The 288358-nt window shown below is 44.4% G+C and overlaps 1 protein-coding gene across 6 annotated transcripts; it reads right to left on the reverse strand.

The window, feature by feature from the left end:
- Positions 1-11840: 11840 nt before the first annotated feature.
- RUNX1 (RUNX family transcription factor 1) lies at positions 11841-188004 on the reverse strand. Of its 6 annotated transcripts, none has more exons than XM_056329708.1 (9): positions 187838-188003; positions 187536-187649; positions 105366-105490; positions 88455-88708; positions 83242-83398; positions 65889-65993; positions 47766-47957; positions 20903-21082; positions 11841-17388 (listed from the first exon to the last, which is right to left on the reverse strand). In XM_056329708.1, exons 3-9 carry the CDS (start codon positions 105451-105453, stop codon positions 16895-16897), a joined length of 1470 nt encoding a protein of 489 aa, XP_056185683.1. In that variant the 5' UTR covers positions 105454-105490; positions 187536-187649; positions 187838-188003; the 3' UTR covers positions 11841-16894. The 6 variants fall into 6 exon arrangements, with proteins under 6 accessions (XP_056185683.1, XP_056185684.1, XP_056185687.1 ...); XM_056329709.1 differs by having other exon boundaries at positions 20903-21064; positions 187838-188001; XM_056329712.1 differs by lacking the exon at positions 47766-47957 and having other exon boundaries at positions 20903-21064; positions 187838-188004.
- Positions 188005-288358: the final 100354 nt, after the last annotated feature.

Raw genomic sequence — 288358 nt, forward strand, 5'->3', positions numbered from 1 at the left:
TGGCTAGCAGGGTTCCGGCATGCTGCTTCAGAGGATTAGTTCTGTACCAGAGTTTCAGACAAGGGTCATAACGGGTTCAGTAAAAACCCCCAGAGGTTTCTTAATTTTTTTCTGTAGCCACCCTGCCAGGTCACCCAGGAACAGACATAGTAGCTCCTGCCTTTCCTTAGTGAAATGTTTATCAGAAACAACACTGATGGCTAGCTCTGGCATACTCCTTCAAACCAAATGGCAAAGCACGGCTTTTGGGAAATGGGGTGGGAAGATCTCAGAGTGCTTGTTTTACTTAGGTTGCTCTGAGTATTACAGGCTAAACTAGTGGGTCTTTCTAGTGTACTACGTAAACATTGGCACGTAATTTGGGATATGTGGGTATTACCTCCATTTCCCACTCCAACCTGCCAAACCATGTTGTATTAAGATCACAAGCTTCTTTCATTACGATGTTATGATTTTCACCACGTAGTTATATTAACTTCTTCAGGATTTCATCAATCTTATTTTAAATTGAATTTTAGCCCTTGGGAGAGGAAACGCTTGATGATTCCGGAGATGAGCAAGCTCCTGAGATGAAAGAACCTGGTCAACAGCAGTAGCAACTTCCCTCACTCAGTACCGTTACTCTGCCTTGGAAGGGCTGGCCCTGTTATGAACAGTTTAACTTCCACATCTGGTGAGCTGTTGACCTCTCTGAAGAAGCAATCAACAGCAGAGCCCATTAGCGCTAATTGTGGTGCATTTTCAGTGAAAAAACCCCCACATATGCATACCATGAAAGATAACTGGTCTTGGACACAAATGCTTCTTGTTGACATAAAATGTTGTTTGCTAGACTTTTTAAATTATTAGTTATGGGTTTTGTTATTCAAGGTATCTGTCAGGAAGCAACAAAAGCCAGATGATCCCCCGGGAATAGGGAGCCAGGAGAAAAGGGTGATCCCACTGCAGGCAGTGCCCTTAGTGGCAGACACTGTCCTGCAAGGTCTGAAGACAGGAGGCAGAGCCTGGGACTGGTAGCAGGGTCCATCAACAGCCTCCATCACAGTGAGGGAGAGAGCCAGGGCCAGGTTCAATGCAGGGCCAGCAGCAAGGCTAGAGATGAGCACGCCTACAAGCACAGCTGAGGCAGGACTGGGAGCCCAGGCCAGTATTGAAATGGGGCTCCTGGCCCATGGGCAATGGTGGGAGCAGGCCCAGGGGAGGCTGGGCAAGGACACTCAAGCCCGTTAGTGCCTGACAGTGTCAAAATCAGAATTCTTTATTTTGATCTGCAAAATACTCCCCTGTTCTTCTGGGAATGCTAATCAGAAATCAATATTGTCACTGAGTCGCTCCTGTTGATTAGCCTCTTTTCTTAGAGATACAACCCAACCTCAGTGTCTGAACTTGTAGAATGGGATAAAGGGGTATGTTCAGATCTAGGCCAAAGTTTTATCAAAAAGACTGCTTGCCGGATTGTTTGTAAAAACTGCCTGACATTTACAGGTCCTGGGTTTTGCCAAGAGGAATACTCCAGTGAACCTCTTTTCTATCTGCTGTGGTCACAGTGAAGTGGTAATTCATTTATTCTTCAAGTGAAACCAAACATATAGATGATACAGTATCAATAAAGCAGAGAAACACATCTGGTTTGTTATCCGGTTCCTTCTTATAAATTTTGGATCAGTTTGGATTCTACTGAAAAAAGCCATAAATCTCAGGGACAGGTCATCAGATGTGACTGGAAACATGCTGTCACAGGGCTGAAGCCATCTCATAGATCCAGGATGACAAAGTATCTGGCACTCCAAAAGTGTGGATGTGAAAGAATGGAAGGCAAGGAATAAGTACTAATATTCTGCATACTGTTGAAGGAGCAGGAATTGGCCTGCCTCAGGAGCTGAAGTCTTCCTATCAGCCAGCCAGGGCGCCTGATGCATTGCTGAGATTACAGCCATAACACAATACAGCAGACAATCCAGCCTATTAGCTTTGAACCTCATATTACAGTCAACTTTCAACATTTTCCAAGCTTCCAGGTCTCTGATGTGGCAATGGGAAGTTCTTCTGAGCTATATCCCATCTGGATGCATTTACGGCTCCTGACAGTTTTGATCAAGACTTCTTGAAATTCATTCCCCATAAGAATTTATGGATCTGTCTGGTTGTCTGATCGGTGCATTTGCAGCTAGCTCATCTGTCTGGAAAGGTCAGGATTTCTCTCTGAATGGACCGTAATTACAAGTCTCAAGCCCAGAGATACAATATTGTTTACCTTCCTGCCAGGTTTGGATTCAGTTAATCAGAAAAGCCTGTCATAGGAAAACTATGTTAAGAAATTTTATTTCCTTCAGATTTAGAGATCTGCAATTGTCAGAAGCTTTAAAATAATCCATCTCAGCTGTATGCCCAACGCTTTTCATCCTCAGATGTCACTGCCCCTACTCCTTGCAACGCTGCGTTTTGGGCTGCTCCAGGCCATCCTTCCCTTGAATCATACTGCTCAAGTCCCCCACGCGGTGGCAGAGTGGCCAACAAGACTTTTTCCCTGACAAAGAGGAGAGGAAAGGACCCGTGGCTGAAACTTGGAAAGAAAAGCCAGATGGATGTATTCCATTCATTTTTACAGGAGATATAAAACTACAGTCATCCTTGGGTTGGCCTTGAAAATCTCATCCAGCAGCAATGAACGCAGTAAGCAAAAATGTCTTGCAGGCAAGGGCAACAGCTTTTTAAAACTTGCCTTCTGTCAGGGGGAAAAGCATGTTGTTATCCTTCCTACAGCTCCTGCTAATGTATATGCATTCCTCCCGGTAGCGCCTGGTTGCGGCCTCGTTGAGCTGAAGGGCTACGCAGGCTGTACCGCCAGCCGGAGCGCACAGCCAGGCCTCCCGCCTGCCGGCCGCGCTCCCTCAGGCCTGGCACCCAGTTACTGCCCCACACAATGACCTTTCCAGTTTAAACCCAGAACCATGTGAACCAAGAAAGTATCCGCTAAACTCGCGAACGCCAAACAAACTCTCCCCTCTCCCTTTATTGATTTAACAGCGTTATCAAACAGCTTTCAGATTCCCAGCAAATACCACAGCCCTGTTGTGGGGGGCTCGGCTTTCAACTACTGTTAGACTGAATGTCTGATAATTACTCATCCTTGTTTAATTCCAGCCGCTTGTTGCTCTGAGAGGTTGTCACGCTGCAGCTCCCCAGGGAGGGTGATCACCCTTTGGAAGGGCAGCCTAAGAATAAATGGTAAAGCCTCCCAGCCCCACTGATCACAAAGCTCGTCCCGGCCGCGCAGAGGGTCGAGACGTTGGGGAGGTTAAAGGCTACCAGGTTTGGGGAAAATCTCGTCCAGGGACGCAGGGCCCTGCTAACACCCAGGGAGAGTACGGCTCGGGTTCGGTGAAGCTTTGCTTCCCCACGCAGCTGGCTGCCGGGCGCGGAAACGCCAGGCGCGGTGAGGACGGGCTGAGGCAGCAGCGCTGGGCGCCGGAGCCCCGGCTGCCGGGCACCTTAGCGGGCCACAGCAGACAGCGCCCCTGAGGCACTCCTCACCTACCGCCCGTCCTCTCGCCCTCCTCGGCAGGGGCCGGCGGCGACACGCGTTTCGCCCCGCAGCAGCCCCGCTCCCGCCTGGGGGGGGCACTGCTGCCAGCCGCCTGCGCCCTTGCCAGGAGCCGCCCGGGACCTGCCCTCCGCTCGCTCAGCGCAGCGCTGGCCCACCCCGGCTACCCCGCCGCGCACCGCGCCGCCTGCGGCCCCGGCCCCTCAGCGGCCCCGAGGGACCCTCTGGCCGCCAGCTCCCCGGGGCAGCCGGTCGCCAGCAGCTCGGCCGGCCGCGCTCCCGGCGGCGCCAGCCCGGCCTCGGCTGGCGGCGATGGCCCTCTAGCGGCCGCTGCCCCGGCTGTGAGCGGAGGGCTCCCCCAGCCCCGGGCCGCGGCCGGGCGGGGGCCTCCGGGGACCGAGCGGGCGGCGCGGCAGCCGCCGGCGGCGGGGCCGGGCACGGCTCGGCTCGGGGTGGCGGGAAGCCTCCTCCCTGCAGCGTGGGGCGCTGCCTGCCCCGAAATGGCGGGGGCTCAGCGCGGGGCGGGGCGCAGAGGCCTTGCCGTGGCGGGACTGCTGGGCCGGGCTCTGAGCAGGCTCCTCGCCGGTCGGAGCCTCTCGGGAGCAAACCGAAGCAGCAGCAGCTGTGTTGTTCTGGTGGGGATTGCGTTCTGTGGGCCGCACCGTGGTAAAGGCACATGTTTAACTAACCGGAGGCAGTGCTAGCTGTCAGCGACCCGCTGCTTTCAAAGAAGCTTCCATTCCCCTGCCTGCTCTGACAGGCAGGCATTGCAGCCTCGTAGCTTGCAAAGCTTGGAAGCACCCATTACATTTCTCTGGCCCGAACATTTTTAGCACAAGCCATCCGTACAGTTTGTGTTTAACTTTTCAAGAGGCCAAATGGGTGTGGTAACAGCCTAGATTTTTATGTTCCCAGGGCCCGTGTCCATGACAGTCGCGGCCTCCGCCTCTTTTCCATGTTATGTCCCTCTACTCACCAACAGGGAAAAATAATTCCTTCTTCCATCCACCCCAGCTCAGCCATTCTCCAGGAAGACCTGAGTCAGATGTTTGGTACCTAAACCAAATACCTGAGGAAGGTGGGGAAGAAGGAGACAATTGCTGGAGGGAGACACACAGTTACTAAACCAGCCTAATGTAAACAAGATCTAAAGCAAGAGTTCAAAGTTATTAAAACCAGGGGAAAATGCCAAAGAAGGAAATTCTTCTCTGTTCAGTCACCCAGCTCCAGAGCCAATGAAACCTGCTTCACCATCCCTGAAAGATGATTTATGAGCATGTTTTTAAACTACAGACAACAATAACAACAACCTTCTCTCCATGAACCTTTTCATCAATGGAGCTCAAAGTGCTTCTCAAAGAAAATCAGTGTCACTACCCATTTGCAGATGAGGAAACCAAGGTACAGGAAGGAAGGGATTTTGCTACAGCCATCAGCAAGTGAAGAACCCAATGACAGGTCCTTGGTCAAGAACATTCTGTACAAAGATAATGTCCCTCAGCAAACCTAAGTCTACATTTACAAATGGCACACAGCATGGGGCACATCTTGTTGCAGCAGCAGGGCCTTACCCCCTCATCATGCTCTCAGGTGTCTGTACAGCCCATGGACTCGTCTGAAGGAGAGAGACACATCTGATGAGACTGCACAGGGGTGGATACGAACCAGAGGTGATGGAAGAGCACAGCTGAACAGGACAAATGGAGAGAGAGACATTCTGAGGGACAGGAAAAGGGTAACAACTGACACAGAGATAAAGCAAGTTGTGGGAGTTGCTTGTGTTAGTTGCCTTGTTAGTTTCTAATGGTGGGTTATTACCAGCAGCTGAGAGTGCTGCATCATAAAGCTTCACAGTGTCTGTGAGTGGTAGTACAAATGAGAAAAGAGACACTTGAGGAGTTTTAATTCTGACAGATGCTGAGCAATCACTGTGAGAAGATTAGGTTATTCTCTTCCCTGCAGCATCCATCTCCATTAGCCTCACAGGAGAAACTGCTCTCTAGGATGGTTTAGCTCTAACATATGTTTGTTTTATCAAGGATAGAAACAAAGCCTTCAGAACTTTTCCCCTTTTTTCAGCTATTTACAGTTTCCTCACTGAAAGGAGAAACCACTGTTTGGGGACTGTTCTTGCTCCCCTTTAATAGACAATGAAAAACCTCATTCTCTTTAACAGAACTTGGTTTTTGTGTTACAGCTTTTTTCTCTTTCGTAGTTGCAAAACCCAGGTGGGAGGGATAACAGACAGGAAATATAATTTTGCTTATTTAAAGATTTGGGATAAATTTGACCTCCCACTCACCCCTCTTCTCCCCCAGGAAAAAAGACCAAACACAACTCACTCTTCCCTCATGTGTAGCTGTGTTACAGAAACCACCAAGCTTCTTGTGGGAGGCAAATATCAATATGCCTGTAGATATTGCTGCAAACAGGGCACAAAAGTATCCTTCACAGAAATGACTTCCACCCATTCTTGTCTCAGTATACTGTTGTATTTAAAGCCCTGAGAAGTGGCAAAATTCACCACCCTCAAAGAGGGGCCTCAGCAATGAGTGACTCCTTTGTCATCTTTAATGCAACCACGCTGGCTGGAACCACCTGGAAACTTCTTGACTATACCATGTAACTGTATATATGCTTTGGCAAGGTGTGGATGAATGATGCATCTTAAGACTTTAAAATCCGATAAGCAGACATTGGAGAGTCAAAGAATAGTCACCTGCTGTGCAACAGGCAGCAATGGAGACATGGCAACGAAGATTGCCCCAAAGACCATTGCCTGAGAAATACATGGAGAACAGATAGGCTTTGTAAAGTGACTACATCCTTGCAGCTTTATCTTCCAAATCATACTTCATGATTTTCATAATTTTTCTTCCTTTCATTCCTTCCCCATCTCATGTCCTCTCTGTTTGCTGGCTATGGACTGATATGATCTTTGAGGAAAGAGTGCAAGCAAACATAAATAAGAAGGTGGCACCCCTGTAAGTGTGAGGAAGAACACTGGCAGGCATTTGTTCTGGAGACAGCAGCTGAAGTCAAATACCAATTCAGCTATAGGCTACTCATTGAAACAGAGTAGCCTGCCAGCCTTTAAAGTCTCTTATGCTCTGTTTATAAGTAAAGCTTTGCTGGATTCACTCCTCATTTATTAACTTTACCCTTGGGATAACTAAGAGAAGTGCAGCTCAAACATTTTGTGTCTTATGGAGAATTAAGGTGCATGTAAGACTTTAGAAAGCAGAAAATGTTAAGCTTGGCTACAGGTCACTGAGAAAGGGCACAAATATTTCCCAACAGGTGATATACTTACAGAACCAGGGAGGTTAGGAAGTATACAGGACATTGCAAAGTGATCTTCCTAATCAAGTCAAACTAAAGGGACCACATTTGGAAAGGCAGAACTACAAGCCAAAATATTTGCCCCTTTAACACCTTAGGTCTGCGAGGTCACCCAAGTGAGCCCATGGGATCACAGCCACAGTCCTGACAGCACTGAAAAGTAGCCAGAATGCCTGTGTAGGAAGAGCTTGCTTTGACTACTCATACCTAGGGCTGGCTGAAAGATTTCTGATAAACTGTGATGCAACATGCTGAGTCACCCCAACTATGTCACCATTGCAGCTGATCAGTAGCATTGCCTGCTTTCTACAGAGTGAGGAGCTTGGAAAGCCCATGATTCCCAGCTAAGCTGGCAGGCTCCAGCCTTTGGCAACCAAGATCATTTTGGTTTCAGCATTTTCAAAAGGATACTACTGAACATTATTTCAGTCATCTGTCACATGGACAGTTGTTTGCCATGTGCAGAAAGTTTTGGAAATGTGACTTTCCTTTCCAAAACAGAACAACTGTTCGTCCTCTCATCCAGCCCCAAAATAATAACACCCATGGGATGGACACACTGGCATTTGGCTGGTTGTAATCATACATCCCCCGAAGTTACATATGTTGGACTGACATCACCAGGCTCCTAGTTCTGCAGGAAGCTGGAGAAATATCAGAGATGCATGTGTTAGAGGAGGGAGCAGAATAGAAAAAGAAAGGGAGGGGGACAGTGACTTTCCCCCACCGCAAATTTACTACTGTTTTACACACCAATAGTGAAACAAGAAACATTGCCAATGTAAAATAACCCATATTGCCTTGTTTCAGAGCAACTCTTTATGACAGACTTAAGAGGGTGAAGTTTGCCACAGGGACTTCACATAGGAATTTTACTATTTCAGTGAAAATTAGCTGATTTTCAGCCAATTTCAAAAGACTTCTATGCCTGTGATGCCCACCTGATGCAAAGACATAATGCAGTTTGATCACTGGGCTCCTTTGAAGACCATATAAAAAAGCTGAGCAGTTGTTGCTCTTGGAGGACACTGGAATACCTGGGATGGGCTCTGTGGCATAGGATTCAGTGCCTCTCAGGCATGTACCTTCTGAGCTGCTAGGCTGGGAAACCTGCACCCTTGCACCTGTGGTATCCCTGCAGACAGCAGCCAGAGCTGCCATCTGGGTGGGCGGTCTTGGTCCTGAGGGATTCTGGTGTGAGGAAACAGGGGAAATGGGACTAAGCTGCCAGCAGGCATAAACCTGTGCAGGAAGCACTCAGGTGTCAGAGACCTCCTGAGGAACCGAACTGCGGGCTGCCCTGAATACAGACTCTCTTTGCTTACAGGACATGTCAGGTGTAGCAGCAGGTAATAGTAAGATTGCCATCTAAGCTTCCCCAGAAAAGCTGCAGATGTTCCTGTGTTTGGGGCATTTGAAAGTAAAACAGCCAGAGGCACTTTTTACATGCTACAGGAAGCAATTCTGCATCAGCAGGGAACAGGTTCTCTCTCTTTTGACAGCCTGCCTACTCTTAGGAACCAGCGTTTTATAAAGCCTACAAATCAGACCTAACCCCTCCCTGCTCTGAAAGCAGGCTATGTTTTAAATCTGTGTATTAGATTTTCTTTCTAAATTGTTTTATCCTCCTCCTGCAAACCCAAACAATTCCCAGACAGTGACTCGTGCTGACTAATCCAGTCTGGGAGACTTCTAGGTGTCCCTGTAACTTAAAACCAGAAAACAAGCTTCCTAATTCAGTAGCTAGACATTCCAATGAAGACCTGTAGCTTCTGAGCTTTTATTTTCCTTCTCCTCGGGGTTAAACATGCTTTTATCTACACTGTACTTCCCTCCCCCAGCAGGCAAAAGTTGGGATGAGCTGTAATTCGGACATTCCTTCCCTGAGATCATGCCTATGTTAAAAGTTCTGCTCCACGGGGCATCCCAGTGGCAAAGTTATTGTGAGTCCTCAGTGACGGTAAACAGTGAAGAAAGGTGCTGTCTTCCAGGGAGGAGAAGGACGTGTCTCAAGTGATAGTCGAGACATGTTCCCAAATCATCTTACAGACCTGTAAGAAGCCCAGTGTTGTAAAGAGATATGGGGCCATGGAAAAATTGTATTTTTGGCCCATTTGCAGTTCTGGACTGAGTCATATTTTAGTCATGTCTGGAAACCACAGTGCCATTACCAGGTCTTCCAGTATCAGAGCGGCTGCAGTGGTGATAGGCTTCTAAGCTATGAATGCTGTGAACAAGCTCTGTCTCAGAGCAGAGAATACAGAGTTTATTGTCTGTTCTGTGGCCACACATGCTGGGCCAGTAACCGGCATTTCCATGCCTGGTCAGAAAAAGGGATATCACTTCTGGGCACAGTACACCGCACCACTAATCCAAGCCTGTTGTCTCGTGAAACAAGCCACTGAAAAGAGGGAAAAAAGCCATGTACACCAAAGGTAAGACACCTGCGTTGTCTTTCCAGGACATCTGTGTTGAGTTATATGGTGCCTTGTGGGCTGATTTGATTTAATAAGCTGCTTTTGGTCTGGAGCCTGGCTTATGGCTGTTTCCTCATTGCACAAGTCAAACAAAGCAGTGTGGGAGAACACCCATGACAATGGCCTTCATAATTAAAGGTCATTAAAGCTGTCAGTCAAAGTGTGAGGTGCAAACAAGAAGTCAACAACCTTTTGCATGCACCCTTGCCAGCCTCTCCTCTCACAAACAGCAGCCTCCAGCCTTAGTCTTCATCACCTTCTTTGCCCTTTCCTCTTCCTCCCTCTCAAGCAGCCAGAGGGGGAGGGATTGAGCTGGCCTTTCTCAGCTGCCAAAACAGGCGTGATGGAGCCACTTTGAGCACCCAGGGATCCCAGATAGCTGCCGTGACTGCACACTGCCTGCTTCTGAGCTCTCGGTTCCTCCCTTTGCCAGGCTCCCCTGAGCAGGGAGGAAGGCAGAGGGGCAGGAGAAGGCAGCTGTCCGTGCTTCCTCTCTTCACTCCGCAGAGAACAGGTGCCACTGATCTGGAATGGCACAACCACTGTGAAAGCTGGTGGGCTTGGGGCTAGAAGGGACTTTTGCCCCTCACTTCAAGAGGGATGTAGAGGTGCTTGAGCATGTCCAGAGAAGGGCAACAGAGCTGGTGAGAGGTCTAGAGAAGTCTTACAAGGAGTGGCTGAGGGAACTGGGGTTGTTTAATCCGGAGAAGAGGAGATGCAGGAGGGATCTTACTGCTCTCTACAGCTACCTGAGAGGAGGTTGTAAGCACTGGGGGTAGGTTTTTTCTCCCAGATAACTAGAAACGGGACAAGAGGAAATGGCATCAAGTTATGCCAGGTGAGGTTTAGATTGGGTATTAGGAAAAAAATCTTCACTAAAAGGGTGGTCAAGCATTGGAACAGGCTGCCTAGGGAAGTGGTGGAATCACCATCCCTGTAGGCATTTAAAAAACACATAGATGTGGTGCTTAGCAACATGGTTTAGTGATGAATTTGGCAATCTTGGGTTAATGATTGGACTTGATGATCTCAAAGGTCTTTTCCAACCTAAATGATTCTATGATTCTATGACTCAACTCAGTCCATCTGGCCTCCACAAATGTCTGAACTGCTGCTGTCAAGTAGGAAAGACATGGCCTTTCTCACAAGGGCAGGCAGCCTCAGCAGCAGTGGAATATGTGCATACAGTTAGAATGGCCATGGCACTCTGATGCCTTACCCTCCTATACAAAATGAGAACTCTGCTGGTATGTCCTCTACGTAGTCTTCAAAATCTAGCAACAAATATTTCTGTTGAGATGCCCTTGAGTGTAATATTTTTTGTTTTGTTTTGACTACTGCTATTTGTAGCTTCTTTTCCTGTTGTGTTATAGTAAGAAACAAAATAACTATGTGCTCTACTTCATCAGCCACCTCTAAAGAAGTGCTCTTAGGTTTCATAGAGTAAGGAGAAGAATCTGTAGGGTAGTCTCTTGCAAAAATATAGTATCGTTAGAATAACATGTGTTTGTGCCAGAAAGAAATGTCAGATGGTCATACTGAGCGGTGTAACGGGTAACCATGTCAGAGGTGTGTGTTAGCAATTCTAAACACTGAAGAAGTACCTGGAATTTAGTAACTTTTTTCTCTCAGTGTCTTGGCCCTAATTTTAAAAAGATAATATGAATTACCATTTGAGAGATGGAGTGCTACCTGACAGGTTGTCAGAAAAAAAATATACCTTAATAGTTTGCTTTTTTTCACTTCTCTGGGAGTACTAGATGCAAGTTCATCTTTGTATATGTACATTATTGTGCAAAGGGTATTACTGAAAGCTTCTTTAATATAATGCAATATGTTTTGTAAGGCCAATATTAGAAGTTTATATATGTATCTACATATGCATAGATACAGAGGCTTTCAGACTGAACTTTCAATATTGACTCTCAGTTTTTTTCTCATTTTGAAAGCTTTCTTCCCCCAATATTAATGTTTCATTAACACTGCTGCTTCATTATTTATTTAAAGAGAAAAACAACCGATGTATCTCATAAGTAATATGACCTCAAACTATCTGTTTTGGTGTTCCTGAATTAAGGTTCAACTCATTAATATCAAAAAGGATCCAATCCAAGAAACAAAGGATTAAGGAAGAAAAGTAAGAGCTGTAGATGACCTTGAAATACTTAAATTTCATCAAGAAACTAGACATATAATACAATTACTAGGCTTCTATACCTGCAAAGTCTCATTTCAGTCCTATAGGATTGAAGGCCTTTTGCCAGGTCACTCCACAGCAGGAAAATGCCCCATTGTTGTTGTTGTTGTTGTTTTGTTTTGTTTTTGTTAAAAAAGAAAGAAATCAGTTTAAAAAAAAAATATGTAAACATATTACTGATGTTGTGAGTGATATACAGTCAATACCTTTTTTCTGATGGTTCCTCTTTCTCTGAGAGTTGTTTTCTCCTTGATGAAAGAACGCACCAGGCCAATGTGCATACTTGTCAAACATTTTATTTATCATTCACACTAATTATGATATTGACTTTACAGAGGAAACTGTGGTACAAAGAAAGAAAGAAAGAAAGAAAGAAAGAAAAGAACGAAAGAAAGAAAGTCTTCATTAGAACTAACGCAGCAGTCCAGCTGCTCTGTGTGCTAGTTGTAATGAATCCTCCCATGGTGCTGGACACAGCCATTCCTATGTACAGCAAGAGTCTACTCTGACGTGGTATCTAGAGACTTCCTGTAGTGGGGGAAAAAAATCTACTCTATTCTCTTTTCCTACCGGGTTCCAAAATACAGCAGCTCCCTTCCCCCCCACCCTCCCATCCCCAAAGAAGAATCCCCTGCAATCAAAAACAAAAAAGCAAACTTCCAGAACCTGGTAGTTTCCCCTTCTGGAAATGTTCAGCATGACAGTGTCAAGGGAAAATGTGACTGTTGCAGGATGCTGCAGCATCTGTTTTGTAAACATAGCCAGTAAATGCTGAACAAACACACTTTGATGCTATTCTGATAGGAGTGCATCTCCGCTGTGTCCTCCCCTCAGACTTACCATACAGCCACCTCAGACTGAAAGTTTAGTTTTTGTTTTAAAGAAAGGTGTAACTGTCAAACCCAGAATACCACAAATAACCCACAGATTTTTGCACATTCATTTCTCCCCTACCACAAAAAAGTGAAGAATGTTGAATAGAGACCATGCTATAACTGTTTACAAAAGTGAATAAAATGTTGTTAATCTTGAAGCCTAAAATAACTAATTTGGAAAGAAATAAGTCTCACTACAGTATTTAAGCAAACACAAAGGTAAGTTCATTAAAAACACAGAAAAATGAAAAAAATGCAGAGTAATTACAAGCACTAAATATTTTGCTATGAAGCTTTTGAAATCTATTTACATACATAAATACAAGTAACTCTGTTGATGCAACCCTCTTAGGACAAGGAGAAATATGCCAAGTGATTGGTACTGACCAAGCAAGGTTAACAAAAATAAAATACAAAAATGTTATGATGCAGGAAAACAAGCAAGTGTTTTGCTCAAATATAAAAATGATCCACTTCTCCTGAATCTTCAAATACATCAATGGAATAGGTCACCCAGAAAGCAGTGATGAATGTTTCAAGAGTGCAGGCAGTTCAGAACACTCTGGCAAAGACTGTGGGCCATTTAGAAGAAAGGGTTTTTCTCCTTTCCAGCAGATAAATTTGGCATAATTCTACAAATCAAATCCTTCATAGCAGGGATGCACTCTGCATTTGACTCCCCCTTGCACTAAAGCTCCTGTACATCAGTATAGGAGTGTAGCAGGAACTCTTGAGTGAGCATAAATGTTGTTTGAGAGCAAAGTAATGGGCCTTAGAGCAAATGAGTGCCGAGCCATGTATTTACTTTGAAGTTTTTTGGTACAGCTGCATCTGGACAATGAGTTGTATCATGTGAGAGGAACACACAAGTGGATAGTAAGGACTGCCATTAACTGTATTTCTGTAGGGGAAGGTATCTAAGGCACTCTGCTGACTGCAACTTGTGAACAGAAGCGCAATAGTTTTTTTTTTTATTCCATTCAGCTACCAGGATGATAAATCTATATAAATATATATATATTATATATATATTCAAAATATAAATATATACTGTAATTTGGAGACATGTGAATGAGGGAAATGTTTTATCCAAATGTACTCCTCCTGTCTCTTAAGTGCTCTCAAGATGCAAGAGGATTGACATGAGAGCATTTTTACAGCCTTGAAGATCTTTGCTGTCCTTACTGGGACAGGGAATGGCTACAAAAATATAGATTTGAGTGGACTGTGGTTTCTTACAAGCACTTGTGTGAATACACTGAAACCCACAGAGATTAAACAGACTAATTGTGAGGGATAATGAACTTAGCTTTTCCTCTGAAGAGGGTGCTGCTTTGCACTGTGCACGACATACACAAAAAGGTTCGATTCAAATGTTTAATTGCTGGCAGTTATCCCAAGTAAGACACTGGGAAATCCCAGGTTTTGTTACATGTCAGTAAAGTCACAGGATAAGCGTGTGGTGACCAGTTTCTCATCCTGTTCACACCAGAGAGAGTAAAATTAAACTTCACCTTTAGGATAAGTGTAAAGAAAGTAGATGTGTAGACATAAGAAATGTTCACTGTGGGATCTAATCTCCAGGCTAAGAGATGCCAGCTCCCCATTCTTGTGAATACCTGACCTTTTAGTTTCAAAAGTGTGTAGTATACTATGGGATAAAAGGGGCAAAGGGCTTTAGCAGAAAGCAGGCTGCGGCAACAGGCCCGTGCGTGTACTAACCACATCAACCTCACTTCTGCCACTGGGCCGAAGTCACCCGGCCATGGCAGCCCTGCCCTCTGCGGTGAGGCATCTGGCCCCTCTGCGGTCCTCTCCTCTCCCTCAGTTCTAGCTTCATGCTCACAGTACTATGCACTTGGGTGGTCCAGTCACAAGGCAGATGTGAGAGCTGTAGTAAATGATGATTTTAATTGCACAGTACCAGAGAATGTGTAAGGTGGATTCTGCAACAGAGCTACTGTTCAGTGATGAAGGACTTTTTTTTAGGCTACTGAAGAGGTGAGATTCCAACTACGTAAATGTCACAGCAGGTAGGGTCTCTGTATTTCCATATTCAGCAAGGTCTCCATACTTCCAAAATGTATTTTTAACTGTTCTGATAGAATTTTGATGGTTTATGCCTTTTTTGTTCAGAGCAAACTCTAGAGAATTATGAAGAATATTATATTAAATGAAAAGCACAAGGCTATGCATGTATTTTAACAGAAACATTTTGCAATTTTGTTGAGATCTCTTGAAACACTCCCTTTTTTCTGCACAAAAATGACCTTATTGTCAATGTAAATTCTTCAATTTGTAACTTTTCAATACCAAAGTGCTACTGCATCTGACTTAAACAAAGAAGCAAAATCATATAAAAAAAAAAGAAAACTTGAAAAACAAATTGTTTTAAATAAGTCCAGCTGTTTTGCTGCCTGCAGCCAAGGATCTTTTTAATTTGAATCCTTTTAACTTTTTTTAAACATCAAACACTGATCTGAAGTCCTGCTTTCAAATACTCTCTGAGTTGACCTGCAATTGTTTTGCTCATTTAAGAGGTACATTAAATAATAATCAGCTAATTTGGAACGCACACATGTCAACATCAGCAGTTTGTAATTAATGAGTAGTACAACAACTGCATTCAGACCAAACCCTCAAATAAAATAGTGCCATAAACTTTACAGTGACATCTGATATGTTTGTGCTGTAACGATGGGCAACCATGACAACTCTGTATTAAACATGCTGTTAGTATAAGCCTTGTATATTTGCTACAGGACAGAATATTGTATGCACCAGTTTTAAATACCCTTCCGCTTCCCTCAGAAGATGGTGACAGAACTGTTAAGGCCCCTTCTTTGCTAGCCTGCTTTCCAGAGGAGCTTGAAAACCCTCTTCAGTTCTAGTTGTGATGCATGAGCTGATCTATTTTCCAGCAGACTGGGACATGGCTTTTGTACTGTGCAGAAATCTCGGCTCTGCTGAGCTGGGAGCAAATCTCACACAGATTCCATCAGAGCCAGGACTTCATCCTTGCCATGCTAACTGCCTGTTGGCTTTCACTTTTGAAAGACTAGGAGGCCTCCACTGGCACTGTGAGGAAGCCTAGGCAAGCTCGGGAGCAGAATGGGGCCATATGGGGATGTATTTAGTTAGAGAAACTTGAGTCTGCCTTATGGAATATGTACATCCTGATTACTGATCCTGGGGTTCACCACTGGTGATGTAGGAGAAGTGAGGAAGGAGTAGGGAGAGGTGACTCCACTGTGTGGAAGAGTACAGAAGTTCACAGGGATTTAGGTGCCTAAATCATTTCAGTGGGAGCTGGGCACCTAAAGCCTTTGAGCATCTGAGCTCACTTAGCTGATTAAAATGAGAGTGAGACAATTGTAAACAATATTTCTAGGTAATTAGGAAGTCACTTTACCCATCGTTATTCCAGCGTTTTTCAATGTGATAAATTTGACTTTGGCTGCTACCAAAAAAGGCAATTGCTGATCTTTTTTAATATAGGCATATTTAAATAATAATAGTATCAACAAATAAGAAAAGTCTAAATATCAAGCATAAATATCAATGAACTCATCAAAGTAGTACAGTAGTTGAAAATGACCCAAGGCTGTAGCCGTTGTATTATAAAAAAAAGTCCAAGAGAAAAAAGTTAAATTAACTCATTGAAAAGGGGGCTGATTCTTTCAGTTGACAAAGCAAGAAAGAAGCAAGCATGATTAAAACAAAAAAAAAGCAAAATCTTTTTTTTTTTTCGCAATTTATAAGGTGCCAAGAGAAATAAAACAAATTAGATGCAAAGCAGGATGAGCTGCATCCTAAAAAACAAAAAAACCCCAAACCCTAAACAACACAAAAACCCCCAGCAATAAAAAATTCCATATTCTTTGGAATATACAACATGGTTTTTTTTAAAAAAAAAAAGAATGAAAGAATGAAGTCCAACATATAAAACCTCTCATTCACAGCATTGCTAAAACAGAAGCGTTCACAGTTTCCCTCTGGGAATCTTCCTATACTTCCTTACAGTTAATATGTCCATAAGATGCAGTAAACTCACTAAGATTTTTTTAGGTTTTAAGTCTTAAAAATAGAATTGAACCAAAACTCTCTTTAGGGCTGTGGAGACCTTCAAGCCCAGGCACGTTAGAAAGCCACAGGCCTGGAAACAGACTAGGTACCTTTCTACCCACCCTCACTCCCTCCGGACCACCATCTCAGGTGTCCTCCTTTCTAGAAGCTCAGCCCCCTGTGAGGGATGCTTTGCTGGAGCAACATCGCTTTGCCAGGGGCTGGCTAATACACGCCACCACTCCTGGGAGCGCTGACTTCTGGAGGGTTTGCTTCTGAAAGTGATGTGTGAACATGGCAGGGCCCATAAGTAAGACAGGTGTTTATGGGATACCTATGGGCACCGGGAAATGGAAAGCACATTAGTCCTGATCCATAACTACTTAAAATTCATTCAGTATGGTCGCCACACTGCTTCCTCTAGCCTCGCTGTGGTCGCCATGTTAGTGGGGGAGTTGCTGTGGCTCCCTTCTGCCTCGACCACATCGCTTTGGTTGGGGAGGTTGGGGTTGAGGAGCGTTGATCCTGTGGAGGCGTTGGTGCAGGGTGGGTGGATGCGTGGGGGGGACCGATCTCCCCCTGAGATCATGGAGAACTGATAGGAGCCAGCGGAGGTTCCGTAGTAGAGGTGGTAGGAGGGCGAGCTGGTCTGGAACGGGCTGCCCTGGGCCTGCGATGAGCCAGGGTAGGGAGGTGGGAGGTAAGTGTGGTATCTTGTGGCTGTGGACATGGCAGACATACCGATTCCTATCCCTGAACTGACGGGTGTCGGCGTGTAGGTGAAGGCTCCTGGGTAGTGCATCCGAGGGTCAGAGATGGAGGGGAGCGCGGAGAAGGAGCGGTCGATTCCCACCCGGGGGTCACTGAATGGTGTCAAGTCAGAAGCACCTGGGTGGTGGGGAAGGGAGACAGAGAACTGTTGAGCTGGCAGAACGGAGGCTCACCTGTTCAAGGCAATAACCAACATCGAAACTGTGATCTATGGTCAACTGACATGGCCAGAACAGCCCTATCCCTCACTTGCTCTCTAATGCAGTCATTGTAATGCTCATAGATCTGGTTGTTCTGGATTAATTTTAGAAAAGCAGCAATTAAAGAGGAGTGCCAAGCTCTCGCCCTGTTTTGTATGTGTATGTGTCCACTCTTAGAGACCTTACAGCACTAATTTACACTTCAGAGTGTCCTCATCCTCAGCAGGTGGATGGGGAAGAGGGACACGATCTCAAGCTCCTTGCCCAGCATCACTTGACTCACCAGGGGCACTGATGGTACCTAAATATAAGCTGTCCAGCTGCTGCATAGTCTCTCCATGCCTCCAGTTTCATTTTCTGACTCAAATGGGAAGCTCCATGGTGCAGAGACTGTCCTTCCGGTACACGAACGTGCTCTCAGCACTGAAAAGAGCAGTTCCCCATTGACTCCCAACACTACCAAACTCAAGATAAATCAGGTTCATTTAAGGTCTTCGTATCTGGGGCCTCATATAACGTCTACATAATTGTTACTAACTTCTGAAAATCTTGGCCCTAATGAGTATGTAAAAAAGGACAACAACAGTACTGCCTTTTTAAAGCAAAATGATGTATTTGGGGGTTGGCCTTTTTTCTGTTTTTTTTTTTGTGTGTGCTAGAAGCCTTTCTCATTCTGTTAAGTGAAATGTTTTATAAGACAGTCAAAATCTGCTTTGCTTTGTCTGACATCAGGGCAAGTATGTCTGGTCCCATCATCTCCTTCCCTGGTGTTAAATCCTTCCTGGATTAAACAAGCAGAGTAGATAATGGCCTCTTTAGGCAGGATCTTCATCATGACTCAGATTAATGGAAGGTGTCAGTCCCTAGAGTTGGCAGCTATGCATGATTAAAATAACAACAATAATAATTAAGAAAATATCTTTCCAGAAGACAACTTCTTTGTCAGACAAGGCGTGGAGTCTGCAGAAGAGGAGCCATGCGCTGAAGGAAATACTCATGAGAAGCAGCAGAAAGAAAACAAAGCTCTTGGCTCTGACCGGATTTAAAGCGAGAGCAGACACACTCCAGCACCAAGTTCTGAAAGCTCATCAATGACACAACCAGCACACTTTGATGAATTTCTGTAAATTTCTTAGAAAAGCTCTTATGCATGCTGTATGCTTCTTTTTTGTTTTCCTTCCATTCTTTTCTGGAAGATTAATGGAACTCCTGAACATATTTCCTTGCCCTAGACCCCAGCACCTTTAGATTTAACATGGCAAAGATACACTATAGTATGGGATGGCAGGAGCTTCAGAGGAGCTAAGGTTGAAGATGGCATCTGACAAACTGCTGGATCTTAAATGGTACTTTCACACCTCATTCCTGAGAAAGAAATCAAACTTCTTGAAACTGCCTGGACACATCACTTATGAGATGAAGGTTTCTTCTGCCTAGTTTGGCAAAAAGCAGAATAATGAGACTTAATGACAATGTGTTTCAAGTATGTCCCATACCTTTGCTTTTTCTTTTGAGGCACTGTGTCTTTAGGTGGTAGGGCCTAAATAAACCCTCAGATTTGCTTTCTGTTCTGACAAGGAGGAATTCCTCAGATAGACAGCAAATATGTGTGACAGTAATGGGAATGGGGAGAAAATATTGTGGAAGATTTTTATAGGAATACCGGAAGACATTTAATATAGGAGCAATATTTTGGAAGCATTATAAAACACATTTAAGATGGGTAGAGGTCAGCCCCCATGTACAGAATTAAGACAGGAAAGAATGAATGCTGACATGTGAATGAAGCTCTTCTAGGTTCCTTCGGAAATCACGGAGAAACTACAGCTGCCCCAAGGTAAATCACTTTGACCATGGGCACAACAAGCACTAACAAGCCCTAGGACCGGTCCTCTACCTCCACACTCACCATGCGCCACAAAAGAAACACAGGATGCAGTTACTCCATACATACATGGCTATCTCCTGTTAGACTGAGCTCCTGGGGGCAGCCCCCATGGAAGACTTTGGTGCTCATACTGCGCACAGCATAATAAGGGCCCTGGTACACAATGACGACATTTGGGTGCTACAGCAATACAAAAAAATAGCTCATTTCAATACCAAGTGCCTTCACTCTAAGTGTAACCTCAGTTGCCACACTGGTAAAGGTAAAATGTGATTAACATCTCCATTCAGTCTGATTCACATATCCACACCCACAAGTACACATGCATCAGGCACCCCTGTATAGGTTTGAAAATCAAAATAGCTGGTAAATATTGATTTCAAACAATTATGTCAAGAAAAATTACTTTTCTAAGTAAAAATCTTGATGAAATAATTTGCTTTACTTGAAATTATCTGGTTGCTATGAAGATCTTTTTTCATCCTTCTCTGTTTTCTCTGTTTCTGCATTTTGTCAGTAGAAAGGAGTGCAAAGGGAGGGAAACACAGGGGAGAAAGTAAAAAGGAATTTTTAATTTAAAAAGAAAAGTATAAATAAAGAATGAGAATTTTTATAGACTTTTTTAAAAGAAGGAATTTCCTTTTTTTCTCTTCTGAAAGGTTTCCTGTATTTTCAGCTATCTCTAAGATGTAATTAGCACCCAGACCTAACAAATAATTTACTTTTGTGGGCATTGTCCCTGTGAGTCTTTCAAAGCAGTCTCTATATGACAACAATAGAACAGGCTGGAGCACGTTCAAGTGATTCTCTCTGATCTTAGAAGAAGCCCTGAGTACTCAAATGAGAGCAATATGTGCGGCCAAAGAAGATATTTTTGAAAAAGCTATATGCAAATTTGAATTATATGGCTCTCATTCATTTTAAGAAAATTCCTGTTATTGAACACACACATATTGGTTCAATATGTGTGGGTTAGAGTCAGCAGATGGTCAGTCGAGTATGGTGGAAACCAGGGGGGTAGCTTTCACTTCCATGCTATATTTTTATGCTGGCTTGTAAAGCTCTGCAGTACAATTTGACGAAGATGTAACAAGACAATCCAGCGCAACACTTAAAATGTCAGACTCCACCATCCTGCAGTCAGTGTGTCCACCCATAACCTGCTGTGCTCTGGTCTGAATTTAGAGCAAGGGAAGGAAACAGAACTGAAATATCTGTGGCATTCATTTCTTGGCAGATACGACAGCTCTTCAGCACTCCAAACTATTTTTATAGTTCCATACATCTTCAAAGTGCTGCTTTCTCCTCTTTTTTCTTCTTTTTTGACAATATGTTGGGCTCCAAACTGTATTTCTTTACTCTTTGCACAAATCCCAGCAAAGTGTTGGAGAAAAGGCTTGCTGCACAGGGCCCACAGTAGGCTACGCTGCAACTGGAGAAAAGCTGCGGCAGCACCTTGGGACATTGCAACCGGTTTGCATTGGAGCCAGCCTTGAGGCTTTGATGAGGCTCAGTGTGGGGGGACTAACTTTTAGGTACTTACTTGACAGCCGGCTTGAAAGCTCTGCGGTGAGGGATGTCATGCCGCTAGCCCTGCCGGGTGATATTGGCGTGGCAGGGTGCACGGAGGGGGTGGCAATGGAGCCCAGGTACTGGTAGGACTGGTCGTAGGACCATGGTGGAGATGGCTGTACTTGCCTTGTGTCTGCAATGAAAAAAAGACCTATAGGCTGTTTTGAATGATAAAACTTTGCAATCAAATATCTGAACGAAACTACATGGTGGAAATAGAAACTTAAATGCCAAGATAATTACATTTCAGTTCCATAATCCCCTTTGTCATGAGACCTTCAGATGAATTGCTTTCTAAAATATTATTTGTGCATCTGTGAGTTTTGTTCGGTTGATTTTTTTCTTGTGAAGCTTTTTGATATTTCACATTGATGATGGGCAGGTAAAAGCAGTCAGGGAAAAGCAGATTAAGCTTTCCAAAGTGAAAGATTATTCAATACAGAGATGCATTAGTATTTTGGGCTGTGTGTTCACAGCCCTTTTAGCCAAAAAGGCATGTTGTGTAAGGTACCAAGAAGATAAAAATATGGAACCATGAGTGTTTCTCTGCAAGCGTGTAAGTAGAGAGAAAAAAACAAGATGAAAATGTGTGTGTGTGTGTGTGTGAGAGAGAGAGAGATATGGAGAATGAAACTAGGGTCCTCCAGAAGGCAGCCTCCTAAGTGGATGAATAGGACTGGGGAATTTGACTTCCTCAGTCTTTTGAAAATCCCAGACTTAATGAAATGAACAGGTATTTTGTACATCTATTTTGTATAGACTAAAATACAGAAATACAATTCAGAGTGATGGGTACATCTACTAGCAGTGGCTGAACTTCAGAAACAAAAAGCCTTACACCGACTCTATGGCACTGCTAAGATGAAAATGCAGGCACCCTACCAGTAGAAGATTTCTGTAGAAACTGCTCTTCTTGGAAGCAAAATCTCAAAATGCACAGATGCATAAAACATTTACGGAAGAAACACCTATTATTTTCTAGCCACATGACTACTTTTGCTGACATTTGAAATCACAGATGCACAGCAGGGAGTTTGTCCAAACCAGTTGCACCAATACAGAAACAACTCTTTTCTGCTCATTTCATCTTCGCATATTAAGCTGGCATTTTTCAGTGTATTGAAATGTCTTAATTTTTTTATAAGTCAAAGTGGGAAAGATTCCTCCCCCCTTACCTACCCAGAATTTTTAAAATTATTTTTAGTAAAATCTTTTCTACTTTCTTCAGCTCCAAGAGCTTTTTCCTGCAGCTTCGTCTAGCTAACTGCCTTTTTGAAAAAACAAATGTGGGATGAACTGCATGCATTCAGATAAAACTGATACCAGCATGGAAGGGAAATTTCCCAAGTCTGAGATGAAGGACTTTGATCTTCCATCAGAAAGCTCATCTGGAAATTATTATTTTGTTGTGCTTTATGGAGATGAGTTTTGCATTTTGTTTGTTTCATCTGTTTAGAAGGGAAGATTTATACAAAACTCCAAGCATTTAAAAAATAACTAATGAAGCCACTTGCAGAATGAACTAAAGTCTTGTAACAATTTTTCTGCTGAGTAACATATTCAAATCCAGATATTATTAATATTTAATGTTTTTTCAGGCAGGCTTCCTTAAAAATAAGTTCAGTTGACTCATGCTGTTTTAAAAGCAACATCCAATTGCATTAAATGGACTTCAGTAGAAACAAACAAAGACATAGGCACAAAGCCTGTCTTATTCTGAATTACAACATCATCTCATTGTTAATGTATGGTCAGTGTGTATGAAAGATGACAGGGAGACAGATGAGGGAATTCAGTCTCCAGGGTTAGCATTAGGATAAATACCAAAAAGCATCAACAGAGTAAGCATTGTAATGACACGACACTGTGAGTTTCAATTCTGAAACGGGGTTAATTAAATCATTCTCCCTTATTTCAGCACACAATCCCATTGATTTCAGTTCAGCAATGCAGACGAGTACTAGAATTGTGATGCATGCGCTGGAGGCATCCCAGCCCAGGAATGGAAATTCCCCCGGCTAGTCCTCCTGCCCGGGGAGCCCTCAGTGTGCTCTGCCAAAGCTGATGCCACAGATGACAGAGCCTCCCCTCTGTCACCTCTCTTCCCAAGGGCTCTGTTCAACACTGCCACTGCAGAAGCCATTGAACCCCTTTGGCTGGAAGTGTTTTATCACCTGCTTTCAGGTGCTCTGTCCTTAGGTCTCAGCAGTACAGAGAAGAGGCGAAAAGTCTGTCTTCAGAGCAATCTGGGTATGTGTGAAGGGGGTGCTGCCACCCATCCTTGTTTTTCAGGCTGAAAGGAGAGAACGTTACTGTCTGTTTCCTCCTGTTACAAACTATCATTGCATAGCGGGGCAGCTCTGTCCGCCACTTTCCTCCTGTTTCTTACATTGCTAGCTCTTCAGGACAAGAGACCCGGTTCTATTCTGTACCTTGCCCAGCACACATAGGATCCTGGTCCATAAGTCAGCTCCAAGTGCAATAAACACATGAACAACAGTAAGAAGATGCAGAGAAGGTGCAGCAGCCGCCGCGGTGGCAGAAGAGGAAGCAAGACCTTGTCATGGATTTGCCAAACACTGACAAGACTACATTTAAATATCTTTTCTTTCTTTTAGTGCTACTAGAATTAGCTTTGTGCTGTGTCCCGACTAGAAACCGGATAATGGACCAAGTACATGTCTAGAAACATCCCGAAAGAGACTACCGAGGTACCTGACCTGCCTCATCCATTTGCTGTTATTACTAACCTCTGGGGTACTTGAAACAGTGACAGACAGCCCGAGAGACCCCCATTATTAATCTCCTCATCCCATTAAGTCTTTCTTAAGTGAAAGTTCAAGCTACCAATCAATTTTCTGTCTTGGTACCTGTATTCCCAACCCCTGTATTTGCTCTTAAAGATTGGCTTTTTGACATCAGACTGCTTAACAAGTTGCAGTCTCTTCAGTGATGTTAATACAGTGCATTATACTACATACACATATTAAAGCAGGTTGTGCTGACTAACCCCAGGCATCACCTTTACAGTTTTTTAATAACAAGTGGACTGGGATAGCATGTTTATGGCACCATTTCAGTATCAAAAGGCAGAGGCAGCTCCCAGTAAAGGCAAGGTTTGCATTTCCAGCAGCTTCAGTAGGGTCTGGATCAGGGGCCTCCAACAGCATTTTATTTTTGTGCTATCTGCTTTTCTTCAGCTTTCAGGTTACCCAAAATTAAGCTGGAATGGGAATTTGCCACAGGACTAGGCTACAGAAAAAGGCCACAAGCTCTTTCTGAGTCCATCCCTTTCCTCTTTCAAAATAAAGAGGTACACACCTCAGAAGTTAGTGGCTTGGTATGGGGAACTGAATGTGTGGCTTTGTGTGGCTGAAGTTAATTTGGTGCAAATATGTTGCAAATAAAGGGGAGCTGCTTCCCAACTCAGAATGTCTGTGAAGAGCTTTGCAGGGAGAGCTGCTTCAACAAAGGGAAATAACAGGGTTTCGGATCCACACAGTTTTAAAGCCAAACAGGATTCCAAAATCATCTAAAAGCAGATCAAAATAGCATGAAACCAAAGAAGTTGCTCCAGTTGGCGATCTGTGCCCAATCCTCCCTGGTATTTCTCCCATTAGCAAGTACTTTCCATTTCTGCTTTTTATGGTGTGAGAAAATGTATTTAAAACATGAAAACAGTTATTAATTGCAATAAAGCACTCCAGGGCGAGAATTATGGTGCAATAATTCACACCTTGCTGTGTAGTCACGAGCTCTCGGCCTCTAGCCTCATGCCTAACGAGCTATTAAGCAGAAAGTATTGAACCATCTTTCATGCCTCGTCATGTTTTATTGCCGCAGAAAGGTTGCGTTCGGCTTGTTTTAAAAAGTTGTAATTAAGCTGTACAAATGTTGCATAATGTTTAATAGTTTAATGAAACGAGCCTCGGTTAGAGACTCGCTGGAAAGAGAAAAGGCCCGTCTCCCCGTTGCATGACGCTCCCTCTGGTCCCGGTATTTAGCATTTTGCCAGCCGTTTTCGCCGTGGAAAATGGAAAGCCTGGGAGGCGGCCGGCGGCTGCTGCGCCGAGCGGCGCGGCGGGCCCCGCGCATCAGTAGGTGGCGGTGCAGACCGGGCAACGGCGGCGGCCGGCGGCGCGTCCCGGGGCGGCCCAGCACGGCCGGCGGCTGCCGGGCCCCAGCGCCGGCGGGGAGCGCGGCGGCCCTCGGGACCCGCGGGGAACACCCGGCCCGGCGGAGCCCTCCCGGCGCCGTCACGGCCCTCCGTGCGACCTTGCCTAACACCGGAGAGTCGCTGCCACCCGGGACGCCGCCGGCGCGAACCGCAGCTCCGCTCTGCGCAGGCACTGCGCGGGAGTAGCATCTCCCTTAGGGGCAGCTCCGGGCTCCGCGGTTATCCGTCATAGTTTTGGCCGGGATACAGTTAATTTTCATCTCAGTTGCTGGTACAATGCTAGGTTTTGGGCTTAGTATGTCCGAAGAGATGTATACACCCAGACCCGAAGGTACCCTTGCTCAGCAGAACCGGCACGGTTAAGCAGGGCTAACAAACACCTGCTGGACAATGGAGTTGTCCTAGTGTGACACCGGGCATATTTTGGCTTCCAAAGTCATTACTGATAGTCAAACACAAACAGAGAAGAACTCCCTTCGTGCTCAGAGCGCAAGCTGATGGGTCAAGACCTCAGTCAAAACCACAGTGTTATCTCCTGGGCTGGCACAGAACATCCTTCTGTCTGAAAAACTGATTGTGAGTGTGCAGGACATAGAAATCACTGGGACATAATAAACATGAAGTCCTGGGGTGCTATTTCTATGTGACTCTCTTTCAGAGAGGGCACACACTGTAAAATGCAAAACACCACCCTCCTCTCCCTCCAGAAGAAAACACCGTGAAGCTGTCAGGCACTTGGAAGGTATAAATCAGCACGTTTCAGTGGGACTACAATGATTTATAGTACCGGGTCAGGACGTTGCTTGAGATGGTAGAAAAATGTCTGTCACCTCATTGTTTCTATATAACAAGTATAACAATCCATACCAAGCTGTCTAAAAGAAATCCCCTGCAAGATTTTATATTCTGATCAGAAAAGAAATTTTTTTAGCCATAGTAAAAGCTTTAAGCTTTGAATTCAAATTGAATAACGGGTCCCACTGTACCTATGAGCTGAAAGGAAAAATGCTCATGTGGATGCGCATGGCTTGCGCCGGGCTGGCTCTCGCACACCTCTGAATGTGTGTTATGCCCTTGGCGTGCAGAGGGAGACGGTTCTCTGTGTGTCACTGCAGGTCAGACATTGCTGCCTGCTCCCAGCCAAGAGGCGCTGCGTGGCCAAATCTCAGTATGATACAGCATGTTCCTGGAAGCTTCAGAAAGGAGCAGCAGGATGTGAGTCAGTACGCCGTGGCGCGAGGAGGGATGGCGGTGGAGCTGGCAGTGGCCTGGGAGGGAGCAGGTATGCCTTTGACTCAGCCGGCCTGCCCGCCTTTCCACCTTCCCCTTTCTGCCAAGCTGCACTTATGGACTGCCTGCGCGTCCTCTCTCCTCCCTCTCCCCTCTGCCTCAGAAATGACACCTGCCTGCTTGAAAGTAGAATTATCTGCACAAACTACCTTCTACAGGTGATTTTTCCCAAGCCAGGGTCAGGGGAGACACAGGAGTATCCCCCGAGTACCTCAAGTAGCTAATTAGACACCATCTATGTCAGTAACTGCCCCCCCATCCTCGGCATAGCAAGATGAATTGCGAAATAGCCACTGCTATTGCCAGACTTTTTTTCTCAAGTTGCAAAAAATTCTGTCAGTCATACGCAACAAACCCTGAAAGTCACATAGCATCGAGCTTTGCAATTCCTCCACCGTCCTGGCAAGCACTTTAAAGGCAGCAACTGGCAAAAGACATGGGGTGAATGAAAGTTGGGATTAGTTTACTGGTGTCAAACTCAGAGGCAGACAAGGAGAGAGTTGGATCCTTAACTGCTTTGAAAGGCTTTTCTGAGTCTGGGATTTGTCCATGCCCCCCCTCCCCCCCCCCCACCCCCTGCTCTCCCCATTTGCTAATCTTTCCAAAGGGAAACAGTTTTTACAGTGTGACTTTCCCTTCCTTTGAGTGTAAGGCAGGAATGGTCTTGATTAGACTTGTTCATTCAGAGAGGTGTCTTGCTTAATAGAGGAAATGGACTATAAGCACAGAAATACTCCATGTAGTTTTGCACTCAGGAGAGAGATGCCGCCTGCTTAAAAACTTCCATTTAGTCTTTCCTCCTCCCCCTCTTTGTCAACATCTCTTACGTGCCTGTGTATGCCTCTTCTTCCCACTTGCTTTCTCCCATTACCTTCTAGCCCCAGCAGCTTCAGGTGAAGGTGTGAGGAGGGCAAGGGACCATGATATGGTCCTGCATGAGTCTGACCTACTCTCTCTCTGAAGCAAGACATCTGAAATGACTCAATCTCCCTCCCTCTCTTGGGACCCAGCAAATCCTCAGCCTAATGCACCACCATGAAAAGGTGTGTCATCTCCCAGCAGCTGAAAGAATTAGTCAGTAGCTTAAATAAGGGGGACTTTCCAAAGGACAAGTTCATCACTGGCAGTGGCAGCAGCAGTACAAGGCTGGTATTCTCATACCTCTTAGCGCTGGAACATGAGGAGCTGGAAAATTACAGAGCAAACTGTAAAATTCCACCAGCAGCTACTTCACCCTGCAGGGTGGTTTTCCTCCATGTGCCAGGCTGTGGAAACCACTGTCACACCACAAAGCCACCTCCCAGCACAACAGCTGGGAGACCTGCAGGTTTCACAGAGGTGGGTGCGAGCTCTGATTTGCCTCCAGGGAAAGTTTTTCACAGCCTTCTAATATCCACTGGAAATTTATAGGAGATGAGCATTCACTCCTCTCCGTTGTCTTGATAAGCCCCTTTTAGATTGCTAACAGGTGACGGGACTTATTCTGGTTGAGAACAACAGTGACAGATATGTTGCATGTCTGGAAACTTTTAAGGTAGGCGGGTGGATGGAAGAGCCACCCAAATCCCCAGCTATTCTCTGGAAGAGAGAATACTTTGGCTGTGACCTCCTGCCTCAATGTTTGCTTTCATTTTATTTCAATATTACTGTGGTTTTGTGGAGTATTGCAGAGGCTAGAGAAGTTCTAGAGGCATTTGAGCCTCTAGAAAAAACACCTCCTGTGGGATAAGAGAATGAGGGAGCTCCTCCACACTGAGACATCATACTCTTGAGAATAAAGAAGAAAAACATCAGCCTCAAGCAGAAACCTTTCAAAAAACAGTTGCTGAGGCTGTTTGTTCTAGCTGTGGTGCTTAAAGTTGATGCAGAACTTCCCAAAGCATGCTAGGTGCTGTATGTGCATACAGGAGGGTACTAGGCCCTGAGAAGGACTGAGTGTATAGTAAAGAAGACCATGGAAAACCTCAGCCAGGGAGTGATGTGATTAGGTGCTGGGGTGCAGAGCACCATTTCTGCTGTTCATTCAGTACTTTGCATTCAGTTTTTGTGCATCATCTACCCCTGACTCATCTCCTGTGTAAGCTCATTTCTTTCCAGCACTGCACTAGAAAGGGTCTTAAGGATGAAAATGATGCAGATCTGCCAGTGCCTATCAGTCCTCCGATGCTGACAGTAGTGAAAGACTGGAATTCTCATAGGAAGATTTTTTGCTAGCTTTTCTTTAGAAATAGATGTCAAGTAAGGGAGAAAACCAAATGAGTGCATCCTTACAGTTTGAATTTCCTTCACTCTCTTCTTGTCCATGTTAAGAAAGTCTGTGCTCCAGTGATAGATACCTGGAGATGATACCAAAGGCAGCAGGAGAAAACACCTGTTCTAGCTGTGTATATTTTGGGGACAGAAGGTGGAGAAGCGTGTTTATTCCTTCAAGTTCAAAGCTGCCTGAATGAGCTGCCTGGACTGGCAGAACCATATATGCACAGTGTGCCATAAAGAAAGTAACATTTTAGTAATGGCAACTGGCTGTGGTGTGGGGGTCCCCTAAAATACCTCTCAGGTCTCATTGTTAACTTGGTGCCAGAATCAGGAAGTGCAGACAACTCCAAATACTGGAGTGTGAAAATTCTGATTTCACAATCAGCCTATGTGTTGCCCTAGCAGGTTAGTACATAAGCTGCTCAAATGAAATATAAACCATGTCTCCTCCTGAGTAAGCACACTCCTTCTGGGCTGGCGTCACTGCTGCTTTGAACATGGGCATTTCATTATAGGCAAACTGCAAAGTCTCTGGATGCCAGTGACACGCAGAAGTTGGAAAGCTGAGTTTTGCAAATTAAGGATGCATTGTTCTTTGTCTCCAGAGGTATGAGTCACCCTGGAGAGCTGCAGCTATTTGTTCAAGAGGGAGACTCCATTCCACCACCCGTCCTCCTCTTCCCTCCCTCTCTGCATCAACAAGGAATGAAGTAAAAGAATGCAACCTTGACCTTCCACTCGTTTGGCTCCCCTGGAGGAGATGGGCCGCCAGACTTGATGCCGCTGCAGTGTTCTCTCCTATCTCTAAGCGTACCGCTAAAGCACAAGCTGAAACAGTGTGGAAACCAGGGACAGATACCGCGCAGATGTCGGCGGTGAGCAGACCTCACCCTTCGTCCTGTTGTGCCCAGCCTGGGAGGTGGCGCGAAGCAGACAGCCCCATGGCTCGGGCGCAAGGATGCCGGTACAAGCACGTACACATGTGTACGTGCCCACACACATGTACACACACATACACTTGTCTACTTGCTGCATGGCACTGAGGTTCCCCTAGCTTCAGAGGTGCTAGGGAGAGAGCAGGTTGTGTGCTGCTGCTGGGAGGGTGTACGGTCTGTGGTGACCTGCTCAGGGACCTATTGGGGGAGTTACTGCTGCTTTACCCATCTTTGTAAATCCAAACCTAGAAATCACATCTCTCCAAGTCTGGAGGGGAATTGCATGGGGACTGTGGCAATTTTCCCTGACCTGCTGCCACAGTTCGTATGACAAACCCTGCTGGACAACAGAGCACCTGTTCCTGTCCCGCTTGTCACCTCCCCAGCTTCTCCCTTCTGCTGTTCTAGGTCAAAGCTACTGCTCTTCTCTTTGACTTTCACTGAATCACTCTAGGTATGTAAATGCCTCCCAGATAATTAATTCCTTGATCCTCACGCTGCCCCCTGAGGAACGGTATTGCATTTGGAGAACCGATGCATGCAGAAATCAAGGCTTCAGTTCACCAGAGCACTCGGGGCACAGAGCTCAGTGCTCGGCTGAGTCAGAGCACATGCGAATTACCTGATGTCACCCCAGCAGGGAAAGTTCACCTGTAAAAACAGCTTGGGGGTGATGTATCTACTTTGTGCTAGTTAGCTCACATCCTGAAAGCAGTCTACCTGAAGTGTAGGGCTCAGGTGGGGTACAGTGCTCACTGAGAAGCAGGTCAATTAGCCCATCTCACTAACCTGCTGCTGGTGAAAGCAGCTGCTTCCAACCTGCCTTGGGCAGGTATATCACACCCTGGAAACACAGATGCAGAATGTGGTTGTTAATTGTGTACAAAGTGTAATGCTGCCTCCCGGTGTCCTGGCTCTTGGGGGAAGGTTCATCCCACCTGAGAGATCTACAATGTAGGTGTCTACCTCTGAGCTACTTGTCTAGACTCTAGACTTCATTGCCAACAGCGCAACACAGACACTTGTGGGGTGCAAGTCATTTCATCCTATGTGAGACATCTAAGCCAAGCCAGGCGGGTGAATCATGGCCAGTGAACAGCTGTTTCTCTCCCTGATTGCAAAGATACCGGACGACTGTGTCAGACAGAGGCACACAGAACACAGATGCCTAAAGTTAGGTGAAATGAATCCCAGCCTGATTACACCTCCAGAGTTTCTCTTTCATGGGGTGGAGCAAGACCAAAGGAAGTGGAAAGATATTTCCTGGGCCAGGACCTGGAAGTCACATTGGATCACTGTTCACAGACACAAGATTACTTGTGCCTTCCTCTCTAGGGCAATACCCTCCATGCCTGTGGGCTGCACCTGACCCTGCTGGGCTGGTTCTGACCCTGCTGGGCTGATGCTGGGAGGGGATGGCTGATACCCTGGTGCCCAGCCCTAGAGCCATTGCCTGTGTGGGACTCTGCCTTAGGGTGTTCAAGGCAGCAGTCATGAGTTCATGTCACAGTAGAACATTTCCTAGCTTTGCGTCTACATTTCAAGACAATTAAATATGGGGCTGAAAGTTTCTTGGATGGGTTATTCCCACCGGAAAACGATTTAAAAAAAGAGCAGAATTGAATGAGGAAGTCTCTGCAGTCCACTGGGAGACACGGTGATAAAGGGATGACTATAGCATGGCCTCAGGTATCTTACAGGTTGCTCCTGATGATGTGAACTAATTACTCCATATTAAAGTCCTTTAGCCTACAGATAAACAAAAAGTCCTCATCAATCTCTTCTTTTACACTTTCAATGCTTCCTCCTGTTTTTCAACATGAAAACAGTGGAAGAAAAAACTTACTCTCTGGAGCTGATAGTCATTTTATCCACCACAAAACACTGACCTTGATGTGAACTAATTAGGATTGCAATAGATTATTAATACAAGTCAGTAAGGTGGAGTTTTGTCAGTATAAAAGAGGCCTTTGAAGATAACAGCCATTTACACTTTCATGATCTCATCCCAAGTGTTCAGAAGAAAGCCTATAAACTAATAAAGTAGAATTCACCCAGGGGCACTCTGCACACACAGTGGAGTGTCACCCTCCAAAACCTTATTCAGGATGGCAAATGACATCTGCTTGGATTCTTTTAAATTCTAACACAAATCAGGATTAAAACAACTTTTGGTAATAAGCAGATCTCTGATGATCTAAAGACACACTGGTTCATTTTATTGACTTAGAGAAAGTAAGTGACATATCAAATACAACCTTCATACTTTAACAACTGAGGTCACCTTGAGAAAAATGATACTGAGCCCAGTGGTATGAAACCTCTCTCCGAAGTGCAGCTTTGATTTACAAGGTGAAGTAAGGTCTTCTTCATGTGAACATATATTTGTAAAGTCAGTTTGACTTAGAACGATGCACAGATTTTTTTAAAAAGGAGGTAACTAAGAAACTGTTGCTCATTATAGTACTAAACTAAAACAGACTTGTTGAAAACTCTATTAAATGATCTGCTTCTCTAAACTGTCAAGCTGGTTTTGAGGAGATCTGCAAAACCGAAATGGAAAATGAGTCAAGCCCAGAAGTATGTGCTGAAAGCCCCAGCTCACTGGGTTGTCAGGGGCATTCAGTCCAGAAATACATCTAAAATACTGTTTAAGAAATGCTTTGCTTCCTTTACGAAATCCCTTGGCACTTGCTGTGTAGCCGAGGAATGCAGCATCCTGCTGCGCTGCAGCCATCACCGATTCCACCCGACCTATGGCCCTGGCGGGTGGCAGCAAGACATCTCCCCTGACTCCCCTCTGAATCCGAGAGGCTGGAGGAATATAGCCAGGGGAAGCAGGATTAAAAGGAAGGTACTCATCTCCTTGCTCAACCTTTTGCCACAGTTGTGGGAGCAGGAGTGCTCAAGACAAGACATACACTAGGTCCAGCTCCGCTTGCGTGTTTGCTCTGCTGGCCATATTTAAATGTTATAATGATTGATTTCAGAGCAAGCCAGATCTAAATCTGAAGGGCAAAAGATGCAGGCAGCATGAGCTTTGAAGTTAAAAGTGCTTCTCTCTTTAATGCTACTGAAGATGCCGAGCAGAAGCTCAGCAAATCCACCCACAGAGAAACTGTTGCAAGGCTGAAGACCCTCTGTAGTACTTCCAAAGCAAGGTGTCAAAAATGACACCCCTGAATAAGAAGGTGCAAGGCTTTGCACATGCAGGGTTCAGGCAGCAATGCCCTGGATGCACGCTTTTCCTCAGGGGGGTTGGGGAGGGGTCTGCCCCAAACAGGGAGGATACGCCTGTGCCATCCATGGAGGAGATGGAGGCACCTGTGCCACCCATGGTGGCAATGCCTGGAGGAGACCCGGGGGAAGACTGCTGGCGCCCCAACTCCCGTACACCTCCCTGCCCCTTCTCCTGGAGCTCTTCCTGCAGAAGACCTGGGACAACCAGGCTGCTCCGAAACACGCACTGTGGCCTCAAAGTTTGTGTACCCACATCCCAATCAAAATCTCTGGTTTGTGTGCAGGTAGGTGCTACCAGAATGGGTGGAGTAAGGAATAACAGTGTTGAAGGAAAACTGTAATCCAGTATAGAAAAGAAGTGTCAACACATGTCAAATGTTGCAAAATGTCCCAGTGTGGAAGAAATAAAGTAATTCCCAGTATTAACTGACAAACAGCTTTTGTGTTGCCAGACTGAGGAAGATTTCTTTTTGGAATAGTAAATGTGTGATGTTTCATACAAACAACAGTTTTGTTTCACTTTCTGACTAAACATCTTAAAAGTTAACCTTTAATATGCTAAACACTTCTGAACGGCTTGAAAAGTCTAGCTTGCTATAACCTCTTTTGAAATTACACCCTGTGACTAGCCCGCCTGCTCAAAAATATAATGTAAAATTATTGTCCTCTGTTAGCAGTTACAAACATATAAAACACTGACACATAAAAAACTTTTTAGAAACGTAGCCAAACACAGCTAAACCCCACTGAATGTGCTGAACTGAGCAGTTTTAGACAAATGTGGCATGGAAAGTAAGATCACAAGTCATCATTATAAGCAAAAGGAACTTTTTTCCATTTGAGAAAGGGTAAACATAATTGTGATATGCAAGCAAATGTTAAGTAAGTATTTAAGTAAGATTAAGACCAAACAAGGTACCTACATTAATGTAAAAATCCAATGTGATGGCAAGAAACAAGGTTATTATAAGTTATAGGTTGTTGGCTTGGTCAGGGAGAAAAAGAAAATTTAGAAATTGCCCTAACTGAAATATTTTTAAGTCTTCATTTTCACAATTTTAAAAATTGGCAACTATTTGAAACGATTCATTTAAATTCAACCAGAAATTATATATTTTCTGTTGTTGTTTTGTAGTTGCTGATATTTTGGGACTGCCAAAGAAACAAAACACTACCGCCACCCCTTCATTTATTTGTGCAGCTCTTTAATCTGTTTAAATTAATATGCTGTGTTACTCATTTTTTCCCCAACGCGATCCTAAAATGATCGCTTAGCTACACTCACATTAGTCTCTCCTGCCAGTGAATTAAATATGGAATGGTTTATTCCCCCGTCCTCCAGCAGCTCTTCCCCCATCCTCACATGCTCATTTAGCCAGTCTGAACTTACAGATAAGCTGATGATGAGACACTAGAAGGCAAAAACAGACAATTACCTAGGCAAATGTTTGAAGGATTTGGGCCCTGCGGCAAAAATGCTGTTTACTGAAGACTGAAAGCACCATTTCTCCTCAGTACAAACCAGTGTGTCTGAACTCAGCAGTTCTGGATAGTGGCCACCAGTGGACTCAGAGCAAGGTTTATAGGTGCAAGATAACATCACGCTCCCGTCTGCATTTCATCACCGCAGGGCCTTTTTCTGTGTTCTTAACAAAGGCATGCAAGTACCAACAGAATTATACTTTACCATTTGTCTTTATATTCACTCATTACATAGTTAATAATTTATTTCTGTGCTCAAGACCACCCTGACAAGGTGCAAGGGCAGAGCCTCAGCTGGCCTAGCTAGTAGAGCAAGGCCAACTTACACTGGCTGAAGAGCTGTCTTTCGGTCTGATTCCGCGCCTTTCAAAACCCACTGGTTATGAACAGGGTTGCAGCGCCTCACGCTCTGCTTTTTTCCTTCCTACTTTCCTCCTTGAAAGATGTTTGGGGGCGAAGAACGGAGACTGCAGTAAGAGTCAAGATGAGGAGGAATGAGAACACAACGCTGGGTTGCATTTCATGCTGCTCCTCTCACACAGCCCTGCATCTAGCTACTCCCATCTGCACATCCCCAGCGACGCCACCAGTGACGGCTCTGGCGAAAATGGAGGAGATCAGGCTAGAAAGTATAGAAAGAGGACATGGGAAAGCCACTGAGCTGCACAACCAGCCATTCACCTGGACAGGTGGATGCAGTCACTAACAGCACCGCAGCAGTTCAGGAGCCGACTCAGGAGGCTGTTATTCTTTGCTGTTACATGGCAAACAGATATGTGGGGACAGTCTGGAAGGCCACTTTGCATTTTCAGGCTGTTTCTGCAGTAGGGAGTGAACTCCTGCTCCAAGGAAATGCTCGGCCACATGCCCTCTGTCTGAGTTGGTGAAAAATTGCTGTTAACATAGTAAATGGAAGAAAACCTGCACGGGACAGGTCTGCAGCCCCTGCCTCCCTCTGCCACCTGCTCTCAGAAAGGAGCAGCAGAAAGGGCAGGCAAAGGGTCTAAAACATTACAGTTTCCAGAGGATGACATCTAAGACATCTGCGCAACAGAACTGGAGGAGGACGAATGGATGAAGGGAGACCACAAGGGCAAAGATGGGCAACCAGGACAAAGATCAGACTCCTGTCTTCAGCTCGGGAATGAATGGTGTCTGGAGCCAGGCTGATCCTCCACCCAGAATGAGCTGCTTCAGTGCCAGGAAGCAGAGGGATCTCAGCCAGGCTGGTATCTGAGCCCAGCACCTTTCACAACCTCTGAGATCTCAAGAAATGGTCCCAAAATGCTAGGTAAATGGCACAGGTGCTAGGGACACTGATAAGAAGCTGTTAGTAGCACTAACCAAGCTGGAGGTAAACTTTCTAGTAAGAGTGTGACAAACTAGATGCCTATCTCCCATGCTTAATCCACCAGGCATGGTACTACCAAGCAAGATCCTGGAGACCAAGCCCTAGTCACATTTAAGTGCCAGGATTAAGCTATACTTTCCATAAGCACTCCATTGGCTTTGTTTTGTAAATATATTTTCCCATAAAGAAAAGAGGGACATGCTACATCTGAGCATGGGGAACGTGTCTTGTGAGGAGACAGTATTTCCTCAGTCCTCCCCTTTATTTTTTTTCCCTTCTTCTTCAAATGTGAAAAATAAATTGTATGACAGCCTTTGGTGGAGATGTGTGCAACAAGGCCTTCATTGTCTCAGACAGGTGTGAGATTGGAATTGATTCAGTGCCAGCAACCCCAGTATCAGAGCCAGCTCTGTGAGCTGAAAACATACACCAACCATCCAGTAATACCACTGCAGCCAGCCAGAGACTCAACAATTTAAGGCTTAACACACACACAACATAAATCAGATGAGGATGTACCAGCCAACCGTCAGCTTCTTGGGCAGATGCCTGCAGACCGTCTGTGCAGATCAGACCTTGCCTGTTTCAGTTATTGGAAACTTCAAGATGAGAGGCTGGGTGGAGCAGCTAGCTCAGACAAATTTACATTTGCCCTATCTTGCCCCAACAGTCCTCTTTTGCTTGCTGTTTAGAGGCAGTCCTTCTTGTAAAGTTACTTTATTCCAAGTGCAGGAGGGAAGGAATTACATCTTGGGGAAATGTTTAATGTACAAATACAAAAATCACATGGACACGTACTCAATATGCACCACCCTCATGAAACAAAACCATTCCCTTCCAAGGGAGGCTCTGAACATGATCAAACAAGCACAAGAATTAGCACAGCTGTTTTTCTTTCTTTCTGTCTTTTTTATTTTTTTCTTTTTTTTTTTTTTTTTTCTTTTTTTTTTCCCATGGATATATTTCCTTCACTTTTCCAGGAAAACCTGTTTTCACTCTGTCATCTCTCTGCTTTTGCTTCTCTCACCTGCTTTAGCCTGGTCCCTGCTCTATGTCTGGCCACCTTAGTCACTCCAGTAAGGGCAAGACAGGGCAGTGCTGGTGGCCTCCTGCTCCTCCCCCAGGCCCTGGCACATGTGTGGAGAGATCCCATGTGGCACCCCACCACCTCAGGCTCGGTCACCCATGGGTGACCCACAGATGCGCTGGTGGCAGCCAGGCCCTGCTCTGTGCCTGAGGCATCTGGTGAACCCTGCTCCGCCCGGTTTCTCCCTATATCCTGGCAGCTCAATTTTAGCTGCCCTTGATCCCACCTGCAAGCCCTTCTCCCTTCTCCACCTCCTCAGTCCTCGGGGAGCGCACAGGGCTCCAGCATTCCATAGCACAGATGGGCAGCGCTCGCCGTCCCTTGCCAAGCGAATGGGGACTGGCAGGAGGCTTCCCTGGGCCAGGGCTGACTCCTGCAGGTCCCCAGCTGGTCCCCTGCCACATCCACCTGCGGGGCTGATCTGCTGGCCAGGCAATGGGAGAGGTCTTGCAAGGGTAGAGGCTGGGGAGCACCATCAGCATGAGAACCTGGCACAAACACCTAGGTACATGCTTAAAAGCTAAAGGAAGCTGAAAAAGAGCTTTTCAAAAAAGTATCTGCAGAGGAGGGGTAAAAATGGCAATACACTAGCGATCCATTTGTATCTAGGTGAGCGTTAGTTGGCAAATCTTGGTTTACACTCACTTGAAATGTCTCCCTCCCTTTCTGTGGTTCCTTTTCAAGTTAACACAAGTGCTCGCTTTTATAATGTATGGCAGAGCAGCACTGTTTTCTGGTGGATACCTTCTCCCATGAAATAATTAATACTAAGTTTGAATTTGCAAATGGTTTTGCATGTAAAATTGCTCACATATATAGGTCTCAAGGATATCAAAGAGACTATTCTTTTGAGCAGTTATTCACATGCTTTCCTTCAGAATGAGGATCACTGTTTGGACTTGGGATTTTTTAAAATTAAATACACTTCAGTAACCTTATGCAATGAGAACTGAAGTCATCATAAACGCTACTTGCTCAGCTAGCTGTAAATCACCACTACACTAAAAACATGAAGAATGGCTTTTGACAAAATGTTGTCTTTCCTACAGGCCAAAGGATGTAGCAGTTTTACAGCAGCTTCTCCTGATGGACTTTTGGTTTCATCATTTCTTGTTGGTAACGATCACTTGAATTTGATCTGCCAGAAACTAAGGGAACCTAAACTGGCCAAGTCATATCTAAAAGCTCTGATACTTGTTATTATTTAAAAATGTGGAGGATGCAGACTACAATGGTCTATATTCTAAAGTGTGCCTAATGATCCAGTTCCATTTTTGGGTATCTAATCAAAGACATTCAGAACATCTCTTTTTGCAGATATCCAGCCTCCCTGAAAGTGCCTGGAGTTGAGCACCAAATCCTGGAAGTTCTCAGCATCACTGATCTTTGATTGACTATCTTGCCCAACACAGATAAACCAGAAACAGATCTGGACATTTATTGTTGGAAATCAAGCTGACCCTGACAGGAAAATCACAGTTTTTAAAATGGGTCTATCTCATATGCTTTAGTTTTTCAATGCTTTTAAGAGAAGAGTTGTATAAATAGAAGGAAAATGATCAGAGACAATCCTCTATTTGACTGCATAATGTGCTCTTCCCCACATAACCGATGGTTTTACTGAGCACATCCAAGCCCATTGTTCTTTGCATGTGAACAATCACCATTTATTGGGGTCATAATATACTGAATACACATGGAAAACTTATTTATAAGTTTGCTAAGGGTGTGCTGTGTACTCAGTCATGTAAAAGGAGCCATGTGAACCCTCTAACTACATGGGATCATTAGAGAAGTTCTGCTTGACGCAACATCTTGTTAAAGGCATGGCAGCAGAAGAGAAGAGGGCATGTTTGCACTTGATGCTTCGAAAGGAGCCCCCCGCCCTATGGATAAATCCCACTGGTGGAGAAAGTAGAGACTGTGCCAGTCCTCCTGAATGCAAAGCTCCTCGGCTGCTATGGGCACAGGTAGCTGCTGCAGCCTCTTGTGGAGCTAGAGGCACTGATTTCACTCCATCCAAACCTAGCTGTCTGCACCATCCCACACCATGTATTCTCTGTATAGACGTGGGGGTTTCACCTCAGAAGAAATTTTTGAATACTAACTCACGTGCTAGTCTCCTTGTTTCCCCTTTCTTCGTCTTCTAGATGGCAAAGAATATGGGTGTCTGTGGTCACTCTGCTCTAACCCCTCAGCATTTCAAGCCTGGAGAGGCTCAATTCAGTATTTGAGGGAAAAGAATACATGCAATTACAAAATCAGTGGTATCTTCTGGCAAATAGGCAGCATCGGCTGAATAATAAGCTGGTTTCAGTGGGTGTTTGTTTTTAGGGTAAGGAGCTCTTATTTATTTTTTGTTTGTTTTATTTACCATGGAAGGTAATTTGAGCTGTGGTATCAAAACATGTGGTGTTCTGCCAAGAGGGGATTAAAGAGGAGAATGCTATGGAAAGAAACTGGGTTTGTCAGTAAAGAACTGAGAGAGATTTTATTTACCGGAGTTTTGCAATCAGCACTTTTAATCTTCCTCACAATTGGGCCATTCAAAGGCCAAGAATATGCTTCAAGGGCCAGAAAGGAATAACCCAACGGCAAAGGAGTAGCTGTCTCAAATGCTGAAATGCTTTCAAACACATGGCCGTGTGTTGCCATCCAGCATTCAGGACGGTGGAAGCACCTGCCTCAGGGGCAGGCAGGGACATTTGCTTTAGACATCTCCAGCACACTGATGCCATAGGTGAGATTTAGCGCTGGGCAAGAGAAGCAGTGAGCCAGAATAAGGTGTTTCCATGGAAAAGTAAGAGAGCCCAGTGACCCAGCTAATCTCAGCAGTAGATAGAAATATCCCCTCAGGTAGAATGCATTTAAGCTGCCATCCTGAAAGATGCTGAGCTTTCTCAGTTGCCCCAGAAATGAGAAGGAGAGAAGAGCAGACAGCAACTCCACCTCAGAGGGGTGACTCCAGTACTGCTTTACCATGACAGAGCTAAAGGAGCAAGAAGTGAGGCGGAGTAATTAATTCTTTTCTCTGATGATCACAGTGACCACCGAGAGCACTAACACTAGACTGGTAGCATCAATTGCGGGCACAAGATTCCTGCGTTGGGTCAGAGAGCAGCTCCACTTTTGCAATGACAAAACGGAGAAGGGACTCTGGCATACTGTGTGGAAGATGACAAAACAAAGCAAACCAGAGAGGATCACTGTGCAAGTTAAAAACTGATCTAGGAATACTTGTCCCTACCTGCAAATTCTGTTTCTCTTAGCAGTATCCATCAGCTCAGCGTTGTTCTCATGTGGTAAAAGACATGGACTGATTAATGAAAAATAACACTGTGTCTGGGCACGAGCTGCCAAATTTTATAGCTGCCTGAAGATTCAGCTAGACAGCTAGAGGGATTTCCAAAGGCATCTCCATAGCTGTCACTGATTTCTCTGTGGCTTAGGTGCTTGGGTGCTATCAAAAATCTTGCTAAGACACCTTTCTGTAGTGCAAAGTTTTCCTAAATACTCTGAAAAATCAGGCTCTAAATGGCTTGCCAAAAGATACGCATACGGCTTTGACAAAACTTAGAACAAAATACAGATCTCTAATCTTCTTTATTTCTGCTTTAAAACTAAGATTTCCTTTTCTTTAGATAAAGTCATCCTTTAGGATGTTGTGTATGGAGGACAAAAGGGAAAAGAAAAATTTGTGTGAGTGGAGATATTATTTGGGGACTGAGTACATATTTGTTGCTTTATCTACTGTTTTTTTAACCTCAGGAAGTGCCAGGCAATTGGAATACGAAGATTGGTATCTTTTAAATATATCGACACTTGGAAATCTTCTGGATTAAACACCATTACATAACTCTTTCCATTAGTGCCTTGAGTCGATGAAAAAGCTAAACGATTTCAAGCCCTCTTTTTCTTTTTTTTTTTCTTTTTTTTCTAGAGCTGAAGGTGTGAGGAGGCAGGGGAGGCTCTTGAGCAAGGCTTGTGCCCTGGAGCAGGGCATGCTGCCTGCAATGCGGGCAGGTGTTGAGGAACTGGCTTCCTCACCTTGCTCTGCCCCAAGTGGGAACAGATGGAGAAGGCACAAATCTGTGGCTGAAGGGGATGAATCCTCAAGGTGCATGGAGGGGGCAGCAGGATAGATTCCTGCCACTCTCAAATGGGAAATGTCTTCCCCTTAGCAGGCAAAGTGCCATATCTCCGGCACAGGTGCTGGAAAGAAAGCCAAGCCTGCATTCCAGGTGGGATTTATACAGAGAACTGCTGAAGAGCTGATGGTCCATGTGGGAGTAAGAAGTGCACTGGGAATTTGCAGGCAAAGGTTTTACCTTGTCACTGACATGCCACAGAGTAAAGAGTTGAGAAGATCCCTCATCATCCCCTTGCCTGTCCTGGAGAATGAAATGTCCCTTGTTTCACCTCAGTGAAGATACAGGTGCAGAGAACTGATCTAATGGAAGACAATATAGGCCAGGAGATCATCTCCTGGGCCCTGCAGCCCAACCACATCTTGTGTTCTGCACTTACATAACATAGCAAGATCCATCTTAAATTATGCCTTGCTGCCTCTGATAGCCCCCTTGGAAGGCTGCCAGGGATGCTTTGATACCTAGGAACCATCTTCTAATTTCCAGCCTAAATTCATTGACAGTTTACAGAATAACCACTTGTTCTTGAGCCGACACTGTCCGTCAGCACAAATGGTTCTCCCTCCTCCCCAGTGTTGAGTCTCTCTGCTTTTTATTGACTCTAATTATCTTCCTCCCAGTATCTGTTTTGACATGCTGAATAAACCTGGCTCTGCTAACCTTGTCTTTAAAGTAAGGTTTCCTCTTGTCATACTAACAGCCCCCCTTTGCAACCACTGCCACTTAATTTTTTCTTGAACACTGGGTGACCATTATTTCATCTGGACCTCAGATGAGATTTTTCTAAGGCTTTCTATACTGCTTTTAATACAGTGTCCCACCTACAGTATCTCAAAATGGCAAAATTCATGGCTTATTTCTGACAGGGGAGGAGGGAAGAGAAGACATTTTCAGTGCCAGATGGAGGGAATTCCTCAGGACCACTCTTGTTCCTGATGGAAACAAGAAGGTATCTGCTGCTGGGTATCACCACCCCCCTCATGTGTCACAGCAGAACCAGCCCTGAAGATAAGCAAAGTCTTGGCAGAGATAACATGTCATGGTAACAAAATTTTATTCCTGTCAAAATTAGTATTTGGAGAGGACCCAAATGGGATTATAAACTTTACAAATCAAATGGAAGACATGCCTCTTACTATAAGGAGCTTATTTCCACATGGGATGAAATGACTGAGTGAAAAATGATGTTGAGAGCTGGAGCCAAGAAAAAATGGACACTATGAAGCCACAGATTATTTAGTTATATGATGCACATCTTGTGTATGTCTTTACCAGACTGATATTTTCTAGTCTACACAATATATCCTGTATATACTATAACCTCACAAATGTCCTCCAAGATGCACGTATTAGGGATGTTCGTTTCAGAGCAAAATGAGAAGTCTTACTTCACCAGAAATGTTACACAACTTCCTTTTGTGCTTCTGCAGATAGCAAGAGTCACATTTGTGCTGCTCCTTTTTAGTTTATGCTTTAGAGCAAACTTCCTAAGACATGCTCCAGTTTGGCCAGCGCAAGCAACTCTGGACAAAAACTTGTGCCTGCAGAGTTACAGATGGATTCAGACAGCCTTAAATAGGAGGTTTATATGTATTTTTTAATAAGGGGTGTGAAAAAGGAGGGATTTTTCCCAAGAGTGGACTTCTATTAGACTGAATGAAAGAAGAATTGTTTCACGTATGCTAATCCAGTTCACATGCTCATGTGCTCATCTCTTCGGATGCGAGCTGGTTTATGACACAATAAATAGACAGCGGGGTGAGTCTGCTGCTAATGACACTGTACCCCTTAAAAAGAAAAACTGTGAAGGTTACTCATAGCATTGTATAAAAGCATTATCTGCTGAGCGATAACCGTGAATCAAAGAAACATATTGTACTTTCAGTAAAAAGACATTTCTCTCTATAAAATGTCTTTTTTGATAGAGCCAGTTGAAACCCTTCCAGCTAAACAGATTTGGTTTTCAAAATATTTTGGGAAAACAACACTATTTCAACAAACTTCCTGTAATCGCCTGGTGGCTGTGGAACTCAAGCTCTGGGTCCACACCACTGAGGTGGCTCACCTCCTTCCTTTTCCCCACACAGGAGCTGTTTGGTGGCTACTGGCATTGAAAGGAAGGGAAAGGAGAAAGAGCATCTCTTCCCATTGCCCAGACCAGGCTCCTGGCATGGATTTGCCACGATAGCCAGGGCAGGAGAGGGGTGATGGAAGGGAGCTCCAACACAGGGGATCTCCTCTGGCCACTAGCAAAACATGCGTGACCTGGCTTGTGATGGGGAAACTGTACTCTGGGGCTGGGGAGGAAGGCTCCCGCACAGCCAGGAGAAGTGCCGGAGCCGCGGAGCTTGGCAGCTCCAGCCATGCTGATTGGAAATGATGTACCTGCTGCCAGCTCCTGTGCTGCCCACGCTGCCCACGCTGCCTGCCGGCGTACTGGCGCAACTCACACCCTGCTACTCCGCCAGCCGGGGGAGGCAGGAGCGGGGCCGATAGGAAGGGTGCCAAGCTCAGGCAGCAGTCGGTCAACATACTGGGGAGTATATTTTGGGATGGAGAGGTCAGGTGGTTAATCAAGTGGAAATGGATGATACGTTGTTAAATGCCACGTACTCGCTCTGCAAGCACGCTGGGTTAAGGAAAGATGGGGAGACATAGACGTGTCCAACGAGAACATAAAAATACCAGCATTTAGCGTATTGCACAATGGAAAGAGTTGGCGAGTCCCTAATCTTGAAAGCCTGTTTATCTGTTTTGGCAGGGAGCTACGGGCACATCAATCCGGATTCTCGAAAGAGCCTGAAAACTGCATTTTGCAGCAGCAAAATGTGGAGACAGAATGACAGCCCCATTGAAGCCCACTCTGAAATGCTGCTCTGTGAATGCTTCTAACTCTATTAACCTATGGCCTATTAAGCTGATTTAAAAGTGGAAATACTAAAAATCGGGGCAGGATACAGCTGTAGTAGGAAAAAAGCAATTTTAATTCCCCAGGCTTAAATGCTGCCCTTGACTCTGCTCCTGCATTTCACTGGTTCATGGGAACCCTGATAAACTTGGGCTGGTTTTGGTGGAACAAGATTACGATAGCAAGGACCTTGAAATGTCTCTTAAACAAAGCATATTGCACCTGGAGGAAGACAAAAGGCTGGCTTGTAACAAAATAATTTCTCGGTCGTTATGTTTTGTCCTAATTCAAAGAGCTGATCTTTAAATGATCTCTCTTGCTTTGCTATTGGTGCTAATTCTGCTGCTTCGCTTAAAGATCTGTCAGCAATTTTATGACAGCCTCTTGTTTCCAGGGATTTTAGACTTGGTCATAAAAGCGTGGTCCCAGCTGAAACTTAACATATAAGGTTACAAAATTTAAAAAAAGAAGGAAAAAAAAAGCAAGTGAGCAAACTCAGATATTTTTAAGGCCATAAGAGCATAAAAAGAACCAGAAGCATGTAGCTTAAAGTGATTACAAGGATCATTTGTTTTCCCTAGACAGGAGAAATAGATTTATTTTATTTAAATTTTTAATCTATAGGTCATTAATAAATGACCAGTTAGAAACATTGTTTGGGCTAATTTGGAGAAAAAAACACCTGAAGTTATTTAATTGCACGTGTTTTGGGATTATATTCTTAACCTCACTAGTTAGAAATTTATGCAATTTATTAACTCAACAATAATGCCACCAAAAGAATATGTCAGAATGACTGACACATTTAAAATATTTCTATTGGCCCTGAAAGTTATACTGTAAAGAAATTATATAGATTTGTATTTATCTAAAACTCTGGAATTACAGATCTACCTACTCTGGTTAACACTAACCACTGTAAAATTAGTCATTATGCATTTAGTATCTGGTTCAGGCTGGTGTCAGAAGAAACTCAACCAAAAGATATATATAGAGATATTTATAGTTATTGTATATATAAACTTAAATACTCATCAAGGGTCTTGCCTAAACTTTTGTAAGCAGCACCTCAGCACAGCTCGCATGGCTCTGTCTATTTTCTTTTCCCTGCTGTACAAAGGAAGGGGTGAGTTAAGGTTGAAGTGTTGGCTGGCTTTGGAACTTTAACTGAATATCCTTACTCTGTGCATGTAGGTCAAATCCTTTGACATTATAATCTTGGTACTGGCACAAAGTAATCTTTCAACTTAAACCATGTGTGATGTGGTGGAAGCTTTTTTCTCCCCTTTGGTCTGTGAATTGGCTATGGTTAGATTGTTTAAATGAACAGGTGTACTTTCTCCCTCCTTGTGATATGAAAGAAGCATAAAACTCGATTATAGCAATTTATGGTCTCTTAACTTGCTTGGACTTGTATCCATGACACAAGCAGCTTTATGTTCAAATTCAAGACTTGGTAAAATAGGAAGTTAAAATTAACCTCAATCCTTTTATAGATTAAAACCTCAACAAATAAACAGTGGTTTAGTGGCATGGCAACCTGCCCCTTTAAATCCACAAACTAGTCTGAGATGTCTATTTTGAGTTAGTTTTGTTTTTTTAAAAAAGATAATTGGACTTGGATGAGTAGAGGAGTAGCCTGTGATTCATACTGGGGTGAGTTAAAGCAAAGTTTAATGCCACTGCTTGGAAGTTAGCAGTGTATGGGGGTTTATGTCTTATTTTATGCCTATATAAAAAACAGTCTGTGCGCACTTCAGTGAGGTTTAAACAGAAGTGTTTCAGGATGCAAAGATGTGTGGATCGGTATAGCAACACTATGGGGCTGGTCAGAAGTGTTTTATTTTTGGAGGCTTATGTTCTGAAATATAGCACTGTTTATTAAAAATAGAAAAAAAATTAAATATCCCAGCTCCCTAGAGGTGACACAGGAGATCAGCCCAAAAACCAATCATACTTAGAACACTGAAGAAAAAATGATGGTGCAGAGCTCTTTCCCACCCTAGCCCTTTCCCCCACTGTGATAGCATGACCCTGAAAAGACAAGCCTTAAAACATACAAAGTGTCTGCAGCAGAGAGAGACCCAAATCAGGGAGGCTTCAGTCTGGGGCTTATTTTACTGATAGCAACTGCAAGCCTCAACAAGTTGCTCATTGGATAATGTGCACATTTTGGAGGCAGAGGGAAAGGGGAACAGGGAGAAAGCAACACAATAGATGAACAGCAAGGTATCATTGAGGAATCATTAGCAGTTTGATTGCTATCATTTTCTGAGCTACGTCCACAGGTGAAATGCATTAAAATCTTGTTTGCAAAGACCAAAGCAGAACAACATACTAAAACTATTTCTGGAGGGAGCAGCTGAATCCCCAGCCGAGCGTGAAAAGCCTCTCTCTCTGAAGTTGTACGAGCAAGGGACTTTCACAGGGAACTAGGGAAGAGGGATACTCAACGTTAAACCTGATACTCTGCTAAGCATATAGTGTTCCCGAGAAGCTGAAGAATGCAGGTCTGTGACTGATACCTCCACCCACATAGCCACTGGCTGCTGAGTAGCCATAATAATATGTGCGTTTACTTTTATAGGAATGGAGCTGTGCGCAAGAGAAACACAATGTGGTTTGCTCTGCAAATCAGAAAGCTAAGTGAGGGGACTGCCAGGGGCTGGGAGAGGTGCACGGCTGGATCCTTCACCTGAGCTGACCTGGCATGGCTCCAGGGAGGGAAGGAGCTGGGTAGTCCTTCCAACTGTCTTTTTGCCCACCTCTTTTTACAGCATGGCACAGACCATGTGTTGATTTATTTCCCATGCTTCTCAAAAATGCCTGCTTCTGCTCACAGCAAAGTCAACGACAGATTTGCAGTAGATTTCACTAAGCCAAAGACCTTCCTAGCCCTGGGAATAAAAGGATGTAACAAGCATTTGCCTTAGGTAAGTGATAACCTTTTCTGCATGCAACAAGAGTACCCTGGTCTTAAAAACAAATGCTGAAAAAAAGAACTTATTCTGATTTGCGATAACTACGTCTCTCCAAACCCCCAGCAGAGACCCTCGACTAGGGCCATTTCATTCTGTCTGGAACAGAGGAAATCTCCTTTCAGAACAGCGCTCGCTAAAACTAATCTGTCCCGCACCCTCCCTTTAGGTGCATCTCACTATGAATCTGCATTTTGATAAGCATTTTGCAGAATGTTCATCAGCTGCCAGTTTAGTGCCCTGATCCGCTGCTCACTGAGTCTCAGCTGATCCTAGGCGCAGAGCTGGTTTTAGCAGGGACAGACTCAGCTTTAGCAGTGGCAGACAAGATTTCAAGCTAGACGATGTGGTTTCACTGTCATCATCTGAGCCTGAGCCTTGGAAGAAATCAGACTATAGAGTCACTATTTTGCAGGTTTTCATTCAAATAAAACCCACTGGATAACCATCAGCCACAGAAATACGCTCAAACCAGCCTTCCCATATTAATGTCTTAGCACTAAGAGATTGTCTTCAGGGGACAAAGCACTTTGCAAAGCTTTCTTTGCTGCTGCCTTCCTGGAAAAGCTCAAAGCAAGACGTTGACGGTATTTGTCATTCAAGCACACAATGATAAATATCCATCAGGAAACACACCTACACATAGAAAAAGGCCTGGCATAATGCATCTTTGCAAGAAAGAAATGGCTTTCAAGATGTCACAGTTCTAGCACAGGTGAGGTTAACAAACACTGTGAGCTGTACTGACACCGGGAACACAAGACATACTTATAGTCCCCTTAAAATCTGTCAGGCCTTTAGAAATAAAGACATATGTTAGGAAGCCCCTCCTTTCACTCGTTAAAGGCTCTCACTCGTTAAAGGTGGCCAAGGAGAGTCTAGAAGAGATGGAGGGACAGGGGGGCAGCACCTGCAAGCCCCCATGCTCTGCAGGCTGGTGGGGTGGAGGTGGGCGAGTGGGGGGAGGATTTCAGGTACTTACCCTGAATCTGACTCTGAGGCTGAGGGTTAAAAGCAGTGGTGTGGTTCAAGGAGGCTCGTGGGTTGGGTGTGGGGGCTGGGTGGTGTGGGCTGACCCTCATGGCCGTACGACGCAACTGCTCCAGTTCACTCAGGCGCTCTGAAAAGGACAAGCTCCCGGGCTTTGTCTGCTCATCTATTTTCTGACGATGTCCTATTGTGGGAGGGGGGGGAAAAAGATCAGAAAATCTCACTGACACATGAGGTCTGTTGACTTACTTTCTTTTTCAAATTTTTTTTTTCTTTTTTTTAAACCCCTCATCCACTGGCAAAGTACCTAACCAGCTAGCGGCCATCTGAAATTAAACTGAAACCACCTCCCTGCAAAAACAGGAGACACAGGCAAGTCACCCATTGTAACCATATCATGGGGCAGGCCAAGATATGGCCTAATCTGAAGAACCAGATCCACTGAAAATACTAGTGCCTTCTTACACCTCGCACTGGGAGAGAAGGCATTTCTAAAAGGAGGTCTGTCTGTGGGGATTCATAAAAGGAGGAAACATCAAGTGGCTCCTGTGCTAAACCTGCACTGGAATAACTTCCTCAAGAATTAAATTCCAGATTGTCATAAGGTACCATAATTAGGTACTATGGGGCTATAAAAAAACCAACCCCCCAAAAAATCACATTTTTGGATCCTTTTGCAATGGATTTATAGACAGAAATGGGAAAGAAACACCAGAAGCTGGCAGAATTGAAACTGGAGTAGTGGCATCTCTTAGTGGCATGAGGACCTTCAGAAACATGAGATCCTACCAGACATCTGACTATAAGAGTGTAGATACTGACATTACAGCGTCCGCCAGTGCACAGCAGACTTGGTCATGGCCACATGGGAGTTAGAGGGTCCAGCACTCCCCAGGGCAGCCCTTGGAGTGCAGCATGAAGTCCTGGTGCTATGGCGCACCAGGGCTGGAAGGGGACAGGGAAGGCGCTGGAGAGGCCCAGCTCCAGCGCAGCATCGGGGCATGTCCAGATTCAGCTGGAAAGGCAGAGACATCATGGCAGGACTGGTTTCGAGATAAGCCTTAGCTAGCAGCAGGGAACGGTATGCAACGACTGAGGTAATGCATTTCTAACTCTTGCCTGTGGCTGCTTTCTGCACCCGGGTCCTTTGTGTGTCAACCTGTTACCACAAGGACAGCACACAAACCATAGAAGAGGGATGTCTCATCTGCTGGAGCCCTTGCTCTCCAGTAGGCATCACGAAAGCACAAAATTTCAATCCTTTTTCCACCCTCTTTAGAGCTAACCCATTGTCACGACTTAGCAAGCTACTTTTGTGTCTATTGGTTTCCAGTCTTTTGAGATATCCTTCCAAGTGGGGTAACTTATCCTGGAAGGCTGCTGACACCACACTTTGGGGCTGAAGTGAAAACCTCCCTAGCAGACTTGTGTTTGGTGGAATGTCTTAAAAGGGATGCTTCAGCCACGTTCCCAACCAGGCAGAATCAAAACTTCCCTTTGTAATTTTCCCCCATCCCCCAACAGAGCTTTTTCTTTCTAAAGATCACAGAAAACAGCCCTTCAGCAGAAAGCCCAAGAGCAGACTGTCACTGGCACACAAGCAGTCTTTTCAAAGTCTCCAAATGGAGGGCAAGATACTGACTGCAATGAGTCTGTGAGGACATACCGTGACCCCACCTGTGTTTAGTCAATGGAGTAGTATCCCCAGCTCCAAAAATCTCATTTTTATACCTTCTGCTTGGAGACCTTCTTGTGGAGCGATGGATGTCATCATCCCTCATTTTTCCTCAAACCCAATCCCATTTCTGCACATTGCATTTGTCTCAGGAAATCAGCTGCCTCGTGAATCTTTGTGGCTTATCCCTTCCCCTTCTTCCCACAGGACGTGGTTACCCTGATGGGAATGCGTATCAAATCTCTTGCCCAGAGGTCAAACACCTTTTTTTCTACTTGTTCTCTTGAAGAAGATGGCATTATCCTTGGTTTCTGCTGAAAACCATAGTCTGCTATCTGCTCCTGATTGTCATTTTCTTGTCATGAAAAGTTGCCTCCTGCAGCTTTTTTTTGCATTTCCATCCTCCCCGCATGGAAGTGGCCAGTGCTGTTCCTATGGTGAGTCCTCTCTCAACTCATGGCTACAGCAGCGAAACAGACTAGCACAAAACTCTTGAAAACAATCCACTGTGCCTTATTCCACACATCCCTGTAGTATTTAATACATAAACATTCATAAACATCCAGCTTCCAATTTTGAGTATCAGTCAAACAAGCAGTAAAAGATCTCTGAAGAGCTCTGTATGCCCTTTACTCTACAGAGTACTCTTTCAAGCCACCCTACCAGCTCAATCAAGACACAGGACCATTTTATGCACTAAAAGGAAAATGTGCATTTAAGAGCAATTCCCAGTAGCTGCATTTCTAAAATTAAATTTTAGAACTTTTATTATGGTTCCAAATCACAGTGGCTCGGCATTTCTTCCTGTTGCCAGACCCTTTGGCACAGCTTGAACTGTCTCAGATTCCACACTGTGCTGTAAATTATCCCAAAAGGGAGGGAAAAAAATTACAATATAAAAAGACATGTTATATAGTAGCAGTTTCATCATTAGAGACACCCATTAGGGCTTCTGAAAAAAAAAATGGAGGGGAGGAGAGAAGCAAAGATGAAAAAGACTTTTATCTGACATTCTGGTTAGTCAAGAGCAAACACTTTATTTGTCGGCAGTGCAAAGCTGGATGCTGCCTCAAGCCTTGGGCTCCTGACCCTGGACTTGAACGCAAACATGCGGAGTCATACAAGATGTGTAAAATACCTCATACATTTGGATTATTTTAAGCTTCGGCAGGCTGAACCCAGGGCTTGCAGAGCCAAGAGCCAGATCCTTCCAAATCCACCCCACCCCCACCCCCCGCTGTAATTTAGTTCTAATTTAAAATTCAGCTCAGACATCTTCTGTTTTTAAGTGAGCGCACCAATGCCAGGTTTGACCTGCTGCTACCCTACCTTCTCCTCCTACCTCCCTGGTGCTGCCCTCCTAGCATCCTGAGTTTTGCCTGCCTGGTGCGAAGCCAAGCATCCCAGCAGCGCACGCCCATGTGCTAGCAGCCTCACACGGAGGCGAGCAGTTCCTCTGCAACCAACAGGACAAGGGCTGCATTAAAGGCCACCGAGGCAGGAATTAACTTTCCTGCTTTGAGCCTAGCTCAGGCACTAAATTTGTGTCGAGCTGGCACATGATGCGGGGCAGGGCAGGCAAACCCGAGCTCGCTCTGAACAAACCAGCGAGCAGACAGCGAGCAGGACAAATTAACCCAGGCACCGCATCCTCCCGAGGTCACTGCAGGGCACCCCATTCCCAGCCAGCTCCCCGAGCTGAGGGGGGTACATCTGCCTGTCTTTGCACTGCACATCCACCAAGTGAAACTCCTGGACGCCACCCCCACCCCACCCCTGTGCTGCCCCAGACCATCCTGCTGAATTTTGGGCATTGAAGGGGGCTGGCTCAGCTAGCAGCCTCCTGCACAGGGCCTCCTCCATAGCCTGGGGGTACCAGTGGTGCATTGGCACACCCAAGATCTTGGACTTGTGGAAATTCCACTCGTGTCAATGCACTCAGGGAAGAAAGACTAGCATCAACAGGTTCCTTCTCAGGGGAACTCTACTGTTGTTTTCATCCATGCATCGCAGTTTTTGGTGGGAACTACCTAGAATCCATGCCAGGCAATTGTCACCTCAAGATGTTGTTCCAAAAGTGGCTCTTTCTTTTTTCTCCCCAATCAGAAGAGCTATTTAACCTTTTCTCCATTGCTGACTGCTTCAGGCAGCAAGAGAGAACCTGTTTTGCACAAAGGTCTGCAGCAGGTAAGTGAAGAACTGTGTCAGAAAAATGTAGCAAATATAAATGGTTTTCCCAAGCCACTATAAATGCACAGGCAGAGCTTTGCTAGGGTGACTTGTATTTTTGTGTTTATTAGCTTTACTTTGAAGTTACCCTCTAAATACCTTGCTTTAAGAGCAGGCAAGTTATCCTCAGTTCACCCCTGTAAAGCCCAGGACTGTTATTATCCCCCTTTTATATGTGGAAAACTGAATGACAGAGAATTGAGGTGACTTGCCCGTGGTCAGGCAGTGACCCTGTGGCAGACGCTCGCCTCCCGGCTCAGCGCAGTGACCACAAGCCCAGGCTTCCTCTTTCCAGGAGAGCTGTGTGATGCAGGATGAAAAAAAATAATGGCAGGAAGGCACTTGGAAACTGGTACGGCTCCACTGAGCCGGCAGTTTGGCCACAAGGATCTGCCACTTTTGCAAATCAGATGGGATTTTGTGGAAGTCAATCAAACATCCACTTGTTGAGTGAAGAAGACTTTGGCCCAGAGTTTGAAGAGAGAGACAGATTGCCATGAGACATCACCACTGTCCTCTTTCCCTCCCCATGTCTCCATAGGTTTTGACAAGCATCAGTTTGCAGGTACTAGCAGAGGAAAGAAAAGAACAGCATTTTTTTCCCTTGGGTTGCATGGTCAGTGTTTGAGACACTGGAATAAACAGGACATCCAGCCTGCTTGGCTAAAACATAGAATTTGGGGGCTTTTGGACTTTTTTTCCTTATCCCTTTCAAATACTGTTTCAGTGAGGCCAGGTGATTTTTTTTTTATGCAGAGTATTAAACAAGGAGGGCAGAGGAAACGAGCTTTTCCGATACTTTTACAGCAATGCAACATGAAAGTGCTTTCTTTCTTAATGGGAGGGAAATGCAGTTTTATAGACTTTAAGAGACTGTGGAGCACTCAGCTTGGCCCATGGCCACGTGGTTGGGGCTCTGGATGTGGAAACAAGAACAAAGTGCCCCAGCAGCCCTCGTTTCTGTGCATGTTGGGCACTCATTGGGAACAGTCGCTCACTGTGGGTTTCACACCGCAGCTGGCCCCATGGAGAAGACAGCAGCGCTGCAGGCTGCTTCCAGGCACAGAAAAAGAAACAGGTCTCCCATTACCTTCCTTTTAACCTAGTTTTTAAAAGTGTTACAAGATGCCTTTCAGGTTCAGAAGGGGAGAAGCAGGTAAAACAGAGGCTAAGGAAAGGCATTGCTACTCTCATTCTGCCAGCCGAAACTACTGAAATTCCTGTGGGTACCCAGGACCGTTTTACAAGTAAACACTGCTGGAATGTATTAATGGGCTTTTTTCTCTCTTTTAATCCAATCACAGGATGACTACACTCTTCTGTTGCTTGCTTACAATCACTCGCAAATCTGACTATTAGGACCTGGTGCATCGGAAGGTACTAACACTTTGCAAAAGGTTTGGGCTTGGGGGACAATGATGGAGACTTGCTGGCTCACAGCTGCTGGGCATCCCGGTTAGAGGATCCCAGACCTGAGAAGACATGCCACAGGTTTTTGTGTGTATTATCCACAAATTTTCAGCCCCAAATCAGCAGGTTGTACTTGCATGGAGATAGTATAAGCAAAGTTTAACTAAGTGGAGCCCTTTCTCCCTGAGGGGAACAGAATACCTCCCCTTCTCTCCTCTGCCCCCCATTTTTCCCAGGTGGACGTGGAAACTTTCACATCCAAAAAGTGGATTATACACAGGAACTACAGCATGTGGTCAGACTTTGCTGAAGTATGGAGTGACTGATGAGACGCAATGCTTTGGATTAATGAAAACTGGCTGCTTTGGAACCACGTTGGACCTCGATATAAGCATCTCCTCTTTTCAGGGCTGTTTGTGTTCAGGACTTTGGTTTGGCTCCAGCTCTAGTGGGGTAGAAAATAAGCCATGTTTCATTGTGTCCCGTTAATAAAGTGGTAAACATTGTTTTGTGCCATGGAGCTAAAATAAATCTAATTATTTTATTTTGTTCATAGTGAAGGATGAGAAGAAAACATACTCTTTCACATTATTCTAGGAAGTGAGGACACTATCTTTAACGCAAAAAATGATATATTCTTGTAAGAAAAAGTGAATTATAGTGCTTCTATATTACTACCAAGCTGGGAAATTGAAATGCTTGAAGGTCAGCTGTCCTGCTCACAAAAAAAGCTTTTTTTGCTAGTGACAGAAATAGTGCCTTAAGTGCATAAGCCAGTAATGTTTTTCTATGTGCCAGATATCCCAGATATAAAATACTTTGCACGCTCTTTTTCCCTGACTTCCTATCTGCACAGAAAGAGCTAGTATAACTTTTCCAGGACACCATTTGTTGTGTTTTCAAACAGACCTGACCTCATCCTCCAGAGATGCGTGCACATGCGTAAGGCACTAACCATTGTTACATGGCAGCCCACAGGGCTCTAGGAAATCATGCTTGAAAATAAATCAAATCCATAGAGTGGTTTCCTCTCTAGCCTCCGTCACTTGGAAAAGACTTCTATCACTCTCAGGCATTAGAAGGATCAGTATGGGATAGCGTCAGATCTTACCAACCTCTTGTACAGTGTTAAAAATATAATGTAATGAGTTCTTAAAAAAGGAACTGGACACACTGTAGGATATTTTGTATTATTATTGCTGTTGTGAGGAAAATAATGGTGATGGTAGTCAGAGCTTTGAGTAGACTCATCAGCAATTACATTTTTTTGCTGTTTTTATAAAGCACTGTACAATGTGAGCCTTCTTTCCAGACAGAAGGAGCATCATGGTAGACAAGACATTATGCTCAATGGTTTTGTGCAGTGTCTGTAATTACCAGCAGAATCAGTGCTGCTCATCAGATCCGACTTGACCATAGGCACGAGGTGGTGGGAAATGTGTGAGTGAGGCTGAATATTATGCGGCTCAATGACCAGGCTGATATTCAGCCGCTCTTCAGAAGCTGAATGCCAAGCAACACCAAGCACAGACAGACTCTGGGAAGCCCTTCCAGATGTGCTTCTCCTTTCAGCTCCCTGGCAAACCTCACCCTTTTTGTGTCTCTATGGAAAAATCTGCCTGTTACTCCGAGTAACTGCAGACAGACTAGATGTTTCAGGTATGAACCTTTGCTGAGTATTTAATTTTTTCCATCAGGGGATCCAATTTGGCTGTATGTTGAACAGGTGTCCAGTGATACCAACAAGGTGAGCAAAGATTTACATGGCAGGTTCCCTGCTCTCTGGTAACCCCCAGTTTTGCCTGGGGGGAACCCCAGGCAGCTTCTTGCACCTCTGTTGGGGTGTTATTCACCCTACTGTATCAACATGCATGCTGAGCAGCTGGTGCATTTTTTTCCTGTTTTTTATCAGTAATTAAACAATATTTTGGCAATATATTTTTTCATACATCTTTTTAAAATCAGCACTTTTTAAAAAACTTCACACAAACAGACACTATAGGTAGAGCAAAATCTGCAATGGAAGAGAGTCCTGCCCCAGAACAAAAGAGAGCAGGTGAGAGGTTCCAGATCCAGCCACTCTTGCCTGGCTTATACTAGAAAAAGAATGTGGTTTCCTATTTTCCAGGTGAGTGCCCTAATTTCAGGCTGCGAGCCCTTTTTGCCAGTGATTCTCTATCCAGCTGCAATGGGAGAGCTCCAGCAGGGAACATCCACAGCAAAAGGGACAAGCAGAAGCTGCAGGTCTCCCTCGCCTCAGCTGGCATGTTGACTGCAAGACCGCAGGCTCCTCTGGGCTGGGTCCTTCCAGCTCTCTCCCTGACTCCTGACGAACATGTGAAAAGCTTCACGTCTTGCCTGAGGTACCACAGCCAGGAAAAGCAATCTTGACAATTTTTGCAAGGCAGGAAATATGCTTCCTCTCCCCCCAGCTCTGCTGGTGAGGCCTGGGCTGGACTAACAAATAGCAATGCACGAACTTCCCACTAAAAACACAATTATTTTGCTTGCTATGCATCCACCAAAACTTATGATGAATCTGACATATGTGTGTCCTCTACTTCTGTTGTGCAAGTGCAATTATTCTGTGGGTTCACCCCAGAAATTAGGTCATCAGAGCAAAGTAAAAGTAAGGGAACCGAGTGTTAGGAGTTTGGAGGGAAGAAGTTGTTTATGAAAGTTAAATTAGTCTGCAAAATTATACCCTTTGCTTTCTTTTCCCTTGCCCCCATGTCAATGTATATACACTTTAAAAATCCTGACTCCTTGACAAAGTTTGAATGACTCCCAACTTAAGCATTGCATTGCCAAAACCCTCTTTTGTTTCTTTGTAGTTTGCATCTTCCCACATGTACAAACCACCATAAGAATACCCTCTAGCCATGGGCTGAGACATCATAGTTGAAGATATATATGAAAGAGTAGGTGCAGAATGAGACACAACCAGCCAACCAACAGCTCAGCAAACAACCAAGAAAAATACAAGCACAGAAAGACACCTCTGTCCAAAGAAAAGCTGCAGAAACACAAAGCTCAGGCAGCAAGGACTGAGCCACCATTTGAGCAGTTCTTGGGAGAAGGTTGTCTCTCTGCTGAATACAGGGGACCAGGCTCCTAATTCAGGCACCTTAATGAAATGTGTGAGCTTAGGTGGGATGAATCTGGACCACCTCCCTCAGCCTGAGTGGGAAAAGCGAGGGATGACAACTTATGCCACCTTTGCAGTGCCCCTGAGAGGACAAATGAACAGGAAAGTGAGTTGCACGAACATCACGGTATTGGAGGCCAGAGGAATAGCTTAGACAGAAACCCATTTCATCAGTCCGCTGAAATATCTCTAGACAGTAAAATGAGCTGAACAAGGGACCTGCAACTTAAATGTCAGGTGCTGTGCCTCATTGTTTATGTAAACCAGGGGAATTTGGCAACATGAAAGTAAATTTACTCCCCATGGATACTGACCATTCAGACTTTGACAACTTGTAAAAAACTTTGCTCCTGTGCAAAAAAAGTATATAGTCAGGCTACGCATTTCCCTTGAACTAAAGACCTTTGCTTTTACCAAGTCTGGTGACTGGTGTTTCTACACAATAATCGAAAATACCTGGTTTTCCAAAGAAATGAGGGTTTGGGTACTTTAATCTGTAGGTTACTTAGAGTCCCTCCTCTGTACTAACGCTCCATTGTGCCTACACAGGACTGCAGTTCACTGAAAGCTCATAAATTTCATGTGGCTCTGCCTAGTCTTTATTTTAGGTTCTTGAACCACTTTTTGCTTTCCTCATTTTCTTTGCAGCTGCAGAGAGATATAGTAAGCTACTGTATAGCATTTTGAAAGCAGGGCCTCTGAGAAGTTTCCAAACTGCATACAAGCAGGTTATTCTTTGGCTTGTTTTCTTTGGCTTGGTGTTAGCAGTACAGAATGAGTCAAACAGTATTAACTTTCAAGAGGGAAGTGGTGTGGTCAACCAAAACTGTTTGCGGCTAGATTGCGAAGATAGGTAGAGCAGGTAATGAAGAACAAACCATAACGCAGGGTGTAGGTAGGAGAGGCCGACAGACTCAGACAAACAGAATCCTTAATAATTAAATCAACACTGTCGCCTAAAATTTCTGCAGCTTTATGTGCTAAGGTTATGACACAGCCTGGCTTTTCTGGACTGGTCAGCCTTCAGAAGTTGGCCTTGGTGCATGTTGTGCTAATGGACTCAAACTACAACACTCTGCAAAGGAAGAATAAAGGTCAGATACTATTAAAACAAAAGAAATATATCAACTTTTCATTTATGCTGGTTAAGTTCTGTCTTGTGTCTTCTCCCATTTTTATAGTGTGCTCCTTATCTGTTCCACAATTAAAGAAGGCAAGGGAGATGTTTCCATCCTTCCCTCTCTTTAGGATGTGTTTCGGTCATTAACAAGCACATTGTGCTCTCATGCAACAGACAACTCCCTCCCTTACGATTCAGAAGCAGAACTGAGATGGCCTCTCCCAACCATTGCTCTCCCTCACGCTTTGCACAGATCTGTGCAGCACTAACATAGAAACAGTCTGACCAAGATTTATCATTAACACTAATAGAAAATGCATTTACTCATTACAATTCCCAGTTACAGCAGATGAGCAAAGAGCAAGGGCACAAATGGAGATGCAGAGCAAAAGCCTTTTTTGTGTTCTTCACGAGTGACAGGGAATGAGCAAAAGCCGCGGTGTTTTTGTATGGGCCTGCAAGGAGGAAACTGCTGCACCTTCTGATAACCAAGGCCAGGCAAAGCCAGGAGGGACTGCAGAGCAGATGGATTTTCACCCCTTCCAGGTATATTCCAATAAGAAAACCAGGCTGTTCACTGAAAGTGCTGCACAGCTTCATCCAGCCTTTCTCTTAGACATGCACTGTTTTGGTAAACCCGTAAGTAAGGCAACTCCTCAAAAACAGAGGCTTCAGAAAAGGTCCTGCACTGCTAAAAGCTTGTTTGGTGAGTATGAGTGTCTGACCACTCCATGCAGGGTGAAAGTTTCCCTCCTCCTTCTTCCAGCTCCCTTAGGAGCCTGAGGAAGAGAAGACCCTCTCTCCTACCTCCTGTGGAGAGCAGCGTGAAGGAAGTGGGTTGCAGAGGTTGTGTGCAGTCAGCTCCTGCTGTTTTCCAGCACATCCCTGAAGGGAACTTTCTTGTCTGCCAGCAGTGCAGTAGGCTTTCAGTGGCCAGCCCTGGAGGGACAGCAGGACTGCTGACCGATGCTCCAACAGTCCAGCTGTGCTAGCTAGCCTCCTTCTAGGAAGGGCAGGGGCTATATAACATCCTTAAACCCACAGTAGGCAGCTCCATTGTGGGGTTTCAGCCACCAGCCCATCCATCCCCAGCTCACGCAAAGCTCCAGCAGCTGCATCAAACCTTTTGTTCACTCATGTTTAATGGCTGCCATTCTAAAGTCCTTCCTTGCTGAAGAAACAGGGCAGAGGAAGAACCAGACTCAGAAATCCTTGATTCAGAGCACCACCAACTAACTTCACTGGAAAGATACTTGGCATCAGTGAATTAGGATCTTTGGTGGGGACCAGTGTAGAGTCACATCCCCTACGTCCAACCTACTTGCCAAGGCACTGCATATTAATGCTTTTCTTTACATACCCACGCACACAAAGTACAAGTAACATCTATACAGTCTTCTTCCATATTTCTCTGGAAAATGTGCAACCCCCCGAAAAAAAACCCCACCCCAAACAACTTGTTCACCTATCTTAACAGCTACACATTCTTTGTAAGTAAGAGCAGTTGACAGGAGAAAGTCAGACCTACTATCTGCTTAGGAAGCATTTTCAGAAGTAATGTACCTTCACCTACTACGGTGTTTGTCAGAGTTACAGAGTACTTGCTTACTGATTTCAGCCGAGCTAGACCGAGGCTGCATACCCCTCAAAAATCCCACCATGCAAATATAGGTAAACACTTAAAAGTATTTACCACAGTCTTTGTAGCCGTTCAACCACTAGGCAATGAAATAATATGAAGTGCAAAAAACCCGAAAAGTTGACAAAGACAAAAAAAGTGAAAGACATGAAAAATAACTACCTACCTGTTCTCGATTTAAAATCACACTAATTCAAGGGGGCCGGAATAAGAGCTGTGTGGGATTAAGTGACTCAAAAACAGAGTTGAAACAATTTTTATAGGACTGGGCCAGCCTTACCACTGTTCCTAGCCCACACCACAGCAGCTCTAGTTTCCTGTTTACCTGCTTTATCAGAGGAAGGAGTTGTCCTGTCAACACTTCTGTGTATCTTTAAAAAACCAGCCAAATAACCAGGCAAGCAAATATATATGAGCTACTGCACTCCCAGAAAACCAGTCTTGATACAAGATATCATATTGCACGTATTTGACAATTTTATTGAGCTAAAATAGCAAATTCCCTGCCTCACACCACCCAACATCAACTCTCCTAATGGACTCAGCAGCGAGACTGAAAAATGCCAGGGAAAATAATCACGTTCCATCTTTTCCTTATAGAAAAGAAGCATCTGCACCATGAAACCTCAAGAATGCTAGTATTAAAAACCTATCCAGATCCTACCTATTGAGCAGGAAAAAAGCATCCTCCCTATCACTGTTAGGCCAGGGAGTGGCAAGCATTCATATACATTTCATAATCCTTTTGCACATCTGATGGAGAACTGCCAGCACTGTTTTTAGGAGCTGCAGGTAGCTGCTAGCCAGTTAAAGTCCGTGTGAGGTAGGTCTTGCCTGGACCTTCTCTCCACTGAGGAATCTTTGCTAGCAAAGACAGTTACTGTTCTTTGCTTTTACCGGTCTTTTCAGCTCGTGGGCAGCATGCCTGCTGGTATGTCTGTATGATTTCCACTCAGAAACCAACTGCTTGAGAGTATGGGCTTTGCTTCAGGTTCCTGCTGCTAGTGAAAGCCCCCTTGGGTGGCCAGGCAAGGGGACTCAGACCTTGGAGAACAGGCTGGTGCTGTGCTAGCCCTGCCAGACACTGTGAGGGGGCCAACCCCAGTGCAGAGCTGCCCCTGCCCCATGGGTGCTGCTCCACCATGTCCTCACAGAGGAGAAGGGGTTTGCTAAGCAGCTGGGATGTGGGGCACAGAGAGGTCTTTCTGGGACACAGGGGACCCAAAAGCTGCAGATCTGCTCATGGATGCTCTACAGAGCTGACTGCATCCAGACACACAACCTCTGGTTCCATTCTGCAGCCCAACTTTTATCATCCAGTGTCAGGTGGTCCTCTGCTATGTGATGCTCCTGTGCTATATGGTCCTGCACTAAGCCAGAAGGCCCAGTGCTGGCTGTATCACTGGAGTAATTCAGGCCGGTTGTGTGAAAGTCTGTGCATAATGGAAACAGGCCAATTTCCCCCTCACTCTTCACTTTTCTTCAGAAAACACAAGTCACAAAGGGACAAACTGCTCTCTGCTCTTTTGCTCGTGTACTTTCATTATGAAAAATGGGCTGGTGGCATGCACAGCTTTCACAGCGGGGGAGGGACATGCCCAACCACAGGGCATATGTTTTTGGCTGTTGTTCCCTTGCCGCTCTGGGGGACTGCAGAGCTAGCCTGGCTGCCCGGGGGGCTGCTAGGACTGTTCTGCCTGTTCAGAAACATCTCCTTTGGTCTGCAGGCATGCCCTCGCAATAATATACAGCTTTATTTTATTGAAATGGATTCAATTGCTCTTCTTTGTCCACCCTTCGATGAGACACACACACACAAAGAAAACCAACAGTGATCCCCTACCTACCCATACCCATTTAAAGACAGCAACACATTAAGTCACATTGTGTGAATTTGAGCTAGTGATATTTTGTAACTTCCCCCAGCTGCCGCCCTCATGCATATAGCTGTTGCACAAGCCAACTACAAATGTCCCCAGAGTGCACTCATAATATAAGCACTAGTCTACCCACGTCACTATCACCCAGACAATAGGACGCGGGGACACAAAAACAGAGGCACAGACCTGGCACTGCACAGCCGTTGGCTTTTCTTGCAGCCCATCCCTTTCTTTTGTCTGTACATGGTCTATTTAGGTTGGAAGCTCTCAGAGGCAAGTACCTTAGCCAAGATTTTTTAAAAAGTGATTAGCAAAGTTGGGTTGTGATACTGAGAGGGTGGTGTGCTGCGGAGCACACAGCTAGTGCTAGCAAAGGAAGAAAGAGTCCCAGCTGCATTTCTGTTATGTGGACAACCAACTTGGAAGCACCACCTTTCCCCCTACAGGTTTTCTGCTAAGTAACCTTTAGGCACTGTAAGTCTCCAGGTGAATGGAAGGACCTGATAAACCATCATTGAAATTTCTATAGTGGGCCTCTTCCAATAACAAGATGATTCATTTTTTCATGGTTTCTAAACTGTTTGATGGTACGTGTTATTCCAACAGATGGAGGCACTTGCAGAAGAAAGCAAAGAAGAAATGAAGGCCTTTAGTATTATTGCAACTTACTGAGATGAAAAGGGATTTTTGAGAACGGTTTGGCTTTTCCTTGCATGAAAGACTGAGGGTGAAAGTAATGTGAAACCCTTAGAGGAATCATCCCTCGCCAGCCTGATGTGCAGAGTCTTCCTCGCTTCTGCCGTGGGATGGGGAACGCTGGCCCCTCATGGGCTCTGCTGACTCTCCTCCCAGAAGCTGCTCTAAGTCTGTGGGCAAAGGGTGGACAGGGCAGGGGAGAGGATAAGTGGATCAGGTGCACTTAACACCACCAGCCCTTTGGGATTCCCTAAGAAAGACCTCAGGCCAGCCAAGGGGGCATTTGATGATTTCCTTCAGAACAGCTATAGGCCACGGGCTTTCCTTGAACCTTACAGGTGGGATGGGATCACCTTAGATCAGGATCTGAGGATGTCCTTAACTGTGGTTGATCAAAGGTGCACCTGCCACCCCCATCCCACCCCTGCCTCTGCTAGCTTTGCCAGGTGGCAAAAGGAAATTTCCATTCCTAAAAAGGTGCTTCCTGGGCCAGCAACTTTTTAAGCTTCTGCCCAAATACTGCTCAGCAATATTATTCTCTTTCTGCTTCTCAGCATCCTGCCTGTTGATACAAGGATGCCAAAAAAGTATTTGGGAAAACCACATATCCAATGCAGGATAATCGCATTTAATGCCCAGCTTAACCTTGGACATCTCAGGCCCACTGGAACTAAATCCATGTAACCTTTTCATTTTGCACCATTTTCAGGCACCTGATCCATTAGTGAATTTTTCAGAGCTATGTAGGTTAAAACAATTAAATGAGAAAAACAGAAAGAAGCAGTCAAAAGAAGAAAAACCTAATTTTTCAGCAGACGTACACAGTAGGTCAAATGGCCTAAGGGAAATATTTAATTTAAGAGTCATACTATTTCTACCAAGTTTCCTAACCAAAAGTATTTTCATCAGGAGCACTACTCTTGATCTGGTTACTGCTAATGATTTTCCCCATGGACTTAGCTCATAAAAACATAAATTGCTTTATGAATCATAGAATCATAGAAGTTGGAGAAGAAAATGATGGGTTAGGTCATCTTGCCCTTCTCCCTGACAGTGCAGTATTATTTCTTTTTATGAAAAAAAATTGAAAATAAGCATTTATTCAGAACTGAAGAATAAAAATGAGAAGTTCAGAAGAGATTTTTAAAATACATAATGAAAGCAGTGGAAGAGCAGCCAGATTCTTAAGTACTTTGGCTCTCTCTACAAGCCATGACAATATGATGAGAAATATCATCTGGATAGTCACAGCCAGAAACTCAACAGCAAAAAAAGGACAATGGTGTAAATCTTGCTCATGAGTAAGTATCACAATTGTAAATGCAAATCTGGTAGTTACATAGGCAAATACGCTGCTAGGCAAAGACCGGGCCATCACAGTAACCACATCCAGACGTACAATGGGACATGCAAGAACCCGAAGTCTGCAGGCCTTTGTGCAGAGTGAAGGTGGCACGTGTGATAATACACGCTGTGTTAGCGTCACCTATCATGACATCTCCACACACCCTAGTAAGCCAAAAAGTCTCTGCTTTGCATTTTTCCTTTTGGAGCCTTTGGCTGGAGTATTTTTCTGTTTTCCAAAAATTATTTAAAATCCTGCTTTGTATTACTTTTTGAAGCTTTTTCCCCAGGTATGCCCAGATAGGAGGCTGTCATTTTGCCTTTAAAAAAACTCCACTTCGAGAACTCGTCTAATTCTGGCTCAGACATTTCTCTTGATCTGACATTCTCTGAAGACAAAATAAAATGGTTCTGTTATTTCTGAGGTTAATCAGTCTTAGAGGTTTTTTAAAAAGGTCTTTCTATATCCTGTAAAGTTCACTAAAAATCGTCCTGGTGTGAAGTTCTGACTCTTGTCTCAGACGGCCTCCATCCTCAGAAATGACACTACCTTCCAGCATTTTTCACAGGGAATGCAGGCACTCACTAGAATTCATACTGTCTCAGAACCATTATAGAGTAAATGAATCAAAACCTGTTGCTGGAGTTAGTGTTGGACTTCAGCATGTTTTTTATAGGTCTTTCTAAGACAGCAGTATCTAATTTTGTTCCCATTACTATCTTCCACAGATTTCTTTTGAATTGGGATATCTTAGAAAATACATCTCAGTATTTCTGTAATGCATTCAGCTCAAGTGAGTGAGTAAGTCATGGATCTGTAAGTATGAACGTTCCTAAATATTGATTACTGAAACTAGAAACACTCTAATCGATTCTAGTCTCAATACAAAAAGGCCAATATCAGGTTAAATCCCTTCAGTACACAGCACGCATGTTTTGATACGTCTAACTGCAAATCTTGTATGTGAGTTTGCGCAGGTAACAGCTCTGCAATCTATTTTTATACAGGCTACACATGTAACTGATTTAATTGAACTGATGCAAAATAGGATACACCCACCTAGTGAGAGTGTAGAAAAATAAATGTACAGCCCAAACCGGCCAGAACTGTCTCAGAATGGAGAATGCACTTCTTTTCCTTCACAGCCTGCAGTGTATCTCATCAGGCCAATCCATATCTCAGTCCAAGGCATGAAGAGGAAAAGAGATACCAGACTGATTGCAACAGCCGCTGTGATTCAGAAACCCTTGGTGGGAAGTCAAACTGAAGGACTTTGCAGCCCACTTAAAAATGAAAGGAGCATAATCCCTTCTACGCTGCCTCACGAATGACTTAGCGATAAAAGGAGCTGTGCATTCCTACTGAGGGGGATGTCTGACCTCTCCTCCTGACACGCATAAAGCCTCCTCCACTATGCAACTGATTTGCCTACAACAAAGTGAAATTATTTACAAGGAAGCTTTTACATACATTTGAGTTGGAAAGATATGTATGTTACTTTAGTATGTATTATATCTCTACTTCCTTTTTAAAATGTAGAATCTTATTAAATATTAACTATTATACCAACTGAAGAATTGATTTAAAACAGTAGATATGCCTGCAAGATGATTTTGTTTCTTACCATTCTAGCAGACTCACATTAAAAACCCTAAAGCTTATTTGTTGTCTGCAAACTATGAACATGCCCAGGTAATTGCATATGCAAATCTGGAACTTGCATATACAAATATCTTTTTTTTTTATGTGCACAGCTGTCTCGTTTACCAGGGACATTTTTCAGGGACAAATCAACCACAATTAAAAAAAAAATAAAAAAAAAAATTCAAGCTAAATAAGAAGCCTTACCCGGACAGCAGTATTTGTTTTAAAGTCTGGCCTCAAATCCAAAAAATATAGGTCAGATTTTTTCACTAAATGCATGCAGCATCGTTATGCAACTCAGACAAATGCAGGCTCAAGAAGAAACTGCACAGGCAAGACATGAGTTTTCTAAGCTATTTTAGTTGAAGTTTCAAAGTATAAGAAACCCAGAGCTGCAAGTCTCATTCTCTAGTGGGTGTTTGAATCCTGCTGCTCTCTTCTCCCCAGACGATTCCACTTAAGCAACAGCCAGGACTTCTGCCAAGCATGCAGGAGGAGTGCAAGAAACTAACCACAAACCTCAATTTACATCAGGGCATTTTGATAAAAATATGAAAATGCCCCATTTGGGCTAGTGACTGAGGTTAATGATTGCCTCTGGTAACAGGCAGCGCATGTGCTGCAGAAGCATCTGTACCTGCAGATCTGTTCCACCCTTGCTTCACCCTACAGACAAAACAGCCTGCCCTTGCCACCCAAACAGAACAACTGCCTGTGTGAAAGCTGCGGGTATTCTTCTGGAGATATCAAAACTGTTCAGCTCCTCCTTGTACTTAATTCTGATAAAAAGAAAGGGGAAAAAATAGGAAAGATTGGCTGTCTGTGAAAATGGGTGCTCCTAAGCTATACAACAGCACAAGGTACTCCATATGAACTCCACAAGGCAGCACCCAGGTGTCCTCTTTCAGGCATTTATTTATTTTTGCAGTGTGACTGAGCTTGAAAAGTTAGATCAATGACATATTGGTTTCCAATGCTTTAAAATCCTCTTAACATCCGAAAGGCAAGACTAGCAAGAAATGATGTGTAACGTATACACTGCCCACCTTTTACCAGCATCCCTTCTGTCAGCTTTTGGGTATGATCCAAGTCATCCCTGGATAGATACTTGAAATGCAATGCAAGTCATATTCTCAACCAGCTGGACACCCATGAAAAGTAAGGCTTTGGGAAGACATAATTAAAAACATTCATAGGACAACCTTGGATTAAAACATACCCACTGCTCCACATGCATTGGTTATTGCTGCATTTCATGAGGCTGGTGATGAATCCCTGTACTAAACCATCAACTTGGCCTTCTGCAAGTGCTGTCATTAGTTCACTTACTTCTGGGTTCGCGAGGTCCGTCCACTGTTATCTTGATGGCTCTGTGGTATGTGGCTACTTGTGGCGGATTTGTGAAGACCGTGATAGTCAGCGTGAAGCTTTTTCCTGCAACAGGAAAAAAATGTTATTGAGCATATGTATGTGTTGAGAAAAGGTGTACTCCTCATTTCAGATGGTGCTCAAACACACCAAATGGCAATCAAACACTTTAGCTGTCTGTATCTGAAGAGACATACGTGCTCAGAGCGGGGTATATAACCTCACAACTGCCTATTGCTGGATGCATTCCCTCTGTGGCAACTGCTCAAAGCTTTCAGGGAAAAAAAATTAATTTATATTTAAATGATCTACATTTTGTTTGTAAAAAAAAAAGGAGGTTACCCATAACAGTTAGAGTTTATCTGATCTACATGACTACTGGTAGGTTATCTGTACTTTCTAAAAGGTGTTAGTTCAGAGAGGGCTAGAAATTGTGGCTAACTCTTCCAAAACTGCCACAGGAGTCTGATGCACAGAGGTTGTTTAAATTAAAGAGAACTGGGTGCTCAGATCCCCTAGGCAGATCATAAAATCCCGCGCTTTGTGGTTGAAGCTAGCATTAGATCAATTCCATATTGCAAACCAGAACCCTTTAAAAATAATCTGCTACTGCAATGCCAAGAAACAAGGGAATGGAAAAAATAAAAAAATCCCTACAGCTTGTCCACAGGGAATTAAAACTTTTTATGAAGACATAGCAGAGCATTATGCTTAGTTTCTCCATTATTCAGTAAGAAAACTGTGAAGGCCTTTTCAAAATTTACATGCATGCCATGGCTCTAAGTTGGGAAAAGCACTTATTTTGTTGGATGCTGGGGAGGGTTTTGTATCCTCTCGTGACTGCAATGCCTTCAGATCCTGCCACCCCTGGATTTGCTTTTGGCCAATGCCAGTATTTACTTCAGGCATTTTTTAAATAACAAAAGTAACATTCTGCATCTTTGATAAGAACAAATATATGCATTTGTTGTGGCTTTGGCCTGGACAACAATAAAAATGGTGCCTGTCAGCAGGTTTAGCATAGTTATCTCAGCATCATGAAGGACTCAGATACTGACAGGAATCTTTGTTATCAGTAAGAGACATCAAAGGACATCACCCCGAGTTAGATAACCAGGAACTGTTGAAAGAAAATTGAGGTTCTCCTCCTTTGGGTACATGCTGTGTGAGCTTTCCCATACAAATCTGCCTGCTTCATTTTACCACTTGGCTCCAGCCCTTCTAACTGCTGCGTTTCTTGTCTTCTAAGGCTTCCCATTTTTATTGTTTGCTTCATTTATCTACATAAATAATGTTAAATTAAAATATAAATGTAAATATAAGTGCCTGCCTCCAACAGCAATATTCCCCCCTCCTTATGCACACTCACTTGCAATTCAATACTTCTCTTAATGCAGTTCCTACTTTGGTGCTAATGGTCTGCAACAACATCACAGCGCGCGCACACACATAGCTGTTACTGGAAACTGGCCTCATCACATCCCTGTGAATTAGAGAGGTATTCTCCCCACTCTACAGATGAGGAACTGTGGGGAGATAAAGTGTCTTGGCCACGATTTCACAGGAAGCCTGTGGCCAGCGATGCTAACTACTTTGGCTCCTGCAACTAAATCCGAGTGTAATCCTGAATCACAGCCCTGACAAAGCAGAAGCTGAAACGCAAGCCTCACAAATGCCAGGCCAGTCTCTTCCCACCTCCACATCCTCACTAGAAAGCAGTCCCTGAGATCGAAAGAATTGCAGCAGAAGAAAAAGTCATTTCAGATTCCTATCTCAGGGCCTTTATCCCTCAACTCTTGGGTCCTGCATCTATCCAGACCAAGGATGGCTGTGTTCTTGACATTCTTTAAATACCAACTTTTATAGTAAAGCTTTACAGCTTTATTACTCTTTCTTTGCCAGCACAACAGATCTTTCTATGAGGCATCAGTAATGAAGTTCAATAAAGTTCCTTCCAAAAAACTTTGTCACCCACAGCAGTAGACTTAAGAAATATCAGAGAGGCACCTGTAGATCTTCCTTCTTTCCAAGAATAGTTTCCCTGTATCTTTATAAACAACACCCATTTCACTAAGACTAAAGGAGACTTTGAAAATAATACTTTATTCTCTTTACTAATCTGCAGTGTTTCCATCTTACTTCCCATTTGGGTTTTTTGGGTTTTTTTGACAACTGCTCATGCATTAGGTAGGGTGCTCCTGCTGTTCTGCTAGAATATGTAGTCAATTTACTTCTTTAGAAGGCTCTTGTGGATTTTCCAGACAGAAAAGAAACACAGAAAAAAAAATTATAACAATAGTGAAATGTAGTAAAATGGGGCCACATTACCAGTCTACAAGGCCAGGATAAAGAAGAAGAAGGAGGTGAAGTTACTTTCAAAATTTTCTACAGAACAGACTAGGTCTCAGAGCCTATATAAGGTTGTGACACAAGCTGGCAAAAGCAGGAAGATACTTAGCTTACTTCTTGTTGACAGAAGACTATTCATTAACCACATACTGGTTAACCACAGGACTATATAACCATAAACCTATGTGTCACTCATTGCTGCTTACCGATAATTCCGGCTGTGTTTTTTCTCTGGTTATTCTGTTTCATTTACATTTAGCTTTATTAAGTGGTTTTATCACTTTTATTCATAGCTTCTACGTTATTCATCGTTTACATGTCTGCTTGACAAAGGTAGATTTAGATTGGAGGTATTGTTAGTGAAATCTGTATTTTATGGGTATTCCTGCTTTGGGATGACAGCAGGCCTATAAATGTCTACTCCTTGCTTTTATGTATTATGATACAACCATGATACAGATTTTTATTACCAACATACACTTGCACAATACACTTAGACACAAGCCTGTGCAGATACACACACATACATATGCAACACACAGCAGACTAAAACAGTGGAAATAATTCCAGATTAGTCAATGGAAGCTGTGTTCGGACTCCCTAGCACTGGAGCCTGTATCAGATGCCGTGATTTCTGATGCCTAAGTGTACCTCCTAACTATCAGTAGAAGACCTATACTGAGCACTTAGTGTCTCTGCTCCGCTCAGAAAGGGGTGGGTGCCACCAAAACTGAGTCAGACAGCCTAAGTGATGGACTGACCTCTCTAGTGACCATAGAGAGGGGCCAAACACCCCAAGAAGGCATTCTGAAACACTGGTTTGGTTTGGATGTCTCCTGTAGTCATGATGACAATTTGATGACATCCTAGCAGTCACAGCAAGTGAGCATGTGGCGCTCCATTAGCTAACATCAAAGTCTAAGACCCTCTGGGATAAACAGTCCCATAAATCTGCAGAAAACCATACACAAATTGGTTCGGGTCTATGATACATGCCTCAGTATACTGAAGCCAATCGCTACTGCGTCATCATGGGAGTCTTTGCTGATGGTGGAAAGGCTGACAGGTGATGTCAGCATCAAGCTGTGCCTCGCTAGGGTGCAAGAGTCACTTCAGAGACTGTTGCTCTCTCTGTAACTATCCCTGGCAGTGCCTAATATTAGGCACATAGCACCTCCTGAGCGCAAGGATTACATTCTCCAGATGTGGGACAGGGCACTGCCTTTGGAAACCCTTCCCACAGACATCAAGCATGTCCTCATATGCGTAAGGGCAGAGCACAAGACTCACTGCTTCCATTGAGTCTTCCCTCACAACTAGGGTAGGAAAAACTGCTTGGTAATATTTATTTTTGCAAGGGCATTAAGGTCAGAACCCTCCTAGAAAAAGTAGTGGGAACAGTAGCATGTCTGGTCAAAATACAATACTGACTTTTGAAATGATACACAGAGACTCTTGATGGGTTTGCTAGACATCCTACTATCAAAAGTGCCCTGAAGAGTCACTGCTGATTTGACAGCTGAAGTCAGATGTATTAAACCAGTTGTCCCCAGTTCATGACTTCACGAGATTGCTCATGAGATCCCCTGATGCTGTGCAAAGCCGCAAGAACTTTAGAGGAAGCACAAAGTGCCTGCTCAGCAATACTGTCCATGGACCAGCAAAAGGTGCAGGTCAGCCTCCAAGACCCGAGCATCTGAAGGTGTTGTGCCAATGCTCTACACTGGAATACAGGACTTTAAAGTCTGGATTCAGTCTGCATCCCATCTGCCAGAGGCTGGAAGCAAAATGAGCGGGAAGGTCACATCTAGCATGATGAGAGGTTATTTAAGTGGTCCCCCAGAAAGTACTGAAGGGCTCTAGAGGGAGCAATAGGCTTGTAAGCTACAGCCCCTGGGAATGTTTGAGAGGAACCAAGGCGGAAAAAATTAATCCCAAGTGACAACATGGTCACATGAAGTTCCTGTGTGCTGCTTTAGTCATCCCTGAGTGGTGTCATGACCAGATGGGTCTGGGGGTGGGAAGACACACTTAAAATGTAAGTGGCTGCATGGGCAGATGCAAAGGGAAATGAGAACAGACACGCTTTAGGGAAGAGAGGCCACATCTTGAACCTATCACTTCATTTTAATCCACCTCTTTCTCAGGCAAAAAGACGTCGATTCCACTGATGAAGGTTCATCCAAATGAGAACAGAAAAAAATGGAGTTAAAGCTTCAGAAGTTTGCCCGGGGGGGGGCGGGGAGGAGGGGGAAGCAAAGCCAACAGATGATGGGTTACAATTACTGTCTTTTGGTTTGGGGATTTATTCTGATGATCACAGATATGTCATTAGAGTTGTTTGGTTTTTTTTAAATTGTTACAGTAAATTATTAGATAAAAAGAAGAAGAAAAAAGGGAAAGGAGCCAAGAATGCTTGTGCTGACAAGGACAAAAGGTATAGATGGAAAAATATGAAATGTAATACACAAATGCAATACAAATTATATTACAGGCATTTCTATTATATTAGTGACAGACTTCCAGGTTCTAGCAAGGAAGATTATGATACTTTTTTTTTTCATCCAGCTTCTACTTTTTAGTGCTTATGTACTTACTTTTATTAAACCATGCTAAATGATCAATTTTATACATCTTTACAATTTCTCACAACATCTTCCTGGGTATCTGCCAAAGTGAAGATGTCTACTGCATTTTAATAACATATCTGACTGTATCTCTGGGCAGGTTGTAATATGCACACGCTCACATATTCATTCTCAAATGTCAACTATTATACACTGGGGCCAAATTTTGCCATTCTTATCACATAAGCCCCTGAACATTCCAAATGTGATCAATAGGGCCAACATAATTTGACCTTGCATTAGCTAGCTGCTGCTCCTCATATGAATTAAATATTTTTGTAAGTGTTCAAGTTGCATATCCAATTGCAAAAAACCTGCACAAGTCCAAATTCATTGCTCAGATGGTGACTTTTTTCTCCTACTCACAGTGACAGTTTCATGCAATCAGAATATAACTTTGCCTTTTCTGTTTGGTCCAGTGGCTATTTCATCAGAAAAAAAAACCACAGCTGAAGTAAGTGGCATCAAAAAATAACATAATTTGTTTACCATCAGCACCACAGATACCGCTGAATTTAAATATGAGAAAAAATCTGTTACTCACCTCATCTGATACCATGCTGTAAATGGTTTACAAATTCTGACTGCCACAAACCAAGGGTCCAAACAGATAAATGTCAGCATGGGCTTATGTCAGCATACTGGGGTGATTGCCCAAAAAAATTCAAGAACTGCCCATGCAAATCAGTTGCATGGGCAACAGATCTGTTTGTGTATTTATATGGAAGTTTTGCAGGTGTAAGTATATGTCGAGCCAGAGATTTGGGAAATACACCCACTTGCCTCCTGCCAAACCAGCCTGGGTCAGCATAAAGGTATACTTCTGAACATTTCTGTTGAGTGTCTCACTCCAGGAAGTTCTTATATCTGTGTTTACATAGCATCTACTTACTCAGAATGAAATCTCCATCACATTAAATCAATAGCTGTTTTGTTCTGGATTTATATGGGGCCAGGTTGTCATGCAAACAGCCAAAAGCAGCCCTGCTGCAAACTTAGACCCAGCTATGAGCTATTGAATTGTCTTTGCAATAAGTTGTGGAAAAGCAACTCACTGCTGTGGGAGCACAGCTGGCACTGGCTTCTCCCCTTCCTTTTCCTTCCCAGCTCTCTGCAGCAAGATCTTAACCAAGATGTGCACTCGACTATCTTTTCCTCCCTACCCATTCTCCAAGTTTTTGTTCAGCTAACAAGTCAAATGCTGCGGTGGAGAGCAGCAGAGCCACTTGCATCTCCTGCTGCAGTTCTGGGGATTCCCAGAGCTAGAAGGCTAGAAGAAGGTTGTGTCTGGGGTGGAATCATTTCAAGGCATTATTTCGGTGAAGCATATGTACGTTTAACCTAGGGCAACACAGGAACTATATTAAGCAACCAAAATTACATAACTGAAGTCAAGTAACATTAATAGAGATGCTGTCAACCTAAGCAGACACTAAAATTGAATTTTACCTTAAGCTCATTATCTGCGTGATAAGGATAGTCCCTGACACTCTTCTGGAAATTGTCCCTGACAATCTTCCTATTTTACAAGTCAAAAACGTAACCCTAAGTCTGCAAGCCATGGACATGAAATATTTAAGCAAACAGATGCAGAAGCTGGTTCTATAGTCAGTGTAACTTACAGCTGTTAAAACAAAGCTGACTCAGGCCCTCAGCAGCTATTCCAGCAGACACATCCTGGTGATGCACAGCGATGTTTTGTACATGCCCCTTGTCATCAGGTATACCAGCCATGCTACACCAAGTTTCCCTTTGCACTGGAGAATGCTCATGCAGGTAGCAGTCCTAAAGTTGCTTTCCCACCCCCTTTGCTGTGCTACTACAGTGGCACCAGCATTCAAATCCCTTTAGTCGGAAAAAAAGAACATCTTCCTATGTTCAGAAACAAAAAATACCAGCCCCCGCCATCCCAGAAACATGTCACCGTCAGTCCAAAAATCACATATTTGCTTGAATGCTGCTTTCTATCCATTACTGTACCAGCTAACACCTTCAGTATTTGATCTGAATCCCTCAGATGAGTGATTCTCTATTGCACAAGCAGGGATTGCTCACATTCTCAAGCACTGCAAGGGTGGGACTCAGCTCACTAAAACAGCCACAATTTTTCTCTCTCTTTTTGGTCAGATGTTTACATTTTAATTTGACAAGAGTGTGTGCAGCCGGTTTCACTTCTGCACTGATGAGTGGTTTCACTTCCCAGTCCCATGTGCTGTCATGATGATACCGTCCACTGTCTCCTCCAGACTTGCAAGGGCCTCTGTGCTAATCCCTTCCCTGACAGCCTGACAATGTGTGTAGAAGTGCAGCCGCCACTGTTGCTGCTGCCCCACTGTTTGCCTCTGAGGCACCTGATGGCCTTTCTCTGCTTAAGCAACTTGGATTTGAAATGCACTCATTTGAAAGGTTCATATCTAAAATGATCAGCACAAGGCATCAGTCTCAATTGGATTCCTCTGGGTTCTTTCCCTCAAGTTACTACTTCTACTAACTTCATGTAATTTTTGCTGTGAATGTGCTTCAGCAGTGATGCCAGAAAACCACGGTTTATTCTGTTTAGAGAAAAAAAACAACCTGTGGCAGTTGCGTAGCAGGAGATACCAGGTGCATGTACTAAATGGTCATGGCCATTTATCAGGGAGCAAGCTGCAGCAGAAGACAGGAAGGAGAATAACTGTGATCTTATGGGAAAGGACATAAATTAACTAACTGAGGAGAAAAAGCATAGGGTCAAGAGATTTGGGCTGGAGGTGGCAAGAAAAAGGTCTCTGAAGACAGGGTGTCCTTAGATAGTCAGTTTAGGATGACACCCAGTAGTTAACATAGACATTAGCCACTTTTGTATGCCAACATCAACAATCCACAAACACACAAAACCACCAGGAATACCCCTATATTGTGATGTTGTTTAATTTCAGCAGAGAGATTATCAAGCTGTGGTAGGAATGTAGCTGACAGGAACATTATTTATATTCTAGTATCCTCAGGTCCAAGTACTGTGTAAATATCACCAAAAAATTTGGGTTTTGTGAGGGAGGTGGCACATCTATGTGTGTGTGTCAGTCTGTGCACCAGAGTTACAACAGTGTTTGACAATATTTAAATAAAAAGTGGTTTTCCATTCTGTTCTGAAAGACAACCCAAGTAACCTGCTTTAACTGAATTTTGGGGGTGGGATGCATTCTTAGACTGAAAGCCTGCAGATCAAGTTTGCAATATGGATTAAAGCATTAAAAGACTAGAATGGGGGGGGGGGGGGGGTCGACCTTTTAATGGAAAAGCCAAGCAGCCTCTAACTATAAGTGGAGTTGCTGCAGTAACCAATATAAAATTCTTATGAACTTGGGTGGAGACAATAATTACAGCGCAGGAAGAACAAGATGCTATGGGGTGTCTGGCCTCTGCAGCAAAGTGGCTGTACAAGGAGATTACAGTTTGAGTGGTAAAATGCAATGCTTATTGTTAAAATATTTTTAAGACTTGAAATGTATATAAGCAATTTATACAAACCTACATGTCAATGATGTTTGAAGACAGATTTTGAGAGGGTGGAATTATTTTTTCCCCAAAGATGACTTTAATGGAAATCTCTGATGCTCCTATGAGTGGGCTACCCCAAAACCTCTGCTTTCAAGCTGTGACCTACTTACTACATATTAAGGAATTTTGATATTTTTTTTTCCCAGTGCAATATCATTTTAGTCTTAAATGAAGTGCTTCTCTATGTTGGAGCTTGGGCTGAAATGTTTAGAAATTATTTAACCTCCACAAAGTGCACCCAGCTCTAGAGTAGAACAAAGAAACGATCATTCAGCAGACTGCTGTGTCACTGCTGAGCGACTCAGAGAAAGGGAAAAACAGCAACAGAAACACGAAATAGAACAGTTCAAACCAAAATTACTTAAATGCAAAGCTACCATCTTCTCACAGAAAATGCCTTGGGATCCTTAAGCCTAATAATAGTCCTTAACCCAGCTATAATTTCAAACCATTAATAAGCTTTTTGAGGTAGAAATTATCACCTGCATTTTACGGGCGATGAGAGAGACATGAAAAAGTTAAGGCCCAGATTCACAAGAGGATTTAGCTGCCTGAAGTGGGATTCAGGTTTGATTTAAATGCTTAAGTCCAAAATTACACCCCTCACTCCTCCCCCCTCCCCATCCAGGTGGTGCCTAGCAGCAGCTGCAGTGGGTATCTGAGGGGGCTTCCCCTGCCAAACAGCCCCATGTCTTCGTGGCCACAAGCTCGGCCTCTTGGAAGGAGCATCTCAGCGTGGTCAGTTGGCTCTGACCCACAGCCTCAGCCCTCCTCTGCCCCTTCTCCTCATGGAGGTTTGGTTGGGGGGCTGCTGCCTGGGGCTCACCCACTGATGGCCTCTCATGGTGGCCCCTGCTCCTGCTTTCAGCATTAGGGCATTTTCCCAGGGAAGGCCCCTGCTTCATAGGACATGCCTCAGACATATGCTTTGTGCTCCCCAAAGGGCACCATAGCCAGATGGCTGCAGTGGGGTGGCAGAGTCCTCAGCAGTGGTGGCCCCAGTGGCTGGAGGTCCTCTGGGAGAAGAGGTCCTTCAGGCAGAAAGGTGGTGCCTGCGTGATATTCAGGGCTGGTGGCTGCAGCATTTGGGGTGAGGGGAGCACCTCATGCCACCCTCTTCTCCAAGGACTACTTCTGTGTTTGAACCCATCATTTCTTCACCCCTCAAAGCTGTGTTCTCATCCGTTGCTTAATCATCAGACCAGGAAAACCTTGGTGTAATGGGTGCCGTTGGTTTTGGCAGATCCTATTCTGAAGCACCTTCATTTCATCGTGCATTGTCCTGTGAACCTAAAAAAAGCCCTTTAAGACCCGGATTTTGTCTCAGTCCCTCTCTCTTTTCCCAGCCCTGGCTTTCATTTGGGACCAGCCCAATCCTGGCTACCTGTCCAGCCAGGTGCTGGCACACCACAGTGCTCTGGCACGGTGCAGGAGCTGGGAACAAACATGCTCCTTGCCTTACAGAGCGACGAAGATAATGACCTCTCAGCATGGCTGCAGGCAGAGGCACCAGGTACAGGGAACAAGGAAGGTGTGGGTTCACTGGAAGAGCAACACACTGCTCTGAATATGAAAGGCAAGGAACACTTCTATGATCATCAGGGCCATTTTAGCAAGTGAGGGACTTCCACCGGCAGTAGCCTAAAGCAGGTGAATACCAACAGACAACCTGACAAGTCACTTCTTCAGCAGCTAGCTGAGCGTGGGAGTGTGCACTGGGACTGCTTACCCTGAGTTCATTTTCTTAGAGGCAGGACTCCTCCATGCTGTCATTACGCTAATGCAATGCACATTGATTTCAGAGCTCAGAAGAGGTCTGGGGTCACTCGATGGATATCCATGCAGTCAGTGATGGGGGAGATAACACTGCCATTACGAACTTGGAACCTGCCAAGTTCCACCAGAGACAACTTTCAAATGTAGAGCAACCTCTGCGGCCTTAGAGTTGTGGTGCATAAAGTCTAGCCTGTGGAAACTTTGTGACCTTGCCAAAGCATTTCCCTCAGTTCCTCCCTGAACTTCAGGGAACTGATGTGCATACACACTGCTCCATGCACCGCCCCACTGAAGAGCTCTTATGGCATCAAGCCTTCAAAGCAGCTGCTTCCCTCTTCCTCGCCTTGGTCTCCAGAACCTCCTCCCTCTCCCCCGCACCCTGCCCACTCCCCAGCACCACACAGCAAGTAGCTCCCCATCCTCTGGGGGAAGTAGAAAAGGGTGGAAAGAATCTAAGATAGTTCCTACCAGAACACTTTGAAGCCAAAAGCTGCTCCTGTGATAAAGACTCACATAGGAATCCCAACCTGTGCTGAGAGGCAGCAGCTCTGAAAGGGGATGGGCAGGGATAGCATCAATAGAGGCAGGAAGACAAGAGACAGATTGATGCAGGGCAGAGATGAAGGGAATGACGACGATTTGAAGTGGCTAAGAAAACTGTGTTGAAATAATATGCTGGGAAAAGCAGTAGAGAAGTAGGATAGGAGCAAGAGGGGTGGAGAGTCATACAGCATTAAGGTAATAGAAAAAAATGTATATTTTTTTACTGCTGCTAAAGGGTTTTTAGAAGGGAACAGAGACTGATTCAGACTGATGAGGGTTTATGCACATGACTGCTGGAAAAGACTCTCCTGACAGCACTTGTAAGCCACTGATCTGCAGTATCCTCACTTCTGCTAACCCTGAGTGAGCTGACAGGAACTGCACGCCATGGGACAGTCACCTGAAGTTCACTAGCCAGCCTGGGAGCCAGGGTCCTAATTCAACTCTCAGCATGACTTTATTTTGATGACAAAAGAGCAGCTGTTATTTGACTTGTAATACAGGTATATATATTGATATATAAGTACATAGGTACACACAAAAAAGAATACTTTTTGCCAGAACTCAAGAAGCCTCTGAAGGAGAGCACACCAGAATAAAAAGGAAAACAACATGGGGTGGGTGGGTGGTGGTGTGTGTGCAAAAAAAAGCTGAAGGGCAAACAGATCTCTTGAAAGTATGTAACCTTTTCATCTAGGGAGGTACTTTGTTTTCCCTGAGCAGTATCCTGGTAAACCCAACTCCTTTTGTCATGGCAATAAAAAAAAAAGAAAAAAAAAAAAAGAAAACGCTCAGAGGATAGTGTCTGCCTCATCCTCGTTGTTAGCCTGAGTTTCAAAAATGTACAAGCAGAGCTCTGCAGAACCAAAAAATAGATTTATTGTTATTGGACTGAGGGCAGTGGTTCAGCACTTGGCATGGCCACTGTTTACAGCAGTAATGCTCCCGGAGACAGGAAGTTCTCCAAATCGCTCTGCCATTATTTTTCTCCTGTTGATGCTTTCTGATCGCGAGTTTTTTCGCCTAGACAAAATTTTAAGTAACCCAGCAGAGAGTGTTTGGGAGCTGGCAAAGCCAGCCGCAGTCATGCTCAGCCTCACGGACCACATGATGTTTTTCGAGTCAAACCCCGGCGCAGAGCTGCATCATATGTATACTTTCTTACACAATCAGCAATTCATGCAAACCCGGCTGCACGTAGCGAGTGCTCGGGCAGCACTGGTGTAATGAGAAAGACTTGTCCCCTCCCCTCCTCCTGCCGCTATGTCCCTGCCAAAGGCCAGCACCGAATCAGCCGCCGTCTCAAAAGGGCTGGGTTTGCTGATCGATCTAACGATCTAACGCCGACCCCAGCTATTTGGCTTGAAATAGGCATTGGCTCCTCCATACTGGCGCGGGGAGTCTGCATGCTGACTACTCCCGTGGCTACTCGGTTTGCACAGAACTCTCGAAACTGATGACACAACTAAAGCAACCCTAAGTCACTTAAAAATAAAATCACTGCTTCTGGCCTCTGTCTTTTAGAAAAATTGACCATTCGGACTGGACTGGAGGGAGAAGAGTCCTGTGGCAAATGCGGGCAGCAGGACTGGCAGCGGCAGCCCCGGGCAAGCAGCATTCCAGATGCCCAGCTTTCCCAGGCTGAGGGCTGTGCCAGCCCTGCCCTGCCCGGCGTGACAGAAGGGCTGCAGGAGGGCTCAGAGGAGCTGCCCGTTCCTGTACGGCCAAACCGCCCTCCCACTGGCTGCAGCATCCTGCTAGCGCTGCATACTTATCAATCCAAAGTGCAAATAAGCAGTTGTTTTTAAACTCTAGCAATCGATTCGTTGGGTTTTTTTCCAGTTCTGATTGCTGTTGGATTTCTTCTATTTTCATCCTGTCTGGCAAGCGTGGCTCATTGTTACTCCAGTATCTGATACCACGTCCCCTGAAGCATTCCAATGGCTTGGACCAGGACCCGGCCGGCTGCTTAATACTGATTTTACGATCCTGTTGAATAGCATCCTCCTCTGTTTTGCACATACTTTTATAATTTTGAACTCGTTTAAGTAAAAAATATAACCATTTTTAACAAAGTGCTCAAATAAGGCAACCACAAGCTGAAGCTGCACAGAAGGAGCAAAATTCTGACTTCAGAAGACCAATAAAAATAATTGGACTCAGAATCCAGGCCTGGGATTTAAGTGTTTTTGAGATTCCAACTTAAACTGAATTTTCTTCCCCAAAATTACACCCAGAAGGAAGAGTCCTGATGGCAGAAACTTCTGATTATGCTTGGTAATCTCTCTCTCTCATGTTCTCCTACCAGCTACACCTGTGAAAAAGGAGTACTTCCTTCGGTCTTTGGAAACTGAAAACTACCGCAAAGGTTATTCATGGCTGTAACCCTGATAGCTAGTAGGAAATACGTACACAGGCTTAATTTTCAGCCCTTTCCAAGACACGGGTTTTAAAAAGACCTTGCTGGAAAACTCTCATGAAGTTCCAGCTCCAGCTCTCAGCTTTAGATTGAGATCTTCTGCAGCAAGCCAAGTCACTTCCCCATTAGCTACTATTATGATAACCTATTAATAATAATTTTCATCTGGAAAACATGTTTATTTGTTGGGGATTTTTTAATGTTACACTCTACCAAGAAGATAGTTACTGGATTAATGATTCCATGAGGAAAATATGTAATGCTTACTGAGCCATGAAGCTTTCCCTCTCCAAAATAACTATTTATTTTTAATTTTATCCAATGAACTTCTATGGTGTCAGGCTTTTTGCACCAGATTTATTTCATCATAGTAACCTAAACTAGTTTGTTATACATTAAGAAAACAGGGTACTTTGCAGTAGTAGCATTTTGAAGTTTGAAGTGTTTATGAATGGATGGAGAAAAATAAAGATTTTTTTTTTAACTAGGTAATGAGGCAAGGGGGGCTGAGATTGGCTGAAGTTTTAAACTACATTTTTCTTTCAGAAATTAGTTGGGCTTACAAGCCAGACGGGCAGGTTTTCCCAGTAGCATTCTCAAACTAGGGTGAGGAATAGTAACTTTGGAGCACAGCCAACTCCAATGTAAATCTGTTTTGTTCGGGAAAGTGAGCCAAATTGTTTTTATACAACATCTCGATGTTTCAAGTGACCTGCAATGTTCTCAGCTCCCATTCTGGGTGTCAAGAAAATCAAGTGCTTTTCTTCTTTTTTTTTTTTTTTTTTTTTTTTTTTGTAATTCTGAATGACAGGCACAGGCAGAGCAACACGGGGCAGCTGCTTGCTGTTAGATTTGAAACAAACGCTGGAACAGAGTTCAGTTCTTTAAGTTTTGGCCAATATTTGGTTGGTGCGCCTGCTCTGACCGACAGGCAGGCTCAGACCTCCAACCAGGGGGAATCGCCCTAACTGTCTCACAGTCAGTGTGAGAGACTGGTTAAGAGCCCTTATTCACTGAGATGAAAATGTGGACAACAGTCTTACATTTGAAACAGCCACCAGACTGTCATGCTACATTTCATTTAAACCCCACAGAAGAAAATTTAAACTATTTATTAAGAATGTCAAGCATGACAATTTCCTACTGTCTTAGAAGGGAGAGAGTGGTGGCTTGCCATTGGTTCGGCAAGGCTTTTAGTGGGGATGGTTACACCCAGACGAACCCCGATGCACAGGGAACTGTCTCCGGTTGAAGTTGTTCCTTACTCTCCGGCAGGGATTTTAAACCACCCGAGGTGCACAAAGAGCGGCCATTCTGACCGTACCCAACATGAACTTTCAATTGCTGTTCACATAATACTCCTGTCATCGCTTTATCAGCGCTGGCAACTGAACTTACTCAAATATTACACAGCACACAAAGTTTCGGTTAATTTTCCTCTAGCAAAGTATCAAAGGAAGCAATGCCCTTTGAAGCAGCTACCTTATGCTTTAGGCTTTATACAAATTCAACAGAACAGCACCTCAGAAATCCCATAGCAAATGCATACAATCCCCACCTTTGGAAAACAATCCCCTGTTCGAGGAGTAAACAAAAGCATACGTTAGTCACTCGCTCCAAAGATGGACAACCAATGGAAGTGATGAGATTTAACCTCGAAGACTGACTAATAGCATGCAGCGTTCCCAAATCACTCCATTGCTTAAAGGATCCCAAGCACCTGAATATCATATGACGTACAAGGTTTATGTCTGTGTGCAAGTGACGGGCTACTAGCAACTGCTTAGAGCAGGGTAAGGGGCTCAACAATGCTCCCTGCCAAGCTTTTCTGTATGAATAGGGACTGTTCTCTCTCAGCTGCTGGATTTTGACCTTGAAACTCACACAGTTCACTGTTATGATTTCTAGCTTCATTACCATGGCCAGGAACTGAACTACAGGTTTGTTTTTATTAGCTTCTCCGCCACTTTGCCAGCTATTCATTTGAATCTTCTAAACAGTCATCTCTGAATCATAATGCAAATTCCATTTACTGAAAAGGTGGTACCTTTAATATAACAAATGAACATGTTTAATGACTGATACTTTTAGACATTACAGCATCTCTCATGTTTTCAGTAAATGGATATAATTTTCTCTGCATTACCCTATTATTATTCTTTGCTAGCATTACGAAGCTACATTCTCAGCTGCGGGTGTTTTCCACCAAGTGCATTCTGAAGACAGCCCAAACAACATGATTTAAAAGACATCTCCCTCTGTATCCTCAGCTAAAAATGCTGCAGGATACAGAGGGACTGGACTGGTATTTTATTCTTAAAATGTATTTACTGCTTGCACATATGTTTCAATAGGACAATGCTCTTCCACAATTGCTGACCGTATTTATACTGGAAAAATATCTACAGATGCATGTCACTTCAAAGGTGAATAAAGGCTGTTGTGTATAATCAGGATAACTGCCTCAGTCTGAAGCCTGACCCATCTCCCATTTGGAATGAAACATTTTGAGAGCAAGCTAGCAGAAGTGGATCACCTTTTTAACTCTCCTGAAGCACGCTTATAACTCCATTCACATTTGTAAAAGCTGTGCATGCAGCCACGCATCAGGACGTGGCTCAGATGCTCACATGAGGAGAGAGGGAGCGGAAAAACATTGAGGAAGGGACAGTGACCCCTGAGTACTCAGTCTGGTTCAGAGAAACACCATCGCACAATTGCTCGAACGGGTAGTATGCAGAAACCTACTGAAGTGCAGTAGACACTCTAATTTTGATTTGTGAGTGTCACAGCACTGAATCGTCCCTAAATAGCACTGCTGTGCTATGTAACACCATAATGTTACATTTCAATTTTACTTAAAGATATGAATGAAACGGAAGAAAAATATGTAAGTAAATATCATACGAAGTCACATGGAAGATGTCACAGTATTTCATTCTTGACCTTAAAAGAGAAAGGCTGATCTTTTTTCTGAACTTCTGAGCAACAGCTCACCAGCTTCTCTTCTGTGGGTTTGTCTGACACCCCCCTCCAACAGCCCACACAAAAGGATCCCTCTCACAGAAACGAGGGCAGTAATGTAAGAGAGGCGCTTAAAATTTTCTTGTAATGGAAAGGTAAATGTGATTGCTTGCAGTCTGTGGGGTTTGAGATTATGGACCAGAGCCAAAGACTGAAGTTGTGAAGGGTCCTTCTGTTGATTTTATGGGCTTTTGGGTCACGTTTTGTATACCTGCCCACTCACATGCGGCATGAGCTGCACGTGTCAGGTACTATTTGCAGCTTCCTAACAGGTTTTATATAGTTCTAGTCTAAGACAACTTTGACTCTTATTTGCTATTTATACTCATAAGGCCTTTTTATTTACGTACTAGTAATTAATGTTTCTCACAGAGATACAGCGCGTCAGATATTAAGCTCATCTGTTCTTTTCTGGTCTAGCCTATCCACTTCGCAGGAGCACATTAAATAACAGAACAACGGCATATTGTTCTACATCTATTTCGGAGAAGCAAAGGTCAGAAAAAGTGCCCTGTGCCTTCATCAGGTCATGATGAACCCAGAAAAGTTTTAGATCTCTGCAGGAATTGCCTGTAATTTTAGATTGAGTCACTCTGTTACAGACACCTGCTTTAGAAGAAAGTGCCTGGGAGCCCCAAGATGGTCATGAGTCTTTACACAAGCTGAGAATTCCTATTTTAAATTGAAAATATGCTATTTAAACACAAACATGGGCAATATTGTGCTGTTCTAAATTTGACAGTGCGGCTTCCAGAGTCAAAATGTGACTTGCCGTCCTTGTGTTTTGTTTTGATTGGGTTTTCTTCAGATGAGATTTCACCATTTAAAAATTGCAGTAACATGGAGGATGGGCTAGAATAAAACAAGGAAAAATGTATAGCTAAATCCGTGCCTTTGGAATCGGCCTATGCCAGATCTTGCAGCATTCCATGCTGCAGAGACCTTGATAGATGCTGTCTTCAAAATCCCTCCACATAACCAGAACTTGACATAACAGGTGAACGTGACTGAAGTGCAGTTGAGAACAAACACATACCTCTTCCACTTCTACCCACGAATCTGAGGTCGTTGAACCTTGCTACTTGATTTTTCATGGCGGCTGTGGCATTTCTGAGTTCTGCAGAGTAGTTTTCATCATTTCCAGCCATCACCGTTACCAGCGTCCCATCGGGCACATCTCCCAAGGCCACCACCTACAAAATCAAGGAGCAGAAGCCTCAGCTTCCTTGCACAACATTTAATTTGGGGCACAGAAGATCAACAAGTAACATGATAAAATAGGAAAAAGCAGCAACAGCAAAAATCTATGTAACCTAAGAAGCTCTTTGGTGAAAACAGGAATTGCTTCCATTCCTATTTTGCAGAGCTATAGAAAAGTTTTTGCATTGATGCATCTCTGAAACACACAGCAGAATGTGTACTCTGACACAAACAATAAGTGAAATAAGCTTTCCAAAATATACTTCTGTAACTATCAATTAATAAATTCAAGTAGCAGGAACCAATGCTGGTCTGATTTACATCAGTGACTTTACTTTTAAGCTACAATAGAGTCAGCACAGTGATGGAAATGTAAAATTCCAGGGAAAACAAAACTAAGCCAACCATCTCATGGACACGCAGGGTCAGAGTCCCCACCACTGCACCAGTTCCCTGTCTTTTGCTCCCATGGCTCTGAACAGAGTTGCCCAAGCATAAATTCAGAGTAATTTGGAAAATGGAAAATTTGGAAAAAATGGAAAAGCAGTCAGGCCTCAGTTGAATGTTTAATCACAATTTACTGAACAATTTATTTTTTTCCTTTAGAAGCGTGAAAGCAAATTATTGACTTAAGACATCACCCACAACCTGATGGATGGAAATCGCAATCTGAACTAATGAAATCTGCGATCACTCAAAAGCTTTCACCTGGTCCGAAATGTTTGTACTGTAGCACCTTGGTGCTAGCACCTATGAAACAAATATTTAGGAACACTGGATGCACTGCATTTTTGACGCAATGTGCTGAGAAATTTACAGATTTATAAACTTAAATTTTCTGACTTGTATCTATAATGGTCACATTGGATAAACGATGAAAAATTTAATTTTATCTTATCTTCTTGAGCAGGACTGAATTCTCAAAACAATTTCATCATGCTACAATTGAATGGATAGGATATCTGATGCATGTCTTGATTTACTCTGGCAAAAGTAAGAGCTTGAATTAGGTCCCCTGTCATACTTTTTTTAGATCCTGTTGCTGCTCCCCCAGTGAAGTCTACAGTAATGACCTCAGGACTACTACCAAAAAAAAAAAAGAAAAAAAGAGAGAAAAAAATTCTCGCTAGCCTGTATTTCCCCTTTTACACATTCTAAGAGGAAGCAGTCCTGCATCATGTCCTCTGAGCTGCAGCTCGATATTTTTCCTTCCTCTTAGCATTTTCTAGCTTATGTCCATGCAGTTATAATTAGCTGAAACTTGCCACGGCCCAGTCTTATTTCTATTAGTTTCTAATCACACTTGTTCTTCCCAAACAGGATCAGCAGCTCCTTTACTTGATCTGTGCTGATGCTTATTCCCCAAACCATTGCTACCTTCCACAATACGAGAGAGAGGTCTTGGGTCTCAGGTATTTCATAGCTTTTCCTTCTACAGGAGGCTGCATTTCTCACTTCAGTACTCTCCCATTTGTTACCGATAACCCTTATTTTCACTTCCACATGCAAAATTAAAATCACTGTGTCAAAATTCCCTCTGTATGTATCAATTTCAACTTCCTCTTTCCCATTCCTCTGCAGCCCAGGCTTTTGGGTTTTTGTTCCCCTCTGTGTGCCGTAATGCATTTCTGTGGCCTGTGCTACATTCAGCGTTGCGCTTTTCAGATTTCCCTGATCTTGGCATAAATTAGCCCCTGCTTGAAGTGTTTAAGCTAGGAAATCTTCTCCTCATACAGCATTGTGTCATGAGGCATGCTGGCTCACAAGACCAGCAACTGTGAACCCAATGCACTCACCCACTTCTTAAAAAGTTACCGTAAAACCTTAATGCATGCACATAAATTAAAGGCACAAGAAAGGGAAAGGGGAAAATCGGGGCATTACCCTCACCTCCCTGCCATGCAAACATTTGCATGTTCGTTTAAGGAAATGCATCCTAGCATTTTAAGGGATGAAAAACCTTCGTGAATCCAGGGTCAGTTGTCTCTTACAGGACAAATATTTTAAATTACCGTTTTCAAATTACACTGGAGGCAGCCTCAGCGATAAGACACATGAAGAAAATACTAGAAACAAGTATAAAAATTACACAGCCCAGAAAAGAAACTAGAGTTAAAAGTCACAGACAATAGAAACAGAAATACAAACATTTACATTAGAAAAAAGACTAAACAGATAAGTTGGGACTTGCTGACTGGCATTATCTAGTACTTTGTTGTACTCTTTAGCTCTTAAAAATTCGTATTTCCAGAGAGGGAGAAGAGTGTCAGAGTTGCAGCTCTACCGGGTATCTAAATTACCTACTTTTGCCGCATCAATCAAACAAAATTAGCCTTTTAAATTAAGATTTAGATTCTTTCTTGAAAGTGTTTGGACAATGAATCTATATGGCACCTTATTAGAGTTGTTATGTATTAATTTCTCAGTTACTCTGAATCATTCTGTACTTTAGGGGGAAAAAATATATGCACGGAAATTATCATTTTGGTTTGTAATAAAACCCTGGTCCTAAAGATCAAACATCATGAGTGATTTTTTCTAAGGAAACGTGAAAAGAAAACTCTCTCTCTTTTTATTGATGTAATGGTTGTTAGCAAATACTTGATAAAGCTCCGTGCTTTTTTGTCAGATACAAGTAAGACATGGGCAGCACAGGAATGATCTGAACCGAGTTTTCTAGCTCCCGGTCCAAATGATCTTAAAAATTACGACTTTGAAAAACGCCTTTGCGAATATCCAATATTCAGTATAAAACCAGTGAGATGATTGTTTGATGTGTGGCAAACTATTTCTCAGGACTCATTTCTCAGCGGTCCATGGCGGGAGCGTTTTGAGGGGGACGAGGAGCCCCGAGCGCCCCAGGAAGCAGGTGCCTCCCAGCCCACCGTTGCAGGAGCTCGCAAGGAAACCCTCCCCTGGTTTGGGGATTTGGGTTTTTTTGTTTTGTTTTGTTGGTTTTTTTCTGCTTGCGTATTGCTAGGTGAAATTATCTCGGTGTCACAAGCGCTTGCTTTCGTCTGTTTGGAGAACCTGACCCCTGTGTTTGCAGAAGTTGGGAGTGGGTTTGCCAGTGAAAGCGGAGGGTTGCCCAGCTGCAGGCGGGGGCAGCGCGCAGCGGGAGCGGCGCTGGGTGTCTCCCCAAAGCCCCCCCGGGGTTGCTTTCCGCGGGCGAGGGGCGCGGGGCGCTGCCGGACCCCGCGGCTCCCGGCGTCTCGGCACCGGGGCGAGCCGGGGCCGGGCGGCGGCACGGCTTTCCGCCGGCGGCTGGGGCGGCCGGGCGGGAGCGGGAAAAGCCGGCTCTTGTCCGTGTCCCCCCCCCACGTTCCCCGCCGGGAGATGGCCGGGGTCGGGAGCGCGCCCCAGGCACGGCCACGCGTGGCAGGGGCAGGGGGGAACCGCGTGGTGGCCTTCGGCCGCAGGGGACCCCCGGCAGAAACACCGGCCGCGTCTGGGGACTTCTCCGATCTCCCTCCCCGGCGGGGCGGGGACGGTTTTCCGTGTCCCGCACCGTAACTCAGCCTTCCAGGAGGAAAGCTTCCCGGGTAATTAGCAGCACTTCCCCGGCGCGTAGGTGACTGTATAATTAATCTAAATGTGTGAATTTAGGAAATGGCCCTGCCGATTAGTTCCTCCCTTTCCCCAGACTCATCAATGCATAAACCAAGACTCTCCAGACATAATAAAACTTTTCCCTAAACCGTCTCCTCAGCAGGGTTTCCCAAAGCTCTGGGACCCGAACTGATCCCCTTCTCCCTCGGTTCTCCTCCCCCAGGACGCCATCGGGAAGACTCGATTCTGGTCGCCTTAAAAAAGTTGCACCGAGGCGGTCGGTGTTCAGCAGTGACCGCAAAAGAAAGCACGAACTTTACAAACCCCGATCCTCGCTCTAAGCCCGGGGCTGCTCGGGAGCTGCATGTCTCTGCGGCTCCCGCCTTGGAGAGAAGGATAACGAGAGTAATTACCTTTCCCTTTCCCTGCTCGGAAGCGTATCTACATCAGCAGGAAAACCAGCGCATGCAAGAAGTTAGCGACAGACCCAAGTCAAAAAAGAGGAGCGTAACCGGGCAGGCTGTGGAGGGGTGAATCTTACTGGAAGCCGGGTAACGGGAAAGCAGGGCCATGCCCGGGGGGCAATAAGCCCCCCCTGCCCTTCCGCGCCCGCAGCCGGCCGGGGTACGCGGCTCAGCCCCGCAGCCCCGCCGTGGCGGAGAGGGGGAAGCTGGACTATGCCCCCCGCCCCCATCCTTTGCCCTGGTTTTTCTTGGGCTACCAAGTATAGATTTAGCAAGGGGCTCTGGAAACAGGAGAAGCCCAAGCGGCCGCAGGGTCTGCCCAGGCTAGGCCCCGACGTTTACTATTACAAGAAGAAAAAGCAGCCAAAAAAACCGAAAGATGTGGTTTTTGCGCAAAGCCCCGGCAGCCTGGCGGGGGGAAGCGCGCACCTCCCGAGCGGGGCCGGCCGGTGCTGCCGGGCGCTCGCAGCGGGCCCCTCGGCGGCGGCGGGCGTGTGTTACCCGGTGGCAGCCCCGGAGGGCGCCGCGCCGGGGGGCTGCCTGCAGGGGGGCTGCCCGGGCTGCTTCTGGGGGAGCCAGGGGCTCCCTCAGCTCCCGGACGCCTGCATCCGCCCGCATCGGGCTGCACCGGCATCTGGTCCCCAGGGCAGCCAAACTCCGCGGGTCTGGCCTTTCCTTTTTCTTTTTCTTCCCCCCCCCTCCCCTTGAGCAGAGCCGCCTCTCGCTGCCAGTTATGAATGGGTCGAAGAGGGAGGCAGCAACCGGGGGTACCCTGCCCAGCCCCTCGTATGCCCCTGCTGCTGCCGCCGCTCCCCCGCTCGCCCCGCGCCTTCCCACGCTGTCGCCAATGGCAGCGACCGCGGGAGGAAGGATGGAAGGAAGGATGGATGGAAGGAAGGAGGTCTTCCAGCCGGGTCCCGGTCCGGGTGCGGGTCCGAGCCTGGGGTTGGGCGCCCCGTGCCCCCCGCCTGCCCTGCCCTGCCCGCCCGCCGCCCCTGCCCCCAGAAGCGCGATCTTCGGGAGCCGGCAGACGTACCTTGAAGGCGATGGGCAGCGTCTTGTTGCAGCGCCAGTGGGTGGGCAGCACGGAGCAGAGGAAGTTGGGGCTGTCGGTGCGCACCAGCTCCCCGGGGTGATCCGCCAGGACCTCCACCATGCTGCGGTCGGCGCTGCGCAGCTTCCCCGGCAGGGCCCCGCTGTGCTCGGCGCCGGGCAGCGGCAGCGGCTCGGTCATCTTCCCCGGGCTCAGCGTGGTGGAGGGCGGCGTGAAGCGGCGGCTGGTGCTGGTATCTACGGGGATACGCATCACAACAAGCCTTTTGAGTGAAAGACCTCCACAGAGTTTTTACAAAACAGCGAAACGAGCGTAACTCTTCAGCGATCTGCTCTCTGGGGACCAACATAAACGGATACAAGCTGAGGACCCGGGGGAAACTTGTTTCTACGCCAGTCCCCAAAGTTAATTTTTTGCTGAAGGCGGCTGAGATAGCGAGCACGCCGAGACTTAACTCTTGGCTTCCTGGCGCGGCGGAACAGATCACGTTAATCCGAAAGGCCGAAGGGTCGTCGGTGCGGGGCTGTACCGCGACGCCTGTGCATCTAATCTGCGGCCGTGACGCAAAAGGTTATCGGGGGGGGGGGGGGGGGGGGCGGGTGGAAAGCTCCTTCCAAACTCCCAAGCACCGTGGAAAAAAAAAAAATAATAGACAAGTCAAACACAAGACGCAGTCGGGAACACATGCAAAGCCTGAGCTTCCGAGAGAGTCAGTTGCCTATCAGTTTCTTCCAGGTGATTTCTCTACAGTCCCAAGAGAAAACAAAATACATCAGCGTCTTCCGTGGGCAAAAATCGCTCTTTAAGAGAGGGGAATGCGGGGTCAGTCTTCAGAGAAGGCAGTACGCGAGCTAGACTTTCTGATCAAAGGTCAGCTGGCTACGTTTGTGTGCATATATATTATATTCACGTACACACACGCACGCACACACATATGTACCGTACTTCATAAAATATTTACAATACAATCTGTAGAGAATTTAAACACAACAGGAATCCATTAATGTTGTCTGCAAGATTTTTTTTTTAAGCAGCCTTGAAAATCAGCTTCAGTAGTTTGGTTCGCGTTGCTCTAAGAGTACTCATGTCACAACCTTTCAATCATTCTTGCGCAAAAAGAAAAAAAGAAAAGCAAAAAGGAAAGCTCAGTGCATGGCATTCAAGCTTTACATCGCTTTGTACTTGTCTTTGATATAACGTCTTTCATCAATTTAAAGAAAGGTCGCAGCCGATCGCAAGCTCTGAGGCTAAAAGGTCCACAGCTGAAAAGTTGGGTTTGGGGATGTTGGTTAAATTGCGGGTTCTCTCTGTGGTTTTGTGTGTGCAACAGCGCTCTCTCTCTCTCACTCACGTCCTCCTCAGCAGTCAGACCAACAGTCTGCAACAACTTCGGCAGTCATTGCCAATTTTTTTTTCTTTCTTTCGCCCCCCCCCCCCCCCCCAGTATCTGAGGCAGTCTTCCTCTAATTCGGCCACAGGAACCGGCTGCTTAACAATATTTTAACCGCAGCAGGTGGAAGCCCGCTTTCGGAAACATGGCTTTTCCCTCGGCCGCCTCCAGCCAGCGGGATGGACACTGCCAGCCTGCGCGGAGAGCCCCCACGCACACGCACGCCACTGAAAGCCAAAAGCAACCCACCAGCAACAGTTTGTTTTTTTCTTTAAAAAAGATTAAGAAAAAAACCTCGGAAACCACTACTTTTGAACGGGTGAAAGCTTTCCTTCCGAAAAAAGGAGGTGGTGGCGGGCAGGGGTGGAGGAGCCGTTGACCCCTACGGAGAGAGACGGAAGGAACCGGGGCGGATCAAGCCCCCGAAGTTGCCAGCCGGGGTCAGTGACAGCCTCCAGCCCAGACGACCGCTCAGCGAAAGCGCATTTCCACAGCGGAGAGCTCTCGGGTCTTCACGTGAGCCGCAGGGAACGCGGGCTTCCTGCCGGCCGGCCAGCCGGCCGCCCACGGCGCCGGGGCACCGCCGCTCCGCCGGGCCGGGCCGGGTCGGGCCCTGCCGCTCCACTCCGCGCCCCGCCGCGCTGGGTCCGCGCCGCCCGCCCGGCGCCCCGCCGCCCCGCGCCCGCCGCCACCGCCGGTATGAATGGAGGTGGCCGGGAGCGAGTTGGCTGCGGCGGGCGGAGTGCGGAGGAATGTCATTCCCCCGGCTGCTTTGCATACGGGGAGGGCGCCGGCCAATCACAGCCCTTTCCGGGAGCAGCCGGGGCGCGGCCGCGGGCCAGGGGCTCCTGGAATTGGCGCGCCCGCCGCCGCCGCTACTGTGGGGCGCGGGGGGTGAGCGCCGGGTCGGCGGGACGCCGCGGACACCGCAACCGCGCGGGCGCACCCACGGGAGCCGCGGGCCGCCGCTCCCCGAGCCCACTGCAGCCACGTGCAGGGTGCTCCGCGCCTGCCGGTTCCCGGGGGGTGGTGGTTAGGGCAGGCGGAGCGGCGCGACCCGGCCCCCGGCTCTGCCGGCCTCCGGTGCAGGTCCCGTTTGCCCGTCACTTACGGCCCCGAGAGGCGGCTGGTGCCCGCAAGGTGTCCGCAGCGCCGCCCCGGCACACCTCTGCCGCTGGCCGCGCAACCCCTCCGGGCAGCCCCGCGCCCCCCGGGCGAGCTCCCGGCAGCGTTGGCTCCGGGGTGGTTCCTCCCCGCGGAAGGGGTACGCCTGCACCCGCGGCCGCCGAGGCAGCTGTCCCCGGGCTGGCGTCCCCTGCCCGCCCCGCAGCTTCCCGCCCCCGGTGGACAAGGACGCGGCCCGAGGGGCGCCCATCGCAGCTCGACATGTCGGGACAGCCGCCGGGCCCCCACCCGGAGGACGTTCCCCCCGCCCCGGCACAGCCCAGCTACAGGCCAGGCATGGCGGCAGCACCGCCGACAGCGAGACCGGGCCGGCGGGCGGGCAGCGCCGCACGGGCAGCAGCGGGCCTCCGGCACCCGCGGAACCGCAGCGAGGATGCTGGGTGGAGGCGTGGCTGTTCTTTCGGGCTGAGTTGGGGTTGGTTGTTTTTTACTTAGTTTTGGTGCTTTTCTTTCTTCTTTTATTTTTTGGTGCTGGTCGCGAATGTTGCGGGCTTGCCGCTGGCGTAGCCCAGGCTGGGAACGGGGCGATCCCGACTCGCCGCCGCCCGTCCCCGCCGCGCTCTCGGCACGGGCTTGGGGTTCCCTCCTTGATGTTACACACCGCTCGTTCGCTCGCGTCTCCTCTCCCCACCAGAACGGACGTGCCCCGCCACGGCCACCCCCGGGACGCCGCCGCGGCCGCCCCCGCCAGCTCAGTGGCTGCGGCCGGCCGCGCTCTCCCGGGGCTGGGCGGGCTTTGAAGGAGAGTGACAGCAGCTGCGGCGGGGCGGGCGGGAGTGCGTGGGGCGGCGGTGGCCGCGGAGGGGACCCCGCCGGGACCAACTCCCGCCGCGGGGAGCGGGCCGCGGCTGCCGCCCGCCGCCGGGCCTTGCGCAAGGCGGCGGCGGCCCCTCGGCGCAGCTCCGCGGTGGAGCCGGTAGAGGGGGCCCGCTGCCCGCCGTCGGCCCGGCGGAGGGGAACCGGGGAGCGCCGCGGGGCGACCCCCCGGGGAGCGCGTGCGGGCGCTGCCTGCTCGGGCCGCGGCGGCCGGCACGGTCCGTCCCCGCCAGAGCGCGCTGGGGGCTGCTGTCCCTCGGGGGAGCGCGACGGCCGCATCCCCTGGGATGCAGCTCTGCGGGGGGAGCCGCCTCGCTCGGCGGCTGTCTCCCACCCGGGGCGCGCCGGGCGGGGCGAGGACAGAGCAGAGGTGATCCTCGGTTTTGCCGACACCTGCTTTGAAAACTCTCCGAAGCTGGGAAAATAACTGTCGGTTTGGCACGCCGCGAACTGCGGGGACCGGAGCAGAGGGCGAGTGCCTGCCATTTACGCTACCTGGTGTACAGGCGATTAAACTGAAAGTGCCCTGGGTGAGAGAAGCGGCTCCTGTCGCCCCCGCGGCGATGCGGGGCAGGGCTCCCTATGCAGAGACCCGCCAGCGCGCCGAGTTCAGGGAGCGGCGCAGCCGCCTTGCACCACACCCGCAGTACGAGCGCCAGGTGCGGGCTCCTCGCACCCCCCCAGCGCGACCCAGCAGCGCCTGCCCCTCTGCGGGGGGCTCGGCTCCGGCTGCCCCCTCCGCCCCGCTGTCCCCCGCGGGGGGACCGGTGAGGCGGTGCCGGCCCGGGGCTGTCTCGCCGTAGGGTTACAGCTTCGCACCACCCTCCCTCTTGTCCCCTTCCCCTCCGCCAAAGACGCGGTGCCGGTTTGAGGTGCCGCCCCCCCGGAGCGCTGAGCGGGGCAGCCCGGGCGGGGTCCGGGGCTGGCCGGGGCAGAGTGCTCAGCCCGCCCTCCCGCCGCACCTGCAGCCCGGTTCGCTTCTGAACAGCCGAGTTTGGTGCAGAAAGCTATTCCACACCAAGTTTCTGTGGTTTGTGTGTGGTTTTCTTCTACTTATTTATTTATTTATTTATTTACTCCGTCTTTTACACGGTTACTTCTTTCTTGTATGAAATTATCCCGAATTTAAATTGTTAGGGAGAGGTTTCCTTCTGTTTTAAACAGGGGGAAAAAATGCAGGCAAACAGCTCTAATGAGCTACAGCTTAAAAGCCATCTGGGGTATATTAGTGGCTGATAATTTTACAGGCATGGTAGAGATAAGAAAAATTATTTTACTTATGTACATACATCTACATACATAGCCCAAAATGTAAAACCACGCATATAGTGTTTGTATTTTTTTTTGTTTTGTTTTTGGTGTGTTTTTTTTTTTTTTTTTTTTTTTTTTTTTAAGTCAAGAGGTAGGGAGTATTTATATTTAAATCCATGAATATTCTGGGCTGATTTTCACTTGATACTTTGCATCCCGTCTTAATCTGAACTCCTTATTATAAGTACAAAATAAACCTGATCTAATACACACATGGAGAGTCAGAAAGATACAAAATCCCACGATTTAACAAAAGACCCAGAAAATACTATATGCTTACAGTTTTCTATAACTTAGCAAACATTATCAATGCTGAGATGAAGGACGTTAATCTAGACTGAAGGTGACAATATTCTTTTTTAGCTACACAGAAGCCATGCTTTTGTAAGGTAAGGAGTTAAGTAAGAGAGGGTAGATAGGGAAAATACTGTGGTGGGGGTATTCTGACAGAGATCGAGCTATATATTTTACAAGCCCGTTAACACTAACTACGTGTGGGTAGTATTTGGGGTTTTTGTTGTTGTTTTTAGTTTGTTTAGCTAATTAAATTTATTGTCTTCCTTACAATTTCCTTATTTTATTTTTGCATAACAAAGAGAGAAACTCGCATGGAAATTTACTATCCCCTTGCTATATCTTGTGCAGGTACTCTGGAAGAATAGGAATTAATGAGTTAAGCAGCTTGCAGGAATACCAGTGATAAGGCAAAGTAAAGAAACTATGCAGGGTGTTTCTTGTCCCATGGTAAGACCTTTTATCATCCCTAATGCTAATAAGACTTGCAATCGGGTAGTCAGTCTTTTGTGCAGGAATCCTTTTGAAATGGGAATCGCAACTGGTGTTCTAACTTTAGCAATTCACATTCAGCACTACTTACATCTGTATTTTGACATCAATTTATTACAGCTGTAAACAAACCACAAGTGAATCTCTATCTACCATGCCTTGCGTCTGTCGTACAGGATTACTCGACCACAAAAGCACCGAGCTTTTTACATAATACAGTTAAGCAAAAGCTTCGGAAATGTGAGAGAGGGAGCAACAATTTAGGGATGAATTTTAAACAGCCTAAACTGCAAAGGGTGAATTAGAGCCTGAACACAACAAGTTCCTACTGCACAGGTAAACATTCCCTGGCCAAGCAGGCAGCAATGGCTGCTTGTTTGCAAGGGTCTGAATTTGTGCAAGACGGGAGAAAACATTTTGTTAAAAGGAGAAAAAAATGCAGACCTTAACAGATCTGTGTACATATCATATAAGCACAAGCCGAGAGAACTGGTTACAGACCCTGATCCTGCCAACGCTTAGAAACATGCCCAGCCTCATCCTTAGTGGTGTTTCTGCCGAATGCAATAGAAATCTCTTTGGGGAATGTGATTATACATGTGCTTAATTGTTTGGAGCAGCTGGGTTTAACGTGGCATTATTCAGTGGGTCAGCTCCTACTTCTTGCACCTGAATTCATTTAATACATATATTAAGACCCTCTTAAAGATGTTTACAGTGGAGTAAGCGTGCCTTGCTTCTACTAGTGATGAATCAGTGAGTTAATTTCTCTGAATTAAATTTGTAGGATCAGGCTTCTGAATTGCCCCTGCAAATATTTATTGCATAGCAGTTACCATCATGTGTGATGCCGCTGACTGATCTCAAAAAAAAAATATGCTATAGTGATATATTAAACTATTTTTTGGGGTACTGGAATGATGAAACATTGCACAGAGAAAAGCAGCAGCCAGTGAAGAAAAAGACAAGAATCTCCTTATTTCCTGCAGTGATCTCTCTCACACAATGAGATACTCATATTTCATGGTGGTGTGTAAGGTGCACCTATGATGCCACTAAGAATCTCTGTGAGATGGCCAGCGTGATGCACAGGAACTGTGGCCAGGACTACACAGGTGTATGGTGTGTAACTTCCCTCTGTTTCAGGGAGGGGGAAGTGCCTAAGCCCCTCCAGGGATCCTGCCTTTGATCTCTGTTAACTGGTACAAGGTTATTCACTCTGGAAGCAGAGAAACTGGCTGCAGCTGAGTACATGAAAAGCAGAGGGGTTGTGAGGAAAGATGAAATAACACATATTCATTCAATATCTTTAACCTGGGCATCTAAGTACTTGTGACTTGAGTTTACCACTAAAAACTTTTCCAAGGACTCTCCATCCCCCTTAGGAGCTCCATGTGATAACAATGGTCAAAACCCTGTCTTGTTCTTGGGCCGAAGCTGAGAGCCTTTTTCTTCTCAAATAGGGCAGACCAATCCATGCTCTTGTCACTCAAAATATTTTAGAAGGTAGACATGACTCCTATTTTGAGGATGTGGAGAATGATTTGCTTGAATAGTTGGCATGTTATCAGAGACATAGATGATAAAGAACACGGACCTACATATGAAGAGAGCCACCCTTTACCATTTCACCTCCCTCATCGTTCAGAAACTGCAACCCAGAGGACTGCATCTCTCTTGACTCAGACTATCAACTGGTGGCAGCAATGGGCAGGGAGCGGGGTACACCTGGGGAAGGACAATTTTCAGGAGAGGCTAAACTGTGAATTTGCATCCAGCATTAACCCCAGCTTTGCAGGTCCTCCTAGGGTTTTGCTGGTTGAAAGCATGAGTCAAACCAACAGCTGAAGAAGGAGCTCAGTCTGGTCAGAGCCCCAAAAGGATGAGTGGTGAAATGCGATTCAGCTGACTCTTTCTACTGGCATGGATGCAATTTCAGTGCCCAGCAAAACAGTGCACCCAGTTGTGTGACCGATGCAACACCTCACCAGTGCCACCACCGCTGGAGACATTTCTCCACAGCACCCTTCTCCCCTATTTTCTCAAGGAGGAGATTTAGTCATCATGAAGTTACTGAAGCAGAAGCCTGCATTGATACCCCCACTCCCTTGTCCTGCTTAGTCAGGCTGGCTCATCTTTGCTGGGAGGTTTGTTAAGGGCCAAAGCCAAGGCTGGGTTCATTCTTGCGCTCACCTGCTGCAAGTGTGTGTCAGTGGGCAGGTGTGTGGCGTTTACTTGCCGCTAGCACTCAGAGCCAGGGGCCGCAGGAACAGGCACAGGGCAGGGAGTGCCTCTCTTCTCTGCTTCACAAGAAGCACCCCGATCTGGCTTTATAAATACTAGAATATTACTAATGACACAGTTTTCTCCTTGGTCTTACGCAGCTGCTGATAAACTTGTGGGTAGGACGGAGACTGGGTTAAAGTTTCTACTGCAAAAATACCTTTTGGTGGTTTGCCTTGTGTACACTCCCCATACTTGTGGACCAGACGTGAAATGCATCACTGTGTGGTTAGGATGCAATGCATTTTGCCTTCCTCAAAGTGAAGTTTGAGTCCTTGGTGCACGATAAGCAGGGATAGGCTATCTGGAGGTGCAGAATCAGAGGAGTCACATCTAGAGCCAAGAGAGCATCCAGTCTTATTTTCTCAGTGCTCAAATCCAAGGGAAAGCAATGGGTTTAGTCCTGGCCACTCTGTTACTGGCTGTGTATCAATGAATGAGAGAGACTACAGAGAAGGGCAACTACAGCGATTAAAGGTCTGGAAGGAACTACCTATAAGGAGAGATTAAAGGAATTGAATGCATACATATAATTTGGGGCAAAAGGGAAGCCAAGGGGACAGCATGACTGCGGTTTACAAGTACATAAAAGACAGCTATGAAGAGGAAGGGGAAGGTCTGTTTCCATTAGTTAAAAATGATAAGAGAAGAAATAACAGATGCCAACTGAAGTAAAATGAGTTCAATTTTAAGAGCAGGGGCAACGCTGATCCCAAGATCAAATAGGCAGGAGAATATGCTCCCAGGGAAGCTGCAGACTCAACATCGCTTGAACTTTTCAAGTCAGAGCTTGACAAGCACCTTGGAGGGGAAAGTTTAAGAAGTAGTAGAAGCGAAGCCAAAAAGCGCTGGGATGTACCGCATGACCTAGAAGCCCAGATGATTTCAAGGCCATTCTAGAGGGCTGTAGAAAACAGACACACACAAACACTCAGAGCTTTTGGATGATTTCTTTCTCTGCATAGTTCCAAATTAAAAGAGGTAGGGGGAAGTCTAAGCGAGGAAAATTAGTCATTTAATGTAATTCTGCTGTGGCTAATCCCTAGAGGAGAAGCCAATTACTTGAAATACTTGGGAGTATGGGGTGGAGAAGGGAATGGAAATTGTTGAAAAGCTGCCATCTGGTATAAGTGCTTAAAAAAATACACATTGTGTGCCATTATACTATGCTCATTACATGCCTAGCTTAATGCAGATAACATCACCCACACCTAGTATTTTCTGTGGCATTTTATGTACTCAGGTTCACATCATAACAACCTCCAGCACTAATTGTAACATTTGAGCTTTTGATCTTCTGCTCCGGTAAGAACACTACAGATGCCTTGTACCAACAAATGGGGAAAAAGTAAAAAAAGAAAAAAGCCCAGGACCTTTGGTTCCAGAACATTTAAAAGGAGGAGTAAATCTGACCCACCTGGACAGTAGGGAACAACTCTGGCCTAAGGATTCTGCGGATGGCATAGAATTAATATAACTATTTTGTTCCTTGCTCCAGCCCCTCTGAGGGTGAGGGCATGCCGCCAGAGTAGGAACTGCAGCTCAGCTGTCAGCTGGTCCTGAGTGCTCTGGACAGCTCAATTCATTTTGGAGAAGCCCTGATGATATTTTGATTGATGCCAGGAGCTGTGCAGGTAGATTTCCCTCTTTTGCCCTGGACTTTGCTTCTGCAGTTAGCAGTGACTGACCAGACAGATTCAGATCACTGCATGTACTCAGTCTAGGAAAAATAATTCACTATACCCCTGGTGCTAATATGTAAAATGTAATGGTAGCATTGAAACTGCAACTGATCCAAATTACTTGGTATGGGTTCACCTTTCTTAGTTTCCTTGGGTTTCAGTCAAAATTATGTATGAATTATAAATGATTGCAAAAGTTCCTACAGGGTCATAAGCAGGAGATTGAAAGCCTGGGTGTGTTCTCTGGACAAAGCTCCTTCCCTAGGCACCCTCATTGCACTGTACTGCTGACCTGGGAAGTTCTGGGACATCATCCATGGCCTCTTGACAGGGAGACTCTCACTCTGCCAGTAAAAAACTTCAATAACAGGGGAGTTTTATGACACAAACATTGTTTTTAAGCAAATAAAGAAAAGATATCAAAACTAATTTTGGCTCAAATTTAAGACGGTGAAATTAGGACAGAAAGATCTTTAAATCCCAAGATGTCCTTCCATTATCTCTCTGTGTAATAGAGTCATTGTTCATGTCAACACGATATGGAGATGTTTTGATCCTAAGGAAAAGGAGCTCCTGACAGCAGAAGAGAAAGGGAGAAAGATAGTTACCAGAGAAGGAACCCTCCCTCCCAAACTTGGCAGAAGGAAAGCTGTGGTCTTGCAACACTTTGGTCTGGAATTAACAGCTGGGAGAAATGAGGATGCTAACTGCATTCTTCTTCTTCTTCCTATGTTACTTTCACCATTTAGAAATGCGACAGACTAGAATGATGAAACAGGAAGCTTTCAGAGGAAAATGATGATGTTACTCCCAGCATGACATGGTGATGCTGGTATCAGCAGGTGATAGTATTAGGAAAGGTACTCTTTGAAGGGACAGCTTCCCTGCTCCTTCTCTTTTCCTGCCCTTCATCTCTCTCTCCCTTCCCCCTTGTTCCATCAGCCGTTTAGAGGTGACAGGGTAAATGCTGGTAGCTTGTTCATTGCCCACGTGGGAGTGCTCCACACAGTGAGTTTGCAGAGCATTTCTAGCAGCTGGCCAGCAAACTGGCAGCAAAGGAATGACTGGGGTTTCTTTCCCAGAGAGGCTGCAGAGGAGATGCAGAGAGAGGCTGTTGCAGCTCAGGGTTCAGGTTTAATTTGACTGGATGAGACAGAAACTGCAGTTCGGTCTCAAATCCAGTTTGCTACTTCAAATACAGCACATGGTGTGAAATACAACTAGTTTACTTTCATACTTCCATAGCCCTCCAGGAAAGGCAGATGGTACCCTTGCTGTGTGAGCCTCAGCAGCAGTTGCTGTCATCAGAGGGGGATTCTCTGGGGAGCAGATGCTGCCTTCCTGACCCAGAGAGTTCCCTTACCAACAGCTAACATGAAACTTCTTGAAACATGAAACATCTTGAATCTCAATGCGATTAGGAGTAAATCCCAGATACCTCGTTTCTATAGGAAGCACAGACAGAGATTTGTCTAGAAGCTGTTCCTTGCCCTGAGCTAGGCTTCTCCCAGCATCTCTCAGAGATCTCAGCTGCCTGAGGCTCTGCAAGTGCCTTCAGCTGGTAGCTGAGCCTGTTCCACATGTGTCTGCTCTCCACTGGCCAGCACACTTCATATTTAACCCTCCTCAGCACAGCAAAGACTTAATGCAGGAGAGTTTTGCTTCTGAGCTGTTAGGGGGATCATGCTTGGCACTTTCACCGCAACATCCCTTGATTGAACTGGGACTGGAGGAAGAAAAGCCTGAGATGTGAAGGCTACTAACCACGTTTCGCACCACTAATGCGTTCTCACAGCCACAGATGAAGCCACAAGTTAATCTCCTAAATAGTTTCTTCTCTGCTTAACATCCCACCTGCGCCTGACTTCCTGTGCTTAGCAGGTCTGAGCCTGGGTGTGCTGGTGTACCCAGCAGGGAGCAGCCTCCCTGTACAGGCCAGTTCATCAACTGTGGGATGTGTGGGTTAGCAATTAGAAAGCTTTCAGCGAGACACGTTGTCAGACTCTCTAGATATAGACCTTAATGACAGTCATATGAAGAGAAAAATATTTGGATAATTTTGATCCTGATTATTAATAAAAACTCCAACTAAAAAGCCACCTCTATGGTACCACCACCATTTGCCACACAGACTGCTGCATTTTGCCCAGTAAGACGCATTTACAGTTTTAGGCTGAGCATGTGCTTATGGGACAAGGCCTAGGAAAGAGCAGACTGCACTAGGACTAGTTCTAGCTCTGTGTAAGGTTCTAATTCTTTTGGTTTGATAATAAGAATTTACTAGAAAAATCTAGTACAAGTGTGTGTGTGTGACTTCCTTTACATAGAATGCACACATCCAGCGCTGTAAGACCTCTCTGTGTTAATGATGCTTCAGTATCAGGTGCTCAGGACACATAGATGCTGAATGTTACTTGATTTTAGTGATTCTTTAGGGAAAGGACCCGATGCCTAGCTGGTCTCATTGCCAAAGCAATGCCTGTGCCAACCAACCGACAGTGATGCCTGCATATAATAGATTAAACTCTGTCTTGGGATCTTTCCCTGTATGTCTTCTCTAGGTTGCCCTGGGGTTTGTAAGTGACAGGTACAGCTAGGTATATTGCCTTTCACTGTAATATTACATGACTAATCCTGCAGTGGCACAAGCAGGGGAAGCAGGAGGTCCACAGGCCAGATTCGGCACTCCTTTCAAAACATGCCCTCCCCAGAGCCAAAAGGCACCAAAATTACTCAGAAGGTATTCTTTGTGGTAGTCTCCATGGCATGTTTTTTTCCCCTGGATTTTATTTTTGTTAGTCTAAGGACAAGTATATTTTCCAAATTGTTTCATTCTTTTTTTATATCTTTTTTTCAATGTTGCTTTCTTTTGGTAATACATTTACTATTTAACCCATAAAACTATGTTACAATTTGATTATTTTAGGGAAGTTCCACAATTTGATTAGTTTAAGGGACTCCTAAGTGACGCAAATGCAGGAACCATCTGTGTCAGTCAGTTAAACAAGGACTTTCCAAGACATTCTTGTCCATGACAGCTACTCTGAGCTCTTACGTTTTGCTGTTTCACAGGCCAATTTAAGGATCTTCTGGTGGCACCAGACCCATCCTCAGAGCCCCAAGGATAACCCAAAACAGGTCTGGATAACCTAGCACAGCAGTACTAAGAGATGAGCTCATTTTTAATTTTTAGGAAAGACAGCTCATTCGTTAGTCTCAGCATCACTCTCAGTGTCACTCTGTGTCTCAGTGTCACTTTCATTGAGACTGAAGAATTATCTGCCTTTTCAGCATTGTCTCTGTTTAAACTGCAGCAGTTCCTTCAGCTCTCTGTAAATCCTAATTTAACCCTAGTGTAAATTTCTGCTTTAAAAAGTAGCTTCCAGGCAAGGTATGACAGTATGCCTCTGCTCAGAGTGGTGGGCTCACACCAGTTCACGCTGGGCAAACCCTAGCCCATGTCCAGTGTCAATCAATATTAGACCAAAACTTCGGTCTGTGTGGGCACCTTTTGTAGGATACCGGAGGTTCACCGCATTTGGGGGGATAGGGCAAAATGACTGCCTAACTTGTAGGGGGAAAAAAGAGATCATCTCTCCACAAGTGAGGGCAGGGGATCTTGGGAGAAAGCTGGAGAGGGACTTTTTACAAGATCATGAGTGATAGGACAAGGGGTAATGGCTTTAGATTTAGATTAGATATTAGAAAGAAATCCTTCACTGTGAGGGTGGTGAGGCGCCGGAACAGGTTGCCCAGAGAAGCTGTGGATGCCCCATCCCTGGAGGTGTCCGAGGCCAGGCTGGATGGGGCTTTGAGCAACCTGGTCTGGTGGCAGGTGTCCCTGCCCATGGAACTAGATGGTCTTTAAGGTCCCTTCCAGCTCAAACCATTCTATGGTTCTATGATTCCTAGAGAAGTCACAGGGCTCCCTCTCTACAAGTCCTAGGACATGACTGGACTGATCTCTTGCATGACCACTGCAGGGTACCTGGGCTCTGCTGGGCGTGGAGGAACAGCCTCTCTTCATTAATCATGGAGAACTTCCCTCTGGCAGCCACTAAAACAGAGACAATGTCAAAGGCCACCCCCACACTGCAAGCACTGCAGGTGTGACAGGGGTGTGAAGGGCACCAACCACCTCCCTGCCCACACTTTGCCTTCCCTTGGAAGAAAACCAGTGTGCAAGTGCGCAGTGGGAGATTCGCGGGGAACTTCGACAGGCCCAGTCACCTGTGTGACCCAGGCAGCGGGTCTACCACGAGCACCAGGTTGGGCCAAGGTGGACACCCCAGGGCTGCCCTGCTGCAGGACTCGTGGGCAGGCCTGGAGCCGGTGGCTGCTCCCACCCAGGCAGAAGGCAGCACTTCCGGGACGTTGGTTTGGCATCTGTCACCACCACTAACTGGACTTTAAGCAGGTGTAAATAACTGTGACAGAAGTGTTACTTTGTTTTCATGGAAATCATGGCTACTGCTCTTGGGTGTTTTTTTTCTCAAGTGTTTTTAATTTGGCAGGTATGTCATCTACTGCCTTTGATCTCAGCCACAGATCTCACCCAGGTCATAATGGGGTGCAACTTCATATCAAAGCCTCACTTCCCATTTGTCCAAGATGAGATCTGTGTGCCAGCGAGGCAACGGAGTGTGGTCCAGGGAGAGGGAGGGATCAGCCGAGGTGCGTCAGGTGTCCCTGCATGTCCTAAGCAGGGTTGCTGAGGCAGCCTGCTGTCCCTTGCCTCTTCCTCTCTGATGCCTCCTTGTCCCCAGGCAGTGATGCCAGGCTTGGACCACCTTAAGGCTGTCCTCCCGTGACCTCGAAGCGCCATGCAGTAGGAGAAAGATCTAGCAGGGCTCAACAAAACCCGATGCCTTACATCTCCTCTGAGCTACAAAGTCCTCTGTGAGCCTGGTTCTCTGCTTGGTCAGTTCTAGCTGCAGGCCCTGGTTTGTGTTCGGGTAGTTGAGCAGAAAAGCTGTAATTCCAGACCTTTAACTTCAGTCTCGTTACAAATCTGCCCTGAAATATGCTCTAACCTTATAGAATATTCAAGACCATGAAATATCCTTTCCAGCAAGCCATAATAAATGGCTCCCTGAATACCAGCTACAATACATAACTCTTTTAAAAGGAAATTTGCTGTAGAGTGAACAAAGCTTAGCAAGATTAGCTTAAGATCATATTCATCTACTGTTTCCCAGTTATAGATGTTGCACATGATACCCAGCGGCACAATGTGCTACCTATAAATTGGCAAGTTCATTTTAAAGACAACAGTACATTTTAATCTGATTTTCCTCTAGTTCATTTGCACAATTATGAAATTAGGGACTGTAAATGCCTTGGTTTTAGCTTTGTTAGGCAACAGACTTATGTAGCAATATGTTTGAGCCTTTCTTAGCCAACACAAAGCATTCTTGCATGACTTTTAGGTGTGAAATATCACCACTAAATCAAATCTATGCAAGACGATATGAAACAAAGGTTGATCATTTGGTTTATGCACTACACAAACCACCACTCATGACATCCATTTAACATTCTGTTTATGTAGCGTATCTTTGGTGTCCTACAGAGCAAGAATTACATGCATCTGTTAAAAGCAGAATCTAAAATACAGCAAATGTTTCTAACTTGACAGTCACATTTGTCCTGGGCAGCCAGCTTCAGGTGGCCCTGCTTGAGCAGGGGGATTGGACCAGCTGCTCTTCAGAGGTCCCTTCCAACCTCAGCCCTCCTGTGATTCTGAGATTATTCTGTAAATCACTTTTTATTCCATGCTCTTAAATAAGCGTGAAATTAAGATGGTAATTTCTCAGATGCTATGAAAAAGACAGCCACCGAGAATCCCTGTACCTTGCAAAGCAGAAAGTATTGCACAAACACCAAGATATATTCTAGGCACGTGTCATAATACCCCGGACATGTCAGAAAAATAATGTCTCGCTGTTTTGCTTGCTTTTGAAAAGCCTAATAAATCACCCAGCCGCGTGGCAGGCTTTTTCAGCGCTTGCACTGTGTGAAGCTCTGCGGAAGCAAACCAGGGAAAGGCCAGACTTGTCCCAGGGGCACGGCACATGGCTGCTCCTCTGGCAGTCACAGCCTGCTCATCACCTTTTAGTGCTGGGATGGTAAGTCCTCAGTGTCAGGCTTTATCTACCACTTAGGTATATTGCAAAATGATTCAATGCCACCTTCCCAAGCGCTCTGCAACAGAAACAAATGGTGCTCCTCTCAGTTCAGCACTGATTTAGGACAAGTAGAATTCAAATTGCAAGTGGTTCATGGGCTATAAATCAGGAGAAAATTTGTCCCTTCATCTAACTGCAAATGGAAACTCCGCTGCAGTTAATATTAACAGCAGCCCCCTGAGGAAGGTGCCATTTTTAGACTTGCTAAAACATGTGGTGGGAGAGGAAAAGTGAAGGAATCTTTGAGTGGCAATGAAAAATACTAGTTCTTCATTTCTTCATTCCCAACTTTTATTCTTTCATCTTCACTGGATCTTTTAAAATCAAACCCATAAAAAATATTTAAAAACTTGCTTTAAACGCTTTTGCACAGAGATACCAGTATGTTTAGTTTAGTAAATATTTAGCAGTAAAAGAGTCACTAAGAACAAAGCTAGCCCCAGGATTATAGAAAATAAACAGATTTTGCAGTATGCCAAATATTAAAAAATATGATGTCTTTCTCTATGGCAAACTGTTTGTGCAAGAGCTACAAAGGGTGCTGGAAAACGCAGTCTTATTGTCTACAGATACATGGCAAAATTGAACATGGCAGAGTCTATACAATATATCAATGTTTTGTTAAAATTCCTATTATTTTATCTAAAATATTCTCGTGATAAAAAGTTATCTTTGACACTCTGATGGGAAAATTTTTACTTCATTGTAGTTTTTGAGGCATTAAAATCTCTTGCAACATATAGACTGAGCCTTTAGTTTGTATCAAAGAGCATCACCAGTGATCATAACCCTGGGATTCAAATCAATTGACAAAGACTATTTGCACTACCTGGTCCTCTGTGATCACTTTGCTATTGCAGAGCTGCAAACCATCAAACATTAAGTGCCATTGGATGGGCATCACCTTCCACCCACTGGTGGCACCCATATCCCAAGCATTTGAAATAAAAACTGTTTTGAAGTATTTCCTCTGAAGAAACGGATTCAGTTAAAAAGGCTTGCAACACACTTACCAGACTAGCGAAAGCCCCCGTACATATTCAACTGTCTTGTGGAAGTTAATGCACACCCATGCACATAGTGAGAGATTTCACTGTTTTGCTCCAACAGAAATTATATTACTTTAAAGAGTTGTTTCACCCGACACTTTCTATTTCTTTCTATTTTCTTTTCTATTACTTTACAATCAATATTTCTATTTCATGACAATACAAAGAAAAACTTTTTAAAAGGAAGATAAAGAAGTCTTTACCAAAAAAGCCAGTGGCTGCTCTGTTTTTCCTCATCAGGTACATGGTCCAGGATAGAGGAGAAGACATACCAAACTGCCCGTGGTTCATGTTTAAGTTTATATGATAGCCAGGCAGTGGCCAGACACTGCAAAAGACCAGCAGAAACTAAACAAGATGAAGGGAGAGCTCTTCCTTTTCACTCTACTCTTTCCCTGCCCTAGAGATCATTATTTAACATGAGCAAATTGAAAAATGACATGCAGCCATACTTAGTACGTGTTTTTTTTTCTTCCACTAACCAAATTCACATGAGACTTCCCATCTTTCTCTCTCTCCTCTCCCTCCCTCCTTACCTCCCTTTCCCCCCCGTCTTTTTTTTTTTTTTTTTTTTTTTTTTTTTTGCCTCAGGCATTTATAGGCTAGTAATTTTCATTTAGCTTCTCCGATGATTTTTCTCTGCCCAATTGGAGTGGAAGTGGATGAAGATTTAAGTTCAGAGTTTTTCTGTTAGAAACCGGGTTGGGATTGTTCCTGTTGTTTCAGCTGATGCACTGTTTCAAAGGTGCAAGGGTCTACTACCAGTAAATAAGAGTAATGGTATGGATAACGATTCTTTCTGCAGACTTCCCCTGCTCAGAGTATTTTATAGTCACTAACACCAGACAGTGGTATAAGAATGCCTCTGACTATGAAGAGGGGATTTTTTTTTCCTGTAGATACACAGGACAGAACTTCTTTCTCCCTGGACATGGGAATAATTCCACTGACATCCCTGGGATGGGAATTTTGGATGAGAAGTGGTACAGAAGTCAGCCACTGTGTCCTGATAAATCTGTAAATATCAGTCAGTATCTGCAAAAGTTGAAATTTCTTCAGTAGGTGAAATGATATACTTCTCAGTTCTCTGGTGTTTAAGAGGAAATCATCCTTCCTAGAAGTATACAAGTGTACAAGTGAGATATATATATATATATATATGTATATATACACATATATATGAGCCTGTCACATTCGTCACCAAGTGTGAAATTCAGCAATTTCATAGGAATTCATAGATGAATAGATATATGGATGAATAGAGGAAAGGATGGATAGACAGGTAGAGAGATTTTCAAAAGTGTTAAGCCAGACACCAAAGTTTAGTCCAGCTGTTTTGCAAAGCATGCCAAAATTCTGTAGTCACTGAACAAGTGAAAAAGGCAGTCGGAAGATGACCAGGACCTAGCTTGCAAAGGAGATTTACACAGCATCTCTTATACCACAGCAGTGTAAAACCCCTGTGCACTTAGTGACCTGCATGGTGATACCTTCCCTCCCTTTTTTTTCAATTTAAGGAGGTGAATTGGCTAGGGTAACAAATATATTCCCTGTACTTTTTCACCTCATCTTTTGTCATCCATTTCTCCCTCTAGAAAATGGAGAGATGGTCATAGACAGTGATAAGAAACAAAATCAAGTAGGAGCAGTTCTATCAGGGAAGACAGAAAGAAACATTGCCAGATGCATAGCTGATATGGGGGGTTTTGTTTGGTTTTTTTGGTTTGTGTTTTCTAGATTCCAGGATGGGATGTTTCTAATGAAATCAGGGAATGCATGTGGAAAAAAAAGGCTGTGAGATTTACTAGGGATTTGCTGCTGGCCAAATTTCACATTTCAAATAGAGACCACTGTTAGTGTTTTAAATATTATATTCTATAAAAATGCTAAAATCTCACTTGTCAGCATATGGCCACAAACTTACAGGCCCTAAAAACACTTCAACACATGCAACATTGCTTATGAGGAAACCTGTGTGTGTGCTTAAGCTATTCCAGGATCAACCAGAGCTGTCAGTCTGCAAGAGCAGGTTCCAGTTCCTGTGGAATCACAGGAACTCTTGCACCACAGCTGTTATAAAAGGGACAATGAAATAAAATATACTTCTGGGAACGGCTAATCCAGAAACTGTTTGGGGCTGTTTGGCTGTTGTTCTTGTACTGAACAGGAAAACAAGAAGTGGTATGTTGTTTTCCTTTCATTTGAACTTTGTCTTAACTCTGTCTGAGTAAAGCAGAGAGCTATGCAAGAGACGTACCCCTTTTCCCAAGGAAAAGAAGGGAAAGAGGAAAGCCCAAGAGAAAGCCCAGTGACATGAAATGAAACAGCACAGTCTCTACTGCTCTAGCAACTCTTACACAATCCTGGGTTATGACATTATTCAACTGCCACAGGAGGACCGTGAGAGACCTCAGGCAAATGTTTCATCAACTGCACAGCAAGATGTTTCCTGGGCTGTGCCAACAGTGGTTCGGTGGAGATGCAATAGCCCCTCTGTTACAGGGCAGATAAAGCACCCCCGCTAGCTGCTATCTTCAGATGCTAACTCTACAGAAAAGGTTCCTTCTTTCCATCCCTCCATACAGTGTTAAGTTTGAGCTTTTGAAATGTAAGACCTCTAGCCTTCAGCTCTCTCATGTTTGGTTTATTTATTTATTTATTTATTATTATCAGTTTTCACCTTTCTTTTCCTATTGGTTGGTGCCCATCTATCAGCATACGAGCACCTTGTGGACATTTACATAAAGATAAGGAATGATGCAGCTACGCGAGATAAATGTATGTTGACATCAGAAAGAATGGATCACCAGGGAAAACTAAACTATGAGATGGATTTTGGTTTCATTCTTTTCTTCCCTAATATAATACGTTAGTTGACAGAGAACTGAAGAGATTGTAAAATACTTTCTTTACCACTTAGTTCAGTTCAGTTAATTTGGAATTATAGGAAAAATCTATTGGTCCTTTCAGATGAATACTTTTTACTCACAGTGTGTGTGTGTTCAGCATTGCAAAGATGGGCAAATAAACATGCAAATAAAACCCCAGCTAAATTTTTATTGCATCAGCTGCACTCACTGTCCCCGTGGCCACTTTTCAGCCATATGCTACACTGTTAGCCTGGGGGTGGCAGGGGGCAGAGAGGAGGTTATGAGATCAAAGGAAAGAGGTATTCTTGATTTGTACATGTATACTGTAAGTGTTGCTCCAGCAGTAAGTTGTAACCCAATATGTATTTAAGGAAGACAGACATTTTGGCAAGGCATTAATTTAAAAAATGGACATCTGTTTTTCTGGAGGTACTGGAGACCTACAAATCTCACAGACTTTCAGTGAAGCTTTTGGTGTTCAGATCATCTGGAAGTCAGGACTGTGGTAACTTTTTAATCTCAGTAATCTGCCCAGATTTTAAGATTAGTCCTTGGGGAGCTTTATAATCTGTCTTGTAAAGCAAAAGTAAACATCAGTCTGAAATAAAATGGAAGTAGCTGGGAATACTGCTGCACTTGGTGGTGTCCCATTAGCAGGTAATATGAAATGTAAAAGCGATTAATGGCTTCTGTTTTCAGACTGAAGGGATGTTAGCCATACAGTTTTCCAAAACTGTAAGAACAACCTGTCAACAAAAGCAGGTTTCCTGAAGTTATGTAGCATTTTGTCTTCTTATATATTGCTCGTAACATCCTCACACATACTGCAGGACACCTGTCCAAACCAGCTTTATGTTAAGAAAAAAGCCTTTATTTTGTTGAATATGCAAGACACTGTGAAACGATGGTGTTCCCACACATGTCCCTTTATGTACCTTGCAATGCTTTGATAAACTTACATTCCTCAAACACAAGGGTCTGGGCTCCCTATAGAAACCATGGTCTTCTGTGGCCTATGCTATGTAAAAAAACACAGAAGGAAAGGAATGGAATCTGATGTTCCTTTCCCGTCTTAACATCCAGCCTTTGTCAATCTTTTTTTTTAAGGCTGTACAGCGAGATTACCCAATAAAGCACAGAGAGTTTCACTTTATGAACAGAAGTATTTTTAGGGTTCTCTGAACTAAGTGACTGACATATTTTTAAAAAAGCATAACGCAGACCAAAAAAAAAAACCGAAGAGGCAAGTAAGAATGAAACAGGATGGAGTACACGTCCTGTTTTCAACATGCAGCACCATCTTTAACTAGCTTTGAAGCACTACATCCTCTTTGCAGAGCATTTAGCAACCCTTTTCTGAAGCAGGTTGTTTTTCTGGAAGTGGGATGTCATGGGCATTTGCCCCCATCTCTGGGGGGATTGCCAAACTTATGAACAAGGGTGGATTTCACTGAAAAATACACATGGCTACTGGGAAAATTCAAATGCCAGAGCTTTTCTGGATAGGGATAATATTTATGTGCACTTTTACCATGCTGAAACTGGATGCGTTCTCCAGCGAAACCAAACTCTGTGAGACATTTGGAACAACAGCTAAAATTTCATTTGTTTTGGAGCTGCCTACTAGACATTTGAAAGCGATCAAAAGCATGTTTATCTTTTTTTTTCTCTTTTCTTTTTTTTTGACATGAGCTGTCCTTCCATCACTGTCTCCTTTAAATAAAGTCAAAGAGTTTTGAAAATGCTGCTTTTAGAAAAAGACAGAGCCTTGCAACCTGGGAATACGCTTGCTGACTTGCTGTTCTGGGGGCACAGCCGTCAGGCAGCTGCCTCCCCCTGCCAGCATCGACCGTTGCATGGCTCGATGCGTGATGCCGATCGCAATGGGCAGCCTCTGAGGTGGCAGCAGTGCACACTCTGTGCGGCGCTTGGTGTTTTTCTGCTTTGCATGGCCATCCCCATGCTGAGCTCTGCTGCAGGTTTGCAGTCTCAAGGAAGCACAAGGTCTCAGGTCGGTGCTGGCCAGGAGAGGGAGCTTTGCAATGACCTGGCCAAGCAATGAGGCCAACCCAGCTAGCCCGGGCGGTAGCCAAATGCCAACTCTCCATCCACCCCAAGTGCCAGCAGCTCTGCCCTGCTGTCTGCAGCAGCTGTATCTGCACTGATGAGCAGTTTTCATCTCTCTCTCTTCTGCTGAGAGCTACCCTAGGCTGTAATTACATGGCCACAGGGAAGAGGTGACAGTGTCTATTACCACCCCCATCCTGAGCCACCCATCTATATGCTTTAGACAAAATTTAAGCTCATTATGTGAGACTTTCTCAGCCCGACTCAGCTGGAATCACTGCAGAACTGACACATTTTCTGTCAGCTCAGCTTCCCTCCTTTCCCTGGCCTTGTCCCAGCACAGAAGCTAGCCCATGGACTCAGAATGGTGTAGACTAACCTGGTTTGAAATACAGGACTGGAAACAGCATTGGGCACATGGCTAAAATACTAAAATGCCAAAGGAAACCACACCTAGAAGCCTGGCAGAGCTGTTCTCATGCAGATTTCAACAAGCCGCCAACATCTCTGTCACCACCTTGAAGACCTTGCACCTCTTTGTTGCTTGAGGTTTGCCAAGAGACTGATGCAGGGATAGCTGGAAGCTCATGTCCTGTCTGAGTGTGATACTTTACAAAACTTTCCTCCTATGTGGGTCTTCAAACCTTCAAAACTTCCCAGCAGGTAGGGGGCTTGCCTGGGTGGCCAGGCTGAGTCATACCCAGGAGGTGAAGGTTGCACAGTGCTAGCCACCGAGCAGCTGGCTCTCCTGGCTTCTGTTGGAGCAGGTCCCATCTGCAGGAATAACTGAGTACAGCTGGAGTAGGGACAGGACTGGAGCCTCCCATATCCAGGCAGGGCTGCAGAGGCAGTCTCTAGTTTGACCTGACATCCCACCCCAGAAGCTGAAGGAAGTTTTCCAGTTAAAACCAGTATATATGTTTTTGTGAAAAGCTTTAGTTTTGATGAACTGATATTTTCTGACAAAAAAAAAAAAAAAAAAAGAAAGAACAGAAAAAGTGTGTGTGTGTGTGTGTGTAAAATTACCTACCGTTCCTCATTTTAGCCAGAAGGACAGATGTGACCTGGGGAGCTAAAGAATGTACCATCAGAGAGGGCCCTGACAAGTATAGGTCATGAATTTTGAGTAACTTATTAGACTTCTCCAGTGCCAAGGAGCTGCCTGGAAAGCACCAAGCATAGGACATCTGTGTCTGAACCCTGCAAAGTCAGAATTCCTACAGGCCATGCAGACAAGGAAAAACAGACACCACAGATACACCATTAGCTTTTGGAGCAAAATCTTTCCCAGGTCTCCATTTAGCAACCTGTCAGGCCTCAAGTGCTGTTGGAAGTTTGGTGAGTGGCTTAAAGGTAGGACTGAAACCCCAAGGAAGCATACTACCATGACCACACTGTAGCCACTGCTGCAGTGATGTGGAGCCTGAACCCTCTCTGCGCTGAGGTGTTTGGGTGGTGGTAGCACCCCAGCTCTACAGGCACATTGCTGCATTCTCCCCTCCAGCATGCCACCCAACAGGAGCTCCCTGGCTATGGTGGTGGAGAGGACAAACCCCAGAAAACCCGAGCTGAGCATGGGGTTGCTCTGCCCCACTCCACTTCCCACAGCTTCTGGAAGAGGGAGAAGAGAGGGGTGGGAGGGAGAAGAGCAAGGGTCGTCTTTCACAAACTTGGATGGGACACTTTGTTGTGGCTAAGCTGAACCAAGAGCATCACACTTTTTCCAGATGTGAAAGGAATGCCACAACAAATGCTGTCAGCTTTCCATTACTCCAGGGCATGCTCCCACCCTGCAGAGCATGGACCACAACACAGCCTGCACAGCCTACCTGATGGTGGCACTGATGGGATAACCTTCCAGATGCACTCACACTAACAAGACCTACTGGAGCCCTCCAGACCCAACTGCATGAAGTTTCCCCACCACAAGAAAAGAGAGAATCAGAAGCTGAAGCCAAATCCCGCCTCACAGTCATGCCTCCACCTTCACTGATTTATTCACCCATGTAACATCTTTGACAGATGAAGCCATGAAGAAAGCAGAAAGCTTCATCATGATGATGTCCCACTAAGTCTATGTTTCCCTTTGGCAGGCCAGGGGAGAGTCCCAGGCAAAAATCTATAACAGACAGTGACAGGGGTGCACAAAGTCTGAGCAGGTCCCTTGGTGAAGCTATAGAAAGATACTGAAGGTCCTTTCTGCACTTCTTTCTGCTTTGCTTGCTAGTTTCTCAGAACCATGTCTACCATTATTCCCATTTGGAGGTTGTTGTACCTCCAAAGAAGAAAGGGTTTATTGTTGAGGCTTCTTAACAGCTGTAGCCATTACAGATTGTTGGTGCCTTTGCTCTGGGAGGCAGCATCCTTCCCATTTTGTATCCTCCACCACTCTTTTGGTTCCTGTTGCCTGCCCAATAATGTTGATTAAGCTTCAGGGCAGAAGCAGCATTTTGCACTTTCTTCTAAGGCTGGGTTTGAATTGCGGAGAAAACTCAACCTTGCTTTCTTTAATAATTCACATGGCAGTATTGTGTGGATACTCTTAACTGCTACTTAAAAGTAATTAATTGATTTTCTGACATATCAGTTAACAATGTATTGCACTGACATGAAGTTGTGATTCTGCTGTTGATTGGGCTGGATGACTAGATGCATCATACTCAGTTCAGGAGCTGAGCTTAAAAGACTCTAAATATATTCTGCTATAAAAGGAAAGGCATTTTACATGTAGTGTTGTCTAAAACTTGAATCCGTATGCTGCCTCCAATGTTGTCAGAGTAAAGTATTTCATTATTATTTACAGTAGACTGATAGTATTTAAATTTAGAACATCCGGTAGGTATGAAAAGCCTGTTTCTGTCAGCTGGAGACAATAGCACATGTGGAACTGCAGAAAGAGGGGAGTCTGCAGAAGTGCTTTATGTGCATACATATCGCTGAACTGGGAGAGGTCGCTGGAGCATCTCCTTTCTCCATACTAAGTTACCTACCCTGTCTGAAACCCAGGAATGCTGTGCATTTATATATGGATGAGTCTGAAGCAGGAAGACAAAAAGACAGAACCTGTTTCTGGAGATTAATTGTAGTTTATACAGCTTTTTATCTTTACAGTAAGTCACCAGTTCTAATAAACGCCAGGGCTGGGTGGCAACAGCAGGTTAAATTAATTACTGTGGTCAAAACGTTCAAACCGTCCATATTCTGTTAGATAACTAAATAAAAGAAGACTTCATTGCTCTAATAAAATCATCTGAGGAACTGATGAGCATTTATTACACTCAAAAATCACAACTTCAGAAATCTACTGTTTAATTACTTAGGCTTGAAAACTCTGACCTGGATAGATAGTGCATGGGGGACACTACTGGAAATATTTTCATTCCTTATAGAGGATATGAGCTTACTTGCTTGTGATCTCTGCTTTGATATAGGTAATCCCATCATGGATAACTTTGAAGGTCAAATCCCTAACTTTTATGTGTTCCAGAATACTTCACATGTTAAACACTGTTTTGCTTCTGTTCTCGAAGAGTCTTTTTCTCCTTCCTTCAAAGAAGAATTACTACAAAACACCAAAGAAATGTAAGTTGAGGAGCAGACCAATTCTCCTCTAAAAGTGTTCTTTTAATAGATATTTTATGGATAATTTATGTTAAAGAGTTTGCAGGGAGAAGTAAGTACTTTTATTGTATCAGCTGCAAAAATGGGGGAAAATCAAGAAGCTTTCTGGTGCACAAATGCTTCTTCAGCTATTTATATCCATATTTACCTCAAGAGAGCCTGCCATTTTTATCTTTCATGTGTCAAGAATATGAGAACATTTCTTATACACCCTCAGCCTTGTCACAGTATCTAGAAGCCGCTACAGGAAATTAACTTCACCAAGACCATCCTGTTTACGCAATTACGGTATTAGCTGACTTGACTCTGCATACATGGCACAGAACAGAGTCCCACACTACGAAAAAATCTCCACCCTCAGAATTATTGATCACCAATCCTCTCCTGAGATTTGACCATGAAAAATACCTGCAACCCTGTTATGACTTATTTTAACTTCAAAAGAAGAGCAATAGAAGAATGTCGGCAGATTCAGCAATGAGCTTTTTGTGGGGTGTTTAGCTTCAGAATAAATGAGTTTTGAAAAAGAAGTTATGAATTATTAATGGTCCCCTCTGTAGATGGGAGAAAGTGTCAAGATTTTGCTGAAGTCATGAATTGATTTTCTGACACAACAATTGCAAAGACGTGAAAGCAGCCACTTGAACGGTAGTGTCAGATGTATGATCCGTCAGTAAATGGGATTCCTCCTCTCACTTACCAGCACTGCTCATGTGCCATTGATTACGCCGTATTATATAGCCCACAGTAATACTGATGGGGAAGAAAGAGCAGGAAAAGTAGGCAACAAATTATAGGGTGGGTGGATGCGTAAAAGAAAACAGACTGAAAAAACCCTGCTTTATAAAGCTGGATAAAATGTTATGGCCAAAGTATTTTTTTTTCCCACTGAAGTAATGCAGATATAGGCTAAAACAACATTTCGTGATTTTATGCCTATTTTTTAACTTATTTTGCTCAAGGAAGAGCGAAAACTATGAAAATGAAATGCTTTACAACTGTTTTCAGAATGAAATTTTTATTCAAATATTTTTACTGGAAACAATACTTTGCATTTAATTTTATTTTGAAATTGTTCTAAAAGCCTTGGCAGCTGAAACCATTACTCTTAGGTTTTTTCTTGGTTCTAATTAAATTTTAAAGTGATTTGCCAAAATTCTCAATAGTCTGCTTTGAGTCAAACCAAACCAGAGTATTTTCTGTGTCCTCCAATTTTATTTTTTTTTTACATAGCTGGCACTGACAGAACAGTTACAGTCGTTCTACCAAGAACCAATTCACCTTTCTGAAAATACCTGATTTTGCATGTGTCTCTTACTGTTCCTGTCAGCCAGAACAGGGATGTTGGATGCCACTGGTCTCATCCTTTCCAAAAGCCATTTCTCTCCTCTTGAATTATAAATGTAGATGTGGAAGAAACAGTATAAACTGAAGGGCTTCCTCACTAACCTGATCAAAAGTCAGTATGAAAACAAAGCATCTTTCAAGTCTTTATCTCAGTTTAGTATTTCAAACCCCAAACTCACAGAAGGACACTCAGAAATATTATTACTCCAGACCAGCACAGGTAGCAAAGGCCTGAGTGCTTTTCTATTTTTTCCCATTTTGTATTGGAGAAAAAAAGGCATATTCCTTTCTAGAAGTTATTATAGGCTCATGAGAAGAGCAAGCCACCTTTAGCTTTTGACTGCTGCCCTCTCCCTACTCATAGATCACTTGCCCAAAGCAGGAAAGTTAAATATATTTTCTACTGGGATCTGGGGTGATAAGCCCCTGCGTCAGCCTTTGGAGCCTGGAGCAGCAAGAAGGAAAAGTAGAAGTCTATCCTTCACAGATTTTTGAAAAAAATATGCTGCAAAACAGAAGAGATTATGGAAACATTGGAAATTTGCTGAACGACATCAGATTTAAGGTAACAGACAGCATTCTGGAGTCGACACATATGTATTTGAATGACTCTGGTTTCATATGTGGCTTCTTTTTTTAAAAAAACCCTTATTATTTGTCATACTCTTGCTGGTCTTCCATTTTATGATTCAGGAAGAGTCAGCAGTTCCTAACTTATAGTGGATACAGCGAGAATGACGATCCGTACTGGAGTCAGATGTCAATATTTCAATGCGACATTTTTTTTCCCATGCTGATTTATCAAACTTGATCTTTTAATGACAAAAAGGATCTGCTTCAGATAATTTTCCTTGAAAATACTTTGAAAATAGTTTGAAATTTTGATAGTTGTAATTGTGTTTCCTCATTTCTCGAGGGAAAAGAATACTTTCCTGTTTGAAATATTTTGAAATTAATTTTGTGATAGTATTTTCTGTGGTTTAAGGTTAAACAGTATCTAAGTATGAGTGGCATTTTATGTTTATTTTCATTTTATGAAATATTTCACTGGAAATTTCATTTCAATGGAAGCCGTGTGCCTATGCATGTGTGTGGGGAGGAAGGTCTTTTCATCCAGCTGTGCCCTAAACACCTTGACTGCCATCAGAATTGTGTTAAAATGGTTCCTGGCATTAGGTGGTGCAAACTGCTGTTATAATTTGCCCTGAATTAGATTAGGTGAGAGCAGCGAGGAACAGCACCCTTTTGCTTATGCTGTCATTTCCCTTGGGGACTGATTACTGCTTTCCTGCCATCTAAAGAGTGTGAAGCAGAAAACTATAGGAGGCCATATATATGCTATACTAGTAGCATTTCAGCACTGCAGGCTTGATGAAGAAGGATCCACAAATTTGGTGCTTGTTCACCAGCAGTGGTGAGAATGAAAACAGGATGCGAGGCGGCAGCATGCTGTGGCTGGCAATGTGAAGGTGAGGCAGCAGCTCCTGCAGCCAAGACCCCTGCCCATGCTGGGGAGGACCCCTGGGAAGCTGTTTCCCAGCCCAGCCACGTGCCAGGACCGCCTTCTGCAAAGCCTCAAGCGGGGATGGTGTTGACCTCTTTGTATAAAAAGGGATTTGCAGAACTCTGTGCCGGGACACGGGTTTAAAACAATGGCAAGCTTATCTGCAACACAGAAAGCCAATGACTTCAACGGGGTTCTGATGGCAGATAAAAGCAAGGCAGAGCCTGGCAATAAAAGGTGATGTGAAGAGGTGGTCAAGAAAAGTTTAGAGCACATTGGAAGGATTGGTTAATGCCAATTTTACAAGGAAATCTGCTGTGCAAGGGCAAGGCAGTGATAAGTAGCTAGGGACTGAGTGAAAGATGAGGAACTCTGCAGAGTTGTTCAAATTGTTTTGCTGAGTTCCAGCCACAGCTTCACGTGGTGGGAAAGGCAGCCTGCTCTGTGTTTTTGTACATTGATGATGAGTTGCCTGTAGAATTTAGTGGTCTTTGTTCACTTCTTAGTGGTTTGTATCCCACCACACATCTGGCTCCTTTCCAGTGGAGCCTGAGCACTGCAAAAAATCATTTAACAATTATCATGGAGATAACAATATTTCCGTCTCCGATTGGGTGGTCTATTTTATAGCCAAAAAGAAATTAGATCCAGGAAGTGACAGGTATTTCTGAGGCTAAAGCTTGATAGCACTGAACAGGAAATTCAGAAGAATGTGTCACACAATTCCCAGGAAGACAGAGGCTGGATGTTTGCAAATGCATGCAAAGTAATGGAGGAGCACAGAGGAATATTTTATCTCTTTAGAAAACACAGGCTGCTGGTGCATATTTCCATAGCACTTCTGTCCATTTTCATTTCCCCAGTACAAGGTGTAACCTGGACATAAGTATGTATAGCATACATGCAGAAGGGATGCAGGGAACACCTAATTCCTGGATGTGAAAGATACGTATTCCAAATTGTTTAACTACCTCCATAACCATGAAACACACCGTGATATCCACAGTTGCCTGGATATCTCTTTTCTCTCTGAGTAGTATTTACTGCTGATATCTCTCTTCAAGTAAGGGAACCAGGTGGTATTAAGAGGCTATAATACTGCCTGACGTGAGGGCAGTCACATTGAAACACACAGGAGGATGCGCTCTGGTGTCAAGTGTGCCATGGACCTGAATTCTGCCTCCAGAAACTGTCACTGGTACCTGTGACACAGACGTAACCGCTCAGAGCAACAAAATGTTACAAAGGCTATATATGGATTAGAAAAAAGAAAATATTTCCCTGCCTCTAGCCCCTCTCCTTTCCCTGCTGCACTAGACACGGGCAGTGCAGCCCCTGCTCAGAAGCTGGTGCACATTTTGATGGTAATTCTTCATTAGGCACTTGGCATTCCGCAATACAGGCGACGCTCCATGCAGAACAACAGTTAGTATTGCTAGATGTTTAAAGGGTGCCTGCTAGGGGAGACTGACAATGACTCCCCTGCACTAAAAACCCTTGCCCCTGAAATCTTGGAGTCTTTCAGCAAAGTCTGAGTGATGGCTGAGGGCTGTAGAACTGAAGGCAGATGGGTAAAGCTGCCGAATCTCTGAAGAATCAGTGAAAGATGAAAGTAAAAAAAAACCCGCACAGAGCACATGATCCTTCCTTGTCAAAACAGTAATAATGGTATAAAAAAAAATGACCACCAAGAGAGTGAACCAGTGTCAGCACTGATCTTTACAGAGTTCCACAGGCCCCAGAAAGACACCTCTCGGGCTGTAGCCTCTGAAATGCCCCTGAATGAGTAAAATGTCCCATGTCTGGGCTCGATTCCCCCATCTGCAGGGGCTGCCTGCTGGGGGCTGTGTATGTGACGTGAGCATCCTGCCTGGCACAGGTCACCTCTGAGCCACCTGTCAGGGGGGTCTGCAGCACGGCTAGACCCCACCATGAGTCACGGAAGGGAGACAAAGCTTTAGCTGCCAGTTTGATGAGCTTTTCCCTGGTTCTTTTGCTCCAAGCAAGTTTAGCCCTCCTTTTTTTTTTTTTCCTTTTTTTTCTTTTTCCCTCTAGCTCTCCTCATGAGTTTGCTGTGAACATTTGTGCAAAATCCAGTATGGGTGGGAAAACATGGTGCCCACATCCAGCACAACCCTGCCTGCTTTTCATGTGCTGCATTCTGCTGTTGCTGTGACCACCGTAAGGATTTTGCTTTCTCCAGCAGACAAGGGCAGGCCGTGTTCAGCAGGCTCAGTGCCTGAGAGGCACACCTTTCTCTGCTAGTCCATGCAAATGCCACACAAATTTTCTGAGCTCCTTCCTTGCTAGGAGGTGGTGGGGCATCCCGTAGAGCAGCAGCAGCAGGTAACGGCCACTGCACTGCCATGCAAATCTAGTAAGGGGGTTGTTTGATTTCCCTTACGGGGAAACACCCCATGCTCAGTGCAAGGTGGAGCAGTTCAGAAATCTATGGCTATCAAACCAGACAGCCAGATAAAACCTCCCTGCTCTCACGTGCAGGATGGCAGCAGGAGGATCCACTCTGGCTGAGCACAGTTCCTTGTCCACACAGGGTTTTCAGGTTATACATAGCCACAAGCTTCCCACAGTTTTCCATACAAATATTCCACAATTATATTTTGCTGGAGGTTGGTATGAAAAGTACTTGAAGATTTGTAATGAGAGCACTCGAGTTTCTGTTTCTTGAATGTAGTGCTGTGTGGTCTGACCAACAAGGCAGCAATTCAATGGAAGGAAGCATAAAGAGGAAGAACTGGCACCTTGATGGAGCCGAAGTATAGGGACCCACATTTCATTTGCCAAAAGCGGTTGCTACCTATTTCATCATCGTAGAAATGATGGGGGCATTAAATTGTATCCATACATAGAGGGGAAAAAAGAAAACATATAAAAGATGTAGGAGTCAGCTTAAGATATGGATGCTGAATGTTTGGGAAAACTGGTGGCCTGTTTTAAGAACACTCACCACAGACACATTTCTCAGCAGTTTTCTTGTAAACAGACTTTATCTTTTGGTTTGATAAAAGTTCAGGGACAGATGAGTAAGACTGTCAGTGTTCTTGGCAATATTTCATAAGTTTGTCCTTGCATTTCATGTCTCTATGTTTACCATAGGTAAATTTTGGCTGAAATCCTGACACCACTTGAATGAATGGCAAAAGTCCTCCCTCTCTTAGCTGATCATCTGGCATCAGAGATATGCTGTATATGTTTAGGATTGCTCTGCCTGCTCAGATTAGAGGCTTCCATCCTGCTAGCACTGCTCCATGCCCCACAGCTACCGGGATACACTCCAGGGTGCTCACAAAGCATGCAGGTGGCTGCAAGGCAGCAGCAAACCCTCACTACAGCAGAGATCAGCTGTGCGGTCTCCCGTACAAGATGTCTCCATGGACTAGTTATAAAAACACTCATCAGCAATAATATAGATGAGGCTGATCTTTCTAGGGACAGGGAATGGATGGAGTGACCTCTTGAGGTGTCTTCCAGCCCTGCTCTTTTAAGATACTACAAAATTTTCTTACAAATCCCATCAGCTGGGTTGTGATCCCCCTCTTTGAACTCAGTGAATTGGGAACGGGTTGCTGACAGCAGCATATAAACCACTGTGTGTATGTGTGTGTGTGTCCATTTGTGCATGTGTGAGTGTGTGAGTACACACGTGTATGTGTAGTAGGCTACTTGATCTCCATTTATAACAGCCTTTGCCTGTACTCATCAAAGATGGAGTGGTGAACAGAGATATGATGTAAAGGACACTATGCTCACTTATTTTATACATTTGTAATATCTACCCAGAATGCTTTCTTTAACAACACTGTCATTTCCATAAAATGTTTCAGATTAGAGAAGATCTTGGCTAAATTTAGCTTTTATGGAAGAAAGAATAAAACATAATTAACTGTTTAAAGAACAAAAACACAAACCACATGAAGCAATGAAACTTGTTGGCGAGAAATCTAACAGTAGTGCTTGGTAGCAAACCCATCTCCTGTGGAACAGATGTTTGGGATTTTACACAAAAATAGAAACTACACTAATGTCAAATGCTTTACTGCCTGAAAAACTGACAAACACTGAGTGTTGCTCTTCAGGCACCACAAATTTCCAGGTTGTACAGAGATGCCACAGAAAATGGAATGAAATTAAAGCAAAACAGCGGCAAAGAAATATTGACCGATTTTTTTTAAATCAACTCCATGAACTAGCGATGTCTCTCCGCCTTCAGGCAGCTTTTAGTGCAGTCTGAATGGCTAATTATTGCCAGCAGTGCTGGAAAAGCTGGTTTGCAGGCACTTGATTACGCTTGAAGTATTGGGCTCTGTTTTCAGCAAAGCTGTACACAACTTTCTATAAATTCTGCTTAAATAGGCTTGTTAGCTCTCCACCCCCCTATTTTATAAACAAATATTGGGACTGTTCATATGGAGAAGGTAGAAAAAACAACAACAACAAACCCCCTCGCGTGGTTGTCTCATTTCGCAACAGAAGAGAAAATTGGTGGCCTGATTTCCAGGGGTGACTCAGATGGGGAACTATAAGACTTTGGTACCTCTGCCCTGTATTGTGGCTTTTAGGGTAAGTAGCAGACTGGGATAGGAAGCTACATTAGCTGGAGCACCATCCTTCGATGCCTGTTGTAATATCTGTTTGGAGCCTGGATGAATGTGTTAGGATGGATTCCTCATAAAGGAGCTTTAAAAAAAATTCAGTTTTGGACCAATGGTTCGTGAGACATCACTGGTGTAGAGCTTGCCTAGACACTGTGTTGGCTGTGCATGTGCCCTATGAGTTAAACCCACCAGAATAAAGAGAGATGAAATACCCCAGAAGACTCTGCATGAATTTTCTAAGTGGGTGTTCATGTTTTATATCACCATATGATGCTGTGCAGCTTCGTACAAAGGAAGACATCAGTCCCTGCCACACACACGCACATACTCACGAACATGTACATGCTCCCCAAAGCTAAACAGATGTCACACCAAGCCCACATCTCAACCAAAATTTTCCAATAGTCAAAATAGAAAACATCAGGCCAAACTTAGCCTCCTCTGATGCGTGCACACACACCACTTTCACTTTGATTCAGTCTTCTGAACATATGGTTTCCTCTCTTCTCCTGCCTCCCCTCTCCTTCGTATTTCAAAGTTGAGAAGATATAATAAATTGAATTTAAATATTACGTCTGCAGTGGACACCACGGGAAGGCAGGAAACCCAAAAGCAGAGCTGAAGCTTTGATGGGCAGACCAAGAACCAGTTCCCATCACTGAGGGAGCAGGAGTTTCCTATGGATGTGGGCCACTGTGGGAACAGTGGTGTACACCAAGACGTGCGCTGCGCTGACACCCTGGCCTGGGGCGAGGGGGACAAGGCTCAGATGCACACCTCTGTCCTGGGCAGCTCCTGCCTGCTCCTGCCTCCAGGGGCTGTTGCTTTGTGTCCCTTTGCCAGGCTTGTACAGCGTGCTGCACTGGCAAAATCTAAACTGAAGTGAGGTTTCCTCTCTTCCTTCCTATTCTTTTGTTTGGGATGCTCTTTTAATGCTATTTGGCTAAACAGTTGCAAAAAAAACCCCAGCACCCTCTGTACCCCTAAAAGTCAAAGACACATTTCTTGAATAGAATTTAAGTGGAGGGTTCATTTCAGGCACTGGTTTACTTACTCACATGACCAGGATGCTTTCATGGGTGCTATCACACATACTGTATCTTTTTCCTTGTTTACCTGGATGCCTGGAACAGCAAAGAGCCACAGGCAGGATGCCAGTTACCCCAGAAATCCCCGAGACCTCCATAGAAGGCAAAAGTCATGCACCTTCCAGGAGATGTTCAGCATTTTATCATGCTTTACAGCATTAGATGGTAGGAACTAAACAAAAAGCTGAGATGCTTTTGAAAGCAAATGCTTCTAGAGTGTGTGAAGGGAAGTAGGGTTCGTCCACATCACAAAACTGAAACTCTCTTTGTGCTGTTTTCAGGCTAGGAGATGTTTTTTGAAAAGCGTGTGTGTAGCACCATTCTCAGCCCTTTTTAAGTATGGAGAAGAATGAGGTAAAAATTTGGAATTTGCTCCTCACTGGCATAATGCAGCTTTTCAGATTGACTCGACACCAGCTTTTAATATAATGATGGGGGAAAAAAAAGTGCAGCCAAACCCAGTCCTTTCAGCAGGTAGGTAGAATTAAGCAAGGCAAGTTTGTACATACCAAGGCTGAATTTGGTTCATGTTCTGTCTATTATCTAAGCAATTAGATTTTATTATTAAATCATTTAGGATTAAAATTCTGTTTGGAAAATTATTCTTATTTAGCTGTACCAGTGGGAAAAAAACCCAACCCTGAACAAGAAAACCCAGGAGCCAATAATCTCTTTTGCACTCATATTGTACTTTGGATCCAACAGATTTTTGTTGAATGGAGAGGGAAAAAAAGCGATTCCTTCATAGTCTGAGCCCTCGTTTCCTCAGCCTGGAATGAAGCTGTACATGTCCATCTTCTTTCCCAAATTCATGAATAAATTAAAAAAAAAGCTGACAGTGCTGAACTTTTCTGGAACTGTATATTGTAATAATATTGGCTCCAAAACACTGCTGTAAATTCTTGCATATTTTGTTCAACTTTGCTTCTTCCCACATGCAAATTTTATATTGGTATGCAAGTTCGTTATTGCTTTATGTCCTACAAACATGCAATCAAAAGAAAAAAACTGAGGCCAATATAAGTGGAGTTTTCAATATCTTTTGCCTTTGCAAATGTAAAGATCCTTTGACCCTACTTTAGCAGTATACACAATACTAATTGTCTTTTATGTAGCTCTTTTCATCCCAAAGAATTTTGTTGAGCGTTTCTGATCACAGAGGATTTGGAAGCACCAAATAGGTGCAACCACATCTGAGGTGGAACGTGGGAGTTTTTTAACCTGAAGAGGAATAAATTACTCAGTAGCCTACAGGGAGAAGTCAGGGGCAGGGGCAGGGGCCCTGAAAGCCTGGTGCAATGTCGCATTGCAAATTTATGGTTTCTTCAAGATTTGTGTTGAAGCGCTAGTAAAACCTTGCACCACACATTTAGTCTGGAGGACTCTTCCATGAGTACATTTGCCTGGCTTATGTAGATGGATGAAATCTCAGCTGCCGGCAACAAAGCCATCTGTCTACCATGGTGTGTATATGCTAAATCTCCTTGGCCATGTTCACGTATGTCACTGTCCCTACAGTGTGTCCCCCAGCTGGAGGTGGTGGGCAGCAGAGCATTCCTATCCAGGGAGTTCACTCCCAGAAGACTCCTCTTGGCTTTCCCTGCTATCCCACCCAACACCAAATGGCTGGGTGTGCCCAGGGTAGCATGGGTGCCTGGAAAGGGTGTCTGAGAAAGTCAATGTATGTGCTGAATGTGCTTTAATGATCTGAGATACAATTAATAATAGTAGGACCCAGTCTAGCTTAGGCTCCAAATCTTCAGATGAAAGGAAAAAATAACATGTGGTCTGCCATGTGTTAAGTATTTGCCTGTCCTTGAATGTCCTTGTTAAACGTGTTCTGAATTAGAGATTTCTAAACACCACAAATAACTGTATTTTATTGTATGTATCCATTAGTAACTGAAAATAATCAGAAGCACCAAATAATAAGTTAGAATTAAAACCAAAGGCAGTGCAGTGGAAGTTGTTTGCCCTAAGTTCAGAGGTGCCGATGCACCCTGCCTGGGGCCTTTGCGGGGGACCAGGTCTGTGGGCTTTGCTTTTGCCCTTGGGCATGGGGGTGGCACTCATCCCCCTTCTTGGCATCCTCCCCTCTGCCCACCTGGGCCCCTTGGTCCTCCCAGGCTTATTACAAGAGGGAAGAGCCACCACCACAGCTGCCGTGTGGCTTTTTAAAACTTTCCATTTTCCTGGCAGCACTTGCTGCCATCCAGGTTTGGTACCTGAGCCTCCTTGTCTCCTCACTTCCTTGGTGAGCAGGACAAGAGCTGATGCGTGGGCTCAGCCTTGCCACTGCACGCTCCTGTGCATTGGATAATTGATTCCTCCTTCCCCACCCTGCAGCATCTCCACCTAGAAGTAGCTCCTTTTTGTATTTTATAAGTTTCATTTGGGAAAATCCTCAGAGCCTGTTGCTTGCAGGTGACTTGTAAAGGAATTATTTTTATTCACAGAGGTGCCTCGAAGCTGACATGCCTCTACCTGTATGCTCTTTACAAATCATTTCCGTCAATATGCTTTTATTCGATGACTTCCCTGTCTCAAGATGATCCTATATGTTTTCTGTTATGGTTTGGACATTTTCTTAAATGTTTTCAAGGTCTTTCCCCTGAGCAACAGACCTTTTTATCTCCCAGACTTTTAAAATCATTGCTTCTGCATGTGTGATGTTATGTTGATTACAGTAAAACTGGAGAATTCTCTTAAATGTCAGACTGTCTGCTCTGCTGCAAATGCCTCGCTGCTTTATTCACCCCAACTCTTTTTGAAGGTCACTTTACTAAAACCAAATAACAGTAAGATTAATGTAAGGATTCTCATTTCGTAATAGTCTAGAAACCTAATGATAATTTTATTGTTTGATGTTTTGTTATAGACAATGATTTTTGGTGTTTTTTTATGAAGATCAGGGATTGGGTTCTTTAATGAAAAACATATGCTGTAACTTAAGCTTAGTAAGCTAAGACTGTCTCTGTGTCCCACAAAACTATGCTAAATCCTTTGATTTATGTTTGGTATTTTGAACCATGCAATACAATTATCTTATCCATTCTAGAAATACCAGAAAAAGAGAGAGAGAAAAGCTTTAGAGTTCATACGTCAAATAGACTCAAATATTTTCCTTGCAACTATGACCAAGCCTTTGCTCCTTGCATTATTGTTAGGGAGATTTGCAAATTTTCCTTCTAAGGGTGACAAAAATGTGAACTAATTACCACAGTAATGACACTCCACTCACTTGTCCATAATACTTTTACCATAAATGAAGCAATTTCACTTTCACCATCTCATTTACTTGCTTTCTGTTTTAGTGAAGAGAAACTCCTCACCATTGAAGTCTTATGGTCTAAGCAGAGCAAATAGAGACTGAAAATAGGGGCTTAGGGCCACGTAGGGAGCGAAAGCCTAGTAACCAGGACTGTTATTACATAGAAAATAGAGTAAAAATAAATCACGAGTTATATTTTCAAGTGAGTTTATTAACCTAAAGTAGATGAGGTGTATACGTATCAATGCAATTTTTTCAGGCACAATTTTAGTGTACTCTTTTTAAATGCTGTGCATGTGGCATGCTTAGTGCATATACGTTTTCCTGATAAAGCCTGGAGTGTCTGGCTGTATTCCACAGTTCAGTTTAGATTGCAGGAATTTTTTCTTTTTTTTAAATTTATTTTATTTAATATATATTAAACATCAGCCAGATTACCTTTCTGAATGGAAATACTTCCTCTTTTTGTCTCTATCAAAATATATGTCAATGTTAATGTTACTGATCTTTACAGAAAATTACAGATCACAGAAAATTTGCACAGAAGAAAAAAGAACAGAATAAATAACTGCAGTAAGAAATGTTTGGGGGAATAACAGTAAACACTATTCTGTAATTATTCAATGAAAAAACCCCTACCTAAGTCTTTAAAAATTGCAAATGCACCAAATAATCAGAGCAGAATAAAAATGTTGACTGCAGCAGAAAATGCATGAAACCACATTAACCAAATTACTGCAAGTTCAAACTTCAACTTCATTGGCAAAAGCCTCAGCCTCCAGTACCCTAGTTAAGAGAGTTTGCAGTTTGTCACTTGTGGTACATTCTTTCTTATTTTTAGGCTTGATCCAAAGCCCATTAACATAAATCAAAAATTTCCCATTTACATCCATGCATTTCTTTAGGCTATATTTAGCACGCTGAAGCACGAGACTATGTTTTAAGCTTTCGCTTAAGGGAATGACACCAAATGGGCAAAACATTAGTGCTGTACGCTCCCTAAATTTCTGTATATTTTGTTAAACTGTAAGCAGTAAGGACTTTTGATTGCCCCTGACTACAAAGTTAACTTTCTTAACTATGTGCACCCAGCTATAATGATAATAATAATCTAAAGTATCCTCTTTTATGGAAAGTGGTTCACAAGGTCATGGTTTGCATCTCGCGACTTGCACAGAAACTGTCGGGACCTCTGGCTGAAACTTATCAAAGCACTTAAATCTGAAAACTAATAATGTGTTAGGGTTTTTCAGAGGCGATATGGCTTAAGAATGTGCTTAATATCTGGAAAGCTCTTTACTGCTGTGCTGGAAGGTGCTGTCCTGTGAAGGGGAGCCCAGGTGAGAATGTACACGCATGATGCTGTTCCTGGGTCACTCTGGTTTCTAGCAACTCCTCTGTCATTTCAGGAGTGTGTGCTGGTAAAAGCCTGGGAGCCCAGCAAGGGGGATTTGGGAATAATAACTCACTGCTGGTGACCTTCCCTTTCAGGACATGTCACTGTGCAAGGGACTCAACAGTGGCATTTTCCTCTGCCTGACACTGCAGCTATGTTTCTGCTTCATCTCCAGAAGTGCCATCCACTCCATCGCTGGGAAGCTGTGGGACTGTGTAACACATGAACCCGTGTTGTGCTCGGACCCTGCCCAGATGCCCTCCCTCTTTGATGTCTTTTTTTTTCTTTTTTCTTTTTTTAAAGTTCTGGTTTAGAAGGTGGTAAGTTTCTAATGTTTGAAAAGCAATTGTCACACCGCCGCGCACGTGAGAGGAAACAGCACAGACCACCCGAGTCCAATCCTTTATGTGGACATTTAATCTCCTCCACCAACATCAAAGCCCTTGCTCTGACATCCAGTTGCATTGCCTCATGTGAGCTTTCCAGTTCGTCTTCTCTCCCCTCTCCCCCCCTACTCTTTCTCTCCTTACTTGCTCCACTTAATGCTACCTAAAGCGATAGCTTTTTTCCTCCTTCCTCCTCTTAAAATGGCAACCTCCCTCCTAGATGTATATATTTGTAGTACAGCAGCCTGAGCCGGGGTGAGCACTCAGCCTCCCCTAGCCTGGTGGCTGTGGTGGGACAAGGAGGCACAGGGGGGCTACAGGGGCTGTGGGGGGACAGGGTGGCCAAAGAGGGGGCAAGGAGATGCCAACACTTGAGGCCAGCAGTGTGCCATCCTTCCTCGCCTGGGTTTCTTGTGGGCATCAGGGCAGGCAGCATGGACAAGGCTTTCACCCCGTGGCTGGAGATACCCCCATGGGCCTGCCAGTTGAAAGGCAGAGATTAAAGCTGCCTAAATTGGAATGGGCTGGGCTTGAAAGGAGTGAACAGGTGGGCACACTAGGCACAGCTTTTCCGAAGAGCTGTTCTGCAGGCTGCTTGGGGAGCAGAGAGGTCTCCCTGCACAGCCACTGCTCAGGGTGGGGGGCCAGGTGAATGTTACAGAGCCGAGCGGCACTGCCAGAAAGACCTGCAGCTTCAGAAACCAAGGGGCTGTTCCTTCAGAAAAATACCATTAAAAAAAAAAAATCAAAATGCTTCCCCCCACCAAAGGAATGGTTTTCCACTCTCCACTGGTTACAACCAGCTTTACATTCCAGTGCTTCTAATGCACCATCACTGTGGTGTTGCAAAGGGCAATATTTAGGTACGGGATTTGGGAAGTAAACATCTCTCCTCACATTCGCTAGCATGACACATTTCATATTTGCAGTTGAAATGGCTGAGAAAACGTGTTAGATGCAGAAATGTGGAATTCAAGCTCCTAGGGCATAGTTTCCTCTTATACAACATAAAAATATTTGTTGCAGTTGTGTTTTAGCATTTCAGATGAAAAAGGGATTGCATTGGACACAGTTGGTTTTGTGTACACAACCTTACACAAGCACACATACATGTATATATATTTATACACACCCAGAAAGACAGAAAAAGAGACACTGAAGTCTATGGTGTAGAACTGCAGAACATGTAGAAAGATTTAGTGGAAAAAATACTGCCCAAGCCTAGACTCCCCACTAGTTTCACATGAAGTGTGGCGCTTGGTGATGAATGCAAGGTAGGAGTGTCACATAAAACCCTGTTCATGAGAGCAAAGTCGGACAAACTACTCATGCAAGTAAATTACTTGCAGGTCGAGGAACTGGATGGATAAAAAATGAGACACTTTGCTACCAGAGCAATACCTGACTCTGGAGTACCAAATGTGAAGACTACCGTCCAGCCTCAGCAGGCCACTCAGCTCAGCGCGGTAGCATTTTGTAGCCAGAACTGCAATTACAAACATCACTTTGCTAGAGAAATGAATGTCGTGTTAATTTGTTTGCAAACTACTACAAACACACAGAAGTTTTCTCAGCTACAGGTTGCAAGCATTACTCTTGTAGATGTGTGTGTATAAAAGCTGGATCCTGAAAATGCAAACAACAAATACAGGATCTTTTTTTCCTTTTGATCTATGCTCAGGATCAGAAAGAAGGGAGAATCTTGCCCTTGATACACCAAGTAGAATGAATAACACATCAAGGAACGCATTTCTGGATTCTGTTTTCCCCAACTATGGCAATACATATGCTCAAAATCCTTTTGAAGTAAAATTAGAAAGGAACTCCTGTGTGTGGTAAGGTAAGGGGTGCATGCGCTGGGCCACACCAGAGGCTGATTGGGGGCTGAGCAGTTACAGTGGTGGGGATTTTCCTGCTGTTCCAGCAGAGGGGATTTTGCCTTTCCATGCCGAATGGTTGCACAACCCCCCTCCACGCTCGTTAGCACCCGCTCTGTCAGCACGCTGAATGCAACAGAGCTGCTCCCAATTTCCTTGTGTCACGCTGGATCTGAACCCAATTTGTAATAATTCAGTCACTGACAAGAGAGAGGCAGGAGAATGAAAAGCACGGGCAGAAAAGTCAGCTGTAGTACCACTAACTCTCTGGTGATGGATGCTGGCTTCCTGCATGCAGCTGCATGCTAATAATCTTACAAACTATGCTAGCAAGTGTATTACTAATAATCTGCAAACAAATGCCTTCTCCATTTCACATCTCTCCAAAATGCATGAAGTACTCCTAGCATTGGAAACCTCCCAATTCCTAGCAAAAGCTAAACTGTTTCATGTACATTGGCTTGGCCAAGAAAAGCTCTACTTGAAAAGTGTCTGAAGGGGAGTTGACTCAAAACCTTAATACCTGACAGAGACAGCAAAGGGAAAAAATTGGTCTTCTCAGTGGCAATGTGCAGCAGGATGAAGAAATGCAGGAAATACCCCCAATTCTGAAATCATCATGGAAAAGTTCTGAGAGGAGTTGACATTTTTTTTCCAGTGAAAGTTGATATTTCAGGGGAGGAACTACAGTTCATGAATATGAATATGAATAAAATTTACATATAGATCCAGTCCAGAAAAATAGGGAAACTGGTTTGAAGCAAAATTTCATTTTGACATTTTCTAAATGAGATTTTGTTTTAATTGTGCTAAGATATTTTTAAAATTAATATTTTGACTCTTCATTTTGGTTATTTTTATTTGTTTGCTTGTTTAAAGACAGGTCTATATTAAAAAAAATAGGAATAAAACATTATGAAACAATGCTAAACCAAACCCAAAGTGAAATATTTGCATTCAGGTTGAACAAAAATATTTTGCACTAGCTTAAATTAATATCTTTTAGGTTTATATTTTTTCCACAATGTTTTCTCTCTTCTTTTTTTGATTTTTGGGTTTGCTGGTGGTTTTTTTGTTGTGTTGTTTTTTTTTTTTTTAACAGCTATAAATTAACCCCAGAATTTGTAAGTCCAGCTGCCTTGACTGAGTGACTTCAGTCATGATAGAGTTCAGCAATGCGGGGAGTTTACAGCAGATCTGGCCATTTCCTCCTGCATTGTGTGACCGAGAGAGAGACTGAGAGGGGATGAGGAAAAACCTGCCTTTAATTCTGTTCCATCCTCTCAATAAATCCATGCGTGGTGTCTTTCTCAACCCAGGAACTAACCCCCTAAAAGGAAGCATTATTATTTATACCATAAATGAGTTTAAAGGCATCAGTATAAAGCCGAGGAATGACAGTGTGGCAGACAATATTTATGTACAACAGAACACTATGAGTTCACACTTATAATTTTGAACACATGGTCAAGACATCTCCTTTAGTAACAGAGACAGAATGTATTTATAAATATGACTCAAGTAAGACTGATGGATGAGGGAAACTATTCCATCTTTTATGGAAACAAAAATGCTCCTGCCTTTCAGGCCATAGGGAGCACAGAAATGTGAACAGCTCCTTCTGACTACAGACTACCCGGCCCCACCACCCCATAGTTGCCTGTGAAGCCGAGTTTTAATCAAAGGGGTGTCACTGATTTCATTGTGCATGGTTTTGGAGGCACATGGGCTTTGGCTCTTCATGGCAGAGATGACCCTCACCCTGGGGGTACCAGCACGTACCTCCTGTGGTAGACTGGGCTGCATGTGCTGTGACTGAAAGAAAAAGGAGGGATATTTGTGTCGTGGCATGCCATCATACGCTGCTCCAACAGTTCTTTAGCTTGGGACATGCACACTCTATGTTCACATCACAAGTAGCGCTGAGCAACAGGGGTAGGCCTGTAGATAGAAACTATTGGTGCCGCAGACCTGACAGACACACTACTTGTGCTTTAGAGGTGTTCGCTTGAGGCTGGCCTGGGCCCTTCAGCAGCCAAGGCACGTACCCGACTGCCCTGGAACCTGCCTTTCAGTTTTATTTCAGCAGAAAGGGGCCCTGCTCATGCTTGCTGAGACCCCATCCATGATACACACCACAACATGGTGGGGGATGACTGGCAGATGACCTTCAAAGGTGCAATCCTGATCACAATAAAATGCCAGTGAAAGTCCACCCCTACCCGCTAACAAACACTGTGGGGGATAAAAAGCTGTCTTTTCAGAATGGGGTCAGTTTTGCCCTCAGAACTATTTAAGTGAGTTGGAAATGGATGGATGTCGCCCCACGAGCTGAGCACAAAGCCATCTCATCAACAACGACTTCTCCCTTAGTCCCCTTCTGCAACACTAGTCACAGAAAAGACAAAGCCCTCTTTCTCCTGATAGAGTATACATTTTGTACAAGCACTTGTAGGTCTTGGAGCCCATTGATGGTGCTTTCTGAGAAGGAACCACCCCCCTTAAACATCAACTCTGTAATGCAAAAGGCAGCCAAGATCGTAGGCTGTCTCAAAATAACATGATATGACTTAAATGGAGGATTGATGTAAAACATTATGATGTGCTGCATATTCAGTAATGAAAAACATCCTGGAAACTGATGAAGGAAAAGGTCATTCGCATACTGCTGAAATCCCTGAAGAATCTTAAGGCTTTGCTGGGTGCACTGATGGATATGTGTTAATGACCATGCAAAGATGTGGTCTAAGGCTGACCACCAGCCCTCAGCCCTCACTGCAAAATTATTGACAGCTATATTGCTTATTCTTGTAGTGGTTAGGAAATGAAATGCCTTTCTCTAATCAAGTAATTGCATTAAGCAATGCTGGGAACATTTTGCTGCTCTTGTTTAATAGCCTAGAAGTCAAGTGTATTTCATATTTGTTAACTGTCAGGAGTAGTTTTGTTCACATTTATTTTTGAACTAAAACAACACTGTTACTGCTTCTGCCCTTTCAAGTAAAACTTTTTTTTTTAAAGTCAACTTGTAAACACATGCAAGTGAAAAGTTTGGGCAATCTTCAGCCAGTCTGAAGGAACCAAACAAAGGAAGTTCTGGGTAGAATTAAATATTGAACCAGTTCATCTGGAATAATAATAATAATAATAAAAAATTATACGAAAACAAACCCAGCAACACAAAACAGTTATAATTGAAGCCATGCAATTCCTGGCAGACTTTGTATGGCTAAGAATTCTTATTGTCTCTTTTTCTTTCTCTCCCTGTAGCCACTGGTGCAGGGGTTGCAGCCCAGCTTACTGCTGCTGGGTGGAAGGGGCCATGGCAGCATTGCCCTTCTGGCTTGCTGCCCAGGGACTTTTCAATTCAGTGAACACCCAGAGAGACTGTGGGCTTGGGTCACTGATGTCTATGTGACAGAGGGAGAGAGAAGCCACTGTCCTGCTCCAGCCCATGGTGTCCACAAAGGCTCCCTTGAGCCATAAGGTCCCACGCTGCAGCTGTGGAGGAAAAAAGCAAGCAGTTGATGCTTAGGTACAGGGGACTCTGGGCATCCCACAACACCTGGGGAGCTGTGCTGCAAAGAGAGGGGGGCATGTCCTGGGGAAAGCAGCCCCCAAAAGTGTGCTGTGGTCTACAGCCTTGTCCTCAAGGATCTCCAGGACTGCCTGCTGGGTCTGGCCAGAGCTCATCGGTGATTTTTCTTGCCTATAGATGTGCACTGCTGTTAGTACGGATCCATTTGCTTTGGTAATATGCTGCTCTTATTGCCAATAGCGTTACAGCTATTTTAACCTGAAGTAGTTCTTTCCAAACTGAGGAGAGGTTAATGATAGTGCAAAACCCCCAGATGACGAAAGACAAGATAATTGTCAAAGAAAGGGATGGGGGAATTCGCAAAGCAACACCAGCATCTTCTGCTACCCTCGCGAATTCATTCATTTCTCATAGTGGCCAGTTTGGAAACAACTGTAAAATGACTAAAAAGTCACGTTGCAAGGCAGCTGCTTGTTACCGGCATGCACACGGCTCATCACCTGGAGCGTACGTTACTTTAGATGGGATGTGAAGTAATTAATGACAATAACAGTAGGAACGAAAACAACTTAGGGTGTAAAATGCGGGTCAATAAAGACAAATAATGTAGGACACCTGACCAACCTGTCCATGTTCAGTAGTGTGTGAGGCTGAGGTTTGACAGTGGATCAACACAGCTGCCTGTCATGCTGATACATGAGGAAAATTGACACTGTAAGCTGGCCCCCGGCTCAAATATTCAAACCTGCAAAAGGTCTAAGTCATCACACAAAACGGACTAGGAGCTGAGACCTCTCATGTCTGCCAAAAGTAAAAATAACCCAGAAGCTCTGCTGACAGTCCTTGCTTGTGTTCTTATCGCCTCGCCATATGAGTTTGTTTAATCTTCTCCAAAGGAGAAATGCAGGAAAAAAATGTTTTGGGAACAAGTAAAAATTACTCTGAGCCCCTTGCACTATTATTCTGCCCTCTTATTTAACAATTGAAAAATCTGATACTCTTAATGAATTCCATTTTCAGCACATATCTTGAGGGTCCCTTACAGCTTTTTAATTTTATGTCTGCTCACATATTCTGTATTGCTGGCTCTGATGTTTTCTTCTATGAAATTGCCCAGCTGCTCAAGTGTCCCTTCTACAGATAAAGATACAGCGTTTAAGGCTGAACTTGGAATGCACAGTGAAAATGTAGCGCGCCTGATCTTTGTTAAAAATATCCTCTTTCAATACATGTTACTTAGTATGTGTTTTCTAAAGGGTTTTGCTGTGTTTTGTGGGTGGTTTTTTTTTTTTTTTATCAGCTGAGTTTCTGTCCTGAGCAAGGAATTATTTAGGAATTCTTAACCAGCAAGCCAGTTTAATTTGTAAGGACTTCAGCTGGGCAGTTGCTCCCATAAATACACCAGTCAAGATGGTTTTGAAAGCAGGCACAGCTACACCCACAAAACCTCTCCTGCTCTGTACCTAACTGGCTAGGGAGAAACAGCTTTTGGAGTCTTTTTCCTGATTATAACTGAGGAGCTTCTGTGTTTGTGGTCAATACTTGAGGAGAAAAATTTCTCCTTGTGTTCTTCTGCTTTGAAAAAAGCTCCTAAGCCTCCCAGTAGGGAGATGTGGAGGAAATTTGTGGGCCCAAGAGTGTAGTAAGGCGAACGAGAGTTTGTATTGTAGTAAACCTGATCATTTCCATAGGTCTGGAAGCCCTGCTGGGCTTCCTGTGTGCTAAGCCTGCCACAGCTGGGGCTCAGCAATCAATTAAAATGCTCTTGCTCAGGCACTCCTGGCCAACACCCGCCCGCTACTGCAGCCCTCTCCTGTGTGATCTAAAAGCCCTTCTGTGGCAGTCGTGCCAGGCTGACGGGCCAGCAGCAGCGGCCACCCAGCAGAAGAAGCTGCAGGCACAGCCCTCGCGTGCTGGATGCCTGCTTGTTGCAGAGGCAGTGGGGGCGCAGGCATTTGGGTGCTTCAGGAAGCTCAAGGGCTTTTTCAAAGTGCATCGGCTGATTTTTCTAAATTCAAGTTTTATATTTTTTGATGAAATTTAGGCAAAATCATGGAGGGAAAGTACAGCCAATCTAATTACACGGGCAGCTATTAAGTATCTAATTCCATTCATTAAACTGGCCATGGAATGTTCCTGCTGTGCTTTTCCTAGCAGAGAACAAAAGTGCTCTATTGCTGCTTAAAAAATCACTCAGCTGAGTGAGTGCTCAGGTCTCAGCTTCCTATATGATGGAGACGTTCAGCTTGTAAAGAAAGTTCAGTGTCCATTTAGCTTGTGTATCCTCCTGAGTGCAAACTTCTGGCTTTGTTAAAAATAGCATGAAAGAGATTCCTAGATGAAAAAGAGATTCCTAGATTTTGGACAATGTTTACCACACATTCAGTAATTCAGGCTCTATAAAGACTGATCCAGTTCTGAGAAAACATTCATAGCAAGTCCAGGAGAGCAAGCAAATCCTCTGGCAGGGCAGCCGAGAGAACTGCATACGCTGAAGGATGATAGACAGAAGGGGATTTGGGGGAGAAGATGAAATTCCATAAGCTGAGCTCCACTCCTAACCCTTTTGCTAACAGCTGATTCCAGCTCCTCAGACCAACCAAGAAAGAGAGAAAGAAAAGATGAAAAGAGGAAATATAGGAAAAGGAAATGAAAAGAGCTTTATTAGTAAGGTTCTTCTCCTGCCTGACCCAATTATCAGATTTTGCATTTAAGTTTAAGACAGTAGATCAAACAACAAGAGCCACTTTGTACTTTTGCCAGGAGACCATATGATATCTCTCAGTGACTCTCCTGCATGCCAGGAATAAGAAACTGTGCCTCTAAGTTAGTTTGTCTTACATATGGTGCAATGTGCAAAAAATAGCAAAATTCATAAATGACTGCACTCATGGATGATGTCCAGGATTTATGGCACTTTATCGGCCGGGGTAGGGGGAGAAGGAGGAAAAGGAAAATCTAATTATAAGTTTCCACAAATAAGCTAAAAAGGAATGAGAACTGAAAGAAAGTCCAAAGGTTGGTGTCATGCTAAGTTAGCAAAAGCAATCCATTAGAATTATTTTGAATGAACAGTTTACAATGTTCAGATCCAAATCTGCTCTGGATATTTGGATATTTTTGCAGGGATGAACAATCTGTTATAAAAATTATCTGGAAACACCCAAGATGAACTATAGCAGCTATAGCACCGAGATACCTTATGAATGCTGAGACCTGCACCCTCACCTCCTTGAGACCCTTTCTCTAGGTTGCAGCATTTCAGGTTCTAGGTATTTGGAGTTGGAGTGGGATTTGTGCACTGAATGAGTAAGAAAATGCCTTTAAAGGTGCTTGTCCTTCCCTTAATCTTTTTTCAACAGTACTTTTGGTGACACTGGTAAGCACTGGAACCCCTTCCACCCTGCACCGTGGGGGAAGAGCTTGTTTCTCTGCCATGATGTCTGGCAGTTCATAAAATAACATATGTTGCTTTCACTTGTGCAAACAAAAGCAAAGAACTGTAAGTTAACGGTGCTTAAGCATATCCCTTTAAACAAAACCAGAGGCAAATGTTTCTGAAAGATTTTATATTAGGCCTTTTTGAAGATGAGTTACTCGCCTACCTCCTGCAAGAGATGCACTTGATTTTAATGCCTGTACTTATTTTTCACCAGCTGATTGTGATGCTTTGGCACATTTGTTTCTGAGATATTTTTAGTTTTGATGCATTTCATTAACACCTATGTTTCTGAGCACAGTTGTAGATTTGTTTTCAGGAGACAACTGTAATCTTGCATTTATTATCCCCTTTGGGCTGAAAGCCACGTCTAATGGACTTTATTATTACCCACCACATTCCTCAGTAGAAAACATCTAGTCTGGACTTGGCTGTCTTGGTCCTAAACTTGTTCCACAGCTAGCCTTTTTGGAAACAGAGGCTAGGACTTTTAGTCCTCCTGTTTTGCCTATCTAGTCTTACTGGAGTTTATATAGATTGTTTCTTTGCTCTGTCTTCATTAACCAACAAGGATAACAGAGCCTTCTTGTTTTTATGATTTCCCTTTACACAGACGTGTACACAAATAGTTATGGACAACCATCTTGCTTTAACTAGATGGCATGTAGCCACTCGTATTCCAGATGTTTTTGCATTCCATTTTCTCCTGCTCTTGGTGACCAGAAAAGACTCTGCATGTGTTTGTCTTGGTAGAAAAAGTATAAAAGCATAAATAGAGGGAAGAAGGTAAAGACAAAAATTATTCAATATTTCTCGCCCCACAAGAACATAAAAATATCAGGTAGGTTTTTTGTAATGAGCTAAGGAAGGACTTTTTCACATGGCTTTTAATTCAGTCATGGAACTTACACCACAAGATGCTGTAGAGGCCAAATCAGAAGTGAAATCAAAGGAGTTTAAACATGTTCACAAAGAACATGCTTGATGAACCCATAGAAGTAAAGGCCTGTTACTGTCTGCTAAGCACAATAGTCTATATGCAATTTCCAGTCTAAGCAATCCCTACACTGCTGCCTTCTAGAAGCTAGGGCCATGATCGCCAAGCCCTGCATACCTTCTGTAACCACTTGTTATTGACCATTGCTGGAGACAAGATGACCCTTTGGTGTCATACCAACATACCTGTTTGTACAACTTTGGGCAGTGAAGAAGGGGCAAGACAGACATAAGGTACAGGAGAAGACAACTTCTCATGCACCAGTGAAACTATAAAGAGCAGTCCTGCTCTTTAGCTTAGAGTTTAAGTTTGCCCAGGGACCTTCCTTTTCCTTATCAGTAATGGAAAAGTCTGCCTCTGTGCACTGGGTTTTGCATGAACTCTTTCAGTTTTACCCTTGCTGGAACAAAGAAGATCATCACATCACAGCTGAGAAACTTTCCCCTTAGCTCATATCAGCTAAACTAATAGAAGTTTTGTGCCCCCATGACCAATCTTGAAGGAATCTTCTGGAGGGGTCTTCACACCTCTTGGTGGATGAGCTGGCATCAGCCTTGAGGGGAAATGGCACGTGGACCCTGGTGGCTGGAGTAGTCCCTGTGAGCAGAGGCGATATTCACAGCCATAGCTCTCCTTCCCACCATGGCTTTCCTGAGCTGGAAGCAGATGTCTGGGAAGATGTGTGTGCATGTGTAGGTGAGAGTACTGCAAATCACTCCCCTGAAACCAAGCATAGCTCTACAGCTGAGGTCTGGGAGCTGCTGTTTATGGATGAAGGTTCCCTGGAACGACCTGGAAAGCTGTTCCTCTCCATTCACCCTGTGGGTACCATCATGTGGGGCTGTTAACTTCTCTCTCAGGATGACTGACTGATAACTAATGATGTTTGACTCTTTGCAAGTCTATACGGATTATAGCCTTTGCTCTTAATCTAGTCCCAATGTGCTCTGTTTTCTTTCCACCTCATCCATAGTGGCATGAACACTGACGTGGGTCTGGGAAGGAAATAATTTTTCTTGGAAAGATTTTGGCTAGTCCATGACAGCTTCTTGTGTTGCAGAGTTTTGTGTTTCTTGGTTAAAAGCATGCTCATCATTTGCTTTTTTTCTTTCCTTTTTTTTTTTTTCATAAGCCACGTTTGAATAAGGAAACACAAATATATAAAAAACAGCTGTTGAAATGTAATTAAAGAACAGACGGGGCCTTCTGCCAGGTCTTCTGAGAGAAATGAGAGCTTGCTCATTACTTGAACCCTCCTCTGTACCACGCCCAAGCGCTAGGATGCCTCGCTACTGAAAGCAATCTCTGCTTGCCTAGTGGGGATAGACAAAAGCAGATACACGGCGTGCGTTAGCGGCACTCCTGTCATGTGACTGGCTTCAGTTTGATCAAAGGAGAAGTAAATTACATTTTCATTTATACTAAACAACAAGGCTGTTTTCTTCCAAAGCAAATATTTAGGAATCAGTTGCATAAAGGAAGCCAGACAGTGCCCTCTCTATATTGTTTGATATTTTGCAGTGACTTCAGAGCTGAAGAGAGCAAAGCTGTTCTTAAACAGCATGAAATGCCCCATGATACCCGGGGAAGTAAAGCTAGCTGGCATTTTCCTATGCCACAAACCCTGTTCTCGAGCAATTTACTACAAGAAATGTTCTTTTGCTTGAGGACAGCTCTTTCCCTAAATCTCGTATCTCTGGGAAGTCTTTGGCTGAGAGCAGATAGTTGTGTTGGACTACTAGAAGTGGATTTAGATACCCCCACTAGGAATCTAGTGTCCTTTGAGATGCCTTAAGGAGTCCAGGATGTCCACCTGGTGACAGCAGACATCCTAAGTGACCAATGGGGGACCCACACCACAGGGGAGCCATGCTAAGCAGAAACTGGAGGCCATCTGGAAAACACCAGGGCACCTCAAATGGCACCAGATTTCTATGCGTAGGCAACAAAATCAAGACCCTGGTGGCATTAGGAAATGTTTATTTAGAGGCACCTATCCCCAAGAGTAATTCATAACCCTGTCACTCCTTGTAAGCAGAATGCAAGCTTCAGTATTTGTTCATTTAGACAGCACAGTCACTGATAGCTACACCTCACTGCCTCTTTATCAGAACAGAAACTTTTGCCTGCAGCTCAGGGATCAGGGGAATTAAGGTTAGCCCTAAGAAAGGTCAGAACATAATTTGCAGAATCATTGAAAGGAAATCTGAATGAACTAGCATATGCCTGAACTACACATTAAGGATGAAGAAGCAGAGTTCAGAAGCTGTAGGGAGAAGGTAGGCTCATCCAAACCATGAAAGTGGCAGAAAGCTTACATGAAACTTTTCTAAATATGTCTCACAAGTTATCTGCAAAACAGCTTTCTGCAAGAATCCCCAACCCTCTCTTGGTCAAAGCAAAACAACCAAGAAGGAAAGCCAGTGTTGCAACATTTCAGGATTGCTTTGCATTTATAGCAGTGCAACACAAACGTTTTATGTCCTGTATAACACACACATGTATATCTGTTGACAGATGCTGTACATTTCTCTCATCCACTGAATATCCAAAAGTCTTGGCTACTATAATCAATGCACTAAACTTGAAAAAGCCAAGAAAATTTAAAAAACAAGGTGTTTTCTGGAAACAATAACCCCTCCAAAGAAGCAGGGCTCAAATTCAAAATGAAGCAATCTGGAATTTTATTTCTGTTTAATGTTGTCTTCCAAGCTTACCTCTAATATTCCAGAGGGAACAGTTTTTCTCATGACTGATGGAAACTCAAGTCTCCTCATAGGAAGGGTTTCCCTTCCAGAAATTTAAAACTTAAAAAAAAAAAAAAGTATCAGACAACACAACACTGTGCCAAAGAACAGAATTTTCCAAAGATTTGGATAGAATAATCACTTTGTTTTACATGGCAGACAAAATCTCTACTGAAATGAAAACACAAAGATGTGGAAAATGCAGAAACTGGACTTACAGGTTTAAGAGTCAATCAACATTAAATCTGCAGGGTTGGAAACCCAGAATTATCCATATGCTAATAACTGAAAACTCAGAAATAACAAGTGAAATGTGAGTACTTCAGAAACTTTAGGATTAAACGTAGCCAAAAGGTTAAACAATATGATGTGGGTGTCATTAGAAAAGGTGAAGGTGAATTTTACTGGAAAATGTCAACAGCCTACTCATGAGTACACACAGAGACAATGTCATCCTTCCAACACTGTATTCAAAGTATATACCATAGGTAGTTTTTTTCTTTTACTTAAAATCTATTACAATTAAGTGTAAAGAGCTAGATCCTTAGCTAGGACATGTCAATGTGTTTCCATCCTGGCAGCTGGCACATGGCACAATGTCATCCTGCCTCATTCAGTGAAGGTAGGAAATACATTCCATTGACTCCAAGCCACAAGGAAATCTAAACTTTATGGGGAAAGATCTGCCTCCAGGAGTGGCAGGAATGCTATGACTTACAGATTTTACTCTCCTGGGAAAAGGTGCGTCACAAGCACGAAAGTTTCTCCCTTACACCAAGCCTAAATTTTGCTGCTTAGGCACCTTGTAACGACCTTAACACATATACATGTAGGGAAGTGAGAACATACTCCCCTAAAGCTGCAACTCTTGTACTAAAAGATAGGCTGCAAAACTTTGGTCTCTCTCTCCAGTCTTCTTTTGAAAAGATTGCCTACAGCTGAGAGCCAGCAACTGTATAAAACCCAAAAATACCTTCCCAGCCCCTATTCTGCATTCACTGGGGTGAGAATGTGTTAATATTGATTTATTCAGAGCCACATACAGAACTTTTCTGGAGTGAATTCTCAGTAAATCTTTAAGTGTTCTGCAAACAAGGCAAGTATCATTATCTCTACTTTACACATGGGGCATTGAGTTATAGGAAGAGGGATCTTATCTGCTCAAAGTTATCCACCGATTGATTAAAACCAGACTATCTGTGAATATGTGCTATTCAACAGTAGCAGAATTTGATCTTTTAGAGCGTGTTTTCAGGAATGTGACTTACGCAGGCAAGAAAAGAAAATCATTATGGGCTCGCTCCTGTGAGATGTTGAGCTCTCTGACTCCAGCCCTCAACAGTGCTTAAGAACAAGCCTGACTTTAGGAAAGTGAGTCGTCCCATTGACTCCTGTGAGACATAATAACATGCTGGAAGTTAAACATGTGCTTAAACACATGCTTTTGCAGGACCGAGCCCTTTATGAGTCACCAATGCATTGCTACACATTCTGCAGATTGAGGTAAATCCACCTCAAACCACGGCAAGCTCACCGATGGATGCATAGGCTGGAGGGATTCTCTCAGCTGATGAATGAATAAACAAAGCCAAAATGGCATGGCATTAAGCTGCACACAGCAGAGTTCAACTCAGAGAATACTCCAGCATACAACCCCAAAATCATTTCAATGCATGGCAGTTACCCACCTTGCAGTGAGACCTGAAACCACAAGGAAGAGCAAGAATCAAGAAAGTATTAAGAAAGCAAGAATAGTCCGCCCTTTCCAAAGGCTTGGAGCTCCTGCTTGTTTGTGCCAGACACACAGGGCTTAAATTAGGTTTCTTCCGGCACAGATGTGCTAGGAGGGGGAGAAGGAGGCAGGAAACTCAGCCTCTCCAGCGTATTTATTTAGATCAGACATCATCTACTCTCTGGACATGACCTGGAGAGCTAGGTGAGGACAAAAAGCAATGCCAGCAGAATTAATGCTCACAGACGTGTGCCTGCACAGCCCAGAGCCTCTGGGACCTGTCCCTCGCGGGTGGCCCCACTGCTCAGCTCCAGCAGGGAGGACCTTGTCAGTGACCACCAGCTTGGCACCAGCCTCCGGAGGGGATGTTTTTGAAGGAACTGAGGTCCCCTCCATCACTGTGACCATGTGCTCTGCACATGCTCGATGCAATCCCCTCCCATGCACAGCGCAAGTCACAGAGGGTACCAAACTGGAATTGTATGTGATGTGCTAACCGTTGACTCCAACACCCAAAATAAAATGTCCCACTTCTACTGCTTGCTGTCTCCCCTTCCCCCATCCCAGAGGAGAGCTGCAAGAGGGAGCGGGGTCCTGCAGAGCAGCCCCAGGCCAGCACATCTGGGCCCCGGCAAGGGCGCTGCCAATGGCACTAGCTGGGACCCCTGGCTGGGACAGGATTATGTTCTAATCGAGCACAGACAATGCTTTTGCACATTAATAGTGCTCCAGCAGCAAGTGCTGACACCATTATTAGCGTGCATAATTCTCTCCAGTGTGGTTGTTGCCATTCATTTAGTTTTATTTTCTCTCGTGACTGACTGCCTGCTTAAATGCTTTTAATGAGGCTCACATGTGATGCAGCCTGGGTGGGGAAGATTCAAGATTCATTTTGGTTACTCATCCCAATGTTGTGGAGCTGCATGACATTTAAACAGGGGGTAGCTAGTGTCTTAGATTTTGTATATTCTATAGCATGAGGCTAAGATACATGCACAGAATAAAAGTACTCCAATTAGCAGGGAAGCAAATACATACTTCTGTGCCACTGATTAGTCTTTTCTACTGAGAGTGTGTGTGTTGAAATGATGTAGGCTACCAGGTGGCAGCGAGTGCTGAGCCTCAGATTTTGTTAGAAAAGACCTGGCCGCGGAGGGCCCTTTTGGCCAGCTTGCTGCAAGACAGCCACAATGCATTCATAGAAAGGAGGAGGAAAAAATGCAGGAAGAGAAGAAAAAGCCTAAAGAGAGGAAAAATTCACAGACGTAGCTTTGTACCAACAGAGTTTATTTGCTCTGCTACCTTGTAAGTACAAGCAAGCTCTGTGCAGAAGTCTGCTCCAGCCCATGGAAAGACTCCATCAGGACACCTCATCCAGAGGGAGAGGTCAGAAAGCCAGCATAGGTTTATCACAGCCTGCACCAGGGAGATGGGAAAACCAGGACCGGCCTCAATACTTTGATGGCTGTATCGCGGGCACACGGACTTTTCTCCTCCTGCCCCCAGCACCATCCCCAGCACAGAGAGCAGGAGCTTGCAGCCCATAGCAAATGATGTGTGTGAAGTCCCCAGACTGGCTGCCTTACATCCTGCTGCTTTTTGCTCTGTTTTTCCCCAGGGAAACAGAAGGTGGGATCAGCACTTCTGGGTGCAAAAAATGCTGTTCTCCTGGTGGGAGAAGCAAAAGAAATGTAGAGGCATCCTCCAGGTGCTGTCAGTGCTGCTCTGTCCCTGTCAGGGACAGTGCTAGGAGATGCACCAGGCATGGGGAGATATAGTGCAACTGGTCCTGCCATGAGAAGAGACTGCAACTGCTCAGCCAAACCTGATTTCAGCTGTCAGAAATCTCAAAAAATACAAATAAAATAAATCAAAAAACCTGTAAAACCTTGGATTACTTTTAGAATTCTGTCACGGGTAAGACAGACTGAAGGCAGTGAAAACAAATGGGTTGAGGTAATGATAGATGATGGGTGATTTCTCTGTGCTGGGAATAACCTGCAGTAATCTGCAAGCTGCTTGCCACAGTTTTGGCTAGTCAAGTGCGCTTGAGAGAGATGCAATTATTCCTACAGAATTAACATTTTTTGAAGACCGGTGATAACCGCAGGTAAACCAGGCTCAATGGCAGAGGTCCCACAGCATCTGCCTTGATGCACCACTATGACAAAGTGACCCTGCCCACTGCTCCTGGCCTTCGTGGGGCTTTGCACTTCAAACAGTGCCAGACTGGCAAGTTTTTAGCCCGGGCTGGCTGTCCCACAGGTTCCCTGCTGAGGGGCCAGGCCAGGCACAGTCAGGTCTTTGTTCGGTGAACCGCTGCCCAAAGATGGAATTAAATCCCTTTTAGTCTGCTCCATGGCTGCAGCCTGTGTCCATACTGTTTCAGAGGGCAGCTGTGCACAGGGCAGGGACGGCTGGCATGCCGTACAGCAGCCCCTGCAACCCGCCGTCTGGCTTGGCTGCCCACAAATTTGTCCTGCTGCGGGCTCCCAAAGGAAAGAGCAAAAGACGGTAAAAAAACAAACCCAAAACAGCAACAGTGAAACCAACTCTCATCTAAAACTGTTAAACCTCAGGAATATGGGAGCTGCAGAGAGAGGGGAGGGGGAAAATGGTTGAAGGCTGAAGTTGCTGTGGTTTAGTTGATGGGTTTTGAGGTTATCCTCCTGGAAAATGAGCAGACTGAGCACCTCTGCTGTCACCCGTCCCAGCGCCACCCTGCCGGGCTGAGCGATGTGATGCTGCTCAGACGACACCCCCATGCCACAATCCTTCTCCACATTTCACTGGGGAGCTGTAAATGCCATGCTTTGTCAGGACGATGCTGGAAGGCACTGATTTGATGTCGTAGGAATGTGCTTTGGATGCACATCAATATAAATGTTTATTTCTGGATGTGGGAGCTCAGGTTAGGAGCTGACTTCTTCCAGAAAAATACCAAGTCCTGACATCCAGCCTGGTGAGTGCATCACCAGCTAATGACCAAGGGGTGGGGGATTGCCTTGGGAAACTTCCACACCGGAGGAGGGAATCCCCACTCCCTTTCTTTGAAAGACGTGAATTTAAAAAAGGTTTGGGGACCCAATGCAGCTGAGAACGCACTGCCTTAAGGGCAAGCTGAAAATTTCTGCTGGACTGTCCCCTCAAAACAAATCAAAACCAAACCAAAGCAAGGAGTGCTCGCACTCTAACACATGCTGCGACCACTGCTCCCGTTTGCTTATAAATGACTTTTTGCTAGACTTTGCTCTCGATTTAATCTTCCTATCACACTTTGGATTTTTGATTTCCAGCTTGCTAGGCTCTTGCTGGTCTCAGCTTGGTTTCAGAGCCCATGGAAGAGTCTCTTGGATAAGCCCTAGCTGAAGGCCTTCTTTCTGGATCATTTCTTGCTGCCTTTAATACTGGCACTGGCTGCCACCAGCCAATGCTATTTGATACAAATTACATTGCATTTTCTGTGCTAGGTAATAGAAAAAACACACATAACCACAGCCTTCAGGAGACTTTTCTACTGTGGGTTTCCTAGACAATGAGTAGGTGGCACTCTAGTTAGGCATTTTGTTTCAGAAACCAGTATTTTGCATAGAGCTCCATGACCAGTACCTGCTCAAACCATGAGCCCAGGGTCAGGCTTGTAAAGTACTTCTTGTTAAAGGCAATGTCAGGGAATAACTGAAACATGAATTATCTTTGATTCCTGAACAGCCTCCATGAACAGTAGCTCAGCAGCTCCTGAAAGCCTCACAATAAGATGCTGAGTGGGAAATTCACCTTCAGACGTATGAGGCAGGGAATATCCTTTAGGGACCACAGGGGCAGCTTTCTGGTGTCCAACTAAGATGAGATTTCAGACTGATTGGCATGCAGTCTTAAGGGAAAGCAATAAAGAAGAGGGAAAACCCAAACATTTTATAGAAGGTTTAGGGCTTGTTTGCATAATATAATAATTTAATAATAGTAAAGTGCAGATCTACACTAGCGCAGCCATTCAGTTTTTGTTCTCCAGACCTAGGTCAGCCTGTGACGTTCCTGCTTTAATGCTTGGATGTGGAAAGCAAAGCTTTTTGGACAATAAATGACTGCCTCACAAGGAACACAGTGTGCAGTACATGTGCAGGCACTCGAACAAAAATGCAAATACAACTCTGCAGTCTCCAGCTATTCCGGTCTGAAATAATTGCCAGCAAATAACTCCATTTAGTGAAAACAAAGAAGACACTGCTGCTCAAGAAATTTTCTTAAGTTGTTTGCAAAATCACTTGCTTTTTGGCATAACTGAGGAGAATGTCTGCACGACCCATATGCAGACAGACCCTGATCCTCTGCTCCTGCTCAGGGCAGCCTGGACATGAACCTGCTCTGGCCTGGAAGGATTTGAGAGGCATCCTGAGCCCCTTGGTGGGGAACATATAGCCCCGTGCCAATTAACATGGACCTATGGTTCCCCTGGCCAGAGCTAACTTCAGCCGTCTGACAGCAGGGAAAAGCCAACGTAGAGCTGTGCAGCAGCAGGTCTAAGCAGGGCTCCGCACCCAGCAGTCAGGAACTTTGTTCCCCAAAGAACTTGGGAGTAACCTTTCATTTGGGATAAACATGAAGACGGCAGTCAGTTCCTTGAGGGCTGATACAAGAGGAGCCCAAAGCTGACAGAGTAGGCACTACAGGAGACAGAGTGATAGCATGGTGCTGCAAAGAAAAACCCGTGAGGGCTTTCAGCATCGGTTGGGCTGAGAGGGGTTTGGAGCCACCATCAAAGAGACCATCATCTGTTTGATTCTTGCCGTGTTCAGGGAAACAAGGCTTCGCACAGTGTTTGTAAACAAACAGGATTACAGCAAACAAATAACTGGCTCCAACACCAGCACCTACTCCTAGCAGAAACCCCCTCAAGGCCCCCGACTGCAGTCCTTCCCACTCAGTTCAGAAAGAAGGTAAGGTGGTGCATCTTAGCACCACCGATGTCAGCTCAGTCGTGCTCAGAGGAGCAATCCTCAGCAGATGATGCACACCAAGGACCAAGTCCCTTCTTAAAAGAGAAGCCACAGCTTCCTACATGTCACCCCCCTTAGCCACCACCAGAACCTCCCATAGAGTCTTCTCCCAGTGTGTAAAGCTGCATTAAAATGCTGAGCAGAGATGTCCAGAAGGGAGCCTGTTTCCTGACCAAGAAACTCAATATCTCCAACCTACACATGCCACTGTCCCTACACACTTCTCTGCTCATGGCAAGACTGGCCAAGTAGGCAAGCGTGCTTATAAATCAGGATGTCCAGCAGCTGTCAGAGACAGCAATCCTTCCCTGAAAGCCTTCTCCTGCCAGTGTTTAATTCAGGAAGCAGCCAGTCTGAGCATTTCACCTCTCCCTAGCTGCTAGGGTGTCGTGTAGGACAGAGGCAGCAGCTAAGGGAGAGGGATTTAGCTTGTAAAGACACCGCAAAACCCTTCATCTTGACCTGGAAAGCAAGTAGAACTTCAGCCAAAATTTTGTTCTGATGTATCTGGGTAAAAGCTGAGTAAATTCCACGAATTTCCTATAACAAAGGAGGGTGCATCCAAAAGCCTTTTAATCATTTTCAAAAGTACTAAGAAAGCTTTATCTACTCTCATTAAGCATTAAAGGATCTTTTTATTTTTATAAATCAAAGAAAATTAAAATAATCTGGAGTCTAAAATAATTATTTAACACAGACTGTTTTGGGTATGAAATCCATAAGCTTTACAAAATTTGCCCTGTACTACTCACTGAGATGGACTGATCAAGGAAATCCAGATGACTCAGATTTCTTCCTTGCCTTCAAAAGAAATGGCTGGCCACAAAAAAATCTTCTGTTTTCTATGGACAGGCACAAGTGGTTGGTCAGTCTCCCTGGCAGCCAGTAGGCTATTAATATATACACTGTAGTCACCCTGTTAATGAGCTTGCACTAATGGAAATGCATTTTGGGTCTGGTTTATGAGATCATATCGCAAAGTCAAGGGTGAACTGGAAAGCACCAAAAAATTGTAGGTAACTCTGCGATTATCTTTTTAAACCTCTGCCATTGTCTTACTTTAAACATGCTTCAGACTTTAAGAACTTCAATGTAATTAAGAACGTGCGTTTACAGTGCACAAGCAGTTCCAGACTAACATCTTCTTGTGGGTACTCTCCGTGGACATCAGGGCAAGACAGTTTGCTTCATTTTCAAAATGTGGTGTGAATTAATTTCTTAGTTACTTCTCTGGTATTTCCTCTGCAAACAGGATCTGGCATGGGAGGAGAGGGGCTAAAGCCATTATAGGATAAGAGAATGCATAAACCAACCAGGCAGTTTCCAGGTCAGCACTGCTCATACCTATGTTACTGGAGAAAATAAGGTGATTTCAGACTGTACTTTGTAGCAATCGGCTGACTCCTCAAATAGCTACCACAATCATCGCAATATGCACATAAAAATAAATTTGAAATTATGCTATATCTCTTCCTATTACAATGTCAAAGTTAAAAGAACAGCCACCAGCCAACTACAGAAATAATTTTTAAAAATTTAGCGTGAAAATACATAGTTTACAGAGTTGTATGGTTAATTGCTATAGTCCGCTATGATTAATTATATAGATATGACTAGATATTTTTATAGTGTGTTGATTAATTGATGGTAAATCCATTCCTTTTTTTCTAGGGTTTCCTAAAACAGGAAAAATTCTAAAACCATATAAAAAATGAGAATGCCTGTTTATGAGAATTCAGATGATACTACTTTTTGATTGGCTGTACACATATTTCATCACTAGAAATGCTGTCGTCTTATAAATAGTTCTGAACTTCCTTCGATTTAAAAAATCCTACAGTTCCCACGATACAATGACAGCTGTGCTTTGTTCTGTAACATTTAAAAACCAGCAAGTGCAGAGAAACGGTTTTCTAACTGTGTGAATGAGCTTGTCACACTGAGCTGATTTACAAGTAGATGGTACTGTTTGCACAGCTCCATACAGGGAGCTTTGGCCTGGGGTTAAGGCAGAGATGCCAAATCCTTTAATGCAGGTCAGTCTCATGGCAGCTCCAGCCCGCCCCCCCCCCCCAACATGGGAAGTGTTGGGGAGCTCATGGGCTATCCCGAGCTCGTGACAGCTCCAGCCCAGTTCTGGAGGCCCAAGAATTGTGTTCATTTCAGATAAGCGTTTTGGCAAACACAGATGACAACATGCTGACAGCTCACTCATCATATACCAGTGATGCTCCTGTTGATGGCAGCTGTTCTATGAAAGCAGGGGAAAAATGTATGCAAACAAGATGGTGTCTAGGACTGTTGGCACTGAACAGGATGTATTTCCAATGCCACTTTTTGTTTGTAAAACAAACTGTCCAAATTGTAACCAACGTTGCATGCAGACAGCAATTCTGCAGTTTGAAGGGCGCCAGTCCAAAAGATAATAGCCAGTAATGAGGGGACAAAAGTCAGAAAGCCAAGCAGTGGACAGAGATAGGTTTCCTGGAAGCACAGGTTCAGAAACTGGCAAGTTTTTGCTGCCCAGCTATACTCCTCAGGATTTAGCACTCCAACTCTAACTCCTTGGAGTAGTGGAAGTGAGTCAATTATGAAGTGATTGAGATAACTAAGTACTTTCCTAGAACTAAGGAGGAACTGTCAGTCTGTGGAATCCCATGCATTTTGCCTGCAGGGCAGAAGAGATAGATAAGATTAGAGAGAAAGAAGGTGGACCCATCTTCAAGGGTTTTGCATCCTTGCCAAAGTTTCCTTTTTTTAAAAGCCAGGGGAAGGCGCTGGTAAAAATCCTTATGATCACCCTATTCAAATCCTGTTTTGCTGCATTTCATAGCTCCCCTGTTGAAAGAGCAATCGCACATGCAACTTACCAAGGAGCACCATAGGCTCAATTCAGATTTAGTAAAGACTCCCGTGACCTCCGTGGGGTAGGGATCTCTTTCCATTAGAGCAAGATGGTAGCCCAGGGACGACAGAGCATGGAAACTAAACAGTCAGCAATCCTAATCTACAGGTCTCAGGTTCCCCAGTCATGCTGTTGTACAGCAATATGTCTGGGTGCAAAGCTCAGGGATGGGATACGTCTCACCTAATTTTAGCTTTGTCTTGTCTAAGCCAGTCTAAACTATTCTCCCTTTATAGTCACTGGAGGTTAGAAAGGCACTGCCAGAGGGTGATTCAACCTACTTATCTTAGAGACTTATCTTGTGATGGGAACAAGCCCTATATGGAGGTGCCTCTCTCCCTCTCTCCCCCCTGCATTAACTAGGGAAGAGAGAACAGACTAACTTGAGCTTAGATAGTTTGGTGAGATGAGCCTCATCCCATACATCTTGTTGCTTTACAAGCCTTCCAGAGCAACAGTCACCTTTCCCTGTGCATTTTTGGGAACTTGCAGTCTTCTAGCACGCAGGTCCAGAGCACAACTTCCAGGCATGCAGGACTGATGTAAATCTGAAATAGTTATTATCTATCACACATGCAAAGGTTTTTTCAGCAGCTGTGCAAACTGATTTCATAGCATTAGTGTAATAACTAGAAGACACTTTTGTTTTCTGACCTTCTTTTTCTAAGGCTTAACTTCATTATGGTGATTATGGCTACCAGTAAAACAGTAACTTAACTTCTTAACCAGTAGACAATGTAATAAATTACCCTAAAGCTTCCCAGGCAATTGCACAAGGCTTTAGATATGAACCCTCCTTTAGAGTCAATAGGAACTGCATGGCTAATGCTCCACACACTTCTTTGGAAATGTGTGTCCTAATCACTTTTCCTGTCTGCAAAAGCCGTTACTGCACCCAAGCTTAATATTAAAAAGAGTGAAATGTCAATGGACTGAGGTGTATCCTAGGTTATGCACACAATGCCAAAATAGCAGTGGGATAGATACCTAATTCAGGGAATATATACATTTATCCCAGTTTAGACCTTTTAGAGCAGTGAGACAGCTGCTAGTGAAATCACTGGTACACATGCAAGTGAGTCAGAGAGGAGAAAGGGTAATGGGAGACTCCCACAAGTGGGAAACTCGGTGGATATAGACATAACTATGCCAAACCAATTTACAACTGCACATAGTTGAGCCATGATTTGCACTTTGATGATGAGTGAACAAGAAGGGAAAGAGCTGCCTGTAAGACATGACTCATCCATTTCTTTTTCTTGAAAAAAAAAAAAAAAAAAGGGCAGGGAAAAAACCCGACCCTTGTGAAAAAGTGCTGCTGCATGACATCACCGATGGTAGGAATATACATGAAAACTTTGCTTGTAAGTTCCAGGGCCATGGCTCTGCTGTTAGCTGCACCCAAAGCAGCATGGCCAGCTTGGGAGTGAAACTGGGGGATGCTGAACTCCAGTCACATCCTGTTTATGGGACATAGATGGACATGGAAATAATGGAGGGCCTAATTTGGTATGTTAACATACCTGAGAAGAAACCAAACTTTTCTTTTTTTTTTGACATGTGTGGAAAGAATGTCCTAAAGTGTTCAGGAAATCCTCCCCAGCTTTGCTTTGGACATTGTTTCTGTCCTAAATAATCTGAAAGCCTTGGAAAAGTGATCGCAGAGGAAAAAGCACATCTTCCTCCTGAAAGCACAAGAAGTGTTTCAGAGAGTAACTGCAAAGCCAGAAGAGGTGTCCTGCACTGAAACAGAGGAACTGACAAGTTCGTCTTGAAATACCCTAAGTGTCTGCACTTATTTAAGCAAAGCATTTAGGGACAGACTCATAAATACAGCCGAAACTCCAAACCAAAAAAAAATAAAAAAATCTTTGGGACAGTTTCCTAAACGCCTTTGCAAACTCAGGCTTTAGGTGCCAGCAAGTTCAGCTGAGCCATTGCACACTGCTGCCGCTCCTCGCTGCGGGGCTTTCTGGGCTGGGCTTTCTGCCAGGCTGTATCGCTGGGTGCTATGGCCAGTTACCTACCGCACAGCCACCACGGCCACCTGGGGAAATGCCCGCTTTTTGGCCAGAGCCAGTGGCCCGCTGCCGGGAAGGGGGATCCCAAGGGGCATCCCATCCCTTGCAGGGTGGCAGCCTGTCCCCAGCCCCGGGGCTGCCCATGACCTTGGCTGGCGCTGCACACCAGAGGGCAGAAGGTGCCTGCGCACAGCCCTGGGGCCGGCTGCGGCCGCTGCCCCCCGGGTTTGCAGGGGTTTGGAAGGGGGCAGCCTGCACCTCCCTGCGCCTTCACCTCCTGCATCCTTGATCCAGCTTGTAAAAACCAAACGCATAGTTGATTAAGGCTGCACCGGTGACCCAGGTCCCTGGCTCTGTCCTCCTCTACAGCAGCAACCATAGGGCCTCCTGGGAACAAATTCCTTTTCTGGCTTTTTTCCCAAAGTTTTCTCATCTTGTGTGAAAGCTGCCAGAGAGCCACTCCTATGACCCTGGGTTGAACTACATACACCACATCGGGCAAGGCCAGGCATACGCTTACACGGGATGCCCCAAGCCCATACAAGCAATACCAGCAGTGGGACCTTGTGATCACTCCCCATACCCCAGGCCACACAGTAGATGGGATTTTCAGCATCAGTCAGGAGGGGTTTGGTGAAAACAGAGCAAACATGGGTCTGGTTTATCTACAGTCATTTTCCACCCCCCAGCCTCACAGTGGTGGCCTTTTTCTTCTACAGGGTTTTATGCTGTCAGACCACATGGTAACGAGATCTTTTTAGCAGGGGTAATTTCAGCTGGAAACTAAAATGAATTTTATGACAGGTCCACATGCATGTGTATAGTCTATTCTTCTCTAAATGTGTTCTCCCTTGCCAAAGTGTGGTGTACTGTATTCAAGAAAGTAAAATGAAACCCCTTACAGTATGGTTGGGATTTCTATTTCCAGGCACAAAACCAAGGCAAGCTGCACTTGACACTTGATACTCTGACACAGTAGGTACTCTAAGAGATGTGTGTATAATCAGACCAGACCTGCTGGATAATCACTGTGGGCTGAAAGGAAGGAGGGTATGGGGTGGTGGTGGTGGTGAAAGTGTAAGAGGGAGGTCAGAAAGGACCATGGGACAGACACCCAGTAAAGTACAGCATGGTGTAACAGGCAGCGCATGGTTGGGGAGGTCTACAGACATCCTTGTTTGGGAACCAGCTGCAAGACTTAAAGATCCCTTGTGCCACAGGACACACATCAGAGCATGAGGCAGCACAAAGGACAGTACTTCAGGTGCTGTTTTGGAGCATCCTCCACAGACTAAATTCTTACCATAATCTCAAGGAAAATGCATGTGTCATACCTGAAATCAGAATGAGGTGGTGGACTACTTCTGTATCATAGAGACAGTCTCTCCTGCCCAAACGCCTACAGTTTAATTATGATGACCAGCAAAGAATTGCAGCCAATGCCAAAGACCAAATCTACTTCAGAAAATATAGATAAGTCAAAGGTGTAAGATAGCTCCTCTAGGGTTGGGTGTTTTGGGTATGGTGTGGGTTTTTTTTTTAATTAAATATGGAGCCTCTGGGTTCATTCTGGCAAATTTTTTCTTCTTATCTTAAATATTTTCCATCAGCTGGCTTGGAAGCTCCCATGTTTGAATGTTTGCGGTGTTGGCACAGGTTGCAGTAAGAAATCATCAACAATGGCACCAAAGCATTAATATAAAGCAGCATTTTTGTGGCTGTGTGAATTTATTGCTTGTGAAGAGTGACTCACCAATAGCTGTGGAGACTAAGATCCTCAGTTAATCCATAAAGGAGAAAAAGCAAACAATTCTCCCACTCTCCATTCCCCACAATGCATCTCCTTTTGTAAGGGACCAGCTTCAGAGATAAGAGGAGATGCTGCAGAACACACAGCAGCCCATTCTCCTCTGGGACTGCCAGCAAACAAATTCACAGTTAGGATATGAAGCAGCCCACTTGTTCCACAAAGGAGCTCCCTGATCTAGCAGACAGTTTGTGGCACTCGGTCATTCCTAAAACATTTGCTGGATTAGGCTCGGGTGCCTTACACTATCCACACTGAGCCATAACGGTTCTTCTCCTTGTTTAGTGTGGGCTCTCTATTTATTCGGGAATGGCTGCTGGACAGACAGGTAGCAGTCTGTTGTTGAAAAGCCTCTGAGAGAATGAGCCAGATTAAGGTATAGGGATGTTTTTCTTGGTTGTATTACTACATGCACAAGCAAACGTGCAAGGGTTTGTGTTTGCAGTGGCAGCTAATTTTTTGTTTTCAAGCGTGCTGCAGGCTTGCAGTAAAGTACTCTGCTGTTGGGCTTCCCTGGATGCAAACTCACTGTTACTATCATGTAGCTCCCATTTCTGCACATCGCCAGAGCTTTCCTTTGCCTGCTTCATGTAAAGATGCAGGCTCACAGGGGCAGGATCTGTACCTTTGAAGTGACTCTCACAGGACATTACAAATCTCCCTGGAAATCTGCCACAAACTCTAGTTTATTTTTAAAGGGTTTACTTTTTGTCTTAAGAGCAACAGCTTGTCTGCAGTCCTGGAAACACCATTAGGGGTCTGTGTGACTCAATTTATGACTCAGGAAACTGCTTATTCTGTCTTTCAAAGCACCACATTTTTAGTTCCAGACTTCAGCCAAATTGAAGTCAGATCAAACTGATTTTTCCCCCCTCTCTGAGTAATTTAATTAGTCTACACATCTGAAAAAAAAAAAGGAAGAAAATAAAATAAATCCTCACATTTTACAATAAATACCTGCTGGGTTATTTACTGGACACGGAGATAACATGGTTATTTATCCCATGTCTCAGTTCTAAAAGGCAGTTCCTCTTCACACTACTTGTCTGGTACCTGTGGGCATTTTAGGGGTGCATGTGTCCACAAATACGATGTGCAGCTGTGTCCTGACATCATGCTCAGAAGTCATGCCTTGACACTGGCAACGAAGTGTTGGAACGAAGCTACTGCACAACCTCAGCACTCCTAGCTGTGTAAATCCTTCCCTAGACCAGACTAGACAACACAGCAAACTTGCTTTGGTACAAGGAACATGTCATTGCACAGCCTCCAGTTCGTAAAGCAGCTTGAAAAACGTGGTTTTGTTTTAGCAGGTTACTCTCCTTCCCCTCGACCCACATTCTCCCTTCAACACAGCTGAACTAGCTGAACTAGTTGAACACAACTTTGTATCTTTCATCTTTCTGTTTCTACCTGAGACAGTTTCCACCATGTTAAGCCTTTGAAACAGAATACTTCTCTTAAGCTGAAGATGTCTAAAGTTAAAAACCTGATTTTACTGCCTGTTCCAGCTTGGGCTTTGCATGGAGACTTTTATCGGCTACCAGGATGACCTCTTTTCTCTTGTGGGCACAAGGGCAGAACGGTTTCTCATGCTCTGTGCCCTCCTTGGTCCACTTCCATGCTCTCGTGAAAAAAAAACAACCAAACAAAAAACAAAGGGCAGAAAAACAAAAGCCCATTTGTTCACCTAGTGATTTAGGAGGATTCCAGAAAACCCATATCAATTCTAGGATTTAAAGTCCTCAACTCTCTTCCATGTCCCTCTGCAAGGAGTTGCTGCCCCTGTGCCAGGGCTGGGGAGATGTGCAGGCACCAGGAGCCGCAGCCGGCCAATTTCTACACCAGTTGATGCTGGCCCGAGGTGGGGCGGGCAGCCAGGGGTGGTTAAGCAGTAGCACAAAGCTGTAGGCAGCCAGCAGTGCATTTACCCAAAACATGGGCACATGAGCATGCACTCTGTGAAAAGTGGACCTCGCTCTTCCCTCGCAGCAGGGGAGGTCAGCAATGAGAAGTTCACTCTGCAGGGTGCGTGTTCCCCTGCACGGCAATTTCCAAAGACCTATGTGAGATCTTTACATGGGTCCCTCGAGTCTTTATGTTAAGCCCCTCGGAGGGGACCCAGCGAGCTGTAGTTGCCCTGGCAGTTTCTCAGAAACCTGTAAACTCTATGATCTGACTAGAGCCATGTATCTGCGCAGTCCCCTCCTTTCCTACTCCATGGCCATGTGGCTTTGTCACCAGCACTGGAAAACGAGGCCTGAGAATTTAATTTAAAATGGGGGTAAGGGGTTTTGCTGCTTTCCTTGCTGTGTAATAGCAATATGGAAATAAAATATATGCATACAGATTCTAATGTATTACATACGAAATTAAATTAATTGCTGATTGTTGAAAAACTTGCATTATTTGTAAGTGATGAAGCCACTGAGTGAGGTCACGTCCATCCAATAGCAATAACACCTTTACAGTACACAACAGGCTTTCTGCACATAATACACAATTTTCAGGAAACCTACTTCAAAACTACTGTTTTTAGAACCACCTGTAAGCAAGATTTCCCCTTCCTCCTTTCAGTTCAGGCAGTTTCTCTCTTTTTTTTTTTTTTTAAACCAGAAATCTGCCAAGTACAGAACTGAAGGAAGAGAAACCCTTTCCTTTCCCCTCCCCCAAGCTAAATAATCTTAGAAACCTGTACAAGTGACCTAGACTAACTTTTTTGTATTAGTAAAGCAGAATGTACAGTTTAGGGAAGGGATTAGGTGATGTGCTTGGGAAGACAGAGGACAGGGTGATGCTGTGATCGGAATTGTGAGGAATGAGAAACCTCTTCATGGTGGGAAGGCAATTAAAACCAGGAGGTCAATGCACACCACAGATCTGAAGTTGTTTCCATTTGCCTGACTAAAGGAAAAGGGATGAAGGGATGGAGTGTACCCTTAGCAAGTTTGTTGATGACACAAAACTAGGAGGAGTGGCTGACACACCAGAAGGCTGTGCTTACACTCAGCTAGACCTGGACAGGCTGGAGAGCTGGGTGGAGAGGAACCTACTCTAACAAAGGCAAGTGTAAGGTCTTGCACCAGGGAGGAGCAACCCCATTCACCAGCACAGGCTGGGGGTGATCTGCTGGGAGGCAGCTCTGCGGAGAAGGACCTGGGAGTTCTGGTGGACAGTGGGTTGCCCCTGAGCCAGCGGTGGGCCCTTGGGGCCTAGAAGGCCAGTGGGATCCTGGGGGGCATTAGGAGCAGCGTGGCCAGCAGGTCGAGGGAGGTGATCCTGCCCCTCTGCTCTGCCCTGGTGGGGCCCCATCTGGAGTGCTGGGTGCCCCAGTTCAAGAGAGATGGGGAACTACTGGAGAGGGTCCAGCAGAGGGCTAGGAATATGATGAGGGGACTGAGGGCTTCTCCCTTATGAGGAAAGGCTGAGAGAGCTGGGCCTGTTTAGCCTGGAGAAGACTGAGAGGGGGTCTTATTGATGCATACAAATATCTTAGGGGCACTTGTAGAGAGGATGGGGCCAGGCTCTTTTTGATGGTGCCCAGAGACAGGACAAGGGGCAGTGGGCACAAACTGCAACACAGGAGGTTCCATATGAATATGAAGAGAAACTACTCTGAGGGTGACAGAGCCCTGGAACAGGCTGCCCAGAGAGGTTGTGGAATATCCTTCTCTGGAGACATTCAAAACCCACCTCGACATGATCCTGTGCAACCTGCTCTAGGTGAACCTGATTTAGCAGGGGGTTGGACTAGGTAATGTCCAGAAGCCCCTTCCAACCAATTCTGTGATCCTGTGGAAAGAAACTCTTGGAAGGAGAGGAAATAAGACTGTGGTAGGGAAAGCCCTGGCTTTTCTCCATATTATTTTCTTACAGTGATGCTGGAGAGGGTAACAGAGGCGTTTGGCTCTTGCTCGCTCTCTGACATTCGGTCACAGCCCTCAGTATCCAGGAGCAGCACAGGACCTATCATCACACCCAAGTAATGCACCTGTGTTACAAAAGGTAGTCACACTTTCCATCACCAAGGGGTGCCGACGCAAGTCCTGCCAGCTCTTCTGGCTGCTTCCCTCTGCTCCAACAACATTTCCTCTGTCTGGAATAGGCATTATGGGATGAAACTGAGGGGAAAGAAATTAAGCTGAATAGGAGGAAAATTTGCTACCATATAGCCTATTTAGACTGCAAACTTGTCTCCCAAGGGAAGTGGTAGGAAGCACCGTAGCCTGAGTCACTTAAAACTACACAGGACAAAGCAATCAAGAAGGCAGAGTAGGATACTATCCTACACTGGCAGCAGGGGAGCTTGGGTCACTGCAGATGATGCTAGGGCTGAGTTTCCAAGTGGCTATGAAAACATGACGAGGCCAAGAAGAAAACATCCACTCTGGGCTTTTAAAAACAAAGCAAGTGAAGCCTCTTCATGATTCCTAATGATTAATTTTTTTTTATGGCTAACCTTGTATATGCAGACTGCTGCCTGCACCTCAGCTGCTCATTGGAAAACCAAACAAAAAGACAAGTGTGAAATACTGAGCTGTACACTTAATTCCTGACAGGGCAGGAGTCACCAAGCCATTGAGTCAGGGTTTGCAAAAAGTATTTTCTGGGTCTTGTGCATGAGTCTGCAGCCCTGAACTCCAGAGTGCATGTCCTGTATCACCCCTTTGCTCTGCTGCTGACAACAGCACCTGAGTCCCAGTAACACCTTGTGTCACTGAAAATATGAGGAAAGTTTTGGGATCTAATTGAAAGTTTCATTCAAGGCCAAATATTTTTTTTTCCAAGCATTTTTTTTTTCTTACTTTGGTGGAAAGAAATAAATATGCTATTAAATTGTATATTAAATACATGGATTTTTGTTACAGTTTTTACAGTTAATTCCTGAAATGGAATTAAAAAAAAAAAAAGAGTTGGACTTGACCACTTATGCTGTTTCTTCAGAAAGCCCTCCTCACGCAGCTTGGCTTTAACTCTCTGCTTTGCACGAACTTCCCATATGACTTTGTGCAAGACGGTTATTCCCCCTGTCTCGGTTCCCCTTCGTAAAACAGGAGGTGGTGTGTCCCCACTTGCCACTCCTTGTCTGTCTACCTTGCTTGGGTTTACCAGCACTGTGAGATAAGGCTTGCCTGACAGCCCTTTTAAGCCCTTTCCAGCTGCATAGAGGACAGTCTCTTAAGCTTATCTGTCCCCATCTCCAAAGCAGCTGGGGGAAAAGGAATGAATCCTTTTGCACAGAAATAAGCAGATTGTTGGCTGTTTCTCACCCTGCTCCAGCATCCACCTCTACCACATCTCTGCTAGAGCTCCCTGCCCACAGACCCAGCTGGGAGAAGCCAGTGGTGCCTTGCCACAGCCTTTGCAATCCCTACTCCTCCCAGACTCCACCTTTTCCTGAGCATCCCCTTGGACACCCAGCACAGACTCACTTCATCTATCCCAGTACCTGTTCTTGACAAAGTAATAACATAATTAGTGTATACTCTAAATAGCAAGTGAGCACATGCTGTTAAACCAAATGAACAGGCCCTAGTAATTATGGCATGATAATTAATGGTTTTGAACAGGACCAGCTTAGAGGGCAAGATGAAATTTCGCTGTCATAGGACATCAAACAGACATGTACATAAAAAGAGCCACTGGTCCAAGACAATATAAATCTCATGATGGTAATGGAGAGGCAGATGTATGGCTCTCAGAGGGAAAGTTGGTCGTGTGTGCATTGAATAACAGGCAATTATCAGTGGTTTTACTGTTTGCCCTAAAGAATGTAGAAAAGTATCAAGTGGAAACTTGATCTATGGGAGGAAAAATAGTATGGCATCCTTAAGCCTATGCCAGTTTGGCTGGACCAGGGTCCAATTGTTTCACAACAATTTTGTTGTTAAAACTCAAAGAAAATTTTGCTAGTCCACCTGTATGCATGTGCAGTTACTTAGTGCAGACCCATTTGGACTGGTCAGAAACTCAGCGGAGAAACACCAGGACTGAGGTACCAGCAAGGAAGAATCTGCATGTCCCTACTCACAAAACTGCTGTCCCCAGCAGGACTTGTCCCCGTGTTAGGGAGCAACACACCCTGGCCTGGCCAGGAGAAAGCACAGGAGCGTTTTCCAGACAGAGACAGACCTTTCCACATTTGCTGGTAGGTCCCACACTGGCACAGCACTGTTACCTGACAGCCTGCGTAAAAACCCCATTCTTTGGCCTCAAGCTGTGAGATGTGAAGTTATTTGCCATATCTGGCAGCTGTGCTCTCTACCCTAGAGGAAGACCAAGGTATGAAAGACACTATTATTCGTGTTCAAGCATTGGCCTGTGAAATAAATGTAAAGTGTGTTTATCATGAAGTGTTACAACAAATAAAATATTTAAAGAAACATATTTCTCAGCCAAGTGATTTTGTTGCTCCCTTTGGTATTTACTATACTAAATTTTGAAGTTCAGATTAATATTTCTATTCAAGCTATTAGCATAAATAGAAATCAATCTACCTTTGTCTATGTTTTCTACAGGATATGGTGCCATTACGCTGACCCTATCTCTGTCCAGAGGTATTTTTCCTTTTAAAGTTACCAGGTGCTCAGTGATGGGAATTACAGACTGAAATGATGCCTCTACTAAAAACTGCAAGGAGAACATGTACTGGAGATCATTTGCTTCTAACCTCAGGCAAACCATTTTCATTGGGATGTTTTAGTAATCTTTCCTTGAAATTTTTCCCCCTTCTCTTTAGTGCAATCAATAGATTAGATTACTTTTTAAAAAACATACTTCAAGTGGTTTAAATTGGGTGTATCCTTTCACTGAAGAGCATACTGATTTTCAGGTGATTACAAGCAGACAAAAATAGAGAAAAATTTTACAAAACATCTGAAATGTGTTGAAACAGAACATCTGGGCACTCTCAACACTAGCTTAAAAAAACAATTTCTATCTTAAAGTTTTACCTCCCCTTTCCAGACTTTTCCCCTCTTTGTTGAGTGCAATCTATTGAATGAGTTCTTAATTTTTTTCTCCCATTTGCCTTTTTTTTTTCTTTTACTATTCTGCCAATTTGCTAAACTTCCTTGATTTTGAAGAGTTACAGATTCACTAAAGCAAACATGCATCTCTGTCTCTGAGACTATAGCTTTCTAAACTTCTTCAGTGTGAAGTCTGAGGCAAATAGGAGGAAGAGAAAAGCTGGTAACCTCCTATCACTGAATTTGGTGTTTGTGAGGAAGGAATAAGTGGAAGAAAAATAGCTATTTAGACTTCCACAGTAAATGAAAAGAACACCCCCACCAAGCCTATGACTCATTATTTTTCTTTTAAAAGGAACACTTCATTGAAGACATACAAATAAAAGATTTAATAGATATATTTGGTATATTTTTAGCATTATATTGTCATAGAAAACAATCACTTGCATGTTTATTTGAAGCTAGAGAGTCTTTAGGACCCTTGAAACCTCCATTTCTTATGCAACTACCATTTCTAAGCAGCTAGTTTCCAAAAAGAAAGCTTTTCTACTAAAAAAATGGACTCAATTTTTTTATTGCGCTACATAAAAATCCATTATATATTCATATCTCCAAAGAGGACACATCCATCCAAGCCCTCTTCAATTTATTAGAGGAATAGAACCGTAAGTACCTTAAGAAAAATGATGGAGGACTGACAAAGCTGAAGAAAAATACCAGCTATTTAATCTACCCATGCCAATCCTGAGCACCACCTATCACAGGGGTTTATAACTTTCACACAATGCATTATTTAAGTTACAGTCAGCTGGGGATATAAAAAGTTTTGAAAACAACTATGCAAGTTTATGGCAGAAAAAGCCCCTACCCAAGTCAGGGAAATCGCATCATGCTTGCTATGTTTGTTATATAGTTTCTTTAAGTACCTGCGAGTTGCCTTTCTCGGGGAGAAGATAAGGGACCAGATGGATTTTTGGCTGGACCTGGTATGGTTATGCTTCCATGTTATGAGGCCCTTGCTTTTTTAATCAGAGACTGCACAAAATACTTCCAGCCTTATTGTATCTGCAATTGTGGCTAAAATCTAAAGCAGTCAAAGCCACACTTGTTTCAAGCTGGGATCTGACAAGAATAAAAGATTTTTCTCATAAACCCATCTTCTGTTCTCCTTCCACAGCACTTCCATTGATACTGACTGGGTCGAGTCCTCTGTGGGCAGGTGGCAATGCAGGGTCCCTTTGGAGCTGAGACTCCATCCCAGCCTTAGATTCAGAAAGGCCGTGGAGCAAGATTGGCACCTAAGCCCCACTAAAAGTAACAGGAAGATGGATTCCTAATTCCCTTGGGAACCTGTGGAAATGCAAAGTTGTGCCCCTAAGCAGACTAAATATTGTGTATCACTTCAGAGCTGCACCATAACCTTCTACCACTGTCAGCTGTAGCCTGTTTCCCATGGAAGGACGAATTGTACATAGTGAATAAATACTATCTAACATTTAAAATCTCATGTTAATACCAATGATCAAGATGCATAAAATCGAAGTCTAGACATTCTTCTCAGCTTGCTTATAAACTACTACTTCTTTAGCACTTACACATACAGCTTCCGCCCATCCCCTCCCAGCTTTTAAATAAACTCTGCTGGAAGCCACAAAAGTGATCTGGACCCTTTTTCCTCCAGAAGCCTAACGATCCTAGTGAGCAGCTGGCCTGTAACACGAGTCCTGCACCCTCTGCTCTCTTTTGTGTGTGCCCTCCCAGCTAAAGAGTGGGTTATTGGATGTCCTTTGGCAGGTGCTACTGGATTAAGGGGGCCGTGCACAAATTCTGAATTGGGGCTTTTCTGCACTACTTCAGTAAACATCACTAGCTGTGTAACCATCCTTATCCCCTATCAGGGATATGGGATTTTGTAGCAGAAAGGTGGGGGTTTTTGTGTGTACGTTTTTCGTTAAAAATATGTATAACAGTTCTGTTTTCTTGAATGCAATTAAGAAATAACATGCTGGCATTCTGAATACCTTCCATGACACTATACTGTTAATTCACTCCTGAAGACTGAGCAAAAACATCCCCAAACTTGAGCCAGCACAACGGTTGCTTTTGGCAGGAGTCACCCCAGCCTGTGCTCAAAGGGGTGCTCAGCAAGGGCAAGGACACTCAGCTTGCTTTCTGCTGCTCTGTGCCTAGGGAAGTAGACTCAGAGCTGTAGCTAATCCTTTTGTCAAATAAGGGACGCCAGCTTTTTGTGCTCACTAGAAAGCTGCGGCATCAGAGTGGGAAAATAATAGGAACTAGTCTCCTGACTGTATAAACATGCAAACCCCATAGCTGGGGTCTTAGGTTTTAAAGCTCACCAAGTCACATGTTCGCAGAAAAGACCAAACTTCCCGTGTAGCAGCAGAGCTGCAGTAGGAGGAAACTTGTGGGAGACTCTTTTCTTTGCTGTCAGGAGCACATGAACCTGCTTCACATTTCAAAAATGCAAAAGCCCAGAGGGGGATTTTTGTGTTGGAGATATGAGGGGAAAGGTGTGCCCCAACTCCTTGCCTGTCCCAAGGCATCCTTCTTCAGTGGATTCTCTCCTCCTTTCCTCCCACCTTTTCCATTTCTATTTCCTGTCTTCTGCTGGGACTCCCTTTTCTCTAAAACAGGCCTTTTCCCTCATTTTTCCTCCTATCCCTCATGATTCCCTTTGCCCCTACAAAACCCTCTCTGATTCTCCTTGTATTTCTCCTTCTCTGTGATCATCTCTGCCACATCTGCCCCAAGCGGGAACTCATCCAGAGGAGCAGCTTTGCCCAAGCCCCCTTGCCCACGCGCTACTATTTGCTTTCTTACAGCTCTGGTTTAATTGCTTGCTTTTTTTCTGCTCTAAATGCGGAATCTGAAGAGCTGAATTTGAAGACTTGACCTGAAAAGGCAGGGGCAAATTCATAAGGAGAGGAGTCATGTCGGTATTGCTGATCCTTGAGAAATTTCTACAGTGTGAGCTTCACAGCTATTTGTTGTTCTTATGGCAAGCATACTGTTTGCATTAGGGAAGGAATTATTTCATACTGATAAGAAAAGATAGCTAATTCAGCATAGTAGGAAAACTGTTTCATAGAGGTCAGAGAGACTTTTTGTTTGTTTGTTTTAAAGTAGGAATAACAGCATTTAGTTTTACAGCTATCTGTCTTCACATCTTTTATGCCTTTTTTCCATCTACAAACATTTGACCCTCCTCTCTATCAGCTGTATCGTTTCACTTTAGTGAAGGCACATGAAAAGGAGAGCTCACAACAGCATCTCCCACACAAAGCAAATGCACCTGTCCTCACGGCAAATGAGGCTGCTCCCTGGCAGCTTCCTCTTACACAAGAGGAGAAACTTTAATCTACTCCAGCGGTGCCATCATATCAACATATCAGTGCCTCCCTGCCCCCTGCTTCTTACCCTCCATAAGGCATATCCAGACAGCAGCAGGGATTGCTCCGAAATCCCCTTGGCAGAGCCACCCTCAGTGCCCGCGTTAGTTACTCACAGCCTACACAAACCCCAAAGCGCACAAGCAGGCTGCACAACTCTGCGCATTTCCTGATTTACTCAGTAGCAAGCTTGCCAGAGGCTGATTCAGGGTAATTCATAGAATTCAGGCACTTGTATTTCAGGGACTTTTTGAAATAGATTCTCTAGCACTGCGTAAAAAAGCTCTTGACTACCCAGAGGCATACACCAAGCACACAATAAGCAGACTTTGCCCTCCGGTTTCTAGGAAGCCATGCATCCAGCCCACCAGCACCAACCACACAGTGCATCTAGAGTGAGTGACTCGGCTTTGCAAACCTGATAAGGACAGCATGAGCAGCACTCTGTACCCTCCTGTTGCACTGAGAGCTGACAAGGATGTGAGCCATGTTTGATCCTTTAGTTGATGCCCAAGTCTACCATGGGTTTGCCGTGCCCACTAGGCAGCACAGCTCAAGGCTTATCCAGCAACGGCCTCCCCTCAAGCAAGACCCTTCCTGGCTCCTCTCTCACCCACAGCTTGCTCCTAAAATGACAAGGAATGGGTAAATGAACTGCCCTCTCTCTTTTAAAGACATACCAATTATTAGCTGGGCTCTCTGTGGAGGGATGTACACTTGCTGCCTCTGCTTCATCTGATCCAAACCATAGAAGGTTTGGACTTCCAGGTTTGCCATCACTGGTACAGCCTTTGTGGCTTCCCAAGCAGTGCAACGAAGTTCAGTAATCTTAAAAAAACAGGGGGGTCCATTCATTTGAGGCCTGGCCTTTACCAAAATATCTGATTTAGAAGAGCTGACTGTAGCAGCTGACAAATACCCTTCATCCTAAACCACTGCCTTTTAGGGGCGGATTTGCATCCAGAAAACCAGGGATAACCACAGTCTAGGAGGGATTAATCTCCATTTAAACTGATGGTCTGAATTCTCCAGAAGAGGTGATACCTCTTGAATTTTAATGAAATCCCTGTGGAATGGCTCTGTCAGGTCAGTCATTAATACATGCCGTCTGTGGTATGGCTTTCTGTGAAGAAAACAAAATATTCTGGGACAGCAAGATGTTAAAGAGATGTGTAATAGTGACATCCTTTAGATAGTCCTGTAAGGGAAACCAACCTATTTTTGACAGTAGGTCAGGTTAACAAATAATGGCTTTTGTGGTCATTGAGTTAAAACCCTTATCAGAAGAAAGGCATTTGTATTGCAAATTAGGGAATAGACAACAATCCACCATAGTCTGCTTTAAAATCTACTGATAGGTGTTCACAGGTCACACCTAAGGAACTCGTCTATTGAGGGTCAGAAATGTAAAACACAAACTGTAATTTTTTTTCCTACAGCTTAAATTGGAAGCTCTGACCTGAGCTTTACAACTTGAAGTACTGAAGCTGAACCTCCCTCTCAGAGTATGAGAGTTTGTGCTGAATCAGGCAGGAGAGGGAGAGCTTTGTGGAGACCTCGGAGTGAGGAGGCTGGAGGTGAAGCTCCCTCAGGACACTGCAGATAAGTAGTTAAATCTAGTAATCCTTTCAGGATGGTATTTTTGTATGAAATAAAACTGCAGTCTGAACTGTGTGCCCCAGCCAAAACAGAGGACGGCAATCTCATGCCTAAAGCAGGCTTTGGTTGAACTTCAACATTTTAAAATTTGTCATGTTTTTTTCCAGCCTTAGCTCTGTTACTGCATTTTAGTAAAGAAACACTTTCTAGGAAGAAGACTAAAAAAATCAACAAAAAGCCCCAAACTGCTCCATCCAGGGAAGGCCCATCCACAAGTGCATATGCGAGCTTCTTCCCATACACCATCAGCTCTCTAGTCCACCCTCCCGCACCACGCTCCTCTCCCCCAGCACGGATGATAATTTTGGAAGATGAAGGGTGGCACCCATTCACTTCTCTACTGTTCTGTCCAATGCAAAAAGGATGTGTTGGGGATATGGCAAAATAAATCTGAAATGCTGTTGGAAAAAATGAGGTCAGCTAGCCCTATCTGTGGCCCAGCAGGGTACCCCATTTACCTCCAGCCTGCCTATCATCAGCAACCAAGGAATGGTTGTGGTGGAATTAGTGGTGTACGTGGCTTTTGCCATCCCACAAGAGAAAACCTAATACTTTTTGCAGCTTCGCTTTCTATGAAACTCATTGGGGTAAACGGCATCCAGTCACGCTTCTGGTAACTACAAGATGAAATCAAAGCTAATCACAGCCATAAAGTCAAACCTCCTGACTATAGTTGTCTTCTAAGGAGCAGCTTCTTCCATTGATAGAATAGAAAGGGTAAGTAAAAGCAAAGCAAACTGATGTTGGCAACAGATAAAGACACCAGCAGGCTCCTTTGGAAACCTGGGCAGAGGGGTACCAAGTGCCAGCTTGTAGCACCCAGGAAGGACCACTCTGCACTGCCTCCCCTTGGGAGAAGCCAGCGACTATTCACATCTGCTTGGGAGGGTTGTGATTCACATGCACACCTGGCAGGTTCATCACCAAAGGCACAGCCCGGGATTACCCCAGTGCCAGCGGGGGAATGGGGAGAGGAACACTTGCACCATCTATCAGCTCCACAGCACCTGCCACGCGCTTCCTCTGATCCCCATGTGGACCAGGCAGTGAGCAGCGCAGCCGCATACCTGTGGTGCTCCCTTGACAGAATAAAGACAGGCTTGAAGCCGCCCCACCCTGCTTATCACCTGCCTTTTAGGATCAAAGGGCTGAATGCAAGGGCCTGTGGTGCCCTGTGCTGTTACTCAACCACTTAGGAGATGTTTTCAAACAAATGCCTCTACCCTTTCCCGCTGCTGCCCTCACTTTGTTGCACACCTGCAGTACTGTCCCACTATCCTCCTCCGAGTCCTCCTTTGCTGTGGTACTTACAAAAACTTGGTGCAAGCTGCTGCCATGTCGGAGCACTGGCTACCCTGCCAGCCTGTCTCAGCTGCCAGCACATCCATTTGTTGTCTCTGGTTTCTTTATTTTTAAGCTGAGAAACTGTCTGAGGCAGGGATGCTTTCTTTCATCTGCTCTTACGCAGCACCCAGCTCAGCGAGGAGAACTAGTCTCAGTTCAGAATGAAGGGATTGTTACCTGCTCTGATTTTGGGAGGGTAGCTGCAAATTCAAAGGAAGGGGTGAAGGGAAGAGGTATGTAAACCAGAGTATTTGGGGCTTTATTTGGGGTGGACGATGGGAGTTCCTCCCAGAGGGCAGCCTGCTGCGAGTGCTTTTTGCCCTGTCTCAACTCATCTCAGACCTTTCCTTCCCACCTCCCAGCCCTGCCTCCTCCTCACCCTCATGCATGCTCCGTCCTAGTGCTGGAGCAGGTGCTCCAGACTTCTTGCTCCATCCATGTCCACACAGAGGAGTATGGGCCTGAAGCAGAAGGGTCACATCACCTCAGAGGATGCTCTGAGCCAGCCCTGGGGAGAAGGACATCCTCCCCAGAGCAAGTTCCTTTTTGGGCTTTATGCAGAGGACAGCTGCCGGCTTTGTTACAGGGCTGATATGGGCCAGTCTTCAAGGTCCTAGTAGGGATTAGTATTAGGGATTTAGTAACCTAGGTTACTAAATACTATTATTAATAGTATTTAATAATAATAAGATTTTATAGTAAAATATTAATAATACTAATATTATTAGGGATTTAGTAACTTAGTAATTTAGTAACTAAATACCTGAAGCCCAGTCTTCAAGGCTCCTGGCTCATGTAGCTGCCCTTGTGGGGCTACAGAAGAAGCTGCTTTCTCCTCCTGGCTCACCCCTGCAGCTACGGGCTGCAAAACCATTGCCCCCTGCGCCTCTGCACACTCCCCCTGCAAGTGGCACAGTGGGACACTGTCACACACGCTGGCAAGACATAAAGTGAGAGACGTAAGCAGGGCGTCAGCTGCAGCCACCTTCCTGGCAGACCCAGGCAGTGGGCTGCGGCAGCCCCTTGGTGCAGAGCGGGCAGGGGATTTGAGGAGTGTGTAGCCAGGAGGCTCAAGGAACAGCTTTATGAGGACAGCTTGGAGAGCTTGTCCTTGGACAAGTAATGAGTACATGGCGTGGTCAGCACATCCTGCAAACACTTAGAGGGTGTAAAACACAGGAGAGGTACTATTTAGGGTGTAAAGTAAATAAAATGCAATGTGCATGCACATAGCGTATGGACACATCTATACATACACACATGTGCATATATATCTTTATATTGTGTACTGCAAACACACATTCATAAGCTGTAATAATATATAGTAACTAGGCAACTTAGATGAAAAGAAGAGAAACTTGCTGAATGCTAAGGAAAAATCCCTAACCATAAATTCTCCAGTGAATGACCTAAGGGAAGGGATGGAAAGAATCCTTATTACCACAGCATTCAAACCCCATCAGAGCAAGTACCCTGCAATCCTTAAACTCTGCCTTGTAAAAAGCTTTGTCTGGATAACCTGGAAGTTTCTCCACTCTTTATTGTTGAGGGGGGCACAAAAGGCTTCAGCAAAAGCAAGCCACACACCAAAGTGCTATCTTTTTATTCCAGCAAAATAAAACTCCGCCACAACTTATGAAGCAACAGTGTCTCTATTAAGCGAGGGCAGCAATGCCCTAACCCTGGTCACGGGCTGGCCGGACCACCTGGAACAGTGGCCTGGTGTGTTCACAGCAGCTGGGTGCTGATCTCTGTGGGACCCTGGTCTCTGGGGGATCCTCCGTCACCTGGGGGTGCATGGGGTGGGAAGGGGAATGAGAGTGGTGAACTGCCAGCTTGTTTTTCACCTCCTGACTCCATATTCAAAGACTTGGAAAACAAGCCCTTGGAAACCACCACGCTGGCTAGAACAGCTGTTTGTAACAAGTTTTGCTAATTGGCTCCAACAGCCAAAGCGGCAGCTCACTATTTGCCTGTTCTCTAGGTATGCTTTGTGGCAAGGAAAGTCTGAAAATGGAAAGAAGATTTTGTACCCTAAAAGAGTCTTTTAAAAAGAGAAATCAATACAGATGGGCTACTAAATATAGTAGGTCATATATGTTTCCCTTACTTACCAATAAATGACGTAGGAAAGCATACTTTCTTCATTGTCTGTCACTTAAAAAATAGCCTGAAGCACTAAACAAACTGAAGTAGGTAAATTTGATCCAGCAGCAGTTTCTCATGAATCCCAATTCCACTTTCTCATCACAGCTCACTATGCTGAGACACCGCAGCAAGCCCTGAGACTTGGAGGGGCTGAAGGAGTGGGATGTGCGAGTTACTCGGAAGCCTATTGGCAGTGGCTTGCCTAGATTCTTTTGAAGATCCCAGTCTAAATGCTTGCTAGCATGTGAATATCAATGGTTTTCTAATGTCTTAGCTCTGCAGAAAGATTTCTTGGGGGTTTCCCACTTAGGAGGCAAAGAAAAATTTCAAACAATCCTGTGGTCCATGCAGGGTGGAAGATAGGGGGTGTGCAGTCCCAGAAATCATGTTAGCAGATGGGAGAGGGGAAGCGACCAGCGGGCAGTGCTGGCCGGATAACAGAGTGGGTGATGGGGCAGGAGGTGGCTGCAGAGGAGGACACGTTGTGATGCCCTTACTGCGAGCGGAGTTCTTGAAAGGAGCCGGGGCCAGGAAATCTCTTGCACTTGTGCTGGGAAGGAGCAGAGGGGAGAGGAGCACACATGTGCCTGGGGAGGGACCCCACACAACACAGAGCCCTGGGAGGGCCGGAGGGATCCCGGCTGCGACAGCGACAGAGGCAGGGACAAAAAAGACAAACAACCCAGCAACGTTTGAGCACTTCTGTTGCAGCTAGGAGAGAAATGAAAGCATGGGTGAAGAGTAATTTGAGGAGAGCGAGGTGACTTCAGACAGCCTTGCCTTACAGAGGGCTCTCTAACTTCCTCCACACATTTGTGTGACTGACATCAGCTTTTGCCAAAACCATTTTTATCTTTTTGTTTCATTTCATGCTTCTTAAAACAAAGTTTCAACAGTACTGGTCCAGTAAGCCCATACCCTTCACCTATCTTTAGTTTTGTTTCTTGGTTGCAAATTCTTCAGGGGGCTTTCCCCTACATTTGTATGGCTCCTAGCACAGCAGTGGAATTTGTTAGTAAAAAGAAAGAGTACAAAGTCACAGGGAAAACCATGAAACTCAAAAGCTAGTAGTCTGGGCAACATTTTAAATTAAAATGCTATCTACATTTTATTGTTGTTGTTGTTATTACTATTATTTAAGAGCAAAGGGAATTGACATTTTATTGAAGCAATTTTCCAACATATTTTTTCCCTGAAATAAAATTTCTTACTAGAAGCCCATCTGTTAGCAAATGAAAAAAAATAAATTATCAGGATTATGTAACTGATGCTGATAAGAATGCTGGTCAAGCTGTTTCAAACAAGCATGTCCTGAGATATCTTTCTAGAGCAAGAGCGCTCTGATCATACCGATGAATTTTATGCAAAGTTCAAGAAAAATAACATTCTTGGTTGAAGACAGAAAACTCTTTTTCTGCTAGCCCCAACATTCTGTCCAGAGAGAGGGGTGGAAAGGCATTTATCTTAATGCCTGAACCTTAGGGTAAGATGTTCAAAACAGAGTAAACCTGACATGGGAAGCCCAGTGAACATACCAGCTTCTCACAGAGGGAGGTACACGTGTCCAACAATTTTGTAGCTTGTGCATCTGTTAGCTTGAGCTTTCTAAGCCTCACACATGTTGTGCTTAGCTTTGAAGGGGTGAATAGTATCATTTACATAGTTATACACAAAGTCAAGGCTTCTCATGCTGCAAACAGAAACCACACATGCACGCACGCATACACTTCACCACCGCAAGAGAGTTTCCGTCAGGCCCAAGGGAGCCAGCGGTGGCCATGGCAATAAAGTCAGGTGCAGTTGCGGAACGGAGGGGTCTAAATCTGCATTGCACTGAGATTTAAATACAGATCTATTTGCCTAACTGCAGGCCTCTGAGCCCAAAAATGCTTTTCCCTTTGTGTTACCAGTCCTGGTCTCCTCCAGAAGTGCTCTGAACATAGGGTTAAACAAAGCCTCATAAAGTGCTTTGAGATTTCAGGCTGAGGAGTGCTGGCAGGGAAGCAGGCGTGGGTGCAAACCTACAAAACCCCAAGCCGTGACAGGTACACACTTTTAAGAGCCCTTATTTGCAGCCACCTTCTTGAACACCAGGTCCCGTCCCCCTGCTCAGCCCCGCGGGTGCCTGCGGTCCCCCCTTGGTGGGAGCAGGCACCCGGCTGCCCCCAGCACGCTGTTTATAGCAAGGGAGGGCCCTTTTGAGAAACCAGCAAGTTACTGAAAAAATGCAGCAGAACTCAACAGCAAGAAACAGTGGCGGGAAAAAGCGCGAAACAGGAAAGCACCACCGTCCCCCCCGCCGGCGCTCGGCAGGGACGGAACTGCTGCAAAAGCAGCGCAGGACTGTTATCAGCCCCGCGCAGGGCCTGCGGTTTGCTCGCTCTTGCAACCCTTCTTCAACTGTCACTTGTTTTTCAACAAACAGGATGCCTCCGCTTAGGCTGACAGCTTCCCCGTAACTTCGAGGCGAAGGGTAGCATGGGTCCTTCTGGCTGACCCAGGACCACTCAGCTCTCTGCTGCGGGGAGGGCGGCCTCAGGTGCACCCTGGGCAGGGACAGACCTATCTCCTTCCTGCAGCCCTCTGCTGATGAGCAAAACAAGAAGCGTGCGGTGCAAGCTTGGTCATGTCAGAGGAAAGGCTGCGCTTCCATCTTGCTTGCTTTTTATTATTCCACCTAAAAGCAGTTACTAAGGAAGTGGTTGTGCTACGTTTAGGCACCAGGAACCATCCAAGCTGCTCACCTTCTCTCTGGTCGGTGCAGCAGCCACTGATGTTCCATGGCACGATGGCCACAGAGATGTGGATAGCATGGTTTCTTTGCTACGCAGTCATCCTGCACAGGCTAGAATGAAGGCACAGTGCAGGACTGGTTGAATGGAGATTCTACCAGAAAAGACTGTCCTTACAACTGTCAGCTCCAGAGCCTGTGGCAGAGGCAGGGCTCCTAATGCTGTTACTGCCTGGTTTTGCCCCAGCATTTGCAAAACCGCTTCACCAAGATTTGCTGCTCAGACTCCTCAAGAACCACATTTTGTTTTTCAGGGTTACTTGGGCTATCCTATAGAGAAGCCTGCTGTGCCTGCAAACAAGCAAGGTACCAGCCTGGGTTTCTGCTGAGAAGTTAGATATGGGAAAAGCAAAACATGCTCTGCCCCTAGACTGATAATTGCCTGGCCAAAGGTTAGCCTCTGTCAGCAAAGGTAGAGCCCGTGCCAGTGCCAAAGCTGGCTTGACAGCAGATTTTTCTAACCTGCAAGCTTTTCTGGCCCTGCTCAGTGCTGTGGCAGATCAACACTAGAGAAAGCAGAAAACAAATACAGCTCTCAAATTAAATTTGCAGAGAAATGAAGCTTTCCTTTTGAAATATTTTCTGGGGGAAAAAAAAAAAAAAAGAAGAAGGAACATTTCTAAATGGATGCATCGTTTCTTCTTCTTACATCTCCCTGCCTGGCAACACCAACCACCAGCTTTGCTGGACCCGAGGAGGATTTTAGGGAGTCTCCAAGCATTGATGTTTCCACGTGTGTTGGTGGGATTGAACTGTACCCTGCTTCTGCCCTCCCTGCCCATGGCCATCCCCCCTGCTTTCCCGGCACAAGGAGGTGCATAGCATCAGCTACTGCCAAGACGCTGCTAAGCCAGGCTGGAGAAAACCCTACTGCACCACTCCTCCTGGATCTGAAATTCTAACATGCTGAACAAGTCTTATATCATAAATTGTTCATCAGCTAGTCTTATTTCTTTTCCCATTCCCATACTGCCCACAAGTAGCTCAATATTTTCAAATTTGCCTGCTGCTCACAAGTAATTGGAAACATTTTTTCCTGGATTTTCTTTATGCTTTGCTATTTGAAATGGACTGCCCAGTTGCAGCTGGAGTTGTACAATATCCAGGCCCTGAAATAATGAGTGTAATGTTAAGGTAAGTTTCCAATGAAAACGTTGCCTTGATCAGATTTGAAATTCAAAGAAAACAAGATCTTTTTTTAGATTGCTGGGCCCAGAACTCTAAGTCAAAAAAATTGAGGTTCTGTTTCTGTTTCCACTTCTGTCTCCCCTGGACTTTTGATATGACCACTCTTCACTGTTTCCTCATCAATGAAGATGAGGAACATGTATTCGCAGAGTAGTTTAAGCAGCTTCTGAATGTATTTGGCTATCTTTGTGTGTCACTTTGGCCTAATGCACGCCACACTGAACTGCAAAGCTGATTTATCAGCCTGCTTTTCTGCAGAGGCAGTGCTTATGTGATTGCTCCCCTTCTCTCTGGACTTCCCCTAGTCTTATGGTTTGTGGGCCAACTTTAACTGAACTTCATAGAACAGAAGCGGTCTTAAGTTCCTTTGGCTTTCATGAAACATGGCAGTAGCAGAGAGGCTCTGCCAGTGCTCCCAGCTGACGAGCACCCAAGAAAGATTTTAGATATTCCTCAAGAAGAGAAAAACTTTCGATCAGATTAAAGCCTCACCAGATATTTGAGAATGCAGCCACAAAACCTATGTCTGGAGGAAATTAGCCTTCAGTAGTTGTCCCTGGGACAGCGCATCTTGGCTTTTTAAATGCATCAGGCTAGGCTTGCCTTGAATTCAGATGGCTGCTTCCATCTGAAGTTTTACCATAAGCCAAACATTTCCATGGAGAAGGTTTTTAGTGGTTTTGCACACTTTCAATCAAACAACCTAAATGAGCTTTTTGAAATTTCCCAGTGAAGCAAGGCTTACCCAGAAAAGAACATGACAAATTCTCATGAGAGGTTTCCCGCAGTCACAGTAGCATGAGAGCTTTTTACCACATTACACTGGTTGTGGGGAAAGCCCACATTAACAACATGATGAGAGCATTTGGATTCAATAGAGTTAATATACAGAGCATAACTACTCACAGTATTTGAGGCAGATCTCAGTCCATCCCTATCTAAGTGCTTCCCCAACAATTCCTTAACGACACAACAAGAACATTTATGATGTCACTGATCACATCATTAGCATCTGCTGTGGCTTGAGACAAGTCTTGGTGTGATCCAGTTTCAACTATCTCCCAAATAAACAACACTAAAAAAGTCTTGTGTTAGCATTCTAAAGTTGCATAGGGCTCAGGCATAGTAACACAGAGATCCAACACTGAGTCTCACAAAGAAACTAACTACTAATGCTGCAAAGGGCTTCTGGTTTGGTGGTAGACATACCCTGTGCTGTGCTGCTATCCCCTGCAGAACACAAGCCAGCATGACCAGTACTATTTATTTATTGTAAGGCACACTGAAAGGTAATGAATGCTACCGTAGGAAAAATCTTGCAGGTATAATTTTTAGTACTGGAACCAACCCTTTAGCTTTATATCCTCATCACTTTTTATCTACCACATCACAACTTCCATCAGAACTCTGACACAAGCTGCCTACTAAGTTTCATATCTATTAGTGTATGCTAAACATGAAAAAGTAAGAGGCTAAGAAACTAGTCTAGAAATACTTCTCTTTTTCCTACCTCTGCTCTCCCTCCCACACCCAGCACACATCACCTTTGAGCTTTGCACTGATTTCATTGCATGACTAAAATTAAACTAGCAGGCTAAGTCTTGTGCAGAAGCCTTCCAGGAGAGGCTGGAAAAACAAAAGCAAGAACCCAAAGAAACACACACCTGTTGATCCCATGGCACCCTATGCACAGTGTTTTAAACCTAAGATTTTGGAAAAAAAAAATCAGAAACCTTGTAGGTGTATTCACAACATATAGAAAGGACCACAGATATGTGTTGTCTCAGGTCTGTCTGAAAGGTTAGAAATTAAAGAGTAGAATTGCATACCAGCACCAGAAGAAGCCAGTCCTTCCATCCCTTTCTGACTTTCTATATCAACTGAAAAGGGATGCGTCTGCAGACATCATGATCAAAGGAGGGTGATACCAGGTGCTAGGCACAGAAGCATGGTTTCTTTTGGCCACCTGTATCCATCTAATTCTAACCACAGTTGGAAGACACCAGTGAAGAAAAGGTTGGTAATTTAATAAGGCAGCAAGATGACATTATGAAAAATGGGGGACTTAGCTCAAACAACGAGCTTCTAAAATACTCCAAACAAATGCCAGTGGATTATTCTTGGGGCAGAACCTGTGGGAGCTGCCTATATTGCATTATTCTGGCTCTGGCTGGCTCACTGGCAAAGGCAGCTCCAAGCACCTGTGTCTCAAATGTCAGCAGCTGGGCTTGGTGTCTCCATCACCCACTGATCCCCTGAAATCGTGTCAGCTACAATTGACTGGGAGTATGCCCTGTTCAAGCAGGAAAATTCAGTACCCAGTGGAAACAGTACTATATCCCAAAGGTCTGCTAAGGAAAAGTAGCTTTTCTGATTGAAGGGCTATGTCAGACATGCCACTTCTGACACACAATAAAAGACTTCTTCCCCATCTTGGTCTCTTCCTTTCTCACTCTGCCTTCTCCACTGGGTTTTGGTAAGAAACATTTGGTATGGATTTTTTTTTGTGTGCATACTTCTTGGCACTCAAATTTGTGATCCACTGTTCTGGTTTGTTTATTTTTCCTTCACTATATGATAACTGGAAGCATTTTGGTCTTCAGATGCAGAAATGAAAACTAACAGTAAAATTAGCAATGTAAGTCATACACTAGAAATGTTTGGGTTAATTTGTTTGTGGCAAATCTTGCAAACAGCAGCATTTTCTAAAAACCTCAATGACAAGGTAGTTTGTTTTCTCACCAAGGAAAAATAAGTGAGGGAAACTTTGCTACAGCTAATTATCTCCTAAAATAGGACAGCTAATGTTTTTATACAGGTTATTTTTCTAATTCTCATTTCATTCATTCTTTGAACTGCAGTTTCAAATAAGGGATGCTTTAATGTTGCCTGCATTTTCTGCAGGGAAATAAAAATAATCTAGCAATGCCTTGCCAGAAAAGGGGCTCAGACCTTAACAAGTGAGGGACTTGAGACAGAAAACAAGTTAAGGAACAGTGAAAAGATTTTCCTTGAAAACAAGTTGAAATCTGACAACAAACTCCTGTTAAACCATGTTTTGGATGTTTTTTTACCAGAACCTCTGTGAAAGCAGGTTGTATTAGCCTGAACCTTCAGAGAAGGCTACAGTTTTAGGCAGGAATGCTCAGTCACTGACTTAAGTCATGTGCTGGAAGAAAACCTACGGAGCTGGTACCTCCTGTTGCCTTGGTTAGCCATGTGTGCTGCTCAGTCAGCAGCTGTGTGACCCATGCAGGGAAGTCACTCCTGTGGGGACTCTGGCATATACCAGGATTTGCTCATGAACAAGCTGGAGACTAAGCAGTGTTTGCTGAAGAGATTAGCAAAGAATAAATGAGAGCATGTTTGACAGGGAGAGAATAATTCATAAGCTGCAGAGGAAAATGGTGTTGAAAAACTGTTTACTGAGGAAGACCCTTTCACCTCCGTCTACCTATTTTAGCTGGCCCAGGGTGGTGAAGCCAAACCACACTGCTGCCATGGAAGGAGCTCCTATTTACCCATAGGTACGGTGGACCAAAATGTGAAGATTTGCTCTCACTTCTGACCAGAGCGGAGAATGGGGTGGAGATGCCCAGGGGGGAAGCTGTCTCCCAGCCGTATGGATAATCAAACCTGTCTGATTATCCCCAGACCCAAGTGGAGAACAGGAACAGCCCTGGCTCCCTGATGCCCTTTGCAGGATGTCATGAAAGCAGCAGGCAGACTGAGTTGTCCACCCGCTGCCCCGAGCTGGTCCCATACTGGCTGACCCCCTCAGATGCAGCGGGGGTCTGTTGTATTTCCTAATCCCTCTGGTTAGAGTGGGCTTTTCTGAAGGCTGAAAGGGGAGATGAAACAGCCTGAAAAAACTCCAACTGCTTCTGTTTAAATAGTGCTTTTGATGTCCAGCTGGTGTGGTTTAGTCAAAGCAGTTACACAGTGAAACCTGGAGGACATGGGCCTTGGGAGCTGCTTCGCCCTTCTCCATGTGCATAGGGGACGTGCCGGAATCATGGAGCTGTTAGAAGAAGGAGCGCGAGGGAACTTCCCTAGCCAGCCTGTAAAAAGGAGTCAGCCCATCAGCACCTGGCTGGAAATGTGATCTCTAACTTGCACAATGCCATTTTTTATTCCGCAGCTCTTGTGAGCATGGTAAAATGGGGCAGAAAGGGCCAGGATGCAGCTCTGAAGCAAAAGGCAGGTTGCGGCACGGAAGGGGAGCCAGCCTCACCCCTCCGTATTTCATGTGTACAAAAGTGTAAGGGCAGCTGTGCGTAAAGGGACCGCTGACCTAGGCCATCAGTGACAGAGCTTGAGGTTGTTAACACCTTTACCTGGAGGAGAACAGCCATCACAGGTCTCATCCCATGCCCAAAGACGTCAGCCAGGTCTTTCCACTGGTTTCGTTGGCTCTTAGATTGGATACAATGTACACAAAATACTAGGCTGCTTTAATTGCCTCAGTAAAATGTGAACCTAAAACATCTTTCCTCATGTAGACATCTCTCTAATGACATAACTTCACCCCACAGGGGAACCGTACCTGTTGGTACATGTCTAGTTACAGCAGAGCACTCTCCCAAATGGGAATGTACTTAGCGTTCATACTGGTAAAGATTAATCCTACACAGTAAAGAAAAGAGGCTGTTTGGTTTAGAAACAGCTAATGTTGTTTAGAAAAGGTAATGTAGCTTTTCTGCTGCATAGCATAAAATAGATGCACCTAAAAATATCAGTACAAAATAATATCATTCCTCAAAAGTTGTTTGGACTGTGTATGAAATTATAAAAAAATGACTATTTCCATTGCAACCCCTATTAGGAAGATTGTGTAGAAAAACTACACAATAATAAAAGTTCTGATTGTTACACTAAAATTTAAGTGATTCATCACTTTTGAACTCAAAAAGTTTATCCTATCACTTTTTCTATTTACTTAGGCAAGCCATTCACATACTTTAGTTTCCACAATACGCCAACATAGTGTACTTGAAACACCCTGTTTCATTTTGAAAAGAAAACCATTTTCTCCAATGCAGGGAGGCACAGCCAGAATAAGTTCCTGTTCATATATAAGGCCTGAATCTTAATTTCAATATGCAACTTATTTTATGCTTAGTGTAAAAAATATGTGTGCTTTTAACACCATACATTATCACTTTTTACAGGCTTGGTGCAGAAACTAAAGAGAGAACCAACTGGTGAAGAGGCTAAGGTGTCTTTTTTCCTTTCAGTGGTGGCCATCTCTCCAGGCTGCATTAGTAGAGGTACTTAGAAAGCATGTGGGGTGCATGGCACATGGTGGCTCGCTGTGCTGTCCGTTCTCTAGCAAGAGGGCAACCTACCTACAGGCTCACCCCTTTTCCCTAGCTGGAGTCATAAGCAGAACGCTTCCCACATGCTATCTGCCCGCACAGCTTGGGTTCAGATTAAATGGTGGCAACAACACAGGAATCAGGTTGGTCTAGAAGTGTGCGGAGTGATCTGGTGGATGTAGGTCTGACTAGGACTCTGCATGAAGTAACCTCCACAGCTCCCTGCCTCCAAGTCCACAGAGGTGTGATGGACAAAGTGGTATTGAATGTCTTTGCAAAGTGTTTGGTCAATATATATAGGAGCAATTAAACCACTCTACATTGCAGTAACTGATTCTACGACCCCCTGTGCAAATGGGGTTAACAAAGTCTTAACTCAAGTGTATCTTCCAGATATGAATCCTGCTACACCCAGCCTATGCAAAAGCCAAAGCTCATTTACGTATAAGTCCTGAAAAACAGAAGCATTTTACAGAAGTCTGATATTATCTAGTAACTGGCGCATAAAATAAATTGCTCTTCCTATGAATTGGGCGTAGCATGTAGTCTCATATCGGTAGCCTGCTCTGGATGATGTGCAACATGGACAGATGGTCAGCAGCCATGGCAGCCGTGCCGTGAGGAGACTGGCTGTGCAGGTGAGGCCTGCTCCTCATCGCCTCTTACTGGGAAAGTGCTTTCAGGGTTGCTTTCCAAAGCTGCGATTGCACTCATGGAAGTCCTGTCCTTCTCTGTCCTTCCATATATGACCAGGAGATGGTACATGCTAAAGAGTGCTTCTTTAGAGTCTGTCCTCACTGTTTACTGAGGAAATACACCTCACTTGTCCATTGGGTGATGTGTACACCCATGATGTATAAACCAGGTACAAATCAACTGCCAACCAGAGGAAAAATCCCAGCCCACCCCAAGTTCCTTCTACAGCCTTGCAAAATATGCCATAAATAACCGTCCTACACCAATATTTCCTACGTAAAAGAGACAAAAACTTTCATTCTCAAGCCATAGTTCTGCTACTTGGCATTGCATGAATTACACTTGCACCTTAATGCTATGTTACTTTTAGCCCTCGTGTCAACACTATTATTCAGGGGTCATCTGTCCTACTCTTAACTTCATGTTTTTCTCTCAGGTTTCTTGTTCTCAAAGGACAGGCACATCCCCACTGCAGTTGATGGCCATTTTGTCCCTGTCTGGGTGGAGCCATGATATTATCCTAAACATCGGCTCTGGAGCATGCTTTGTGCTCCTGGTCATGTCTAGAGAGAAAAGGGGAAGCATGCCTGCAGGCACGTGAGAGTAAGGCAGTGCCAGCTTAAATCTACCTAGCTCATATAGTAACGGTAGTGAAAACCCAGAGGTATGTGTCCCGCCCCCGCGCACCACCACGGTGTATGCCGACATCTTCCAGGGGTTGGCTGGTGGTGACTTACACCCATGTGATTGCATCTGTGTTATCCTTGCTAGAGAGATGAAAGCCTTCATCTTGATGTGCCAGCTTGGCTTTCACTACCCTTTGACACTACGGCAAGTATAAATAGCGACCTGAGTGCTGACAGGCACGGAGGCTGGTCTGCCCACCGCAGAGGCTGTGACACCCCACTCTCAGCCCCCACTCAGCATGCTTGCAGCGCTTGCCTTTGCCAAAGTGGGTGACCGCAGGGTACTTTAGCAACACTTATGGAGCTCTGCATCCTTTGGTGCTTGTTCAAGGCTTCTCTAATTGCCCTGATACCTCTGAGGCATGCATCTGGTTGGCACGGCGCAGGTGTATGCCATAAAGCTGGCTAGAAAATGGACTTATGAGAGGTGCAGGTGGTACTTGGCATAAGAAGGTGCAAAACATCTGTCACAAAGGAAACAGACGCTCAGTCCCATGGTGTGCCACTTCGCCCCGAACACGGTGTGCCACTTTGGCCCGAACACACAAGGTATTTTGCAAATGGTCATCCTTCTCTTTTAAAGACCAGAAAAAGACACTTGAAGGGCTGGGTCAATGTCTTCTGAGGTTGCTGATTTGACAAGCATTGCAGGGATTGCCCTAAGTATAGCCAAGTGAAATGTTTATGGCAAATCACATAAAACTTGACAGATTTCAAGTTTCCTCGCACTGCATTCATGGAACAATTTGTAAGAGAGGAGAGCCTTTCAACTTACAGTCAAAACCCTACCTAAGGGCAGCTTCTGAGCACATCTCAAAATCATAGCTTTAGCATGAAAACAGACAACAGAAAACACACTGCAAGACAAAATACTGAGAAGGCAAAAGAAAAAGCCCCAAGACCCTGACTCGGACTGCTTTTGGGTTCACTGGAATCAGAAACTCAAAACAAAAAGCACAGGCTGAAAAAAACCCCAGATAGATCAAAGCTGTAGAAAACGTTCTCACAGATCTTCATGAAGTGAAACTGCCCAATTTCACTGAGTTTCATTTGCAAGCAGAAGTGGTGAGCCCTGCGGACAGTATTAAGGATGAATTGGAAACTCTACCAGGTAGCAGCTACTGTCATTCTCTACCTCCTTGCTTTCACAGTCAGCTCTCCTATGCTCTTTTTTTTCTTTCCTATTTCAATTGTCTGAATACCTCTTCATACAGAATTTGATGTTTTGGACTAAAATGTATCTTGGTCATAAGCCCAGGCCTTACTTTACTGGGACCTAAGTGGAAGAAAAGGTATTTATTTTGAAAAATGATTACATTGGGAATCCGTATATATAATTTCTAGTCTCCTTTCCACCAGCAGGAAGAATGATGTGTCTTGCATTCAATATCACTGTGGGTGTGCTGATGCATGCAGGGACTTCACCAACATACTGTAGACTTTTGTAGGTGCTCTACTGCTCCAAACACCACCACTGTTGTCATCCCATACAGTTCACTAATACACTTCAGAGGGGAGATATCCCTACTACTCATCTACTATTTGGGAAGTTGACTCAAGTCTACACAAATATTATCCGTTCTCTTAAGACGAGAGAAGAGGTAATGATGTAGTGTAATGTTTTCTTGTCCTTCTCTCAGACCAGTGATTCAGATAGCCAGTGGTGTGTCTCTCTCAGTGGCCAGTACCAGATGTCATGGAGGAAGCCACAACTCATTTTGCAGATGACAGACATGCTTACATGGGAAGCTTTCTTTCCAAGCTTTAACAGAGGTCTGTTTATGCTCTGAAATACAGCAGTGAGAGACAAAAGGAGAACTTAACCCTTCCAAAGCTGCTTTTTCTTTACCTGACTGGTACATATTAAGAAACTGTTATGTATATACAGACCCAGCTGTTTTAAGCATCCTGTTAAACTCTTGGTTTCAATGGTATTTTATGACAATGAATTTGAGGCTGTAATCAGCCACTGTTTAAAAGAATCTCCACTGTACCTTGCCCCATGGACTAAGCACAGATAAAGGAATAGGAGTGAGTGGGTGAGCTGACTGTCAGACTTGTTTTAGGAAAAAACCCAAACAAACAGAAAACACAAGTAAATAAAAAAAAACACAAAACAAAATCTGTGCAGACATATCCTTGCACACTGTAATGTGCAGGAACACAGAAAATCCTTCAGGCTCATTCCCCTCCAGTGAAGGGGTTGCATGGCCTGGCCTGAGCTCGCCCACCACATGCTACAGTGTGCTGTCTCTGTGTGTATAGCCTGACGGTCATGGCAGCCACCCGACCCAAAATGCTGCACACCCTAATTTAAACTTGCGCCATGCATCCAGGAGGCCTGTGCGGACACTGAGAAGACGGAGATACCAGGTGGGATTTAGATTCAAAGAGCAGGTGGTCCTTCTGCAGCCAGCTTCAATCCATCCTCTTACTCAGAGCCAGAGCTACTTCTCCCTTGCCCTCCTGCCAGGGCATCTGGACGCATTCTGCTGCCCTTGCCCAGAAGCCCAGCAGGCACCTATGCATTTTGGCACAAGCAGCACAAGCTGCTGATGGAGGCTGTTACAGCTGCATAGTGCAGCCCTCCTCCTACACCAGGGCCAGTCAGGTACTCTGTGGCAGCCTCCTACAACTTCCAATTATCACTCAGTGAGGCACTGCAACCAGCAGTTTCTGTGGAGCACAAGCCCACCCTGACTTCCCCTGGCAGTGGCATTCCCCCTTAGCTCCCGAGCCCACTCTGCATTTCGCCCTTGTGCTCCATGACAGCACAAGAAGACCTCAGGCTAAGACCCCTGCCCAGCCCTCCAGGCACTGCTTAGGAGGTGCAGCAGAGACCACCGGGACCCAGCACATCCCCTCTGCCTGTGGCAGTGTCCAGGTCAGTAGAGTTTCTCCTGTCAGTGGAACAACCTCATTGTTTTTTACAAAAAAAATACCTTTGCCATTTCCTTAGGATGGCTTCTGTTTAGTTGTTAAAAGCAAGTATGTCTATTTCTAAATCCAAGAACAGTAATTTCTTTTCCACTCTTGGTTTGGGTATGTCTCCCCTCTTGAATAGGAGGATGATGCAGATACTTATTCTGTGTTCTGAAGTAAAAGTCTTCAGGGGTTCATAAATTGCTGTTATAAACTTGCCAATGTAACTGGCCTTCACATGCATTTAAAGGTAAGCTGACTTCTTTTGGGGTCACGCCTTAGCAGTCAAACTAAACCTTAATTATCTTCTTGTCATGAAAAAAATGCAATTTATTTTCTATTCGTATTGCATGCACTGGCAGTGTGGGGAAGATGCTTTCATTTCCCACCAGAGAGCTACATCAGAACTGGAGTTTGGCTCTTGTGGTAAAACACAGTCTGAGGCAGAGCTGCCATCCAACAATCTCTTATTAACAGCCACATGATAAAGGGTAAATCAGTCTGGGCAATCTGCAAGCCAGCCATAACCCTAAGTCCTTGCTAAGGCTGTCATCACAACACATCAGTACACTGAGTGTGACTGGTTAAACACTCGGTTTAATATTTTGGCCCAAGATAAAATCTCTTGATCTTACCAAAGCAGTGTATTCATCTCTGTCAGATACTTTACCCCTTGCTTCACAGGAATTCCTGTGTTCAGGTCTTGCAATGTTTTTCAAGGCTTTTAAATGAAAAAAGGCTCAAAGAGAGAGAAGGCTGTGTAAATCAGGCATTGTGCAAGCTTTTTCTTCTAGTAAGCCAAGGTTTTTATGAGCTTTAGTTCAATTTCCTATTCACAAGATGCAGTTAGTAATTTATAATGCTGACACAAATTAACTCTTTGTTACAGTTCAGGCAGTCTGCAAAGGTGCTGGAAAACTTTCTCCTCTATGCAGTGATGATGTAGTTTATGCTATCGTGATAAGATAGGTTTCTTCTACAGGGCTAGTGAATGAAAATATGTGGCAGGATTGGGTACCACGTGTCTCCGAGAGAAACGTGTCTTTGGCAGAGTTACTTCTAGTATATGACCACTTCTGCCAATGTCACCAGTTCTGGACCACTAATATAATTACCAGCTTGCTACCCTGCTCCTCACTCAGCACCCTCTGCAGATAAATGTTTAGTCCTAGGGAGGTCTCATGTGCCGAGAGCGTGAGACAGTAGATGTAGACTTTGGTTACAGGGAGCCTCTGATCACTTCACTCCTCCGCTCACATACAGCACCAGGGACTTTAGGTATCTACCACCACAATTCCCATCACAAGGCAAGCCAGAGCCATTAACTTTCAAAGAGAAGCAGTATGCTTAGGTGTAGTTCACAGGTTCAGGCAGGGATGTCCTCCAGAGCAGTAAGAACTTCTTGCTACAGTTTTATTTAGCATTTGCAAAGGAGGAAGCCCACAATGTCTGGGCACTACTTGGCCTGTTAGAACTATGAAGAAAGTATGCACAGCGTATTTTTCTATGTTGTAAAAGTGCTCTGCTGGTGTTTATTTCCATTTGATAAGAAACCAACAAAGCGTTGCTCCACAAGTCTTCATTGCCTTCACTAATTAATAAAAAATACAATAAAGGCAAAACCAGAATTAACCTTCTTTGCGTATTGTAATAATTAGACCTTGCAGCAGAAGGAAAAATGAGGACAAAGTGCCCTCCTGGAAAATAGTATGCTTCATGTTATTTAGAGCTCCATAAAAACACTGCAAAAAGATTAGTTGTTCTGTCTTGCTTTGTAGGCAGAATTATTAGGAAACCTTACAGGGTAGTCTAACACCCTTGAGAAGTTAAGAGATGTTACGGGGTGGGACTATGTAATGTAATTACTAGTAATTAAAAAGGATACATGCACTCTTTAATACAAGACTCTCCAACAGGTCTCAGTTTGGCCCCCCTGTCCAAAAGGCATCACAGTGTTGACCAGGCCAATACACGTGAACCTGCACTGAACCCTCAATATAAGCAGCAATCTGTCCTTATACTATGAAACTTCCTAGAATAAAAGTTTTAACTACAGCCTTGCTGATACAGTCCTAGATTTGAGTAAGAGATGGAGTGATGTTTTTCTGCGGGTTGCAGTGCAGCAAGACACTTAGAAATGTTCCTGCCCTCTACTCCTAACACCAAGCCCAGACTGTAAACTGAAAGAGGCCATTAGGAAAATGAGGCTGTCATTAAAAGCAGAGCCAGTAAGTATTTGAATGTGTTCAGTATGCAGAGCACACCACTGGAGGTTTCAGTATAATCCTCATTTCTTTACCTAGTGGCAGAAGCCAGGACCTGGTGTGGTGTGATAGAAAAAGGGCCATATCCTTTGTGGTGTACCACATTCAATTAATATGTCAGGCTTTCTGTGTCTGTCACTGCTCGCAGGGGCTGGAACAATGGTTCTGCTTCCCCACTCCCCTCTTTTTTCCCAATTTTCACATAGTATCAGGCTAAAAAAGAGTTATGGATTTCCTTCTTACAGAACTGCACGGACTGATAAAGCGAAATCCACGGTAGAAAACAACTTGTTATTTTTCCCTTTACTTCACGATTTCAGTTAAGAGAGAAAGTGCAATACATTTTGGCGGGAAAAAAAGAAAAGAGATGGTTTTGGACATTTCGAATGACCAGTCTATTTAAACACTATTGAGAAATATGGGTGAGAATAACGGACCCTAGGGATGATTATTTTTCTTGCTCTGAGGCCCAAGCATTACTTCTGCTGCACCCAGGATTTTGAAACTGTGCGAAGTTCATTTGAGTAAAGAAAGGAACAAAAAGGGAACTGCTGGAAAACTGTCACAGGCTTCCACATTCAAACACAATATTCTTTCGCAACGATTAAACATTTGCTTTATAACTCAAGCAAAGCACTGTTGCCCAAGCTTTTCTAGCACTGTACAGAGGGAGTTTTATCTTGCATGTGCTGGGTACATACCAGGATCTGTACCTGGGTTGCCAAAACTGGATGGAGATCTTAAAGTATCATGTGTGACTTCTAGCCTAGCCAGACTTCTAGCCTAGTCCAAAGAAATACAGAATACTGGTACTATAGAAATATTAATGACAATAATAAGATCAGTAATAAGGAGGATAATAAAACCCATTCTGGAACATTGAGATAAATCACTTTCTGGATTAACTGGCTTTAGTGGAACTCCTTCTTTTCTGGAGAAATTGGTCTTTGGTCTCCAACTAACTGCCCTCAGGCTCTCTGGGCTCCTGCCTTCGGTATGGCCTCTGCTGTCCCCATCCCATCCCACAGACTGGCTGTGCTCTGGCACTTGCAAGCACTGCCCTATGAGGTTGACTCTGTTATTTCATCAGAAGCACAAAATTTCCTCAAGATGTCTTCCTGTGCTACAGATTAAACAGTAAATAAATGGGTGAGCTAAAAAAAAAACAAAGGAAAAAAAGAAAAAAAAAAAGAAAAAAAAAAGAAAAAAGGCTGAGGAAATGCAGGAAGATCCTTCTTGTTATTCTAGCAGTATTGCTTCCTTTGCTTGGTAGGGGTGCTGAGGAAATGCCAGCTGCGAGTGGTGCAGAGCAGTTAGCCACTTCTTGCTCACCCTTCAGCATCTCCCTTGCCCAGGCTAGAAGGTGCTGCGAGCCCGAGTGACTCACACAGCCCGCTGCGACTCAGCTCCCCTCTGGTGCCAGGAGAGACAGATGTAGAAAAACTTTTTGACACAGGGCAAGGGAAGAACTGAAGCAAGGCAGGCGAGCCGGCCAGCGTTTCGGCAGGCTGCCCTCCGCTCACATCCCGCTCGGAGAGCGCTGATCTGCAGGAGCGTCAGGGAGCCGGCGGAGCTGCTGCTTGTTGTGACACAGCAGCTGGGACGAGCCTTCCGCATTCCCCAGCCCGCTTATTAATACGAATAACTCATGACTCACACCGACACCGCCAGCGAGGCCGGGAAACTGTAGTCTGTAACTATAAAGAGTTATGAAGTGCTGCTCTCTGCAGCCCTGGCCAAGCTCGATGAGCGGTCTGTGACGGGCTTTGTGTGCCTTGTCATCTGCACGGGCACAGCCCTGCTGCAAAAAGGGCTTGAGCGGTCAGAGGGCTTGCGTGGAAAGGGGAAAAGTTCATGCTGTAGCATGAGCTATTTAGGAAGGTAGCTACAAGGAAGAGGACGAGATTCTTGTGCCAGTCCCTGGCTTACTTGTATGAATAACCCATGACTAAACCATTAGCTCCACGGGGGGTTGTGAGAATGTTAGAAGGAGCCTCTAAGCACACTTGGTCACTGGTGAAAACAGACAGATTGCTGGGTGAAGCCCCTTCAATTCCCCCCCTCAGCCCTTACAGGACTGCTTCATTTCTCTCAGGGTGGCTGCAGCCAGTAATTCTCAGTCATGAGACCTGCGCGGCATCAACAGAAACAGAGTTTGTCCACGCCGCTCCTTTTCCTGAGCCATGTGAGTTGCAACTAACTTTAAGCAGGTTTCTAAGCTTTTTCCTGACTTCTCCCCGTTGAACGTGCCTTTACCCAGGCTGATGGTCTAGCATAAGTGAGACAGCATCACGCTCTGCTGGCTGTATGCACCAGCTTGCTGCTCACTCCCTGTGCTTCAGCCTGTAATATGTGTTGTACGCTGTTGGCTGTCATTTTTCATGGCAGTGGCTCAAAAAATCATAATTCTGCCAAAGAGAATCAGAAGGGGCTTGTGCTACTGCTACTGTATCTGCGGTAATTCGTGTCAGTTATTCTAGCACACTTTGATTTATGAAGAGAAAATTCACAAGCATGCAATGGCTGTTTGAACAGCTTAAATGAATCCTTGTTATAATCTCTTTAACGGACCGATAAGTAATGAGATGGTATTCCTGCAAGCTCAGATATTAGCTTCGATGAGAGCGCCTCAAAGAAAACTGAAGTGGGAAAAAGCGTGTACTACAAGAATGTCCCAAGATACTCTCCAGGCATGCATTTTCTTAAGTATGGGAAAGTAAAAAGTATATTTAGAAAGTCTGAATGGCACTTACCTCTCAAGAAGTGCTGGTAAGAAGGAAGTGACTCAAATATGCTGTTTGAAGCCATTGTTTCCTCTTTAAAACTCACTCTCTCTTTACAATGAAGGAATATATGATTTCTTCTACCTTGGGGAGTGAAAAATGAAGAATGGTCATTGCTAACACCCTCCTCCCAGCCATCATGCTCTGTTTCATCCTGGTGCCTCAGGAGCTGCACAAAGCGGATTATAAGGTTCTTTTGCTAAAAGAACTCCGAAATTGTTTCTTAAAAAGAAAAAAAAAATAGCGGATCGGTTGTGGTTGATGATGCTTACCACTCTACGAAACTCTGTGGTTTGCAGTCAAAACGATTTGCCCTGCCTGCTGACCAATATCCCGGACCCGCTCTTGTGTGACTGCCTCTGTACCCAACTTGTGGTTCTGTGGTTGTTTATGAGGCCCAAAGAAGTGTTTCACACAACCAAAATTACAAATTTAACTGTTCCCCTTTCCAGAACTTGCCTCCATTGGTCCCTCTGTGTCATGTGACCTGAGTGATGTCGACCTTTTTTTTTTTTTTTTTTTTAACTTTCTGAAGTCATGCCCTACCCACTCCACCTGCCCTCCCTGGGGCTGCGAGAGGCAGCGATGGAGTCTGATGAGGGAAGGAAAAAAAAAATGACTCACCGTCCCTGATGCTACAAATGGTCTTGCTGAGTTAGTTCAACTCTGCTTGTTTTGTTGTTTGTGGTTTTTGGAACTACTGATTATTTTGATAGAGATTTCATTGCTGCTTATTCAATAGTAATTCAAACCTGGGTATTAGTCTGCTGCTAGGGCAGGATGTGTAACTCATCCTGTAAAACATCAGGAATCAGCTGTAGGAAAGACCACTGGCTGGGGAAAGAACACTATAAAGAGGGTTTAAAAAAAATAATTACAAAAAGAGAAAGAAATGGTCGGGGAAGATGAAAAAATCCCCCAACATTATTTTGAACCTATGTGATGGCACCCTCTAAGCAGTTGTTGAAGGTCCCTAGTTGCTGAGCCGACAGGAAAGGTTTGTTAATTACTTCCATAGGGTCAAATCAGTACTCCTTCTTTGGCACAACTCCTATTCCCATCAGAAGGATCCCTACCTAAGAGAAAATCTGAGTAAAATCCTCAATATGTAGCTCAGCATCTCTTGAGGTGATGAGAAGTTGGTTTTGTCCAAAATTATTTCCTTTCCTTCTCCCTCCCCAAAAGAAGGAAATAAAATAAACAAAAATAAAAAAAAAAGGGGTCCTAAGCCTACTAATCAACTGGCAGTTCTGGCTCTGGCTGTGACAATGCAGAAAGAGGGGAGAAAAGTCACTTACTACAGAACAGAGAAGTGGCTGCTGTGCCAGTTTTTGTCTCCTTTTCCTCTCTTCTGAACAGTGAGCAGCAGCCCTTTCCCACCTCACTGCAAACCACAGGATGCCTCACACCTGTACAGCCTGGGGTTCAGCATGCTGAAACCCATGTAACCATTGCCAAAAAACCCATGGCAATAGAAATTCTGCACTGACAGCAGGGCTGAGGCAGAATGAGACCTTCCCTGCACCCTCGGAGTGACTACCACCGTGAAAGAGCGCCCTTGGAAGAAAAGCAAGAAGCCTTAGCGATATTGTAAAAAATACTGGTAGGTGGAGCGCAAATACGTAACCACACACAGTTCCTCCTGCAAGGAGCTTGCAGTCAACCCCCCTGGCACACAGATACCACTTGTGCTGACTGATGCCAGACTTCTGTGGGGCTCTGCAGAAGCACCTCCCACACTGAGGGGCAGGGATACCCAGACAAAACTACGTGCTTAATGCGTTTGGACTTTTTCTGTTTACTGCAACTATGGAAGTGGAATCCCTTTTCCTGATGGTGCCTGCATTTCCAGCATAAATGCAATCTTCCTGGACACCCTGGCTTCCTCCTAGAGTTAGCAGGGAGCTCTGTGTACGTGTGTGTGTGTGTGTGTAGTAGGTTTTCCTCAGAAAATGTCAGTCTGCTGAAACAGAAGCTTCTCAAGATGCAAAAACATGTGGCGGTTCTAGTGACATATATTACCTAGGAAATTGGGAATTTTTCCCAAATGAATTTCCAGAGGAAAACAGAGCAGTTCTGAGCAGCAAGAAGAGGAAGGTTAGGACACTTTGCTATGAGACACTGAGCCTGGCTCAAACCCTTGCTGTGCTTGAATCAGGCCAGTAACTCAAAGCTTGGCTATTTTGCTCACCAGTTCTTCCAAAGCCTACCGCAACCAGACAAAGTTTTTGGCCATTCCGGAATAAACCTCTTCCCGCTCCCAGAGCAGGACTCCTTCCACTCCCACGTAAACAATTCAACGAGCATCTGCCAAAGACAAAACCTGACAGCAACACCGACCCCCTTAGGGCACTTGCTTGGGAGATGGGATGCTCCTGAGGGGAGCCTGCCTGGCACCGGGTGGGATGGGTGCCCCGGGCAGGTTGGGTGCCCCGGCTGGGGACGGGATGGGTGCCCCGGCTGGGATGTGTGCCCCGGATGGGGGTGGGATGGGTGCCCCGGGCGGGATGGGTGCCCTGGATGGGGGTGAGATGGGTGCTGTGGGTGGGATGAGTGCCCTGGGCGGGGGCAGGATGGGTACCCCGGATGGGATGGGTGCCCTGGGTGGGATGGATGCCCCGGGTGGGGTGGGTGCCCCGGGTGGGATGGGTGTCGCGGGTGGGTTGGGTACCCCGGGCGGGCGCTGCGGGGCCGGTGCCGGCAGGGGGAGCTCGGCCCGGCGGGACGAGCCCGCAGCCCGGGGCGCAGCGCTCCCTCGGAACGGGGGGACAGCCCGAAGCCGGGCCAGGTCTGGAGTCTAAGTGACACGGCAACGTACCGGCGGGTGGCTGAGCCGGGAGCAGATGTTGGCTCCATTTTTTCTCCAACTGCCTGTCGGGTGGGTTGTGCCATACGGCACGACGTGCCTGGAAGTCAAGCAACCGGCCATACGTTCGGACAGCACATAATCTAATTTCAGCTTCACTTTCTCAGGGTAACTGCCCCAGAAACCCAATTATACAAGTTTAACTTGCCAGGTCAGAGAGCAGAAGCAGAACTCTTACAGCACATTCACCTGAGTGTAAGCCAAGACCCCAAATTTCAGACAGATCACCGCTTAAAAAAAGAGATTTTAAAATCAGGGACACAAAAGAGATGTGTAATGCGCTGAGTTACCTGTGATCACATATCTGCCCTGTCCCAAAGGCAGGATGTATTGTGAAGACTTTAAGTCACATCAGAGGTCTGAGACAAAGCCAACATATTTTGGTGGACCAGGCTGCTGCAGAAGTGTGCTTGCTCAAGCTCACTGCTGTGGCAGGGTAACCCCCCCCCCCCCCCCCCCCCCCCTTATTTCTGACCCTATGTCTTAGAGTCCCAGAAAGACACCCTTCCCTGCAGGAGCTCTAGTCCCCGGCTGCTTCAGAAGGCAGCTGTAATTATAGCCTTAAATCACTATTTGTGCTGCATTTTACTTCTCTTTTTCTAGTACTCAGTGGGCTGGGGCAGGATAGCTGCCAGGGCTGGGACGGACACCCAGACAGCTACAGCATCTGCCATGAGTGCCCGCAGTGCTCTGGGCAGCACCCGGCAGCACCACATGCCCACGCACCGCGAATGTCAGCTATGTTAGTGCCTTCACCTCAGTCATCTGCCATGAAGGCTGTGGCATAGCTATGCTATGTGACAAGCAACAGTTGGGCTGGTTTTGTCATCTCATAGCTACGGCAGATGATGCAAGGGAAAAGCTTGAGTGTTTCGACATGTAGCCTGCCACTCTGGTCTCTGCTCTGCCAACAGTCAGCTGCAAATAGTACATGGCAATATGCTTTATTAAGGTCTAACCACCTGGGATTTTCAAGGAAAGACTGCTATGTGTGTCTGTGCTACACTCAAGTGGGAGAATAGATGGACTCTTCTCCCAGGCCACTGCTACGCCCAGCAGAGAAGCCACGAATCCTAATAAAGTGGGCAAGTGTTGCTGGCAATGCCCTATATGTACCACAGTGCCATTTTATGCTGGGTGCACATCAGCTGTTCCTACAGCCTTACAATAAATCTATGTCAAAATGTACTGTTAGCATAGCTGGCATTGCTCAGAGCAGAGGAATAAACTGGATCATTTCACAATTCAGGCCCCAAGAAGGGCATCCAAGTGTTTCTATGTAAGCTGCACCACTGTTAATGCCAGCCTCAAATTTTTCTTTAGAGCTGTCCTGTAGTTACTGCGAACAGAGGCCCGTAGAAAAGTAGAAAAGTAGTAGAAAAGACCACTACTCATCACTGGTACTTAGACATCCTTTCCCTTCTAATGAATAAGATAATGGTTAACTTTCAGCGAGTAATACCAGTCTTAGTTCTAGAAGCTGACACATCATGAAACAAATTAACAAGTGACCATATGACAATGGAAAGATCAAATTACCGTGACAGTTGTCATTTGTTTAATTTAGTGCATGGGGTAGGGCTGAAAGATTTAGTTGTACTGAGGAATATATTTCCTTCATCAGTACTGCAAAGCATGGCCCTGTCAGCTGGAATATGACCTCCAGTAAACAAGCACTGACACTAAACATGTATGAACTCTGGAGTCTTGGTCAACAGATCCCATTTGGAATCTCAGAAGGTTGCCAAAATTTCAGAAAAAAATGCTAACACTCCTATCAAATCCTCAATAGAAGTTCAGTGTTTAGGAGTAAATACTTCAGGTATCACCAATAGGAATGATAAATTAACACAGGGAAAGACCTGAGCACTAAGACTTATCAGTCTCTACACCTAAACTGACTATTTCCCCTTGCAGAGCACAGTAATCACCTGACCCACCGAGGCATGCACCAGAGACCAGCTACCTCGCAGAAATCCCACAAGCTACTGAGAGGCCCAACTCAGAATGATTTAGGGACTATTTTGACCACTCTTAGGAGGTGTTGGGAGGTCAGGTTTACAGTTTGAGGTTTGACACAACAATGTAGGGAGGCATGTAGTCTCTCCATCTGCCCTACAAGTGACCGGCTGTAAGTAAACAATGGCTTCCTTCCCTCCACTGATAGCAGCATCTCAGTTTTCATCCTCCTTTCAATTTAGGCTGGCTTTAATCCCTTGAGATCTTCCAGACAGACACCATATATCTCAATGCAGCAGGATGTGTTTGACCCTGGGGCATAATCTGCATGTTAGAGGCAGTCCACTGCTCTGCTCCACCACGAGCAAAGCCTGGGCTGCACAGGGTGAAATGCATGGTGTGCCTGGCCAGCCTCAGACAAGGGTGACTGGGTTCAAACTTGAGCAGGAATGAACAAGTGTTACATGGACTGAGGTGAGCCAAAGCAGAATACCAGGACAATGCTGTTCCTTTACATCCACGTGTCCCAGCCATGGGACAGAGCAAGATTAAAGCAAAGCAAATGCTCACAGTGAGAGGCTCCTTGAGGCTAGCAGGCAAGGGCAAACCCCAAATCTTGCACAATCCAGTATGGGTAACAGCACACCACACTGCTCTTCACAGCACCTTCTCACCAACCCTCAACATACTAAAAAAACCCATGACCCAGGTTCTCCCTGCCACAGCTTTATGTGCTAAAGCTTTGGCACAGAACTTGCAGAGAGGAAACTGAGAGGAGTTTAGAAGCTGCCTGTGTATTTTGCTCAATACGTAATTTGTACTTTCCCACAATGCCCCCCCTTGCTTCCCACTTTTCTGGAAGCCAAAGTGAAGGCTTCAAGCTCCCAACACCTGCACGAGTCTTTCTCTTTCCATCAGTGCCAGAAAGAGACCTCAAGTTTTCAGCCTTTGAAAAGAAAAAATTGCCAGCTGCCAACCTGGACTTTTGCTGTGTGTCAAAGGTGAATGCTATTGAACGGTAGCATCAGAAACCTTGAGTCTGAACCACTTATTGAGTTAATGTTGAGAGGCTGGGAACATCATGGGCCAGGCAGTCCTGCGAAATCACTGTGGAATAGCAAAGCATGAGTTAGAGTACAGCAAACTAGTATTGTAGTAAGCTGAGGCTGCTGGTGCTCATTTGCCATCAGCAGGGAGCTCTGGTTTATGGTGGTCTCTCATAACCTTGTGAATGAGGTGTAAGAATTATGACAATAATAATTAGAACAAATGTGAAGGAGAAAATCCACCAAAAGATGCCATTTCAGAGGAACTGGAGCTGCCTGTGGATCGAGGCTGTCAGGAGACAGAGCCATGTCAGAGGAGAGCACGGAAACATTTTAAAACACCACCCAAATGTTTCACTCTGGCAGTTTCAAAATAAAATGCTTTAGGTTTTTTATTTCAAAATTGACCCAGATTAAATAACCAAGCTAAAAAAAGGACTGACCTAAATGAACTGTTTCCTTCTGTTCTTCCTGTTTTGCAGCCCTACCAAAAATGCTACATCAGTGCTGCTGCAGAGTGCTCTGGTGCAGAAACCTGACCAGTATCGCTCCATGACTTCTGGTCCTTTTTCTCCCTGGATACAAGAGCTGTTTTATTTATTTCCAGTTACCTATTTTCAGTAACAGTTTGGAGGGTTTTTCATCAACATTTTGCTGGTGGATTAAAATGAGTCAAATGCTTGTGGCCAGTGCAAGAATAGGCAGAAAAGTGGGAAAAAAAGAAATAACAAGAAACTTGTGGGGAAGGAGGGTAGAAGGAAGGGTCTCAACAATCATAAGATAAGCACATAAAGATGTTTGCACATAGTAGCTCACATTAAACTTCTGAGTATTTTAAATTTTCTGGAAAAATTTAAAAATGTTGCAGGCCAGCCCCAATTCAGATCTGTCCTGCAGGTCCCTAAACTCTCTGAAAATCAGCGAGTGCCAGGGATATGCTACTCCCTGGGGACAAAGTGAGCTGTGTCTAAATAGAGGTGATGCACAGTGGCAAAAACCAGCAACTCCCCACCCTATTGACTCTTTTATCTTCTTTTTCCTCATCTACTGGGGAGCAAATTCCAGCCAGAGTCCCAGCCCACACTTTACACTGATAAGTGTCACCACTTCATCTCAATATCTGCATCAGCAAAACCTCGTTTGGATGAACATAAACGGAGAAACAGTTTGAGGCAGCCAAATAATACCCTGACACTAACCAGTGGCAAGAATTGAACTTGGATTAAATCTGTAAGGACTCAATTTGAACTTTTGTCAATAAAGTCACAAAGCAAACAGTGAAACAGGTACTACATGCTTTTATTTGTTCATGTGAGTTGTTTTACTGGAATCAGTGGGATTAGTCAAAAGTGGGGGGAAATTTTGCAATGTTTTCCATCTCTTTTGTGATGTGTTTTTAGGCACACTGGTAAGATTGCCTAGGTATCGCAATGAAGTATTGTTCCACTGTTTACTTTTTAGGATGTACTTGGTGATATTTTTCAAAGCAACTAATTGTTTTCCTGTAAATGTCAAAAATGAGAAATTAAATATCCACTTAATAAGTAGCTACATTAGAAAGAGAAGTAATTCAGGCAATTTAATGATAAAATTTCAAATTACTTATCTGCTACTCCTCTCTGGGCTTGGAGGATAGTGCTTGGCATCTGTATTTCACATGAGGTTCTAGCAAAACTACCTTATTCTGTCTAATTACTCTGAAAAGTCTTTAACATTTATGACAGGATGCTCTCAGTATAAGAATATCAGCACATTGCGAATGATAAATACATTAAGTCTGAAGCTGGTAACAGGTTCTCAGGGAAGGCTGCTGTTTTTATGGCTATGCCAACATCTTCCCAGTATGGTGCTATGACATTAGTTGGCTTTGAGTGAACCAGCTGGTGGCCTCGAGTTGCACCTGGTTACCATCCTCTGCCAAAACAGTCTGTGACTGCCTCTGCACTGAGCTTCGGTCTGATCCAGTATGAAAGATGGATGGATGCCCACTCAGTGTGGGTCCTCTAAACAGCAGATTCCCGGGGAATATTTTCCAAATGCTGTACAAATGATTCAGGTACCCAGCTACTAAAGGAACCTGGCCGCAAAATGCCCATCAAATTTCTCTATATGTGTTTATTAAAAGTCATTCTTAACAATATTTAACTGTCACCCCCTGCCCTGTCTGATCATGATTAGTACACTCATTTTGCATAATTGTGATTAGGAACAGAGAAGATACTTAATAAGCAGAAACTGGGAGGACCTTTTGGGTGTAAAAGGCAGCACAGAGGAAAGATGGCTGTTATGCAAAAGGGTAAACAGATTGAGGAGCATCCATTTGCAACAGCAAGTTCACAACATGAGAAAAGTCAAGAGGAGAAGGGAAGAGTGAGAGGGAGACACTAGGAAAAAATGGTAAGTCAGAGATAAATTCAAAGAGGGATGAATCTGATCAGGGAAATGGACAGGTCGTGCAGGAATTGCAATGAGGGCAGGTAGAGTCTTAGAGAAAATAGAACCAGACATTCATGAAAAAGGGATGTAGCAACACATAAGCGAACCTTTACCACTAAATAAAGCAGAGGAGTGCTGCTGTTCATCCAGCCTCAAATGAAACAGAGTGGAAGTGACAATTTGCCCTGAACCAGTGCAAAGAAGTTATTGTCACGGACTTTTTGAAGGAAAGGTTTAATTCTATGACAACTTCCTACGAAACAGCTTAACAAAAGAAAAAGTGGTCAGATGTGTAGTTTACCTCATTTTTCCATGCTGAACCTACTTGTTTTTTCTTCCATATGCACTCCTCATGGCACAGTCTGGTTTTTTCCCCCTTATCCTCAACATAGAATGCTTGGATATCTTAATTGCTATGTTGGGCACATCCTGCAAAACAATGTTTGAGTTCCTTTTGTCAGCCAGAGCACATCTCCCCCATTACATCTGCTACAAACATCCTGGTGGGCCCTGTCAGGGCAATGGCTGGCAAAAAAACCATCCCAGACCTATACTCTCTTTTGACTACAAAAAAATTTGCTGTGGCTATGAGAGTATCTGTATCTTATGACCTTCACCTACTGGCCTGCAGACAGCTTGGCTGTTCAGTGACATGTGTGGCTGTTCAGTGACAGGCACGACTGGGTCTAATCCAGCCCCACTGAAAGTGACTGAAGGCTTTCCTAAACATCCAGTGGCTGGTGCATTGGGCATATTTTTGTGATGAGAAAAACCTCTTGAGCAGGCAAAGAATGCATCTGTTTTCACAGAGACTACAATCTTCCCGCCCACGAAGCATCCACACCTTTACTCATTCATATAACAGATAAAAAGGCTGAAAGCAAGGGGGGGTGTAGTGAGGTTGCTCCATAAGGAGGAGCTTCAGTCCTGCTTTTTTTGTGGATCATTCTATATTGTGCCAGTACTTCACCCAATATCAGTATATGTGGTAATGCAGAAGTGCTGGTGGTGCCACAATCAATGCACTATTTTTCTTAGTCTTTGAAAAAGATGTATTAAGTGTACGTATGTTTGTTAGCGGGATGAGGTACCCTGTAGAAAGTTAATGGAAGTTGACTGTAATGTGACTTTCATTTAAGGTTTGCTCCTAAAGGAAAGAAGTGCTCGTGAATCGTAGAATGAGAGTGTGAGTTGATGAGAGGTCCAGTCATTAGTAACAGTGCTGTTCATACCACTAATAAGCTTGTCATGTGCTGGCCAACCCACAAAGCTGCAGTGACAGCAGTACAAGATTCCCTGTAGCCTCAAGGTAGTACATAGCAATAAAGAGGCAGACACCAGAATGGGAGGGAAACTTGCAAATGAAAAGTCTTCATTCTGATTTTACAAACACTGAATCATGTTCAACCCAGTCTGTTAAATTTTACTCTTTGTTCAATAGCTAAATACAGGAAAACGCCACAGCTTTCAGTGGAATTGCATTATTATATGTTTAGTTACTGAGAACAGAATTTCACTTTTATATCTGCAAGCTTTTATGCAGCAGTCCTAGAAATATATAAGGAAAACCTTCCCTGAAACACCATACCAGAGCCCTCTTATCCCAGGCTGCAAGCATATACATAAAAAAGATCATAACACAACACAGAAAGCAACAATATGCAAAACTGCTTTTTATGTTGACAGAGGTTTAGCGCTGTGAACTTAGTACACCTGTAGGAAAAACAAGCAACTCTCTTTGGTTTGGTAGGGAAGGTGACCTTACTGAAATAACCCTTCAGTTAGAAAGTCTCCTTTAGACTTGATGGTGAAAATTGTTTGCAACTGCTAGCAATTTTCCTTACTCCCACCATGAGCCCATGGAAATATTTGGCATTAAGAAGTCTAGTCCTTTCTGCAGATTAAGTCCCCTTAATTTGGTCCATAGAAGCTATTAGAAGATGAAGGCGCTCTGCACCATTATCTGCTTCTGAAACTCTTGGTCATAGTGTACACTAACCTATCAGAGTTTTTGAAGTCCCTGTTTCCAATGTTTTAATGCCCAATATTATTGAAATATAAATCATGGCAACAGAGAATGCTTTCCCAATAACTACTGCAGATATTACTATTTAATAAGTAGTTCCTCCTGGTTTAGATTTAGTGAACATTCAAGGCAAATGTTGGTGCTGATTTCCATCTTGCTGGAGGGTTTATGATGTCTCCCAGCCTGCCAGGACCTAACTGAAAAAAGTGATGTGGAACAAAGACCTGGAATGAAAGGTGGGATCACCGAGGAAGAAATCTTTCCAAATCCTGCTGCAATCAATAGGTTAACTGGTGGAAACTTTTGGCTAGCATGGAGCTCTGTTTCTCTTTGCTCCACATTACTCACCATTAACAGCAGAATGATCTTGCTCTTTCCAGGAGCAAATGCCTTGAAACAAGCTGGCATTGACTTCTTTCTGGGCCAATTTGCCAGTGGATCAATGGTAAAATACATTTCACTCTCAATTCGTATCATCTGAGTTTCTTGCCCTGCAGTGTAACAGAACAGCCCTTGGCTGGAGGTGTGGGGCGGTCTGTTTGAGAAACGGCAGTGAATGGGACAGGGATATCTTTCCCAGACTGAACCTTGGAATGCTACTTCCTGCCTGTTCATCTCTGAAAACACACAACTGAACAGTGTTCAAAGGTGCTTCTTCCCTGGCAAAGCCTCATGCCAAGTGCCCTCAAGGGAAAGCATTTGGGGAATCCTTGGATCTCCTCTGATTGCAGCAGCACGGCACATCAAGCTTCAGAACAGACCACACAGATGGATAAAATGCCAGCAGAAGGAAACTCATGAAAGGAGACTTCTTACTGAGATATCAACAGAAATCACCATTTCAGACATCTGAAGGCCTGCTCTAATGCCTACTGAATTCAATGGAAAGAATGTCACCAGAAGGGAGCCCTTGGTTTTTGAACCATAGTCTTAAAATAAGCACATTTTGTTTAGGTTTATTTATTTTGTCTTTGAGAGCTAGCAATGGCTTATTTGCTTAAAGCTAGCTACGCAGAGTTTGAGATTGTACGAAGCTTCAGGCATGCTGGGGCTGCAACTTAATCCTTCCCAGAGCCGTCCTGCTGGAGAGCATTTACACACCCTTTATTTTGCTCTGTCCCTTTAAAAAAGAACTATCACCTTATCTGTACATTTATCTGACTTCAAAGTCTTATGACTGTGAAAGCTGCTAAGAACAAAAAAAGTGTTAACACGGGCATTCAAGGGAAAGGAACCTTTGCGCCTTACAGTGAATCCTAGGACTTCCACTGAAAGTGGTTACAGATTATTTCAATTGCTTTAAAATCTGAAGAGCAGCTGTCACCTGGTTTGGCTTCATTTCTTTCTCTGCGGAGTCTGAGAAAGGGTAACACGTCAGCTAAGCAGGAGCACATCAGCTCTTACGTACTATTTTGTCCTGTTTCCCTTTAAGACAGTTAATGAAAAACCACTGAGAAGTTATGTCTGAGTAACTTCTCACTGAGGGTGTGAGAAATCTTCCATTCATGCAGGCAGGCCAAGGAGAGGGCAGCCTCTGGATATGGCAGGCTTGGAAGTGTTGTAGCTAAGCTTCCCTTCTGAGCTCTCTGAAAGCCCTTCCCTGTACTCATCACAAAGCTTTGTCTACAGAGTCCATTCTAATTTACTCGTGGTGCAGAGGTTGGCTTTTACTATCTGATACACTCTACCAAAGTTAACATAGTTACACAAAGTTATATAAGTCTTTTATATAAATATATATATATACACACACACGTGTGCACATGCATGCACACACATACACACACACAAATATATATATACATATGTTCTTGTCCAGCAAGTAAATAGCTTGTGCAAATGCCTCACTGTTCAGGAGACTGACAACAGAAGCTGCTCCGGAGGCACTGCCTGCTCCCAGTGAGGGATCTCTTGTGTTCCCAACCACTTGTGAGCTACTGGAACACTTTAGGAGCTCCAGATGCATAGGAAGGATGACTTTCTGAGATGGACACTACATATATTCAACCTAAAAGCCATGCTACTTTTAGAAGGAGAGCATGACAGAGGGGTTAATGTTGCCTTCTGACCTGATTGTGATATAGAGTGCAGAAAAAAGTGTCAAGACATAGAAAAGTACACTCATGCACCTGCAAGGGGTGGTAGGAGGGGGACAACAGAGACACAGAGATCAAGGAATGTACCTCAGAGTCAGACTAGGTAAGGGAGTAAAAAAGAGGGAACATCAGTGAAGTAGCAGTGTGCATTTCTGAAACTGTTTGTTCCTAGAAACTGTACTGTCAGCCTCTGGGGTTTATACGCTCTACCACAGTTTAGCAAGCTTTTGCTATGGAACAGTTTGCAACTTAAATGGTATGTAAGACATTAGTGATCCTTCCTTCAGGCTTTGACAATGACACAGAAAGTGGCACAGAAAGTGGTGGTAATTTGTTGAGGAAGTCCGCAAGAGAGCAGAGAACTCAACATCAAAGTGGCTGCACTCTAGCTGCTCCGAGAATGAACCAGCTTTCAGGAATTTAACTCTTGATGGCTGAACAGGCCAAAGATATGCCAGCTCTTATGCTTTAAGTTTGCTTTCTCTGCCTGCCTTTAATAAATACCTGAGCTTGTTTTCTGTTCTATTTAGACCTTTTGAGAATGTTACGATTTTAAGCAAAGGGCACTTCAGTTCTGTCTTCTTCCAAAAGGCAGTGCAGGACAAGCTGATGCACACCCTTGAAGATCAGATGTGAAGCACAATGAAAATCCTGCCTTGGTTCCCTGGCAGCCAGAAGTGTGAAGAATGACTACAGACAGAAGTTCCCCCCAAATGCAAATTGATCTGTGCTGCTACAAAGTAGGAGACAATTACTGTAAAACACTGGAATTTTATCTATTAATTTACTTTTATTTGCTTGTACAAAGTAGGATATTCCTTTATTCCCTTTCAAGACGGAGAATAAATTTACTGTGAGGTTGAACATACGAACCTTTGAAAAAAGACCTTATACCTAATACATGCATGCAAAATAGAAGCTATTCCATTACTTTAGCTTCATTTTTCTTTTGTTCAGACATTTCTGTGGCATTCAGTGGAAAGACATCTGTTGTATGGGAGACACAGTAAATGCTAATTAAATAAAATATTAAAACAATCTGCATCGAAGTGGAGTAGAGGTGATCAACAACAGATTTCCTTCTGTATTACTTAGAGCTTTGTGTATTTCTGTATCATTTGTTAATAATGCATAATGCACGTACTTTATGTGGTATTGAAATATGCCATGGACAATGACATAATATTGTAAGAAAAACCTCAAATAGCAATTCCAGAGGGTAGCAGTTAGCCAGTTATGTCTTGATATCAGAGCCTGGACAGCAGCCCTGAAATTGTCTCAGTTGAGGAATATGTGAGAAAACCCACTTTTGTCTGTATCCTAAATAAAAGTCAATATTCATTTATCTGTTTTTATTAAGTTATGGTCTGCTTTAAGTTACCTGCTCAGCCCACTTACTTCAGCACTATTTAACATTAGTCACCAGATGAGAATGACTTTCCTGGGAACAGAGGTGTGGTTTTAACAAGTCTGTGCTTACTTCTACATCAGTGCCGGAAAGGTATTTTTATCCCTTCTCAATTCTTTAAGAAACACGTGCAGATGATGACCCTTTCAGATACCTTCAGACTCCCTGTATTTAATGATGAAAAGAGGGAAGAAGGGATCTTTCATAGGGTTAAACTGTACCTTAATCACAGCCAGATGCCTGTTCAGAGAAGTGGGGGTGTTTTCACAGTTGCATGGAGATTGTATGCACATGCGTGTGTGTCAAACAAGCAGTAGTCTAACACTCGTCCTCCAAGGAAGGAGCCAGTCTGCTGTTCACTGCGGAGGGAAACCTGATAACAGATCCCAAGGAAACCACAAGGTGTATTACATCTTTCATGTAAGTCTTTATGGAAATGGTCAGCGATGGGGAGCTGGCTTACACAGTGCTATTGTTGACAGGGAGGCAAGTGTTCAAGCGTACATAGAAAGGAACTGCAAGAACTAATAGTACCAGGGAATGGCTGAGGGCTTGACCTCTACATCAGACGTATCTCAGGGGGGTTTGCCTCCAGTTGGCAAGTTTGGCCCATACACTGACTGGGGCCAGAATGCACCTTGCATTTTAGTTTCATTTGAAAGTCACCCTGTTCATGTGTCCTGTGAGAGCTCCATGGTGTGAGCCAAAGCTCTGCTAGGGGAACAGGCAGGAGGTTTGCTTCAAAAGCACGCTTCTGATTCACATTGAAGTATCAGTGGAGATGCGTCCTTGGGTATTTCAACACCAGATATGCTGGTTGGAATTGAACCCTAGGATAGTTTGGCAGCTGGCTGAAGCTATCCCAGGGCTGTTAGCAACTACCCTTGAGAACCTAAGGTAACAGATAAGTTCCCAGAAGACTGGAAAAGAGAGGAGACAGCTCCAGGATATCTGATGCTTTCCTGATCCATTTGCCTATAAGCAGATGGAAGGTAAGATGGTGTGGAGGAGCCGCTAACAAGGGCAAAGAAAACAAGCATCAGGTGTGATGCCCTTGTATTAACTTTTTGGGAAAAGAAAGACACTGCACTCTTACTATGCTACTGGAACAGCGGAAACCACAAACACTTTGGAAGACAAGCCTAAAATGCAAAATGATCTTAACCCAATGAGCAACAGTGTGAACAAAGAGGGTGACATCCAGTCAATGCAAGTTCAAGGTCATATATTTAGCAATAACCAGATACACAAATACTGGCTGGAGAAACACTGGCTTCACAAAAATTCTGCAGAGGAAGATACAGGGCTTGTAGTCCACATGGTGCAAACATGTGATGTGGCTACAGGAAAAGCAACTGCTGAGTGTCATGAGCATGTCACACAACGTAATCTTTCTGTTTGAGTCAGTACTGACAAAACCCCAGTGGGAGCACTGTGCCATCCACAGATCACCATAGCTCAAGAATGTGGGCAAACTGGAGACACCAATGAAGAAGTCCTTGAAAAAATGTAGTCTGTAGGACAGATTCAGATGGGGTTGTTTCCCAGCCTCTTAAGGGAGAGCTGATACTTGTCTTCAAACCTGTCACAGGCTAACAACTAAGAAGGGAGTAAGCTGTGCTCTGTATTCACTGCAGGTAGACAGGACCTCAGTCTTCAACTGCAGATAGGGAGACTTCAGCTAAACATGAGGAAAAACTTTCTGTAGCTTAGAATAATAATAAATTCTAGAATAAACTGCCTAAGAAGGCTGCAAACTCACCACCACTGGAAGTTTTGAAGAGCAGGAGTGCTTGAAACACTGGTCCCAGGTGTTGATATAGGTTATGGTCCTGCTTATATTTATATATTCAGGAGACACAACCTAGTCAGCCCTTCCCCCCACATAGCTAGTCTGTGTTGTTGGCCAGCCTACACCCAGGGGACAGTTACCATGACTGGGTGTCCTGGCTTCAAGAGAAAAGGGTCATTCTCCACTTTGGAAGGCAGGATGCTGCTCTACAGCCTACATCAGACTGAAGTTCTTGCTGTGGTGTTGGTCCCACATCTGAAATCTTCAGATATGGCAAGACAGCTGCCAAAAGCCACAGGACAGACTTCGAAGCATGTCTGCAGAGAAAAATCTTTTAAAGCCATCCTCCATCATGATGCAAAAAAAATAAATTATTGAGCATTCTTTGAAAAAATAATTTTCTCTTCTTCATAATGTGGTGCTTCCAGTGCAACATGAAACAGTTACTTTTACAACAGGGTCACAAAAACTGAAATGTTGTGTCAGCTACATAGCATTGAAAAAAAAGAGGGAATAAAAATGTGAATTACAAGCTGCCTGTGCCTTAGAAACAGGAACTCACTATGCTCAGAGTAATGATTACGCTTGCATCTCTCAGCTATTGCATGATATTCCTGCCAAGGGGTAACAACTTAGAAGGAGCCTTTGATAATCTGATCTCTCTCCTTCCCTGCCCACTACAGTCTTGCAAGTGCACACTGTGTGGTGCAATTTAATTGCTCCTGCAGCAGCATCCACTTCCACAAGCACCTGGCATGACATTTTGCCACAATATTTTATCCATTTAATTTGTCCACTTTATCAGTTTAATTTTTACTCATCCCCACTCACTGCTCACAAGACCTTCAAAGGGAAAAAAGCTTGATGTGAATGATTTCTACGAACTGCAGCTCAGTTTGGAAAAGGCCAACAGCATGCCTGTGTTCATGGGTCCAAGCTAGAGTCAAACAGAAACCTACCAGCAGATCTGACATGTAAAGAATAAGGGTCAAAAGAGCTCAATAGATAGATCCTAGTGGCAATTTTTCATGACATTTTTGCACATTTATTTTCTTTTCACAGAAGATGATCTGGCCTTTTTAAAGGTTGCATTTAGGACATGTCATTCTTGTACTGAGTTGCATTTAGCCTGATGTGATAAGCAGTGCACTCCTCCAAACAGAGGCAAACCAAACACTCCCCGTAGTAAAAATTGAATGAATAGGTAAAGAAAGTCCATTGCCAAAAAGTCAGAAAACCTTCCTGACAAGCATTTGCATACAGTTTGTGTGATGCTCCTGTGAGACAGAGAGCGGCATGCGGGCTGTTGTACCACTTCTAGCAATGACTGCTCATGTCTCTCACCTGGCAATGCTGAAGTCCCCTGATCCAGTGGGAGCCGAGTCAGGTCCTTTCCAGGGACTGAGAAAGTTGCAGCAGACTGTGCCTGCAACTTATTTTCCTCCTTCCCCCCTCCCCATCTTCACCCTTCCCTTTGCTCCCTCCGGTGCTGTGTTTCAGCTGCGGTCCATGGGCACAGGCTGTGTGCTCCTGCCTCCTGACAGCTCGCATCACTTACCTCTCTCTGGGCACTAACCTTCATAACCTGGTGGGAGGGAAAGGGCAGGGCTACGCACCCCTCTGTGGCACCGCCAGCTTCGCAGCCGTGCCAGGAACCGTGTTGGGGTGTAAGCAGCAACCGGCTTTTCCGACATGACATGCAACTATGCTGGCTACAGCCGCATGAGGCTGGGAAGGGTAGGGCTATCCCTTTTTTCATTAAGCATATTTATAAACATACAGTACACAAGCATTTTTCCTTTCTTCACAGTGACGGATGATTATATGTCTATGAAATGTTTTCATTTATATGGCGCCAGAGTAATCAAAATCAGTTGAAACTGTGGCGATGAAGGGAAGGAAAACAAGTAGGCGTGGGATTGACTGTGCCTCTCACTCCTTGGGCTGTCCAAGGGTAGTAGCTGGCAAAAGTGCACCCCTTGCAGATGAACATCTTATTCAGCTGGTAATTATTCCCAGTCGTGCTCATGGCCTCTGTCCATTAAGGATGTAGCCCTGCATAACTTTAAAAGCAATTGACTCCACTCTGGAAATGCTGTGGGAGCGTCTGAGCCAGCATGTGCGTGACTCCGCTTAGGCAGAAGAGAACTGGTCCCAGAAAACCTTTGTGAATGAAATTTTCATGCTTTCATGTCTGCCCCAGTGCAGATTCTGGGTCAGTCCTTCTGATCTCAAACATCCGGTTTAAACGGGTGTTTTCCACTACATAGATACAAAAACATTTCCATTATAAGCCTCTAATGGCTCTGCATCGGCAAGCAAGGGGAGTGAGGTAGGACAAGGGAGTTTGGGAGACCGTGTCAAAGACACCAATGTAAAATGAGGGAAAAAAAAAAGAATCCCCCTCAAGTTTCTCTGCTTGTCAGTTAAAAAAACAACATTGTATGTTCATCTTTTTAAAGCCAGATGGTAAAGTTTTCAGTGACAGTTTTTCTTTGCATTTCTCCCCTCCTCCTTCCCTACATTTTCCCAGTCAGCAAGCACCGGAGCCAGCTGCGTGGCTGCAGATGGCTGCAGAGGTGGCCCATGTCACTCATTCCACAGGGGCTTCCCAGAGCATTCCCCGCTTCCTCCAGAAAAAGGCATCATCCAAATACTCCACCTCTGACATTACGCACGAGCTGGTCACTGGCCGCGTTTGCAAATAACGTGCCTGCAAACCACAGGCTTGATTTAATGCTAAAGAGGCTCTGTCTGCTTCAGCTGGTGTCCGGGGCATGCGTGAAGATGGATAGAGCAAGCAGCAGGGCATGGCAGCTGGTTGCAATGCAATGGATGGTTAAAGGGAGCTGAAGGTACCTCTTGCCTTTTCTCCCATCAGACTGAGCAGCTTGTCACCTCTGAAATGTCACCTCTGGTCTTCAGCAATCAAAAGTGAAAGCTAAACAGCGGCTTCACAGACAATGTCATAATTACTTGGACCTCATGGGATCAGCACAGAAGAGCTGGAAATTCACGGTTCTCCTGCATTAAAAAGAAAACAAACCAAACCCAACAATTCAACCACTGAGGTCAAAAAGGTTTGAGGAAAATACCTATTGTCTTGCTCCCACTCAGCTTTTTTTTACTAGGTGCTGTGGAGCAGCTTGAAAACAACTCCAAACTATCCCCCTTCAAATGAGGGCTATTCCTTATTAAAATCATATATATATATAAATTTATATATCTACATAAACACGCACACACACACACACATATAAATTAAGCCCCTAACCCCACCAAACCAGCCTCTGTCTACTGTGCTCACACCTTACTCTGCATTAGTAGACATCACTGAGCATTTCCATACTTTTTATGAATGGAGGAAAACCACATCCCTGAAAAGCAGCAAGAGCTCAGTCTTCAAAGCCATTGCTGCCAGCACAATGGAAATGATCCTTCTGGGCAGAGCAGCTGCCCTGCAGCCATTCCCTGGAACAGGCTGGCTGTCTCCACAGCGGGCAGGTCTCTGAGCACATCCCCAGGGCAGCGAGGTGGACCTGCTGCAGGAGCATGGCTCAGCAAGCTGGCTGGGGGCCAGGGTCCCCCCAGGGTGGCTGTGCGGGTCAGAAGCCAGCAGGCTGTAGAGTCTGCTGCCAGTGAACATACCTGCTCACAAAATACTCCAGAAAAACAATTTGTTTAAAAGGGGCAGAGGGAAAAGAGGCGGGGAAACAGCTTTTGAGACCAGTTGTCTTCTCATTTCAGGAGAATTCAGTAAATAATCTTCATTTCTGGGTAAAACTTGCTTTCTCCAAAAAAAAACCAAAACCCTTGCTTTTTTTCACTGTGGCCACTGCACTGTTTAAGGCTGATTACGTGGATACTGCTGCTGCTCAGGGAAACTTGTTAAAACAGCTGGCAAACATCCTGCTGTTTTACTCACCAATCCAAGAGACGGCTAGATAATATGGGATAATTTATATGGAGGGACTTTTTCAGCACCTGATATTATTGGCTAGTACGATGGATGACCATTTGCAGAGAATTGACTATACTTCCTCTCAAGGATATATTAGACAGCATATGCACTCCAGAGGTCCCAGCCCAAGATGTTTTTCCTTTTGATAGACTGCCTTTTGGCAGACAAGCAAGAGCACTGTCTTCTGGGGACTCCAACTGCTGTCCTCACAGCTTTCAGAAGCTATTCAGGGTGACAAAGCTGTAAGACACAGAAGCAGTATCCTTATTGACTCCACTTGTGACTATCTTGTCAGCCTGCAAGGTTGAGCTATTTGCAGATGTCAAAAGAAAATGAATGTTACCCATGTGGTAACCTACAAGTACATTATTTGTCGATCCATCTGTCTATCTATGTAACAGTAACTGGTTAACTTAAGGTGCCCAAGATCTAAAAGAAGTTTCAGTTTGTCTGTTGTATAGCCAAATACAGTGCCTGCCTGGTTAGATTGGTTTTAAAATGTGAATGAGTCTGTATATGTGTGTGTGTGTGAGACAGAGAAGTAAGAGCGGGAAACCAGGCAGGCTCCTAAATCTGTCAAAATATAGTATGATCATGTCAACACCTTTAACAGATGACTTGACAGTGGACTGCCAAGTTCGTTCATATGTTTACAGACATACATTCAACTTATTTACATTCCTTTAAATCCCTTCTCCGACTAAATATAGATGGAATAAAAAGACCACAACAGTAAAAATTAAGACACAGGAAAGAGGACTCCTCTGGAGAGTCTGGTATTCAAAAGATTTCAGTCTTCACCAGTACATGCTAAAGCACAGAAACATCTGTTTCATTCTCCCCATGTTGGAGCTGAAGCAATTGCTTGGGAGAAGTTCCCCACATGGCTAAGGGCAGAGCCCGGCTCTCCCAATGCCAGTGCCAAAGCCTTCTCTGCTCCCCTGAAAGCTGCCCAGGCTTGCTGGTCTGCTGGGAGTTTGAGATCTACCAAGGTAAGTGGTGTTTATTCCCAGGCGCTCAGGGAAGAGGAAGTTGAATAAAAGCCTCCATGACTTTACTGCAGAGTTCAAAAAGTTTCGAGGACTAGACTGAAGGCAGAAAACACACTGGAAATGCTGCATGCAACTTGTTTTGAATATCAGTAAAAACTTGCACTCTCTGTTCCTGCTTTTTGATCTGCTCTGCATTTCCTTACGTGGCCTGTGAGCAGGCCAGCTCTCGGTCAGCTGCCATCCCCTGGATCCCTCAGCAAACTTTGGGGTAGACCCAAAAGGATGCCTGTCACAGGACAATGGTTAAAATCTAGAAGTTTGTGTCTCATCTGCATTTTTTACCAGACAGAAAACAGCACCCACTGTGCTAACTTGCAAGTCCTTTAACTGTTCTGCCTTGGTTCCTCCACAACTTAGATAAGAACAGCAAAATACTCCTGCCTTGTACAGGAAATAATTCCTATTCACCTGGAAAGTGTCAAGTATTACCTGTCAAGTAATTGATTTTTAATGTTATATACGTAATGTTTACAGTAGAGGAAAATATTGTAGGGGCAGAGTTGACTGCAGAGTTATCACAGCCTCATTGGCAGTATAACAAATTATTTCATCTATGGAGATGCGTAGGTATGTGTCTTCTGTGATACTAGAGATCTATAAGGTCAGGTTAAAAGCACATAGATTATCCTTGATAGTTTAAGTTTTTAATTATACCTGTGTTTATAAGGATCTAATTAAAACTGCATCTTCAATATGTTCCATCAGTATGAGAAACATGAATTCTCCAAAAGCAACCTACCTTTTCCTTACCCTACATCTTATGCAGGGGTACATAGATATCCGTTGGAGACCCAAGAACATCTACTGTTGGAAGACTTGGAGCATTTTAATATTTACAGGTGTGTAATAGAATACAAATGGCTCCCAACCTGATGGTCTGCACATATTCCTGAGGGAATGCAAATACAGTCACCTTAACTTTCAGGACACTAAGTAGTTGGATAAGGATGAAATCTCCATCAGAATTCTTACATTGCCTTGTCTTGTGGACCTAGTCAGATATTTAATGTTATTTGAGCATGACTGTTGCAGCTAAACTTCTTTCCTATGGTGGCTCTCAGGAAAAGAGCGTTACAGAGTGAGCATCTCCTGTAGCACTGCCTGCTCTCAGCATACAGAAACCGTGGTGTCCAAAGGAGCCACAGTCAGTACACAACAGTCCTAACACCTAACAGTTGCATGTGACTTCAAATGTTTTACAAGATGATTAAGTAAGCCTCCGCAGAAAAAGAAGTGATTAGCTAAAGGCCAGAGGGAGGCTTGTGTTTGAACTCTTGAAACAATTACTGAAATGAAGGCAGCCTCCTAAGTGCCAAGACATTTTTTTAGATGCCCGGAGCTCCTGGGAAACCATGCACTTCTCTCACAGTGAAACTTTATGAAAGCTGTCACCAGTGCGGAGTAGTCATTGCTGAAATGGTGTTAAATTGTTTTGAACAGTTCTTGTTTTGCTTTTATTCCTAGGCAGCCATCATGTTATGTTTAAACTGCAGGCAGAAGTGCAGTTGCTGTAAACCATTCCTGTTCCCCTGCAATTGTAAGCTGTAAAGACTCCCTCCTTAACTCCTCTAAATTAGAAAATTCCTAGTGGAATCACCAGTGCAGACTTATGAATTTATTTTGCATTTTTGCAATTTATTGTTGGCATTTCACCATCACGGCAGAGAATGAACTACTGACTAGTGTGTCCTTTCATGACTGGCCTTAGACAGCCCTACCTGGTTGGTTATTTTTTCGTAGTGACAAAGCAGTGGAAAGCCAACAGGTTTTAGGCTTTCAGGACAGAATCAGTTAAATGCAGTTATCTGACTACAGCTCATTGCTTTCCCACTTGGCTAATGATGTCCCCATCTATCCTGAGCTACCTCAGTCTCTCTCTTTTGGTGGTGGAGGCCAGGGCTGCCACTGCATGACTGTCACCTGTGGAGCCTCCTCCTAAAAGTTCTGTGCACTGAATCCGCTGCCTAAAGCAAGTGCTTAGCTGTTGTAGCCCTAGGGCCAGTTTCTTTTTAAATGACTGTGACTTTAATTATTGCTAACTAGACTTTTCCATAGATAGGCTCAGTCATTCCAGTACTCTCAGCACAAGTCATCTTCTTTGAGCCTCTGACTGGTCTTAACAATCTGAGCAGTGCCAAATGCTATATGTTGCTCCCCAGAACTTGCAGGACCTGAAAAATTAAATACTTTTGCTGCGTTTTGTAAAAGAGGAAGGTGTTTAAGGGAGGAGGGAAGGGGCTGAGTTAAGGAAATCCCCTCACAGATTCCTTGAAGCTGCCACAGATTTTAGGGACCAAGGCATCCCCAGGTGGAGGATACACCCACACTCCTGTAAACAGCACCTCTCCTGCTAACCTGGAGTTTGGAGCTGGTGCTTGTAACTCCCTTACAACAGAACTACTGGTGAGGGCAGGTGCAGATCCAGACCTTCAGCTTTGGTTCAAAGAAACTGCTTATTTGACCCCAGGAAGGCAGAGTCTTTCCATTAAGCCCAGCTGTGTGCCTCCTTTCCCTTACTGACCTGAAAATAAGAAGTTACTCCATAACTATTTATTATGGTTGTGCATTCTGTGAGGCCTTTTGCTGAATGCATCTTCCGTCCAGCTGTCACGCCAGGTTTCTCATCATTTCTCCAGTACAGCACACATATCTTCCCCAGCTCTCCATCTTTCCCTCCTCCTCCATCATCAGCTTTTCCCTCTATGTCCTCTAAGCTTCCTCACCTTCACACACCACTTTGTCTCCTGTCCCCAGATTCAATGCCCTCAGCTTCCTCCCAGGTGCCCTACTCCTCCTGTTCCTCCCATGTCCCCTGCTGTGGGCTGCACAAGGGACAGCTGGTGGCAGTGGCTGCACCAGAGCCTGTGGTGTTTGGGCTTCACAGGTAGGCAAGATGCCTGGCCAGCCTCTGTCTCCCAGGACAGACAGTGCTGAGCTCTACCTGCCTTTCCTGGTAATCTGCGGTGATTCTACTTGCCATTAAAATTTTGATTGAAAGTGGCTACCTCTCTAGTAGTTGCTAGAGGGGAACAACGAGAGATCATGTGGCTGAACAGGTATTATTTCCTTGGAAAGCAACCTAGAAATGCAGTGTTCACCTTGGTTGTCTGTTTATTTTGTTTTTCAATGTAGTATTGATAAGCAAGGGTGAAAACACAACACTTGGACAAAGAAGAAAACCATATTTTTCTGCTTAGCAGCAAAAAATGGCCCAGTCAACAAAAGTGATATTCATTCACTTAAACATTTTCACATTGCGTCATTTGTGGTGTTCTAACACACTTGTCTGGCTTACAGCTGCTTCTCCAGAGAAAACTCCACAGGTTTTGCAGTATCAACGGCAGCAGGATCAAGTCCAGAGGCTGAATGTGCCCTCTGGCCCCAGGTGACGGGAACAGAGCAGGGCACCCTCTAGCCAGTCTCCAGGACTGCAGTTCACTGTGCCCTTCTCTCAGTCTGGGAGATTCAGTTACCGTCACTACTGTGTATTTGGTGACATAGTTTTGCATTCAGTATCATTTTTATGTTCTTCACTTTTCCAGCCTTGTTTATATTTCTTCTTTCACCCTGTTCTCTGTCTTATTTTTTGGCCTCCTTTCCCTGTGCAGTCCCCTCAAATGTATCCCTTTAAGTGAGCACTGCAGAGAGATTACAGGGTGGGCAGCTTTCTACTTCCCCAAGGCTTTGGTTCACATTATCCGTGAACTCCAGAAAACCTCATTATACTGTACTTTGCCTTTGAAAGATCTGTTCTGCAACCAGAAAGCTATTTACATAAAAAAGGAAGGTTATCTAATACAAAGCGCAACTATATCACTTATATACCAACACACAGTGTGTGTCCTAGACAGGGGCCAGAAACCATGTATCTGAAATCTCTGCAGCAGCAGAGTGTTCCTGTCTGTGTGCCTGCTCCAGGGGTGAACTCTGGCTTCTGGAATTTGCTTCCTCCAAGAGTTCATCAGAGCTAGCCTTCGGGGGTCTGGAGGGCACCATGGTGAGGAGGCTTGCTTTGGCAAGCCCCTGAGCTCTGCTTAGCACATTGTTACAGGGAGACATACAAAATCAAGAAAAGAAAGGCAGTTGTCGGGCCAAAGTGGAAGTGGCTGGGTGTTATTCACTTGAATTGCCAGAACGTATTTTTAAATATGGAGAAGTGCCCAGAAATGGTCTGTTCTGTGCAACATAAAGGTCCTACCATGAGTATATATGTGTAGTATAAATATACATTCATATATGTATATCCTTTTCCACTCCCTGCCTACCTAGTCCAAAAATGACTAAGAGTGCATGAGAGGCAGAGAACATTTTTGGCTTGTGCCAGTCAATTTTGATACAAATCTCTAAGGTCAGATCTTTTGTATAGACAAGTGTGCTTTGTCCTCTCAATCACCTCCTGGTTCTCAGCACCAGCTTTGTGCCTTGTGGTCTAATGTTCTCTCTTTCTTCAAGTATCTGCATTTTTCAGTCTATACTCTTCCTCATTTCCATGTCCTCTGAGTTCCTGGAAGTCTGTTTCCTCTGTCTGGCAAATCGTTCTAGCTGTTGCCTGGGTCATATCCTTAATTTTGCATTGCCAGGATCCTACTTATGGTTAGTTATTCTTCACAAGGCCCTGTTTCTCCAAACCCTGTCTTTATTTGTGGCATCACTTCTTTCTCTGCCTTTAGGCTGACAGGAGCATATTCAACATGAATTCAGTCAAAAGAACTAGGGCAATTTATAGCACCAATTAATATGAGTCCTTTGTTTCCAGGTTTTTCTTCCATCTTGTTTGCTTGTACAACAACAGAGGCCAGCATCCTCAGGTGCAATTTGGGGCCCAGTGTCTACAGGAAGTTGCCGTATAAGAAAATGGAACAGTTAGAAAGAAGGAAGCGCTCTCCCACAATTTTATGGAGGGATTGGAGGCAAAAAGAGAGGAAATTACTTTTCCGAGGCTGAATGGGAAGCAGCCTGACAGGACTTTTTGCAAGCTAGCAGTGAAGCAGATTGCTGCCCATCTTGCTTGGCTTCCTGTTCCCCCCTAAAGCTTTGACAGACTCCCTGAGTTACCATACCATACTCCATCCATCCCCCACGTCTGGACAGAAAAGCTTCCCATCATATATGTTCTTGTCTTAGCGGTCTTCTGTTGTTACTGCTGCTGCTGTGCTTTGTGTATGAGTAGGGTTTGTGCAGCCTGTTTCTTTCTGTGTCCTGCTGAATGAGTTAAGAGGCAAACACAAATACAATAAAGGTCAGTATTTCACAACCAAACTCCATCAAAGAAGAAAGTATTGTTAGAAAGCAGGATGTTTACGCACATATTTGCATGGTCATGATGCAAATGACCTTGAACATTTTGCTTAAGGAAATTACTAATTTCTAGTACGGATTAAAAGCAACACAGCAGTCAGGGAGAAAAAAAGAATAATGGATAAACACAATTCTTCTTAACTAACTGTAGCCTCACATGTTCCCAGGGATCCACCCTTGCAAAAATGATGTGAGCATTTGCAGGCTAAACGCATTCTGATGGGACAGGTACTGCTCCCCTGAATCACTTCTGGGAAGGTAAAGGGCCACCCTGGCTCACATCTGACCAACATCTTGAGCAGAGTGAAGATTCTGCTCAGCATGAGCTACAGTGACAATAATCTGTTTTTAATCTACTCTCCATCCCACTAACTGAATGTGCAGGAATCTATTACAGCTCCCCAGAGGAGGGCCTTCGAGGACCTCAGCCTCTTGCTCCCCCCTCCCATCTTGTGGCAGTGTCCAGCTTCAGCTCAAAAATTTCAGGCGAGCCCTCTGTCTACAACAGGCCAAAACTCAGCCTTCCTGCCCACCCCAGCTTGATCCAGGACTTAATACGATTCCCTGGATCTATTTCTAAAATGAGGACTTCTTGTCTCAAAGAAGCTTAGGAGGCTTTAGGGTGGTCTAGTGGTAGCAGCAAAATAAAATAGCTGTTTACAGCAATCCATAGGGAATACATTTGACCTCTGCTGTACCGTGCCTTATTCCTTAGCTCACCAGAGAGGTACTGAGTGGATGCTCTGCACCTGAGAGTGGAGGTGCCTCAGAAGTTGCCCTTTGAGGTGACTCAGTCTGGAAAGTAGCCAGACCTTCTCCATCAAACACGTTATAGTCATGAGGCAAATTCTCAAGAGAAACAGGAGGGAAAGAAATGGGAAGCAGCTGTACGAGATGGACTGAAACTGTGAGGATGAGAGGGGGAATGAAAAGGAAGACCAAAATCTTTGTGGCTTCCGCTTCCAGAGTTTGTGGTCTAGACAAATTTTCTTTTCCTACAACTCCGGAGTTATCCAACACAACAGGTCTGACATTTCATTTGGCAATTTTCTCACACGAAATCTCACAAACCTCCGTGGCTGGAGGAAATTGCTGGAAGAATTCCCCATACTAACTTCCATTCCTCTTCTTCAGTCAGATTTATTTGGTGCTAAGCTTACTGGTACTCGTCTAGTGAAAGATGACCCTGCCTACAACGGGGGGTGGGGTGGGTGTGTTGGACTAGATGATGTCTGAAGTTCCCTTCCAATCCAAAGCATTCCATGAGTCTGTGATGCTCCGATGTCAGAGGCACCTCTGACCATGGAGCCTCCCAGTAACCAGTACAAAGAGGACTGGGACATGAGTGAGGGGTGCTACTCTGGGTGGGACCCAAGAAGGGAGCAGTTAAAAAAATCCTGCAAATATTTTTTGGTGTTTGGCTAAGCAATGTGGACAGCAATGTGAGAGGTGTCTTCTACTCAGGATGGTCATACCTGGCTGAGTCTGAGTGATGAATTCTTGTGGTCTCAACATGTTCAGTCACCAGGTGGACTTTGGGCTTATACCACCATAAAATCTACCACAGCTGGATGAATGAAGCCTTTGTTTCTCTGTTTGCCTTTGCGTGTCCTGACTGTTCCTACTGTGTCTTCCTTCTAATCTCCCCTAATTTCTTTCCAGCTGACCACCATCCATAGAGTTTCCTCCTCACCCTTGCCTGGCAGGTGAGGGACATTGCCATTTCATTTCCTTCCTCCAGCATGCACCTTCCTCCAGAGCTAACCCCCAAGCACTAGGGACATAACTGAGGGTGCAGCTACATGATCTTTTGAAGGAAAAGGGAGCTATGCCTTGCCTGCATGTTGTACCAGATGGGTGCCAGGTAGACATATTACGGTGGCAGTGAGCCCAACTTAATATATCCTGCCTCAGAGCCCAGTTTATTAGCTTGGGCACAGCGCTACACTAATCATGGCCATGTGGTTTCCAGTGCACAGTTGGCTTGTGCATACATAGCTTAGAGCATGGGCAAACCAGATTGTGTCTGTCTGCAAAAGACGTAACCCGAGAAGAGAGGAAAAATACATTAAAATCCTTGCCATGACTTTATCAAAGGCTCCATTTGTCTTCATTGTACATCTTACTCCTTTGCTGGATGTTCAGATTATACTGCTGAGGTATCATTTAGACAGAAAGCTTGCTGGACCAGGGGCTACATCTACCACTTCCAGATGATGCTGAATACATGTTTCCACATTACAAATGAGGATAACTGAAGGCTGGAGACTGGAAGAGTGATGGTATGTTAGGTTGGTGTTTAGATGTGTCATTCACTCAGAGAGGGCCAGGACAAGGAACTTACACCCTTCATGCACCTCCACCAAAGGTGTTACAAGAGGCACATGGTGTGTTCATGACTCTGCAGCTGCCCCACTTGCATGGCAGCTAGATTGAGACTTAATGCACCTCTTACATGTTGCTCACCTTCCTCCTTGTGGACTTGAAGAAAAAAGATAATATCCCTTACACTCATCATAAAGCATAGATGATAGAGAAAGGTACCTGACTGGGTAGATTTTTGAAAATTGGGAAAGTTGGATGTAAGGTCTTCCAGGGATAGCACAGATGAAAAGAGACAGGAGGTAGGATGTGCCTGTATCTTTGTCAGGCTCAACTTTTCAGCAGGGAATTTAAAAAGTCAAAACAAGGAGTAACAGACTCTGCTGACTGTCAGGAGACTCCCTTGCAGGCTGGGATCATTCTGGGCAGCTCGAAGCTGATTATGATTTTCTCCTTCCACATGCCTCAGAGAAATGTAACCTCAAGCTGGAAATATAAAGGGACAATTTTAAAACAATTCCCTGGAGTGGTTGTCAAGGCACGTTGCAAGTGGGTGCTCTGTCCTTTACGTAAAGTATACCCCAGAGAGTCCATTTCCCAGAAAATGAGGTGCTAATTAAAGATAGCTCCAGGAATGCTAAGCCTCTACCCTGCTCCCAGCAACAGCTTTTACATCTCAAGAGGAGAACTTCAGCTGTTCAACACAATCCAGCAGGCATCAGCTTTTGCCGTAAACTTGAACCTACTCTCGTACCTGCCTCATGAATTGCTCTTATGAAAGTCAGTGCTAGGCTCATTGCTGTCCTCTGACAGGTTCTCCAGGCCGCTGAGGAGGCACTGTACTGGAGAGCAAAACTCACTGCTGGAAAGAGGTCTCTGTCACTGCTGCCCACATTGGGAGCACATGTGACCTCCAGCACACGCAGGGTCCTTGCTGCCCCTCCACATGTTTGCCATTGCCCCATGACATTCCCACCAGTGCAACTGCCCCGCCTGAAAAATCTCTGACAGTTTTCTCTGCTGTTCACTTTCACCTGCCAGATCATCATTCTTAGTGAAAACAATGAGTTACGGTAAATAAAAAGCAGCCGCAATTTTATTTAGAATGACTTCTGATGAAAGAGGATCATGGCTAATAAATTGCAGATTGCCGAATGCCAGTGTTGGCTGGTATGCTTTACTAAATAAAAGACACAGTTTAACACTTCAAAAAAAGATCTGTGTTATCACGAAATGCTGTAATAAAGCGTGACCCATTTTTTACTCCATTATTTATTTTGTTACCATGGACAACTTTAACTTCCCCTGAGGACAGCACCCTAATCATTTAAAGTAGGCATTTTCTCTTGCAGACATATGAAAAGGTTTTGTACAGAATGCATTAAAACAGAAAGCGCAGCTGTAAAAAGGAGTCTCTGTCTTAACATTTTCAACTGCTGGATCTCTGTGTTTGTGTTTTATAGACAAGCCTCATATCTGGGTTGTCCATCAAACTGTAACCTTGATTCTGATCAAAAATTTATTTTTGCAGACCAAGGACAGGCCACAAGCTGCTTCCTTCCTTCAGTAGACCTCCAAAACCCCAGTGTTTTGTTGGGCTATCATTTGTGACTTGGATCCTGCCAGATGAGCTATGGGGTTGTTATCCACCTTCTGAGAAAATACCAGAAATATGGCAATCTCTTATATACATTTTGGACAGAGAGAGTAAAAATTATCTTGTCTATGCGAAGGCCAGGCTGGATGGGGCTTTGAGCAACCTGGTCTGGTGGCAGGTGTCCCTTCCCATGGCAGGGGGCTTGGGACTAGGTCATCTTTAAGGCCCCTTCCAACCCAAACCGTTCCATGGTTCTGTGATTCTATGAATCTACATCAGCACTCAACATAAATAGTCAATGCACCAGTGTTACTAGTAAGTGTCTAAAAAGGCAGCTTTGCTTTGCAGAGTGTTTTGTGTTTTCCACTCATTTTAAAGGTCTTGTGTTTCTTTGAATCATAGAATCATAGAATTGCAATAATGGAACTTCCCCCAGATTTCAACATTTTTAAGAAGACATTTTTCCAAAATCCTAAAACATGGCTCTTTACGAGCTACTCTAAATCTGTTCCTACCCTAGACATGCCTTCTGCATCCAGCATGCTCAACCCTTACATATTTGTCACAAGGATCTCTCCTTGGGGAAAAAAATCAACCAGAGTAAATATTCTGGACAGAACTGGTATTCTGTTGCCATTCTGTGTGACTCCCTATATGGGTGCTACTCCAGAATAAACATTCCCTTATTCCAGAATAGTATTTCCATTTTGTGAGTACAAGTGTTATTAAGAAGTAAAATGATTTTTTATTCCAGAATAGAGTCCACAAAGGAAGCTACCCTGGCATAGCTGCTAGGGCAAAATTTCCCAGGCAGGCTAGCCCTTAACAGTGAATTTACACCAGCTGTTAACATATAAATTATGAAAACCTATTCTTCTGCCATTTCAGCTGTAATGAATCAAGGTTGGGGTGTATATAAACATCCTATCGATATTCTTTCTTTTGAACTCTGGACACATATTACTACTTATACATTGCATGCCTCTCATACAGACTATGCATTTTTGAAAGCACAGAGCAAGCACTACCACAACTGCAGCCTCTAATCTGAAATAAAACAGTGGACTTTCACTGCTTCTAGTTAGGAAATTGGCAATACCTTCTGAAACCCATGTGTTTTTCACAATGTCTTAGTGAAAGGTACTTCCAGAACCACCATGGACACCTTTAACTTCTTAGTAAGCTAGTTTTGACTCCCTGCTTAGTGGATTTGTGTCACACAGTGATGTGTTTTTCAGTCAGTCTAAATGAACAGAATTGCTCTATCCTCCCCAATGGTGGGGATGACAAGATGATACCAAAAGGTCTGGAAATGCAGAAGGGCAGCAGGTTTCACAGTGCTGAGTGACATCACTCACCCCTACGTACTTGGTCTAATTTTCAGTGCTGCCAGAGCCCTCCTCACCAAAGATGTCTGCGTTCAACTATAGCTCCATACACGGAAACTTTTAGAGGGGTCTGTCTCTGCTTTTCCTTTAGCAACCACCATACCTCCCGGTAAAAATACTTCTGAGCCAGAGAAGTCCCAAATGAGAGGTGTTTATCCCTAAAAGTAACACTGCAATTTTATAGAAGAGTTTTCCGTTCTAGAAACTGTTTCTGAAACTCCAGTTATTCTGAGACATCACACAAAATAGGTGTGAGGATGATTTGGTGAAGATTCCTCCCCTAGCTTCCACAGATCCCAGGTTTAGAACTTAAAAATAATCATCAGCCTACTGCAGCATTCCTTCCTTTACAGACGATTGTGATGATGTTGACCAAGCTTTCCACATCTGCTGCATGGCTCCTGTAATTCAGGTTTTCCTGAGAGCAAGCTGTCATCACACTCTGATAACTACAAGTATTTGTAATGACTTCACGAGTGGGCCAGGAGTGTTCAGTGCTTCTGACAACCTCGTTCCTGTAAAACTTACAGATGAATATGAACTTCCAAGACCAGAATACACCATGCCTCTTTTAAGTAATATAATACATAATTTCCTTACTACTGGAAATAAAGAGTTTCATACTGTCACTCACTATAAGGATATCATCAGTTGCAAATCTCAGCTGTAAGGGAAAAGCACCTTAGGAAAAGCAAACAGGTGATTTTTAGCTTTAGAATGAATCTGTGGAAACTATTGAAAGCATTCATCTGTAATGCATTTCTTTTCTCCAAATCCCCTGAGAAGGAATTCCAAATTTAGCTCTCTGCAATTTATTGGAGGGTAGGAATATAGGTGTACTTGATTGCCAGTGAAATACTGTGTGGTATGAAGCTGCTTACTAAATCGCTCCGTCTAAGTATTTCAAGATGCATGTGAGTGTAAGGCAGAGCAATCCCTGCAAAGCAGCCTGCTCTGAGAGCTGCCTCGGAGGTTTTTATGATGTTACGTGCACAGTGATGGTCACGGGCAGCTGCTTGTGTTGAAGGGATTTCTCTTTTACATGCACTTTGCTAGCTCCATCTTTACAACGCAGCTTAAGAAGTCTCACACAGTTGATCTTTGCATGCTCAGGGCTGTGATTTTTTAAACTCTCCCTCCACATTCATCAGATACTGCTTAACCTCTGCGAGGAGGAAGCTGAGGCAGGAATAATTGCCCCAAGACAGAGAGTAATTAACTGAGTGTCTCAGAGGCTGCGGTGGGTCTGGGTTCCCAGTGCTTGATAGGAGGTGAACTGAGCATACAGCAGCTAGGAAGTTCTTAAAATTTTTCTACTATCCTCCCCAATTACATGACCATATCGGCTAATGAACTATCACATTAAAGCAGAGAGGTAATCCACTCCTGCATGGGGCTGTCTGCCAAAGTTCAAGCTGTTAAAAAAAATGAAGTGGTGTCGCACTGCATGCTATTAATGTGCCAAAACAACAACAACAATATTTTCTCATGGTCCAGAATACTAAACAGACACCAATAACTTTCACTAAAAAGCCACGTTTTCTGTACAGAGGTTTCCCTGGAGAGAGAAAAATTTCTTGTTGTAAGTAGGATGAATTTTGCACTTGGTTAAATGCCTTGGTCTTTTCATCACATTAGCCTTTAATGCAACAACATAATCTTTAGTTTGTCTGGATTAATGATTAAAAGAAATGTGTGTGCTTGTGTGCGCATGTGCATGTCTGCGGGTATTTACAAAATCCTTTGCTAGTCTTCAAAAAATGAAACGTGATGAAACCACCCAATGTTATTCCAAAGGTATTGGTTTAAAATAGATATGTATGGACTTCTGTCCTGGTTTCAGCTGGGATGGAGTTAATTATCTTCTTAGGAGCTAGTGTGGTGCTGTGTTTTGGCTTTGATATGAGACTTTTCAGTTTCTCAGGCCTTGTTAGCGAAAAGGCTGGAGGGCACAAGGAATCAGGAGGGGGTAGCCAGGACGGCTGACCCAAACGAGCCAAAGAGGTATTCCATGCCGTGGGATGCCATGCCTGGTATATCTGCCTGGAGGGTTGGCCGGGGCTGGCAGATCGCTGCTGGGGGACTGGCTGGGCATCGGTCAGTGGGCGGTGAGCATTGTGCCCCCTGTGTTCCTTTCCCTCTGGATTTTATTTTTCCCTCCCTCTTTTCATTATAACTGTTATTGTCATTGTTATTATTCCTTCTTTTTTATTCTGTTTAATTTATTAAATTTTTCTTATCTCAAGCCTTGAGTTTTACATTCCTTTCCAATTCTCCTCCCATCCCTCCGGGTGAGGGGGGAGTGAGTGAGTGGCTGCGTGGGGCTTAATTACCAGCTGGGGTTAAACCACAACAACTTCTTTACTTGCAGGGTTATAAGTTAACTTCTAAAGGCCTCTAGTTCTCCCCTGTGATGATCTCCATGTGCAAGGGTGGATATCTGGCTAGGTGCTCCAGTTGCCTTCCTCCCTTTAATACCCAGCCGCTTTATAAGCAGCTTTGGTGGGCTCACATTAAGGTCTGAAGGTTGCTGCTGGACCTCACACAACCCCACAACGAGCCCATTACAGCTCCATTAGCTGATGCTGGGCTGACAGGTTGAGAGGTAGGGCTGAGCCTGGGACGTCTGCCAGGACTGTGGTTCCCAGCTGTCCCTCGCTGCCACTGCATGGATGCTGGGGAGGCTCAGAAGCCAGCTCCCACTGTCAGAAAAGGCACATTTGGGGGGGACTCATCCAAACCCATCTAGCCACAAGTTGTGGCACTTTTGGTGCTGATTGACCAGGAGCCCAGTTGTCCCCACGGCAGGGCAGGAGGTACAGCTGTGTGGGGCAGCCACATGCCAGAGAGAAAAGTGCACCAAAAAAAAGATGATGCAAGCTGTGGGGACCAAGTACATGACTCCACAGGTGTCCTTTTGGCTGAAGATGGAACAAAATTTCTCCTTTCTGTGGCAATACACTGAATAGGGAAAGATTTAATTTATATGCCAAGAAAATTTGCTGGAGAGATTTTGGTGTGACAAGCAAAACCATGTATTTTGTATAATAAACTCTCTCACCTAACCCAGAAACAAACCCCCTGTTGTAGTTAAAGCCCTTTAAAAAAACTTGGTTTTACATTTTTTTAAAACTATAATGGAAGGAGGTGACAATGAGGATATCTCCAAGAGAAAGCATCAGTCATGCAGCCTTTAAATACCTCTGATATACGCAATGTGGCAAAACTGACATAAACACCTCAGAAGATTTTATTATTTTAAAACACTAATATTTTCAATTAAAAAAAAATCAGATTAATTTTTTAACTGCAGATATACTTGGAAGCTATATTGCGGTAGTTTCTGTGTTTGGACCCACACACAAAACTGTTCAATGTCTGTCCACTTTCTAGTGATGGTCAATGAACCAGCCTAAAATCTGACAAAAGTTGCTGCTTCTCCCCCAGCAACGCCTGACCCCCCCGCAGTGTTTCCAAAACAAAGTGCTGGATGACATATGGAACTGAATACCCATCTGCTTCAGAGACAGCATCGAACTATCAAAGCCAAAACTTAATGCAGAGACTGCTGTCTTGTCTTACAAACATGGGAATACCAAATTTCAGAAACTCACAGAGCAGATCTGACACTACCATATGCCCCAAACAATCCTTCCAATGTGTTTTCAATCTGGATATTGCTGTGGAATAAAGATATAGTAAAAGCTGAAGGGTCCCAATGCTGGAACCACTTAGGGCACTGCAGACTCAGAATTCACACAAGGAAGGTTTAATTTCACCCAACTTCAGCTGTATAAAGCAAGACTTGTAGTCTCAGCTAATTACCTCGGCTCCCTGGACAGTGAAGGGAGGGAAATGCCCACCTCTGGAAGAAGGCTGCAGAAAAGCTGCCAAAGCTGGGAGGGATAACTGCATGCCTCCCTGTTAGAGGGCCAAATTAGGCAAGAGGAGCCTTATCACAGCTGCTACAGTGGGATGAAGAGAAGTTCCTGCACAATTAAAGCGTTCAGCTGTGTACCAGCATTGGGCTGGCTCTAGCAGGCAGCGCACAACTCTTTGGGACCCAGAAGTGCACTTCAGAAGTGTCAAGTAGATCCTCAAGCCTCACGCTGCAGTGGCAAAATTGCTCCACCATGCAAGCTCGCTGCCTGAAAGCTCATTCGAAGCTCTGTAGGCTGCTCAGGCTGCTTGCGACCAGACCAGCGTGTAACCACAACCAAGCCCACCTCGCTGAGAGAGCGGGCTATTTCCACTGACTGAAAGGAACACACGCAGGTAAATAGAATCAAACGGATGTCTTGAAAAATGGCCTAAGTGTGGGTGGAAATCTGTATTTCTGAAATCTGCCTGGTGACCATTTCCTAGCTCCGCCAGCTACTTGCAATGAAAAGCACAGTCACAACAATTGTTTCTAAGGTAGTGAAACTAAAACCCAAACAAGTTAAACTCCAATAAGATGTAAAAGACCACTGAATTCCTGATGCACACAGGCTTCTGAGTAGTTGGCTTTTTCCTGAGGATATATCACGTGAAATATTCTTGGGAAGCACTGCATGGATGGGTATTTTATAGTTGGTGATTGGAGAGTTTAGAAAGAGCATTTGAAATTTTCCTGTTGTATTGTAGCATGCACAAATCAATCAGAAAAGAGATTTCTGCAGAACTGCATTATTATATCTTTGTGACTTAAAACACATTGTGCAGCTGAAGGAAGGTGAACCACAGAGTATGAATATTTGGAAATATACCGCTCTTTCCAAAACAGAAAGACTACTATTTTTTTCACCCACGTAACACAGAGCAGCAGGGGTTCCTCAGTACAGATCAGCACTAAGCTTCCTACATTTTTAGTTTTAATAAATGATTCTGTGGTCCTGATCTGCCACAGAAACTTTACAGTAGCAGCAATTCTTCATAATACTTCAAATACCAGCCAAAGCTCTTACTGTAGATGCAATAGTTTTTGTGGTATAGGTCAGCTCACACAGAACCCTGGTATAAAAATGTATATGTGGGTTCAAACCTATAGACTGTGCTGTTACACCGGCAAAAGTTTATGGCACACACCCGGGCCCAGGACTGCAACACAAAACCAGGGAATCTGGGAAGGAGGGTCCTGGCTTTTAGCATCGTTAGCTAACCATATAGACCTTGATGTTAGCAGGTATTTAACCACCAACCCCCCACACACCCCCTTGAAGCATGAAAAGAGCTGCTCCAGCAGTTTGATGTCCTCTGCTGAATGGGAGCTATCTTGGAGCATTCCTCACCATCTAAACACAGACCTAAAGCTCATTGAGTTAAACTGGCTTCAGGTCAGACCTTACGATATCCTCTCTGCTAGCAAAGCCAGCACATATTTTACCAGCAGTGTTAGGCACTCAGTGAGTGAATTAGACAACTAGACTAATTTATAGTACTTCAGGGTGTGTGTTTATACAGGTATGTCTGCTGGCAACCACTGTGAGTCATCTAGACAGACCTAGTTTACAGCATGCAAACTCATGATGTGATCTGTGCTCTCTGAATGAAAACTCTTTTAGGAAATGTGACTGTTTTTTCCTCTTTTTCAACAGAAATTAAAAGCACTGTTGGTGCAGGCGTTTATGCATCAAATAAATCGGAGGTCAAAAAATGAATGCTGCAGGCGGGGTGGTGAGAGGAAGGAGATCTGCCAGTAGAGCAAACAGAAAGTAAATTAGTGTCACTGCTGGTCAGGGGCTGGAGCTGGCTATGTCCCCTTGGCCCCTTCGTGGGGGACTTCTGGAGTGATGGAAGACCTTGCAGTCAGGTAAGAAAATGGCAGGGCCTCAAATGAAAGAACCACCCCCACCACACAGGGATGCCTGGGAGAAATAATGAAGTAAATAAATGCATATAGTGTTGCTGTGCTCACCTCCTCCTCTGCCTCTGCTCCCCGCAAGCCTCCTGCTTGCCCTTTCTTCCTTCCAGAGAGGGTTGTGAACCAGCCCAGGAGGACATGCCTGAGTGGGGTCCCTTTTTGCTGCCAGATAAGCCACCGAATTCTGCTGTCATGCAGTATGCTTTATAGATGTGGCAGGGAGCATGGGAAGTTCAGAGCTAGGAGTCACTGTGCAAATCTGTTCTTGCCACTGCACGGTGAACTGCCTAAAATCACCCCCTGCACAGCATTCGCAGCAAAACCAGAGCATGGGAGGGATGAAAGACATATTATTATCTAAAGCCAGAGTCTTCTCTTTTACCTCCATGTCTGTAATTTTTAATAGTATCTGAAATGAAAGCACCCATTTTAATGATATGAAGCACCTTGAAAGTAATACATAAAACTTCAGCATGTGACATGGCTGATAAACAAGCAGCAAAGTTTTTCCAGTTTGGCAGGATTTTCTCCCACAGTTGTAAACTTTTTGGTTCCAAAAAGCTACAGAGGAAAAAAAAAAAAAAAAATATTGGCATTGGGAGTAACTTCTGGCAGTATTTACAAGACTTTAATCTAGGAGTCGGTAAGAATTTCAATGGTTTTAATATGTTCAAGCAAACAGTTTCAGCCCAATGAGATGGTTGTAATATCCTCTAAAATACAGGGGGTTGCTTTACTAGCAGGCTAGAAGCAGCGCGACACATGGAGAATAGCTTTTCCCTCACCTGCCATTTCTTGTCACGATCCCATGATTTCTCCTTCAGGTGCTCGGGCAAGCAGGAGGAGCAAACCCCAGCACAACAGCCCCTTGGTTTATTTTGCTTTTTACCAAATCCTCATGCATCACATGCATTTAGGGCAGAGGCTGGGATCATCTTTTCCTTCACCTTGTCTTCTTCAATTTCTTGACTTAGAATTTATCTTAAAGCCTTTTGTTTGGGCTCATAATTCGGCAGTGAGTCAGTAACCCACAAGTACCCTGAGTGGAGCCAGCCGTGACCCGCAGGCTTTGCTGACCACCTGCTCCAAGCTGTTTCCTGTGTGGGCGGCCAAGTTCAGAGACACTTAAAATATGAGTTACGGTAAATTTTGTTTAACCTTGTGTACACTTTGCAGGCACTTGGGGTAGTTAAAACTGGATGACACTGAACCTGATTTCTCAGCCCCACTTGGCTTTGCTGTAAAGCCGGCTAAACTTTGCTGACTTGAGGAAAGAAGGGCAAGAATCTGGCCCTAACTATTTATTTCAGCCATGTTTCATCATTGTTTGTTGCACATGCCATTACTTGCTCTCTCGAACCACTGCTCCCATCCTCCTGCGGTTGCCCACAGCCATCAGCTTTCCCTCCTGCCTTGTGACCAAATGATGTTTCTCTGGCCATTGCCCATCCGCCCTGGGAAAAGTTGGGATGCTTTTATTCTCCCTTCAAGATTTCCCACAGTGACTGTAAGTAAACTCCTTGGAGCTTCAATGCCCCAGTCAAAAAAAAAAAAAAAAAAAAAAGAAAAAAAAAAAGAAGGGGGATTAAAACAGCCAGCCAAACCTGTCTAAGAAAACTGAATTTAAAGATGAGGCAAGAGAGGCAGACATGATATTTTCAGCCAGAAATGCTGCCTAGGCTTTAATAAATTTGTACCGTGCAGGTAGATCCAGACAGGAGCACTTGTAGACACTTCTCTTCCCCTTCGATCTCAAGCCTTTCTCTCTTCAGCCTGACTCATCATGTAGCTATACATTGGGGTTTCTTGATGTGCCTCCCTTATCATGCCCGGCTTTCCCACCGGCCGGCCGGCGCTCCCCATGCTGCGCCATTCTGCCCCCGACTCTGGCTCTCATGTTGTGTCCACGGAGCTGCTCGGCTTTTCCTTCTGGGACATTTCCTGCTGCAAACCACGGTTTGGACAGTTTTGGCTCCTGCTTTCTCCAAACACCTTCCTGTCACGGACTGGCCGGCTGGGCTGGTGGGGGGCAAGTTGGGCAAACCATGAGCCCAGTGAGTGCCTGGCGTGGTTCCCCATCCTGCTCACTGTGCTGTAGGAGCAGGGCTGAACCCAGCAAGGTAAGGTTTCAAAAGCAGGTTACTTGTGTGGTTTGAAGTGAATTTTTCTGCTCAGTTTTTCCCCTTTCTAAAGGAAAATACTTGTGCTACCTTTGAAATCCTTTTTAGTAAGCAGCACGTTCATCTCTGTTAATTGCTCTTTCTGTTTCATTTGGCTATAATAATGCTGGAACCAGTTTCTTGGTCACACATATATCTTTGGGAGGAAAAGATAATATCCTGCATTTATTGCCAAAGTCAAGGATGGACTATGAAATACTTTTGCAGCTGATTATTTTGATGCATCTTCTCCATTTCCCTTAGCAAAAGGGAGCTCCAATTTCCTCACACACTGAACTTTGTCCTTCTGCTGAGGAATCTGATATTTTGCTTTGAAAAACTCCTAGCCTTGATCTTTACCCCATCCATCACCATGCACACATTTTGTGAGCAATGACTTTGGCCTACTTTTGCTTATGAGTGCCCTAAATTGCTTTCAGTTCTTCTACACCTTCATTCCAAGATGCATCTTTTGAGTAAGTTGAGAATTTTTTGGATGTGTAGTTTTGATATAACCATCAGCAACTTTCTGTAGAGGAAAAAACTGTCACTTGCAATTTAAAACGCATTTTTTTTTTCCTCTTGCTGGATACAGAGGTAACAGAAAGATTCCAAAAATTGAAAAATGATTACTTTTAAAATAAAAATTTTAAAAATTCACATGAAAGAGAAAGATGAGAAAAATATTTAAAAAATATTAACACAATTACACCCTTTTTTCAACATGACCTAATGACCCTGAGAATTCTAGAGTGATTTTTTCCACCCCTGTGCACACATTTTCAAAGCAGAAGAAAATGGTGTGCTGTGTATAATTTGCTTTGCTCACAGGCAAGGAGCTGGGATGGCATCAATTGCTTTTAATTATTTGCTTTTCTTCCACAGTTCTCAAATGGTCATTGGTTAGGTTTCTTTTAAATTCTGGCTTTGAAAGTAGTATACTTCTCTGCATTTGATGTTAGGCAATAGAAGGGATTAATTATAATACTAAGAATGCATTACTACCAGTCCGTTTCTAAAGATGCTTACTAGCATCATGATGGCGAACACTGTTGAATCCTAAGAGGTAGGAATTCATTCATACCTTACAGAAGGAAATTAAGCTGAAGATAAGAATGGCAGATGAATGTCAATACTGTAAAGTGATGTCACCCTGGGGAAAAGAAGTTCTAAACTTTAAACATGCAATGCTGGGCTCTGAGTCACCTGTGAGCATCCAGGAATGGAGTCCTGGGGCAAGAGTGCTACAGAAATGTCAGCTCCATGCCTAGGGAAAGGAAGAACCAAACCACTGTCACTACTACGCAGTATAAAATCCTGGTGTGTCCTTGCCTTGAATACTGTGTGCAGTCCTGCTGCCCCTCTCAAAAAAGGCCATACTGGGACAAGAAAGGACACACAGGAGGGTAACAAGGATCATCAAGCATGTGCAAACAGCTTCTGTGTCAAGAATGAGTGGTTAGTTTAGGACCCTTTAGTGTATCAGAGACCAGTGATGCCGAGCATACAGGAGCTAGGAGCCACCAGGCAGGTTTGACAGGACGCAGGCACGAGGCAGAGGGTGGTGGGTTCTTACACAACACTGGGGAATGCCTCACTGCAGGGTTTGGTGAGAATGGAGAGAAGAGTTTACCTGGAGAAACTCAGAAGCATGAATGCACCTAACACATCTACTGCAGGCAAAAGCACCAACTCTAGCTGACCGTCTGCAGGGATTGATTGACTAGAAGTCTGGAATGACTGTTTCTAGCACTTAGAAATTTCTTCCCTGCAACTTAATCTGCAAAAATGGGACCTTGATCCAGAAATTACTGATTTGTACAGATGAGTCAGAGCAAACTCTGTTGCACAATGTGGAAACTGTAAACCTAGTAAGGGAGGTTTTCTTAGTCTGAGAAAGTATATGATAAAATTTAGACTGAAAATAAAGAAATTTATTTTGTTTTTCCAGGGAGGAGTCTGCCAGCATTTTTCTTAGATCCAGTTAAGCACTTTCTCTTATTTCCCTTTTGTGATTTAGGGCTACTTCATTCATTGGCTAAATTAAGAAAAATGAGCTTGCTGAAGTGTGGAGATGAAAAAGGGGTCATGTAGTCGAATAGCAGTGGCACTGCAAATCGTCAGCTTGATGCTTGGAGAATGACAGAAAGAGCAATCCAGGAAGGAACAGGGGGACCAGATGCTGTGAGTTATTGCAAAGTCTGGATTTAACTCTGATCTTTGCATTTCAGCTCTTCCATTATCTTAAAGCTGAGTGGAATAAAATTAGAGTGAGGAAAGTTATAGGGGTGTGGGTCTGGGACTAAAGCTCAAGTTTCATTTCTATTTCCTTCTCTATTATTGCTACATATGTATTACTACAATCTACCCATTAGTGTCTATACTTAATTTGGTGTAGAATTATAACTCCACATTGTTCTCACATGAATTTCAGCTAATGTAAATCTAGCTTACACTAGAAGTTAGTAAAGGATAGGAAAATTTGGCTCTAATTCTATTTTGAGAGTAAAATGAAAAATACAATTATAACATGTCTGACTGTACAAGGCAAAAACCCCACTAACTTCTCCTATGTGTACATCATGAATGCTCATTTTGGTTCAGTCAGGACAGATTTGAGGTCCTGCATCCCACCAGTAACCGAAATCCAGAGCATCTCCACAGAAGGTGCTTAATGCCTCTCAATGTCTTAATGCCTCTCAATTCAAACAGCTGACAATCCCAAGAAATATATGGTGTAAACTTCAGCTAGTTCACAACACTATCTTATCTGTGATTAGCAACTGCAGATTTACTTTGATTTCCCTCTGTTGAGGACCTGGCCTTTCAGAATTAATTCATGTGTACTGGGCCTTGGAAAATCACATCAGGCCAGTTGCAGAAGCAGCATAATTCCACTGGTGCTGCTGAGACACACCAGTGGGACAGGGTGCAACTGGGTGAGCCAGAGTCCACTGGTGTACTGGTTATCTATCCCCTAGGCAAGGGGAGGGAAGCACAAAGAGTTTGGATCTGGTGGACAGAGGGAAAGCAAATCAGGATGGTTTGGTTTTGGCTTTTTTCTGCAAAGGAACTTGTGCATCGTGAAGAAAATCATTGCTGTAGTAGAAGAGATTTTCAGAGGTACAAAGACACACAGTTATGTATAAACACACAGAGCTTGCCTTGGATGGCCTGATCTTCAAGTGAGCAGAATTTATTGGCTTGGAGTGGGGGGAACAGGAAAACAACACAAGATACATAGGGGACTTTTATGAGTAACTGGTAAGTGAATGGAAGGGAGCCGAGGCACCCACCCTGCAATGTAGTCATTAATGTGACAGTTGCTACCAAACATGATGACAAGCCTTTCTCAAGAGCACTGGGTATAGCAAATTAATACCATCAAGAGGTTACTTTCTTAGAAACTAAATTAAGTTTTTCTGTAAATTTTAAAAAAATATTTTTTATTATTTTTTTATATATTCAAAAGCTGCAAAAATTCTCTTAATTTAAAACTTGGTCAAAGCCCCCTGAGACCTTGCTTTGTATACACAAGGCTGTTAGGAAGGAGAGGAGTGGGGTGCAGCTGACAGGGGCAGCTCTGTGCCTGCAGGACAGCATACAGGCAAGGAAGGATGGATTGCTTCTGAACAGGAATGTAATGAGATTTTATTTGCCAAGCAGGGCTGGTTTTCCAGAACTCTCTGCAACAGGGATAAATTCTCTTAGCAAAAGTAGAGAAGGTCTACAAAGAGGATGAGGGAGAAAGTGTCCCCACAGCTCTGTCCCTGTGGTTAGGACACTTATTTGGATAGGCCAGAGTTTCCTTCATGTCCATCCTGGTGGCTCGCTGTACCTTCACAGTGGGCCAAGAGCACGCGCACAGCCAGGAACTGTGGCTCAGCTGCCAACTGTGCCGCCGCAAGCTGAGCGCTAGCCACCCAGAGGACACACGTGAAGCTCCCAAGGCACTGCTGAGGCACCATCTGTGGTGGAAGCGTCCCGGTTTCCAGAGGGGCCATGGCTAAGCCTCTTCTCACTAAAGCTACTCAGGGCACGTGTCAGTAAGCAGACACAGGCTGAAACACCCTAGCGAGGAAGACACTGTTGGGTTCTCATGTCTGCTATAGCAGGGCTGACTGTCAGCCTGGGGGCATGAACTGCAGGAGCCCCCCATAACGGGGACTTCAGAGAGCAGGGACATAGGCAAAGTTCAGGCCAAATGTATTCCCAGGCTAGCACCTGCCCCTTGGCGGATAGGTTTTGGTGGATACTGGATATGGGCTTGGGCAATGCTCTGGTGCTGGATTGGAAGGTGCATTAATGCTGGGCATGCATCCCTGCCCCTGGGATAGGAAATACCATGGCAGTGTCAGCTTTCCACAAGCTCTTTTTTAGAGAGCTGCCACCCTGCACTATTTCACAAACATTTTCCTCTCTTGTCAAGCAGTGAAAATTAAGGGGGGAGGAAGGGGGGAGGGGTGGGGGGAGGCAGGGGGAGGGATATGAAGTATGTTGATATAGCCTACATGAGTCACACTGATCTCCAAAGAGCTGGATGAGGCAAACACCCCAGGAGAGGGGGTGGGATTTTAAGGAAGGTCTTGTTTTGTGTTTTGCCATGATGAGGCATTTTTAGCACATAAAAAGGCTACCCTGGGGAAAAAAAGAATCAAACCCCATTGCTGAACTGCAGAAAAAATGAGCTTGCATTCCTGTTACGGATAATGCAGTCCCAGGACATTGCCTGCTGACAAATCTATTAGACTCCTTACTTCAGGAAGAACCAAAAAAAGATAATTTCTCACCTATAATGCAGCAGTGCCACCCAGCCCAGAGGGGAATAGTTTCTGTGATGTAATCCCACAATCATCTTTAAAAATTGCTGTCATTCTAACCAATGACTTGCTGAAATTCTGCATGCACACCAAGGCAGCAGTGTGTAGTTTTCCTCATTTACTGTACAAGTTAGGACTGTGCTACCTGCAGCTGGTGTGTGCTGCTGCCCAGGGTAACAGGAGATGCTCAGATGGGGCAGGGAGAGCAGCTAAATAGATGAAGGTGGGATTTTTGAGAACAATTTGTTTTGGCCTGTCTCTTGTGCCTTTGAAGTCAGGGGAAGGCGTTTTTGGGATAGGAGAGGTAGGCAAATGCTCAGGACTTTGGAAAGTCTGACCCTCAAAAGACAGATAAATGCTATGAGTCTAAGGGTATTAGTGCAAGATTTACTGACGTTGAACGCTGGTTCAAAAATGTACACCCAAGAATCTTTCAAGGTCATGGTCTTAGAGCTGAAAGTCATGTAGGTTTGGGTTTTCTTGCAGTAGAATAACATTTTGAATGGTTAAAAACAGGTAATGGTGCTGTTGAATAGTTTATATATGTAAATATACTTACCTACATGAATAGATAATACACACATATGGCAGCTGACAGGGACACTGAAAGTAGATCGGTAATCATTTGGAAATAGCCCATATCACAAAATATCTCTCTCCAATTACATCCCTTTTCACACCTACCTTGGCGTTCATGTCTCTTTGAAGTGCCCCCATGGTCGCAGTTCATCTGCTGCATACATTTTTATTTGAACTGCACAAATATTTTTTTAAAAAGTCCTACCCTTTACTCTTCTAAGGGAAAATGTGGGGTTTGATTGCCTGAGTATTTTCACAGGAGGTGCCTATGTTCCTCAGACTTTCATTTATTTTCACCAGGACATATGCACATTTTCACTTTTTCATAAAGTAGTGCCTTGGTTTGATGATAGATGAGGCTGTGGAATCACTGCATGATAAATGCCACAGTTGTGAATAATTTGAGTTCTCTATTTATAAAAAGTACTTAAACACATGCTCTGCTTGCTCTGCCAAATAAAAATGAGTCAAAAACACAGGCTTGGGCTGTCAGAAACTTCAAAAATTTGAGCTGAATTCAGTAACCAGGTTTAGGTGAGGTAAAAAACAGCAAGAGAGACATTTCCAGAGCATCAAAACACATTGTTTCAGCACTTCTGAAGTGAAACTCCTGAGTTTTCATCTCAATTACTCGTTCATTTAAAATAATCTTTTTGTTGTTGTTTTAACAGTTTGGTTTTCCTTTGTTTCTTACTACAAAGTGCAAGCAACCTGAAACAAAACATCCCCTCCACCCCAAACATTTAGTTTTGGCTCCAGAGAATCTTTTGAGAGTGATCCAAAATAAAACACGCTGCTCTTTGATTTGCCAAGAATCGAGACATTTCCACCGTGGGACAACTTACTTTCTTAAATCCTTGTTGTTCCCCCTTTTCAGTTCAGTCACTAAACAGAAAACTCCATTACCCAGACAGCACTACATTCCATACCCAGGCAGGTGTGAATCGCTGCACAAGTGGAGAATTAGGTTGCTTGCGGGAGCTGTACCCTCTGGTACTGAACTTCAAATGAACAGGTTTTAGAGTAATATATAACACAATAAAAGTATTAAAATAAACATATCTGCCATGGGGTTTGGTCTTCTTCCAAGAACAGGAATATGACTTGTTCTATAGAGCTCATGTTTTTCCTCCTTTTCATTCAGGTTTGGACATGAAGTTGCATACTTTTTTTTTTTTTTTTTTGCTTTTGCTTTTGCTTTTTTTTTTCCTCCTAGTAATAATTGGACCACACAGTCTCCTGTCAACAGAGCACTTACTGTCACCCTTCAACATCTTGGACCCTTTGTGTACAGTTCACACATTAAGGCACTTTCTAAAATTGATGTCCAAGAAGAAACAAGTACATACACTTAATAAATTGAGATTCCCAGCAGTAGCTTTCCCTTACAGGAAAAAAAAATATCCCTGTACGATTAGATCACAATTCTGACACTAGCTCCTTCAAAGACGGTAAGGAAAACCCATGAATTACCCATTTGCTGTCTTCTGTTCTGACTTACAGATCTTTGTGGCTTAAAAACACACATGTATACTTGTATATGTATATGTAATTACAAGAACACCTCCCATGCACAATAAAAGGGCCAAGGGATGAACACCAATACATTAAAAATTATTTCAAATAGAACACTGCCTTGGTACTGTACATTCTTGGCCTGCCACACCTATCTATTTAACATAGCACAAAACTAGAGAAAATACTGAGCTCAATGGTTTACTTCCAGCCCTGCTAAACAATGATGCAATTTTGTGTCTGCCCTCATTCTTTTACAAGGTTCAGATCATGACTGACTAGCAGCCAGTTACCCTGGAAAACCTCACCGACAAACAAACACTTGCAGCCTTGAAAGACCAAGAGGCTGAAGAGAGACTCTGCAGTCAGGCTGTCTTCTGGATACAAGTGGGTGGTATAAACATAAAAGGGATGGCATTAGATTAGAGCTCTTACTTTGATCTTCATACAATAACAATAAAATAGTCATAAAGGACTTTCACTCGGTGGATCTCAAAGCACTAGACAAAATGTTAATAAGCCTCACAACTCCCCTGTGAGGCAGATATTATCACCTTCGTTTTACCAAACAATAAACTGAGCCCAAAGGTCTTAGATGGTTTGCCTGAGGCATGCAGGCAGCCCATACTCATCCCTCCCTATGGGCCATGGCCCTGCCAGACACCTGAGGAGGGGGTGCTGCAGACACAGCTTTCTGGTGTCCCCCTGTTTGACCATTCCGCCTGGCAGCCCCATCCTCGCTTGCTCAGCGACAGCCCAATTTCACCACTCTGTGCCTGTTTGCTCTGCTTTGGATGAGAGCAGCAATGTTTCTCACCTCTGTTTGTTAGTGTTTGGAGCATTTGAGTCTCCCCTGGTCTTTATTTTGTTTAATTTTCTCCTGTCTCTTGTATGCATGCCCTCATGGTGTTCTTGGCAGGTCCTGGAGATGCCCAAGTCAGAACTTGTGGATGTGATGCCTGTGCAATGTCGGAGCTGGTACATTACCAAAACTGAGCGGGAAATACTCTGATGGGAGGGCTGAGGATGCTGCCCATTGTCCCTCAGGCCACCTACCCGAGGCACCCACCCCTGCCATCGGGGTGCTCGGGAGAAGTGTTGCTTTTCCACGCATTCCCCAAGGAACCCCTCACCCCTGAATTTATGGGCACTGCCAGCCCCAGGTCATGAATCAGAGTGAAGAATATGTTGCGATTTGTTGTCCTGGACAGTGTCAATCTGGTGTGAGATGCAGATCTGACCAGGCAGATTAGGACTAGTCTCGTCCTCTTCTTGCTGTGTTTGCACATGCTGCTGCCCATGGATATTGGGCTCCCCATCACTTTTCAAGCCTCTAGAAAACCGGCTCTCATCCTAAAAGTCTGGTTGCCTGCTGCAGAATTACCATAAAGCTCCTTTTTCCCAGACATGTCCGCTTTCTTTTCCCTCAAGGCTCGATCCAGGTGGAGTTTGAGCTGCAGCTCCTGTCTGGATTTTGGAAATCTCTGCCAGGAGCCCAGGCAGCTCCATGAGGAAGCAAGGAGGCAGGTTTGGCCAGCCAAGGCAGCCCCAGGGCAGCCAGCAGGCTGTGTCCCGTGGGATGGGGCCTAATCTTGCATACACTGGGGGTCCAAGGGTCTCTGGTGGGACTCTGGGACGGGGAAAGGGACCAAAAGGAGAAAAGCCCTCCAGTGGAAGTACGTGTGGGCTGTGGGCCAAGAGTGAGCATTACATCAAGGGGTAGGACCACAAATTAGTGCCTGCACTTGTCTCCGTTAGCATGGAGAGAATGGGATTAATTATGTTAATTTTAATCATCTGCTGCATTTCAGGCCAGATGGAAGACGGGACAGACTTCAGGGATAGGGAAAGTTTGGAGGTGGGGAGGTGGGTTTCTGTACAAAAAATGGGCATGGGGAGCTAGGGGAAGAGGGGTTTGGAAAAGGGAGTCAGGGGAAGGGGCTGGGGCTGTGGGACAGTAGTTTGGGGTGAGGTGGGTGCTGGTGGGAGGGAGGGCTTGGGCAGCTCTGAAGCGGGGAGGCTGCACAGGGCTGAAGACTGCTGGGACAGGGTGGGGGCTTCCCATCTGCAAGGCTGGAGGTAAGTGAGCTGGATGTGGAAGGATGCTTGGGAAGCCTCAAGCAGGCACAGGGCCAGAGGAGCTTTGGAAAGAGAGAGTTGAGGGGATAAACGCCCAGGGCAGCAGGTGGGAGCTGCCAGGCTTTAGGGCAGCTGGACTAGGGGAGTCACTGTTTTGATGTCTGGGCTACCCATCCTGCTCCCATCCCTTTCTCTCCCACCCCACTAGAAACACGTCAGTCATACCTTGCCATGGGAGCACTTTGCAATACTGTCATGATTATAATTAAATAGTAATATTAGAGGCAGCCACCAGCAAAGGGGACTGTCTTTTCTGCCTTAAGAAATAACTTTTTGAGGGGCGTAGCAAATTGTCCGTTTTACACTATTACAGTAAGACCTTTTTGTCCCAGGGAATCACCTCACAGAATCCACACGACCTGTCATCCTGCAGCCTGGTTTATCTGCCTCCCATATGCTCCAGCACAGATCTGGTTTTCCTGAAGCATCCACCAACAGTAATGTTTACCTCCTTCACGCTTGCCATCCCAAAAGAACATGTTCAGACATAAAGTCATGATTGTCTTTTCGTGTTGTGATTACTAGCAGAGCTGAGGAGTATATTTTTTTTTCTATCCCATGGGAAATTTTCAAGATTTTGAATATTTTCCTATCTGAATTAGTAAAACAAATAATCCATTGATGTCAGGACAAATAGTGAAAATGTCAAGTATCTTTCTGAAATTAAAAAAAGAAAAACAACAAAACAAATGAAAAAAGATTTAATTTAATAACTTTAAAATATTTTTTTCATTTTTATTTCAGCTTTTTAAAACATTGCTTATTTGTATTACAAAATGAAAGGTGCTTTTAAAGAGAATCTCCTCCTCCCAGTTTTCCTTTGAAAGTACAAAGGGAGACATTTAGACAACTCCTATTTTTTTCAATAGCTTTTTCAAGGAGAGAAATTAGTCAAAGACAAGTCCTTCTTGAGAAATTTTTATTCAGCAGCTCTGACAAAATACTTTTTGTTGAAACATTCCCAAGCAACTCTTCTCTAGCTGTTGGCCAGTGAGAGGCTCTGCCCACAAGCAGCAAAGGGAACTCCACATACAGCAGCGACCGACCCACTGAAGTTAAGCACGGCATGTGCATCCAACTCTCCTATGACCTCCAGAAAGCTTGAACAAGGGCTGCATCAGCTATGGAGGGCTTTTTGTGCACTTCATCTAGAGGTGTGAGGCTTGATGAGCAGACACATGAAGTTTTTTTGTGAGGTTGGTACTTTGCCAGATCACGCCTGCTTTATCTGACCGAGGGCTTCAAGCTACTTTGCTATTGCCTGAAAGCTGGAGGATCTTGAGGAGTGAGTGGTCAAACTGGTCAAGCTCTTCAGGCTTCTGATCAGCATGACTGGGATTTAACACTGAAATATGATGTATTTTGCTCTTCAAATGAAATTCAAGATATTTTCTGAATGAGCAGGCAAAGATTTTATTGGCTCTATACATTCCCATAAATTTAAATACCAAAGTTGAGGTTGCAGTCTCTGTTAGTCTGGACTTTGATCCACCTTTATCGTTAATAAACTTGATAATCCACCAGGTTCAAATGGTTTGAATTCATCAAAATCCCAAGGCAGCAGACATGCAAGGAAACACACAAACAACTCACCATCCAGCAGGGATCTCACAAAATGCCTTTGAAAGCATCAAAGTTAAGGTAACACACGAACAATGCTGTGACATGCACGTTCCTAGCCTCTTACATACACCCATCCTCCCTTCTTATATACTGGTATAGCTCTGCATGCATGCATGTGTGCACATGCACGTGTGCCATTTTTATAAAACCCAATATTCAAATGTGGGAACATTTCTTTTGGTTAATGCAGCTAGTGTATTTTACTGCACTTGGTATCTTTTTTCCACTGGACTATGTCCACACACACACCCAAAAAAATAGAAACCAAGACATCCTCAAAAGGCTCCTGGTTTCCTGTCAGTAACCAGTATCTTCTCGACAGATTACCCTAGGGAAAAAAGAAAAAAACCCCAAACCTGACTCTCTCACAGAGTTCATGTTGCCCTCATTTACCTTTTGCATAACAAAAGCTCAGACTATAATCCTGAATAGATGTTTTGTGTAGTTGAACCAGGTGTCTTCCTTGGAAAGACAGTACATTCAAAGTCAGCAAAATGCCAATTTGCTTTGTTTCAAAACATTTTGTTTCAATTGTTGCCAAGGCCTGGGGCTAAACACTACATTCTGTTTTAAGTGTCTCTGTTCTGCAGTCAGCGAGTTTTTAAGGTTTTTCTTGTTATTTATCAGAATACTCTAATGACAGTCTCACCTAATCCTATTGCTCTGGAAAAGATTTTAAGAAGTAAACCCATAGCTGCATACAATCATGACTATGATAAATTGATGCCCACAAATAAGATAATTTCTGTCCAATTAGCCTGGTGAAAGGAAAGATCAGAAATGTCTGTATTAGAAGAATTTTGTCTCTTCTCTCATCATGTCTGTGCAGTTCATAAACCTGCAACTGCAGTGTGCAAGCTGTGCACCGTACTCTTGGTTGCTGATTTATTTAATCAGAGTTGAAACAAGTATCCAATGATTTTATCATTTGTGCTCTACATGCCGTAAATCACTGGTTTAGCTCTGCCACAAGTCTATGCCTGCTTGGCCAAATACACCAAAGTGCTTCGGCAAGGGGGGTTTAAGCACATGCTTAAGTGCTTTGCCAAGCTGGGGCCACAGTGAGTGCATTTTAAAGTACCTGCACCTGGAAGCGTTTTTGCACATGCCTAATTTTATGCACTCGAGTAGTATCAGGGAATTTAATGGGCCTGCTTATATTTGTGAAGTCACTTGTGTGCAAGTGTCCAGATGACCAGGGCCTAGCACTATGCTGCTCTGTGTTGAGGTGTGGTAGGACATCCCCAAGCAAAAGCTTTTTCTCCTTAAGCCTTTCCTGAGAGCTAAAGGTCTTGCTTTAAGCAAGACCACTAGGTAAGTAGTCGACACCCAGAGAAAACAAGCAAAGCATAGTGGGCATGTGAGGTTACGTCTTCTTGTGTCTCCTCCTTCCTCCACAGCTCTGGCCATCAGTGCTTCAGGGAGGTCCTGAGTTGGAGGTTGTATTTGCTCTGTTGCGTTTCGTGGTCCCTAATGGTGCTTTTTCCCAATTAGACTTTCACTTCCACAATGTGTGATGGCAGAAATTTCCACAACTTAAAAAAACATGTGGGAAAACTGCTGTGTGGGAGAAGTCCTTCTGGCATATCCCATACCTGTGTTTGACTGTCTTAGAGGCTGCCCCCAGCTCTCATGTGATGGCAAGCTCTTCCTCTAGTTGCTTCTTCCTGCTGTAACTGTAACTGCGCACCCCCTTTCAGATACACCTTTCCTACTGCCGTCTCCCAAAATGATAGTTCTTTTAGTCTCTCTACAGATGCTCTTCCATAGTGTGCTCCTTGCATCCTCCCTGCACTCATACTGTGACATACCTCTGAGATGGGGCCAAGAGGAGCATTCAGGTTAAAATGTGTCCTAATAATGTTTTCTATTTTATTTCCTACCACTGTCTTAACAGCAGTATTTTTCATTTGATTGCTGCTGAGCGCTGAGTTGACGTTCAGAGAACTACCCACAATGACTCAGTTTGGTGTATCTTAACATTTCTCACATGAGAAAAACTGTGTGAATGCTATTGGCCTTGGTCTGACAGAAACAAGAGGCCCTTTGAACTGCAGCTGAGTCATCTGTGTCCTGCGTCTGGTTTAAATATCATGAATAGGGTGCCGTTTTTATCACTGAAGTTGTGACAAAACTTGTGACTAGTGATGAATGAATAACTGAAAAAAAATTCACAGATTTTCTTCTAAATTCAACAGCTAATTTCACTTTGACTGAGTTTCTGGCTCTTCCCCCTCCCGTCCCCCCCCCCCCCCCCTTTTTTTTTTTTTTTGGTAACACTTTGTAATTTCAGTTAATGCCTTCAGCTGCAGAACTGTTCTTTTCAGCTGTGCTGTGGACAGTTAGTTATCCACGTCACATGCCATTATTTCTGTTTCCTGGCTGGGTTAACTCTGTAACAAATCAAAACAGCAAATATTGCAGTCAGAGACATTCAGGCTAGTCCTGTGGACATGTGAGTAGTTTAAGCAATATCCTAGATGTGATGCTGTGCACTGTGGCTTGTATGTTACTCTGTGACTCTCTAGGTTGAATGACCATCAATGGTGGTTGTTGAGAAATCTGAGTATGTTTTTGAAAAGTGAATAGGCACTTTGCTGCAAATAATCTGGTCTCACACTAAAGCAATGCAAGCAGTGAGAAGGGTCACCTGGATTTCTTCCGGGACTGAACTAGGCCAGTGAGCAAAGCTGTGATGTGAAATTAAGCGAAAAAAACATTAACAGAACTGATGTTACTCATTCTCTTTTACTTAGAGCTGAACCTAGTGCTCAGACCCACCCAAAGGCAGCTCAGTTAAGTGAAAAAACACCCACCTGCTTCAGTAGGATTGGAGTTAACCTGTCACCTCTGGATGGTGACTGCTGTTTTAGAGGAGGCCACAGGTAGGAGCCCACAGGTGAGAACTGTTGGGATGTCACAGCTGTTCTGCAGGTCCCATAGCCTTTCTCACTGGAGGTCTTCCCCACCCTTACTGTGACTAATGCACCCCTTCAGCCCAGAGCCAGAGTTTTACTGCCACTCCAATTTACTCTAAAGAACCACTCAATTTAAATATACAGTGCAATTAAAGCATATTAAATATTGATTGTTTAAGAAGCAGTTGGTAAAGAGTATTAAACAAAGTACACACCTTCCATCTAACCACCTCTACAAATATGAGAATTCAATATACTGTTATACATTTATTACCGCACTAAATATGACATGTACGTGGCACTCTGCATACCCTCAATGTAAAAACATATGCTAATATTTTCTCTGACAACAACTGCCTAAGTGATACAGGTCATAGCTTGTTCAATTAAACACTAGATAATTGTAAAAGCTCCTTAACCTACAACCCTAATACTTCCTGGTGGACTAGAAGAACCATTTAATAATGTTAACTTCACAGCTGAATCATGCGGGCTGAAATCCAGACAGGATCAATTCCCAATCTCATTATGATGTCTTACAGTTCAGAATATTGAGAAGAAGCAAGATATAATACCCAAATTTTAAGGCTAAACTAAATGTACAAGAGTGGAAAACATTGCATCTTGGCAAGGGCAGGGGGCACACAGAGTCCAACAGCCCCCCCCCAGGAGTGAAGGAGCAACTGTCCCAACCCCAAATGCTCTGCAATTTACCCAAAAGATGAGGATCCTTCCAAAGAATGGAGAATTAGGTTCATGTTCCACCTCTAGGTCATGAAGAGATGGGATTTGAACCTGAGTGGACACTAGTAGAGAAGAGCAACTTTGCTGGTTTTTTTCCTTGTATATCTTTCTGAGAAAGGACTAATGCAGTTTTCAGCTGGATCTTCAGCCTGGTCTCACGTCCTGAGGGGAACAGAGCATGGCTGTAGCTGTGGCCAGCACCACAGTACTTCCTGTAGGCCATCTTAGGTGGCCCATGCTCACCAGGTCTTGTCTCTGAGGATCCCATCTTTAGGGATATACCTCTTGGCATGCACCAGGCAGCCCATCACAGTGCCGTGCCCTCCCAGCCCCACATCCTCAGTCTGGCCATGTAGTACCTACTCTCAGTAGAGACTGATTTTTATGTGGAGTGGCATTTAATGTGACTTTCAAACTCCAGCACAAACCCTTTCCATTGCTACCACATCAGCACAACATGAATTCTGGTCATACATCCTCCGTTATCCACAGCTACCTTTGGAGGCACTTTCCTCTTAAACTTGCTGAATCTGTTCTTCCCCACTGAAAAGACAAATTACAGATAAATAAGCAGATAATTTGCTATCATAATATTGCCATGAGCCTTACAACACCATGGTGTTTCTGACAGCTAGGCTTGTCCCATCTGCTTTGGTTTCACCAGTGTTGCAGTAGGCATCACCTCTGACCCATTCTGTTTACTGCAAGCAGAAAAAAACATTTTCATGGATTTTGTTCAGCTTCTGAGTAAGAAGGCCAATAATGTTGACTGTGTTTAGAAATGTAATTGAAGTCACAGAAACCAAGAACAGGAAAAATGCATCAAGTAAAAATAACTGCTTACAAGAGGAGGGAATGTACTGAACAAATTGCACGGAAATAGTAAATTGGGCAGAAATTCCACTGGAAACAGGACAAAGCTCTTTATGAACAGGACTCTCTAGCTTCTAACTAAATTTTTTCCAATAAACACAGGCCCTCGAAAGTATAGCAATGTAAGTAATTCCGGCCACATTTCATTAGCTTATTCTGTCATTTAGAGAACACAAATGACTGTTGTTTACTCATGACTGCTAGGATAGGTTTGTTAATTTTCAGTGCCTATGAATTTTTTATCATATCTTTAATAATGACATTTAAGTCTCACAGAAACTTAACAGGCTTTCACAGTAGCCACATCATTTGAACTAGAGAGAGTACAAGTGAAAAATTTTAGTAACAATTCAAATAACATTATCTTTTTGGCAAAAAAGTGCAGAATATTTTAGGCTGGTTATGCTGGTGAAGTTTCAGAGAGAGCTGTAGTACAGGGAGCTCAGTTTCCAGATACCCTTGCCAGACCACATCTCCTAGCTCACACTGTTAATGGGAAGAAGGTGAGGGGGCAGGGTGTATGGAGGGAATTTCCCTGTAATGCATCATGGTTCACGTAGCCTACTCAAGAAACTCTCATGTACACTAAGAAGTAAGACATGGGGCAACCAAACCAGAATGACTGTGAAGCAGATTTTTTCTGGCTGAAAAGTGCTTTTTGTTGGGTTTTTTTTTGGAAGCGTTACCTATTTCTTTATCTTAACTTCACATGTTTTCCTCATCCTTGAAAACCAGTGTGCCACCTGAACTAAGAACTCAGAAAATGTCCTTCATGTCTTACCTGGAGTAGCCATAGGAGTGGCAATACAAGTTTCCACATGTTATCCTAACTTTCTCTATTTCTAGATGTCCTTAATCAGCTTACAAAGTACTTTTTCTAAAGGCTATGATTTTCTAAATTACACTTGTAGAGACTCCAAGACATTAAAAAAACCCTCAGTACAAAATGTTCCTGCATGTTTTATTTGTTGACATCTTCCCCGAAGAAACAGTGGGTATCTCTTTTCTTTTTATTTCCTTTCAACACTGATAGTTTGTCTATTAAAATCAGATCAGTGATTACAACTCATTTCACACATGCAGCGAAAAAGTTGTCAGCTGGTTGCTGCTGATCATAATTGGATTTCAAGTAGAACACTACTGTATGACACAGTAACTCAGTGCATCGTAATTAACCCCCAGAGCCATCCAGTCTTTCTCTGTCACTTGTAGTTTTAGCTGAACTAGGAATTTGCCTACTAAAAAAATGATTGGAGAGGTTCTTCATTTTTCGTTTGAAGCGAGGCTGAGGGGGACTCAAAAAATCTTGTCAAACTCTTTAAGAAGTCCAGGGAATGGACAAAACTCACTTCTGCACACTTATGGGGAATCCCTGCTAGATCCTGAAGTCCCAGGGCAGACATACAAGGCAGAGCAAACATGAGCAGGAATGCTTGCCCCCAAGGCAGGCACTGGGGCAGGAGCATCCCTGGGACAAGACCTTGGGTCTGTGTGGGTTGGGGGCATAGGGAGCAACGATAAATAAGGGAGTTAACCTAATTGGATCACTAACGATGGGCACACAAGGCTGACCTCAGCACAAGGGGCCATGCGCCACAGACTTGGGGACAACTTGGAGGGAAGAACGTCATCCTTACATCTGTTTCCACGCAGTGAGCCCATGCCAATAAAACTGAAGCTCCTGCAAATGTTGTGGCTCATCTTGCTGAAACAGGCTGCAGTGCCTGACAAAGCTGGGGGGAGCCTCCACCAGGCATCAGTAGGTGCTTTCAGTTAAGTTGGCAATTGTTCTTCGTTTTATATTCCCAATTAATGTAATGCTTCTGAACAGTGTCAGGCAGACATCAAAGCTCTGGGCTTACTGTGACAGCAGACACCACAAAGGGAAACTGTTTCCATTGTCTTTAGCCATGGCTATCTACCCTTCTCAGGATGGCTTGTTAAATACAGAGCTTCAAATACGAACCTGAGCCAATGCAAACAAAACATGAAACGTTGATCATCTTCGGGAATTTCCCTGATCTTCCATTTCTTTAGGTGAACAAAAAGGAAGAGATTTTCTGGGGTTTTCATTTTGTGGAATTTCACTTTTTTTAAGCCTGTGTTAAAATCTGATCTTACTCTTTGCAACTCATCATCCCATGATTTTCACAAAAATGACCTAGCAACAATAGGAAGAGAAAAAATGATCAACCAATGTAATTGGGAGCCACTTCTCAAAAATTTTCTACTCTGTGCTAGGATCATCCCAGAACTCCCTGCATATCCACAAGAAACATTGTGTAGATATAGGCTTTTGCCTGTATCTTATTCATGTGCAGTAATACAAGGTGTATTTTTGCTTCAACTGTGCTGAATTTGGTGTAGTTACAGAACATAACTGCTGCAATCTACTTTAACAGAATAAACAGACGGAGATAAAAAAAATAATTAAGGAATTTGATGAATCACGAAACTAACTCATTCTTTTACTTGATTTTCCCCTGATATGGGTGTTGTTTTGTCTCAATTGGTTTGAGCTGGAATAGATTCTTAAAAACATAAGTGAAAAGGAGCTTTGAAAGTAAAGTAATACCTCTGCAGGTTTTTTAAGAGTAGATCTTGCACAGAGGGTCTTATTGATTTCAGAGGAAAGCATCCCTCCCTGCTTCTCAGAAATACTCAGCTCCTCTTTATCTTCAAGAATAAAGTTAAGGTAGAAAACTTGTCCTTTTTGAAGGCCTCCCACCCACCAAGCTCCATAATCACACTCACAGAGTGGTGCATCATGATGCATTATTCATCAAATACATTTGTTCAGATGATGCCATATATGTCTCCCTAAAGGGCCACATTATTTAATAAAGGATTTTTATTTTCTGTTGGGAGGCTGCATGAGGATGTAGAGACGTTTTACTGGGCTTCTGAGCCTTGTAAAAAAGTATGGCTTTTTTCAGACAATCCTTCTGATCCATCTGGGGGGCCTCTGTCTATGTTACTTGGTAGAAATATTGGCTTGCTTACCAAACCTGATACAAGCTTTATGCAATAAACACAATATAATACATGCATATTATTTATAACCATAATAATTAACATATAAAATATATACACACGTGCACTGTGGAGTTATGTTTCATAAATTAATATACATATTACACTAACCCCACACAGAATATCAAGAAAATCTGTTTCTGCTGCATACAAAACAGACATTTGAATGTGTGAAGCAAATAGGAAACATGTTTCTCAGTAAATTTAGAGGCCATATTTCATGGAGATCTCCATATGTCTTCTTAATTCATCTCATGTTTCTATGATCATTTGCATTTCTTCTTTCTTCTTTTTTGCCCCAGAACTGGTACAAGTTAGGCTGTTCGTTGAGCCAGAATCAAGACTGATCTGCTCTCTCTCCACATAGCCTTAATAAAATTTTCAAGGTATTTTGCTTCCCAGCTATTGGTTTGTGATTGCCATCCTCTTTTGGAGAGAAAGACATGCTGGAAAAGCAAATGAAAAATGGAAGTGGTTTAGTTCTTGTGCAGAGATTCATGCACTATATTAATTGACAGTATTAAGTAAGGGGCCAGTGCAAAAAAACCTCAAACAAACTGTCCTCTAGCCTAACTGCTGAAGGGTCATCAGAAGGCATATGGCCTTCTGGTAATTAACTACACAGCTGTAGCATGTCCTAAATAGTAAAAGTGCCTATACCCTGGCCTTCACCTGATATCTAAAAAACATGTTACCTCAGCTTTGGTCATGAGATAAGTTTGTGCCTCAGTGCTCTAAGAGACCAAGCCTAATTCCCTATACTTTAGGTCACACGTTTTTAGTTAAAGTCAGCATTTAAAAAAGAAAAATATGGCAACTATCCCATGGGAGACATTTTGCCTTTCAGGTGATTCAGAGACTAAGAATATTTCCTTAATATTTTAAATGAAAAAGCTTTCTTTAGCAAATCAAAAGAGTTTTCAGAAATCTTATGCAAGGTAAGCCTGTCTGCAGTTTTTGTTAATCAGTATGGAGCTATTGGTAGCCACAAACTGAGTTTTTCTCATTGCTTCTGCCTCTTTCTTATGAGCAAATATGGAAATAACTGATACTGCATTTGCCAATGACGTCTTCTCTTTTCTGTGGTCATTAGCACACAGGATGATGTCTACCAAGAATTCTTTTATGTGGGAAGCTATAAACTGCTTTCCAAGGAAAAAGCACCCTTTCTGTACCTTTCTGTTGAGGGTAGCAGCAAAGAAAATGTCTGGTGCCCAGAAACAGCGGACTTTCAACGACAGCAAGTGTGAGCAGCTGAAGAAGCATTCGCCATCTATTTATCTTGCAAATGCAGGGGTGCCTTCTTACAAGATGCTCACACTGTTGTCGTTGCAGTAGGGATTCATGTAATTTTTTTTACCCCCCACCCCCCCTTACAATCCTTTCACGACGTACCGTTAATAACATTATTACTATTGGCATATTGCTATTCTTCACAGCAAAGAGAAATAGGATGAGCTGGAAAGTAAAACCAAACATCTATTTATGGTTTCTTTCCTTGCAAAGACTTAATTTCTCCACCCTTGAGTCAAAGTGCACAGTGCTGCTCCACTTTGGACTGTGACAGTGTCTTTTCTTCTCCGGGTCACCCTTCAAAAGGGTTGCAATATGTGTGCAGACTATGCCGTTGGTGTTCTAGAAGTACAACCACCTCACCGTCTGAAAACAAACTGGCTGAAGCTTGCCTGAAATACAGCACAATGCGCTAAACTGCTGTTTGGCATTTCCAGCAAAGCAGCTCTGTGCTGCAGCACTGGGAGAGAGGGAACTCTAAGGGCATTTCTTCACTGCTGGGTCCTGAGCTACAGTATGTTTACTGGTGAATATTACTTTTTGAAGTCTCAGAGTCAGAAGAGATCCATACCTGTAGCAACAGCAAAACACAGAAGCAGGACAATCTGGAGAAGCTAACATTAAATAAATAAATAAAAACAAATAATGTGTGCACCACATCTTTCCTCAGTTCCTTTGTATTGCCTCTGGCTCAGGCCCACCCCAAAGAGTCTAAGTATTGATTAACGTCTCATTTCTGAAAATGTTATCTATTGCAAATAGGTTTCCCTCCTGCCAGACCTGCTGCTAGCACAAGGCACATAACGAAGAAGACTCGCCTGACTGAGGTGATCAGCCTGAAATCTGCTTCTAAAGCAATGATTTAAGTGCAAACAGGAAGCGGCATGATGGGGTCCTGTTTCTGAAGCAAGACTTCCCATGCAGAAAGTGGGAAGGTGCAAGTCTAACCTATTGCTGTTGCAGTTTTAAGATTACAATCTTGTGGTCTCCTTGGGATGTCATAATATGCTTTGAACTTTGAGTCAAGCTATTTCCATATTCATTTGCTTACTTCCACAAGGACAGACACCAATAAGACAATACACTACAAATCATTTTAAGTTACTGAAGGGGTGGAAGAAAAGCAGGGGGGTGGAAGAAAGGGGGGTGGGGGGGGAATGGAGAGAATATTTGGTCTGCTCTTAATTAAAACCAGCCGATGACATACAATGATTTGTCTGAAGCACTTCTGAGCTGTACCCATTTCTGTTTACACTTGACAGCTGTACATTCTTTCCTGCCTGTATTGTTTGAACTATGGCCAATGGTACAACCATTAAATCTTTGATAGTGTTTTTTAAATACAAAATTGACCTTTTTCTTTGAGACGGAAAGAGAGGTAGGGCAGGAATAGCTACGTTACATTAGAGAGGTTTGGATTTACTAGGTTGTACACCCTCCATTGCAAAACAGTGCCTCTGGTCATTTTTGGACTGGCTATTAAAAGGGTTTTTTCATGTTCCCCACATCTGCTTACAAAAAGAAATCATCATTCTGTGACCCTTTCCTCCCAGAAGACGCCTGTTTTGGGTAGAGAATAAACCAAATCATTCACGATTACTGAGTGTAATTCTGCATTGTAAGTGGGATGCAGAGGGTCTCTCACTGGACTACAACAGGGGTTTGCTATGAACAGAAAAATTCAGGAAAAAAATAATTATGGATTAAGAAAACAAAAAATTAACTACAAGATATCTGAAACCAGCTATCACTGTCATGAATTGAGAATTTGGAAAGTAACTCTTTGTCAAAGCCAAACGTGTCCTAGACACTCCATCGGCGCTCTCTCTGAATCCAGTCTGCAGCCTCCAAAATTGATGGCTCATTACAAATGAAAATGCTTACCTAAAAAGGAGAAAGAACATTAGCATATGTCTTATCCCTTAAGTTTGAACTAAACCACAGAACTGATTTGATCCAGATATCACCAGCTGTCCCCTGAACTTGCCTGAAGCATTTTTTGTTGCCAGCTTTGGCAGAGGCAGATGGTCAGACGATGCTGTATTACTAACCAGGGCTGTACTGCTCCTTGTTGAGCTGAGACACCAGAGATGCATTTTGTTTTATAGACTGGAGCTTAGTCTAAAATCACACAGAGAGTAAACAGGAAGGATATATTTAGCTGCTGCAGCTTAATAGGAGTGGGAAATCTTTGCTTTACTTTAAAGTCATGCAGTCATCTTAAAAAACTTACACAGCCCTCATGATTACCCCAGAGCTCTCTAGAGCTCTATGGGCTGGAGGGGATGTCTAAGTCTGACCAATGCTGCAGTGGCACTTCTGCTCCACTACTTGTCCTATCTTACATGGAGATTGGCTGGGGTTACCGAATTTGGTCTATTGGTTAATTTAAATGTTTTATGAAAAAGAAACTACATTCGTAGATTTTATGAGCCAGGTTAAGGCAGCACTTAACTGTCCTGAAATGAGGTTAAAGACCAAGACAAAAGAAAATACAGTCCCTGCTTTGAACATCTAAGTGCCTTCCTCCTCTACCCTTAAACATCTGGGCTTTCAGAAAAGACAGACTGCCAAAGATATGTAAAAACACACTGCACAACACTGAATGCATTCAAGCAATGTCACAGCAATGCTGGGAAGGCACCAAGTCAGAGCGTAAGAGTCCGTGCCCCATGGACCTTCATGTGAGATTTTCAAAACTGCCCAGCATTGGCCTAATTGAAATAATTTGGAGTTTTCCCCTAATTTATTTTCAGTATTAGATCAAGGCCAAAATGTCCAAAAATTTCATTCACACTCCAAACTGCTAACTTTTTTAATTATTCAATTAACATGAGATCTTGGTGATGACAAATTGGATTTCAACTGCTGTTATTCCTGCCCTAGCATTAAAAGTTTTCCAGTTTCAATGAATCTTCTATTTTCCTCTCATTTTCCTCAGAGCCTCAAAAAGCTCCAGGAAAGATGCCTTTTTCTGAGAAATCACAGGCATGAAACAGACCAGCTGACAGAAGAAATGTTCCGAAAAGACACAAAAGCAATGGCTGCATCAAGCACGGCTGAGGACTGGCAGTCAGCATTTCTCAAGCTGTTTGGAGGTGTTAAATCCAAGTTGTGGGATGCTGGTGTGCCACCCACTGCTGGTCCACACAAAGAACCTGGCCTCCTCCTGGTGAGTCCCAGGTACATATCTTCACCTTTATTCCTGCTAGGGGTGTGACATCCCTACAAGCAGGAGAGCAGAAACCTTTCAGTTTCAGTACAAAGTGTGTACCTATGAGCCACCAGTCTTTCCTAGTCTTCCCTGACACTTAGATGCCTCCTTTATGTCTCACTCTGGGCAGGTCCCTGGGAAGACTCACGCTCACTTCCACACAGCCGATTCAGCCTCATGTTTCCAGTTCTCTGAAGGATATTTCTGGGAAAAAATAGAGATGAAACCTCTGGCAGGCTCCATATTTGCTTTAATAGTGGTGATATACATGCTGTGGTAGGACTGGGATCTTCTCAAAGCTGGATCGATCATGGTGCCACCGTGTATTGCTGTATTATGCCTGCCAGAGTCACACTGATTCATTCACCAACTGTCTTCACCCAAGAGATTTAGTTTTCTTTCTTTCTCCTTTTCCTCATTCTTTCAGCATTCCTAACCTTGTTGTCTTGGGATCACCAGCTTCCATTTGACTGAATTGTCCCCAAACACAACCTACTAGTGCTGTGATGGAGAGGTAATCTCTGCTTGAAATTAAGACAGTCCTGTAGAAAACTCTCTCATTGCCCCATCTCAACAACTGTCTGTCCACTCCACTGTCTGCTTATTTTTGGTGTTTGCTTGCTGTGTTACTTTGCAATTCAGATGCATTACTTTCTGACTCAGTAGCCATACTCATGGTCCTTTCCTGGGGCTCAGAGAGCACAGAGAAGAGCTTTTGCTGTAAAGAGCCTAGACTTGTGCATTGAATCACTTAATTTTCTTGTGGGGACCTGATTAACTGTGTTCATTACAAGTTCCAAGCATAGTTATCCTCTAACTAATTTATGATCATCTTTGACTGGTACAGGAACTCCAGGGACTGTCAGCACAGGACCATGGGAATACAAATAAATCAGTGAGTATCATTGAGAAAAGTAAAGGGGAAAAATGTTTCTCACAGCACAGTCTTTGAGAGGATTAGACTCTGTAAGTGTGCCTGCTGGCAGCAGCAATATCTGACTTTCTGGTTTCTTAGCCATCTACCACGTTCTTCTAGTTTGATTTCAACTTCACCAGCTTATTCTCTTTCTCTTCCTCAGGAGCAATATGATGATTTTTTAGAACTGCATCACAACAGAGCTGTTGGTTTTGGTTTCATTGATAAGGACCCTTCAGTTACCTGCACGTGTGTAAAACCCGCTGATTAGGGTCATCATCTGTCTGTGCCACCTACTAAGAGCTGAAGCAGTTCAGGTACTTCTTAGATTAACACTAATTCAAAACTGATCAGAACCAGGCAATGTCATGAGACACCAAACCAAGGTCAACAAGCAACCCACTTCCATACTGCCAGCAGGCAGCATGTGCCACCCCAGCTGGGATCCTCAGCCATGTAAGGGAGTGTGGATTTATACCACAGTTATGTCCTGAGCAGGTGGACCTGATGAGCAATGAGATGAGTCAATGCATGGCGGGGTTCAAGGGGATTCCCTACATAGCGCTGAATCATCAATCATCAATTCTGTAAAGTAATTTCCATAGTAAACAGTTGGGAACAAATAGTTAAAGCAGTGAAGGGAGGATCTGAGTTCAGCAGTAATCTCTCAGGGCACTGCTGAGTCACACTCTGGACTTGGAGAGAAAAAGCGAACATCACAGCTGGATGCGTTCAGCTAGGAAAGAAATCAAAGACATGATCAGTTCCCAGCTTATGATATTTATTTGTAGTTCATTATTGTATTTATATTCTTCCGTGTGAAGAGCATACAACAATCAATAAGGCTGGCCTTTTGGGAAAGTGCTTATCAGCACCTCTAATAGAACACAAATGTACAGAGCCCTTGTTAGTGGGCTGGGAAATGAGGGCTGGTGAGAAGCCCCCATAGAAGGCAAGCTGCATGGATAACACAGCATCACCTCCCTGGGAAGCTGTAGCGTGATGGCAGCAGAATCTGAACTCCTATTTCTGCTCAGGCTGAGCAAAGAATGTTTTTAGATACATAAAATTATTTATATGTATGTCTATATCACAAACGCATGTCTTAAAATAACTCAGCTGGGGCAGTTTCCTGCAGTTTACGAGCAAGGAGGGTGAAGACAAGGAGAGAAACATGTGAAAGGAGATAATGACATACAGTGTCCCCCGCAAGGGAGGACCCAGCCTAGGCAAGGAGCAGAGCGGGGGTGCTCACACCGGCCAGCTTCAGGAGGCTCACTTACATGCCTCAGCTTCACGAGGATTGCTCAGTATGGGTTTCCAATCTGTCCTGTGTGCAGGGCTCACAGGGATGTGGTTTAGTAAAGTGGCAGCTATCAGCATACAGAGGTGTTGCCTAGGCCTGGGGCTACCATCATTAGTTGACCAGGTGTCTATGCAGTAAATGCAGGCTTCACTTACATATGGATCCCAGGGATCAAAGACGGAACGGGCAAACCCAGCCTAAACAGGTTAACCAAGGGGATTTGCCCTTTTTTTCCTGTAGCCTGACAATGCTCATAAAGACCGCCACATCAATAAACTCACATTAGGCTGCACTGAATTACACAGTTCAAAACAGAGATGTGTCTTATTGTGTTTAACTGTTATTAAATCAGCTCCCTCAGCTTCTTTAGGGCTATGCCAGTTTACACCATCCGAGGATGTGGTGCTAGCTCTCTAGGAAGCTGCTTGCTCCTAAGTGCAAACACGTTGCCTGCTAAGAGTTCACAAGCTGAGGCAAAAACTCACCCGGGATTCCTATGATCTCTTGCTGCTATTCAGCCTGAAGAACCAAGGTATTAAACATGTAATATGAAGAAATAAAACCGTGCATATTTTTAGCTGAGCTAGATTTCCATGTCCCCTGCTTTTAGGAGTATTATATCAACACCTGTTAGTTTTGCTCTAGTCATCATTTCCATCAGAAACTTATTGTTTCAAGGGTTTTATAACTCGTAAAACTTTTATAAGTCAGACAAAATGTGCTTTAGGAAAAAGCTGATCTTTCAGGTCTCAGCACTGGAATGTACTTTTATATGCAACAAATGTAAAAGAGAATAATGGCTGTAATGTCTTTTATTATATTTAGAAGGAGGAAGAACTGCAAATATAATCAGAAATCAAATCATTTAACCATTAATTTCACACAATGAGTCTGGGCAACCCTCTCAAAATATCTGTCAATAGACAGCAAATAAAAATGAACCCAGACAGCAGGGAAATTCTCATCCTTCGCTTCCAAAAAGCACTTAAGCACATACTTAAGTCCATCCTTACTGCAAAAGACATTTGAGCATGTATATAAACCCCTCTTGCAAAAGGATTGCTTTCTTCAGTGTCTGCTGTGAACCCAGGACTCATCCCACTCAACTCATTGCTAATGCTTTTGAAATTACTCATGGGCATAAATATTTGCAAGAATGGGGCCTCAGTGAGGAGCTGTGTCTATATGAGGAATCACGGCCAAACTATGCCATTCTGAAGAAAAAATGCTCCCAGACTTGCTGTCTCCACCAGAGAGCTGTTACCAACATGGCACAGAGTGGCTGCTGCTGCCCAGATGGCAGAAGCCAAGTGCATGCCCCCTGGCAGCAGGCCACATCTCTGAGGGTCGGCTGCATCTCCTGGGAATGCATCTTCAGATGAACACTGGGAATTAAAAATCACTTCCATGGCTGACAACTGCTTGCAGAGGAACAAAAGCTTCTTCAAAACTGCTCTGTCCCTGTTGACAAATAGCAGATTGAGGTTCTGTGTGGCTGCTTGCAGTACACAAGCCTGACTAAAAAAACTGCATAGGTCCTCTTCAAAATGCCACCTCAGCCAGCTCGGGGGTTCAAGGGGGTGAATAAATGTCACCTCAACTCAAAGCATCCATGAACCAGAAAAGATTGCCAGTGAAATCTGTCATCTTTTGACATCAGCCCAAGGTTGACCCCCTTTCCAGAGGTTGGTACCCTCTCAGTGTCTGCCTGCTGCTGAGACACCCTCTGGTGAGGCACCAACAGTATCTGACGTGGAAATGGAAGGAAGACTTCATGTTTTCACTGAAGCACAATGGCATAGTAGACTCTTCAAAGGCCCCTGAGCTGAAACAGTCCCAGCTTACATTTGAACACCCTGCGCAAAGGCAACCTTAAATCTGGCAGGTTTGGGCCTCACTTTCATTCAAAAAAATTTATTCCTCATTCTGTGCATGATCTTGTCACACAAAAGCACACCTTGGGATGCAGTCAGTGTTGATAAAGTCTAGGTAACAAGATGAATCTAGTGCAGACATTTAGTCAAGGAGAAGTGGAAGGCTTGACGATGAATTTGAGGGCATCTGTAGTGTTTCTGAAATACTTCACTCAATTCTTGTTTGAAGTCTCATGGATCCATCGCTGAGTTTTGAATTTCTCAGCATTTTGAAGACCTTACGAATGTGTTTTTACAGTGCTGCCAAAGAACTGTCGTGACTTCTTGGAGGTATTTCCATACCTGGGAGACCTCATATAGACCTTTTTACAAGTGGGTTATGATGAAAATTTTGGGAGGCAAAAAAAGCAAATAAACAAAATCTGTAGGGATGACCACGGCTCCATCAAGCTTATTTCTCCAGTATGGGGGTGGGAGCTGTAACTTTTAGTCCCTTTAAGATTCACTTGTCCTTTCACTTCCCTACCAAACCTGACTGACCCACGAAACCTACCGAGAAAAACGTAAAATCCCAATGCTGAAGGTTAATGTAAAGCTTTTGGCATTTCTGAATGCTGAGGAAAAAATCATCTTTCCTGTTTCTAATGCACCCCATGTGTAAAGTTACAGAGTGTGAGCACTGGCTTTTAACAGGAACTGTTAACAACCCTTTTTGATCACAGGAAGTAGAGAAAAGCCTCTTCACCTAAGAAAATAACAGCGATGTTTATGGGCACGGCTCTTCTCCCCATTAGGAGCCGCCAACCACCCCTCCCTCCCCCTGAGCTGATTTCTGGGGGGCTGTGGCGGGGGGCCGGGGCTCACTCTGGCTTCCTTCCGTTGGAGGGCTCCGGCGGCCGATGCTGTTTCTGGGCAAACGGCCACTGCTGCGATATTTGTGTTAGATAGGCTGCAGCTGGGCTGGGTGGGTGTTGAAGCAGGCTGCGCCCAGCCAGCTCCCCAGCCTCCAATTCCTGGTAAAAGCAACTTCCTGATTCCTTTAAGTTTGAACTTTCTTTTTTATTTTATTTTATTTTAAGAAAATAGGTGCTTTTTGACTTCTAGGAAACGTAGATGTCAAAGTTTGCTGCACACACAGGCGGGGAGCCTAGCCCATCCACCTTACCCCTCTATGCCTGTTCCTCCAACGCAATTAAGTGGCACTTTCTTCTCTTTACTATCTCTGTTAAGAAAGCCACCGGTTCAGCCTCCTGACATTCAGAGATATACTATCAAAAGCAAAATAGTATTCAGGGCTACTAGCTAAAAAGCAGACAGCATGTACCTGGTTGAACTGAAAGGAACAAAGCCAGGGGAGAATTTATCTTCCTGTGTTATCTCATGATTTAAAGTCTGTGCTGGCAAAATTTCACTTCTTTAGCTGCAATTTCAAGCTGCAAGTATCCAGCAGCTGAGGAAGCAGTGTGTGTATATATGTGTGTGCGTGTGCATGCGTGCACCATATGTATTCATGTTTATGCAGTTTTCCACTCAAAGCAGTCAGCGGAAATGAAAACCTGATTTTGCAAGTCTTCCACTGCAAAATTAAACATCCAGTTTTTCCTTAAGGGAATTTGCTGGTTTATACACTAGGAAATAACTCCTAATTTTTTTTCTTTTTCCTTTTAATTCCAAAATATTTTGCCTTGAAAGAGAGCTGAGCTATGATAGGAAACACTATTCGTTTGGGATAGGAGAGGGGACAGCAAGGTGAGAGAGAATAAAAACAAATCAAACAGAAAAAGCAAACAGAAGTAAGGGATTTTCAGTTCCTGTGTGTGTGTCCATCTATTTTTATCCTAGAAGGAAGCTTCTTAACATAGCCGTGTTTTTTTCACGCTGCTCTCCTCCCTTTGCGGGACTTCCAGAACTCATCTCGGCACCTGGTTTTTCCCTGAGCTTGATGTGTTATGCTTACAAGGCAGGACAAATTTGGCAGCTGTTGCATTGGAAGCAGAAGGGAGCAGAAAAGCAGCAAAGCCAGATACTTTGTACATCCAGGGGCACCAGAGGGATGTCATTTATTTCTTTTGCTTAGGATGTTGCTGGCAAAGCTGACTGCTTTCTTTTGGCCTTGACTGGGACATCTAGACAGTGGGAACAGTTGGTTTTGTTTTTTTTTTTTTCTTTTGGATCATAAGTGTATCCTTTCTCCTAACACTTCTGTTGCTCATGTTCTTATTTGGAGAAAGCTTTTCTTTTTTTCTTTTTTTTTTTTTTTTCGGAGGCTATGAGACAAAGGAAACTTTTGGCTGGAGTGAAGTGTTCTTAAAGTGGAAAGGAAGCCAAGTCTGAGGCACCAAAACAGAACTTCAAATATTTTTCCATTTGCAAAGCAGCGTACAGCCAGAAAGGAAAGGCTGCATCCCAGCCCTGCTGAAGCCAATGGGAAATGTGCCACTGACTTCCATAGGACAAGAGATCCACGTGAGGAATCCAAACTCACCCGTCTGCCCATTATAATTATGATTATTAATGACGTGTTATTTGTATTGCTGTAGCAGCTTGCAGTTCCAGTTAATAGGCAGATTCCCTTTGTCCAAGGGGTTGTACAAACCCAAATAAAAGAGATGTTCCTTGCCCCAGAGATCTTGAAATCAAAGTTTCTGTCTCAGCTTAATGCCTTACAGAGGAACCATAAGGGGAAGGCACCCCCCACCACCACCCCTTGCCAGGTACCTGTGCCCTGCTGCACTCCTGGCCAGATACAAACTTTTCAGAATGACCACACGTCTAAAACAGCCTATGCTGTGTGCAAAGCAGAACAGGATGCCACCCCCATTCAGGGGCAAAGGATCAGGTGTGGACGGTCGATACCTGCAGTCTATGAACTCAGTGTCTCAGGAGAAGCTCTCTGAGAACTCCCAGTGGCTCCCGTTCCCTCCACAGAATTAGCATGTCACTTTATCAGGAGCCTCAGTAAACCTGAGCCTTTAACATTAATTTCTCCTGCAAGGTGAATCTGATTCCTATAATGATACAGCTCTAGGAAAATCAAGCCAAGTTCAATGTATAGTGCTGAAACAAAGCATAACAAGAGTTCTAGATTTAGCAGAGTGTTCAGAAAAGTATTCTCTCACCAAGAAGTTGGAGAGCTCAGGAAATTTTCAGTTATTTGGTGCTGCAGCACCAGATGATTCAATATCAAAGGGAATACCATCATTATCTTTGGCATCAGAATCTCTAAATTTAGGCTGAGATGCTGGAAAAATAAAAATTGTTGTAATCAAAATCACAAAAGAAAAAAAGGTCTTTTAAACTTGCTCGACATGTAACTTGGCTGGAAATGAAACAAAAAGAGTAGAACCCAAAAGAAAGAAATTCAAAATGGAAAAGCTTGGAGCAAAGTTCCTTCAAGCATGGGTGGCCGGGGCCAAGTGAGGAGAAATACACATGTAAACAGCTATTCATAAAATCATACCTTGCCCTCATACATAACTTTTCTACCATCAATTTCTATCATCAATGGTGGTTCCCAAAAGGAACAACAAATAGCTGTGAACACATTGGTAGGAATTTGTGCTCCCAAAAGAAAGAAAATAATTCTGATCTACAGATGAGACACATGTTCACTTGCCGAGAGAAGGACTGATACCATCAAATAAATTCATGAAGAAAACAGCAAATTCCAGTCAGCTGCCCTCATCTAATACCGAGGGACCAGAAATCACTATGTATCTTTTGTCTCAGTAATTCATTCAATGAAGTTAATAATGATGAACTCTCAGAGAATAATCCTATTTCTCTTAGAAAAATAGGATTAAGCGTAATGCCCTGTATGAAGCCAAGGCTGCTTAGGTAGGTAATGGCTCTGTATGTCAAAGGATAAACAATAATCTCTTTACACAGGCAGTTCCCAGACACTGGGGTGTTGCCTGGATGCAGCTGTTCCCTGCAGCAGCAGCAGCGCTGGGTGCTGGGTGCACTGGCAATAGCAGTCAGGCTATTTGGCCTTCATTTGGGAGCCTGCAGCTCCTTGATGACTTTTTCTTTTTGTTTCTTTCTTTTTTTTCTTTCTTTTTTTTTTTTTTTTGCATTGTCCTAACTGAAGAAGTCAGAAGGCCTATACTGTCTCCCTCAACACCTTTTCAGAGCATTTCTTTCCACTTGAAATGAAGTATTTTTTTTTTTAAGAGGAAATAGGTGGGATCTCTTGGGAGCAGGTTTCCCAGCATTTATTTACCTGGCGCTAGGAGACAGCCCTCCGTTCTGAGACGCTTTTAGTGCTATCAGATACAGCAACTGACATGAGCTCCCCCATTCCTGGCACCCACAGGGAGCTCTTGCATGCTTGCCATTTTCTCGATGAGGTGAGAGTGAGCTGTCCATGTTATTGCAGCGTACTGCTGGCTCCCCTGCTTCGCTGCCTGACACGAAAGCCATTGCCACTGCTCAAGGCTGGCTGCTCCGCTGGAGAGCAGTGGGTGATGCTGCTGCCTGCAGAGTGGACCACAACTGCCTTGGCAGCGGTGGGGAGATGAGGCTCTTCCCTGCTACGGTAAGAAAGAGATGGGGGAGGTCTGCAGTGGGATCCAGTCCTGCCAAGGGGTGTAGGAGGCAGCTGCTGGAGGGGACACTGGATAAGAGGGCATTTGGGCTCTGCGCTCCCCGTGAGCCCACCTAACCATTGCTCTCCCCTTTCCCTGCAGTGATGCAGCACCCTTTGGCCAACACTCATCAATCCCAAATAACAGAAGAAAGAGAGCTTTCCTCCTGCATCCCCTCCAGTGAAAGTGAGCTGCCCAGCCACCGTTCAGTTTTAAATCTTTTTATATGATTATGTCTCTCCACAGTCCAAGGTGACAACATTAGCAGCACCCACTTCTCCCATTGTTCACTCGCTGTTTGCTTTGTATGGGAAATGGCTTTTCTTCCCCACTGGTGACCTCCCTAACCACTAGTGGATGGGGACAAGGGCAACTATCAGCCTTAATGACTATGGAGGGACTCATGCTCTTCTCCAGTGCCGAAGTTGCTGTGTGCTCCTCAGGACAATGAACCAAATATCTTCTACAGGACAGGAGTATCTTCTTTTCTCATGAAGTAGAACAACAACCGTAAGCAGGAAGACTGCGAGAGTGGGCCGTTAAGGAGGGCTTCTGGGTTCACAGAGTTTGCAGGCAAATCTGGTGTAGCCACCAGTGTCATAAGGAGAACACGTGTATAAGAAACTGTGATAGTCAAGTCACTGAGGGAAAGAATGACTGCAGAGTGGCCCGCAGAAACTTCTGTGAGACATCCTCATGACATGTGGCACTCACCCATGCCTTCCACCACTCATCCACTGAGGTTATCTCACAGTCATTTTGTGCCATCTGCTATGGGGTTCATCTCAAACCTCTCAGGGACAGTGGAGAAAATCCATGACCTCTGAGTGGGGGCTGGTATGCATTAGCCCCTGTGGAGCCCATGAGCCCATCTTTCCTGAGAAATAGAGTGAAATTTTCTTGTCTTTCCCTGCTTCATCCTCCATAACTTTTTCCTTACTGCTGTTAGACAGGTTGACTTTAATAACATCCTCTTGGATACATCAACCCACTCCATTCCTGATATGGTGAGCATTTGGTCACATAAGAGCAGCTGCATTGGGTCAGATCTAAGGACTGTCCACCTGGTATATCTGTCTCCAATATGACCAGGAGCAAATGCTTGGATGCATGTCAGATATAGTACCTTGTCCAGGTTCCTGTGTGGGAGAACTTTCTGAGCCATTTTACAGGATTGCTTTAGCTATCATGAATATGATCAGATTTATCTTCTATGAATTTGTGAAAGCCTTCTTTGGAATCATTTCTGAATCAATTATGGCAATGAATTTCCTGGTTTACTTACTTGTTAGGGGAAAAGGTAACTTTTTGTTTATTCCTTCCCTTGTCCTTGCTCTCTGCCTTAAAAGTGTGGCTAAAGATTATAGCAGAAGAGCATCACTTCAGCTGTTCAGGGCTGCCATGCAGCTGTGCCTCTACCTCATCCCCTCCCACAGCTCCCTGCTTGGCTCGGTGGTTCTGATTTACAAAGCAGATTTGGGGTTACTTCCTTCAGATCATACAGTTTACAGCACAGCACAGCTCAGCCTATGACAGCAGCCATAAACCTAACCGCAAAGGCTCTGCGATGCTGTCGCTGGGAGTTTGCACCACCTGCAAGTCTCTGCCCTCTACAACAACCCCTCCAACTTGCCTCTGGACTCTCTGTTTCTCAACAATAAAATCATCAGCTCTGAGCTGCCAGCAGCTGACTCAAAAAAAAAAAAATATCCAGCATTATATTTTAAAAAATATGAAAAGGCAAGGGAAAATCAGTCCAAAACAGCTGGGCAAATCCTCCCCTTTGACTCAGTGGCTGACTCTTACTTCCAGTGGGACCTTTCCCAGAGACTACTGATGGTCTACATTGGTCTTTCCCCTCACCCCACCCCACTCCTCCCTGTCAGCTCATCAGGCTCTTGAATGTGGTCACCTGTATATATTTGACTCAAAGATGTCAGCCAGCCCCTTCATTTTCAAATTTGGAATCAAATATAAGTAACACTTCGATTACTCCCAGGGCAGGAGTGGGATGGCTGGCAAGGAGGAAACAGTAGGAAAAGCCTGTAGGGAAGAAGGATGTAGGCATTCAGAGGGCTCAGGAAGGGTCACACTTATTCGTAGGTTTCTTCCTCCTTAATTTTAAATGTCAATATTTTCTTCAACATTTCTGTACTGACAATTTCACTGCCCTCACCTTTCCCTCTCTTTTATAGTCATTTTCCACAGCTGCTGGTGTGGTGAAGATTTACAGCCATGAGGAACTGAAAAGCCCTTTCCCCCTGCCCAGTCAAAGAGACCCAGCAAGCACATTCTGCATGGGACAGCCTCCCCTGAAACACTTCCCTGCGGACACTGGGGCTTGAACACTGCCCTTGAAGCACAGCCCAAATGCAGTCTCACTGGTTTCTTCAGGAGCAGAGCTGAAACTCTTTGGAAAATTCCATTCTTCAAATCTAAGAGCAGATTTTGTGCAGTTTTGTTGGGTGGGTCCCAAACATGACAATTTAATTAGGAGGTCCAGACCTCCCTGCATGCTTATGCTCACACCAAAGTGCCTATTCCCAGATATCCAGAGGGACCAAGAGCAAGTTCTTCTATCAAAGCCACGTAAAGTTTTTGACATACTGTGCAAAGGTAGCCAAGTGGAAAAAGCAGGCTGCCTGTCTAGTCTCAAACACAGACAGTAGCCACATTCTTGTAGAGAGCCCAGAGCATGTTCAAGAAATTTAGGGAGGATAAATGAAAACCTGTTGCTGTCCCAAAGTGAAGCTGTTTGACTTGGAATGGAAAGCTTAGTCATCTGTCCTGCAGGGGTTTGCCCAGCTCCTTTGGTCTCTCCATCTGTCTGATTTGCTTCTTCATTTTTTCCATTTCCTTCCCTACCTTCTTTTTCAGGGTCTCAAAAGTGTTGGCTTTCCATGATGACATCACCAGTTACACAATGCCCAGTGCATTTCTCCTCACTTTTGAAAGGGGGCATCGGGGAGAGCTGATGATTTACAGTAATAGCCTTATGCCCACATGACATATGGAAATGTTTAGGAAGAAAATAATTTTCAAATGGCCCATTTGTCGTTGGTTATGCAGCAGAACCAGCGTTAATCCTCCCACTCCCTTTACTAACAACTCCTGCTGCATTCAGTTCCTATAATTAGGGGGTAATTATAGGCTCTCAATGACCTTCTTTATGTTTCAGAGGATATCATCTAGTATATCAGTTATATTCCTATTTCATCAAGTAATAAGGTAAGTGTGAGAAGGCTGAAGTTCTTGGCAGAGCCCTATATCCTACCAGCACTTATGTTTGGCTGCTGTATGTGACTCATTAGATGGAGGTGGGAAGGTGACATCATCAGTAAAGGGAAACACATGATAAAGTGAGGGTTCAAGGATTCAAACTTTAGCTAATAAAGTATCCAGACAAAGAAAATTAGCTGTGTTTGCAGAAAAGGAGTGTTTGCCTCTGTCAGAAGCAGGATAACCCAAAAAGAATCAACTACATCCTTTATCTTCCTTCAGCCACCAGTTTATTGTCATGCTGGGAAAAAAAATAGAATAAACAAAAAAAAGAAAAAGAAAAAGAAACCAGCTGCCTTTCAAATAGATGTAGCCATTACCTCAGTTACTGCATTACAGAAGCATTTTTTGAACAGACACATTTTCTGGTTTATATTCCGGATTTGGATTTTCTTTCCATAAAGACATGGTGAGATGTAGAGCTAGGGAACACAGAAGTTATTTTAGTAGCTTAACAAGGGGATCAGCATGCACAAGTCTACTCTACCCAGGGACCAAGCTACTATACTTTTGCATCATCATGGGCAGCCATAAATTACAGCTCTGCTGTAGCTACTTATTAACCAGATTTGAGTGTTTGAGGCTCTAGGCAGGCATGACAACATCCCCACCCAGCTGCCACCTGATGAAGCAAAGAGTTGAAGTAGGGCCCTTGATTCTTTTGTGTCCACAGACATGAGGATACCCCAGTGACCTTTTATGGTCAACCTCATTCTTGGGGAGTAAAACAAGGTGTCATAGGCTTCCCCAGGAGCAGCAGGCACTTTTTGCTGTCAGAGAGCACAGAAAAAAATGATGCTGGGTGACTGCAAAGGCAGTTCTTCATCCTTGAGCATGGTCAGCAAATGGTCTTTGGGAAAATGTGGTCAAACACAAACCAGGGTCTTTCCGAGTACCTTTCCAAATGCAGTGTCTGGTCTCTTGAAGCTGTTAGACAGGATCACAAGTTGGAACAGTCACAAACCTGCTTTGCTATTGCTGGTTCTGTGCCAGAGCTGACAAACCATGGTCAGAAGCATCCACAGACACAACAGTAGTAGCCTCTTACTAAAGTTTTTTGGAGCTGACCCACAGATCCAGATCCAGATGCACCCAGTGAGCTGCAGCTTGTATGCCACCTGTACACCATGGGGATGTGTCAGCTCGGCTCATCCCCATGCCATCTTTGTGCAGGTTTCACAGTCTCCTAGCTATGCCACGCTGGTTGCCCCAGAGCTATGTTACAAGTTGCAGCAGCGAGCAAAGGTGACAAATGGCTCCTAAAAGTGAAAATCAGTTCTGCTAATGCTCTCCTGCCCAAAACTCTCAGCCCACTTCCCCACATTAATGAAGGGCATCACAGCAGATACAACACCCTTACTGGCTTGTTGCCATAGGCAACAGGGAGTGAGCATACTCAGTCAGGCTCAGTCCAGAAAGTCTTGGGGTGCTACCAAGTCCCGGTACTGCAAGTGAACATTGACTTACTGACTTGGGCTCCTCACCGTGCGAGGCAAGTGGCTTTGCACTCTAAAGCTTTCTTAGCTTCAGCATAACAATGTCTCACATGAAAAGATGCTCACCTTTTCTTTCTCCACAGTGTAAGCCACAGCTTGTGGAAGACAAAGACTTCAAACCTGATACAGAACCAGATTGCTCTAGCCCTTGTCAGCTGAGGTTTAGAAAAAACCAAATGCATGAAACCCCAAACCTCCAAAAAAAACACCCATACATACTCTGCAGAGCAAAGGTTGAACTGCACTGTTCTCACAGTGGGGAGGAGAGGGAACTGTTTATACCACTGAAGTTTTTGCAGTTATTGCCAGGATTTAAAGAAGAAAGATATGTTGGACAAGCTCTAAAACCTGTTGCTGTCTCCATGATTTCTATGGCTGGCACCTGGATTTCTTAGTATATCACCTGCCCAGGTAGAGCTTGTCTCAGAGAGAGCTAACCACCTCCTCTGGGGTTCCAAGTAAGAGTGATAGTAGACCCTGCAAAATATTGTTTATTGTTCTCATATATTTTGTATTAAATTGATCTATAAGCTTTGCTCATTGGCCTAAGCCACCCTAGGTACTTGAAGGCCTTAACTTAACTTTCCCACTTCTGCATTTATGTTTCACAGTATTGCAGGGTTGGAGTGGCTTTACCCTATGCCAGTGTGCAATTGAGTCTCCTGTGTCACTAGTCACCAGATGAGATACTAGCTTTCTGTTTGTTGGTGAAAAGCTGCTTTTACCCAAAGAATCAGCATGTTGCCTCGTAAGTCAATGAACTCATTCCCCAGTTTCACAGTGGAAAAGAAATACAGATGTCACCCTGATTTGTGGTTATTTTTCCTTAACTAGCCATTTAGCACATTTTTTTTTATATATCAAAGCAAGTATTTGTCATGAGGAATTGGAAGTGATCAGCCTACCCTCCTCTGTACCTTTAGTTTCTTCTGCAGGCTGCAGGATGGTGGGGTTTTTATGTTACTGAGGTATCACACTGGCTTCTCATACCTGCTCACATCTTATAAGAACTGAAACCAAAGGCTGTTTCCTGACACCGCAGCAACTGAGCCTGAAGAAAAGAAACTATCAGATGTTTCTGTGTAACAGCTGCATGTTAAAAATAGTAGACTAGCCAACAGCTTCACTGCACTACAAGCATAGGAAGCATACAGCCTCTAAGAAATATGTTTCTCATTTATTGAAAGTGGGCAAGTGAGTCCTTTTTCCATAATCACTTAGGAGTGAGAACCGAAACTTTTCAATATAGAGATCTGCATTCAACACTATAGCTGTTGTCTTCTTATTCAGCCACTGTGGCAACAGATATGGCCTGGTCATTGAGCATTTCTTTCTTGGTTCAACCAGAGTTTGCCATTGTATTTGCTACTGTGCCACAACAGGATTAAAGACGCATGCACAGACACATCCTAAGGTCTGCATAAATAAATGTGCTTAACCACATCTAGCTTTGGGAGGACCTGGTTATGTCTACTCCAGGCGTATCAAGCTTTTGGATCTTGCCCAGAAAGGGACGAAATATGAACTAGGAATTAGGACAGAGCAGTCAGTCATCAGGAATTTCCCTGTCTGTGGTTTAAGAGTGACTTTGCTACCATTAGCTGCACTTCCAACCCTCCACTTCTAAGAAGAGTGTTTCACAGGTACTGTGACAAGCCCTTAAGATGAAGGCAACAAGCGGTGTGTAAAGCCATGTAATTACAAGGCTTTGAGCTCCTTGAAGGGGTTCTGGTGCCACAAGAGCCCTAAGGCAGTGTCCAAGTATGAGGCTGTTCATACAGTCATTATCTGCTCCTGTTTCCTAATACAGCGAAGTTCAGATGTCTGCATGATACATTTGCAGCACCGTGCTGACTGCCTCATGCTTTCAGCTGCTCAAGGGAAATTTTTAGGGATGCTGTCTGACTGAATTTAGAAACATACACACACATGTGCACACACACACAAAGAATATCCAAGCAGCTCACTCAGTAAAATGTCAGTCTTCCCCTTGGGGAAGGGTGCCTGAGTCTAATGCCCCCCTCCCTGCCCCACACCGCCCCAGTAAAGAGGGGAATTTTTCTTTAAGGAATTACTCCTATGTCACAGATTTTAGACAGTTGTGTGGCACAGTGAATGCTTTTTTTCCTCCCCCAGATGGTGGGAAATTGTTCTTTAACAGCCTCCCACTTGGTCAGTACATGGGTGGTTCATTGCCAATGAAAACCCAGGTGCTGCTGCACTCTTGTTAGTGATTCAAGCAGCAGTCTTCCCTCTGAGTCAAGAGAAAACCAATACCCCCAGAACGGTTTTAATAGGGACTCTGTTGCAAATCGCTCAGACAAGACATAAAATAGAGGTCTTGCCCATGTCTAGTCATTGAAGAACCCATAGTATTGTTTGTAGAGGTAAGAGCATGAGTCCACAGCAACTTTCCATTGCCTTCTGCCTATATTTCTACCTGCTTTGCTCCCTAACTTTGATGTAATGGTGTGCTGTCTCAAATGATTTAGGACATATCTGCTTAGTAGTGGATAAAACCTTTTAAGGATATTGTTCATCATTCACAACCTTCCTATTCCAGGCATGGTAGATTTCAGATGGTTCTTCACACATTTGTGTATGTATGCACACCCAACATACACTGAGATAAAGCAAGTCCTTTCTTGAACTGCATGGGCACTGGGGAGAGAAGCCAAGTGCAGGAGGTCTCAGCCCTAAGCGATCTCTATAGCACCAGGCGCAGGAGCCTCTTCATCTTCTGTGCCCCACTGTGTCAGCCTGTCCCCTGCCTGTTCAACCAAGTACATACTGAATGTCTTGCTGAGCTTTAACCCAACTGCCTGACCCTGAAAGGTGCCAGGGTCCATCCCTAACCATGTCCAGGGGAGGCTGGACTGTGCTAGGAGAAGATAGCATACCCAGCTGTCATCTTGGCATGTGCCAGGGTCTGCCTGCCACCACTAAGTGCCTTCTGCCTTGCAGAGGAAACTCCTGGCCTTTCTGAGCTGCCCAAAACCAGCTGCTCCAGCCCAGGCTGTTTAATGGCATGGTGCAGACAGAGGAGATGCCACCCATGGATATAGGCTCGGGACCCTAAGGTTACAGCTCTGTGGGGTTGTGGTGGCACCAGCTACGGACCAAGTGCCTCACCTTGCTCTGCTGTGCTGTGCGGGTAGATGCTGAGGCAGAGGCAATGCTGCCTGCCCTCTGTACAGCAGCAAGGATTTTTTCCTGTGTCACACCATGCAATTTTCCCCTGCCTTAGAGATATGGCTTTCTGAAGGATGGCTTCAGCTCCCACCCTTGGTGTGGCTTCCCGCAGGGAGGGAGGGAAGGATTCAGCTGTAGGCTGTGGAGACATCCCATGTTGATTTACTCACATAATAGTAAACTCCTATTTGGCAATGAAGCAAGAAGTGTCTTGCTGTGCTCAGCAAAGGAAAATCTGAAGTAGGTCTTCTGGGATCAGCTGAGAGGGACACAAAATAATAGCAGAGGCTGACCTAGGGGTAAACCTCATCCCTTTTCCCCACTTGTAGCACCTCTCAACCCCATTCTGGCACATCAACATAGTGGCATTTGCTCTTAGCCCCTCACACTATTCTTGGCCTAGATATAGAAACTGAACTGAAAAGTAAAAGGGGAATTTTTTTATTTCCTCTCCACACACACACACAGAGAAAAAAAAAAAAGATATGCCTTTTTTTATATAGATATTCTCTGCATCTGGCTACCTCACCACAAGTTACAGGAAATTGGTTGGCTGCCACTTAACACAGCTGTTAACACTTTGGACTAGCAGTAGCCATTGTGCTGATACTGGTTTAAATGAAAAGGATGAGGTATGCAATGGTTGGTTAGAATAACAACTGTCTCATGTTCCACAAAGAACATAGACGGCATTGGGATGCAAGTCCCGCGTGCCTTACCCTACTGCTGCAAACATTGCTGGGGATGTATAATTCTGCTTCACAGCCCTTCTGAGCATCAAAGAGATTCCAACACATTAATAAAATGTGTCATAACAACCTGATGATACAGGATCACTGTATAAACATGACTAATAACCATGGTGGTGTCCAGGGACCAAACAAAATCAAGACTGGTCTCTGTACAATGCGGCAGAGTCACTCCCAGAGAGTTTCAAATGTAAACAGAAAAGATGGATGAAGGCTAGGCGGGAAGGGAGTTACAGTCCTGATTGACTAGCTGAGGAAAAAAGGCAGTAAGGGATGTAAAAAACACTTCTGATATGAGTTGAGGTCTCTGCAGAGTTCTTGGAAGTAAGTAATGACAGAAATTGTTCTTGTGGAAAAGTTCAGCTTCTCAGAGGTAGACTAATCACAGCAGGATCCATATGTTCTTGGGTATGTTTGTTGACAGATTTCTTTATAAGTGACTGTTGACTTGATTTTGTCAATACTGATGATATTCTGGAAGATCTGATTGTAGAAAATTACCTTCAGTCAAATGATTAGGAATTAATTCAGTTCTCTTAATAAGATTCTTGACTTAAAAAAGGAAAAGTTCGACAAAGTTGGGGAACTAGTGATTCAAGCCATCTGGACTGAATAGCTTGTTCTCCAACATGCAAAGTCTGAAATTTGCTTAAGTCATAGATGCAAGCAGAGGGAGGATGTACACCCAAGGGCAATACTCCTTCCAGTGCAAATAACTAGCTTAAATAAAGAAAATTAGGAATAATTAGAGAGCCTACATGGAATGAAAAATGGGACCCTTCAGCAAGGAAAGGTACACCTTGGAGGTCAGAAGTATATGCATAGGATGAAAAGTAACAAAAATCAAGCTGGTTTAGATCTTGCAAAGGAAATAAAACCAGTAACTTAACATTCTTTAGTTATACAAATAAAAAGAGAACCAAGAAAGAAGAAGTGGGGACACTATCTGGTGAGGGCAACTTAGCAATCATAACTACAGTAAGCAGTCTGCCTCAAAACTCAGTGAAGACTTTCCCTCACGTTTCACTGAGGAGGTGAAATGCGGTGGCAAAATCAGGATGACTAATGGGAGTGGAAGGAAGGTGAATTGGAAATGATCACATGAGGTGGAAGCGCAGGTCATGAGCTCACTGCCTTCAAAATGGGTGAACTGGATGCTCTCCATCTTCACATCTGAAAGGATTTGCATGTGAAATTGCAGATTTGCAGCACAGACCTTTAATGACTTTTTGTGCTCAGCTGAGGTCATGGTATTGTGGAACAGTAAATGTAGTTCCTATATTTGAGAAAGGCAGTCCAGGTAACCACAGGTCTGTTAAGCTGATCTCATCATCTGAACTGAAGCTTTATGTGTTATTGGTGAGTTAAAGATAGGAGTAAATGAAAAATTAATCAAAGAAGTCAATAAGGATTTACCAAAGTTACATCACTTCAGGCTCATATCTTTCTCCCATGGCAGTAATTGATTTTCCAGACAAAAAAAATGCAGTAGATCTCATGTATCTGGACTTCAGGAAGGCACCTGATGGTGTGTTTCATGAGAATTTTAGTTAAAATAGATAAAATGGGGAGGAGTAAAACTGTCAAGCCATGTAGGAATTGGACATAATTGGACAGACGGCAGCCAGACTGGGAGGTACTGGGTTAGAGGTGGGATACTAACATGATATCCTCCAGGATCTGTGTGGGCTGGTCTGACTGAGGACCAAGGCAGTCTACGCAGGCTTGTGCCATCCACATTAACTGGAATATGGCACAGCCCTCCCTGCCTGTCCACCCCTTGGCACTGGCACGGCATGCAATGATGGTATGCTTTGGGCATGTGTCAGGCAGGTTGAGCTGTCCCATGGAGAGGGAGTCACAGTGGGAGCCACGGGGACAGGAGCGCTGGATGCTGAGGGATGGTTGGAAGCAGAAATGACATGACATTGGTGCTGCTGTCTTCTTCTCCCCAGCATTTCTGAAGCAGGAGAAGAAGGGAAATTTGCTGCAGTCTTATATTTCTTGAACTAAGGGAGGGGAAAAGGTGGCTTAGCCTTCTTCAGGTGAAAGCGAACCCTTGTGGGGAAGCTTAGAGCAAGTACCATTTTGGTAGTACCACACATGGCCAAAGAGAGACTGTACTGATGCAGACAGGATTTTAAACCTAGAAATGCAATAACACAAACTTCTACATGTTTATCGCTAACTGATTTGACGCTGGTAATTATCTGTTTGGATCCTTTTCAGTGTAGCTGTGCAACACGTTGTTCTGCATGTTGGCCCCATGAACACCTCCTGTTAAGTGTGCAGCTAATAAGGCTCAGAGCTAAGCTGTGACACTGAATTTGTTTGCTACATAGCTAAAATGCTGATGCTCAGTTCATTCCCCTCGATCACTACCCAGGTATCTCATATGATTCCTCAGCCAGATAACTGCATACTGGAAACATTCATTTGGTTAGCTGGGGCTGGCTGAAGCTGGTAATTCAGAAAGGGAGCAAACAAACAACTAAAAAACAGAGAATAACAATCCAGCTTCAGGGGAGAAGAGGGCTGAATGGGAGGTAGGGTGAAAGGAACTGGATCAAGGACTTGGGGGAATTCTGCTGAAGAAAAGCTCGTGTTTGAACACTGCATGCTACAGCTACACTGCAACCTTACTGAGGGTTGGATGGAGCAGTGAGTAGGGCCACGTGGGATATGGTACCTACCCCAGGGCTGAGTGCAGTCAAAAAGATGAGCTTGAGCTCATGATGACTTGCAGTGCAGCCATTCCCTGAAAAGGCTCATCTACCCAGTGATTATCCAGGGTGGACCTTATCTGGTTTATTCCAAATAGCGAAGTATGCAAGCTGTGGCTCCACTCTGGCCACATATGCACATCTGCATGTGTGGGGGAGGAGAGAAAGGGGAGTAGCCACGGGGTCCCTCGGAGAGAAATGTGTCAGAACTGAGCAAAGTGAGTGTGTGGTGTGGTCAACACACTGAAGGGAAGGGATGCCATCCAAAGGGACCTCGACAAGCTTGAGAGGTGGGCCCAGGCAAACCTCATGAAGTTCAACAAGGCCAAGTGCAAGGTCCTGCACCTGGGTTAGGGCAACCCCCCATAATAATAGAGATTGGGTGGAGAATGGATTGAAGGCAGCCCTGAGGAGAAGGACATGGGGGTGCTGGTAGACTAAAAACTCAACATGTCCCAGCAGTGTGCGCTTGCAACCCGGAAAGCCAACAATATCCAGGGATGCATCAAAAGGAACATGGCCAGCAGGTCAGGGCAGGTGATTCTTCCCCTCTACTCGGCTCTCAGGAGACCCCACCTGGAGTGCTGCGGCCAGCTCTAGGGCTCCCAACATAAGGACATGGTCCTGTTGGAGCCAGTCCAGAGGAGGGACATGAAGATGCTCAGAGGGCTGGAGCAGCTCTCCTGTGAAGACAGGCTGAGAGAGCTGGGGTTGTTCAGCCTGGAGAAGAGAAAGCTGCGGCAAGACCTTATAGCAGCCTTCCAGTGCCTAACGGGGCCTACAAGAAAGCTGGAGAGAGACTTTTTGCAAGGGCCTGTTGTGATAGAACAAAGTGTAACAGCTTTAAACCGAAAGAAGGTAGGTTTAGATTCAATATTAGGAACAAACTCTTCACTGTGAGGGTGGTGAGGCACTGGCACAGGCTGCCCAGAGGAGCTGTGGATGCTCTATCCCTGGAAGTGTTCAAGGCCAGGCTGGATGGGGCTTGGAGCAACCTGGTCTAGTGGCAGGTGTCCCTCCCCGTGGCAGGGGGCTTGGAACTAGGCCATCTTTAAGGTCCTTTGCAATCCAAGCCGTTCTGTGATTCTGTGAAAACAAATGACAGAAAAGGGATATTACTGCTCTCTGAGAGTACCTGAAAAGGTAAACACCACGGAGGAAAAGAATGTAATTTTAGCAAAGAATAATATTGATATAAGGAGAAATGGAAATATATTGGCCACATGTAGATTTAGCTTGGAAACCACAGAAGATTTCCAGCCTTCAGAGGCCTGAGGTTGTGGTGCAGCTTCCAGGAGGAGGAGGCTTCGTGCAGAGAGTGATCAGGTGTTGAAAGGTTTTATGTGAAGGGACTTGAAAGGGGACACTTTGCTTCAGGAGCACCACTCCAACATCATGTTTCTGTTGTTTTCCAGAGTGCCCCCTGAATCTTTGAACAACCCTCTGGATTTAATTGCAGGTTTCCAAACAACAGAGCAAAGTTGAGCAAAGGATTATTCGAATACTAGAGGAGGGAGTCTGGGAGATTCCCATATACTGATGCACTGCACCAGCTTCACACTGGTTTGCACTCCTAGACCAGGGATCCAGGAACACTTGCTATTCTTACATAGCAGATAGTATTTCTGGGCACCATTCTGCACTTAGGTAGTCTGAGAGCAACTCCCATCGCTGTTGCCATCAGTACCACACTGTCTCTGAGGAGGTGAGCAGAGGCAGCGCTGGACAACCCCATGGTTTTGAAACAATAGTTGCCTTGTACCTTCAGTCACTGAGCATTACCTTGAAATATTTAGGGAACCGTAACTGCATATAGAAATTCTGCCTCCTTAATCCAGTCTTAACTCAATGGACAGGGAAATTAGCATGAAAGCCTAATAATCGTGTCTAGGATCAAGACAGACAGACAGGTATTGCTTTATATTCACATTCTAGCAGCATTAGTAAGCAAGCACAAGGGAAAAACAGTTCTCTGTTGCAATGCATAAGGATTTTGGCAGGAGTAATAAATACTGAAAGCTCTGCTTGTAATTAACTAAACTATATCTGCAGCTTGTAGTATTGTCCAGAAGAATTCCCATTGCTCCAATTGAAGGTGCTTCAAAGTCCATTGCAAAGAACACACCATTGAAAAGTTTTGGTAGTAAGGTCTTTAATTATGGCTTTGTTATACATTTAATTTATAGATGAAAGAACAGCTATTGTAAGTTTGGCTGTTAAAATCATGTACGTTGCAAGTTGTTAAATAGGCTTCTTGCTTTTTGCTAATTCCCAAATATGTCAAGAAAGTAATTTAATGTAATGTATGTTGAACTTTTTATTCCTTTCTTTCTTTTTAAGTTAGATTTAATTGGATGGGTACCGCAGTGAAGCATAAATAGTGGCATGCATTTAAAATTAAATATTTCAGGACAAGATTTTAGATTTAAATTCTGAGACATCTGAAAGAGGCACAGTCAACTTAAAAAATGATCACGCATAGCTCTTTGAACCTGCGTCAGTTAGCAGTAGCTTCTGTGGTCACTCTAACTAAAAGGGAACCATAGATTTTTTTTTCCACTTGGAATGTGCCCTAATCACTTTTACTGCTTCCCTAACAAAGCCGAAGGGAGCCTCATCACAAGGTTGGACCCTCACAGACAGGCCATTCTTTCCACGCAAAATCCCTTGATACAAATGCCTCCCACCAAAAAGACAGAAGTGAAAAACATTTTCCTGGGAAATAAACATGATAAATTTGTGAATTTCTTCTCTGGTTTTTCTTTATGGTGTTCTGCCCTCTTGTAAAGCAGCTCTATCAAAAAAATCAGTCTCCCTGAGGACCTAGATCACAAAGCATTTAGTAGATCCCACTGATTTTCTCCTCAGGATGTATAAGAACACAGTTGTGTGATCAGAAATCTATGCACATGTTATTTTTTCCCTTTGGCTGCACGTGTTGGCACCTAAAAGTCCCCGCAGACCCTGTGATGTTCCAGGTACTGCTCAGGTGAATGAAGGTGCAGCCCCAGTGCCAGGCAGCTTCTCCCAACAGGGACCCTTGAGCAGGTCTTGGAGTATCTCCGTGGGAAAGGGATTTAACACCAGCATACGCTTCTGAGCCTGTGATTAAGCAATACTATGAAATGCCTTCTGATGATGAGATTTACCATCTGTATGGAGAGTAGCCTGCCAGCAGCAACCCCAAGAGCGGCCTGGACAATGTCTCAAGCATGAAGAAACCCCAGTGCTCACACAGGATTAAAAATTCTGCTCATCAGGCAAGAAAGGTGAAAAAAAATAAGTTACCTGCTTCTTTAACCAAAGCCAGAGCAGATTAAAGATTGTTAGTTCCAAAGAATACATGTGAACAAAGTGCACCAAACATTATTCACAAACAGCTGGCAAATGCATGTCAATTAATTCATAACCTGCTTGCAGGTTGTGCAGAATCTTCTGAGCAGAAAATGAAGCCACATTCAAAAAATAAATTATTCACTGCAAATGATTCACTGGCTTTATAAATTACCTAATCCTTGATCTCTTTTTCCAAACAGAGCGGATGAATTTCTCTGGATTGTTTTTAGTGTCTGTCCCAGAAACTTAATTCTTTTCCAGTTTTTTATCCCTCATTTGGTTTCTATTACATTTTTCTTGCCTGTTATCTAATCCTAATGAGAACTGTTTCCTTCCTGACTTATTCCCTTCCAGCGAAGTCCTTGTTAATTGTTGTCTTCTGTTTGCTAAAGTGGCTGTCTGGGTCCTGGGTACTGCATACTCTTTGCTGGTTCACCTCAACCCTCTTCATTTGCATTGTCAGTCCTCAGGGTCCCAGCAGGAACTCCCTGCCACTGAGCAGTATCCTTTCAGCCACTTGAAACTACGCACTTGCACACTCATCTATTCCTTGTAGTTTGTTTATCCCCTTCTCAAATGCCACAAAACCACCCTTTTACCATTTCCCATTCACTTGGTGTGTAAATAACTGTCCTTTGGGACATATTTACTGTTATTGAACTGCTGTCAGTGGCTGTTGCCATTCATGAAGTGTTGGATGATTGATCAGAGCGTTACTGATAGGTGACTATAGGTGAGCTACCCCTGGCTTCACAAAATCCACAGGGATGAGCACAGAGTCAAGCACATGCCTTTGCCATGCCTGAGCTTGCTAACATGGCTGTGCAGGGGAGAGGAGAAAGGACTGTGTGGGGAGGGGGAACTCTGCACCACCTGTGCTGGCAAGGCATGGGCCAGGGGAAGGTGAGGAGCATCTCCCAAATCGAATGCTATTAACTGCCCTGCTTGCCAAGCTCTGAGCATCCAAGAGAAGATATGGGTCCCTCAGCCCCGATCCTCCTGTCTGCTCCTCTCACGGTGCTTCGTCCCACCTTCCATTTGCAGGGGATGATCTCCAGCTTCCCATGGACTTTTCCTGGAGCTGTAAGGCTGGGTCTTGACAGCCTCTTTCCGTAGGTGTCAGAATCCAGAGTAAAGTTGAGAGCTATTTGGAGGCAGTTCCTCCCTTTCCCTCTTCGGCTTGAGAGCTTCACCTTTTCCAACTCTTCTTACTGATGGACAGTCTGAGGCAATGAGATACACTGACTGAATTACAGTGACTGGTAAGTGACATCAGATGCCACTTGTCGAGCTAACGGCAAAGCTGTTGTGATAAAGGCTTTTCCAATGATGCAGAAACACCACATTAAAACCTGTACACGGTCCAAAATGTTCTGAGTTACAAGTGGTAATGCTTTTTTAACTGCATCCTGTCACAGCAAACTAGATCTTTCAATCTTACATGCTTAGCCTTTTACTCCTCAGCGCAATGAGTGCAGAGCGCTGCCAGGTCAAAGTGGCTTCGGTCTGTGTTTACTTCTCTCAAGACTAAATGGCAGAGAGCTGAGTAAAGCCACCACAGAGAAACTTTTCAGAACAGCCAAGCTATAGAGAGCAGGAAAAATCCACACCCCAACTTCTGAGGCAGCAGCAGTATTTAAAACATATACACAAGACTTGGTAATACTGCTGGTTTGTAGTTAAAAACTTCTATGCTTAGAGCCATGGAAATGTGACAATCATGCTTATTTCCCACCCATCCTTTTTATAGCCATTTGTTTCTTAGTGTCTGCCAAGACAGGGGTCTGGTGCTTGAGGTGATATCTTAAAAAGTCCCTTTTATCTATTTTGATTTTTTTGAGGAAAAGTCTTCTTATATGTAGTCCATAAACGGAGCAAGACAGACCTGACAAACTAAAACATTGACGTTGCATTGACTTCCTCTCAAATTATCAATTATCTATGGTCCTGAAACAAAAACATTCTGTTTTTCTGGTAATAGGCCTTATACAAATGTGAAACACAAAATTGCAAGCAGTAGAAGTGAGTGACGGTTAGCTTAACCACATCTTCTCTAAATTGGTGACACAAGCCAGGGTCCTAAAAATAAACATTGTAATTGCGGTTTTGGTTTCAGAGCCATAGCACAGTCAATAGCTTTGGTGCATGTAAAGGAGAGGGGAAAAATCTCTTCTTCCAAAAAATGAGACCCCCCCCTCAAACTGTCATGGTTTATGCTATTCGAGTCCACACAGATACAGCCACGATATGAAAAATTGCTGGTTGCCTTTGAAACACCTGTTGAAAGTTACTGAAAGCCAAGGCAGAAGGTGCAGTTTGCAGTTGAAGACTGGAGAAAAATTTTGCTCCAGAAGGGCCGTGAGGGCCAAAGTGATTTGCTGGTCTCCTCAGCCAGGTACTGAATGTGAACCACCAAAGCCACATTCTGAAGGTTTTTGCTCAGTCGGGGTTTGAATGAGCAGCTTGCCAGTGCTCGATCTGTGTTACATGCACTTGCCAGCTCATCACTAATGAGGCTCTGAGTTTTCTCCCATGCAACACCAGAGCTGCTGCCAGAAATAAACTGGTGCAGTCTGCAGGCACATGTGTACTGCGCCTTTCTGAGTGCGTGTATCTATATTGTGTTGTTGCTGATTAGTCTGCATGTGTCAGCAACCAGCTTGCAAATTATTTTCTGCATAGTGAACTGATACCGTGCTCTGATGAGGTGTCCTGGGAAGTGCTGTGGATATCACAGGCCAGTACCAGTGCTGGAGTCCTCAACACTGCAAGTCATTTGGAGTATGGGATAGGAGCTCACCCTGTTGCAGGGAGCTTCCCATGCATAGCATAGGCATCTTAGCTTTTCTGTTATGGAAGAGAAAGGAGGAATACAAGCTTAGTTAACACCAGCCAGGTATTTATTAAGTTGAGCTGTTCTGTTTCGCTGGAGAATTCCCATGTTTTCAAATGAGAGGGATGCTTACTTTTACCCTTTTTGCTTTCCTGCATCTAGAAGAGACGATGTGAGAAAACAGAAAGAACACAAACCTATTGTTCCCTCTGAACCGGATATCTTCAATTATGAAATGTCATTACATTCTTTTCAGTGTGTTCACTACATTCATTTCATTTCTGGTGTTCACCAAAAAATTGTCCTTCGGAAATTTTCCAACGAGGAATGAGGTAATGAGTTTGAAGGCTTTTTTTTTTTTTTTTAATAATTTTTTATATTAAACAGCAAAACAGTTCTGAAAATTTGTCGTTGTTTTTCCCTAGCAGTGGTGTAGAGTAGGGAACTTGCAGTGTCGAGGAAGACTAGGCAGCTGAGTCAAACAAAACTATGTTATGCAGTGACCTTAGCTGTCAACATACACGCTGGGCTAATACTAGGGGAAATTCTCAGCATCTGACAGAGCTGCTCTGTAAAGAAACTGTTTCTATGGCACAACTAGTTTTGACTTGATAAGCAGTTCCAGCTAAATAAAAAACAACAGTAACCACAATATAGTTAAATTCTACCTCAGCAAGGGAAGACTCATATCCCCAAAACTACATTGGTAACAGTGAACTTCAGACAGGGGGATTTCGAAAAATGGAGGAAGCGGTTGAGAAAGACCCTAATGTCAAAAACAGGGAAATTAAAATCCTTATACTCAGCAGGGGGATTGAATACATGCCCTGCACAACCCATAAGAAGAGCTACAGAAGGTATGTGGCTAAATTGGAAAGGAAGCAATGGACAAAAAATAAAACAACACACATGGGATTAAATGGCAGAGTTCAAGAAGTTATTCAAACCGTGCTGGTATGCACCAGAAAATGGAAATCTGAATCTAGTGCAGCTGAAAGAAACTGCATAAACAAACACAGGTAAGTTCTAAAGACAGAAATTAGAGGAATGAGATGAGGGGGTGAAGAGAGAAAGCAAACAGACCAAGTCTTAAAAAATATGTATAACATAAAAATGTCTTTCCATGTGTTAACAACCTGAAGCCTAAGAACAAAATGGTGGGTCTGACTGTTACCTGGGAATTCAATGCATCAACTCAGGTTAATAAAGATACTGAAGGAATGATTTTTCTACCATATTTTCATGACTGTCTTCATCAGTGAATTGAGTGGTGAGATATCTGCCCTAGGGCTACTCTTTTCAGATACTGAAGATGATGCTCTGTCAAAGTTTGCCCACAAAGGAAATAGTGGGACCAAGAGAACAGATATACGTCAGAACGAGTGACACAGTAGGCGAGGTACTTCTCTATCTCCTGCTATGAAGTTAATATCTATCTCCAAGAGCTAATCAGCAAACACCGAAAATCAAAACCAACGTACAACAAATCATTTCCATTACTCCATTAGACAAAGGTATCACTCGAGTTATCATGGCCTTGAGCTATCATGAAACTTAACGGGTCTCATCTTGAAAAACTTGGAGGTTTTACACTGATACAAAGACAATTAAAGAGAATCTGTATATTGGGAGGGGAACTATATTAACTTCATATCCATCAGAGCGTGCACAGATGACTTAACTGGCATGGATGGAAATTAAGTTCCCATATGTGCAGATAATGCTATAAATAATCAGTACAGGATTTTGTGAACTCCCTACAAATTTCTTAGTGCTGTTAGGTACAGGATAGTGCCAAAATAACACTGCTGCTCTAACACAGCTTTATAAAATGCCTGTGGTCCTACTCTCCTGAGAGAAAACTTGAGAATTGTGCTGAGATCATTGATATCTAAGCAATAGAACTGCTTCTGTCTCCCCACCAAGCATGAATTTTGCACGAGTATGCAGAACAAATAACAAAGCATCCTGGGGTTTGACTGAGACACATCTACAGTGTTTTCTGAAAACTGTATCTGTACCTGCTGAAGGTACAAATTGTTCCATTGTATACTACAGATAGATTAGCTGAATTCTCCAATAATTTCTTTATGTGCTTAATGAAAATAAAACTTGACTAGACAAGACATGGTAAAACTTGCTGGTTTTCTGACCCCTAACATGTGATAAGAGCTCTCATGAAGTTCTCCTTTAATTAGCACTACACAGCGGACCTCTTTGCAGTACATTAGTAAGCCCTCCCATCTACCACAGGCATTACTTTACCTTTCGTGGTGGTTGCGCTGCATCGTCCTGCTCCCTGCTTGCTGTTTCGCAGCACTCAGCAGGCAGGCGTCCAGCGAGAGAATTCGCAGTGAGTGGTCCACATGCGGTAACTGCGGCACTGAAAATACCTAGATAAAGACAGGATTCAAAATTTCATCCAAGACAAGCCGTCGGGAGTTGGAGGCCCAAATCCCATTGACCTGAACTTCAACTCCCTGAGGGTCTTTTTAAAATCTCAGTCTAAATTTCAGCCAGCCAATACCAGCTAAACACTGTGGGGTTTCTTTCAACAAGCAGGACTAAGTAATAACAGACTGCAGTGGTAAAAGAAATACGTGGCCATGGTGGTCTTCGTTTTTCCGGACCCTGTGATGAGGTGTCCATGAAGTTTGCAGTTGTTTGGGCTGCAGGATCCTCAGTTTGTTCTCTGAGTGCCATGCACTGCATGAGGCCCATTATCATATGAAGAATGTAAAATACTTCTGTAGTTTCCCCGTGGGTTTTGTCTCCGAGATTCTCCCAGTTGATCCACTTAAAATTAGACATCAGTTTTTGTGCTGCTGCTCTGGTTAAGGAAGTAATCTTTTTCTGTATATGCAATGAAATATTTTAAATATTTCTGGGGTGTCTCTGTGAGCTGCTGAGCTGTTTCTAGCACTTATTTTAAATTCTGCATGAAAGGGAATTCCCAGCCGAGTTACAGTTTTACCACCTAAATTAGACCTTCAAGCAGATCCCTCATCCGCAGGCGGAGGCTTCACCTCCCAGCAGCCTGACACGAACCAGTACGCTCAGAACCGGGCACTCGTTTTTCACCGAGCAGTGTTTACCTAATTAAGAGCTCCTCAGTAGTCCCTAGTTAGTTAATTGTGTCATTAGCAGCAGTTTTGACATGAGGAACAACTTGTGTCTGGAGGATCAGGCTGGCTCCTGCTCTCGAAGCCCGGCGGAGCATCTCCCCGGGGAGCCGGCGGCCGGCTGCGCAGTTTGTACAGCGCACGTCGGAGTAATTGGTCCCCCGAGGGGCTGCCTGTTCAGCTGCCAGTAGGGATTGTTTTGCCTTGTGAATAAAAAGCCGAGCTGCCATGGCTCCTCTGCTGCATGTTAACTCATGGCTCCCGTGTGCAGTGGCTCATGTGTGGGATTAGACAGGGAGCGAGTGTTACCATTGTCCTCTCTTCAGCAGCTCACGGCAGCATGAAATTGCCAGGCCTGACTGAAGGAGCGACAGAGTCAGTGTCCTGGCGGCTCCACCACCTTGTAGAGTGACAGACCACACACAGGTGTTGAGGGGCTGACCTGCTGCAATGTGACAAGGGTTTGTTTGGCCAGAGCAGAGCTCTGGGAGCCTGGGATCCCCACGCTGATGGCGGGGATGCTGTTACTGCTGCTGCTGCTGCTGCTCTGTTGCACATCCTGAGTTGGTGGGAGAGTTGCTCTGTCTGGGTGGTCAGAGTCCATCTTTCCTGGGATCTGGCTGGCACAAAGGATCCTCTCTTTGGAGGCACAACACTCCCCACTCTCATCACTTTCCACTTACATGCACACTTTATTCAGGCAGCCGTATGTACATGCACCCCTGTGCTTACAGCCACAGTGTGCTTAGGAGACTGAATAAGGGAGAAAATGGTGCAAGCACATTTTGTGCACCAAAGATTAAGAACAGCTTCACCCTAAAATTAACAGAGAAAAAGTTTCAAAAACATATGCATAGACTAAGAAAAAAAAAATAGGACAGCACAGCAGATTTTTGGAATCCAGTTCTCTTATTTTGCCTACCTTCTTTCCCCTGCCAGGATCATTACCTGTGCCAAAATAGAGATGTTCCACTTCTGCCTGCATGTTATATCCCTTTTAACATAACATAACATTTCAGTCTGGAGCAGAAGCCTCTTTCCCTAGAGAGCATGGTCCAAACCATTGCCCCATCCCTGGTCTGCAGCGCTCTGCCTCCCTCTCTGAGTCACAGAAGCCTGAATCAGTACTTTTTGTGATTTGAGATTTGGCACAAGAGAAAAGATAAGAGCATTACATCTTACCTCGGGGAGGCATGTAAGAGTTGAGGAAAATACAGATGTGAAATTAGGGCTGGCATGGATACAAGGCCTTCCAAGCATCACCAGGGTAGAAGTGCATGCCAAGCAATGTGGAGGAAGAGACCTTGCCTGGGGTCCAGGCAAGTGTAGCACCAGACCTTTCTGAAAGTGTAAGACCAGCAACATCTAGTCATACAAAAAGCACATTAGTTAGTCTGTATATAGTGGCATGATTTACAGGCATATTAAACCACAATGCGTTTTAATGATTATTTGGGAACATGAGGGTAGAGAAAAATGAAGAAGGAAGGCTTTGGGCTTCTTTAAATCAATATATCTATTAGAAGATAAATACAAGTTTAAAAGGGAGTGTTCATTTAGCATCATTAATAGATCAATGGGTTGTAAATCCCTCCCATCATGCAAGTTGTTGTGTAATGATGTCTTCATGGCATTACACAGAAAATAGTATTTTTGATGACTACTAAATTCTAAAAAGAAAAATCAAACCATTAATTTTGCTTCTAAAAAATATTCTGTATATTAGTAGAAAAATTCTTCTCATGTCTTGATACATAAGCCAGAAGTCAGAAAAAAAGTTAGCAAATCTTTTCCAAAAAACAAGAGGTGCACGTAAATGGACTAACAAAAGGATTAATAATGTTTTCCTTCAAAGTGGTAAAAACAAGAGGAATAGTTGGCTTTCTAAATTCAAAGCAGTCCTAAACAAACCAGGCCTTTGACAAAGCAGACAAAGCTGTCCAGTTTGAAGATGTAACAGCATTTCTATGTCTGGAAAGCTGGGAAAACCTTTGGAGCAGGTCTAACATTAAGTAATTTACAACAAAAAAGAAATGAGTGGAAAGACCCATAAGGTTCACTTAAGCCCAGGGTTTAAAGTAATTTCATTAAAATCTTGTATAGTTTACATGGAAGGCAGTCTAGCAGGAACAAAGCATTTTTTAATATAAATTGATGAGAAGTTGTACAAATCTAAGAAAGCAAGTAGCTTTTACTGTGATAGTGTTGGCATCTATAGGAAACTCCCTGAACAAATATAAATATTCACAACAAAGATTGTTTTAATTTTCACTCTTAGTTTGATGTTAACTTCATATTTTCCACAAATATAAACAGAGATCAGAAAATCTTGAAAACAAGAGAGGAAAGAGAATGCTGAAACCAGAGGGGACAGATTAGGCAGGGGACAAATTGGTGTTCAGTCTTTGAATATCAGGAAAAAACAAAAAGAAGTAAGAATGCCTCTTGGAGTGCCTGTGCATTGTTAAATATTTGATGGGCTACAGCAATGGCTAAGCAATGTTTCCCAGCTCAAACGTAATGGATTGCTGCTTCTCCCAGTACGAGAAAAAAAGTCCCCATGGGAAGGTAAACTTGAGTCCTCTGGGCAGGATATGTTGAAAATCCTCATTCTGTTGAAACAGTGTGTTTGGTAATCTCAAAATCCCAAGGAAGAGTTTAATATAAATGCAGGAGCCACGGGGAGTGAGGTCAGCTGCCTGCATGCTCCGGCACCGAACGCGTAAGGAAGACTTCCCATTGACTCAAAGGGGTTTTGCTTCAGGCAGGGATGTGCAGCAGAGAGGCTGATCCAGGCAATTGCTCTGCATCAGAGAAGAGCCTCCTTGCACAATACTGCAGCCTGGGAAAGGGACAACCGCTGGCATTTTACTGCCCTTGTTTTCAAGTTTCTTGTTTGCAGGGGAGAAACCAGTGCTGGCTATTTATTTCTCAGGCAGTGGTAAATAAAGCTCTTCGTCTCCACCATGGTTGCCTCTGTGCCAGCATCACCAGAGCTGGGCAGCTAAGCCCGAGGGATAGATTATCTCAGCAAAGGGAGGACAGGCTCGTTGAATAACTTCCTGGCTTCTTCCCTGCAAGCTGGAGACAGGACACAAATCCAGAGCTCCTCTTGCCTAATCACGTAATCTGTTTCTGCTGGCCAGGCTTTAGGAGAAAGTTTCTATATTAGAAAGAGTCTAAGTGCTTTTGGGGTGCAAGGAGGAGGGAGAGAGCAGCTGGAGGATGGCAGGGAGAAAGAGGAGAGAAATAGTAAAACCAAAAAAGAAACCAGGAACCAACAATGCCCACTCGGCCCTGGAGGGCCCATGCTCTAGCTCCTGGTCTGACTCAGGATGAATCAGGCTGTCTCACCCTGCACCTCCCACAACCTGAAGGAGTGGGTGCACCACCTGCCCAGGCAGTCAGCCCTGTGCGATGCCTTTGCATCTGAGTGTCTTCCCTGGATCTGGGAGGTCTTCTCCCAGGTAAAGCTTGACCAAAGCTGGCACATTCCTGACACAAGATGATGTTTCTACAAATACGTACCTCCATCCCTCAAGGTCCAAGAACTTCCAGCTAGCAGGATATTCCTATTTGTTCCCCAACTAGGAACCTGCTGTGCTGGAGCACATTTGTTGAAAGCAAGGAGAGCTGCCTTGCACAGGTAGGCATCCTTGTGTCCCTCCTGGTTTGCTGGGGTACTGTTTCTGGCTGTCAGTGGAGAGAAAAGGTCATATTACTGTGCACTGGGGGTGAAAGCCACTAGCATAAAGAGAGAAACTCTATGCCCAAGGCACTCCTTCGTACATCAGGGATGCTCACCTCGCTTCTGGCTCACCTGCCCCAGCACTTGGGGAAGGTGTTTCAGATATTCCACTCACCACAGCACTTGCGAGCTTTTTACACAGATACACTGCAAATTCTGTTTACCTACTGCCAGCACAGAAGCTTTTGTACCTTACACCAAAGTCAAACTGTACTTATAGCACTAATAGGTCCCTTCAAAGATATAAGCTAATGTGTAACACCCAAGGCGTTCTCCAGCTTCGCCCAATTAGTACGAGAGAAGGCTGCCTAAGATCCACACATATCTTTTCTTCCATCAGACATCAGTATGTAAGAGGGAAAAATGCTAATCTTAGTCTGTGCTTTAGACACCTCTTATATCTTCACCTAAGTGCTCCATTAGGCATTAGACATCTTCATCTCTTCTTGCCAGTCTAGGATTTTATCATCATATTCTCTGATTTTTAGAACTATTTCACTCTTTCTTTTCTGACACATTAAAAACTCCCACAAAATTCTAAAGGAAGCTGACTAATTAGTCCTGGGAAAGAGTGAAACTAGTTACAGAGACCGTAACATTCTTCCTCTCATCTCTTTAATTTGTAATCACCTTACATCATTACTAGCAAAACCAGCAACATATAAAAATTATTCATGCCTTTTCTTGAATGAATGCGAATCACCACTAATAACCAATTCAAAAATCCTGAATAACGAGAGTGGCACAACAAGAGTTTTTTCTCATTTGGCACCTGGTCCCCAGCCAGCGTGAATCAGTGGAGCCTCCCTGATACAGCTGGAGCCCAAATGTCCCCAAGCAGCAGGAGCATCTGCGTGGCACCCGCTGGCGTTCAGAGTGGTGGTGTCATGGCAGTGGGGCCACGCATGGTTGTAGCAGGGAAGATTTGGGCTTGGGCTCTGTAAATTTTCTGGGTGGCAGGAAAAAGCAGCTGTTGTCCCCAGACCGGCCACGGGGAGTGGCGCGGTTCGGTTCGTGTGTTTCGTGTTTGTCTTTAGCAGGTGAGAGACTTTCTCTTTCCCCTCGGGCCAGGGCTGCTGCACCACCTCAAGAAATACTGAGCAGCAGCTGTGAGGAAGCAGCAGTTGTAAAAAAACATTTGTCTGTCCTGGCCAACCTGGGTGAGGAGAAGGAGAAGAAACCATCTTTTCAGGAACCAGGCAGACTCTGAAGTGATCGCATGAGTCACCTCACCTCCGCTGAACTTCACTTACTGGCATGGATGATCAGCTTCCTGCGGCTGAAGGATAATTTTACACGTTAAGCCAGAGCTCAAAACTCTCAGGGCCAACTTGTGTTGACTTGAACATCTCAAGATCCCAGTGCCTCCGCTATTATTTCAAGCAGCCAGCAGCTGTTCCCACTCACACTTATCATCAATGGGAAAAAAACCCCAACCAACCGCCCTCTTACAAATCCCACTGCCAGCTGACACCCCCAGCCATGGGTGCCAGGAGCATGCCTGTCAGTCAGACACTGACCCAACTGGCACCTCTGCCTGCCCAGCCTGCCTTCCTCCAAGCTGCTGCTGTGGAGGGAGCATCACTGGCGTTGCTGTTAATGTCTGTGTACAACTGGGCTGCAGACAGGTTTTCCCCGCCTGTCTGCCCCCACTTTTTTCTGCAAGGACTGCCAACTAGCCCATTGCCACCCTGGCATGCTGTGCCAGGGGCGGTTAAACCTGGCTTGGCCTGGGTGGGGTAGGAGAGGAAGACAGGGCACGAAGTGGCTGGATGGAGATCAGCTGTTGAAGCTGCAGGTCTCTGAGCTTTAGGGTTGGGCATTGCTGTTGCTGCATTGCCACTGCTGGTCTCTGTCAGTGAGCAAAGAAACAAAAATAAAGCACCAGAGACCGGCACCAGGTTCCATACAGAGCCTGACTAAAATGAGTGGTGAGCACCACACTGAAAACCACCCTGGCTGCAGTTCTTATTTGTTCACTTTCTCCTTTCTGCCTCTGCCCCCCTCAACCCCCGCAGAAACTCAGGTGCACTGCAGTTGCCCACACATTATGGGAAAAACGTTCGGTTTTTCTTAAGCCAACAAAGGAGGGTTGGGGGGAACAGGTGCAAGGTGGAGGAGGAGAAGATAAATATCTCACTCTGAGCCCGTTTTTTCCTTCTTTTTCTATTTACTAAAATACTATGCTTTAGCACTGAATGACTAACACAGCAGCATTACTCTTGCCTCTTCATTGTTTCACAATCATTGCCTACATTAGTAATGGCCACAACAGTCCAACACACCCATGGTGAGGTAAAGAGAAAAAAGAGAGAAAGTAAGAAAACCAGTGAGGGTAGAGAGGTTTATCATGGTCAGACCTCAACGTTGATGTACAGAAATAGTACAAACCTTGCTTTTTTAACATGTAGAAATGAAGCCAGGCTTTCCTCTGAGAACTTGGTCATGTGCTGTGAGCTAGAATGGCAGCTGGGAACACTTTGGAGCAGTGTTCCAAAAGTGGGAACTGGGAGTTGGGCATGGAAGAGCATTCATCTTCCCACCAGGAGACAGGAGGCAGAAATTCCCTTCCTAGTGGATATTTGCCTATTTTTTTTCCTGTGTTCTGGCACAAAGTCTGTGGCTGTGTACCACAGGAGGCAAGCAGACAATTCCACCAGCAGAATTCATCAACTTTTCCTTCTCAGTGAAGGAGAGCCTAAAACCAGAAAGACTGATGATATAAGTAAGGTGATGGTTCCTTCCTAGCTAATGATAAGACATTTGGGAAATAAGTATTGCCTTCACAATCTCCATCTGCACCAACCCAAGAACACTCCGTTACCAAAACAGCAACGAGCACAAGGCAATGCCTTTGGCAGTAGCTGGAGAGTATGGGCAGGAGCACACGCAGAATAGCACTGAATGGCATAGAAGGCAGCTGGTGCTTTTGAATGGTAACGTCTGACTTTTCACAAGATGAAGGAACTGTGTTGAGGGAGGTAAACATTAAATCACCTCACTGGAATAAATCTGGGTGACAGAGCTGCCTGAAGGGAATATAAAGGCCATTCAAAAAGAGTTGTTCATCCTCTTAATAAAATGAGTATCAGAGAGTCATATGGGTCAGGGTATTCAACTACACTCTCATATCAAGTTAATGGGAACACAGCTGAAGAACCAGGTGGTAAAGCAGAGTGGTAAGAGCAGAGAGTGTCCGAATGTGGAAAAGTAAATACAGCAGCACCCCACGGCTGTACCAGGACTTCACCCTACAACTACCAACCAAATTGTCAGTTAACAACCCTGGAAAATTTCCAGTCAACTACACCAACCTGATTCTCAGCTCCCCATTTCTTGCTGCAGCTCTTACCACTAGCTCTTCCCACAAAGCCAGAGATGCCTTGCATTTATTTGTATTACTCCACTCAAAGAAAAGCAGTGTCACTTCTCTGCCTAGCTTTAGCAGGGAAGTCCTCAACAGCAATGAACACAGCAACTCTATGGAAAGAAATCAATTTCTATGAAATAGCGAGGATATTCGTAAAGAATGGCTTTGATCATATAGATAAACCTGAAGAGCTCACAAGACAAAGGAGAGTGAGTTGTCCATCAAAATAGTAACAATTAGGATTTGTGACCTTTCCCGTAACCCATGTGTCCACAAAAAAAAACAACTAAAAAACAAAACAACAAAAAAACCCCACAAAAAACCAAGACAAACGTTTAATGAGGACTATACTACAGCTGAAATATGGCTTTCATTTCGCCCAGGGCCACATTTGCTGTATGCCAGCCTCATGCCAAACAAATGCTGATTCTAATTTCATTTTTTGAAGGAGGTCACTTAGGTATGGCTTGAGGCTTGTGTCGACCAGCCACAAAGTATTGCACTGCTTCAAAATAGAATAAAACCTGACAGGTTGTGGCACCATTATTGCAAAGACATGCTACAGAAATATTTGTTACCCTCTGTTCGGTTAAAAGAGCATTGACCATGTGTGGGATCCTCAGTGCGAAAGGGGACCCATTCACCACTCCTTCCCAAGCACTAGTAACTGGATGTTCAACAGGGTCCTGGCTGGGCTGACTCAGAGAGACACAGGCTCACATGGATAAAATTTTTGAAAATATGCATGACCTCAGGCAGGACATTCACCTTGTTGGAGTCTCACTTTTCTCCTGCGCTTCATCGTACCTATCCAGGCTATGAACTTGCTGGGCAGCTACTGTGCACACAGGTAGCACAACCAGGTCTGATCTCCACTGCCTGCATACACATTAGCTTTTTGGTTCAGGACAGCAGGGTGTTTTTAAGCAAGTTTCTCAGTTACCCTGCCACTTAATGCACATTGTTTCAGTTCATGGGACTGTTTTAACACATTTAAACTGGAATCTGTGCCTCAGGTGTGCACCAAGTGTGCCCTAATTCATGATGAGTCATGAGAGGCTGAACCCCAGACAAGTCCTGCAGAAAGCTTTAAGCTACATACACAATGGGGGTGCTTGGTCCTGAGAATCAGACCCAGTTTAATTCAAAGTAAACCCCCCAAACTGCACATTGTGAATATGTGACTCAGCACCAAATGCTCTGTCTGCTGATATGCTCCTACTGTACCAAGTTACTTGCTAGTATAAACATAGCAACAGATGTCTCCAGACACTGTCTTACCAACACAGTAAAAGCAGATCCAGTGTTAAAACAAGAGAGACATTTTTTTAAGCATATGAAATTTAAGTCTTTTAGTGAGTCGTCCTGTATTTTTCACCCCAAGTCCCAGCTTTTGAATGCTGGAATGGACAGTAGCAATAAGCAGCTGTGTCTGTTGTATTAAATTGGATGGCCATTGCTGTGAGTACAAGTGTTCTATAACAAAGAAGAGGCCATTCAACTAATTTTCCTTTATGTATATGCACCTATTTGTACACACGGTTAAATCGTTCTGTGTGAAAATAGATAGAATTCACTCTGGTCATAGCTAGAGCCAGAGTCCAGTGATTGTGTTGGGGTAAGAAGTACCTTTGCACTGTGTTTTACTTCAAAGGTGCTCAGCCTGGACACTTGCTGACCTCTGCTGAGGTAAAAGACTGCATTAACACTCACTTTCATTACCTTCCAGCCCCACTTGCAAACACAAACAGCCACAGTCTCAGGTTTTGGCTTCCAGAAAGCAGCACTAGTCCTGAACATGCTACAGCAAGCAGCAGCTGCGGCGGGGAGAGGGAGCGGGGTCTCTCCGGCTGACTCTTCGCCACATGCATCCCCCGTTCAGTCATTTGCACCTGTGCAAAAAGGGCATCCAGTTTCAGTGGCGGGGTCTGACGCTCAGCTTACATCCACTTGCGCAGCTGTATATGACTCAGCAAGACCATGGCCACGCTTGGAGAGATGGATTCTCCCCTTTCCTTAGGAAAATAAAGAGAAGCAAGTGTGAGTTTGGGTGCTTATGCTTATGTTGTTTTGAGCACTTTGGCCAAGAAATCAGGCTGCAAGGTCTAAGAAAGGATTTTTTTGGGTGATTTTTACCATAATTCATGATCCCAGATGGGTCATGTACAGGATAAAATACCACCTTTGAATACTTGGATACTCTTTTCTTGTTGAAATGAGGAATGGAGAATCTTCCTTATTTTTTCCATTTCCAGTGAGGGAAA

The sequence above is a fragment of the Falco biarmicus genome, chromosome 2, assembly GCF_023638135.1.
Source record: "Falco biarmicus isolate bFalBia1 chromosome 2, bFalBia1.pri, whole genome shotgun sequence".
NCBI classification, from domain to species: Eukaryota; Metazoa; Chordata; class Aves; order Falconiformes; family Falconidae; genus Falco; species Falco biarmicus.

Coding starts and splice junctions, on each gene's coding strand:
- RUNX1 (XM_056329708.1), bottom strand. CDS start 105,453: ATGAACCACGGGCAGTTTGGTATGTCTTCTCCTCTATCCTGGACCATG. Junction 83,399..88,454: donor CGCTGCCCATCGCCTTCAAG/GTACGTCTGCCG, acceptor TTGATTTTGTAG/GTGGTGGCCTTGGGAGATGT. Junction 65,994..83,241: donor CGTGGGTAGAAGTGGAAGAG/GTATGTGTTTGT, acceptor TTCCTGTTGCAG/GAAAAAGCTTCACGCTGACT.